The sequence below is a fragment of the Taudactylus pleione genome, unplaced genomic scaffold (genome assembly GCF_031769625.1).
Source record: "Taudactylus pleione unplaced genomic scaffold, aTauple2 ptg000969l, whole genome shotgun sequence".
NCBI lineage: Eukaryota > Metazoa > Chordata > Amphibia > Anura > Myobatrachidae > Taudactylus > Taudactylus pleione.
In genome coordinates this window covers 2,525,638-2,813,995 of record NW_028285370.1, presented here as the reverse complement: position 1 = coordinate 2,813,995, position 288,358 = coordinate 2,525,638, and the positions used below count along the sequence as shown (strand labels likewise).

Genomic DNA, 288,358 nt, shown 5'->3' with positions numbered 1-288,358 from the left:
TAACGCGATATGTCTGAACAACATAGTTCACAGACTGTTATATCTGTGCTCGGCTGGACAAGTTTAGACTGAATCATTAGAATGGATGATGACTTGTTCACCCGTTATGATGATGTCAGCCTGGGCGTTGGCCTGCTCGACTGTGATTGGTTTGCCAGCAGTTTTAATCAGGTACTGGCTCTTGGGCCTTTGTGGGTTGTCCTGTTCTGGCTGAGTGTCCCACAGGATTCCATGTCTTGCCTGGTCCCCGGTTCTAGCTGTTTGCAAGCTGCCTAGGAAGGATTGCTTGTTTCTTCATCTACTAAGTATCCTGTATAAATTATATTACATATTATTGCTAGCAGATGTACACCTAGCTAATATACTACTCTAGATAGTCCATGTGTTTTGAAATGTCTTATCCTGCAGTTTGCTGCATATCTAAAGAAATTATTGCGTTTTGCAATTACTTTCATGTTTATTGAATTATCATTCTGAAGTTATTACTATTGCTTAAGAATGTATATATTAATGTAGTGAATATATAACTGCATACTCTTTTGTTAGCTGCTGAATTAAGTAGCTAAATTGAACCCTTGTTTGTTTCTAGCTTGCAGTGATGTTAACTGCAGGAGAGTATTCTGGTAACCACTCTTTAGGAGTGCTCTTTGTATTACTACATCAATTAGCTTTAGACAGACTTCTGTCTAGTGTAGTAAGCTAAACAGTAAGGGCTTGGGTTTATTCCTGGATGGCAGACCTTCTGAGATTCTAGGTGCAGTTTCCTATATGTGTTCATAGAGTGTCACATTCCTATGTCTGTATTTTGATACCTGTGCTTCCTGCACTGTTATTACTTTAAGTGCGAAGTCCAGACAGCAGCCGAGTACCTATGAACAGGATGTAGTTAGGATACCGGTGGGCGCTATCCTGCCCACCGACATCCCGACAGCCACATTCCGACATCAGACTAAGATAGGCATCAAAAACCTGACGCATATCATTAGCCACACTACTAAATCCCGACACCCATCTTACCGAACAAAGGTAAGCCGGGTGTCTTAGAGTGTAGCTGCTGGGGGGGGGGTAGCGTTTGGGACCCCCGAGAGGACAGAGGGTTAGGCACTAATGGGGGGAGGTTAGGGATAGGCACTAATGGGGGGAGGTTAGGGTTAGGCACCCCTAAGGGAGGGTTTTTAGACTACTTAATTAATGCTGTCGGGATTCCGCTGTCGGTATTTGATCCGGCAGCTAAATAGCCGCCGACATTACATACCGATTCCCCTACGAATAAGTGTGTGTGTTCTGGGAAAGGGGTTTGTTATTGGTGAAGGGCACTTTGTTTCGGTTTTGACAGTGCAGGAGGCATTTAAGGGTCGGGATAGGGCAGCTGGTGCCCAGTTTTCTGGGAGTAGCCAGCACAGGGACTGCGTGGACGTACGCAGTATGCTGGGCTCCCAAGCCGGCCAGCCTGAGTAAACTGAGGCTTACTCAGCTGGTCGGCCGGCCAGCGCTATCCACCGATGGTCACGATGGTGATCCCAGCCTGCAACATCCGTCGCAGTGCTGAGATCACAAATGCAGCAGGGGGTGTCATACACCAATACTTGTGTCATTCTCAAAACTTTTGGCCACGGCTGTATAGATATGAACACGCACATATAGTGATTACGTCAGACTTCACCCAAATACAGACATAGGGACTGCCAATCCAGCAATTCATACAACTGATAATGCATTAACTTTAGCACAATAGGTGCAGGCCAGGAGCCTCCCGGCCCCACGGAAAGACAGGCAAGCCTCTCAGCCGCCGACCCCTCCCCCCGTGATTACCTGACAATCCCCCGCATCGGGGGGGGGGGGCGGTGACGCGATTCACGCTGAATCGTGTCATTTTGGCCCCGCCCCCTGCTTCACAATCCCTGTAATATCGGCACCGTGTAGCAGGGGCGGAGCCAAAATTACGAGATTGCGTGGTTCCGTCCGCAAATGACATCAATCTGGTCGGCTCGCCCCCTTGCACCAGCCACACACCCCTGTCATGCCGATCCGGCTTATCCCTCCCGGAAGGGGCAGCTAGAAAGTCGGCAACCATGCATTGCATCCATGCCACACATGGGAATTATTATCAGACACCACTACACACACCATGGGCCAAATGTAATAGGGTGAGAGTTTAGAAAATGCGAGAGTTTAGCAGTAAAACTCTCACACTAATACAATGATCGAGTTGTATTTTCAAAACAGGAAACACCTGGATGAGTTTAAATCTTGAGAGTTCTTTGAGTCTGAAAAACAACAAGTTTGTATGTTCAGTGACTTTATTACATTGGCTGAGTTTAAAAATGTGACAGTTTTCTCTCACATTTTCGAAACTCTCACCCTATTACATATGGCCCTATGAGTACGATTCAATTCAATCAGGGGCGTTTCTAGAGAGGAGGGGGCCCGTGTGTAGTCTCCGACACGGGCCCCCTCCTCTCTGTCCGGCGGCCGGCAGCACACTGAGCTGTGCGCGGACAGCGCCGGGGTTATAGACTCTGGGCAATAGAGTGCGCCGAGAGTCTATACAGTATGCGCAGGTTACCGGGAAAATGGCCACGGCAGCCATTTTCCCTGTACTGCGCATGTGCAAACGACGGGAAAATGGTCGTGGCAGCCATTTTCCTGTCGTTTTTACAGCACCGGACCACCGCACCGATGTGGGACTCAGGAGAGGTAAGTAATCCTATAGGTGCAGGGTGTGCGGTGCCCGCACCCATTATAGATACGCCCCTGAATTCAATGCTATGTTGAATAGTCCCAGGAGGAAGTTCCCAGAGCTATTCAATTCTGCGCGCTGCTAAGTTGGAGATTGACGGTTCTCGCTACTTAAACTGGGTGCTAAGTCGCGAGAACCGGCATTCTCCGACTAAAGTGCCAGCCGCGCGACTGGCACTTTGTCGGATTTCTCCTTGCATCCCAGGAGGATGAGAGAAGAAATCCTTTAGCTGATCAAACATCGCCTTGAATTGAATAGCTTTGGGAGCTCCCTCCCGGGGCTATCCAACAACGCATTAAATGGAATCGCGCCCTATGCTGGGCTGGTTACATGCTCAGGCTTCACCTTACAATGACCAAAAACCCAAAAAAAAAAAAACGTCCTTATAAAAAAAAAAAAAAACACCTCCACAGATTTCAGTAAGATATAAATAGCTGCACATTTCAGTTGGTTTCGTTTAGTCCTAATATTAAAGGAGGTGCCAATAGTATGTATTTTGAGTTGACAAATATGGCTAAAAATAAACAAATATGCAAACTCATTTTTCCTAAACATTATCCTCTAATAAGTCAGACAGACATACATCTGTATATGTGTATCCAAAAACATAGTAAATAACTCACTGCTTCCATTCATTACAGGGGGCTCCATTCTTCCTCAGCATTCAATAAGCGTAATGCACTGCCTCACTCTGATTAATCCTCCCACGAAGGCTGCTGTAGGGCTAGCCATTGCCCACCAATGGTTAAGAACCACTGATGGTTAACCATCAAAGTTAGATGGTTTTGCCATTTATGGCAAAGATCCAATGGTTCTCTGCCATTTGTGGCACAGAGCTCCCCAATATTCTTTTCCCCCTACTTAGCGCCAGGACACGTAGCCTAGCTCTTCCCCCCCGCCTAAACCCATTGAGCTACGCCCCTGATTGGCCAGCTGTTCGGACAATAAAAGACCAGGGCTGGGTGAAACCATCAATGTTGAACTGTCATTGGTTTCATACCATCACGGTTAACCACCAAGGGTACCATCGATGGTTAATCCACCGTTGGCCATCCCTAGGCTGCTGCTGATCTCTTCCACAAGTTAGAGAAGCATGTGACGAGCTCCACCAATCAATGCTCAGCACATGCCTCTCTGACCTTCTGTGCTGTCACATTGCGCTTACTCAGCTCCCAGCAATGCGCTGCAATTCTGCAGTGTCCCAACACATTGACTGGCGCCTTTCTCAATTGTAGGGGGGATGCGCAGCCCCCTTGCCAACCCGTTCCGGCGCCTATGGACGCAGGCAATTACACCAGGGGAAGGGCTGATACTAGCATTTGCAGATTATCGCAGACGCGACTCCGACAACAGACGCAAAAGCGAACTCAGCTGCATCCACCCCTGAATCTCATTACTAACCACAGTTAGGAATTCATGTCAGCACAATTGTTCCTGTGCCCTCTACAGGTCTCACATCTCACCTGCACAAAACCTTACAAGGCAGCAGGGTAGTGCGGCCGGTGCCATCGCACAGGGCACCACAGGTCAGAGGGCACTGTTTGGACCTGTCAAATTTCTTTTTATTATCATTCTTGCTTGTAGCTTCCTCTTATTTCATCCCCAGCATCTCCTGGCCTCTCCTATCTCTTCCCTGGCCCTTCCCCATGAAGCCATGGCCCTTTTTTGGGTGCATTATGTCCCTTTGAAAAATGAGGGGGGGTGAGCGCCAATGCTCTTTCTGGCACAGGGCACCAAAATGTCTAGTTACGGCTCTGCTTCAAGGTAAGTACTCCCAAAGCAGAGAGAGAGGGGGGGTCTGTCTGTGTGGTATATACACCCATATCATACATCAAGTCATTTATGCATACACAGGTAGTAATATGACCGTAACCAGCTTGTGCAGACCTAGGAAAGCTCCACGTCCCCGGCTTCAGTCCCTACACATCGCCGGCCACCCAGATTTTATCCAGTGACGTCGCCGCTTTAAGTAGTCGGCCCAGGTCTGTCTGCAGCGGTGTCTGGGAGGTGTGGCCACATCTTCTCCCTAACAACGCGCAGTGTTTACCTGGAGACGGGACCCGGAAGCGGGAGGTATGCTGAGGAGGGCGCAGATAATTGGGGAATGACCCTGGATCATGTGACCGTGTACCGGGGACTCTCACCCCCGTAGACACAGAGCGGGACTGGCTGTAGTAAAAGAGAGCTGCCTCCTGGGCAAAGAGGTGTGAGAGGGCTGACGTCGGCTGGATATAACATGGATACACGGGGTGTAATGTGTGGAGTCCGGCATGGACTGCATACAATAGGTACACAGGATGTATAAAGGAGAGTTAACCATGTGTATAACATGGGTACTCGGGGTGTTGTAATATGGGGAATCCAGAATGTGTATGACATAGATAACAACAGAGTGTCACCAGTGTTTCCAGCATGTGTATAACATGCATGGCTACCGTATACAGAATGTAATATGGAGTGTCCAGCATGTGTATAACATGCATGGCTACCGTATACAGAATGTAATATGGAGTGTCCAGCATGTGTATAACATACATGGGTACCGTATACAGAATGTAATATGGAGCATTCAGCGTGTGTATAACATACATGGGTACCGTATACAGAATGTAATATGGAGTGTTCAGCATGTGTATAACATACATGGGTACCGTATGCAGAATGTAATAAGGAGCGTTCATTATGTGTATAACATACATGGGTACCGTACACAGAATATAATATGGAGCGTTCAGCATGTGTATGACATAGATAACAATATGGTGTCACCAGTGTGTCCAGTATATATAACATACATGGGTAACGTATACAGAATGTAATATGGAGAGTTCAGCATGTGTATAACGGGTATTCAGGGTGTAATAGGGAGGTTTCAGCATGTGTATAACATGGGTACACAGAATGTAATATGGAGTGTCCATCCAGAATGTGTATGGCAGGGTGTAATATGGAGTGTGTTCAGCATGTGTATGACATGGCTATGGGGTACCGTACACACATGTAATATGGAGTGTCCAACATGTGTATGACAGGGTGTAATATGGAGTGTCTGCCCAGCATGCGTATGACAGGGTGTAATATGGAGTGTCTGCCCAGCATGCGTATGACAGGGTGTAATATGGAGTGTCTGCGCAGCACCAGCATGTGTATGACAGGGTGTAATATGGAGTGTATGACAGGGAGTAATATAGAGTGTCTGTCCAGCATGTGTATGACAGGGTGTAATATGGAGTGTCTGCCCAGCATGTGTATGACAGGGTGTAATATGGAGTGTATGACAGGATGTAATATAGATTGTCTGTCCAGCATGCGTATGACAGGGTGTAATATGGAGTGTCTGCGCAGCACCAGCATGTGTATGACAGGGTGTAATATGGAGTGTATGACAGGGTGTAATATAGAGTGTCTGTCCAGCATGTGTATGACAGGGTGTAATATGGAGTGTCTGTCCAGGATGCGTATGACAGGGTGTAATATGGAGTGTCTGCGCAGCACCAGCATGCGTATGACAGGGTGTAATATGGAGTGTCTGCGCAGCACCAGCATGTGTATGACAGGGTGTAATATGGAGTGTATGATAGGGTGTAATATAGAGTTTCTGTCCAGCATGTGTATGACAGGGTGTAATATGGAGTGTCTGCCCAGCATGCGTATGACAGGGTGTAATATGGAGTGTCTGCGCAGCACCAGCATGTGTATGACAGGGTGTAATATGGAGTGTATGACAGGGAGTAATATAGAGTGTCTGTCCAGCATGTGTATGACAGGGTGTAATATGGAGTGTCTGCCCAGCATGTGTATGACAGGGTGTAATATGGAGTGTATGACAGGATGTAATATAGAGTGTCTGTCCAGCATGCGTATGACAGGGTGTAATATGGAGTGTCTGCGCAGCACCAGCATGTGTATGACAGGGTGTAATATGGAGTGTATGACAGGGTGTAATATAGAGTGTCTGTCCAGCATGTGTATGACAGGGTGTAATATGGAGTGTCTGTCCAGGATGTGTATGACAGGGTGTAATATGGAGTGTCTGCGCAGCACCAGCATGCGTATGACAGGGTGTAATATGGAGTGTCTGCGCAGCACCAGCATGTGTATGACAGGGTGTAATATGGAGTGTATGATAGGGTGTAATATAGAGTTTCTGTCCAGCATGTGTATGACAGGGTGTAATATGGAGTGTCTGTCCAGCATGCGTATGACAGGGTGTAATATGGAGTGTCTGCGCAGCACCAGCATGCGTATGACAGGGTGTAATATAGAGTTTCTGTCCAGCATGTGTATGACAGGGTGTAATATGGAGTGTCTGCCCAGCATGCGTATGACAGGGTGTAATATAGAGTGTCTGCGCAGCACCAGCATGTGTATGACAGGATGTAATATGGAGTGTATGATAGGGTGTAATATAGAGTTTCTGTCCAGCATGTGTATGACAGGGTGTAATATGGAGTGTCTGTCCAGCATGCGTATGACAGGGTGTAATATGGAGTGTCTGCGCAGCACCAGCATGTGTATGACAGGGTGTAATATGGAGTGTATGATGGGGTGTAATATAGAGTTTCTGTCCAGCATGTGTATGACAGGGTGTAATATGGAGTGTCTGCCCAGCATGTGTATGACAGGGTGTAATATGGAGTGTATGACAGGGTGTAATATAGAGTGTCTGTCCAGCATGTGTATGACAGGGTGTAATATGGAGTGTCTGTCCAGCATGCGTATGACAGGGTGTAATATGGAGTGTCTGCGCAGCACCAGCATGCGTATGACAGGGTGTAATATGGAGTGTCTGCGCAGCACCAGCATGTGTATGACAGGGTGTAATATGGAGTGTATGATAGGGTGTAATATAGAGTTTCTGTCCAGCATGTGTATGACAGGGTGTAATATGGAGTGTCTGCGCAGCACCAGCATGCGTATTGCAGGGTGTAATATGGAGTGTCTGCGCAGCACCAGCATGTGTATGACAGGGTGTAATATGGAGTGTATGATAGGGTGTAATATAGAGTTTCTGTCCAGCATGTGTATGACAGGGTGTAATATGGAGTGTCTGTCCAGCATGCGTATGACAGGGTGTAATATGGAGTGTCTGCGCAACACCAGCATGTGTATGACAGGGTGTAATATGGAGTGTATGATAGGGTGTAATATAGAGTTTCTGTCCAGCATGTGTATGACAGGGTGTAATATGGAGTGTCTGCCCAGCATGCGTATGACAGGGTGTAATATGGAGTGTCTGCGCAGCACCAGCATGCGTATGACAGGCTGTAATATGGAGTGTATGATAGGGTGTAATATAGAGTTTCTGTCCAGCATGTGTATGACAGGGTGTAATATGGAGTGTATGATGGGGTGTAATATGGAGTATCTGTCCAGCATGTGTATGACAGGGTGTAATATGGAGTGTATGATAGGGTGTAATATGGAGTGTCTGTCCAGCATGTGTATGACAGGGTGTAATATGGAGTGTATGATAGGGTGTAATATGGAGTGTCTGTCCAGCATGTGTATGACAGGGTATAATATGGAGTGTATGATAGGGTGTAATATGGAGTGTCTGTCCAGCATGTGTATGACAGGGTGTAATATTTGAGTGTCTGCCCAGCATGTCTATGATAGTGATGCACAGGGAAAACACAGTCAAAATATACAAACTCCATAAACACCACACAGTTAATGCCCTGGTGGGAATCCAATCGATGGTCCCAGTGGTATAAGGAAAGAATGATAACCATTGTGCCACCATGCAGCATGTGTATAATGTTGGTACCAATTGTACAATGAAGGTGTCTGGTCTGTGTATAATTGGGTACTATGGCCCTGATTCAGAGCCGGACGCTCTGACCAGAGCGCTCGCTCTGAATCAGGGCCCACCTCCATAACTATGGAGCGTCCTCCTGGACGCTCGTATAGCTGTGGGTCACCACCCACAGCCTATACGAGCGTGCAGGATGATGGTCGCGATGGTTTTGACCATCGCGACCATCGCCAGTGCGAGCAGAAGCCTGCGGTTGAGTTTCTCAACCGCAAGACCAGGAGTGATTTTGGCTCTATCAGAGCCAAAATCACTCCCACTGACATCACTAGTGATGTCAGTGGGGCCGGCTTCTGACGGTAGGCGTTCCCGTGGGAACGCCTCCGTCTGGCAGGCACGCCCACCAAAGGGGGCGTGCTGTCAATCAACATCGACAGCACGCCCCCTTTGATCAGACACAACGAGCGAAGGAAAGTCCTTCGCTCGTCACGTCTCGCGCATGCGCACGACGGAGCTCCCTCCGTCGTGCGCATGCGCAGTGCACACCATCGACCCACTTGCGAGCGGACAGCCGCTCGCGAGTGGGTCTGAATCAGGCCCTATGTGTATGCTATGGAGTGTCATTAATGTGTATTGTAGGGCTACTTGGGATATAATCTATGGGGCCATTATGTGTATAATGTGGGTTCATAGGGTATTATCTGGAGTATCCAGCATTTATATATATAATGTGGGTACACAGGGTATATTCTGGGGTGCCCCATGTGTATAGTGAGGGTACACAGGGTTTAATCTGGGCTGTCCAGTATATATGTATTGGAGATGCACAGAGAACAACCTGGAGGTGCCTAGTATGTGTATAATACGGGTGATATGGGTACACAGGGTATGGGGTGGCCAGTATGTGTATAATATCGGTATATGTTAGTCTTCATTCTAGCACCCTGCACCTGTCACAATCTTTGCAGTTCCTCTTTCCTGCCTGGGGTGTCGCTCTCTGCTCTGGTGCTTCTACCACACACTGGTCTGTATATCAGAAGGTTGTTGCATCAGCTGAGTGTGCTAGAAGCACCAAAGCGGAGAGCGACACCCCAGGCAGGAAAGATGAACTGCACAGGTTGTGATAGGTGCAGGGTGCTAGAGTAAACACTATATAGGATACCATATACTTGCCCGATCTGTGTATGGGTATATTGCAGTGCGTAAAAAGGCTTCTTTAGATCAAATTTCCTTAATCCTGTAGTATATGGAAGTTTATTTACTGCTGGTAACAGGTTGTAGATTGTGTACTTTCCGGCAGCTCTGCAGAACTTATTCCTGTGCACTACTGATATATAGTGCCCAACATCTAATGCTTAACCCAGAGACAGACCCTTCCCCCTTCAGACAATGCTTATTATGCTTTGAGGAGCCCTTTGCTGTGCCAGTTGCCCTTGGTATACTTCTAGTACAGTGGTTCTCAAACTCGGTCCTCAGGACCCCACATAGGTCACGTTTTCCAGGTCACCCAGCAGGAGCACAGATCAATTCATTACTCACCAACACATTTTAAAAGATCCAAGGTGGACCTAATTATTTCACTTGTGATTCTGTGAGGAGACCTGGAAAACATGGACTGTTTGGGGCCCTGAGGACCGAGTTTGAGAACCTGTGTTCTAGTATGTTGAGTGCTTGACATTCCTCACTGAGGCCACTTAGTATTGCTGTACCCCCCCTGGTTGTACCAGACCTCTTAGTATTATCCCAGTAATGCAGCTTCCATTTCCCCTGCCAGGTTGATGTGGAGTGAAAGCAGGGTCCGGGATGTTGCAACCTCTCAGTGACCGGGACAGTGGCTATGGAGAGCTTATTGATCCTCCTCCCTCACTCTGGAGTATGGTGGAGGATCTGGTGCCCAAGAGTGAGATGGCTGAGATCAAGAGGATTCTGGGAGAGGCCACTGTTGACCTCAGTCTGGACCTTTATGCAGAGGTAAGTGTGACTGCTGTGTACATTTGCTGAAGGGGCTCACAACAGAGCGCTGTAATCTTTATTAACTTATCATGGTACAGATGCCTCCAGTCCAGGGCAGCCCCTTACCCGCAAGCTTAGCTACAGTGGGTGCAGGGGATGCCATTGCTATGGGTCATATAGTTGTTTACCAAGTTCCCGGAATTGCCAGCTAAGCAGTTGGCCCATTCCCCTGCCTGAAAAGGGGAACTCGTCAGCGCTCATATAGGTGGTGGTCTCTATCCCTCTTTGTAAAGCTCCACACTGATATGATACCTCTCTCATGCTCTTGGTATACTCTTAGACGCACCGCTGAGCTAATCAGTGAGCTTAGTCAGACACTAAACTTCTCCTTGACTACAGCCTTTGTATAGTGAGCTGGGGACATAGGGCCTGATTCAGAGACGGACGCTCTGAAAGAACGCTCGCTCTGAATCAGGGCGTTTCTGTTTTTTGTGTGAGGCCTTCTGGCCGCTCGCATAGCCCACAGCTATTGCGAGCGGCCAGGATGATGGTCGCGATGGTCAAGACCATCGCGACCATCAGGACTTGCGAAGAGACCCTTGTGGTAGGGTCTCTAATAGAGCCGGAAGCTCTTCCACTGGTGATGTCAGTGGGGCCGCACACAAATGGCAGGTGTTCGCGTGGGAACGCCTCCATTTGTGAAGCCACCCCCCCCGCCACGCCTACAAAACGGGGCGAGCTGTCCATCAACATCAACAGCCACCCCTTTTGTAGTGAGCCATGGAGTGAGAGAATTTCTCCTTCTCTACTGTTTCCTTCTTCTATGCTCCTTTATGTCCTTATCATTGTGTCCTTATCATTGTGTCCTTATCATTGTGTCCTTATCATTGTGTCTTCCTTCTGTTGTCCTTATCATTGTGTCTTCCTTCTGTTGTCCTTATCATTGTGTCTTCCTTCTGTTGTCCTTATCATTGTGTCTTCCTTCTGTTGTCCTTATCATTGTGTCTTCCTTCTGTTGTCCTTCTCAGTATCTGACTCTTTAATTCTTTCTTAACTTATTTTCTATTTTCTGATTCTTCCCTTTTCCTGCCCGGTCCTCCGCCATCTCCTGTTCTCTTACACAGACCGGCAAAGTTCCTATAGATTAATGGCTTTACAGTGTGTATTCTGCATTTAATGTAAATGCCGATTCCTTCCTCTATGTGCTACAGTACGATACAAGACTCTCAGACAATGAAAATAAAAGAGAACAGATTATTTTTATTTTTGCTGTGTATTACCCTCGTCTCTGCTCCCATCTGCAGACAGGGTGTTACTGAGACAGACACGTGCAGTAAAGGGTTAAGGTCTAGGATATTGCTGTAAGAATTCACATCTACTGTATATCCTGGGAATGAATATAGAGGGATTTCCTAGAAGCAGCATCTGAGAGCAGACACCACAGAACACTGGGCCATATTGTCCTTTATTCCTATATTGGCTATTTAGCATGGCCAATATAGGAATTAGCAATGTGGAACCAGGGATTTAAGTGGTCCCATGGTATACGTCAAGGTGGCTTCTAGCTTGGACCCCATAGCACAATACTCTCCACAGCTGCTGTGTAAAGTGATGGAAGCCATAAGTATGGATGCTTGTATGACACAGCAAGGTTATTAGTTGTACAATGAAGTGTTGTAGACCTATGGGTGGTATAGAGGTAGACACTCGGCTGGTGGAACGCCTGCAGTGCCATTTAGCACCATCCTGTCACAGGAGTAAATGATAACCAGTGGGAATGTTCATTTCTTCACCATGAACAAATAGTATTTCTCCTAGTCTCATTGTAACACATTAGATGGGTGATATGAAGCAGGAATAGAGGGCCTGATTCACTATGCTGATGACTATCGAGTAACTTCGGCCCCTTGCGCACTATTAGAACAGGTCTGACCTTAATCAACTGCTAAACTCGTCACGCGCAGTGAGTACAAAAGCTGTGTAAGTCGTCACAGTGGCTAATTTATGTACGCCCAAGTAACAGCGTTCAAACGGACAGGCACCTCCCCCGAAACGCTGACCTGACGTCACTCATTCTGCGATGGCTTTGTGTCTGTGTAGACGATCCCACGATGGCTTTGTGTCTGTGTAGACGATGGCTAATTTATGCCCGCCCCTATAATGGCGTTCAAATGCACTTGCTCGCCTTTGTTTCGCCGACTATCCCCCCTGTCAATCACTCTGCGATGGATCTGCGTAGTCACTGCGATCGCTGTCCCGAATCGCAGTGGAGTCTTTGCGCACTCTTGCGATCGGTAATGAGTCAGGCCCTAAGTGTAGAGTCCCGTGAATACACAGTGTTGATCCATTGTGGGTGGCTAAGTGGGAATTAGAGCCTGAGCAGGTGCTATTAGGCCCTGGCAACAAGGACCCAAGTCTCAGTAACTTATTACATATACACTTAAACTGTGGTTTGATTCACAACAGCATTATATAGAAATATGTCCCTGATTCTCTACTGTGTACAGAGTGACTATGGAGGGGTTCGTGGGTCATCTGAGAACCCAGCTACACCCCTGCATGATGGGTACTTGTTAGCCTTTATACGCTTAATTGTTAAGATATTACAATTACTGTGTTCTAGAGGGGCATCTAGCGAATGATCCCACCCCCTGGATTTAGTTATATTTCTCTAGACCCATCCTCCTCCTTCTAGAATTCATACCTTTTATAATTCACTCACTGACATAAACACATAATTGGATATTATTATAACAATGGTTGAATACTGCGTTCTGGTTGGAGCTGGGGAGGGGGTGGGGTTTGCAGGAGGGAGGGGGGGATGATGGTGGCTGAGGGGAGCGGGGAGGTAGTTTGTGCGCAGCTTCCCTAAGAGGTGTCCGGTCTCTAAATTGTTATCTGAAGGTTTGGAAGGGTAGCACTGAACAGGTGTAGGTGGGGGATGGTGGTGAAAGGTTGAGGAGGGGGGATGAAGGTGTACGGGGGGAAAAGGGGGGGGTGAGCGGATGGGGGAAGGCTGTGAGGTGGGGTGGCTGTGTGTGGTAATCTATACTGGTGTGGGGTGGCTGTGTGATGCTGGCGCGAATTAATACTGGACAGTGAATACAGGGTGAACAGGTGTTTATTGCAGTGTACAAATAAGAGACACAGTACTTGTGCAAGTCCCTCCTGGGCTCAGAACCGTATGAAGCTTGTTACAGTCCAAGGGGAAAAGGCCATACCCTGTTGGTGAGGGGGGGTTGAATAGTTCCCAGCCTGTCACCAGCACACAGTGAGGAACACGCGGATGCATGGGTGTCTACATCGGCTAAGAGAGCCGCGGGTTTACCCCCCAAGAAGGGTCCTGACCCACCGCCAAGACATCGAAAGTTACCTGCTACAGTAACCACCACCCCGCCCACACCACCGGCAAGGTGACGCCATGCATCAGTACGAGTGAGACGAACCACCGGTGAAACACCCACACTTTTGATCCTACCTTGAGAAGCCAGGACCGCATGGGCACCACAGCACAATGCCCCCGGTCCAACACCAGCGCACCCAAGCGACAAGGACACAAGGCTCCAGCTGGACCCCTGCTCCACCCACCACACTTACCGGTAAGTGATAAAGTCTAAGCAGGACGCTGCTCTAGCACTGGAACACCCCGGACTGTGCATCCACGGAGCCAGCCAGGCTACCCCCACCTTGGAACTATTCAAACCTCCCCCCCCCTCACCAACAGGGTATGGACTTTTTCCCTTATACGGTTCTGAGCCCAGGAGGGACTTGCACAAGTACTGTGGACCTCATTCAGAGTCGGTCGTTGCGGCCGCTCGGTCGTACGCCACCGATGTTCGCTAAACTGCGCATGCGTAAAATTCGCAATGCGCGTGCGCAAACTAGCTATTACGATCAGAAATTGCTCTCTCCTTGAACACAGCCAGGTCGTTAGTTTGAGTGACAGAATGAGGCGTTTGTGGGTGGTAACAGGGGAAGGTGCTTGTGAACTGGGGGAGTGGAGATCCGAACGCAGGCGTGCCTGACTATGCAAACGGCGTTTTATGGGAGTGCATAATTAACTAAGTAGTGTCATGGCACATGTGACATTGGAGGCTTTTACACTGACTTGATCATAGTGCTTAAGAGAGGGTATAATCAACCTTAAGCTCTACGAACAGCTCCGATGGTCTCAGTTAATCCTTATATGCCCGGAGATGACGTGTAATGCGAACAAGAAGGGGGTGTGTTTTTAGTCTTACGGCCTCATCCTCTCCTCGCTCGTCCAGCTAACGATCTCATCTCATTTGCATATCCGGCCCCTTTTACCTTACGACCGAGCGGCCGCAACGACCGACTCTGAATGAGGTCCTGTGTCTCTTATTTGTACACTTCAATAAATACCTGTTCACCCTGTATTCACTGTCCAGTATTTATTCACGCCAGTATCACACACCACCCCACACCAGTATAGAGTACCACACACAGCCACCCCACCTCACAGGCTTCCCCCATCTCCCCATGCGCTCGCCCCCACCCCCCTGTACACCCTCATAATTGGATATTCGGCACTTGTTTGGACAGATCTATTTTATTTTTTTATCTGCTATTAGACGAGAATCGCCTGACTGATGAATATACCCCATGTCCCCCCTGTATTATTTTCACAGCCAGACGGAGATCAGACTGCACCTGGCAGGAATAGTGAATATAAATGATACAGACAACGTAACATTACTGTTATACTAAGTAACCCAGAGGCAGCAACTCTCCGCGTTGTGGCATAGAAGATGAACTATAGCAGATATAGGACAGTGGTACTTACTGACTTTCCATCTTGTATAAACTATTTCCTGACTATTTCCTGTTTAATGCTAGTTTTATTGTACACAGAGGATTCAGCCAGTGGAGGAACGTTTCAGGGCCTCTGTGTCCATGTAATCCTATTATTAATGCTGTTATAAAGTGTCGTTGCTTCCCCCTCTGTGTTATTACTCTCTGATTCCCTCTCCCACCTCCTGTCTGCAGATGGAGGTCCTCCTGGAGCTGTGGAGAGAGGTCAGGTCCATGAGTCCATCCTGCCACCACAGACCCCTCAGCAGCAACAGCTCCATCCTAGCTGACCCACCTGTAATAAAGGACATGGTGAGACAGGAGATCCGGATGTTACTGCTCAGTGTGAGGAGAAAAGCTCGGCACCAAGGACTGTGAGTCTGTCCTGTTTGTACCTTGTGGACCTGTTAGAGATTCACACTTAGTACCCCATGGACGGCTAACTTCCTGTGTGTTATTATGGGGGGACTGGATGCCCTGACAGGGTGTTGTCTGAGATCCCGTTTCTGTCTGCATTCTTTGGTTCCTCCGTACAGAAGCATCTTTGCTGTTACATAGTCGTACAAAGTTGGATTAAGTCCAAATGGGGCCTAGGCAGGGCAGTGGCTCTGGGCCCACTACTTTGATCTCCAACTCCTGTTCAGTCTGTCCATTCATCAGCCAGAGATATGTGTAATTACATACCAGTATGCCATCCAGGAGAGTGCACGTCTAGTTATATATCAGCCCTTTGCTTCTCCCCCACCCCCTCCCTAGTTCCCACTTCCTTTATATTTGAGCAGAGCATGGAAGGCTGAAGATTAATACATAAGGTGGGCAGCTGTGCCCAGTCACCCCATACCTGCCAGGACCCCGGGCTCTGGCCTAGACTGCTCAGCTGACAACCAATCATATTTTGTTTTAAAGATGATTTTATTTGGAAAGCAGATCATATGTAAACAAAGCAGGGAACCTGCAGGACACGAGAACATAACCAGCAATCTGCTTACAGTAATAACCCGGGACTGAGAGCAGACGTGGGGCCGGATACAGAGCCAGCGGCAATGCCTGTGTTCACGTAGTTCAGCAATTATTGGCAACTGCGAATGCGCAAAAAGCTCTGCAAGCCCAGAGTGTGCGCACAACGGTGCTGTTGCGATCTGGTCAGACAGCTTCATTCACAGACGCGCAGCCGCTAGCATAGGAGGCCGCGATCAGACCGCCAAAGGGCTGGTGCAAGTTTCGATGACGCGACCGATGGTGGCGTATAAGGGCGCACCAATCGGTATTACAGCGTGCACGGATGAAAAACGTGACTCAGTCCTTGCACATTCGGCCGCACGGATGTACACAAGGGAAGGAGTCAGTAGGCCATTTGCATAAACTCAGAGACGGACGGCCGCCAATAGACAATGCTGCGTTCGCTTTGGCGTGGTGAGAACAGCAACTTGTTATCCGAACAGAACATGTCAAAATCATGATTGGCAACCAGGCTCCGATGTTGCTGTGAGCCAGGATTTAGGGCATGCCGGGTCTGCAGCTGCTTGTTATACTCACTGCAGTACTTTCATTATGCCCGTTTACATAAACAGTGAATCATTCATTTAACCCAGGGGTCTTCAACCTTTTACACAGTATGGGCCACATTAAAAAAAATCAACGAAGCCGGAGGGCCACTAAGCTATATGCCACACAGTAGCACAATCTTGATTCACCCAATTCACATTACACCACATAGTCGTGCCCTTATTCATGTATGACACACAGCAGTGCCCCTTATACACAATGCCCACATTTGTGTCCCTTATACACAATGCCCACAGTAGTAGTGCCAGTTATACACAATGCCTACAGTAGTAGCGCCCCTTATACAATGCCCACTGTAGTGGTGCCTCTTATGCAGTGCTTCCAGTAGTGCTGCCCATTATGCAGTGCCCACAGTGGTAATGCTTCTTATGTAGTGCCACCAGTAGTGGTAGTACCCCTTATTCAGTGCCCCGAGTAGTGCTGCCCCTTATGTAGAGCCCACAGTGGTAATGCCCCTTATGCAGTGTCCCCAGTAGTGGTAGTTCCCCTTATGTAGTGCCCACAGGAGCGGTGCCCCTTATGCAGTGCCTCCTATGCAATGTCCCCATTAGTGGTGCCCCAGTATTAGTGCCCTCTAGTAGTAGTGCCCCTAATAGAAATGCCCCCTAGTAGTATTAGTGCCCCTAATAGTAATGCCCTCTAGTATTAGTGCCCCTAATAGTAATGCCGCCTAGTAGTAGTGACCCCAATAGAAATGCCCCCTAGTAGTAGTGCCCCTAATAGTAATGCCCCCTAGTAGTAGTGTCCCCAGTAGTGAAGCCGCTTACAAAAAAAAATAATATATACTACTTCTTACCTTAAACCCCGCTCCCACGTCTGCTGCCTCCGGCCCGCCCGGCTGCTCTTCTGTCTGAACTGTGGGAGAGACATCATGACATCTCTCCCATAGTGCACTGCACACACTGCGGGAGCTGGAAGCCGGAGCTCAGGAGTGAGCTCCAGCCTCCGACTGGCGGTGCGGTGCAGGTAGGGAGCCGGGCGCCCACTGGTAACAAAATGTCAGCGGGCGCCCGGCAAATGGAGCCTGTTGGCTGGCCGCGGGGAACAGCTCCCCCCAGTCGGCGGGCCACCCCAGCCCTGACAGAGCTCCGCGGGCCACAGGTTGAGGACCACTGATATACCCTATTAACCTGATAAAGTAATCTCCCTCCACATCTTACATTGTTGCAACAAACCGTTTTATTTTCCCCATGTGATTTTATGGGCCTATTTTGTTAGTGGGCCCTAGAGCTCCCCAGCCTCCATGTTACCATGATGGAACCTTTTATCTCGTCTGCAGTAATAGTATTATATTGGATCCGGTGACAATGAGGCGTAAGTTGCATTTCATCCTACGTTATATCGGCGCTGGTCGGCTAGTAATACATAAAGTCACAAGAGTACAGAGTAGTGGAGGAGATGGAGAATATAGTATTGGTTCTTCCCTTGTCTTGAATGTCTAATCCTTTGTGACCTGGGCTATTCGGATCACCAGAACAACTCGGCCTTTTAGTAGAAAATGTTCATGTAAACTCTTCCCAACATCTGGACCCCTCTCTGTGTTATCCAGCCTGTAAACGCTGTCCTATTCCATTACAATAGGCACCTAATTGGTTCTTTCATAGCAACTGGTCTGTGCTGCGAGGCATGCAGAAAGGGAGGGGTCCGGAACAATGCACCCAGCCCCAGTCTCAGCCATCAATCCTCAGAGACAGTGACTGTTCTATTGCTGGAGCCTTCTATAACTTCTCTCTCTCTCCCTCTTTTGTTTCCATCTTTATTACTGGCTGACGTTCTCATTCTAATCTCCATCTGGGTGACGTACCTAGCCCCCATCGCTGTCTATTGTCCGATATTGCACAATGGGATTCTGTTTTTATATCTTTATATATATATAAATATATTTATATTATAGATTTATTTTATTATACTGTGAAAAAAAACAACACACAGCACCATAAATTCATGTTTCTAACAAGTAGAACCCCTAGTTTTGTGTATTCTTGTTTTCTTTTCTTTTTGGCATTTATTGACTCCGAAAGGGTATTAGCTGGTTGCGGCTGGGTCTTTATTGTTGTGAAAGGTCATGACCACCCACTGCCAGAATAACTAATCCAGTTCTCATTTGTGTTCTCAGCATGGAAGCCTAAATATCTAACTGACACATTAGGCCATTCACACAAAACTCTGCTAGTGCACAATCACTCTGGAAATTGGCTGCTATAATCTTTGGGGCTGATTTTGGCCGAGTGCACATACATGCAGGACTAATGCCATATACTCTCGCATGCCGCAGACTGGCCAGCTGTATTGTTAGAGTTATGCTACGCTGCACTGTACATCCAGTTGTGCACCTTATATTTTCTCCCCTGCACACTATGGATTTCCTGGGTGCAAATGTTTAGCTACTGTAGATTAGCTCCTTAATGTAAATCAGCCTCTTTTTGTGCCTGTTCGGAGAAAAAGCTGTGATCCAATAGACCTATAAAAGTACATTTTTGTGTCTGACTGATGAATTAGCCAACAATAATACCCCTTTTCCACTGCTGCAATAACCCAGGTTATTGCTGGGTTTTCCTGGGTAGCGGCTCAGTGGAAAAGGGTCCCTGAAAAATAACCCGGGTCAAGCAACCTGGGAATCCAACCCAGGTAGCTACCAGGGATGGACCTGGGTACTGATGCAGTGACCTGGGTTGGAAGTTGGAACCATATCCAAAAAACCAGGTTACCCAGGTTTTTGGTGGAAAATGGGTATAAGTTTTCTCTAACATCTGCTCCTAGTATGGCCCAGATTTATCAATGAGTGATATTCTCGTTATCACTCGTTCCTAATCTTAAACGGTGTTCCAACCAATCCGCTCCTAACTGTCATGTGTTTTAAAAATGACACAAGCTGATTGGTTGGAGCACCATTTAAGATTAGTAGCAAGTGATAACAAGAATGTCACCCGTTTCTAAATCCGGGCCTATATACCTGATGTATAGCGCGAATACAGTGCCACATGACAACCATCATTTTATTCTTTAACAGAGGTGTCCTGTGGTGCTTTCGGATATGTAGGGAAATGGCCACACCCAGCTAATCCCTTCCTGCTTCCTTCCTCTATCAGTCTAACCTCTCGCTCTTTTCCTTAGTGGTGATCAGCTTACCCGGCACATAGAGCTTTCTTTCAGTCTATTTCCGCATTCCATGTCATTATTGCATTACGTCATGTGTGACACAGATGTTATTAAAGTAAACCTATAGAAACATGGACATATGTAGAGGCGTGTGGAGGCCCCTCAGCACCACAAATAGCTGATAAGTAATAATATGTGTGTGCGTGTATTTCTCCATTCCAGAGTGGCATCTTGTTTACCACACAGTTTATTAGCCATATCATGTGACCCCAAACAGCCAATAGCTGGAGTAAGCTATAGATAAAGGCCTGTAGCTGCAGGATATCAATTAAGTAATCACTTCAGGGAATTAACGGCTTCACTAATGTCTAATCTCTTTATCCTCTTTCTGGATGTAATTGAACCAGGTACATTTAATCCACTGACCGTGAAGCTCTGAGTGAGAGTCACAGACATTTTTATATATAATATATATATATAATATATCTATCCAGAATTACCTATGGATAATGATGGTGGTCAGTCCGCACAAAGCACAAATAGCCGTACGTCTGTTTTCCTGTGTGGAGAAAAAAGGTTTTTGCGCATGAAATAAATTCTACATTATTGATAGCCAGTTCTAATTGGTATGCAACTACAAGTCCCAGCATGCACTATCAAACGTTACCATAGGCTGCCTACCTTCATAGAGTAAAAGATTTCTTGTAAGATTACATTCAGTTCGGTTTTTTTGGGACGTAGTCAATGTCCCGACAGCCAAAATCCCCGAAGGTAAGTAGCGGGGGTTAGGGGGAGGGTTAGGGGTTAGGCACTAGGGGGAGGGTTAGGGTTAGGCACTAGGGGGGGATTGTAAGGTTTAGGGTGCTGGGAGGCGGAGGTTAGGTTTAGGCACTAGGCGGGGAAGTTAGGCAGGGGTCTTCAACCTCCAGCTGCTGTGGAACTACACATCCCAGCATGCACTGCCATAGTTTTAGCATGCTGTTATATCAAAAAGGTGGCAGTTCATGCTGGGATGTTTAGTTCCACAGCAGCTGGATTGCCAAGGTTGAAGACCCTTTATGCACTGGGGAGGGAGGGGGAGGGTTAGGATACTGACCGACAAGTGTCGCTATCCTAACCCTGTCGGGATTCTGACCGCCTGGATCTCAAGTGCTGGTATCCCGTATCCATCCCTCTGAGAACTAGTGCGGAGATAAAATGTCATGTTAGCCATGTAATATGTATTGTCATTTCTGTGTGATTGCAATTATCTTCTTCTAGTGCATTTACAAGGTTGTAGCAAATGTTTAGTTGGTACAAGAAACATGTTTTTTTCCTTTACACCAATTTTCATAAATGTCCCCTTTGTGGACCTATCTCTAGTGTTTGTATGTTCTCCTCGTGTTTCCATGGATTTTCTCCAGGTGCTCTGGTTCGCGAATATTATTACTATTACATATTCTCTAAAAAGCTCTGTATAAGGCATTGCTTCAATAGATGATCACTATAATGATTGTATACAGGGCCGGTTCTAGACATTGTGGAGCTCAGGGCGAAAGTTCACAGTTGCGCGCCCCCCCCCCCCCAAAAAAAAAAAAAAAACACAACATTTTTTTTGTAGATGACGTTCCTCTGCACGCGCTGTCAGCACACGCGCTTCCGGAAAGGGAGCGTGTCCTTGCGGAACACCCCCAATTCATCAAACTGTGGGGCGTGCCCAGCACGCCTGAAGGTGCTGGGCTTCCCCCAAGCTCTCCCCTCATGGCGAATAATTGCCATGTGCAGTAATGCGCCTTACACAGTAATGCCCTTTATAAACAAATTATGCCACACGCAGTAATGGCCTGTATAACACATCATGCCACATGCAGTAATGCCCTTTATAAATACATTATGCCACACGCAGTAATGCCCTTTATAACACATTATGCCACACGCAGTAATGCCCTGTATAGCACATTATGCCACACACAGTAATGACCTTTATAACACATTATGCCACATGCAGTAATGCCCTGTGTAACACATTATGCCACACGCAGTAATGCCCTGTGTAACACATTATGCCACACGCAGTAATGCCCTGTATAACACATTATGCCACATGCAGTAATGGCTTTTATAACACATTATGCCATATGCAGTAATGCCCTGTATAACACATTATGCCATATGCAGTAATGCCCTGTATAACACATTATGCCATATGCAGTAATGCCCTGTATAACACATTATGCCACATGCAGTAATTCCCTTTATAATACAGTATCCCCAATTCAAATTACGCCACACATTAGTCCCTTATTCATTTTTATTTTATTAACAGTTTCTTATATAGCGCAGCATATTCCGTTGCGCTTTACAATTGGATACAGTGGTGCCCCTTTTACACAATGCCCAAATTAGTGCCCCTTATACACAAGGCCCACAGTACTGAGTAGTAGTGCCCCTAATACAATGCCCACAGTAGTAGTGCCCCCTGTAGTAGTGCCCACATTAGTAGTGCCCAGTAATAATGCCCACAGTAGTGCCCACAGTAGGAATGCCCCCTATAGTAGTGCCCAAAGTTGGAATGCCCCCATGTTTTTTTTTTATTATGGGTTTTTTTGTTTTTTTTAACCTTCTGGGGACTCAGTGGCGCCCTCTAGTGGCCGGCGCCCCAGGCGACTGCCCTGTTAGCCCACCCCTAGAACCGCCACTGATTGTATATACAAGAAGCAGTCACATTGTAGACCAGCTTATACCCAGCGTATCGTATTGCTGTCACAGGGACGAGGACCACGCCCTACTGAAATATAACCCGAAGGTGGTGAGTTTTGTGATGGGGGTGGAGCAGCCGGAGAGCCGAGCGCGGTCCAGGAGAAGCGGGTGGAGCCGACCACCATCCGGGTTCCGAGCAGGTGATGAGCGGTAAGTATGGGCCAGAGTTATACTGAGACTGCAATTCATGTGTAAAATGTTATTCACATGTACATGTATGTATCTCCCATGTTTAATTCTTGACATGTTCAGGAGAGTGGCACAGTGGTTAGCATTATATACATATGCACACGGTAGCACAGTGGTTAGCATTATGTACACACTCACAGTGGCACAGTGGTTAGCTTTATATACACATGCACACGGTAGCACAGTGGTTAGCATTATGTACACACTCACGGTGGCACAGTGGTTAGCATTATGTACACACTCACGGTGGCACAGTGGTTAGCATTATATACACATACACATGCACAGTCGCATAGTGGTTAGCATTATATATACACATACACAGTAGTTAGCATTATATACACACTCACGCTGGCCCAGTGGTTAACATTATATATGCACAGTGGATGGCATTATATATATATATATGCGCACAAAGGCGGTGGCACAGTGGTTAGCATTACACACTCATGGCAGCACAGTGGTTAGCATTATATATATATATATATATATATATATATATGAACACAGATGGTGGCACAGTGGTTAGCATTACATACTCATGGCAGCACAGTGGTTAGCATTATATATATATATATATGCACACAGATGGTGGCACAGTGGTTAGCATTACACACTCATGGCAGCACAGTGTTTAGCATTATATATATATATATATGCACGCAGATGGTGGCACAGTGGTTAGCATTACACACTCATGGCAGCACAGTGGTTATCATTATATATATATATATATATGCACACAGATGGTGGCACAGTGGTTAGCATTATACACTCATGGCAGCACAGTGGTTAGCATTATATATATATATATGTATGCGCACAAAGACGGTGGCACAGTGGTTAGCATTACACACTCATGGCAGCACAGTGGTTAGCATTACACACTCATGGCAGCACAGTGGTTAGCATTATATATATATATATATATATATATGCACACAGATGGTGGCACAGTGGTTAGCATTACGCACTCATGGCAGCACAGTGGTTAGCATTATATATATATATATATATGCACACAGATGGTGCCACAGTGGTTAGCATTATATATATATATATATATATATGCACACAGATGGTGGCACAGTGGTTAGCATTACACACGCATGGTGGCACAGTGGCAGAATTACTGCCTCACGGCACAGTGCCATGGATTCTACCTATTCTGGAGTTCATACGTATTTCCTCCATTTCCTTCTTTTTTTTTTTCCCTAACGCCAAAAAAATGACACTGCTGATAGTTTGTGGTAGAGAATGTTATACTGTAAGATTCATGGACTTCTATCAGTGCATCTATGTACAGCGCTGCCTAATTTGCTGGTTAATAATAATGGTTGCTGGCACTGTGACACACACATTTCAGCACAGGAATTAATGCTTCTTATGTCAGCTGCACCTTCAAACTCACAATGTGCATATGATGTTTGTTTAATGCTGACACTCAGACATCTCCCTACAGAGCCCTCTCCTCCCTCTCAACGGACTCCAGCATCGGAGAGGAGCTGGAGGAGCTGAAGGACAAGCTTAAGGTTTCTGACATTGACGAGGTCGTGCTTCACCTCCAGTGAGTGCTACAACCCCCAGCCTTCATTATTTCTAGTAGCTTTGCTGTAAAGTCGCAGACAAACTGTATTTTATATTATTTCATGCATATCTTTTATTATAGAGCATTCTTTTAGATTTACTGGCTCTGAGCAGCCGAGTTTACGTAACTTAGGTGATGTCATTGGACACAGTGACATCATCAAGCACAGCATCGGGAATACTAATAGAGGCCTGATTCAGAGGTGGACGTTAATGCAGCTATGACTGTGACTTTCCCCACATTTGGACCTTTTACTAATGCCGCAGCCGATGGGTTTCCCAAGAGACGCCGGCTGCTTCGCTTATCCGCCACTGTGCTGACGCACCATCGGTCACTCCACCGAACTTTGCACCAGCCCTATGGTGGCACAGAATGTTTGTCTGGAAATGACCGCTGAAATTGGGGCAACTGCAGAAAAAGATGCGACACCCCCGCATCTGGCCAACCCCCCGTTATCTTTCAGGAACACCCACTGAAATTGCCTTTCTCTGCATCCAGCCTGAAAACATCGGTCGCTTGTGTCCAACATCGACACTGAGTCCACCTCTGAATCCGGCCCCTACTACTCCCAGTGTTATTCTCTATCTGCCTCGGGCATATGAAGCTCCTCAGCAGTTCCACTAGAGTTGTCCCCATTTATATGAGGAATTGCTATAGATAATGCAGGAGGTGGTTACTGATAATTATTACAGTGAAAAAAGTGCTTAACATTGAGCACATACAGGTTGTGTGTAGGTCGGACGCAGATGGTGATAGGACTCTGAGAGCTCTTAAGGTGCCCATTCACGGTGCGATAAAGCAGCCGATCCGATGGATTGGTAGAATTTGGCTGCTATATCGTACCGTGAATGGGCCTGATGTCGGACAGAGCATGCACCTGTGGGGTCGTACATCGCACCCCCAGATGTGCGATCCCATGCAGCGCTGTGGGGGGATCCGGCATATCGGACGGTCGGCCACCCGATCAGACCGTGTGTGGGGACTGCCCGATATATCGGACGTCGGATCCCCAGTCGCGTCGCACGGTGCATATCGCACCGTGTATGGCCGGCTTTAGTGGTTGTCCAGCAGCTGCTGGAGCCTGGAGTTATTGCAACTTCTGAAAACAAAACTACTCCAGACAAGTGATTGCAGCCACCAGGTCCTGCATTTCATTACTGCGTGTGTGGATTACAGAAACTCGGCTCTCTAATACATGCACTCCCACATGTAGAAGTCTGGCGTCTGATTCCCCCCCCCCTCCACCCCCACCCCCCCAGGGCAGCCTGTCTTGTTTTGCTGCTCAAAGCTACACATTCCAGGACTGTAGATGTAATTCCTGATGTATTACATACACAGCCCTTGATTCTACAGAAATTAGGAGGTTACTTACAGGTTGGGTCAGTGTAAGGTGATGACTGATCGTGATAATACTTGATTTAATGCAAATAAAGCGTTTTACAGTCCTTCGCTCAAGCTGCCAGCAAATAAACGGATAGACACACTAAAGCATATTATTATTAATTTTGTGTGTAATGAGTGTTAGTATGGTTATATTTATACTGCTATAACACAGCATCCAGAAAACATGGAATATCTGAGGTAATACAGTCAGGGGAGTCCTCAGCTCTGTGCCGGTAACAGTAGCAGTGGCATGCAATGAGGGCAATAGCTGGGGAGGCACACATGGAGATGGGTCTTGAGTGCTAGGAGCCTGTCTAAGTCTCACCCCCTACTCACTGTAACTCTCCCCTCACTACTCTAAGCTTCAGTGTCCATAGATTCTCCTGCCTGCATCACTGTGTCTTCTCTTGCTCTGTGCTCCGATCTCTAAAAACTGCAGTGCACTTCCTGGTCACATGACACTTCCAAGGTGTCCATCAGTGCTCAAGGCACGCCCCCCATACTTAGAGGCATGCATCTATAAGCTAACTCTGTGCAGCTTACTGCCTGTAGTGTGGCCCCGCCCCCAGCTCTGCAAGCAGTGTCTGACTATACAGAAGCGATGGGAGCTCCACAAAGCAGTTATTTATATAGCGCCCACATATTCCACAGCGCTGTACAGAGAAAATCTTACCATTCACATCAGTCCCTGCCCCAGTGGAGCTTACAATCTATGTTCCCTATCACATGCTCACACACATACAAACTATGGTCAATTTTTGTTGGGAGCCAATTAACCTACCAGTATATTTTTGGAGTGTGGGAGGAAAGCGGAGTACCCGGAGGAAACCCACGCAAAAAGGGAGAATATACAAACTCCACACAGGTAGGGCCATGGTGGGAATCGAACCCATGACCTCAGCGCTGTGAGGCAGTAATGCTAACCGTTACACCGTCTGTGCTGCCCCATCATAATTATAATACCCTAAAGCTCAGAGCACCAAAATTCCAGATCGCCTATAATTTAGTCCCATTAATTTAATGACACGATGACTGTATGCATACAGGCCAAGAACACTTACTGGCAAGCAAAATTGACTTTTATAACCGGCAGCAGTTTAATATATCACAATTACAGCCGCACACCTTCCTCTTCCACCAAACCACGAGAGTGGGTCATTCCTGATTCTTATCTCTATTACACAGTAATTAATTTATTCTCTTTCCCTCCTACTCCCTCTACAAATCACCCAATTCCGCATTTTCTGTCCCCTTACTTCCTTAGACCAGAGAGTCACTTACCTAAAGCAACAAGTTATAGACCTAGACTAGAGCCACTTACCTATAATAGGAGAGAGTCAATGACCTAGATTGGAGTGTGACTTATCTAGACCAGAGAATGACTTGCCAGGATCAGAGAATTGCTGCTCTTGAATGAATAGTCACAGATCTACAACGTCAGGTACAACCTAGACTGGGGAGTCACTTACCTAGACTGCAGTGTCATTGACCTGACTGTAGAATTGTTAACCTAAAGCAGACACTTGGCTAGACTTATTACTTAAATCAGAGAACAACTTACCTCAACTGGCGAATCAGTGACCAAGCCTGGAGAGCCACTTACCTAGACTAGATAGACACTTACTTAAACCAAAGATTAACTTACCTAAATGGCAGCATCCCTAACAGAGACTGGTGACTCGCTTACCTAGACCTGAGAATCAATGACCTAGACTGGAGGGTCACTTACCTTAGCCAGAGAATCACTGACCTAGAATGGTGACTCACTTACCCAGAATAGAGAATCAATGACCTAGACTGGAGGGTCACTTACCTGGTCCGTAGAGTCAGTATAGTGCATGATGTAGTGTGTGCACCAATCATGGCATTACATTAATGAACTGGCAGATTATTCTGTAGCGTTGTACATATATGGATGAACAATTAGACTTACAGGGCCTGATTCGGAGATGGACGCAGTGCCGGTGGTTACGCAGTTGAGGGATTATCGGTGATCTGCACATGCGCCTAGTTTTATTACCATTGTTGCTCGCAGTGAGGATTTATTCACAAAATGATTGATAGACAGGGACTGTTTTGGGGTGGGAATGGGGTGATGTGGGCTGGTGACTGAAATGCAGGCGTGTCGCAACCGTTTTCAGGGCATGGCTCAGCCCGCGACTGTGATCCTGTATTCCGTAAAGATGGCTTTGATTCTCCGTTCCATGCTTGTTACGGAATGGGTATGGGTATGAAGTCCAATTCTGGCCAACTCTAAGGGCCCCCGGACTTGCCTCGTTCGGTCCGTTTTTCGTTGTTGCAGCGTCGGGATTAAGATAAGCGTCAGTATTTCGACGCCTATCTTAAATCCCTTGTCAGGATTCAGATGTCGGTATTGAGACCAGTCTCTTAACTACATCCCGCTTGTTACATAGAGCAGAGAATATTGTCCATTTTTAGACATCTGGATACATTTTCATATTCTTTTCCATAGCAAGGTCCAAACCCCGAGTCTCTGGGGCCCTATTGCTGTCTGTGGTAGAATAAATGATCCCTCAGGTTCCATGAAGGATCTGCCCAGCAGGCTTTGCATTGTCATTTATTTGGGAAAAGTGCTGATACAGGAAAACGTTCCTCAGCCCGAGTCTGCTGGGAGTTACTCCCCACCCCATCTGTTTCTGCTAAAGCCGCTCTGCTTTGTCCAACCAGTAAAAGAGCCAAAGAGCTGTGGCTTTCGGCTTTCCAAGAATCCGTGCAGCGAGAAGCCCAGGAAAATCTGGCAGGTCTAACTATGTTTAGTAAATGTTTTCACTTCCTCAGCACCAGAGAAATGTTCCTTTCTGTCTGCACATTGCTGGAACTAACGTTCTTTACCTGCCTTTTATTACTTTTTATACTACCAGTCACTAACATGGGAAAGCTATACACAGCCACTGTACTTCCTTCTGCAGTCAGACCATGGCCGGTGATAGTGCGGCATGACTGCCAATGGCTCACCTACCTTCTAAGTGACTTGGAATGTTCCACCCTATCTTCTACATGACTAGCAGTGGGTCGCCTACCTTCTGTGTGACTGCCAATGGCTCACCTACTTTCTAAGTTACTGCCAATGTCTCGCCTACCTTTTTGAAGGACTGACAGTGGGTGACCTTCCTTCTGTGTGACTTCCAAACGCTCACTTACCTTCTTTGTGACTGGCAATGGCTCACCTACCTTCTGCGTGACTGGCAATGCCTCACCTACCTTCTAAGTGACTGGTAATGCCTCAGCTACCTTCTAAGTGACTACCAATGTCTCACCTACCTTTTTGAAGGACTGACAGTGGGTGACCATCCTCCTGTGTGACTGCCAATCATTCACCTACCTTCTGTGTGACTGGCAATGGCTCCCTTACCTTCTGTCACAGCCAAATTAAGCCTTCGGGGTACCTGGGGCAGGGGGCTCGCCCCAACTCCAGTGGCCCTACCCCACTAGTCAGCACCACCCCCACTTGCCATCTGGCCCGACTCATTTTCCGACCGGCCCCCCTTGTCCGACCTGTAGAATATGCACAGGACTGCATTGTGCAGCAGTGTTCTCTCCCCTGGTGGTGCAGGGGGGCCTGAGAGAGGTGGTCCCCCTTAATCCAGCTCTGCCTACTGTATCACTACCAGTGGTTCACCGACCTTCTGTGTGACTGCCAATGGCTCACCTATGTTCTTTGTGACTGCGAGTGGTTCACAAACCTGTGCTACTTCCAATGGCTCACCTAACTTCTGTATGACTGCCAATGGCTCACGTACCTTCTGTGTGACTGCCAATGGCTCACGTACCTTCTGTGTGACTTCCAATGACTCACGTACCTTCTGTGTGACTGCCAATGGCTCACGTACCTTCTGTGTGACTTCCAATGACTCACGTACCTTCTGTGTGACTGCCAATGGCTCACGTACCTTCTGTGTGACTGCCAATGGCTCACCTACCTTCTGTGTGACTGCCAACGGCTCACCTACCTTCTGTGTGACTGCCAATGGCTCACCTACCTTCTGTGTGACTTCCAATGGCTCACCTACCTTCTGTGTGACTTCCAACGGCTCACCTAACTTCTGTGTGACTTCCAATGGCTCACGTACCTTCTGTGTGATTTATTCAATTCATAGGGGGCGTGGGACTTGGGGGATGAGACAGAGCCTTCAAATTGGGACTGTAGCTTTATTTAAATCATTGGGAAATTAGCATATTCCCAAAATAATTTGATATTGTGTATACAGCATGAAATGTATTTGTTAATTCTTACAATAATTATGCCAAGGAAACTCCCCCACCTCCCCCCCCGCCCTCCATATTCCACCCCGCCCTCCATATCTAATTAGAATCAAACATCACTTTAGTGGAGAATAACTTGTAAAGTGTCCAAGTCAGAAACTGTCTATGCTGCTTTATATTTTATGCCATGTTCTGTTTTCTGCTAACATCAGCATCTGCCATCCAGTTGTGTCCACTAGGAATAATGAAATATTTGCTATAAAAACCAGGATCATAAACATCTGCATAGGCAGACAGTACATCTGTTCCCAGCCTTATTGTACAGTGTGCAGTAACTAGTTCTGCAGGAAGCCAGGAAAGCAGAGGGTGCCGTACACTCAGGAACAGCACCAGCAGAGACGCCCAGGTACACACTGATTGCCTTACATTTCCTCCACACAAGGTACATTGGATCATATAGAAATATAACCCAAAACTTTCCGCCAAATGTAAACTAAACGCCCCCGGTATTGTCATGTACCCCAGGAGCCCCCTATAGATCATCAGTGACTGACACATGACACATATAAAAGCAGCAAGTGACAGTGTTTGGAGGGGAGATGCCATCTTTCTTCTGCAGGACAGAATGGGCATTGTGTCTGAATTTATTAGAAATACCAGAGGGAATGTCTCCTGTCATGGGAACAAGGAACAATACACTGCCCAGGACGGGCATCTGGGGTACTTGATTCAGAGGTGTGGAGACATGGAAGCTGCCAAACATTCCCCATGAGTTCCGTGTCCATGTGTGACAGGATCACCTAGATTTAGGTCTACTACTCGGACCAGGCTGGGACTAGTGGTTCAGCAGCAGCTGTCTCTTGGATCCCAGATGGGGATGAGAACTGAAGTCACTTACATAGGACAAGCATTCTGTAACACTTTCGTGGAAATCTCCCTGCATACATTTACGTGGCTATACATAGAACGTGGAAATATTACACTTGTGCCCTTGAGGCTCCACTGGGGCAGAGACTGATGTGACTGGCCAAAACATTCTCTGTAAAGCGCTGCAGAATATATGTGCGCTATATAAATATCTGGTAATAAATAAATAATGAGATATCATATAAGCTATATAACAATTATTGGTGATATACCCATCAGAGCTGTACAACATCCGGCTGTTGAGTGTCAAATAATCAGATTGATTAAGAGATTGTTGCCCACTGTACAGACCCGGATTTCACCTTTTTGCCCCATGTGATGGCATATACTACTTTTGCACATTGTCGGTGACTAGTATGTACAGAGGGAGGGGGTTCTCTATCAACCAACAACTGGTTGTTATAGATGTCTCACACAGGTGCTGCTTTGCCACAGGTAACCCGTGGACTGTGCAGAAACACTGTGCCCCCAGATGTGGGAATCACTGATTGTATCCTTACTTTTTATTTAAGTCTTTCAGTCTCCAGCCCGATCTAATGCCACCTCCAAAGCCAAATCCTGACTCAGGAGAATGAAGAAAGGTCCTGGGGTGATATATATATATATATATATATATATATATATATATATATATACACACACACACACACAGTCAGGTGCATAAATATTGGGACATTGACAGAATTTTCATATTTTGACCTCTATTCACCACCACAATGGCTTTGAAATTAAACAAACAAGATGTGCTTTACCTGCAGACTTTCAGATTTAATTTGATGGTAATTACATCCAAATCAGGTGAACGGTGTAGGAATTACAACGGTTTCTATATGTGCCTCCCACTTTTTAAGGGGCCAAAAGTAATGGGACAAACTAAACAATCCTAAATCTAACTTTCACTTTTTAATACTTTGTTGCAAATCCTTTGCAGGCAATTACAGCCTGAAGTCTGGAACGCATAGACATCACCAGACGCTGGGTTTCATCCCTGGTGATGCTCTGCCAGGCCTCTACTGCAAATGTCTTCAGTTCCTGCTTGTTCTTGGGGCATTTTCCCTTCAGTTTTGTCTTCATCAAGTGAAATACCTGCTCAATCGGATTCAGGTCAGGGGATTGACTTGGCCATTGCATAACATTCCACTTTTTAGCCTTAAACTCTTTGGTTGCTTTTGCAGTATGCTTCAGGTCGTTGTCCATCTGCACTGTGAAGCGCCGTCCAATGAGTTCTGAAGCATTTGACTGAATATGAGCATATAATATTGCCCGAAACACTTCAGAAGTCATTCTGCTGCTTTTGTCAGCAGTCACATCATCAATTAAATACAAGGGAACCAGTTCCATTGGCAGCCATACATGCCCACACCATGACACTACCACCACCATGCTTCACTGATGAGGTGGTATGTTTTGGATCATGAGCAGTTCCTTTCCTTCTCCATACTCTTCCCATCACTCTGGTACAAGTTGATCTTTGTCTCATCTGTCAACAGGATGTTGTTCCAGAACTGTAATGGCTTTTTTAGATGTTGTTTGGCAAACTCTAATCTGGTCTACCTGTTTTTGAGGCTCACCAATGGTTTACATCTTGTGGTGAACCCTCTATATTCACTCTTGTGAATTCTTCTCTTGATTGTTGACTTTGACACATATACACCTACCTCCTGGAGAGTGTTCTTGATTTGACCAACTGTTGTGAAGGGGTTTTTCTTCACCAGGGAAATAATTCTTCTGTCATCCACCACAGTTGTTTTCCGTGGTCTTCCGGGTCTTTTGGTGTTGCTGAGCTCTCCGGTGCGTTCTTTCTTTTTAAGAATGTTCCAAACAGTTGATTTGGCCACACCTAATGTTTTTACTATCTCTCTGATGGGTTTCTTTTGATTTTTCAGCCTAATGATGGCTTGCTTCTCTGATAGTGACAGCTCTTTGGATCTCATATTGAGAGTCGACAGCATCTGATTCCAAATGCAAATGTCACACCTAGAATCAACTCCAGACCTTTTACCTGCTTAATTGATAATGAAATAACGAGGGAATAGCCCACACCTGTCCATGAAATAGCTTTTGAGTTGATAGTCCCATTACTTTTGGCCCCTTAAAAAGTGGGAGGCACATATATAAACCGTTGTAATTCCTACACCGTTCACCCGATTTGGATGTAATTACCCTCAAATTAAATCTGAAAGTCTGCAGTTAAAGCACATCTTGTTTGTTTCATTTCAAAACCATTGTGTTGGTGAATAGAGGCCAAAATCTGAAAATTCTGTCAATGTCCCAATATTTATGGACCTGACTGTATAAATATATATATGTGTGTCTGAGAACGCAGAACACCATCCAAATTTAATACAATCTGGCACCATCAGAAGGGCTTTTGCACTACCACTGTGTCATCCTTGTCTGAGCTCTTTATGGGGCTAAGCTTATAAATATGCTAAACGTACTTAAATGTTTTATATACAGAAGGCAAATAAGTTACAACATTCCCCGCGGAACATGTGTGGGAGGAGGATGAACCTGTCCACACCCCAAGACTACTTTGCTGAACCTGTTGCCCATTTAGTACATTACTGCTACTGCAATTGTTCATTGTGACTGGTTATGCAACCAATGTACTGTATGGTCTTTTGCATGGAAACATAGTAGTGTTTATGCATCTGGACAAGAATTGGCTGTACAAAGGGCAGATTAATGCATACTATATTAGTGTCAGGCATAGCACATATCCTATATGGAAGATATTTCTTATAATGTATCAGGATAAAACTGCCCTTGATCGAATGTTACCTTCATGTGAGAGGGGTCTCGCAGTGCTACTCTAAACTGCAATAGATAATAAATTAAATCAATCTTTAAAGAGGATCCGTGTGGAGCCATGTAACAGTTACAGTACGACTGTCACATACCTCCCAACTTTCTTCATTTGAGGGGTCTGTCCCCTGTATCAGGACTTATGTACTGATTCCAGGACAGTTATCATTATTATGACATTTAATTTATAGTGTGCCACAAGTGGTCCGCAGCACTGTACATACATCAACAGTAGGACGGTACAGGGTACACATAACATCACATTACAGTAGCCAAAACATAAACGGAGCACAAGTAACCATTAGCACCACAATTCTAAGTACACAGTACAGCTGGAAAGCAAAGTGATTAAGGGCGTAATCGGCAAAAGGTGGAACCTGTCTCCAGAAGTGATGGCGCGACTAGCAGGAGTAGAGCCACTAGAATAGACAATAGACTATGAGCGAGAGGAATTCCGGGCTAAATGGCCACTGAGTAGGTGAAGGCTGTCATTGAAGTGCTAGAGAAGAGAGCTGTGAGAACAGAAGGGAGGCGACCCTGCTGCTAAGAGCTGACATGAGGCGTGAACAGTGTCTGACTGGAGCCTGAAGGGCCCACCAGGGGAATGCAGTGATAGGGGCCCATGCTTTGTGGTGTGCTCAGTTACCACGGGGGATGAGGCCAACCCCCACAGAGGTTTGGACCGACATTAGAGACCATGCAACTGACCCTCTAATAGAGTAACAGTGTATTATTCGAGTGCACAGTCTGGAACCTGACATTAAAGCAATTGGTCAGGCCCTCAGGCAGTGGGGCCACGGGGATTTCCCCTGTTCCCCTGTGGGCCACTCCAACCCTGGGCGTGAACAGTTGGAAGATGATGTGTACACTTGGCATTAAGAGGTCATTTTTGGGGGATGAGAAGGCAGCGGCAATGATGTCCAAACATGACAATTGGAATATCATAGCGCAAGGTACACAGTCTCTGCATGTATCTTAACATATGGTAAACAAGTGTGTGTCTATATGTGTGTGTGTGTGTGTGTGTGTGTGTGTGTGATCCATAGACCGGCACTCCGCAAAACTAGTGAATAGTACTTGGGTGCCTTCCCGGAAACCAGCATGTGATCCAAATAACAGAAAATAATGTAGGTTGGCACGCCTTGGTTTTCTATATAAATCAATACATCTCCAACAAACCTAAGTGCGAATCCAACGTTTCAGATGTTCATCATATCTTTCATCAGGGATTCCTGCCGAAAGATGTAGTAAACATCTGAAATGTTATATTCACACTTAGGTGTGTTGGAGATGTATTGATTTTTATACAAAAACCGAGGAGGGCAACCCTACACTTTTTGATATATATATAATATATTATATAATGTGTGTCCGTGTGTGTGTTCTTCTGGACAGGGGTATTGAATCAGTTGTCAGCTGCATACTGTACTAGTTATTCATTAAACTTCATAATATAAAATGCAGCCATTTAGGGTATTCTGGTTGCTTCTTGTAACTTTATCCGACTCCCTATTCCAGTAGGCTTTAATTATCATCCAGCAGATATGATAGTGCTGCCACCTTGTGTACAGCTCAAGTAATCTCTTCAAAATAACACTGTGGATAGCTTCATGTATTGGAGGAAATGCACTATGCCTTGGGCTTGGAGAGTGATATAGTGCCAACCAATCAGCTCATAACTGTCAGTTTACAGGCTGTGGGGTCTATTTACTAAGCTGTGTTAGGAGATAAGGTGAATGGAGATAAGGTATCATCTCCTGTCATGTCACAGGCTGTGTTTGAAAAATGGCAGTTAGGAGCTGATTGGCTGGTACCTTATCTCCGTTCACTTTATCTCCCTACACTGCTTAGTAAATAGACCCCTCAGCTGATTAGATGGTACTAGATCACTCTCCACTTTATCACTCTCCAAGGCTTAGTGCTTTTCCCCCATTGTATAGTATCTGAGCCATTGTGTTATACTCCGAGCTCTTCCATTGATCCAGTTGTTTATTTATTAACATTTATTCATATAGCATTAACGCCTGCATATTCTGCAATGGTTTATTAAGTAGAATAGTATAGAAGGGTGTTAGTCAGAACAGAATAGGGGGTGGTACTCAGGTAGAACAAAATAGAATAGAGGGTGTTAGTCGGGTAGAACAGAATAGGGGATGGTAGTCGGGTAGAACAGAATAGGGGATGGTAGTTGGGTAGAACAGAACAGAGGGTGTTAGTCGGGTAGAACAGAATAGGGGATGGTAATCTGGTAGAACAGAATAGGGGATGGTAGTCGGGTAGAACAGAATAGGGGATGGTAGTCGGGTAGAACAGAATAGGGGATGGTAGTCGGGTAGAACAGAATAGGGGATGGTAGAACAGAAAAGAGAGAGATAGTCGACTGGGGGATGGTAGTCGGGTAGAACAGAACAGTGGGTGGTCATCTGGTAGAACATAATAGAGGGTGGTAATCTGGTAGAACAGAATAGAGGGTGGTAGTCGGGTAGAACAGAATGGGATGGTAGTCGGGTAGAACAGAATGGGATGGTAGTCGGGTAGAACAGAATAGAGGGTGGTAGTTGGGTAGAACAGAATAGAGGGTGGTAGTCGGGTAGAACTGAATAGGGGATGGTAGTCGGGTAGAACAGAATAGAGGGTGGTAGTTGGGTAGAACAGAATGGAGGGTGGTAGTCGGGTAGAACAGAATAAAGGGTGGTAGTTGGGTAGAACAGAATAAAGGGTGGTAGTTGGGTAGAACAGAATAGAGGGTGGTAATCGGGTAGAACAGAATAGAGGGTGGTAGTCGGGTAGAACAGAATAGGGGGTGGTAGTCGGGTAGAACAGAACAGAGGGTGGTAGTCGTGTAGAACAGAACAGGGGGTGGTAGTCGGGTAGAACAGAATAAAGGGTGGTAGTTGGGTAGAACAGAATAAAGGGTGGTAGTTGGGTAGAACAGAATAGAGGGTGGTAGTCGGGTAGAACAGATTAGAGGGTGGTAGTCGGGTAGAACAGATTAGAGGGTGGTAGTCGGGTAGAACAGATTAGAGGGTGGTAGTCGGGTAGAACATAATAGAGGGTGTTAGTCGGGTAGAACAGAATAGGGGATGGTAGTCGGGTAGAACAGAATAGGGGATGGTAGTTGGGTAGAGCAGAACAGAGGGTGGTAGTCGGGTAGAACAGAACAGAGGGTGGTAGTCGGGTAGAACAGAACAGAGGGTGGTAATCTGGTAGAACAGAGGGTGGTAATCTGGTAGAACAGAGGGTGGTAATGTGGTAGAACAGAATAGAGGGTGGTAGTCGGGTAGAACTGAATAAAGGGTGGTAGTCGGGTAGAACAGAATAGAGGGTGGTAATCGGGTAGAACAGAATAGAGGGTGGTAATCGGGTAGAACAGAATAGAGGGTGGTAATCGGGTAGAACAGAATAGAGGGTGGTAGTCGGGTAGAACAGAACAGAGGGTGGTAATCTGGTAGAACAGAGGGTGGTAATCTGGTAGAACAGAGGGTGGTAATCTGGTAGAACAGAGGGTGGTAATCTGGTAGAACAGAGGGTGGTAATCTGGTAGAACAGAGGGTGGTAATCGGGTAGAACAGAATAGAGGGTGGTAGTCGGGTAGAACAGAATAAAGGGTGGTAGTCGGGTAGAACAGAATAAAGGGTGGTAGTCGGGTAGAACAGAATAAAGGGTGGTAGTCGGGTAGAACAGAATAGAGGGTGGTAGTCGGGTAGAACAGAATAGAGGGTGGTAGTCGGGTAGAACAGAATAGAGGGTGGTAGTCGGGTAGAACAGAATAGAGGGTGGTAGTCGGGTAGAACAGAATAGAGGGTGGTAGTCGGGTAGAACAGAATAGAGGGTGGTAGTCGGGTAGAACAGAATAGGGGGTGGTAGTCGGGTAGAACAGAATAGGGGGTGGTAGTCGGGTAGAACAGAATAGGGGGTGGTAGTCGGGTAGAACAGAACAGAGGGTGGTAGTCGTGTAGAACAGAACGGGGTGGTAGTCAGGTAGAAAAGAACAGAGGGTGGTAGTCGGGTAGAATAGAGGGGATGGTAATCTATAGAATATAATAAAGGGGGTAGTAATAGAGTAGACTAGAGGGGTGGTTATCGGGTAGAATAAAATAAAGGGAGGGTGTTTATAGGCTAAAACAGATTTGAGCGTGGTCGAGCACAATAGATTAGGGGGCGTAATTGTTTAGAATAGAATAGGGTGGGCATAATAAGGTAAAATAGAGAGGTGATAATCGGGTGGAATAGAACAGAGGGGTGGTAATCAGGTAGAATAGAACAGAAGAGAGGTAATCCGGTAGAATAGACTAGAAGAGAGGTAATCCGGTAGAATAGAACAGAGGAGAGGTAATCAGGTAGAACATGTCACGACCAGGGCTGTGAGGGGTAGGGGTCAGTGGCACTTACCTGTCCGGACGCTTTGGCAGGGTCCTTCTGGCGGGGGTGCAGACACATGGAGGTCCGCGCTGCATGCTACAGGTGTCTGGAGGCATAGTGTCCTAGCTGCTAGTGTGAGTATTGCACACCTTGGCAGCACTGTAACACAACATGGGCGCCGCCATCTTGGATGTGGTCAGGTGACTCCTTTCGGCCAATCCAGTCAGAGCATTCCTGGGAGTCCCTTGCAACCAATCCTGCACTTCCTCCGGGTATTTAAGGGCTGATCTGCAGTCCTTTCATTGCCAGTGCAACGTTGTTCCCAGCCTAGCTGGGTGTTAGTTCTCTGAGCTCCTTGCTATTCCTTGTTCCTGCTGAGTCTCACATATATATTTCTCCAGGTTCCAGCCTCCCAGACACTCTGCATACCAGCGGTGCTACTCCCTACTACCATCCCCAGAGGGAGCCCTGCTTTAGCTATCCTGACTGTGACCCTCCTGGACGTCCCAATTACCTGTTGTGTGTATCCGTAGTCTGCTCCGGGTGTTTCTCGTCATCAGTGGGCCATCCATGAGCAACACACATCTCAGACCAGCGTCCTTTCAATATCAGACATCTGCTCCTATAAAATCTCCTGAATCCACCCCGGGTTCATCTCCACAAGAACTCAATCCTCGTGTGACAGAACAAAGGGTGGTATTCCGGTAGAACAGAGGGGTGGTATTCCGGTAGAACAGAGGGGTGGTATTCCGGTAGAACAGAGGGGTGGTAATCCGGTAGAACAGAGGGGTGGTAATCAGGTAGAACAGAGGGGTGGTAATCAGGTAGAACAGAGGGGTGGTAATCAGGTAGAACAGAGGGGTGGTAATCAGGTAGAACAGAGGGGTGGTAATCAGGTAGAACAGAGGGGTGGTAATCAGGTAGAACAGAGGGGTGGTAATCAGGTAGAACAGAGGGGTGGTAATCAGGTAGAATAGAACAGAGGGGTGGTAATCAGGTAGAATAGAACAGAGAGTGGTAATCCAGTAGAATAGAACAGAGGAGAGGTAATCAGGTAGAATAGAACAGAGGAGAGGTAATCAGGTAGAATAGAACAGAGGAGAGGTAATCAGGTAGAATAGAATAGAGGGGGAGAGTTAATAAGGTAGAATAGAATAGAGGGGGAGGGTTAATAAGGTAAATTAGGATAGAGGTAGTAATCAGTTATAATAGAATGGGTGGGGTGTTAATTAGGTAGAGTAGAATAAAGGGGTGTAATAGGGTAGACTACATTAGAGCGTGGTAATCGAGTAGAATAGGTGAGGATAATTTCATAGAATAGAGAGATGGTTATCAGGTACAATAGAATTGAGGTTAGGTAATCGGGTATTAGTAGGATAGAGATGTGGTAATCGGGGAGAGTAGAATAGGTAAGGAGGACAATTTCATAGAATAGAGAGATGGTTATCAGGTACAATAGAATTGAGGTTAGGTAATCAAGTATTAGTAAGATAGAGATGTGGTATTCGGGGAGAGTAGAATAGAGGCGTGGTAATCTGGGAGAATTGAAGGGTGATTGCCCCCTGATCAGGACTTTAGTTCTGATTCCAGCATAGATGGCATTGAGGAAGCGTTTTTAGGGAATGAAAAGGTGGTGGGGGCCTAAATGAGAGGAGAGGTAATCGGGTAGAATAAATGAGGGGGAAAGTAATCTGGTGGTAAATTGGTATAATGAATAGTGGGGAGGTAATCCGATAGAATAGAGGTGAGAGGTAATCTGGTTGATAAAACCAAAGGGTGGTAATCAGGTGCAGTAGAATAGAGGAGTGGTAATTGAATAGAATAGAGAGGGTCAGGTAGAATATAAGAGAGGTAGTTTTTAAATAGAATATTAGGATGGAATAGAATAGAGGGGTGGTAATCAGGTATAGTAGAATAGAGTTTGGTAATTGAGAAGAATAGAATAGAGTTTGGTAATTAGATAGAATAGAGGGGGGTAATTATTTAGAATAGAATAAAGGGGGTAATCAAGTAGAATAGAGGGGCGGTAATTGGGTAGAATAGAATAGAGGGGGTAATCAGGTAGAATAGAATAGAGGGGCGGTAATTGGGTAGAATAGAGGGGGTAATCAGGTAGAATATACTGGGGTGGTAATTGGATATACCAGACTGGTAACAGCCATTGATGTTTAGCTGGATTTAACATCTATCGTAAACGTGTAAAGCATTGCGTTGTTGCCCCCAGCAATGTGTGACTGTTGGGTAGTACTAGCTGTGCAGTGTTTTAAAAGTACATTATATGTGCCTTTATTTAATTACATTTATACATTACTAGCTAGGATACCCTGCGTTGCCTGGGTTGAAGACTGGACCCTGAAGTGCACCTGCAGGCTTTATTTGTTTACATTGTCCTTGCCTATAACCCCATTCCATTGATCCTGAAAAGGACCCCATTGTTTGCTAACACACATGCAAACAGTGATGTAACTACAGTGGGGGCAAGGGGTGCGGCTGCTATGGTGCCCGAGCTGCCTCTGTGGTCCGCTACTCCCCCTGCACCCAGTAACACTCACAGGGTGGGCTGGTCCAGTCAGAGCCACTGAGGGGGTCCCGGGTGTGAGCAGTGTTGATTTGGTGCCAGCTGATTACAGGCAGACATGGAGAGAGAGCACCGTCGGTTGCAAAACATTCAGCTTGTGAACTGGCAGCCAAGCAGCAGTGGCGGGTCCTGATTGACTGCTGGTCCAAGCTCCGATTTGCTAACTAGGCGCCAGATTCAAAATGCGCCGGCGCTGTCTGTCCATATCTGCCCCTGCCTGTCAGTGCTCCAGCTGTAATTAACTGGCGGCACCTGCTGACTGCTGATGGCACAGGAGGAGGCAAGAGGCTGCTGGAGGGACATGGGGAGGTGAGTTGCTGGGGGGCATAATGTGTAAGGGGCATTACTGTGTGGCATAATGTGTTATATGGGTCACTACTACTATGTGGCATAATCTGTAAAGGGCATTACTGTGTGGCATAATGTATAAGGGACATAATGTGTATAAGGGGTATTGATACCCCTAAATCTTTATACCCAAATGTCGCTATTTAGTGCTACAAGTCACATAAGAAATAATTGCTTTCCAATCCAATTGTGGTTCCAAGGCACAAAAAGTTATATTGTTCAATGAAAAGTATAACGCACTGTGATCTAGACAATTAGCGTAAAAAGCAAGTAAATACAAAAGGTACAAGCCGATACATACGCGTGCGCACTGGTCCCAGTATACAGTCGTCTATCCAGAAGCCTGTGGTCATCCAAGAAGAATGGCTATGTACTATAACCAGTACTCAGGTTATATACTTTACAGAACAAAGAAACTAGTTGACAGATTTCCATTGGGTCTTGCTCATGGACATTTTGGTACGATGCAGGTCATAGGACAGTTCATACAGCGTCACTAGGGGTATGTCCCAGTTTCTCAGATGTTGCTTTGTGTGGTTTTCCCACTGAAGAACTGGTTTACAACTAATAAAAGACACTACATACAGATATACATTCTAACCACCAATTTCCTATAATTCATAACTTGCAGACGCATGATGCGATCTCCTTGTTGATAGAACCGGAGATCTGCAAATAAACAGTGATTTAGAATGGTACCAAACATGACATGTCTACTAGCTTATGTACCTTAAATATCATATACATTACATTTCACAACATAAGTATTTGATAATAAAACCTCTAATATTAACCTTAATGCTTGGGAACCTTGTTATAAGTGATTGCATGTGTGAGAGTGAGAATATTGTGTAAATTTGCTAATATGCGTTGTGCGTCTATGTGTTTTGTGCTTATCTGCTTTGATGTACAGCGCAACTATGCGTTGTGCGCCTTGTATGTTTTATATGTATTATCTAATGTGCGTATAGGTTTTGATTGGACTTTCAACATTATGCGGTAGCAAAAGAGGCGCACGACGCTAACAATCAAATATAGCATTGTGCACAATGCTAATCGTGCTGATGACGCAAGATAGCGTCGTCGGTGGCGACACAAAATGGCATCGCCAGATATTAGTTTACACTATTTGGTCTCAGCCATTTATTTGGCTTCGACAGGGGTACTAGTGTGTCGCATAACATGAATGGGCTCTGTGCAGGGGCAAATGTATCTGTTTTTTTATCTCTGGGAGGGGGGGGGGGGCACACTTGCAATGTGGCCCACAAAGTTCTTGCATGCAAACACAGATGGCTGACTAATATATATGGACATTTTAAAAAGGATTAGCTCTAGATTTAATATGATTTGCATGAGTCATAAAGTGTGCTCAGACTGTGAGGTTAAAAGGATACTTTTGTAGCTTTCACACAGATTATTGGCAGACTGCCAATTTCTACTGGAGCCAGCTCCGGAACCTGTGTAATTTAAGAGTGTCACCATTTTTGGTGATTGTGTGACAGTGTGTGATCCTGACAAAGTTCAAACGTGGGCAAAAACCTTATCCTGGTCAAACTACACCAACCTGCCAAATTTGGTGGAGCTAGGACTAAAACTGTGGCCATGCATACAGGAGAGACAAACAGACACGCTTTCTCGCTTATTATATAGATTTTTGCCAAACGTGGTCCACATAAGGAGGTTGTTGCAGTAATCAGTGCGGGAAATAATGAGTGCATGTGCCAAATGTAATAGTTTGCGATTTGCGGGAGTCTGTGCGATTGTGGCGAGGTAGTCATTAGATTTAAAGTGGTAATATGCAGGCCAGCGCCCTGATCGCTTGGGGAATTAGGTCCAAACAATTGATGGTTTCTGCTGCCTTGAAAGGAGAAGAAAATTCCAGAAAATATCCAGCAGAATCCAAATGCAAACCATGTCCTTTCTGGCACAAGTTCCCCCAATTGAGTAAACCGTACCATTTCTTCAAAATAAATAGTTTATTCAAGTTTTGTAGTATTGCACTAATACAAAAATGTCTTGATTGGCCAAACTGCATAAACTTTGTTATGCATTTCACGAGACCGCTGTCTGCTTCTTCAGACAGTTTATGCCTAGACTCTGTACAGATTTTCAAAACATTTACTGGACCGTACACCCGGTCAAATCAGACAACGATCAGATATCGTTGTCTGATCATCCTACATGTGCTGAATGATCGTTATCGAACATCCAGCACATGCACCAACCTCCAAACCACTATAATGGCCCTCGATCAAGGGTCCCTATAGTAACCAGGCTAACCTGGTCGATATCGACCAGGTTGGCCTGCATGGACGGGCGATGGTCGATATCGACCATCCGTGCCAGTGCATCGACCATCGTTTGGTCATTGAAAGGGATAATAATCAGGACAATATAAACGATCGAACGATAAATGATATAGTTATCGTTAACATCGTCCTGATTATCTGACCATGTGTATACACCATTAGACATAAAATAGGTTTACATATAACAACAGTCACGGTTAGATGTGAGACAGACAATAAAGATATTTTCAGTGACCCTTGACCTTATGCGTTTTGCAGATCTTTATTTCAAGGCGAGTGTCGGACTCTGGAGAAACACATCGCGTTTCTGCAGGTACGTAGCCGTAGGTTATTATTATATGGAAAGTAAAATCTCTCTACTAGCCGTCCTCCATTACTTGTCATCGTTGCTTATTTGTTTTTGGCGGCAAAAATATTTGCAGGACTGAACAGTCAGCACACAAATACATGAGCACAAATGAAGCTTAATAACAAGGCACGTGTAAGAAATACAAGAGTTACACCGGTACAATGACAAGTAGCACAAAACAAGTACAGATTCTGTATGTATCAGGTGATTATAGTAGAATAACACTCACTCAAATAAGGCTATAGGATAAAACATAAGAGGTACCAGTGAGGAATGGGTATGAAATAGCGCCCCCCCAAGTGCCTAACCCTAATCCCCCCTCTAAGCGCCTAACCCTAACCACCCCCTTCCCCGCTGCCTAAACCTAAGTCCCCCGGGGCGGTGCCTAACCCTAAGTCCCCCCCGGGAGCCCTAAACCTAAACCTAACCCTCCCCCCCCCCCCGCGGCTATCCGATCGGGATGCCGGGCGCCGGTCGCCTGGCGTCGGGGAAATGCGGGCATCTACATCTAGACGCCCGGCATTTCACCCTTGCCGGGATATGACAGTCGGGAAGCCGGCTGCCGGTATTTAGGCAGTCGGCTTCCCGATTGCTTCCCACCAGTGAGGTAGAGAGAAGGGGGCAGACATGACCCATAAGATAGTGAGGGCCCTGCTCATGAGATCTTACAACCTAGCGTGACAGGACAGGTGGAGACTATGGAGCAATGATCACAGGTAGAAAGTACAAAGGGGGTAAACAGGAATGGTCTAGGAGGGAGTTATAGGTACGCTATAGGGAAGGGGTTGGTATAGGGGGGTCTTGTAGAATGTAGTGTGAGGGAGAGTCTAGTTGGGTGAGACAGGAAGAAGGAGTGCGAGAAGTCTTAGGGGGTGATTCAGTTGTTTTCGCTGCGGCTGGTAGTGCCGGGCGCCCAACGGAGCAATTTCAGTTGTTGCTCTATTAGGGCACAAACAGGCTCCAGCATTTCTGCTCCTCTCCACCTGAGGAGGCAAGCAGAGAAATGTACGATAAATTCTGGGTTTGGGCAGTGGGCACCCTAACCTGGACTTTAGACTGGTTTAACCATTTTACGAGGCTAAACTTGTTCTAATTGCCCGCAAAGAGCGCTATAATTAAAGGGCACCCAAAACAATTGAATTGCAACATTGGGCTCTCATCAATTGACATCAAATGGTGCATTAGGCAATTAGACCGTGCGCTAAAGGTCTGTCCTGGGAAAGTGCCTGGAGATGTCTCTTGCATTATTGAAGCGAGAAACACCTCCAGTGCATGCGCAGTTTGGCGGCTGGCGCATCTTGTGACGTCAGATGGCCAAAGAGGATGAGATAGAGATATATATATAATAGTATAATTGTAGTTGCCAGTCACACTCAGAGTCAGGATGCCACAACACACAGCGCCAACTGAGGTGATTATTAGCTTCCTTCTAAAGTATCCCAGCTACTGGGGAACATTGTAGCCGTCAGTCACACACACAGTCAGGATGCCATTACACACAGCGCCAACTGAGGTGATTATTAGCTTCCTTGAGGCATTTGTGGCTGAATTTCAATGTCAACGCTGGTCTATTGCTGGCATTACAAATTTACTGTCAGCTGCAGATTCTCTTCTCGAGGATCAGCTTACCTATCTGTTGTATGGCAATACTGCCCCCTGCTGGTTGTAGTGTAGAAGTGACTTATTAATATCTCTCTCTCTGTCTCTGTTTCTCTCTCTCTCTCTCTCTCTCTCTCTCTCTCTCCTTTTCTTGGGTCACAATAGGGAAGATACGTCCTGTTGCACTTCCTAATGTTATGGTTCTTAAAGTGATATTATTGATAGGACTCCGCCTTTTACTGTTACAGCAATGTCTAGAGGAAGATTATCTGGATGCGGAGGACGCACAGACGCCGCTGCCTGAACCCTCACTGACAGGTAATGTGAACAATCTCAGACATACTATACTATACTATACATTATTAATGATGAGTAATTAGCTGGTCAGTGTCCTTATGGTAACAGTAGTATGCTGGCTCCCAATGTACACAGCCTTACTTTCCTGTCTGGTTACGTGTAAGGAGCTCATGATCCCGGCTCTCCCTTCTGCTGTGGGATCTACATGGAAGATCTGTGGGGCACATCCAGAACTGAATCCATGAGGCTCTCGCTTGTGGGTGCAACCTGCTGCTACCTCCTTGCCTCCAGATCTGTAGTCCTCTCACAGCATCTGCACTCTCCAATGACCGCTGCAGCCAGATGTTCTCCCTATGGTTTCAATCAATACCCCCTGCCTGCAGAGAGTGGAGCTCATTAGTGGTGAACGCTTATGTGTCTCTTCCCCCTATTTCCCTATCATCCCTCTCTCCTTATCTTTTATTGCTCTTAGGACCTGATCCAGAGCCGCTCGCTCGCTAGGAGTGATTGTCGCCCGTCTGCACATGCGTCTAAGTCGCAGTGCGAGTGCGCAAACTAGCGTCTGCGATGTACAATCAAGAGCTCGTAGTACACAGACAGGTCGCTGCTTTGAGTGACAGATTGCGCCGTTTGTGGGTGGTAACAGGGGAGTGGTCGTGGGAATGCAGGCGTGTCAGAACGGAGTTTAATGGGCGTGCATGATTAGCAAAGTAGCGTCATCGCACACATGACTTGGTTGTTTTTTAGCCTGAACTGCTCGCAGTGCTTGGGGTAGGTTAGGTCAAGCGCTGCGAGCAGCTCCGATGGCCCTCGATGTTCACGATTGATCAGACACTTCCCGGAGATGGCGTGTGCTGCGAGTGACAGGTGGGAGGTTTTATAGTCCAGCGTACGCTAACTGCCGTCGCTCACTAAGACATAGAGGGCGTCCTTACAGCGCAAAGAGCGATCGCTTGATTTTGCATACCCGGCCCCTTTTTGCAAGCGAGCGATTGCTCTGAATCAGGTCCTTAGTGTCATACTTAGTGACACTGTAAGGGGGGTGCACGCGGTGTCTCTGTGTCAGGGACATACAGGTTAGTAGAATTATATAATAGACACAGTACATCCATTGTTTATCATTTGTAAATTAAAGTCTTTCTTGCCGCAGTAGGTATGGAAGTTAACAAGTACAGTAATGGGAATAGACTTGTGAGCTTAGTAAAATAGTGCAAAGCTGATGTTTATATTGCTGGATATCAGCTGGAGCGGTCAATCTTCAGTCAGCCAATCAGAAGTGTGTCAGTAGTCATCCTCATCATGGGGTATATTTACAGCAGCTCTCCAGCACTTGGAATACATCCCCTTACTGACAGGCGAAGCCACCATACCGCCAATCCAGTCCGAAGGAGTTCTAAGTCAGAGATGCTCGCAAATCCTGACACAGCAAGACGCCGATCTTGTGGAACAGCGTAGCGGTAGCCAACATCCTTCCCCTTCTCTACAGGAAATACCAATGATTATTTTATTCTGGGTTCTTCTTCAGAGCTGAAGGAGGTGCGGAGAACCATCGAGAGGGACCTTCAACTAGAGCAGTTGCCAGCGACTCCTTCGCAGTCATCAAAGATGGCGTCTACCAGGGTCACAAAGCCGGCGAGGTAATAGAGAGCATGTACTGCTGAGTGTTCTAGTTATTCTGCTTGTTTCTCAAAGTAAGAGGGTCACGTGTGAATAGGACCCCTGGCCCCTAATGACTAATTCCCCCTATACCGGTAACAACAGACTGAATGTTTTTATCTCTTTGTTTCAGGTTACTGGATAATGGAAGGAGATGTTCTTCGGGGAATCAGGGCTGTAGGTTGTCCCAGAAAATACCCACTTCTTTAGGCTTACATCAATACAAAGCCTCCTTGGCTCCATGTCCACCAGATTCAAAACTGAGGGCCCCTGACAAGGTGAAAATGAACAAGTTCTCTGCAGTGCTGGGGGCCCCGCGTGCTACTCTGCCCCAGTCCTTAACGAAGGGTCCTGTGAAGCCCCCAGGCCCGGAGGCTGCTCACAAACCTATGAACCTGTCTGGCTTAGAGCAGATATCCCATAACATTGACCAGGACCCATCCAGAGCCCTGACTGTCAATGCAGGTAACACATCCGTTCTGAATTTTCTGCCTGCACAGAATGGTCAGCCCAGACCGGATACAGTGTTCCTCCCTATACCACCCCCCCTGCAGAGACCGACCAACAGGAGCTCGGCGCCATCCTACCGCAGAGTAAGGACACAGCTACCTTCCTGAGCAGACACAAACGGATTACCCGACCGAGTAACACTTCTGTACCGGTGACGTTCAGGGTACAAGCCAAGCACCCACCAGCCACACCAATAACATACTATGTCATGTTGGTATACAAAATATGTATACCCTGCGCTCCAATCTGGGGTGTAGTTTAATTATCACGTGGCAATCATTTGTTGTTTATATACGGTCATGTTGTTTCATGTTAAATTATACCTGAATCTTCACAGCTGAATAGAAAGTCATTTGTCCTAGTACTCGACACAGGGAGTCTCCCCTTCTGGTGAGTGTATACGGATGGATTAGGATAACATTGTATTATGACAGAGACGTGGAGATTGTGTACACTGAAATATAGTTTCTACTTTGTCTGGCAAAGATTCTATTTATTTACTTTTTTTTTTTTTTGAAATTCACATTTAATAATCCAAATATCACCATCGAGTTTATGTTTATGCCAGGCGTATCCGGAACATGACTGCGTTAAATTGTATCTTGTTATACAACATTCCAGCAGCCTATTTTATGTTTCCCATATTGCAGAATATATTATATCACAATGCATACAACTCAATATAACCAAAGCCGAACGCTCTGACCAGAGCGCTCGCTCCGAATCAGTGCCCTCCTCCATGAAATTGGAGCGGCCTCCTGGTCTTGACGGGCTGCCGCAAGCCGTGGAGTGATTTTGGCTGTATCAGAGCCCAAATCACTCCCACTGACATCAATCGATGTCAGTGGGGCCGGCTTCAGACGGTAGGCGTTCAACATCGACAGCACACCCCCTTTGGTGCGAGACCCGGAGCGATGGAGAGCCCGTCGCTCGCCGGGTCTCGCACATGCGCACGACGGAGCTCCCTCCGTCGTGCGCATGCGCAGTGGGGGAGCATCGACCCGCTTGCGAGCGTCCTGTGCTCGCGAGCGGGTCTGAATGACCCCCTAAGTTTGCAGTCAGCACGTTAATGTACATCTGGGCCAAAAATTGTGCTGAACGCAATGCTCGAACCAGACACTGCGATCGGGAAGCGCGGGTGACAGGACATGCCGTTTGTGGGTGGTGACGATGGTCGATGGGAACGGGGGTGTGGTGCTGCGAATGCAGGTGTGCATGAGCGTCAAATCGCCATTTCAAGGGCGTGCTTAATTGAGATGCATCATCAGCATACACGTCACACGGCTGAAATAAACACAGCAGCACTCGCAGTGCTTGCGGTAGGGTAAGGTCCACCACAAGTACTGCGTATGGGTACGATGTTGGCCAATGTTACCGATTGTCTAATACACTTCCTGGAGATGACGTATGTTACTAAGAGCAAGTGGGCGTCTTGTGTCAGGCTGGTGGGCGTCTAAATACATTCCGCGATTGCACGGGAAAACATTGGGCGTGCTAAGGTTTTGCTTGCGATCGCGGGATTTGCATACTTTGGATGCGGTCTGCTGCATGCAAACGCAGCTTTGAGAACGGGTCTGAATTAGGCCCTCTAAACCAAGCCCAAAATGTGAAGTGGGATTCTAGTTACCATATGTCGTCACCACTGGAGGGCACCATGTGATAGAGGAAGAGAGAGGAAGTTGGGTAGACGTTCCAGGCATCGGTGCATCTTTGCACGGGTGCCTACAATGAGATTTAAGTTTGCAGAGCAAGATTATTGTGTAACAATAAAGGGGAAGATAAAAATATTTCTTTTCATGGTTAATAACTTGGAGAAAGAGGGTTTGGAGGAGTTTTTATTCAATTAAACTTTATTTGAAGATCATGTGTTTGTTTCATTTTTCCGTAGTTGCTAGAATGGGGATGAGCCCCAGTCTGGTTGAGTATACCTGTGTGCGACTGAAGGTGTGTACACACTGGGCGATTAAAGTGGACGACTGAACGATATCGTTATTGTTCAGTCTTCCACTTTATCATCCATTTTTAATATCAAAACGATGAACGATAACGACGACGTGCGTTCCCGCGGGTCGTTCGTCATTATCGTTCATCGAGTAAACATGCAGGCCAACCTGACAATTTCGTCAGGTTGCTGCATGTTGGGGAATGGGGGAGAGAACCCGGCGCTGAATGATATCGTTAATTATATCGTTCAGCGGGTGTGCTCAATGTCATTAACGACATTGAGCACAGCCTGCCGGGGACACACTAGACGATATCGCTCAGGGAGCATATAGACTAGTGTGTACGCTCCTTTAGTCTGTATATGAAGCACAAGAAAACTTGGAGTGGAAAAATTCTGCGGCCGCTGCACTTCATGTACAGATTCAGAGACTCAGTCACACTCAGATATACAAATGTCACACATTAAATTAATCAGCGCAGTCTCCTGGTACGTCCTAGTCGCATCGCATTGTGACTAATATGCATTTTCGGCTTCCGGTAAGTAACTGACCTCTGATCTACCCATGCCTAAGTTTGTGGGTCACTTCTTCCTATACATTCTTCTTAATCTTTTTGCCAACCACAATCATCTCCTTAACACTCTTCACTCCTTTGACATTTACAGCACTGTTCTCTGATTGTTTGGGTTAGGGTACGGGATCCTGACGTATTTCTATAAGTATTATAACCTTAACCTGCAGCCTAACCTTAACCCTTCCCTCCCGCAGCCTAAAGCTAAACCCTCCCCTCCCGCAGCCTAACCCTTCCCTCCCGCAGCCTACCGCTAAACCCTCCTCTTAGTGCCTAACCCCTAACACTTACCTCCGCAATCTGTTGGGCTGCTGATTGGGTCTCCTCTTACCTTTCTGAATGCTCCTTCAGTGTCTAATACTGACACATCCTCTCCTCTGCACCCTCTATTATACCTCTTCTTTTGGGTAGCTAGTATGTTGCTTTGGCCACTACCACACCTATACAGAGGAGGATGTAATGTACCTCTCTCCTCACCTTAGACCACTTGGATATCCATAAGGTCATTTCCAAAGCGAAACTCATCATCTTTCATTCCTCACAAATAACAACCTCCCGCTCCCCAGTCCCTCATACCCACTTGCCTTGGTATCATCCGTGACCTTCTCCATTATATAATCAGCCTGGACAATTGTAGGCCACCCACCCAGGTGCTCCTGGTGCACATTTATGGCCATATTTGTTAGGGAAAAGGGGTGAGGTGGTATAGCCCCGGCATTATGGGGGAGGTGGGGGGGGGGGGGCAGTGTGACCCTGTAAATTAGACTGGGACAAGCAGTATTTTAGGGGGGAAAAAAACTCCAATATGTGAAATGAATGTTTGGTTGAACACACACACACACACACACACACACACACACTTCACTTCACTTCACTATGTCCAGAGGACCCCAGCCCATTTACCTATGATGTGCTCAAGGAGCAGCCCGTGTCAGCGGCACAGTGGGCTAACCGGTAACATAGTGACGTCACCTGCACCGGACCCAACTGCCGCAGTTTGTCTTAGCGCTTATTGTTTTTTTTTTCTCCTGGGGGGTGGGGAAGTGGCTGTAGATAGGCGCCCATAAACACGACCGGCACTCCAGATATCATGAGAAAGATATACTGTATTATAAAAGATATATTATAGAAGGGATGCAGTCATAATCCCGACCGTGGGGATTTCGGCGCTCAGAATGTCGACGCCACAATCCCGACACTTGTCAGAATACCGGCACCGGCATCCCGACCGCAAGGATCCCGAAGGTAAGTATTGGGGTTAGGGCAAGAGGAGAGGATTAGGCACTAGGGGGAGGGTAGGTATGGTTTAGGGTGCTGGAGGGGGAGGTTAGGTTTAGGCACTAGGGGGGAGGGTTAGATTTAGGGTGCTGGAGGGGGAGGTTGGGTTTAGGGTGCTGAAGGGGGAGGTAGGTTTAGGGTGCTGGAGGGGGAGTTTGGGTTTAGGGTACTAGAGGGGGAGGGTTAGGTTTAGGGTGCTGGAGGGGGAGGTTAGGTTTAGGGTGCTGGAGGGGGAGGTTAGGTTTAGGCACTAGGGGGGAGGGTTAGGTGTAGGGTGCTGGAGGTGGAGGTTAGGTTTAGGCACTAGGGGGGGAGGGTTTAGTGTGCTTAGGTTTAGTGTGCTGGAGGGGGAGGTTAGGTTTAGGGTTCTGGAGGGGGAGGTTAGGTTTAGGCACTAGGGGGATGGTTAGGTTTAGGGTTCTGGAGGGGGAGGTTGGGTTTAGGGTGCTAGAGGGGGAGGTTAGGTTTAGGCACTGGGGGGAGTGTTAGGTGTAGGGCGCGGTTTAGGCACTAGGGTGCAGGGTTAGGTTTAGGGTGCGGGAGGGGGTTAGGTTTAGGCACTAGGGTGGAGGGTTAGGTTTAGGGTTCTGGAGGGGGAGGTTGGGTTTAGGGTGCTAGAGGGGGAGGTTAGGTTTAGGCACTGGGGGGGTGTTAGGTGTAGGGCGCGGGAGGGGGTTAGGTTTAGGCACTAGGGTGGAGGGTTAGGTTTAGGGTGCGGGAGGGGGTTAGGTTTAGGCACTAGGGTGGAGGGTTAGGTTTAGGGTGCTGGAGGGGGAGGTTAGGTTTAGGCACGAGGGGGGAGGGTTAGGTTTAGGGTGCGAGAGAGGGAGGTTAGGTGTAGGGTGCTGGAGGTGGAGGTTAGGTTTAGGCACTGGGGGGGAGGGTTTAGTGTGCTTAGGTTTAGTGTGCTGGAGGGGGAGGTTAGGTTTAGGGTGCTGGAGGGGGAGGTTAGGTTTAGGCACTAGGGGGGAGGGTTAGGTGTAGGGTGCTGGAGGTGGAGGTTAGGTTTAGGCACTAGGGGGGGAGGGTTTAGTGTGCTTAGGTTTAGTATGCTGGAGGGGGAGGTTAGGTTTAGGGTTCTGGAGGGGGAGGTTAGGTTTAGGCACTAGGGGGATGGTTAGGTTTAGGGTTCTGGAGGGGGAGGTTGGGTTTAGGGTGCTAGAGGGGGAGGTTAGGTTTAGGCACTGGGGGGAGTGTTAGGTGTAGGGCGCGGTTTAGGCACTAGGGTGGAGGTTTAGGGTGCGGGAGGGGGTTAGGTTTAGGCACTAGGGTGGAGGGTTAGGTTTAGGGTTCTGGAGGGGGAGGTTGGGTTTAGGGTGCTAGAGGGGGAGGTTAGGTTTAGGCACTGGGGGGAGTGTTAGGTGTAGGGCGCGGGAGGGGGTTAGGTTTAGGCACTAGGGTGGAGGGTTAGGTTTAGGGTGCGGGAGGGGGTTAGGTTTAGGCACTAGGGTGGAGGGTTAGGTTTAGGGTGCTGGAGGGGGAGGTTAGGTTTAGGCACTAGGGGGGAGGGTTAGGTTTAGGGTGCGAGAGAGGGAGGTTAGGTGTAGGGTGCTGGAGGTGGAGGTTAGGTTTAGGCACTGGGGGGGAGGGTTTAGTGTGCTTAGGTTTAGTGTGCTGGAGGGGGAGGTTAGGTTTAGGGTTCTGGAGGGGGAGGTTAGGTTTAGGCACTAGGGTGGAGGTTTAGGTTTCGGAAGGAGGAGGTTAGGTTTAGGCACTAGAGGGGTTAGGTATAGGGTGCAGGAGGGGGAGGTTATGTTTAGGCACTAGGGGGGAGGGTTAGGTTTAGGGTGTGGCAGGGGGAGGTTAGGTTTAGGCACTAGGGGGGAGGATTAGGGGTTGGGAGGGGGAGGGGGTTAGGATACCGATCGACAAGTGTTGTTATCCTAACCCAGTCGGGATCCTGGCCGGCGGCATCCCGCACCAAACCCGTTATAAAAAGCTGACAAGCTTTTTATAATGTATCCTGTTCATGTTTATTTTTTTTTATTACAATTGCACACCCTAGCTTTTTACAAATCTATATGTAATAATGTCCCCCCACTTCTTCCCATTTAATGTTTTATACCCCACCCCGTCCCATATATATACTGCATATTTGGTGATTTTGAGCCCCATATACTCATTCCCTTTATACATATTTTATAAGTTTGTGTAACCCCCCCTTATGTTTTGTGCTAATCCCCCACTCCTTATATATTTTATACCCATAACCTCTGCAGTGAGAGGTGTGTGTGGCAGATAGGAAATCCTTACTGTACATCTTTTATACCCATCACCTCCCAGCCCTTATATATTTTATACCCATCACCTCAGCCCTTATATATTTTATATCCATCGCCTCCCAGCCCTTATACATTTTATACCCATCGCCTCCCAGCCCTTATATGTTATATCCATCGCCTCCCAGCCCTTATATATTTTATACCCATTGCCTCCCAGCTCTTACTGTATATATTTTATACCCATCACCTCTCAGCCCTTATATATTTTATACCCATCGCCTCCCAGCCCTTATATATTTTATACCCATCACCTCCCAGCCCTTACAGTACATCTTTTATACCCATCGCCTCCCAGCCCTTACAGTAGATCTTTTATACCTACCATCTCTCATCCATTGTATATTTTACATCTCCCCCTTATAACTTTTTAACTTTTATAAACATCATATCCCAAACACCCACCCCCCCTCCCCCTACACATGCGGCCGGAGTCTCGGAGCGCTTAGCGCAGCAACCAGATGGGGTGTCTGGCTGTAGTGATGGCATAATGTGGCAGATGGGGTGTCTGGCTGTAGTGATGGGAGAGTGTGGCAGACGGGGTGTCTGGCTGTAGTGATGGGAGAGAGTGGCAAATGGGGTATATAGCTGCTGTGATGGGAAAGTGTGGCAGATGGGGTATATGGCTGCAGTGATGGCATAATGTGGCAGATGGGGTATCTGGCTGCAGTGATGGGAGAATGTGGCAGATGGGGGATCTGGCTGCAGTAATGGGACAGTGTGGCAGATGGGGTGTCTGGCTGTAGTGATGGGAGAGTGTGGCAGATGGGGTATCTGGCTGCAGTGATGGCATAATGTGGCAGATGGGGTGTCTGGCTGCAGTGATGGGAGAGTGTGGCAGATGAGGTATCTGGCTGTAGTGATGGAAGAGTGTGGCAGATGGGGTGTCTGGCTGCAGTGATGGGAGAGTGTGGCAGATGGGGTATCTGGCTGCAGTGATGGGAGAGTGTGGCAGATGGGGTGTCTGGCTGTAGTGATGGAAGAGTGTGGCAGATGGGGTGTCTGGCTGTAGTGATGGAAGAGTGTGGCAAATGGGGTATATAGCTGCTGTGATGGGAAAGTGTGGCAGATGGGGTATCTGGCTGCAGTGATGAGAGAGTGTGGCAGATGGGGTATCTGGCTGCAGTGATGGGAGAGTGTGGCAGATGGGGTATCTGGCTGCAGTGATGGGAGAGTGTGGCAGATGGGGTGTCTGGCTGCAGTGATGGGAGAGTGTGGCAGATGGGGTGTCTGGCTGCAGTGATGGGAGAGTGTGGCAGATGGGGTATCTGACTGCAGTGATCGGAGAGTGTGGCAGATGGGGTATATGGCTGCAGTGATTGGAGAGTGTGGCAGATGGGGTATCTGGCTGCAGTGATGGGAGTGTGGGGCAGATGGGGTGTCTGGCTGCAGTGATGGGAGAGTGCGGCAGATGGGGTATCTGGCTGCAGTGATGGGAGAGTGCGGCAGATGGGGTATCTGGCTGCAGTGATGGGAGAGTGCGGCAGATGGGGTATCTGGCTGCAGTGATGGGAGAGTGTGGCAGATGGGGTATCTGGCTGCAGTGATGGGAGAGTGTGGCAGATGGGGTATCTGGCTGCAGTGATGGGAGAGTGTGGCAGATGGGGTGTCTGGCTGCAGTGATGGCATAATGTGGCAGATGGGGTATATGGCTGCAGTGATGGGAGAGTGTGGCAGATGGGGTATCTGGCTGCAGTGATGGGAGTGTGGGGCAGATGGGGTATATGGCTGCAGTGATGGGAGAGTGTGGCAGATGGGGTATCTGGCTGCAGTGATGAGAGAGTGTGGCAGATGGGGTATCTGGCTGCAGTGATGGGAGTGTGTGGCAGATGGGGTATCTGGCTGCAGGGATGGGATTATGTGGCAGATGGGGTGTCTGGCTGCAGGAAAGGGGGTATCTGGCTGCTGTTATGGGATTATGTGGCAGATGGGGTGTCTGGTTGTAGTGATGGGATTATATGGCAGATGGGGTGTCTGGTTGCAGTGATGGGATTATGTGGCAGATGGGGTATTTGGCTGCAGTGATGGGAGAGTGTGGAAGATGGGGTATCTGGCTGCAGTGATGGGAGAGTGTGGCAGATGGGGTATCTGGCTGCAGTGATGGCATAATGTGGCAGATGGGGTGTCTGGCTGCAGTGATGGGAGAGTGTGGCAGACGGGGTGTCTGGCTGTAGTGATGGGAGAGAGTGGCAAATGGGGTATATAGCTGCTGTGATGGGAAAGTGTGAAAGATGGGGTATATGGCTGCAGTGATGGGAGAATATGGCAGATGGGGTATCTGGCTGCAGTAATGGGACAGTGTGGCAGATGGGGTGTCTGGCTGTAGTGATGGGAGAGTGTGGCAAATGGGGTATATAGCTGCTGTGATGGGAAAGTGTGGCAGATGGGGTATATGGCTGCAGTGATGGGAGAATATGGCAGATGGGGTATCTGGCTGCAGTGATGGGAGAGTGTGGCAGATGGGGTATCTGGCTGCAGTGATGGCATAATGTGGCAGATGGGGTGTCTGGCTGCAGTGATGGGAGAGTGTGGCAGATGGGGTATCTGGCTGCAGTGATGGGAGTGTGTGGCAGATGGGGTATCTGGCTGCAGTGATGGGAGTGTGGGGCAGATGGGGTGTCTGGCTGCAGTGATGGGAGAGTGTGGCAGATGGGGTATATGGCTGCAGTGATGGGAGAGTGTGGCAGATGGGGTATCTGGCTGCAGTGATGGGAGAGTGTGGCAGATGGGGTATATGGCTGCAGTGATGGGAGTGTGTGGCAGATGGGGTGTCTGGCTGCAGGAAAGGGGGTATCTGGCTGCAGTGATGGGAGAGTGTGGCAGATGGGGTATCTGGCTGCAGTGATGGGAGAGTGTGGCAGATGGGGTATCTGGCTGCAGTGATGGGAGAGTGTGGCAGATGGGGTATCTGGCTGCAGTGATGGGAGAGTGTGGCAGATGGGGTATCTGGCTGCAGTGATGGCATAATGTGGCAGATGGGGTATCTGGCTGCAGTGATGGGAGTGTGGGGCAGATGGGGTATATGGCTGCAGTGATGGGAGAGTGTGGCAGATGGGGTATCTGGCTGCAGTGATGGAAGAGTGTGGCAGATGGGGTATATGGCTGCAGTGATGGGAGTGTGTGGCAGATGGGGTGTCTGGCTGCAGGAAAGGGGGTATCTGGCTGCAGTGATGGGAGAGTGTGGCAGATGGGGTATCTGGCTGCAGTGATGGGAGTGTGTGGCAGATGGGGTGTCTGGCTGCAGTGATGGCATAATGTGGCAGATGGGGTATCTGGCTGCAGTGATGGGAGAGTGTGGCAGAGGGGGTATCTGGCTGCAGTGATGGAAGAGTGTGGCAGATGGGGTATATGGCTGCAGTGATGGGAGTGTGTGGCAGATGGGGTGTCTGGCTGCTGTTATGGGATTATGTGGCAGATGGGGTGTCTGGTTGTAGTGATGGGATTATATGGCAGATGGGGTGTCTGGTTGCAGTGATGGGATTATGTGGCAAATGGGGTATCTGGCTGCAGTGATGGGATTATGTGGCAGATGGGGTATCTGGCTGCAGTGATGGGATTATGTGGCAGATGGGGTATCTGGCTGCAGTGATGGGATTATGTGGCAGATGGGGTATCTGGCTGCAGAGATGGGATTATGTGGCAGATGGGGTATCTGGCTGCAGTGATGGGATTATGTGGCAGATGGGGTGTCTGGCTGCAGGAAAGGGGTATCTGGCTGCTGTTATGGGATTATGGGGCAGATGGGGTATCTGGCTGCAGTGATGGGATTATGTGGCAGATGGGGTATCTGGCTGCAGGAAAGGGGGTGTTTGGATCTAGTGAGAGAGATCAGCATCAAATGGCTCAGAGAAGTAGCCATCGCCAGAAAACCATTAGATGCTTTGAACCACTGATGGGTCACATGTGCGCAGGCGCAGGAGAGACACGGCTCACGCATGTGCAAATGATCACCGCAGAAGGAAACTGATGGTAAACATTGTGGGAAAACCATTGTCTCCCAGGAATCTACAGGCCTTTCAATATGGTCAATGGATTCATAAATCCAAAAATGTATTGCAGTGTGGTTAGAGAGTTGCACCTGAATGAAACATGAGCCTTCTGACACACAGCACGCTCAACAGAGAGTATAGTTGTTTGGTCATAAGAGTACAAGACCATGTTTTCCAAAAGAAACAAGCATTACGGTGTATTCTGGAGCGAAAATATCATTCCATCCGTTCCACAACTGATTGGCCGAAATTGTATCATGCAACAAGACAATGATGTTAAAGACACCAGCAAATCTACTTGAGCACTCCAACCTATTGGTGGTATCACCGGGTGCACTTAGTATTGTTGAATCATGCAGTAAAATCTATTATGTGTTGTCACACGATTCAATTGATCAAGTTTTAGGACTTCATGTTGACTAGATGATTATTAAATCCCGATCTATAAAACACTTGAAAGAGGGCATACTTTATTTGCAGATCGGTAGGGAGAATATATGTATTAGATAAGAGATACTTAGATAAAGATTAATAAATATGAAATAGATAATTATTCGATAGAGATAAGTAGTGTTCATTCTAGTGCCCTGCACCTAGTCAGTGAGGAGGGCATACTTAAATTTTAAAGGGCAAAAGTTTACACGTGATATTTTGCTACAGCTACAGTAGCTATAGTGATACCTCTTGTCTAAAATGTTGCACTTCAAATTTAAAATATGCCCTCCTCACTGATTACATGCAGGGTGCTAGAATGAACACTATATAAGGTAGATAATTGTAAGATAGAAATATTGGGCTCAATCGAATTGTCTGCGTTGATCTCTCGGGTGCAAGTCATCACGACGGCAGCCCAAATTTGCATAAAAGTACTCGCAAACCCCATAGGGCTTCCAGCAAAATTGTGCAAATTCGGGCTCGGACCAGGCCGCGAGGGGTGCGAGATGCGGTGCCGTGGCTGGCATCTTAACGTCGTGGCAACGGCACATCGCACCCTTCGCAAACAATTGGATTGACATCTTAGTCTCCTACATACTTTCTGACAAACTCAATGGGACATTTTAGGGGAGATTGTTTTCAACAATGTATTTCTTGTTCCCCCCTCTCATAAAACGCAGATTTGTGAACTGCCCCGGCTATTGTTGCCCCATGGTCAGAAAGTATCAGAATAATATGAAAAGGAAAGCAAGTGACCCATAGTGACTCTAACAATTCTCATATTATTCTAACAATTTATAACATAAGAGTCGGAATTGTCTCGTTGTCCTGCCGCTCCCACCCCCCCAAAAAAGAATAAGCACATCACAGAGAGGTCAGAAAACAACTTTATTTCTGTCACACTGTCAGGACCAATAAAATGACATAACCTTCTCTACAGTGACTGTATTCATAATTATTACACTAAAAGGACGTTTGGCTGGACAGACCCTTTGTACATAGACAGACCTCGACAAGCATTGTGTATCGGTCTTGAAATACGTTTTGCAGTGACAGTGGCTACAAGTCACACACAGCCAATGAAACACAGCACAGGACCCCTAAGTATAGGGCACTGTGCTTACTGGGAGATGGTACTTAGTGCTCCCATAAAAGTCACCTTACACAGTGATGCTGGTGATATCTTCAGCGCAATCTCCACATACAATTTGCTGCGGTATCTTGTGCTCCATAACGTAATTGTGCTGCCGTATAACGTTTGGCTGCAGGTCTGGGTTACACAGGACAATGAGGACAGCCTGTGCCGCTTGCTGCGAATATTGTGCTCCATAACGTAATTGTGCTGCCGTATAACGTTTGGCTGCAGGTCTGGGTTACACAGGACAATGAGGACAGCCTGTGCTGCTTGCTGCGAATATTGTGCTTGCGTTTTCACAAGAATATTATTTGGCTGTGTGACTTTATACACTGTGGGTTTATTGGTGGACAATGGGAATCTAAAAAGGTTAAAATAAAAGTTTCAGAAGACATAAAAAATATAAAGGTGCAATTCACTAATGACAAAATACTCATTACTGATTAGTTCATAAGGTTATCAAAGGAAAGTAATTAGACAATGGTTGCTGCAGCCTCTGTTAAATTGTAATACTTGGAGGTGCAGCAACGCGGCGTCAGTAAAAGCTTACTAACAAAATGTATGCTAAAACAAGAACATTACAGACAATTATCCATCATACATTCTTCTCTAAACGTCACAGACGTGCCGGTACATTCACAAATATATTAAACTATGGAGGGAAGGGGCACCAGGGGTACACTGAGAATATAATCTGGGGTGCACTCGCCATGAATTATTTACAGCATGGAGCTTTCATATAAACAGCATAAACTAGCGCATAGAAGACACATGGGATGAAAGCACAGACTAATATTAATTGCACTATTTCGTTACAGCTAAATCACATCTTCTCTAAGAGTCAGTACCTAACTAGACGCTGTACATAACCTTACTCCATGACTGCGCGGCTTTTGTGTAACTAGTTAGGAGGAACGTCTGCGGAATTTGTGCAAAAAAAATTAAAATAATAATAAAAAAAATGTTTCCTGGTATTAAAAGAACAAAAAACAAAACAAAAACAAACTATTAACGTCTTACATATTGCAACGTGACATTTCCATCCATTGCAGGGAGAGCAGAAGATCTACTTTGTTAATAAATAAATCTGCAATGTGTAGTATATAGGTTGGCACTATAGACATTTGTTGAACACAGTTTGGACATTGGGTCCCGAGTGGCTCCGTAACAGCACCAGAGAAAATGTAAATGACAGAGAACGTGAACTCAGGATAATGTGCCTTCACTCATTACTTCCTAATTCACCTTCTCTGCAAGTAGCTGCGATTTATAACCAGACTCTACACGCTGTAATAAAGGACTTATGATAAATGTACCAGGAAACAATCGCGTGACTGCGTCTATAGCGTGCAATGAGGTATTTCTAACATATATCTCCATATAATGAGGAGGAGCTCTTTCCTCCTTAGTGTCCAAGTGTCTTGTGCTGCTGGTGTATTATATTTATGTATATATAACTATATTGTATAGTTATTACTGAATAACCTTCTCACTCTACGTCAAGTTACTTCCTGGGAGAAGCCGATGGTGTATTCTGGCATCGGGGAAAATAATAGGAATAAATGGTGGCCTATGCCTTGGACTTTCATGAAAGGAATACTACAGTTATGTGCTCACTGTGGAGGAAGCCATCTTGTTACTGGTCTGATGCTGGTTCAGAACACAAAATGGCGGCCTTTACTATGTGATTTGGCAACACACTCATGAAATCCCTGCAGGCAGTTATTGCTGATAATACGTCTGGCACATTAACTTTTGTCTGCAAATATTATCTACACGGCCCCAAACGATATGGAGGCGCCTTGTAATTAACATAAATCTGAAGTAGATGAAAGACACCATGTGGCTGCCAGTGTCCCTCATAGAAACTAGGGTCAATGTATAGATGCAGAGTGCGAAACACAAGAAGGTAATTGCTTTTTCATTCCTAATATGAGTATTGACAGAGGGCGGCAGACCTGTCTACCAAGGTCAGATCCTGGAGGACATATTTTCCGGACAATATGAGGTCATTACCATGACGACAGAGGTTATATCTTAGTAGCAGGAACCTGTTCTTGCACCGGTCTGTAGATATATCCCAGACCCACCACTAGCTGGATATACCACCAACGAACCTCTATAATTCAGCAGAAGGATCCCGATGATCCCAGCGCTCCAGGAGTTGGGGATTAACATGATTATACTAAAGATCATATACCACCCTCTGGGCACAAAGCTGGCATTACATGTATGTAAATGAAATATCTGCCCATCCCATAACCTCAATGGGTCATTTCTCCCAGCTTGGCCACAAACTTTAACCATACATCGCACTTCGTAGCTTTAGGTTCCAATATTATTTTACGTAGAATCCCCCCCCCCCCCAACAATAAATTAGCTCCTTTTTTGTTGTATCACATTCAGACAAGAAGATATGAACCCCTAGTTTGCTGGAGAGTGTTTGGCACTGCTGACACCGCATCTCCATTTTTTTGTCGTGAAAGAAACGACAATATATTATTGGCCACATAATGACTACAGCAAAAAGGACACAAAGTATTAGGGGACCACCAGACGGTATCTGCACCAAGCACACACAACTCTCGTCATGTGGAACGTGGATACAATAGCAGTGACTGGAGCTGGTATACGGCCAATCCGGTCTCTGCCAGGAATACAGAGCACCGCTAGAGGGTAGGTACTGGTAATAGGTCACATTTTTTCTACACATCCTAAATTAGTTAATATTCTACTTGACAGTTGAGTATAACCTAAAAATCTGTCCCGTTACCGAACTTTGATGCATAAGTGTAAACATTAAGAAGACGCTCTGAGTTACAAACTACTTCAAATACTGGACATTGGCTGGGGGGGACAGGTGCTAGAAGTGACCAATGGGCAGCAGAGGTATAGGTGTAATACGGAGAAGTACAGAGACCATGTGATCCACAGGAGGCGCTGTGGTGCCATCGTTACACACGACACACCGAGGGGGTATGAAGACTATAAGGAATGCCGTTTTCCCTCCGGGTACACACGGATCCCTAGAGATTCTCCAGGTAGCAGCTTCCACTTTATGCGTAATCAGTCAATCACCCAGGGGGCAGACGTGTAGATACAGCAGGTAGACAAGTGGACCCTTCCCATAATTTCACAGAATGTCCCCCTCCCTCCCACCCCCTCCACTTCCTGTAACAGGAAATATCAATCGTGCATTTCTTGTCCCTTTTCCCAGCACAGTAAAATGTCCTAAAGTGTCGGGTACAAGGGCACCAGACCCACAACTGGTGGAGGAAGCTATGAGGAGGGCTCCCAACCCCTGACCTTCCCGGAGTTAAAAATTGAGGTTTCTAGAACTCTAAAAACTAGAATTTGATGTAAGCTACAATTAGAAAGGTGAGTGACAGCTACTTGTTTGAGATGAATTCATCTCTCTCCCCCATTTCCTCCCACCTATGGTGATATGAAATAATGATCCCGCTCCATAACAGTGTCCAGTTAGAGTCTTCTCTTGCTAATCCAAATGTTGAGAGTAGGAACAGGACGACCCCGGGCTCCAAGTCTCCAAGTGAACAGGAGATTCCTACAGTTCGGTAGTTATTCTGTTGGATGCTCTGACGTGACGGGTCGGAAATAGGACAACGGAGGGCACAACTGGTCTGGATGTATACAAGAGGGAGAATGGGATAGAGGGTAAAGACGCTCATCCATCCCACCAGTGCCTCTGCCTTTCTCCAACCCCCCCCTTTCACAAGCTGGTTACACTTTAGAGTCTTGGCTGTGGGCCTGCCCATTGCTGCCCTGTATTGTCAGCCCGATCTCTTCCTTCTGCTTCTCTGGATTCAGTGGTTGGGACTCTGGGCTGCCGTCGGTCTGTGCGTAGCGGCCTGTCCGGTGCTCATGGAGAGCTGGGCCCCAGTCTTTGCTGGGTTTCACTGCGTTCTTCAACCGCTGAAATGAGGGAGAAGGGAGAAGTTACAGCGTGTAATCATAGCCTATTCCATATCCTTCACACGCTGAGCTGAGAACATTCACAGGTCAGAATAATAAGGTGAGTACATGAGTGAGGTGTTTTCTATGAGTGCAGTGCAAATAGTACCCATTACAAGTAATATCTTGTAGCTGCCTTATCACCTACATTGCAGAATATATCTGTTTGCCACTTTAAAATGACTGCACATTGGAACACGAGCGGGAGGACCAATCAGAATCTCCCATTTACACTCCCTGGTGCAGTGTCACGCAAGCCCCAATGCTGTGAGACTAACCACAGCTGCATTTAGCTCCTAGGGCAGGGGGGGGGGGTTACAGCATACATGGTAATGTATGGAGAAGCAATAAGCAATTCAGTCTGGCAATATCTGCCATTCATCAGATTTTGTCTGACTCAAACACGGCCAATCAGTTCTCTAGCTCATCGGCTTGTGTTCTGGAACAACTGAAAGATGTCTGAGAGTGTGAAACTGCCTGGGAATCATTGCCAGCAAACACAATTACAGGTGCTTCCTTCTTTAGTTATCCGATAAGTAAGGAAGGACATCGAACATCATATGCCAGAAGGGCCGATGGCTTAAGGAGGGGGGAAAGAAGAGACCCCCGCCCTCCACCCAACGTCTCTGGAATCATTAAGATTTCACGCAGACGGAAGGGGTGGAGGAGAGAATGGGCTGGCGCCCGCTGTGCTGGGCCGGAAAGAGACGGGGACGTGCCGCGAGGCCAGCCCCTGTGACTCGCGACACGCCCCCTTGCTTTAACCACGCCCCTCTTAACACGCAAGTGCAGGGCGGACTGCCAGGGCTGAAATACAGCCCCAGTCCGTCCCTGAATGACCCACAGGATGACTAACAGGGACTCTGTTACTAACAGGGACTCAGGACCTCATTCAGAGTCAGTCGTTGCGGGCACACGGTCGTACGCCACCGATGTTCGCTAAACTGCGCATGCGTAAAATTCGCAATGTGAGTGCGCAAACTAGCTGTTACGATCGGAAATAACTCTCTCCTTGAACTTGGCCAGGTCGTTAGTTTGAGTGACAGGATGAGGCGTTTGTGGGTGGTAACAGGGGAAGGTGCTTGTGAACGGGGGAGTGGAGATCCGAACGCAGGCGTGCCTGACTATGCAAACGGCGTTTTATGGGAGTGCACAAAGTAGTGTCATGGCACACGTGACATGGGAGGATTTTACACTGACTTGAGTGCTTAAGAGAGGGTATGGTCAACCTTAAGCTCTACGACCAGTTCCGTTGGTCTCGATTAATCCTTATATGTCCGGAGATGATGTGTAATGCGTACGAGAAGGGGGCGTATTTTTAGTCTTACGACCGCATCCTCCCCTTGGTCGTCCAGCTAACGATCCCATCTTAACGACGCAAATTGCGAGTGCATCATTTGCATATCCGGCCCCTTTTCCCGTACGACCGTGCGGGCGCTTCGACCGACTCTGAATGAGGTCCTCAGTGCCACGTTCAATTTTGCAGCACCGTCCAAAATTCTATACCAGGAATGGTGTAAGACAACCTAGGAATGATTTGCCCTATAAGTGGGAGACTCCTGCAGTGGGAGCAGCATGCCAAGCCCCCTCCCCTGTCTCTTCCCACCTCTCCGGAGCTGTGGGAGCAAGGGCAATTAACAGGAATTAGGCCTCAATAGTGACGGGCAGATAGACTCAGGGAGGGTGGTGGGGTATTATCGGGGGGCACCAGGTATATTACAGCACCCTTCCCATTGAGGCCGCAGCCATGGGACTGACATTCACTATAGCAGTATCCAATGCTTGGGGTCTCTCTAGAGCTGGGACTGGTTAAGGATTAGAGAGAAAATTGCTTTTCCGTCTTATTATTATTACACAGCATGCAGCTCTTGTATTGTACCTACATACAGAACTACATACAGATTACGTCATAGTCTGTACAGGTAACTAGTGCAACTGATTGATTTTCAGAAGCCTACGTAGAACAAAACACCTGTAAGACGTGAGGGTTCCCCTGTTTATTGCAGGAGGACAAGCTCTCCAAAACATGTATTATGTACAATACAACTATTGTTTCCTGACTTACCTGGTAGAACGTGTCCCCCTCGGAGCGACAGATCCTGAAAGCAGCGTATCCCGGGATACAGATGACTGAGGAGAGGGCCATTAAGAATCCCAGCGTAATGGCCCAGTTTGGATAGACGTAATCGTTGTATGAAATTGGGCGATACTGAACGACGGTGAAAATTAAGATAAACTAGAAGAAAACAGAGGAATACAATAAACACTGATATCATTAACGTGTCAGCCCCTATAAGAGATGAGCAGGGAAATCAGCAACGCTAAGGGAGGGGTTTGTGGCTGTTACCATGCTAAGCTCCGCCTCTTTGCTTACTAAGTCCCGCTTCAGCTCTACTGAACGATAAGCCTCCACCAGTATAAGACCATGTCTTGCAACAATCACAATTACATATCGGGAGTTACCGCACATCCTATGGCAAATACAGACTGAAACTCTATAGCCTTAAAATCTGAAACTTTGAGGCTGGAAAACAGGGAGCCATAATTTACACCAAGACTGCGCCTTTGCCAGTGGGACAGAAGTGTCGGCAGATTACATGGTTTGTAGCACAAAGAAAACCTGGCTTAGTTACAGAATCGCTGCCCATGGTTTCTATTCACAGGACCAGACACAGAAACTTACAACGCCCCATGACAGTCAATCACTCAGTCCTTTACATACATATATATTATCTATATAATTATTTCCTAAGGTCTGTTCCATCTCCTCAATGTGTGGGAGACAGGACCCGGTGGGTGCCAAGGAAGAGGAACAGGACGATATAAGTATAGGGGTGGGGAAGGGGGGTTGCGGAGGAACGAGATCAGCAGCAGTATTACAGCACCCTGGTTTCACCAAACAACCTAATACAAGCAGTGAGCATACATGAATGGGTAGAGTAACTGGCGCTGTCTAGAACTAATAACACTGTCATTCTTGTGAGGAAGAGAATGAATTTATCAGTCGGAGAATATCATATATATATATATATATATATATATATATATTTTCTATTCTTTTACACTCATTGTTATTAGCTTTAGGCCACACCAGGTCCTCTACCCAGTCATGTATGTGCTTTATGTGCAGATATGCACAATCGTTCTCTATAGCTGCGAGGCAGGGTCTATTAGCACTTATTGTTCTGGAAATAGTTTACAATATTACACTAATGGGCTCTGGTCCTTTTCCACTTTTTTTTCACAGATTTGGCTGCCTGGGCTCACTCTCCGTGTGGACACCTATCAGCATAGGAGGGGAGTCATTGCATATTTATGTTGTGTTATTTTTCAATTTGGTCAACACTGTATTTTGAACAATTATTTTATGTTCTTTGGGGCTGATTCTTAGTTGGACACAAATAGCACAGCTGGTACAGTAACAGGATCACTGGGTAACGAGACTTACAAATATAATGGCCGGGGAGACGAAACGCCAGCAGATCTGGAAGAAGAGCGGAGGGGGGAATCCCAGCATCATCTCGATGTCCTTGAAGTAGTTCCGGTGTCCTAGATTAGGTCAGAGGGAAGCAGAACATGGTGACACCGAGTCTACAGAACACAAACTATACACAGAACTACTATTAGCCTCCGGGGCAGTGAGGTAAGAGCCCTGAATGCTGGACCAGGAGTTGGCAGCGAGTTTCCGGCATTCTGCCTATAAAATTCCAGTTACAGACGACGATGATCGGATGTCCCTCTGTTGGGTCATTTCATATCCATATTACAGGTTGGACTCATAAAACACTTGTCGCCCCTCTCAGTCTATGGTTGGTTCAGTAGAGCTGGGCACACACTTGTCCAATCCTCAGGAGATCAGACTGTTTAATCCTTCTGGAGACCTGGTCGCAGATACTACATCTAATCTATGTGTACAAACTTGTCCAACTTTTTAGCCGACCTCCAATCTGCATCTGCTGAAAGGATCGTGTCACCGTATACACTCTTCCAATCTTTGTCAGACCGGCTGCCACTCACTGGGGAGAATAATTGGACAAACCAGTCTCAGGAGTGTACATACTTCTAAATTGGTCTGGTGATTGGCGATCTAGTCTCCTGAAATCTCAGCAGGTTTAAAAACCTTTTCACAAGACCAAAATTGTATGAAACCAGAGGTCTTTTGAGCGCACATACTACACCAATGTCTGACACACCAGTTGGTCTGAAGCTGGATTGGATGAGAGTTGGACAAGTGTCTACCCAGCTTTAGAGTTTTAAAAAGACATTTACCGGGATAGTAATAGATTCTGCTACAGGTCTCAGTTACATTATGTTGTGTACTGTACGTAGAATGTAGGATTTGTGAGCTGTCTGGACACATGATAGGCAGTAACATGTAAGTACCACACATGTATGTAACATGCTTTGTACGTAGTTCCTGAAGACTAGTTATGAAGAGGATTTGACGTACATAAGGTGGGTTACTGCGAGAGCCACTTACCATAAATGTACATTATGGCCACGCACATGATGCAGGAAATGACGACCAGCGAGAAGCTGGCAGCGTAGTTATCCATCAGCAGGAGCCAGTAAATGCCAGCCTGTAGGTAGGAGAAAGCACAGGTAAGTACGCCTCCTAATCACCCACTGCTGTGATAGTGCTGGCGCAATTAGGATGTAAGGCTCTAATTCAAGCGCAATGCATACTGTAATATCTGGTCAGATGTTACAGCCAACACTCCCAGAAATAATCCAAAGTGATCCGGTTCATGGACGCAAACGCGGAATCTCGCTTGATCTGACCAGCAAACCTCACGGCCCCACTGTCTTGACCCTGTGTGGCCAGCCTTAGTCATCGCTGGATTTATAATGACATCAGCAAGAGTATAACAGCACTGTGCGAGAGTTACCTGTGTAGTTAGCGGGATACCCAGCAGAAAACCTATCACTGCCACCCCGAGTGTCACCACAGTTTTCCAGCGGATGATCCAGTCATTGCCGATCTCATCCACAATGGCGGTGACCAGAGTCTCCAGCAGACAGAACTGCAACCAGGAGGATGTTATGGTGAATGGAAAGTTACAGCTACTGTTGGAGCCATAACGAGCTATGACCCCCCAAGTCAATTTCTAGTTGTACTTGTGATATATTATAATGTTACGCTGTGATTACCTGCGTCCCAAGTCCCAGAAGGATGAGCATAAAGAAAAACAGTAAGGACCACAGGGGAGATATCGGCAGCAGGGTCAGGGCTTCAGGATACGCCACAAATGCCAGCCCGGGACCGTGGTCGGCCACTTTGGACACGTCTACTCCCATGTGGTTTGCCATGAAGCCCAGAATGGAGAAGATGACGAAGCCGGCATAGACGCTGGTGGCGCAGTTGGTAATGCTGATGATGATACTGTCCCTGGTGGGAGATTAAAAAGCCCATTATCGGCGTTAGAAGAGAAAAAGAAATCTGGTTCATTTGGCTCTTGCATACAGAGGTGTCAATAATGGTTCACTTGATGCCAAATAAGGAGATGGGGTTTTGTCACCAACTATTCGCCCAGTAGGGATTTCCTTCCTGCATCTGCCCTCCTCTATTATCCAGTAAGCTGCAGTGGAAGGGCTGACGGACAGGAGGGTAAGTGGGACAGGTATGGACTGTGTCTGCCCAGCCTTGTATAATAAACAGTAACTATACATTTTAGGTTAACATTCATTTCATGCTGGTAATACATATGTGGTATTTATCCCGCTACAGATCTTCGTTGCCAGCAAACACTCATACAACGCATAGAAAATGTGTACACAGACATAAAACACACAAATAATACAATACACACAACACAAAGACAAGATACACACAACACACAGACAAAATACACACACAGAACACAAAGACAAGATACACAAAACACACACAAAGACTAATATGACATTAGCACAGGGGATGGATTTAGAGCCTGACTCAGAGTTGGGAATAGACTGAGGCCCCCATTTATTAATGATGGCACTTGTAATGCGATCTGGATATGACAGATAGCCCATTATAGCATTGCAAGATGTGATCATAGTGCCGGGATGTATTATAGAGCACATGCAGGAAAAGGAGCCCGTCCCTGCAATGTGCCGGAGCCACAGCGCATGCGCAGTCCTGCTGACTACACATGTGTGGCGGCCATTGCCGGGGGAGCGTTCTGTAGGAACCCTCCGCCGCCTAATTATGCGGTCTGTAGCCCATAGGCTCAACGTAATTTTCAAATGTCGTTAGCTGCGGGGGCCAATACCGGGAATGCATTGCATTCTGGATATTGGTAAATCTGGTAGCAACACATCCCCCATAGAAACCTATGCGGCTGCCTGCGGGAATGGAGGGATCAGAGCAGGTATTAGAGATACTTGCTCCGGTCCCTCCTTAATACATCCAGGGCTTACAAAATATTTACTGCTAACCCCCGAAACCTGGTGTTTTCGGGGATATAGCCACAAATATAGAATAATAAATGGGCCCTTATGGTAACACCTTGCTGCGCTGCAGGGGGGGGCCGATGTACCATGTGCAGAGAGATTTAGATGTCGGAGGGGTGTGCTCAACCTGAAATCTAAATTGCAGTGTAAAAATAAAGCTGTCCAGCATTTGTGGGCTACATGCAACAGCAGCCAGTATTTACCCCGCATGCAAGATAAATGTATGTACAGCATTTGCCCCCCTTGTACTGCAACATGGCTTGTCCAGGTTCACAGTTACTTGCTCTATCTTACTCTGGGCCTGATTCAGACCAGTTCGCTAGATGCGGCCGCTCGCTCCCTGCGGATGAAAATTCAGCTAAGTGACGTCAAGGCAGGCGATCGCACGGCAAGGCAAAAGCACGCCCACTATGTCTTGGCGAGCGATCACTTTGTGTATGCAGACGCCCATTAGCATATGGTGAGATACCCACTAGCGCACGTCATCTCCAGGAAGTGTATTTAAACATTGGTACATTGAGGACCATCGGAAGCGATAGCAGTGCTTGTGGTTGCCTCTACCCTACCGCAAGCACTGCAAGGATTTCAGTGTAAAAAAAAAGGCTGGTGACATGTACTATAACAGGGCCTGTTACTTATGCACGCCTCTGAAACGGCGTTGAGACACTCGGGCACGCCTGCGTTCGCACCTGCACATCCCCGCTCTCACTGGACTGCCCCGGTTACCACCCACAAACGGCCTCTCCTGTCACTCATTACACTGGCCGGTCTTTGCAGGGGCGAGCTGGTCCCGATCGCTATGAGTAGTTAGCGCACTGCGATGCATACGTATGCGAGATTAGCGAACATTGGCAGCAGCGAGCGGACGCTTGCTAGCGACCGGGTCTGAATCAGGCCCTCTGTTCCCAAATCTGATTAAGGCACTTATTCCAAAATGCCACAACTTACTGGTAATGAGCCAGCACTGGTGTAACCGTAGTACCTACCTGTAACAGTTGTTGTGAAACTTGTTATATGAAGCCATCGTAATGAGTCCACCCCACGCGCAGCCCAGCGAGTAGAATATCTGGGACGCCGCGTCTCCCCAAACCTGCAGCCAGGGACACAGAGGAGAGGACCCAGTTACAAAGAAAAAACTGGCACAAAATAAATCATGTTACTGCCTTTGGGTACAGCACAAATCTGGTATCCAGGTACAATCGTATCCCATGCACATTGTCCTATTGAAAATAAACTACTATATACAGTATAAAGGCATGGCTGAAACAAAGCACAGGAAAGTAAGAGAAGTACATGTATATATGTAGGTAAAGTTGTAGGAGGTGTGTACAATCAGAATAATTAAAGTGGACTGAAAATGAAAAAAAAATATATATATATATATTGAGAAAATTGTGTCCGGGATGTGAGGACGACAAGCAGGGACTCAAATTAGATCAAACTGTATGAAAATTTGAATTAAAGAGCACAAACACAAAAGGTATTTTATGCAGCTACTAGAACGTGATTTCGTGACAACATGAAATCCTCTTTGCACAGCCGTGCCTGCGTGTATGGGTAAGACGGCAATACTGGGGGTGCTGCTGGATCCTTACAATGGTCAGAGATTTCTGGCCTAACTTGGACCAGGACTGTGACTTGCATCATACAAAATTGACTTTTAATGGGATTAGATTAGGGAGGTGGCCACAAAGTCAGTGTCTGTAGGCACCGAAATACAGATAGGTGCGTCTTTAGCCTTTCTGCATTACATCAAGAGATGTCTGCTCACTGGGCCGGATTAATTATGGATCACAACTGCGATTAAGCACGCAGACGGACGATTGCTGTACACTGCGCATGCATTGCAGTGCACGAAGGCTTCACTGCGATCGGACTGCGCAGTGTCCACGCAGACCCATCGTAGAATGATTGCCAGGAAATGAGAATTTGGGGGAGGTGATGGGGAGGGGTGACTGGCGAAACGCAGGTGTTCCAGTGCGTTTGAACGCCGTTACAGGGGCGTGCATAATTAGTCACTGCGATGCCATACGCAGCTTGAGCTTTCACTGCGTGCGATGAGGTTATCAATTCCTGAGTGAGGTCTGCAAGTGTGCAGTAGGCTCCGATGGTACTCGATGTTACCGATGGTTTTGCAGACTTGCAAAGTATTATAGATGTGTGTAAGGGGATGTGAGAGTCCTTATGTTGGGCTGCGACGGCATAGCGATCGCAGACATTGGCACATTTTCGCTCTTGGATATTTTCTGGTAATTTGACAATTTAGCCACTAGATGGCGCTGTGCTATTAAAATGACACAAATAAATGCAGGCACCTCTGTCCCAATAATCCACCTCAATTTGAGGAAAGCCTGAAAGAGACCTGAACACGAAAATAAGTTACCACATATGAGGAGTATCAGATTCTATGCCAATTGTTTATATACTATTTATAATCTTGGAATTCTTTGCCGTAAATTTTAGTAAATACGGCTTTAAATTACGCACAGTTGCAGTAACACTATTTCCCATTTACCAACAAGGACGGTTTCAGCTGTGTTTTCCTATTACTGTTCTGTAATAGGCTTTGTACGGATTCCCGTTATTGATTGGCACGGTGCAGTAATGTAAGATCAATACAGAGAACAGGACCCAGGGGACAATTTATCAGAAGATGTTACACAATTGTTTATTAATTTATTAACATTTACTTATATAGAACCAGCATATGCCATTGAGCGTTACAAATTAAACTAAATATTCAGAATGGAACATGTCAGAAATGTGAGGTTTTACTGACACATGGTAAATGTTGTAGTCAGAGTGAATACAGAGGGAGAGAGGGATAAGGATACAGGACATTTACCTACAGTGCTGCCCATTCCCTCTTTATATAGTCTTATTTCAAGACCCTGTAGCAGGGTGGCTGAGCGACAATCGCGGTTCTGTAAGGATCCAGGTCGCTGAGCCGGGATACCCCTTGGTGGGTTGGGACCGGTCCCTGGAGACCAGCGCCGCATCGGGGAGCCCCTGGTCAGGTGGCAGACCGGGGCGAACCGGCCCCTGGCCACCGCAGCAGGGTCCGTAGCGATTGTGAAGCTCCCCACCAGTCCCCGCCAACATGCCCAGCTGAGGATGACGCTGGGCCTGGGGACAGCGATGGTGGGCTCCTGACATCGCTGCCCCTGGAGACGGCCCGGCATCCGCGGAGATGCTGGCTCCGCCAATGGCACTGGGCCGGGGCTGCAACGGCCCACGGCCGTCGCTACTCCTTGTAGGGGAAGGCGGTGAGCCGGCGTCCACTGGAGTGCCTGCACCACGCCAGCTGGGGGCAGCAACGGGTGCTGGGGCAGCGACGATGGCTAAAACAAGGGCCGCAGATAGCCAGGTGAAGAGCAGAGAGCCGCCGCCCACCATCTTCCACAGAGGCCCATTTAGGCACCCCTGCTAGGGCCCAGGATAGGGGCATTAGGCCCAGATAAAGGGGAGCTGTTAGAGCTAAACCCTCATAGTGAAGGGGCGCTGCCCGTGATAAGGGCATTAGGACAGATAAAGGGGAGCTGTTAGAGCTCTACCCTCATAGCGAAGGGGCGCTGCCCGTGATAAGGGAAGTAGGCCAGATAAAGGGGAGCTGTTAGATCTCCACACAGAGGGTAAGGCCCCGGGCCCCTATAAGGAGGGCACACCGGGCAATAGGCCCTAGATAGATGGACACTTAGGCCCAGCCAGGCCTATATAGCTACATACCCAGATTGCATTTATATAATCATTGTGTGCTGTGTTTTACATACAAGTTTGGTTTGCATGTTGCATTTATATAATCATTGTGTGCTGTGTTTTACATACATGTTTGGTTTGCGTGTTGCATTTATATAATCATTGTTTGCTGTGTTTTACAGACATGTTTGGTTTGCGTGTTGCATTTATATAATCATTGTGTGCTGTGTTTTACATACATGTTTAGTTTGCCGTGTTGCATTTATATAATCATGTGTGCTGTGTTTTATATTCATGTATTCTTGATTTGCTGAGTTTAGCTGGGATGCACCAGAGTAGCCAGCATTGGGTCCTTATGCGCAGAGCAGCAGTTAGGGGGGAATCGGTATGAAATACCGACGGCTGAATAGCTGTCCGTTCTCATACCGACGCTGGAAGGTTCAAGATCTCGAAAGGCCCGAAGGTTCAAGATCTCAACAGGAGGTGGTAAGTAGGGTAACCCTCCCCTATCCCCCCCTAACCCTCCCTTGGTGGTGTCTAACCCTAAATCTCCCTGGGTGGTGCCTAACCCTATTACGTCACAGTGGTGCCTAAACCTAACCCCCCCTACCCCGCACCCTAAACCTCGAGGGAGGGGGTGCCTGACCTTAACCTCCCCCGGGAGTGCCTAACCCTAACCCCCCCCCCCTCCCTGTAGCCTAACCCTAACAATCCCGGGGGGTGCCTAACCCTAAGTTCCCCCGGGGGTGGCTAAACCTAAACCCCCGCGGCTAACGCTACCCATTCTCGGTTTACCTTCGTTCGGGATGGCGGCTGTCAGGATTTTGTTGTGGGGCTAAAGATAGACGTCGGGATTTTTGACTGTCGGGATTCCGACGGCTGGTATCCCGGCCGCCGGTAATGTCACTGCATCCCGTTAGGGGAAGTAGATGACCAACCACCAATCCCAGTGGGGGCCATCCTGCTTTTGCCGTGTTCTTCCCCACCCTAGGTCCGTCCTCAACCCTTCCAGACCCCAGGACCGTCCACCAGGAGTGCGACGATGGCCTGAAGGTGCAAGCGAGTGGCAGAAATAGGTGCCCCGAGACACCTGCACGGAAGCAGGCTTTTGGCATCACCCTGTTGTCACCCCTTCTCGCCTCCCAGTCGTCTCTTCGCCACTTTCAACTCCGTCCTCCCCCCTCTCCTCACTCTCTGCCATTGACTATGCTGCCAACTTCACATCTAAAACTGAATCCATCCGTCAGCACATCACTACCAACCTGACACTTGTCATCCCATTCTCTGCTTCCCACCCTGCCTCTCCCCATTCTCTCCATCCATTTTACCCAATCCAGCCTTCGCACCCCTCCTCCTCTCCCCCTCTCCCATTGCCGATTCCCATCTTGCCCATCTCTTCATTCTCTCCCTCACATCAGGCACTGGTTCCTCTGTATTCAAGCAGGCCCTTGTCTGCCTCATTCCTATAAGAACCCCACCCTAGATCCGGACATTCTCTCTAATTATTCCCCCCCCCGTGTCTCTCCTACTCTTTGCCTCCAAACTCCTTGAGCGAATCGACTTTCTTTCCTCCCACTCCCTGCATGACCCATTTCAGTACGGCTTCCGTCATCTCCACTCCACAGAAACTGCCCTCACTAAAGTCATCAATGACCACTCCAAAGGCCACTACTCTCTGCTCATTCTCCTCAACCTCACTGCTGATTTTGATACTGTGGACCACTCTCTCCTCCTGCAAATCCTTCACTCCCTTGGTCTGCGTGATACTGCCCCCTTCTAGCTTTATTGCTACCTCTCTGACCGGTCTGTCTTGGTCTCCTTACATGATTCTACTTCTCCCCCACTTTCACTACCGTTAGGTGTCGTCCAAGGTTCTGTTCTCTCCTATTCTCCCTCTATACATTCTCCTTAGTTGAGCTCACCTGCTCCTTTGGCCTCCAGTATCATCTCTATGCTGATGACACTCAGATCTACCTCTCCTCCCCTGACCTTTCCCTCTCTCTCCTCACTCGCATCTCCAACTGTCTCTCTGCTATCTCCTCATGGATGTCCCAGAGCTTCCTTAAACTTAATGTGTCTTATGGGGCCCATACATCAGCTATCACAAAGAAACAATTCACAGATTCTGGGTGTTAACGTTTCTCCAGTCCACCAATATGCGCTAATACAGTGCAGATATTTTTCAGTGGTTTGCAGATCATTTTCACCAAAGAACTCATCTGCCAATCGTGACGGCCCATCATTTTACTAGTAATGGTTTGCAAAATGGCTGATCGGTACCATACACTAGCAATCTACAACCCAGATTGGTTGGTGAAATCCAACATGCTCTGACGGCTCTGCCGGCGGAGCGCACTGGACTGGGCCAGGCAGGGGATCTGCTGTCGCAGAGAGGAGGTGGTGATGGCGTGACTGCCAGGTCGGGGAAGCAGAAGCAGCACTTGTCCCCCTCCTGCAGGACAAAGTTGGCTGTATAGCGGGAAGTGACAGAGAGGAGTCACGGCCATCACGCCAGCCTTAGCCATATGTTGAGGCTGAGAGGTAAGGGCGAGTATGGGAGAGCGCGGCCTGATGCCCAGGGAAGGGGAGGTGGACAATGATATCACTGCAGGCTTTGGCTCCAGACCTGCTGTCACTTGGTGAGTCCGAGCTCCGTGTCACACTCCGCAGCCCAACCTCACCTGAGTGTGACTGTGTCATGTCCACTGCCCGGGTGAGGAGGAGGGATGTGAGCGCGGCTCCTTCCCACATGTCTCTTAGCAGATAATACATCAGTGTAGCAGTAAATGTGAGGTTAATTCTGTATATTATTATTTTCCATCCAAGTGTTTCTTTCCTGTGCTCTCCTTGTGTATCTTTAGTATGGGGACCACATAATGCTATGGCTTCACTGTTTATAGCTCATGTTTTTAATCATTCAAGCATTATCTGTCTCCTTTTCTGTTGTATGAGTGATGGAAAAGGGGGGGGGGGGGGAGTCATGTGGTCACACCCCATCCCCGCGAGGTCACACCCCTTCTCTAGCATGCACAGGTGTGCCCTCCTCACTGATCAGACCTCATCTCACTCCCAGTTTTCTCTACAATTGAACACTGACTCTCCTTGTTGATGAATTCCTCCCACTCCCTTTTGTCTGTGCTGCTCCCTACCACTGGAACTCTCTCCCTGTCAGACTCACCACCTGCCTTCAAATTTCAAACAGCTCTCAAGACCCACTTATTTATTAAAGCCATCCTGCTCTCATCCTAACCGACTGCTCCATGCTTCGTCCTCACTGTCTCTCCCCTCTATGTCACCTCTGTCTGTCTTCCCCTCCCCTTTAGATTGTAAGCTCTCATGGTCAGGGCCCGCTTCCCTCATGTGCTTTTCCTCACTTACACCATCATCACCTTCTCACTGCCAACCACAGTACCAATCCTTTGGGTTCTGCCACCCAGCTGCTTATTTGGGTACTATGACTGTTGCTACAGCAATGTTTATTAGCCTCGTCCATTTCCTGCAATGTTCTGGACTGTAAGTCACTTTTTTCTTGTTTTGTTCATTCTGTTTCAGTTGTCGTACATCTGTAAGGCGCTGTGGACCCGTCGTGGCACCACATAAATAAAGGATATTAATGATAATAATTTACCTTGGCTTCCAGGATCTTGTCCCACTGCGGGGTCAGATAATACAAGATCCCATCCACAGCTCCCTCCAGGGTTATCCCACGAATGAAGAGGATTGTGAGGACCAGGTAGGGGAACGTTGCTGTGAAATAAACCACCTGAGGGTACAGGAGGACAGTGTCATGAGGGAGGAGGGATGTATGGGGAGCAGGATTGAAGGAGAGCGGAAGATATAGAGGGCAGAATTGAAAGGGAGAGGGCGACAATGGGAGAAGAATTGAAGGGATGGGGGAGATATAGGGGGCAGAATTGAAAGGGAGAGGGAAATATTGGGAGGGAAAAATTGAAGACAAGGGAAAGATATTGGGGAAAAGATTAAAGACAAAGGGGGAGATATTGGTGGAACGAGTGAAGACAAAGGGAGATATTGGTGGAACGAGTGAATACAAAGGGGGAGATATTGGTGGAACGAGTGAAGACAAAGGGGGAGATTTTGGTGGAACGAGTGAAGACAAAGGGGGAGATATTGGTGGAACGAGTGAAGACAAAGGGGGAGATATTGGGGGAACAATTGAAGACAAAGGGGGAGATATTGGTGGAACGAGTGAAGACAAAGGGGGAGATATTGGTGGAACGAGTGAAGACAAAGGGGGAGATATTGGTGGAACGAGTGAAGAAAAAGGGGGAGATATTGGTGGAACGAGTGAAGACAAAGGGGGAGATATTGGTGGAACAAGTGAAGACAAAGGGGGAGATATTGGTGGAACGAGTGAAGACAAAAGGGGAGATATTGGTGGAACGAGTGAAGACAAAAGGGGAGATATTGGTGGAACGAGTGAAGAGTAGGGGAAGATATTGGGAGAAAATTGAAGATGAGGGAGAGATATTAGGGAGAAGATTAAAGGGGAGAGGAGCATAATGGGAGAGGATGAAGGGTATGAGGATATTGGTGGAGCAATACAATGACAGGAGAGTGGAGAGATGGGGGACAAAGCCATAGAGTAGACATTAAAGATTACATTAATAAACAATCTTCATTAACAACTATCAAAATATATCATAGAAAAAATACAAAACTGGATTTATGTTATTTGAATAAAATCAGAAAAATAAATTCACGTCTGTGAGTTGCCCTAGTACAGGGGAGGGAGAACAGTTTATTTGATTTACATCACCTATTGTACCTTCAGCCAAGACTACAGTATTGATGAAATGTGATCATAAACCATTAAAATGTTTATGTCTAAATGGTCAGCGCATCCAGTACGGTCACTAGTATGAGATATTCGTATAGAGGCACCCTCCCGTTAATACTTCATCATAGTGGGGTAGAGATGTCCTTTACTATAGGCCTCTTGTTATTACTGGAATAATATCCCCTTCATATTGGCAGTCGTTATTGTAGGTTTCCTCGTTCTGTCTCGTTATACATTATCACTAATTACATGGCAGTCTTGTCATAGGCAGCAAGTGACATGATCAGGGGAGGCTGACTGCAATTGTGTGTAAATGTGACCTTTTCTTTTTACAATCACAGTGCCCCTTTAACCCTATTTTTGTATCACAATTGTATTCAGAAAATCATTTAAAAAAAATATAAAACACACGTACGATGTACAGATGTGTCCACCTATATCTAGCCTCCTTGCGTGTTAAGCAGCTCTTCTAGTGGCGCAGTTATATCTGCAATGTACGTTATAGTGTCAGCGCCTATGACATTATAACGCATCATGTCACATGCAGATACAGCCGCAGTCGCACACAGAATATAGACACGCCGCATATCAATTAGCAGAAGCTGAGTGTGCGTCCTGGTCGCACCGCTTTGCCAATAAGACGCATTTTTAAGGGACAAAGGTGCATGAAAAGACGCTCGGTGCCCCCGAGTCACACAGGCGCTCACATGTTATGTGTAACGTGACTTGTAGCACGCGGAGGATAGATGTATGTGGACACGTCTGTACTTGATACTATAATCTATTGACATTACTAGCAAGATCATACGTCTTACTAGATGTAACTTAAGTTTGCAGCACAGTATATGAGAATAGGTATACAGTACATGGCTATATGCGGATCTCACCTTTCCAGAAGATTTCACACCTCTGATGAGGCAGAGAAAGACAACGACCCAGGACAAACCCAGACATCCTAGGATGGGTAGCCGGATCTCACCGAAATCCCCAATGTCGCCCGACAGCCGAAGCACATAACGCCTGTAATACAGAGACCGGGTCAGACACTATCTGTAAATTGCTAGGCCACCAGACCAGAGATAGCACTTGTATTAGTAACTATATATATATATATATATATATATATATATATATATAGTATATAGCACACACATATTATCCAGCACTTCACAGGGAATGTTTGGCCAATCACATCAGTCCCTGCCCCAGTGGAGCTTACAATCTATGGGGTCTATGTACTTATCATTGGGGAGAGATAAAGTTGTAACATGACAGTTAGGAGCTGATTGGTTGGTACTTTAGCTCTCTCCAAAGCTTAGTACATAGACCCCTATATTTCTTATCACATGAACACACACACACAATATGGTTATTATTTTGGCGTGTGGGAGGAAACTGAAGCAAATCCATGCAATTACAATGAGAACATACAAACTCCACACAGATAATGCTTTGGTCAGGGTTTGAATTCATGACCTCGGGGCTGTGAACCTATAAATCTAACCATGCTGCCCTAAATACAGTAGCTGCTCAATGTAAATGCCCCATAGGGTTGATAGTATGTTAGTCATGTTATATTTTAGTGCTATAGCATTGTTACTCGGTTGATTTTGTTCCTCGGATATGTAATACGTAGCACAGGGAGAAATGTTTCATGCGATGGGAGGGGGTCTAGATAAAATGATTTCGCTGTTATGTAGACAATGAAATCCATTAGGTATGAGGCACGCACAAGTCCTTCTCTTGTGCCTCAGAGACAATGCTTGGAGTTGGCCATTTAAAGAGGTATTTCCTGTGCGCCTCAATGGCTGGCAGTCTGGACCCTCTGTGAGTCTCGTCATTAGCTATTATAACCTCCCCCTCCCCTCTCCCCCGTCTCTAGTGTACAGCTCCCTCCAGGAAACATTGGGCATTGTCATCTCTTCCTCTGCAGGAGAATGGCTATTCCATAGGCTGTCAGCACCATAGGGCACGAGTCCCTGCAGGGGCACCTTCTGCACCTCTTACCCCTGTCACTCACAATCTAATGTACAACTCTCACAGAAGTCTCTGTAGCTGGGAATGTACTACAACTCCCAGGAGGCCCTGCTTGTCCTCTGCCCACTGGAGAACTGGAGATGCTGCACATTCACACAAGGGTGATGGTTACTCGCTATCAGGATCCTGGCTGGTTCCTGGCTTCCTGGCAAACACCGCTCCGTAAGGGGGGGAAGTTGCAGGGTGAGACGCCAGAGTGTTGGGACAATGACACAATGGCCATTTACCATCTGCAGGGAGATCAGCACTTAGCACTGTTCTAGGGGAGAAAGCAGAGCTTAGCTTACAATACAAGGAAGCCTAACGCTGTTATGATGTACATTCAGTATAATGGCCCAGGTTCGCTTAATGGTGCTACCGTCCTGCTTATTGCCACATTTCAGCTAAGTCTGTTCAACGTTCTCTGTACAGCTGCCATACAATAGATCTGCTAGCTGCATTGGGCTCAGACACCTGGGCATTTATAAACAAGATGAAGCCAAAACCTTGTGGCTTCTCTGTGCCTATAACAGAGCGCTCACCGCGTGTCCTGAAATGTCCTTGGGACACAGGATGTAAGGAGCGCTCACGGCTCAATGTGTGTTCAATGCCGGATGTTTCCATCTCTGGGGCTTATTCTGTGCCACACACAATGTTGGTGTAGGACGCAGTTGTTTTTTTTCTACTGCACAAGCATCGAAGTCACACTGCGCACGTGTAAAGGGTCCGTGCGTACAGAGGCGCTGTTGCAATTAGGACGCATGGAAGACGCATGATAGTGGTTGCATGCGGAGACTCAGAATCGCTCACATCGGAGGCCATATTCAGACTGCAAATCTGCACCTAATATGGGGCTGGGGCAAGTTTTGATGCTGGTGTGAACGATGGTTGATGCTGGTGTGAACGATGGTTGATGCTGGTGCGACCGATGGTTGCACCTAAAGATGCACAAGACAGTTTTTCAGGGTCTCAAGAAACTCAAAACTGGGAGTCTCAGTCCCTGCACATTCAGATGCACGACTGTACCTGTGTGTTATTCTGGATCTTGAAGTTTGGATGGAACCTCCAGAACATTCCTCATTACGTATAAGATTTGAGGGTCTATGTCAGGGGTTCTCAACCACGGACCTCAAGGCACACTAACAGTCCAGGTTTTAAGGATAGCCATATTTGAGCACAGGTGTCTTAATTAGTACCTCAGTTATTCTGATTTAACTACCTGTGCGCTAGCATGGATATCACTAAAACCTGGACTGTTAGTGTGCCTTGAGGACCGAGGTTGACAAACACTGGTCTATGTACTAAGCTTAAGAAAGAGATAAACAGGATGGAGATAAAGTACCAACCAATCAACTCCAACCTGTCACTTTATAGGCTGTGGTTGAAAAATTACAGGAGTTGATTAATTGGTATTTATCTCTGTCCACTTTCTCTCTCCCCAAGGCTTAGTAAATAGACCCCTTTGTACATAGGGCCTGATTCAGAGACGGACGCTCTGAACGAGCGCTCAATCTGAAACAGGACGTTTTTTTGTTTTTGTTTGGCCTCCTGGCCGCTCGCATAGCTGTGGGTGACCACCAACAGCTATTGCGAGCGGCCAGGTTGATGGTCGCGATGGTCAAGACCATCGCGACCATCGGGCTTGCGACGAGACCCTTGTGGTAGGGTCTCGTGGCTGCAAGCCCCAGAGAGCTTCTGGCTCTAATAGAGCCGGAAGCTCTCCCACTGACATCACTGGTGATGTCAGTGGGGCTGCCCCCAAACGTCAGGCGTTCCTTCGGGAACGCCTCCGTTTGGCCAGCCACCCCCCATGCCCGCCTACCAAACGGGGTGAGCTGTCAATCACCATCGACAGCTCGCCCCCTATGGTGCGAGACCCGGAGCGACGGGGCACCCGTCGCTAGCTGGGTCTCGCGCATGCGCACGACGGAGCCGGCTCCGTCGTGCGCATGCCCAGTGGGCAAACATCGACCCGGTTGCGATCGCTCAGCACTTGCGACCGGGTCTGAATCAGGCCATTGACGACTTGATCACATCTCCATCAGAAATCTCCTGGACGAAGTACTCTAAATCACCAATTTTAAGTAACAACTCAAATTATATATCTTCATGGAACATGGAAGGAATGGTAATATAATGTGTACGGCACATGGAAGGAATGGTAATATAATGTGTACGGCACATGGAAGGAATGGTAATATAATGTGTACAGCACAGGGAAGGAATGGTAATATAATGTGTACGGCACATGGAAGGAATGGTAATATAATGTGTACGGCACATGGAAGGAATGGGAATATAATGTGTACAGCACATGGAAGGAATGGGAATATAATGTGTACGGCACATGGAAGGAACGGTAATATAATGTGTACGGCACATGGGAGGAACGGTAATATAATGTGTACGGCACATGGGAGGAACGGTAATATAATGTGTACGGCACATGGAAGGAACGGTAATATAATGTGTACGGCACATGGGAGGAATGGTAATATAATGTGTACGGCACATGGAAGGAATGGTAATATAATGTGTACGGCACAAGGGAGGAATGGTAATATAATGTGTACGGCACATGGGAGGAATGGTAATATAATGTGTACGGCACATGGAAGGAATGGTAATATAATGTGTACGGCACATGGAAGGAATGGTAATATGTGTACGGCACATGGGAGGAATGGTAATATAATGTGTACGGCACATGGGAGGAATGGTAATATAATGTGTACGGCACATGGGAGGAATGGTAATATAATGTGTACGGCACATGGGAGGAATGGTAATATAATGTGTACGGCACATGGGAGGAATGGTAATATAATGTGTACGGCACATGGGAGGAATGGTAATATAATGTGTACGGCACATGGGCGGAATGGTAATATAATGTGTACGGCACATGGGAGAAATGCTAATATAATGTGTACGGCACATGGAAGGAATGGTAATATAATGTGTACGGCACATGTTCACATGTTTCCAAATATATGTGACTGATCCCTTCAGTGTATAAGCTTTGTGGATTTCCAGGTCCGCAGCCAGGAGAGTTAGGATGTATGTATATAGCTGTCATAAACAGATGAAACTCCTCGATAGGGAGCCCCATCCCTATAAGCAGGGCGTCTGTGTTTTTAGTGGGGCTACAGATCGGGTACATGGCATTATACATAATGTACTGTATATAGATAAACAGTTAGGTCCATATATACAGTCAGGTGCATAAATATTGGGACATTGACAGAATTTTCATATTTTGGCCTCTATTCACCACCACAATGGCTTTGTAATGAAACAAACAAGATGTGCTTTAACTGCAGACTTTCAGATTTGAGGGTAATTACATCCAAATCAGGTGAACGGTGTAGGATTAACAACGGTTTCTATATGTGCCTCACACTTTTTAAGGGGCCAAAAGTAATGGGACAAACTAAACAATCCTAAATCTAACTTTCACTTTTTAATACTTTGTTGCAAATCCTTTGCAGGCAATTACAGCCTGAAGTCTGGAACGCATAGACATCACCAGACGCTGGGTTTCATCCCTGGTGATGCTCCTCCAGGCCTCTACTGCAAATGTCTTCAGTTCCTGCTTGTTCTTGGGGCATTTTCCCTTCAGTTTTGTCCTTCATCAAGTGAAATGCATGCTCAATTGGATTCAGGTCAGGAGATTGACTTGGCCATTGCATAACATTCCACTTTTTAGCCTTAAAAAACTCTTTGGTTGCTTTTGCAGTATGCTTCGGGTTATTGTCCATCTGCACTGTGAAGCGCCTTCCAATGAGTTCTGAAGCATTTGACTGAATATGAGCATATAATATTGCCCGAAACACTTCAGAATTCATTCTGCTGCTTTTGTCAGCAGTCACATCATCAATAAATAAAAGGAAACCAGTTCCATTGGCAGCCATACATGTCCACGCCATGACACTACCACCACCATGCTTCACTGATGAGGTGGTATGTTTTGGATCATGAGCACTTCCTTTCCTTCTCCATACTCTTCTCTTCCCATCACTCTGGTACAAGTTGATCTTTGTCTCATCTGTCCATAGGATGTTGTTCCAGAACTGTAATGGCTTTTTTAGATGTTGTTTGGCAAACTCTTATCTGGTCTTCCTGTTTTTGAGGCTCACCAATGGTTTACATCTTGTGGTAAACCCTCTATATTCACTCTTGTGAAGTCTTCTCTTGATTGTTGACTTTGACACATATACACCTACCTCCTGGAGAGTGTTCTTGATTTGGCCAACTGTTGTGAAGGGGTTTTTCTTCACCAGGGAAATAATTCTTCTGTCATCCACCACAGTTGTTTTCCGTGGTCTTTCGGGTCTTTTGGTGTTGCTGAGCTCTCCGATGCGTTCTTTCTTTTTAAAAATGTTCCAAACAGTTGATTTGGTCACACCTAATGTTTTTGCTATCTCTCTGATGGGTTTGTTATGATTTTTCAACCTAATGATGGCTTGCTTCACTGATAGTGACAGCTCTTTGGATCTCATATTGAGAGTCGACAGCAACTGATTCCAAATGCAAATGTCACACCTAGAATCAACTCCAGACCTTTTACCTGCTTAATTGATAATGAAATAACGAGGGAATAGCCCACACCTGTCCATGAAATAGCTTTTGAGTTCATAGTCCCATTACTTTTGGCCCCTTAAAAAGTGAGAGGCACATATAGAAACCGTTGTAATTCCTACACCGCTCACCTGATATGGATGCAATTACCCTCAAATTAAATCTGCAAGTCTGCAGTTAAAGCACATCTTGTTTGTTTCATTTCAAAGCCATTGTGGTGGTGAATAGAGGCCAAACTATGATAATTCTGTCAGTGTCCCAATATTTATGCACCTGACTGTATATTTGGATGCAGACACAATATTCATCATTTTGGCTCTGTACGCCACCACAATGGTATAATATGGTATGAAACGTTTAGGAATTGCAGCTATTTCAATACACAGTCCCCTTTTTCAGGGGCACAAATGTAATTGGACAAATTAATATAATCATAAATAAAATGTTAATTTTTAATACTTAGTTGAGAATCCTTTGCAGGCGATGTCTTCCTGGAGTCTGGAATCCATGGACATCACCAAATTATTAACGTTATTATTATTATTATTATTATTATTATTAACAGTTACTTATATAGCACAGTATATTCCGTTGAGCTTTACAATTGGGAACAAACAGTAATAAAACAAGACTGGGTAATAACAGATAGGCATAGGTTGGAGGGCCCTGCTCGCAAGCTTACAATACCCTCCCTTGTTATGCTTTGCGAAGCCTATACTGCTGCTGTCTTTAGTTGTTTGTTTGTGGGTTTCTCTGCCTTTAGTTCTGTCTTCAGCAAGTGAAATGCATGCTTGATAGGGTTGAGTTTAGATGATCGCAGAATACTCCACTTCTTTCTCTTAAAAAACTCCTGGGCTGCTTTCTCAGTATATTTTAGGTCATTGTACATCTGTACTGTGAAGCGCCGTCCAATCAACTTGGCTGAATTTGGCGGAATCTGAGCAGACAGTAGATCCCTATACACTTCAAGATTCATCCGGTTGCTTCTGTCACATCATCAATAAACACTAGTGACCCAGTGCCACTGGTAGCCATGCATGCCCATGCCATCACACTGCCTCCACCGTGTGTTACAGATGATGTGGTATGCTTCGGATCATGAGCCATTCCAAGCCTTCTCCATACTTTTTTCTTCCCATCATTCTGAAAGAGGTTGATCTTAGTTTAATTTGTCTACAGAATGCTGTTTTTCTAAGAATGTTTTTAATGGTAAAGTCTAATCTGGCCTTTCTGTTCTTGAGGCTTATGAATGGTTTGCACCTTGTGGTGAACCCCCTGCATTTTCTCTTGAGAAGTCTTCTCTGTATGGTAGACTTGGATACTGATATTGCGACCACCTGGCAGGATGTTGTGAAGGGGTTTTTCTTTACCATGGAAAGGATCCTGCGATCATCCACTACTGTTGTCTTCCATGGACGTCCAGGCCTTTTTGTGCTGCCGAGCTCGCCAAGGTGTTTTTTTTCCTCAGAAAGCATCAAACTGTTGACTTGGCCACTCCCAAGGTTCCCGCCATCTCTCTGATGGATTTTATGTTGTTTTTTTTGCAGCCTAAGGGTGGCCTGTGTCACTTGCATTGAGAGCTGAGTTGACCGCATGTTGTGGGTTCATAACAAGAGTTTCTAAACGCAAATGCCACACTTGGAATCAACTCCGGACCTTTTGCCTGCTTATCTGATAAAGAAATAACAAAGGAATGACCCGCACCTGTCCATGAAACAGCTTTTGAGTCAATTGTCCAATTACTTTTGGTCCCTTAAAAAAGAGGGGACTACATATTAAACAGTTGTAATCCCTATACCCTTCCTCCAATTTGGATGTGAATAGCCTTAAACTAAAGGCGATAGTCTACTCTTTAAGCCCATATTTATTATATAGCTGTAACTTGGATGTGTTTTGGTAAACAGCTAAAAGAACAAAACTTGAGTTAGTTCCCAAATATATATGGACCTAACTGTACACAGACCCACGCCAGCACCCACCTCCAGTACTCCTCGCTTGGGCTCGTCCTCTTCACAGTCTGGTTGAGAATGGTCGAAAGGTTGAACGCGGCCTGATGGCTGGTGAGGTTGAGGCTGGAATTGGTTGAGGGGCTTAGCACGCCGATGCAGTTCTCCGTGTTCCAGAGATTATTACAGTAAGTCCACGGCAGGATGCGGTTCATTGACATGAAGAAGTAGTAAAAGGCGATACAGATAACCACGTTGTAATAAATACCAATATAGGTGGAAACCACCATCATTCCATAACCTATACCTGATGGGGAAGACAAGATGGCGGCAGATGGTTGGCAATGGTGAACAGCACTTACAGTATAAAAGGTCACTGTACACTACAAGCCATGCTAATATTAAACATACATTATCATTATTGCTAAATATTTTAAAAGCTTTCCACTATGGTGACGGTTTTGTGTTGGTATAATGCACACCTTGTTGTTCCATTATCGCATATGTTCTGCATCCTTCTAACATCTGACTGGAATTGTCATTTAAACAAAAACTATACAAAATGCACATAAATGCTACAGTGGTATTTGCGGCTGTATGGGTGTAATTGGACAGCGACGGGGCGCTTGCACGTAACCTAAGTGTTCGGAGGGCTCGTCGCGCAAAAATATGAGATATGGTAAGAACTTACCCTTGTTATCTCTATTTCTACGAAGTCCATAGGGTTCCACAGGATACCTTGGGGTATAGGTGTGACGTCAGTCGCAGGGCACCAAAGAGTTAAGCTTTCAGCCTCCCAGGATGCACTAGGTCCCCCTCCTATACCCCGCCCCCGGGCCAAGGCACCTCAGTTAGTTACCAAGCCATAGGCCGGAGGAGGAGAAGGAAGAGAGAGAACAAAGATCTGGACACATACAAGAATCACATTCTCACCAGAGGGAGACGGAAAACCGGTGACCAGAGCAAAGCCCATCTGCAGCACAGGTGCGACAGGGCGGGAGTCCTGTGGAACCCTATGGACTTCGTAGAAATAGAGATAACAAGGGTAAGTTCTTACCATATCTCATATTTTCTACTTCAGGGTCCATAGGGTATCCACAGGATACCTTGGGGATGTCCCAAAGCAGTATCCTTTAAGGGTGGGGACGCTCCTGTGCAGAAAGGAGAATCCGCCGCCCGAAGGAAGCATCCTGAGAGGCGAAGGTGTCAAACCTGTAATACCTCACGAAGGTATGGACAGAAGACCACGTAGCAGCCTTGCAGATCTGAACTGCCGAGGCACCACGTCGAGCTGCCCACGAAGGACCCACAGACCTAGTGGAATGAGCCTTCAGAGAAGGAGGGACCGGTAGGCCTTCATGAAGATAAGCTTCAGAAATAGCCATACGGATCCAGGCTGCCAAAGTTTGCTTTGAAGCAGGCCAACCCTTTTTACGGAAGCCAAAGAGGACAAACAAAGCGTCCGACTTCCTAAACGAAGAAGTGCGGTCAACATAAGTCCTTAAGGCCCGCACAACATCCAAAGAGGCCTCACCCACGGAAAGACCCGGTGAGTTAAAGGCCGGAACAACTATTTCCTCGTTAATATGAAACTGGGAAACAACTTTGGGAAGAAACTCGGGCCGAGTGCGGAGCACTGCCCTGTTCCCATAAAAAACCAAGAAAGGGGGTCTACAAGAAAGAGCCCCTAACTCAGAAACACGTCTGGCCGAAGCAATGGCCAGAAGGAAAACAGTCTTAGCTGTTAGCCATTTAAGATCCACTGAGCCCAGTGGTTCAAACGGCGGTCCTTGGAGAGCCCTCAGGACCACAGCCAAATCCCAAGGCGCCACAGGTGGAACAAAGGGCGGCTGAATGCGGAGAACACCCTGCATAAAGGTGCGCACATCCGGGATTGTAGCAATCCTACGGTGAAACCAGACAGATAGGGCCGAAACCTGTACCTTCAAAGAAGCAAGGCGAAGCCCATGATCTAGTCCCGCTTGCAGGAAGGCGAGAATCCGAGACAGACGAAACTCCCGCGGTGCATAACCTCTCGGTCGACACCACTGGAAGAACGTATGCCACACGCGATGGTATATCCTCGCGGAAGACGGTTTCCGAGCTCGCAACATGGTACGCACCACAGAGCTGGAAAACCCCCGGGACCTCAGCATGGCCGTCTCAACAGCCACGCCGTCAAAGACAGCCGAGTCAGGTCCGGGTGAAGGCAAGGACCCTGAGACAGAAGGTCCGGTCGTAGCGGCAACCGCAGAGGAATGTCCACGGACAGACCCTGAAGGTCTGAGAACCAGTGCCGTCTGGGCCACGCGGGAGCTATCAACAGGAGCGTCCCTCCTTCCTGTTTGAATTTCCGGATTACCCGTGGAAGAAGGGAGACCGGAGGGAACAGGTATGCGAACCGGAACGTCCACCGGACGGACAGAGCATCCACCAGAGACGCCCCTTCGTCTCTTGTGCGAGACCCGTACACCGGCAACTTGTTGTTGTGCCGGGACGCCATGAGGTCGATTTCTGGAAGACCCCACCTGTCCACCAGTAGTTGAAAAACGTCCGGGTGCAGGGACCATTCCCCCGGATGAACGTCCTGGCGACTTAGAAAGTCCGCCTCCCAATTGAGCACTCCCGGGATGAAGACCGCTGATATGGCCGGAAGATTGCGCTCCGCCCAAACCAGGATCCGAGAGACCTCTACGAGAGCCGCCCGACTGCGAGTTCCTCCTTGCCTGTTTATGTAGGCCACGGTGGTAGCGTTGTCCGACTGGACCTGCACCGGGCGACCCTGGAGAAACCGCTGTGCCTGCTGGAGAGCATTGAAGACCGCACGGAGTTCCAAGATATTTATTGGAAGCTCCGCTTCTGTCGGCGTCCACCTGCCCTGGAACAAGTGTGGACCCGAAACTGCTCCCCAGCCCCGAAGACTGGCGTCCGTTGTCAACAGGACCCAATTTGGAACCCAGAACGGACGTCCCTTGTTGAGGTGGGTCGTCTGTAACCACCACGTAAGGGACAGGCGAACCTCCTGGGTGAGCACAATCGTCTGGGACTTCAGAGACTGAGTCAGCCCGTTCCACTTGGACAGGATCAGGTGCTGCAGAGGTCTGGAGTGAAACTGGGCGTATTCCACCATGTCGAACACCGACACCATGGAGCCCAGTAACCTCATCGCCGAGTGTAAGGACACCCGGCGGCTGTGCAGACAACTGCGCACCCTTGACTGTAAAGCAGAGATCTTGTCCTCCGTCACGAAGATCCTTTGCTGTCCCGAGTCCAATAAGGCTCCAAGATGCAGAATCCTCCGAGACGGGATTAGAGTGGACTTCTGCCAGTTGATTAGCCAGCCGTGCCGTTGCAGCAGTGCAATGGTCAGGTCCAAGTGGCGTAACAGGAGCTCTGGAGATCCTGCCACCAATAACAGGTCGTCCAAATACGGCAACATGCGGACTCCCTGCAGCCGCAGAGAAGCCGCCATGACCGCCATCACCTTGGTGAAAACACGTGGTGCTGTTGCCAGGCCAAAAGGTAACGCCCGAAACTGGAAGTGGTCGCTGCTGATTGCAAACCTGAGGAACTGTTGATGGCGCCAAAGAATAGGGACATGCAGGTAAGCGTCCTGTATGTCCAATGACACCAAGTATTCCCCAGGTTCCAGCGCCAGAATGATGGACCGTAGGGTCTCCATCCGAAACTTCGGGACCCGCAAAGACTTGTTGAGTGCTTTGAGGTTGAGAATCGGACGATATGACCCATTGGGTTTCTGTACCAAAAATAGATTTGAATAGAAACCCTGGCCCCTCTGGGAGAATGGAACCGCCACTATAACTCCAGCCTGGAGCATAGTGTGCAATACCTTCTGCAGCTCCGTAGCCTTGTTCCGGTCTGATGGGAGACCCGTGGTGAAGAAGCGAGCCGGGGGTCTGTGCCGGAAGGAGAGGGCGTATCCGTGGGAAACCACCTCCAGAACCCAAGTGTCTGTCGTAGTGGTCGACCAACACTGGGCGAACTGTAGCAGGCGGCCTCCCACCCTGGGATCCCCCAAAGGGAGGCCCGGACCGTCAGGCCGCAGGCTTGTCATCTGGCTTGGGGGCCGGACGTCTGGTACTCCATGCCTGCTTCCGGGGCTTGACCGATTTCTTAGGGCCAGCCTGTCGAGGAAACGACTGTGGTTTGGGCCTGCCCTGGGCCCTAGATGACCGAAAGGACGATGGTCCCGAACCAGAAGGAGCAGCGGCCGACGGGAGACAGGCAGATTTGGCTGCCGCCAGCGTGGCCACAATCTTATCCAGATCCGGACCGAAGAGAACTTCTCCGGTAAACGGCAACGCTTCCAGACCTTTCTTGGAATCTGCGTCCGCCTTCCAGGATCGCAGCCACAAGGTGCGACGAGCAGCTACCGCTGCTGAAGAAATTCTAGACACCAGAGTACTAATGTCTAGAGCCGCCTCGTTGATGTAGGTGGCCGAATCACGGAGATTGCCAATCAACTCCGCCTGATCGGCCGGACAGTCGGATTCAAAAGAAGCCTCTAATGAATCCGCCCAGCGCTCCATCGCTCTGGCAACCCAGCAAATGGCCATAGCCGGCCGTGCTGCCCCCCCTGCAAGGGAATAAGCGGACTTCAGGCAGATTTCTACCTTGCGGTCCGTAGCATCCTTAAGGGAGGACATGGATGGCATCGGCAATGTGGCACTACGGACAAGACGGGTCACGTGAGAATCCACCTGTGGAGGGGATTCCCACTTCGCAAAATAATTATCCGCGAACGGATAAGCCACCGCCAGGCGTCTCTGCGGCTGGTATCTTTTGCCAGGTTGTTTCCACGCCTCCTCTAAATGGTCCACCAACTGACCCGAAAGAGGAAAGACTGTGGCATCGCCCTTCACATCTTTGAAAAAGGCATACTTAGATTTAGCCGCTGGGGGAACTTCGTCCTCAATCACCAAGGCTGTGCGGACCGCCCGAATAAGTCCAGGAATATATACTTTGGACTTAGCATCAGCGTCCTTAGTATGGAGAGGTTCCTGATCGTAAGGATCTAGAATCTCCCCATCATCAGACGTCCCTTCGTCATCCTCATAAGGAGCGGACAGAGACGCCACCGGCCTTTTATGAGACCGCATCACAGACTCCCCTTGCAACACATCCGACAAGTGCTGTACAGAACTCGTCAGGGAGTTAACCCACGCTGGCTCCTGAGAACCCGGGAGCGGGGAAATAGGGAGACTGTGGGGTACCACCAATTGTCGTGGGAACCCCTGCATGGGTGACGACACCACAGACTGCTGGGACAAACCCATCGGAGTAAACGCGGGCTGCGGAGCTAACTGGCCCACTAAAGCTGTTAACGCCTGAGCGAAACAAGCCCAGGGCGGCTCCTGTACCGGTGCTGTAACCGTAATAGGCCGCGCCATGGACAAACACTGCCGGCAAAGGCCCTCCGCGCTACCCTCCCCCTCCGCTAACGGTACTTTGCACGTGGTACACTGTAGCCGGAGGGGAAAATCACTTTCAGACATGATGGCACCACGTATGTGACCTCTCTCACCAATTAAGTATTAAATAGGCGAGAGACCACCCTGCAGCACCGCACCGCAAGGGCTTTAGCAGAAAGAACAGGGACAGTAATAAAGCTGACAGTTTAGAGAAGAAAAGATTACAGGCAGCAGCGCTAGCACAGTCACATACAATGCAGAAAAATAACAATTCCTGCACTAACAGCGCTGATCACTCAACTACACAGACACAGGGCCTGGTAGGACACAGCGCTGCATACACAGACCTGACCACAGCGGAGGAGAGGTATGCGGGGGGACCCAGACCACGATGCTTCCGTCCAGCGCTTCCAGCAGCGTTCACCATGCGTTCTGGAGAAGATGGCCGCCGAGGAGCAGAGAGGAGGCTGGCCTGGGGGAGGAGCGCTGCCACAGGACCAGTCGGCAGCATGCAGAAAGGGCTGTGTGCAGCGGGGGAGGCGCCGGCTGTGAGACAGGGAAGGCGCGCTCCCCTGGCATGCATTTAACCCCTGGGACGCCGCAGCGCTACCGCTCTGCTGCGGTCCGCTGTCCCAGGGGGTAGTGGAAGCGCAGGTTGGTCGCCTGGCTCCACGCTGCAGCCAGTCCCCAGGGAGCCCCCTGCCTGGGGACTTAGGACCATGTGATCAGCGGGGACCCACCGCGGGACCCCGCTGCTTACCTCTGTCCCCCTTGAATCCGGCCATGGTCCGGAGCATCTGGGGTCACCGCTAGCTGTGACCCCAGACGCCCACCAGCATCCCCGGATCAGTACCGGCGTTCTGGTACCGGCGGGGTGTAGGGAAGACAGCATGGACGTCAGGACTGACTGTCCATGCTGTTCATCCAGTTGTGCAGCCACAGCTGCATGAAGAATAAGCTTCAGGGGCTCTTCTAGCCCCCACTCCAACAGGTGCACCCGACTCCGGCCGGGCACCAAACTAAACTGAGGTGCCTTGGCCCGGGGGCGGGGTATAGGAGGGGGACCTAGTGCATCCTGGGAGGCTGAAAGCTTAACTCTTTGGTGCCCTGCGACTGACGTCACACCTATACCCCAAGGTATCCTGTGGATACCCTATGGACCCTGAAGTAGAAATAGTTAGAATTGCAAGCAGAGCGTACGCAGAGATCCCCGATTTCAGACAGGACTCTTGCAGCAGGAACGGGGCTGGTGTATGGGGGCAGTTACTTAGATGCGTGCAACTAGGCAAACAGCTGAAGATCCGCATGTGGATTTGTGCTTGCCATCAGCCTCAAAGACTTACTGATCACCATGAGGTGCAAATCTGCAGCACTATTGCCCTTCTATGATAATGCAACGGGTTTGTTTAAGTGCACCTGATTTTCTGTTAATCTACAACAGGGGTGGGGAACCTTTTTTCTGCAAAGGGCCATTTTGATATATATAACATTATTTGCGGTCACGGTGCAGGCCACGCCCCCTCCGCGTGACCTCACAAGGGGGCAGTGCCACAATTGCCGGTGAATACAGCAATGCCCAGAGCATCCTGAGGATGCACCGGGGAGCTGTCAGAACAGCGGTGTGACCGTCTCAAGCTTCCTAAGGATGGATAGATTCTAGCTGCAGGGTGCCATTCTAGGCACCCTGCTAACCAGATGAGGCTAGCAGAAAAAAGCTCAGAGGGCCGGACCAAATGATTCCGCGGGCCTTATACGGCCCCCGGGCCTGAGGTTCCCCATCCCTGATCTACAAGGACATACAGGCCAAATAGTGATGTAAAAGTCTGCACTAGCCTATGACAGAAGGGGAAAAGGAGCAGACTGAGACATGACTTACCATGCACACATTAGTTGCAAATGTAGCAACAAGTGGCAGAGTACACATCATATAACATGAGCTAGCAGGGGTGGAGAAGGCACATGCATGAGGGTTGTACCCAATTTTAGTTGCAAGGGTCTCAGCATTTTTCTATTCCTCTAGATTGGTGCCTGTATAGTACCGAAATTACATATGTTTTCAAAATATTACTTAATATGACAGCTCATCGCAGTACAGTAGGTGATTGGCTAAAACCTGGAATCCTTTTAATGAAAGATAAACTGTAAATAAAATAATCTTATAAATATGAAAGTGTTATTGTGTCACTGATTCCACCGCAGTGTACCGAAAGGGAGCGCAGCAATGGGAAACCACTTGCCCCATAGATACCTGATCATAGAACATTTAAATGATGTCTAGCTGTTACTAAATGCATTTGATAATGATACAAAACACACTTTCAGAAACGAAGTTCAATAGACAATCACAATTGAGTGAAGAACAAATTACGTACAACCCATATTGAGATTAGGAGTCTAGCGTCTGATCATAATACCTTTAAATATGGGGCTCACTCTCCACACCCCAAGGCATCCCTGACTGGCAAACTGTCCGAATGAGAGTTCCATAAAAAACAGTGGGATCCCGCAGAAAACCAGCATGATGAAATATGGGAACATAAACGCTCCTGGAGGGAAAACATAATAAAGGAGAGTCATAAAAAAAGGCAGAACGGATAATGGGAGAGTCTCTATAGCAACAGCAATGATGATGTGAAACGCGTTACTGGATACGAATATCCAATAGGAATGGCAGAAAGCCTCTGGGTGATGGTATATCGAAGTTTCATAAGTTAGTGCTGCACAATATGATATTGGAAGCGCTACATAGATGCTGAATACAGCTTTTTGCAGGCAGTAGCCTTAATAGTCATGTAACCAAGGCCTTGTGGATAATGTTGTACGATAATTAAAAGTAGTCATTTTTTTAAGCAAAGTTTGTTTTTCATGTCAACTATGGAATCAATTATCTATTATTACTGCAGGTGAAAATCTATTGGTTTAAAAGAAAAATGTTAATTTAATCAAGTGAAGATATTTTCTACCTGCATAGAACTTTAGTACAGGTTGAGTCTCCCATATCCAAATATTCTGAAATACAACATGTTTTTATCATGACTGAGATAGGAAAACCTTTGTTTTTTTGATGGTTCAATGTACACAAACTAGTTTAAAGCCCCAAACTATTAAAAATATTGTATAAAATTACCTTCAGGCTTTGTGTATAAGGTGTATATAAAACGTTAGATTTGGGTCCCATTCCCAAGATATTTTATTATGGTATGCAAATATTCCAAATACGGAATATTCCGATATCCAAAATACCCCTGGTCCCAAGCATTTTGGATATGGGAGACCCAACCTGTATATTACTTTGCACAAACCCTTCAGCACCTTTTACCAGATGCATTGCTCTCTGGGCCTGATTCAGACCCGGTCGCAAGCGCTGAGCGCTTGCAACCGGGTTGATGGTGGCCCACAGCGCATGCGCACGACGGAGCCGGCTCCGCCGTGCGCATGCGCGAGACCCGGCTAGCGACGGGCAATCCGTCGCTCCGGGTCTCGCACCAAAGGGGGCGAGCTGTCGATGTTGAGTGACAGCTCGCCCCCTTTGGTGGGCGGGCCGGGGGGGGTGGCTGCCCAAACGGAGGCATTCCCATGAGAACGCCTGCCGTTTGGGGGCGGCCCCACTGACATCACGAGTGATGTCAGTGGAGAGATTCCGGCTCTGTTAGAGCCGAAATCTCTCTGGGGCTTGCGGCCACGAGACCCTACCACAAGGGTCTCGTCGCAAGCCCGATGGTCGCGATGGTCTTGATCATCGCGACCATCATCATGGCTGCTCGCTATAGCTGTGGGTGGTCACCCACAGCTATGCGAGCGGCCAGGAGGTCGCACAAAAAAAACCCCAAAACGCCCTGATTCAGAGCGAGCGCTCTGTCAGAGCGTCCGGCTCTGAATCAGGGCCTCTGTTTCTTCTATATCCAGAAGCAATGGTAATTTCTAAATCAAAGTCAGAAAGATATAAAGGCCTTGCTGAAAAGCACTGCAGAGGAAGCGACATTTGGGAGTTTTGTACCATCTCTCACCTCCTCCATTCCGGTAGCAGAGATAGGGAAATCTCCAGACGTTACCCAGTCCCACCGCGTAGCCCACACTGGTCAAGACAAACTCAATCTGGTTGCCCCAGTTTCCTCTCTTCACATTCTCGTCTCTCTTCCTGGCCTCGCCGGGCACCGCCCCGTTCTGCAAGAGAATTTCCTCCACTCATTAATGTATGTATGGTAAGGACTAATGGCCGGCACCTCCATATAAACAAGAGATAGACTCGTTCTGTTGGATTATTATCAATGAGGTTATAAACAACACCGATAGATTGTTGGGGAGATATATCAAAACTTTTGAAGAGAAAACGTAGAGAAGTTGCCCCTAGCAACTAATCAGCTTCTAACTGTCATTTTATAGACTGTGCTAGATAGAGGATAGCTATTAGCTGATTGGTTTATATGGGTAACTTTATTTATTACCAGTTATTTATATAGCGCACACATATTACGCAGCGCTTTACAGAGAATATTTGGCCATTCACATCAGTCCCTGCCCCAGTGAAGCTTACAATCTATATTCCCTACCACATGTAGACACACACACACTAGGGTTAATTTTTGGTGGGAGCCAATTAACCTACCAGTATATTTTTGGAGTGTGGGAGGAAACCGGAGTACCTGAAGGAAACCCACGCAAGCACAGGGAGACTATACAAACTCCACACAGTTAGGGCCATAGTGGGAATTGAACCCACGGCCTCAGTGCTGTGAGGCAGTAATGCTAACCATTGTCAACAGTTAAAATGTAGACACAGTTAAAATACTGACATAACTAAAACCAGTAAACAGCGAGCCTGTCATGTAAAGACTGATGGCAATTAGCAACTCAGATGATACTAACGATTGTAATGCTAATTGCAGTAAAATTTACAGTCTGATTGTAATTAGCATATGACAGTATGCTCTGATCTGCTGTAGAGCTACGCATGCCAGCATGTGTATTTACATTAATTACATTAATTGCAGTGGCAGTTAATGAATGTATGCATGTATTATATATAAACACATAGGGCCGTATTCAATTTGAGGCGAAATGTCGGAATCGGCGAATATTTATCGCCGATGACGTCATTTTCGCCTATTTTCATTATCCCCGTATTGAATTGCATTGACTTTTCGCCGGTGCGAAAAGTGAAAGTAAAAAAACGGGGATAAATATTCGCCTTGCCTTTAGCTGGCGAAAAAAAATGCAGAATTGGGGTTTAGGGGTGCAGGCTTAAAAAAAATTAGCCTCCACCATTGGGAATGACCCCTTAAAACGATCTATGTAAAAAAAAAAAAAAAAATCGGGACACCCTAATTCTTTTTAAAATTTGGGGTGAAAAAAAATAAAAATAAGAAAAACCACTTCTAAAATAGTTAGATTCCAGAGGGGGTCAGAAGTATGCGGCAGGTGTTTTCTTCAATGCCGGTGACAGCGGCAGGTGCATTTTGTGGAATTTTAAAAAATCATTTGAGAGACTTAAAAATTTTAGACTTCCTTCAGCAGACAAAAATGGGGATACCCATAGTGATCCCCCATGTCTGGACATCTTTAGGGGGTCCCAGGCATATTTCCCGAAAATTCACGTTTTTGTTCGTAGATGGTGCAATAAAACGGGGATAAATTGTCACTTCTCTTTAGCAGGTGAAAAAAAGTTCAGAATTGGGGTTTAGGGGTGCAGGCTTTAAAAAAATAGCCTGCACCCTCGGGAATGGCCCCTTAAAACGAAATGTGCAAAAAAAAAAGTAAAAAAAAAAAAATCGGGACACCCCAAAAAAATTTCGCAGCATGGCGTCGTTTATTGTATCGTCCTATCTGCTGTGCAGCACAGCCAATGGGATGATGTGATGAACGACCTGCCTGCACGCACTAATGGCCGTACACACTATAACAGTGGTCGCCAACCTTAATTGAGGTGTGAGATACTTTAGTTAAATGAAACCTCTTGAAGAGCTACTAATATTGTAAAAAATAAAAATCTGGCTAATAATAACCGAATTGAAGGTCATTTAATGAAAATTTTAAACAAACAGAAATGATAGAAAATAGCAATGCATGTAATTATTACAGTCATATTGTTGTAGTTTGTAAATAAAATGTAAGCACAGGCACAGGTCACTGTTAATTACCGGCTCCAAGGAGATACCTGCAGTAGAGGAGCGAAAGATACAGTATAGCCAGGGCTGCTGTGTGATTTTCCGGCAGGGCTGGGGAGTCACTCACTCCGCCATATCGCAGACGGTGTGGGTGGAGCCACAGGGAAGCACGTCAGGTGATTGCTGCAGAGGTTGCAGCAATCACCTGACGTGCTTCCCTGTGGCTCCACCCATGGCGTCGACATCACAGGGGAACACGCACCAGAGGTCACTTCCTCCTTGTTTACTCGGCAGTACTGCAACTAGATGAGCTACCAAAATTAAGACCACAAGCTACAGGTTGGAAACCACTGCACTATACGATCGGCATGATATATCGTAAGACGAATCGCATAGTGTGTACCCATCTTAAGTTTTAACTGTCCAAGATTTGACTACATCCCGTGGTTAAAGACTGACAAGACCTCCATGCCCTATGAGGCCTCAGGGCCTGATTCAGACCCGGTCGCAAGCCCTGAGTGCTTGCAACCGGGTCAATGGTGGCCCACAGCGAATGCGCACAACGGAGCCGGCTCCGTCGTGCGCATGCGCGAGACCCGACTAGCAACGGGCAATCCGTCGCTCCGGGTCTCGCACCAAAGGGGGCAAGCTGTCGATGTTGAGTGACAGCTCGCCCCCTTTGGTGGGCGGGCCGGGGGGGTGGCTGCCCAAACGGAGGCGTTCCCATGAGAACGCCTGCCATTTGGGGGCGGCCCCACTGACATCACGAGTGATGTCAGTGTAGAGATTCCGGCTCTGTTAGAGCCGAAATCTCTCTGGGGCTTGCGGCCACGAGACCATACCACAAGGGTCTCGTCGCAAGCCCGATGGTCTTGATGATCGCGACCATCATCATGGCCGCTTGCAATAGCTGTGGGTGGTCAACCACAGCTATGCGAGTGGCCAAGAGGCCGATCGAAAAAAAAAAAGCCCGGCACTGATTCAGAGCGAGCGACTCTGAATCAGGCCCTCAGTCTGCTCAGCTTATCGTTCTTGTGTACGTATGGAGCTTATATGCGTAACCAAACTTCCAAATAACATGTTATTCCAAATTCTAAAGATAAATCTGAGTTAGTTTGTTTGTTTTTACTCCATTACTTGGGCCTACGGTCTCCAAAATATGGGGGGAGATTTATCAAAACTTGGAGAGGTAAAGTACAAACCAATCAGCTTCTAACTGTCATTTGACAGGCTGTGCTGGAAGCTGATTGGTTAGTTTTTTATCTCTCTCCAAGAATTGATGTCTCCCCCTGTTTTTTATTTACCTTAATTGTTTGTTTTCTTCTACATCCACCCCCCATACAAACCACTGCATTCTGTTAGCTGCTAAATATTGTGTGAATATTAACCCTGCACCTGCCAGGTGAAGGAGGTACGAGGTACAAACTTACACATACTTCATGTGCCAAAAATGCAGATTATGATGATTACGACAATTAACACATTTTATAAAAGAAAAACAATGTTTCATTTACAAATAACGTGGAGAGGAAAATTACATTTTTCAGAAATGTAAAAAGGCCTATTTGGATTTTTCTTCTTACAATATTAAGACCAGAAATCATCCTATTTTTATTGTTTTCAATTTGTGGACCAAAGAGCTCATTCAACCGTCATTATCTGCAGCAAACGTGGCATTAAAAAGTAAAATATATATTTGGCTGAACTCACAAAAGTTTTGGTTATAAAAGAAATGGAGGAAGAAGATTGAGTTTGTAAGGCTATTAAAGTCACCTTTAAACGATGGCTGTCGGGGTGGTGTGACTTCTGAGAACCTCACACGTAAAAAGTTCTTTAGAAGAAAAATTAAGATTTAAAAATTGTATTTTAATTGAACAATTCTGGTATTTGCCAGATGGGCTGATGTGAGTATCGGTGGCTGGTCTGGGTACCCTAACGTTAAAATAAAAAGTACTTTACCAGTCCCAGTCTGGCCATGCCTGTCTGCATTTACAGAAAGACAGTTTGTAGGTTAGATGTGAATATGATTGCTCAATCACTTTCAGAGCAGCTGTGGGTTTTTTATTAGGCACAATCTGTTTACAATGTATGAAAACTTTTCCTTATGAGGTATATAGGGAAATGTTTGATTCAAAATGAAAGCAAAGGATTTAGCTTCCACATGAAGCAATGTCAAGGGTCTACGACTCTCTGTTTGTCTGCCCATCACAGTAGGACACTGACTGTCTGGATTCGCACAAAGGCTGCTCTGTTCTATCGCTTTGTGAGAAGCCCCCTCACCTTGTATAGAAGACCTGGGAGTAACTGCCTGAGAACAGAGCATATACTGTCAGTGTCCAGCCTTTCTCATGTCACTTTCCGTCCAGATGATGTCTTATAAATACCCAAAAGCATCATTAAAAGCTTCATATTTGTACCTAAAAACGGTGGACTGGATCTCTCAGACATCTCAATAAATTGTCTATGGTCCAGCTGAGTGCATGCATACACAGAGAGAGCACATAACATGTATAGCATTACAGGGCAGTATTGAATGTACAGTTATCACAGAGTATTATCTAGTGGCACCAAGTAGTATATAATGGCCTCTGGCTTTAGAGGGTAGCACAGGTATTACAGAGAGGTAGTCTATATAGTGTCACAGAGATTATATGGCAGAAGAGGTTACAGAGTAACATAAAGTGTCACAGAAGAGGTATATAGTGTTACAGAGTAGCATAAAGTGTCACAGAAGAGGCCTATAGTGTTACAGAGTAGTATAAAGTGTCACATAGAGGTATACAGTCTTACAGATTAGTAAAGTGTCACATAGAGGTATACAGTGTCACAGAGATGTATATAGTGTTACAGAGTAGTAAAGTGTCACATATAAGTATACAGTGCTACAGAGTAGTATAGAGTATTACAAAGAGAGTTACAGAGTAGTATAGAGTGTCACATTGAGGTATACTGTGTTACAGAGTAGTAAAGTGTCACATAGAGGTAAACAATGTTACAGAGTAGTATAAAGTGTCACACAGAGGTATACAGTGTTACAGAGTAGTAAAGCGTCATAGAGGGGTACAGTGTTACAGAGTAGTATAAAGTGTCACGTAGAGGTATATAGTGTTACAGAGTAGTAAAGTGTCACATAGAGGTATACAGTGTTACAGAGTAGTATAAAGTGTCACAGAGAGGTATATAGTGTTACAGAATAGTAAAGTGTCACATAGAGGTAAACAATGTTACAGAGTAGTATAAAGTGTCACACAGAGGTATACAGTGTTATAGAGTAGTAAAGCGTCATAGAGGTGTACAGTGTTACAGAGTAGTATAAAGTGTCACGTAGAGGTATATAGTGTTGCAGAGTAGTATAGTGTCACACATATGTATACAGTGTTGCAGAGTAGTATAGAGTGTCACATTGAGGTATACAGTGTTACAGAGCAGTAAAGTGTCACGTAGAGTTATATAGTGTTACAGAGTAGTAAAGCGTCACAGAGTAGTATAAAGTGTCATGTAGAGGAATACAGTGTTACAGAGTAGTATAAAGTGTCACAGAGAGGTATATAGTGTTACAGAATAGTAAAGTGTCACATAGAGTAGTAAAGTGTCACATAGAGGTATACAGTGTTACAGAGTAGTATAAAGTGTCACAGAGAGGTATATAGCGTTACAGTGTAGCATAAAGTGTCACAAAGAGGTATATAGTGTTACATAGTAGTAAAGTATCACATAGAGTAGTAAAGTTTCACATAGAGGTAGACAGTATTACAGAGTAGTATAAAGTGTCACACAGAGGTATATATTGTTAGAGTAGTAAAGTGTCACTTAGAGGTATACAGTGTCACATAGACGTATACAGTGTTACAGAGTAGTAAAGTGTCACAGAGAGGTATCTAGTGTTACAGAGTAGTAAAGTGTCACATAGAGGTATACAGTGCTACAGAGTAGCATAAAGTGTCACAGAAGAGGCCTATAGTGTTACAGAGTAGTAAAGTGTCACACATAAGTATACAGTGTTACATAGTAGTAAAAAGTGTCACATAGGAAGTATATAGTGTTACAGAGTAGTAAAATATCACAGAGGTATACAGTGTTACAAAGTAGTATAAAGTGTCACATAGAGGTATATAGTGTTGCAGAGTAGTATAGTGTCACACATAGGTATACAGTGTTACAGAGTAGTAAAAAGTGTCACATAGAAGTATATAGTGTTACAGAGTATTATAATGTCACATAGAGGTATATAGTGTTGCAGAGTAGTATAGTGTCACACATAAGTATACAGTGTTACATAGTAGTAAAAAGTGTCACATAGGAAGTATATAGTGTTACAGAGTAGTAGAGTGTCACATAGAGGTATATAGTGTTACAGAGTAGTAAAATATCACATAGAGGTATACAGTGTTACAAAGTAGTATAAAGTGTCACATAGAGGTATATAGTGTTGCAGAGTAGTATAGTGTCACACATATGTATACAGTGTTACAGAGTAGTAAAAAGTGTCACATAGAAGTATATAGTGTTACAGAGTAGTATAATGTCACATAGATGTATATAGTGTTACAGAGTAGTATAGAGAGTCACATAGAGGTATACAGTGTTACATAGTAGTATAAAGTGTCACATAGAGGTATACAGTGTTGCAGAGTAGTATAGTGTCACAGAGGCATACAGTGTTGCAGAGCAGTATAGTGTCACACAGAGGTATACAGTGTTACAGAGTAGTAAAAAGTGTCACATAGAGGCCTATAGTGTTACAGAGTAGTATAAAGTGTCACAGACTAGAATAACGTGTCACATAGAGGTATACAGTGTTGCAGAGTAGTATAAATGGGACACAGAGGTATACAGTGTTACAGAGTAGTAAAAAGTGTCAAATAGAGTAGTAAAGTGTCACATAGAGGTATATAGTGTTACAGAGTAGTATAAAGTGTCACAGAGAGGTATATAGTGTTACAGTGTAGCATAAAGTGTCACAAAGAGGTATATGATGTTACATAGTAGTAAAGTATCACACAGAGTAGTAAAGTGTCACACAGAGGTATATATTGTTAGAGTAGTAAAGTGTCACTTAGAGGTATACAGTGTCACATAGAGGTATACAGTGTTACAGAGTAGTAAAGTGTCACATAGAGGTATACAGTGCTACAGAGTAGCATAAAGTGTCACAGAAGAGGCCTATAGTGTTACAGAGTAGTAAAGTGTCACATAGAGGTATACAGTGTCACATAGAGGTATACAGTGTTACAGAGTAGTAAAGTGTCACATAGAGGTATATAGTGTTACAGAGTAGTAAAATATCACATAGAGGTATACAGTGTTACAAAGTAGTATAAAGTGTCACACATAGGTATACAGTGTTACAGAGTAGTAAAGTGTCACATAGAGGTATACAGTGTCACATAGAGGTATACAGTGTTACAGAGTAGTAAAGTGTCATAGAGAGGTATATAGTGTTACAGAGTAGTAAAGTGTCACATTGAGGTATACAGTGTTACAGAGTAGCATAAAGTGTCACAGAAGAGGCCGATAGTGTTACAGAGTAGTAAAGTGTCACATAGAGGTATACAGTGTCACATAGAGGTATACAGTGTTACAGAGTAGTAAAGTGTCACATAGAGGTATATAGTGTTACAGAGTAGTAAAATATCACATAGAGGTATACAGTGTTACAAAGTAGTATAAAGTGTCACAAAGAGGTATATAGTGTTGCAGAGTAGTATAGTGTCACACATAGGTATACAGTGTTACAGAGTAGTAAAAAGTGTCACATAGAAGTATATAGTGTTACAGAGTAGTATAATGTCACATAGAGGTATATAGTGTTGCAGAGTAGTATAGTGTCACACATAAGTATACAGTGTTACATAGTAGTAAAAAGTGTCACATAGGAAGTATATAGTGTTACAGAGTAGTAGAGTGTCACATAGAGGTATATAGTGTTACAGAGTAGTAAAATATCACATAGAGGTATACAGTGTTACAAAGTAGTATAAAGTGTCACATAGAGGTATATAGTGTTGCAGAGTAGTGTAGTGTCACACATATGTATACAGTGTTACAGAGTAGTAAAAAGTGTCACATAGAAGTATATAGTGTTACAGAGTAGTATAATGTCACATAGAGGTATATAGTGTTGCAGAGTAGTATAGTGTCACACATAAGTATACAGTGTTACATAGTAGTAAAAAGTGTCACATAGGAAGTATATAGTGTTACAGAGTAGTAGAATGTCACATAGATGTATATAGTGTTACAGAGTAGTATAGAGAGTCACATAGAGGTATACAGTGTTACAGAGTAGTATAGTGTCACAGAGCCATACAGTGTTGCAGAGCATTATAGTGTCACACAGAGGTATACAGTGTTACAGAGTAGTAAAAAGTGTCACATAGAGGCCTATAGTGTTACAGAGTAGTATAAAGTGTCACAGACTAGAATAACGTGTCACATAGAGGTATACAGTGTTGCAGAGTAGTATAGTGTCACAGAGGTATATAGTGTTGCAGAGTAGTAAAGAGTGTCACACATAGGTATACAGAGTTAGAGTAGTATATAGTGTCACATAGAGGTATACAGTGTTGCAGAGTAGTATAGTGTCACACATAAGTATTTAGTGTTACAGAGTAGTAAAAAGTGTCACATAGAGGCCTATAGTGTTACAGAGTAGTATAAAGTGTCACAGACTAGAATAACGTGTCACATAGAGGTATACAGTGTTGCAGAGTAGTATAGTGTCACAGAGGTATATAGTGTTGCAGAGTAGTATAGAGTGTCACACATAGGTATACAGAGTTAGAGTAGTATATAGTGTCACATAGAGGTATACAGTGTTGCAGAGTAGTATAAATGGGACACAGGTATACAGTGTTACAGAGTAGTAAAAAGTGTCACAGAGTAGTAAAGTGTCACATAGAGGTATACAGTGTTACAGAGTAGTATAAAGTGTCACAGAGAGTTATATAGTGTTACAGTGTAGCATAAAGTGTCACAAAGAGGTATATAGTGTTACATAGTAGTAAAGTATCACATAGAGATATATAGTGTTGCAGAGTAGTATAGAGAGTCACAAAGAGGTATACAGTGTTACAGAGTAGTATAGAGTGTCACATAGAGGCCTATAGTGTTACAGAGTAGTATAACATGGCACAGAGTAGTATAAATTGTCACATAGAGGTATATTGTGTTGCAGAATAGTATAGAGTGTCACATAGAGGTATACAGTGTTACAGAGTAGTAAATAGTGTCAAAGAGGTATATAGTGTTGCAGAGTAGTATAGAGAGTCACACAGAGGTATACAGTGTTACAGAGTAGTAAATAGTGTCACAGAGGTATATAGTGTTGCAGAGCAGTATAGAGAGTCACATAGAGGTATACAGTGTTACAGAGTAGTATAAATCACAGAGGTATACAGTGTTACAGAGTAGTAAAAAGTGTCACATAGAGATATATAGTGTTGCAGAGTAGTATAGAGAGTCACAGAGAGGTATATAGTGTTAAAGAGTAGTAAAAAGTGTCACATAGAGGTATACAGTGTTACAGAGTAGTAAAAAGTGTCACATAGAGATATATAGTGTTGCAGAGTAGTATAGAGAGTCACAGAGAGGTATATAGTGTTAAAGAGTAGTAAAGTATTACAAAGAGGCCTATAGTGTTACAGAGTAGTAAAGTGTCACAGAGAGGTATACAGTGTTACAGAGTAGTAAAAAGTGTCACATAGAGGTATATAGTGTTGCAGAGTAGTATAGAGAGTCACATACAGGTATACAGTGTTACAGAGTAGTATAGAGTGTCACATAGAGGCCTATAGTGTTACAGAGTAGTATAAAGTGTCACGGAGTAGTATAAAGTGTCACATGGAGGTATATAGTCACATAGAGGTATATAGTGTTGCAGAGTAGTATAGAGTGTCACACAGAGGTATATAGGACCTCATTCACAAAGAGGTACATAGTAGCACTGAGTAGCCATGGAGACTATTAACAGGGTATACACTGCATTCTGATAATAATGGCTTCCACAAAGAGATTACATAGCACGGCTGCTGTGAGGATAGCCCTGTGTGAGTTACTCTGAGGAGATTACATAGCACGGCTGCAGTGAGGATAGCCCTGTGTGAGTTACTCTGAGGAGATTACAAAACACGGCTACAGTGAGGACAGTCCTGTGTGAGTTACTCTGAGGAGATTACATAGCACGGCTGCAGTGAGGATAGCCCTGTGTGAGTTACTCTGAGGAGATTACATAGCACGGCTGCAGTGAGGATAGCCCTATAGGAGTTACTCTGAGGGGATTACATAGCACGGTTGCAGTGAGGATTTCCCTATGAGGAAATTACATAGCATGGCTGTAGTGAGGATAGCCTTGTAGGAGTTACTCTGAGGAGATTACACAGCACGGCTGCAGTGAGGATAGCCCTGTAGGAGTTACTATGAGGAGATTACATAGCACGGCTGCAGTGAGGACAGCCCTGTAGGAGTTACTATGAGGAGATTACATAGCACGGCTACAGTGAGGATAGCCCTGTGTGAGTTACTCTGAGGAGATTACAAAGCACGGCTACAGTGAGGACAGTCCTGTGTGAGTTACTCTGAGGAGATTACATAGCACGGCTGCAGTTAGGATAGCCCTGTAGGAGTTACTATGAGGAGATTACATAGCACGGCTGTAGTGAGGATAGCCCTGTAGGAGTTACTATGAGGAGATTACATAGCACGGCTGTAGTGAGGATAGCCCTGTGTGAGTTACTCTGAGGAGATTACATAGCACAGCTGCAGTGAGGATAGCCCTGTAGGAGTTACTATGAGGAGATTACATAGCACGGCTGCAGTGAGGATAGCCCTATAGGAGTTACTCTGAGGAGATTACAAAGCATGGCTACAGTGAGGACAGTCCTGTAGGAACTGTAGTGAGTTATCAGAAGTCATGAACAATAACTGATAAACAAGTTAAAATGCAGCAGAGAAGACAAATGTCTATCCCGATTCTGCATGAAGACTGAATATGTATCTGCTAATAATCTCCAGGGTGAACAACAGTGCAATATTTCATCCTTATTAATAAATATTGTATTGTATTGTATACAAAATATTGTATTATTTGTAGTTAGTTGACAGCCATGTGTCGGACAGAAGTCCTCAATGACCCTTAATATCTCTAGCATTTCCAGTAGGAAGTGCAGGATCATAAGGATACAGAGAACTTCCCAGTGTCCCTGCTGCCGTCCCGGAGTTTCTCCTCTCAGGGCAGGTTGTTGGAATTAATGTGAAGAAGGAACGGGATCTGTGAGAATGAGACAGAGGCTCTGGGCATCAGTTAAACTCGGGTCATGGAGGAAATGGTCACCAATTATAATGAGCCCTGGACTGGATGCCAGCGGCAATGGGAGCTGCCAAGTCCTCATAGCAGAATGTGCACAATAGTCCGGGGCACATCCGGGGGGAACAGTCAGAAAACACGGACTGAAAAGGAAGGTACAAGAAGATTCATTGCTGAAGACAAACACACGACATGCGGACATTGTGCAGAGAGCCAAGATTCCAGCAAGGAAAATGCAGGGAATAAAGTCTTACAAGGGTTAATATTAAAAAGGAGACTTATGATGAACGGCCACTAAGTACTGTTAATATGGGACACGTTCCGCATTGTAGACACTGCAGAACATTGACTTTGGTATGGCACTACAGGCAGAAACCGACATACTGTATAAAAAAAGTCACTCTCTTAGGAGCCCAAGACAGTCCATACACGGGTCCATCTAGTCCAAAGCCCCTAAGGCAGCCAACCAGGCTGCTACTATGGCTTTGGTGTGGACCACAAGGAGTCTCCTACCACAAATGCCAGCCAGAGGGCTAATTATTTGTAGGCTGATTGATTTGGTACAGTGGGTGTTAGCTTCTACTAGACACTCATCCCAGCCACTCTGGTAACACAGGGTCCACTGAAACCTATCCCCTTGCTAATTAAGCCAGCAGCGCCAGATGCAATAGCTCTTCCTGACCACACTGGGGCAATGTTTGCTGGGAAGAAAAAGGGAAGTTCAGCCACTATGGGGGAGATTTATCAAACATTGGAGACGATTAAAGTACCTCCTAATCTGCTTCTGTCATTTTACTGGCTGTATTTGAAATATGACAGAAGCTGACTGTTTGGTACTTTATGTCTCTCCGAGGTTTGATACATTTCTCCCCTATGTCACCTAGTATAAGGTAGTAGTGTAGGTGAAAGTGCACTCTGACAACGACTAGATATAAGCCAAGCATACACATAAAGGGAGACTGAAAATAAGTCAGATATGAGGCTGACGTCACATACAACCGTAAGGAGTTGGGAGAAAATGCAGTCCATCCACTGGGGCTCTGCTTCTGGTGATTTGGATAAAATTACCCCATTATTTAGGATGCAAAACTCCACTCTGTTAATGATGCAAGACTGGCTTCATCCTATAGCACCAGTATTTCTTGTCTGAGCCTGTAGATAGCCCCGGTGCACAGTAACACCGGTCAAGACCTTGAACACAGTCGGGCTCATGTAGTGTCAGACACATTTTGCTCCAAAAATGCAAGTGTAACATGAGTCCCCCCAAAAAACATGGATGCATTTAGTGCAGCTTGTAGAGCTATGCAGCAGTTTTCCACCAAGAAAAAACTGTTATTAATAATAATAATAATAATAATAATAATAATAAATTATAATAATAAGTAGCATTTATCATTTTAAAAAATAAAAATTAAATACAGGTGCAACAAAAGATACTAATTTAATTCAACCAAATATAAAATACATCCTTTGTCTTCCCCATTAAAAAAAACAAAATGAGCCTGCTCTCAGCCAATTACTCCTACCTAGAGAAGGGGACAAAAACCTCCAGGTAGATGGTAAGTATGTAGTGTGAGTGTGTAATAAAGAGTTAAATCCTTTTTTGTCCGCATACTGTCTTTTCTTAAATATCTTCTATACAGTAGGGTACAGGTACCAGCATCCTGCTGACACTTGTGGTTCTCCAAGTGCCCACATGTCGGGGCAGGCTTGCCTCTAAGGCTTAAAAGCAATTTAACAGTTAAGAATTTTTTAAAAAAATAAATAAATTGCATGGGGTTCCCTCTCCAAATTCATAACCAGCTCTGTACCTTTCAGCCCGGGCTGGTACAGGAAAATCAAGGGAAAAACCAATGTGTGGTTCCTCCTATTTTACTATAAGCAGCACTGAGCTGAACCAGCTGGGGGGCTTACACTATAGCAGGGAGACACACAGCGCAATCCTCAGAAAGTGGGGACCCTTCCTGAGGATCAACCAGCAGCCCAGGGCTCCTTGCCGGCATCCCTAGAGGCGATGGATTCGGGGGCAGGGTGTCAGAGTTAGAAATAATATATTTTAAAAAAATCCAACCATGATTAGAAAGCATTAAAACATGGCTGATCAATGTTTCTAATATATAGAAATGTTTCACAGTATTAATATGATCAGCAGGAAAAAATTAATGCAAAAAAAAAACAAAAAACTGGTGTAAACAAATACAAAACTTTAGTTTTTTTCAACCCTGCTAAGAAGCCTGTATAGATCATAGTGATCTGTGCAGTGTTTCTCCAGAACTCACTTGCCTCAGGCAGGTCTATTGTCTGGGTGATTTGTCTGCCTTTTTTTTGTTCCATTTTTGTTAGTTTTTCAAAGTTTAGTTTCGTCGATATTCAGTTTTGGTTGGGATTCGGTTTTATAGACGATTTTTATAAACGGTTTTGCCTTTAGTAAATCTCCGATATGCAAAAAAGGAATGGAAATCGACTACAAATAGAGCAAAAACACAAAATCGACCTTTAGTAAATTTACCCCTAAATACTTGGGACTTATTTTATTTTCAAAAGGACAATATGTTGAAAACACCAGCTATTTCCATTACAATTTTTAACTGTTCTTTAAGAAAATCACAACAATTTGTACATGTCTTGAATATTGGAAGTATGTAAAATTAATAAAAAATATTATACTTTATTGTCAGAGGACTGGTTCCACGTAGACAAGGCGTTAAACTCATTACGGTCTGCTCTCACTCTACACAGACGGCTATTGTGCACAATACAATCAGAACTCTTTATCAGTGACAATTGGAAAATAGGAGCAAAGCAACTCTGGGGTGACAGCCCCACAACATTCCCTGCTTCTTATCCAAACACAATAGCTGGAATCAGCGCGGAGCCCTGGCAGGGGGGTCTGCACAGTTCTGGGGTCTTGTTGCTCTAGGCCGACCTTCTACATAAACAAGGCAGAGCCTCGCAGCTATGCCATCTGTGCCCGCTCACTAGTGCAAGTCTGGAGAGGTGCAAGTGTGAAAACGGTGGAGCGATGGCAGTGTGTTCATATATATATTACGTTCCACATTTATTGGCTCATTTTCTGCTATAGATTAGTGCTTTTGCACAATGTACAGAATGTATAGAAGGAATACACAGGCCTTAGCCATGTTGAGAAAATCTTGACCCCCGAAATATTGGGGTCTCTCCAAGACTCCGGAAAGAATGTTCCAGTCTCGCATGTCGCCCACATCCCGAGTTCATTGAATTATGTCATCGTGACCCAACCCCCCAATATAAAATGGCAGATATCGTGGATTTGAGCAGCGAGGGTGAAGCCACAATAATGAAAATAGTTGTTTCCTGAGGCGGCAATTACTGAGTCAGCAAGTATACGTATATAATATTTTGACACACATACATCAAACACACATACACACTCAGACAAATCATCTATGTCAAAGGTTCTCAAACTCGGTCCTCAGGACCCCACACAGGTCACGTTTTGCAGGTCACACATCAGAAGCACAGGTGTATTCATTACTCACTGATACATTTAAAAAAAATCCACAGGTGGAGCTAATTATTTCACTGATTCTGTGAGGAGACATGTAAAACATGCACTGTTTGGGGTCCTGAGGACGGAGTTTGAGAACCTGTGATCTATGTGATTTAATAGCTACAATAAAGTACCCATGAAAGCTGTATAGCCTACAAATATAAGGCTAGGCCCTGCAAAGCTGAGCCTGTTCTGGTGGCTAGTATACATGATAGACCCATCTCTAGTACACAGAGCAGGTTACACAAAGTATACACTAGGATACAATGCAGAAGCTGGCGGCTAGTATACATGATAGACACATCTCTAGTACACAGAGCAGGTTACACAAAGTATACACTAGGATACAATGCAGAAGCTGGCGGCTAGTATACATGATAGACCCATCTCTAGCACACAGAGCAGGTTACACAAAGTATACACTAGGATACAATGCAGAAGCTGGCGGCTAGTATACATGATAGACACATCTCTAGTACACAGAGCAGGTTACACAAAGTATACACTAGGATACAATGCAGAAGCTGGTGGCCAGTATACAAGATAGACACCTCTCTGTGTCCCGAAAAATAATCCACGATAAGTGCCGTGTTTTCACCACCTAGAGGCGAAAACACATAGGTCCGCAAGCTTATTGCGGGTCCTGTGTGTTTTCGGAAAAACTATCCTATTATTTTGACCGAAATAATAGGATAGGATGGGGAAAAAAAAAGAATGGACGAAAAACGGGGATAATCAGCGAAAAATCCCTGTTTTTCGCCAATCGCGGCTATCCATTAACGTCCGAACAATGTTCAGGGCTAATTGGATACCCCCCTAAGCAGGTTTTCGCAAAGTATACACTAGGATACAATGCAGAAGCTGGTGGCCAGTATACAAGCTAGACACCTCTCTAGTACACTGAGCAGGTTACATAGATTATACACTAGGATACAATGCAGAAGCTGGCGGCTAGTATATAAGATAGACCCATCCTAAGTACACTGAGCAGGTTACATAGATCATACACTAGGATACAATGCAGAAGCTGGTGGATAGTATACAAGATAGACACCTCTCTAGTACACTGAGCAAGTTACACAAAGTATACACTAGGATACAATGCAGAAGCTGGTGGCCAGTATACAAGATAGACACCTCTCTAGTATACAAAGCAGCTTATGCAAAGTATACACTAGGATACACTGCAGAAGCTGGCGGCCAGTCTACAAGATAGACACCTCTCTAGTATACAAAGCAGCTTACACAAAGTATACAATAGGATACAATGCAGAAGCTGGCGGCCAGTACACAAGATAGACACCTCTCTAGTATACAAAGCAGCTTATGCAAAGTATACAATAGGATACAATGCAGAAGCTGGCGGCCAGTATACAAGCTAGACACCTCTCTAGTACACTGAGCAGGTTACACAAAGTATACACTAAGATACAATGCAGAAGCTAGTGGCCAGTATACAAGATAGACCCCTCTCTAGTACACTGAGCAGGTTACACAAAGTATACACTAAGATACAATGCAGAGGCTGGCGGCCAGTATACAAGATAGATCCCTCTCTACACTGAGCAGGTTACGCAAAGTATGCACTAGGATACAATGCAGAAGCTGGTGGCCAGTATACAAGATAGACCCCTCTCTAGTACACAGAGCAGGTTACATAAACTATGCATTAGGATAGAATTCAAAAACACTTTTGGTGTACAGGGTACACTACTGGGCTACTCGCCAACCCCCACCAGGAAGCCTCCAGCAGGCACTGAGCAACTCTATCCTTAACCCTCCTGCCGCACTTTAATAGCCCTTTTGAGACACAGGGGTCTATGTACTAAGCAGTGATAGGAGACAGAGTGAAAAGTGATAAGGTGCCAGCCAATCCGCTCCCAACTGCCATCTCACAGGCTGTGTTTGAAAAATGACAGTTGGGAGCTGATTGGCTGGCACTTTATCACTTACTTATCACTTTTCACTCTGTCTCTTATCACTGCTTAGTACATAGACCCCTAATAGCATTTGGACTTATTTGATTGTGCACAGTTTAGAGCCTTGCCACTGTTCATCACAGTGCCAACAATATAGCTTATATCTAAATAAGGGACTGCACTCATGTTGTGACCCCCAGTGGGCGAAGCCAGGTACACGTCTCACACTTACCTAAAACCAGTCCTATATGTAACAACTACAACTGGTGCCTCCAATTAATTGTATGGCAGCAGTCTCATCTCCCTTTCCATTCTCACATCTCCTCATTATAGCAGATGTATAAATTATTACAGACAGTTCTTCTCCTAATAACACAAAAGTCAGACTCAGCCGTTTTCGCCTACCCCCATGTACTGGGCACAGGTGAACTCTACACAGTGATTTAATGAAGCTACTCTGTGTGCATGGTGCCTTGCTCGCTGCCCGCCCAGCCGGTAGACCTCATGTGCGCAGAAAGCTGACGACCAACAACTGTTCCAAATACTCTACAAATGGCGAGATGTCGTTAATGATTTTGCTCAGGTCTGTAGGGTGCTGGCATCAGGAGTCTGTGTGCGCCTAACCATGTCATTTAATTACTGATGCGAGCGGCTGGGACGTGACGGCCAGTTATCCCTGTGCATATCTGCCAGAAAAAGCAATCTGCTGATATCTAATCCTAGGGAAAAATCAGTTCCCTTTAACCCTTTAGCCTTCCCTCTACGCAGATCCCTGGGGCTCATCCTCATAGCTGCAACTCAATAAGAGAAAGCACACTGTGTCTGGCAGGATCTACGCAGGAAAGTGTTATGATGCCAGGTGTCTGATGCCCCCAGAAACATGTCTGTTATAGAACATATTCGTGTTATCAGAGTATCCTGCATGTCGGAGAGAGAAAAATAGTCAATGGTTCCAGTATAAATATCAGCAAGTCCTCAGAAATATGGGGTCTGTCTGGGATGTCTCTCCAGTTCACGTGAATAAGCCCCTCTAATGCCCCTATATTGCCAGCTCTATCACTGGGTAAAGGATTGCAGCTGGCAGCCACTTACTAGAGCAGGATAATAGAGGGAGAGAGATAGAGAGAGAGAGGGGGAAGAGAAAGAAAGAAAGAGAGAGAATATGAAAGCGCAAAGAGTTCTGTAAACCTCTGCGGTGCATGCATTCCCAAGTGTAGGGGGAGTTTAAGGTAGCATACGAGGCGCTGACATTACAATCGGCAAGGCAAAACCATGGGTGTTCCTGGGCGGCGTCTAGGAGGTGGCCAGAAGTGATTGCAAAAATAGGCCGTCTTATGGGAGTGTCACAAGCGCGTCACTGAACGCAGCTGCATTCCCGACCTCAGAGCCGCAGCCTCAGGGGCCATGTTTAGCCGGAGTTCAGAAGGAGACACTGCACCAGCCAAAGTGTTGATGGCGGACACAATGGTGCGATGACGAGGGAGTGTTCAGAATCAACGGCGGAGAAATACACCTTTTCACAGACATTGAAAGTGTCCATCTTAGGGCTTGTACAGTCAGGCGCACGTTAGAACACAAGGTGAAGGCTAAAACTAGTATTTGCATATTACTGGAGCTGCAACTCCGAAAAAAAAAATTGCAACCACAGTTGCAAGGGTGTCCACGTCTAAATCAGGCCTAGAGAGAGAGGCATAGAGACAGATAGAACGAGAGAGAGAGAGACCGGATTCAGGGGTGGGCACTAAGAGTAGACGCTGCAGCAAATTTATGAAAATGCCGCAACTGATGGAGTGTCTGAGACACCCACCGCTTGCAGCTGTAAGCCGCTGCGGGCGCAAATAGTCACACCATCAAGTGAACATCGGCCACACCATCTGACATTAGATCAACCCCATAGTTACAAGGAGTATAAGATGGTACATGGCCACCGGTGACAGTGAAACTGCATCTATCAACACATTCCCTGATACCGGCATGCCCCCGACATGCCCAACAACGAAAGCCAGTCCCAAGAATGCCCATCGGAATTGCATGGATCGTCGGGAGTATCCATCGGGATGCTTGTGCAAATTTAAAATATTGGGAAATTGTACCCGATGTTTTAAATGCGTCCACCTCTGAGTCAGACCCAGAGTGAGAGACTACTAAATACGAAGGATGAGAAACAAGACAGTGAGGAAGGGAGAGGCAGCGAGAGAGATGGCGACAGGGGGGTATATTTACTAAAGTGCCGTTTTTTAGAAGGAGATGTTGCCCATAGCAGCCAATCAGATTCTAGCTATTATGCTAGATAAATGATAAGTAGAATCTGATTGGTTGCTATGGGCAACATCTCCACTTCGAAAAACCCGCACTTTAGTAAATATACTCCAGGCAGAGAGACAAAATCAGCACGAGATAGTGACACTGAGACAATCAGCAAGACAGAGAATTTTAGAGAGAAAGAGACAGCAAGAGATAGAGACAGAGGGCCTGATTCAGCAAGGATCGCAACTGCGATTACAAACGCAATCGGGCGATTGTTGCGTTCTGCGCATGTGTATGCATCGCAGTGTGCGTGCGTGAACACTCCACTGCGATCTATGTGACTATGCAGACCCATCGCAGATTGACAGGAAGTACCGTTCGGGGGTGGTGACGGGAGGGTTGTCAGCGAAACGCAAGTGTGCCAGTGCGTTTGAACACCGTTACAAGTGCGTGCATAAATTAGCCACTGCGATGCCATACGCAGCTTGGGCTTCCACTGCGTGTGATGAGGTTAGCAATTCCTGAGTAATGTCAGAGCTTGTGCAAGTGTGGGTGAGGCTGCGATTGTACTCCATGTTACTGATGGTTGCAGTCTTCCTAAGTATTACGGATGTGTGTAAGGTAATGTGGGCGTCCTTGTGTTGTGCTTCGACGGCATAGCGATCACAGAGGATTGGCATATCTTTGCAGCAGAGCCGTAACTAGACTATTTGGTGCCCTGGGCCGGAAAGAGCATTGGCGTCTCCCCTCCCATTTTTCAAAAAGGGACATAAGACGTATGCCCGATAAAAGGGATGTGGTCTCATGTGGAAATCTGATTTGTCCCTTGCGATGATGAAGGGGTACCAATCCCATTGTACCACTGCTATCCAGGTGTCAAGGGTACTCTAGTTGTGCTGGTAACACCTGGGTTGCGATTCGGAGGCTGCGTTCAGGGCTACCATCAGAAATTGTGGGGCAGATAGCTCCATGTACAGTATAAGGTGTCTGACTGCCAGGTGAGAGGTGATAGAGTCCCAGGTATGACAGTATTTTGAAATGTGTGTGTTAAATAAAAGAGGATGTGACTGAGGGTGCTTGGGGAGATGGCCAGATGGATGGGGAGTTGGCCAGGGAGGTAATGGGGCGGCCAGAAGATGTTGGGGATAAAAGAAAAGGAAGCAACAAGTGAGAACGATTATAAACAGAAAACTGAAAGTGGACAGGCCCGAGCAATGCTCCCTGCCCTGCGGTGCCCTGTGCAGTGGCACCTCGCACCACCCTAGTTATGGCCCTGCTCCGCAGTGAGACTGGAGTGCGTAATCGCTATTGCAGTCGCTGTTGCGATCCTTACTGAATCAGGCCCAGAGAGAGGTAGGGAACGAAAGACAGAGCGAGAGATTGAGAATGAAGCTGGGCAGAGGTGTCACCGGGTGTGGCAGAAAAGGGCCGTGGCTTCGCGAGGGATCCAGATAACATCACTCCGGAGAGACTGGGCTGTCTGCACTGTCGGCTTGTCTTCTATGAGCCGGGTGCTGCAGGAGAATGTCGCACTGCAGCACTCGGCTCCTGTCCCTGCAGAGGAGCCGGCATTTCGGTATCACCCCCTTTGAGGGTGACACCCGTGGGCGACCCGCTCCCCCCTCATGATGTCACTGAAGCTGGGCACACACTATACAATTCTCGGTATGACAAGGCTATACCTGCCAGCTATGCCTGAGAACTGTGGGCCTGATTCAGAGCCGGGCGCTCTTTCAGAGCGCTCGCTCTGAATCAGGGCGTTTTTATTTTTTAAACCGGCCTCCTGGCCGTTCGCTAAGCTGTGGGTTATCACACACAGCTTTTGCAAGCGCCCAGGTGTTGGTCGCGACCATTTGGCTTGCGACGTGACCATTGTGGTAGGGTCTCGTTCCCGCAAGCGCCAGTGAGCTTCCTGCTCTAATAGAGCAGGAAGCTCAACTACTGACATCACGAGTGATATCAGTAGGGCCACCCTCAAACAGCAGGCGTTCCTTCGGGAACGCCTCCGTTTGGCCAGCCACCCCCCCTCCCCGCCTACAAAACGGGGTGAGCTGTCGATCAACATCGACAGCCGCCCCGTTTTGTTGCGAGCCCTGGAGCGAGTGATTTCTCGCTCGCGCACTGCCCGGCCATCGACCCGCTTGTGAGCACATAGCGCTTGTGTGCGGATCTGAATCAGGTCCCGTCAGAAAGTCATCGTTCTGAAAATGTAGTGTGTACAGATCTGCCACCGATGTTTGCTGATAGTTCATCGTAGAGCTTAACCTTTGTGGGCGTTTGTATATATATATCAGCTATGATGTGATTTGCCCTGGCTTGTCTAATATACAAACAAATGTTATGTCAGTAGCACAGGGGAAGGAAGCGTGTGCCACTCCATCTGACATGCAACAACACATTTCAGAATCCCTTTCACAGCAACTGGGCATACTGGGATGTATAGTTATAAGGCAGATGGAGAGCCACATGTGCAGATCGCAGGGCATGCTGATATATGTAGTTCCACGGCAGATGAAGCGGTATATTTACTAAAGTGAGAGCATAGCAACCAATCAAATTCTAGCTACTATCTTCTAGAAGGTGCTAGTTACATTTTTGAATCTGATTGGTTGCTATGGGCAACATCTCCATTTCTAAAAACGCTCACTTTAGTAAATATACCCTGAAGTGTCACATGTCGTCAACCCCAGATGTGGCTCTTGCTGATGGCAGGAGTGGTAACAATGTTCCACTCCTGTCCCATGCACACACATTGTATGAGTGTAGTCATCTGTTTCCAATTATTGCTGGCATGGCTTCTCCAGGCACCTGTAGCATCCCCCCCTGACCTCTCCTCTGCCCATTATGGAGGCCTGGGACAGTGTACCTACTACACCACCCCATGACAACATCCCCCCGACTTCAGTTTCGCAGAATTGTATATTCTATGTCCGTTCAGTCCAGCCCACTATTATAATTATCATTTTTCACCCAGAAAGCACAATTATGTGACAGTGTGTACGGAGACACTATATCGGCGAGACAATTTGGATCGAGTTTTGCTTAGCATCTATGCTCCATGTCGGATGTTTTCAGGATCATTTTGATCGGTCGGAACTGGTCAAGTACAGTGGTTCTCAAATTCGGTCCTCAGGACCCCACACAGTTCACGTTTTCCAGGTCACCCAACAGGTGCACAGGTACACTCATTACTCACTGACACATTTTAAAAGATCCACAGGTGGAGCTAATTATATCACTTGTGATTCTGTGAGGGGTCCTGAGAACAGAGTTTGAGGACCTGGGGTCTAGTAGTCGGCATAGTTTGTCAAATCTGTGTGACGAGAGTATGAGAGGCAGTGGGTGAGAGACAGAAACAGAGGGGGAGATCTAATACGAGTAGATGTTAGAACCAGTGTATGTTGCTTATATTGAACTTCACATGTATTAAAGGGTAGATAGTTAAAATATCAACATTCAAAATGTCAGCAGAAGAATGTCGACATGGTTTGAATGTCGACATAGGCCTTATGTTGACTGTAAAAATGTCGACATTGACATAATGTTGAAACTGTGAATGGCGACAGGCACAATGTCGAAAACTTACGTATGTTAGGGTTTGGCTGCGGTTACTGCTTTAAATGCATGAAATACGCTATTTTGACATGCCAGCTGTTGACATTTGCAAAGCTGACATGCTGGCAATGTTGACATTATGCCAATGTCGACATTTTGTATCACACCCGTAATAAACCAATTACTGGAGAGATCACTTTTCTCTACAGTATCTGAAAACATAGAAAAATTTTGCCATCGCTATACCGTTGTATTGCGACGGAAATCAGACGGCTATTACTAAGAAACAATAAGCACAGTTCTGTAGCTTATTGTTTTCCCCACATATCGGCAGGAATAGTAATCATTGTACAGCAACAGTGCATGTTTCCAAATGATCTTTTAAAGAATATGATAAGTAGAGTGTATTAATGTGCACGTGATAAAAACGCATTTTGAATTAGTGTTTTGGTCTAAATTCCTTTAGTAAGGTTAATGTGACCATTTTAGTTATGTACAACATTGTCACGGTGGAAATGTAATATATTGTGTATAATTTGTGCACTGTATTTTTAGCATTTACTATTACTGAGAAGCCACATCTCCAGTCCTGGCGTAAACCAGATGCAAAAACTACTGTTCCCTCCAAGTGTAACCCAGGCACATATACTACTGTTCTCTCCTGGTGTAACCCAGGCACATATACTACTGTTCTCTCCTGGTGTAACCCAGGCACATATACTACTGTTCCCTCCAAGTGTAACCCAGGCACATATACTACTGTTCTCTCCTGGTGTAACCCAGGCACATATACTACTGTTCTCTCCTGGTGTAACCCAGGCACATATACTACTGTTCTATAGAGGAGTAAACCATATGCATATACTACTGTTCTCTCCTGGTGTAACCCAGGCACATATACTACTGTTCTCTCCTGGTGTAACCCAGGCACATATACTACTGTTCTCTCCTGGTGTAACCCAGGCACATATACTACTGTTCTCTCCTGGTGTAACCCAGGCACATATACTACTGTTCTCTCCTGGTGTAACCCAGGCACATATACTACTGTTCCCTCCAAGTGTAACCCAGGCACATATACTACTGTTCTCTCCTGGTGTAACCCAGGCACATATACTACTGTTCTCTCCTGGTGTAACCCAGGCACATATACTACTGTTCTCTCCTGGTGTAACCCAGGCACATATACTACTGTTCTCTCCTGGTGTAACCCAGGCACATATACTACTGTTCTCTCCTGATGTAACCCAGGCACATATACTACTGTTCTCTCCTGGTGTAACCCAGGCACATATACTACTGTTCTCTCCTGGTGTAACCCAGGCACATATACTACTGTTCTCTCCTGGTGTAACCCAGGCACATATACTACTGTTCTCTCCTGGTGTAACCCAGGCACATATACTACTGTTCTCTCCTGGTGTAACCCAGGCACATATACTACTGTTCTCTCCTGGTGTAACCCGGGCACATATACTACTGTTCTCTCCTGGTGTAACCCAGGCACATATACTACTGTTCTCTCCTGGTGTAACCCAGGCACATATACTACTGTTCTCTCCTGGTGTAACCCAGGCACATATATTACTGTTCTCTCCTGGTGTAACCCAGGCACATATACTACTGTTCTCTCCTGGTGTAACCCAGGCACATATACTACTGTTCTCTCCTGGTGTAACCCAGGCACATATACTACTGTTCTCTCCTGGTGTAACCCAGGCACATATACTACTGTTCCCTCCTGGTGTAACCCAGGCACATATACTACTGTTCCCTCCAAGTGTAACCCAGGCACATATACTACTGTTCTCTCCTGGTGTAACCCAGGCACATATACTACTGTTCTCTCCTGGTGTAACCCAGGCACATATACTACTGTTCTCTCCTGGTATAACCCAGGCACATATACTACTGTTCTCTCCTGGTGTAACCCAGGCACATATACTACTGTTCTCTCCTGGTGTAACCCAGGCACATATATTACTGTTCTCTCCTGGTGTAACCCAGGCACATATACTACTGTTCTCTCCTGGTGTAACCCAGGCACATATACTACTGTTCTCTCCTGGTGTAACCCAGGCACATATACTACTGTTCTCTCCTGGTGTAACCCAGGCACATATACTACTGTTCTCTCCTGGTATAACCCAGGCACATATACTACTGGCACATATACTACTGTTCTCTCCTGGTGTAACCCAGGCACATATACTACTGTTCTCTCCTGGTGTAACCCAGGCACATATATTACTGTTCTCTCCTGGTGTAACCCAGGCACATATACTACTGTTCTCTCCTGAAGTAACCCAGGCACATATACTACTGTTCTCTCCTGGTGTAACCCAGGCACATATACTACTGTTCTCTCCTGGTGTAACCCAGGCACATATATTACTGTTCTCTCCTGGTGTAACCCAGGCACATATACTACTGTTCTCTCCTGGTGTAACCCAGGCACATATACTACTGTTCTCTCCTGGTGTAACCCAGGCACATATACTACTGTTCTCTCCTGGTGTAACCCAGGCACATATACTACTGTTCTCTCCTGGTGTAACCCAGGCACATATACTACTGTTCTCTCCTGGTGTAACCCAGACACATATACTACTGTTCTCTCCTGGTGTAACCCAGGCACATATACTACTGTTCTCTCCTGGTGTAACCCAGACACATATGCTACTGTTCTCTCCTGATGTAACCCAGGCACATATACTACTGTTCTCTCCTGGTGTAACCCAGGCACATATACTACTGTTCTCTCCTGGTATAACCCAGGCACATATACTACTGTTCTCTCCTGGTGTAACCCAGACACATATACTACTGTTCTCTCCTGGTGTAACCCAGGCACATATACTACTGTTCTCTCCTGGTGTAACCGAAGCACATATACTACTGTTCTCTCCTGGTGTAAGCCAGGCACATATACTACTGTTCTCTCCTGATGTAACCCAGGCACATATACTACTGTTCTCTCCTGATGTAACCCAGGCACATATACTACTGTTCTCTCCTAGTGTAACCCAGGTACATATACTACTGTTCTCTCCTAGTGTAACCCAGGCACATATACTACTGTTCTCTCCTGATGTAACCCAGGCACATATACTACTGTTCTCTCCTGATGTAACCCAGGCACATATACTACTGTTCTCTCCTGATGTAACCCAGGCACATATACTACTGTTCCCTCCTAGTGTAACCCAGGTACATATACTACTGTTCTCTCCGGAGGTTAGGGTTAGGCTAGGGGAAGGGGGGGTTAGGGTTAGGCACCCCCGGGGGGAGGTTAGGGTTAGGCACCCCCCGGGGGACTTAAGTTTAGGCTGCGGGGAAGGGGGGGTTAGGTTTAGGCACTTAGAGGGGGTTAGGGTTAGGCATTTGGGGGGGGAGGTTAGGGTTAGGCACCCCTAAGGGAGGGTTAGGGTTTGGGGGGGAATAAGGTTAGTTAGTACTTATCTTAGGATGATCGGGTTTTCCTCCTGTGTCAGGCTGCTGCTGTCAGGATTTGAACCATACTGATTCCCTATCTATCTCATATCTATATATCTCATATCTATTCATCTATCTATCTTATATTTAGCTTAAATCTATCTATCTATCTCATATCTATATTTTACTATTGACAGCAGGAGTGGGCAACTACAGGCCTCCAGCTGTTATCTATCTATCTACAGTGTATATATATATATATATATATAATTTTTTCATTTTTTTTCAGTATGTAGTTGGGATCTCGGCAGTTGGGATGCCAGGAAGCTGGCCGCTGACATCCCGACATTGTTAGGCTTGGAGTTAGGGCAGGGGTTAGGCACTAGGGGGAGGGTTAATGTTAGGCTGCTGGGGAGGAGTTAGGGGTTAGGGTACTTACCTGCAGGCGTCGGGATTCTGACTGTCGGGATGCCGCTGTCGTTATTCTGACCACCGGCATCCCATACCGAACCCATATATACACATATCTATATCTAATTATATCTATTTATCTAACTAATATCTAATTTTATATATATATATATATATATATATATATATATATATATATATATATATATATATATATATAGTCCAATGCTCTTCCTATGAAAGGTATAAGAACCCCCAGGGATAGAACAAAACAGAGGAGGCACTCCCTTGTAGAATAAAAAAAAGGTATAATATACTTATAACATGTTGAATTTCAGTACAGAGATTTGTCAACGTTTCAAGGTCCGCAGACCTTTTCGTCAGAACTGTACATCAGGCATGTATATATATATATGTGTGCATACAGTGAAAAATTTGCTTATGTTAAGTTATATTATGAGTTTCAGTATGTTAAGTTAGCAAATCCTATGTTCTAGACTTTTTAACCCACCCTATTAGAAGCTGCTGTGGAGTTGCAGTAAGTTTTTGTCATGAAGCACCAATTCATCCCCTGATGCCAAGTTTGACTACAAAAAAATATATACTGTATACACAGCAGTAGAGGGTGCAATCAACTACCATTAGTTTATACTGTGAGATTTACTGTTTAAGAGACAGACCCCTTTTCCCCCTAAATTAAGGCTCTATTATGTAATATCATTTGATGGCAGGCCAGGGTATGTGCAGTGTTGCACACAGCACAAGCATGACCCCTGCTGATAGCTCCCTCTTTAAACTACCCCCACCCCCCATAAAAAGTCCTGCAAAGAGAACTGTGAGAAATAATAATACAATGAATCATTGAGACAGGTAACCCCAAAAAAGCTATTCCATCACACTGAATTATTTAGAGTGCAGGAAAGCAAACAGTTTTTTTTATTCTCATTTTGTTTTGTTTGTGCACCAATATGTCTTTTATTTAACTGATTGTAAATATTAAAGATAACAGAATATTGTCCCTAATTGCTGTTTCTAGTGTGTGTTTTAGCGCCAACATAAGAATTCAGATAGAATTTTATAAAACAGATTTCAAGGTGTCCCATAATTTTTCTTTGCCCCGTGTACAGCTTTCCAGGTGCCCCATGATATTCTTTGCCCTGTGTGCCATTAACCGTTGATATGTCTCTGTGTGTGACTTCACATAGGTGCCACCACACCACCACTCACTGAAGTAGCCGTGTCCGACCAGTGAACACAGCCACTGCTCTGTGAAGGTAACTTGGCTACGTGACTATCCTCCTGAGGCGTCAGTGATTTACCAGGCCAAAGCTCACTGGTATTTACGCACTGACAAGATTTTAATATATATATATATATATAATCTATCAAACAAAGAATGAACAATGGGAACGGTGTCTAGATCTAAGATCTTCTCAGTATAACTACTAATAGGATAAGATATTTTTATAGAGACAGAGAAAAATTCATGACATCACTAAGTGACCCCTGTGCTCTTTAATAGAGACATTTTCAGATTTACTTCATCACTGTGCCACTTTAACAAGGAGGGGTTTCCTCTGTTCATTCATAGACTCTCACATTACACTATTGATATAAGCGAAGAGGGAAGAGATATTGAACTTTTTAAAGGTAGGGTCTAGTCACACCACACCACACAGGCCACACCTGCTGTGCAGACAACACCCCCACAATACTGGATACAACCCGAAATCACTAGTCATCCCCCACCTCTGGACCCACCTCTTGCGGTATACACAATAGGCCATTCATACATTTCAGCTCCAGGCCCATGTGGGCCTTAATCTGGCACTGGGTATAACCCAGGCACATATACTACTGCTCTCTCCTGGTGTAACCCAGGCACATATACTACTGCTCTCTCCTGGTGTAACCCAGGCACATATACTACTGTTCTCTCCTGGTGTAACCCAGGCACATATACTACTGTTCTCTCCTGGTATAACCCAGGCACATATACTACTGTTCTCTCCTGGTGTAACCTAGGCACATATACTACTGTTCTCTCCTGGTGTAACCCAGGCACATATACTACTGTTCTCTCCTGGTATAACCCAGGCACATATACTACTGTTCTCTCCTGATGTAACCCAGGCACATATACTACTGTTCTCTCCTGGTTTAACCCAGGCACATATACTACTGTTCTCTCCTGGTGTAACCCAGGCACATATACTACTGTTCTCTCCTGGTGTAACCCAGGCACATATACTACTGTTCTCTCCTGGTGTAACCCAGGCACATATACTACTGTTCTCTCCTGGTGTAACCCAGGCACATATACTACTGTTCTCTCCTGGTGTAACCCAGACACATATACTACTGTTCTCTTCTGGTGTAACCGAGGCACATATACTACTGTTCTCTTCTGGTGTAACCCAGACACATATACTACTGCTCTCTCCTGGTGTAACCCAGGCACATATACTACTGTTCTCTCCTGGAATAATCCAGGCACATATACTACTGTTCTCTCCTGGTGTAACCCAGGCACATATACTACTGTTCTCTCCTGGTGTAACCCAGGCACATATACTACTGTTCTCTCCTGGTGTAACCCAGGCACATATACTACTGTTCTCTTCTGGTGTAACCGAGGCACATATACTACTGTTCTCTTCTGGTGTAACCCAGGCACATATACTACTGCTCTCTCCTGGTGTAACCCAGGCACATATACTACTGTTCTCTCCTGGTGTAACCCAGGCACATATACTACTGTTCTCTCCTGGTGTAACCGAGGCACATATACTACTGTTCTCTCCTGGTATAACCCAGGCACGTATACTACTGCTCTCTCCTGGTGTAACCCAGGCACATATACTACTGCTCTCTCCTGGTGTAACCCAGGCACATATACTACTGTTCTCTCCTGGAATAATCCAGGCACATATACTACTGTTCTCTCCTGGTGTAACCCAGGCACATATACTACTGTTCTCTCCTGGTGTAACCCAGGCACATATACTACTGTTCTCTCCTGGTGTAACCCAGGCACATATACTACTGTTCTCTTCTGGTGTAACCGAGGCACATATACTACTGTTCTCTTCTGGTGTAACCCAGACACATATACTACTGCTCTCTCCTGGTGTAACCCAGGCACATATACTACTGTTCTCTCCTGGTGTAATCCAGGCACATATACTACTGTTCTCTCATGGTGTAACCCAGGCACATATACTACTGTTCTCTCCTGGTATAACCCAGGCACGTATACTACTGCTCTCTCCTGGTGTAACCCAGGCACATATACTACTGTTCTCTCCTGGTGTAACCCAGGCACATAAACTACTGTTCTCTCCTGGTGTAACCCAGGCACATATACTACTGTTCTCTCCTGGTATAACCCAGGCACATATACTACTGCTCTCTCCTGGTATAACCCAGGCACATATACTACTGCTCTCTCCTGATGTAACCCGGGCACATATACTACTGTTCTCTCCTGGTGTAATCCAGGCACATATACTACTGTTTTCTCTTGGTGTAACCCAGGCACATATACTACTGCTCTCTCCTGGTGTAACCCAGGCACATATACTACTGTTCTCTCCTGGTGTAACCCAGGCACATATACTACTGTTCTCTCCTGGTGTAACCGAGGCACATATACTACTGTTCTCTCCCGGTGTAACCCAGACACACATACTACTGTTCTCTCCTGGTGTAACCCAGGCACATACACTACTGTTCTCTCCTGGTGTAACCCAGGCACATATACTACTGTTCTCTCCTGGTATAACCCAGGCACATATGCCAACTATGCAGTATTGGATGTATATACGGCCAGCTCTGCATAATAGGCAAAATGCACCTTTTTGTGGGACACGAGTTACGTTTTAATTAAACATAAATTACATCCAACTCAGCATGAGCCCTATGTGTTTGCCTTATGAGCATGGTCGGACACTGCTTGCTCCATTCCAGGACCTTCAAAACATGTCACCGCACTTTCCACAATTTTCTTGGAGAACAAGAGGAAGACCACATGGAATACGTGGAGAATTCAAGTTGGATTAAAGTATTTTCTTGTGGTACACAGGATTTCCAGTTGGATTACAAATTCCCATAGGCAAGTAGATTGGATTACAAGGAAAAGGTCACCTTGGAGTACAAGAAGAATTTGATTATTAATAGCTTGATATATGAGGATTAGAGGATTTGGGTTTCCATAAAAATCTATTTAGCAATTGTGTATGCTTTTTATTTATATTTTATAACCATGTTAGTACAATGGAGTGGTTTTACGTGGTATGCAGGCCCCCAGTAGTGATCCCCCCTATCCAGTGCCCTTATAAAGCGCCCCCTGTAGTGGTCCTCCCTATTTTCTGCCCCCAGTAGTGGTCCCCTAGTAGTAAGCCCCTTATATAGTGCTCGCAGCAGTAGTCCCCCCCACCATGCAGTGCCCCCAGTAGTAGTCCCCCTTATGCAGGCCCCCAGTAGTGATCCCCCCTATCCAGTGCCCCCTGTAGTGGTCCTCCCTATTTAGTGCCCCCAGTAGTGGTCCCCTAATAGTAAGCCCCTTATATAGTGCCCCCAGTAGTAGTTCCCCCCCCCCCAGTAGTAGTCCCGAGTAGAGGTTCCCCCTCCCGATGCAGTGCCCCCAGATGTAGTCCCCAGTAGTGCACTCCCCCAGTAATGGTGGTCATGACGTCTCTCCCATTACCCACTGCATGAGCCAGAAGGCGGAGCTCATAAGTGAGCTCCAGCCCGGCTCTTGCAGTGGGCGCCGCAGCAGTCAATGAGAGTCTGTCTGACCCTCATTGGCTGCTGGTTAACACACACATCGCCGTCGAGCGGCAGAGATGTGTGTGCAGCAGCAGCCAATGAGAGTCTGTCTGACTCTCATTGGCTGCTGGTTAACACACACATCGCTGCCGTGCTGGCGCCGATTTGTGTGCTAAACTGCACAGCCTGAGCCCATCTCCCACCCTCCTCCTGGCGCTATAGGGTAAGCACTCAGGGGGAGGGAAGGGGCTCGGCTGTGCAGCACAGGACCGGCGCTGGGTGCAGGGAAGCCTAGCGCCGGTCCTGTGTAAACATGTAGCGCTGGCCGCACACACTGCGGTCAGCACTACACTGCCTAACTAGGACGGGACGGTACGCACCGTGGCCGGCGGCACCCCCCCTCCCCCGCACCGCCTGTCCTACGGTACCCAGGCACATGCCCCGCTAGCCCTGCCCATCATATACCCATAGTGGCTCCAGCCCTGCGCTCTCCAACCTAGTCTCATGTCTTTGGGTTTGCTCCATCCGATGCAAGGAGTTAGGTGAACAGTGAGCGTTCCCTGCGGTGTTCAGACTGGGCAAAATTGGCAGTTAGTTTATTTTTTGGGGTGAGATTATTTAGGCCCGTATTCAATTGCCGGCGAAAAGTTAGAATCCACAAAAAAGTATTGCGGATGACGTCATTTCGCCAGGCGGAAACTTTTCACCGTAGACTTTTAGTGTCCGCGGAAAGTCAATGCAATGTAATAGGCAAAAAAATTTTGCCTATGAATAGCAGGCGGAAAAAAGTGCAGATTTGCGTTTTTTGGGTGCAAAAGTGCGGAAACCAATCTGCACCCTTGGGACAGACCCCCAAAGGATAACTGCGTAAAAAAAAAAAAGGAACACCCCAAAAAATTACTTTAAAAATGGGGGCGAAAAAGTACAAATTGGGGGTACACACAGAAAAAGTAGCGAAATAGACATTTGGGGGGCCGGCAAGTATGGGGGAGGTGTTTTTTTTTAATTGCAGGTGCTTGCTGAAGGTGCGTTTTTGGCGGCACTTAAAACTTCACTTTAGCGATTTTAAACAATGCTTGCACCCATTTTCAAAGTACCCCAAATTTGACAGGACTACTTATATTCACGAATAAATACTGCTTAATGCTATTCTTCACCACCTGTGCAAAGACGCTATATAGAGGCAATTGAAAGCACTTAAGTACCCCAAATAGCTCCAGTGGGGCTAATCGGGGGCACCTATACTGATCCCCAATGTTAGTGCATCTTTTGGAGGGTGTCAGGCTGATTTCCCCATTTTTGTCAGCACTTTTCACCTGTTTGAGTATCGCCGGGACGCGTTTTCGCGTCCTTTGGGATTGAATACAGCGAATAGCGGGGGCGTGCCCAATAGGTTTCCAAGGCCAAAACACGCGATGTAGGTGAAACATGCGGCAGGTGGAAAAGTATCACGGGTGCGAAACTAATTGAATACAGGCCTTAGGGGTCTATGTACTAAGCAGTGATAAGTGCCAGAGTGAAAAGTGATAAGTCTGTGATAAGTGCCAGCCAATCAGCTCCCAACTGTCATTTTTCAAACACAGCCTGTGAGATGGCAGTTTTGAGCTGATTGGCTGCCACTTATCACAGACTTATCACTTTTCACTCTGGCACTTATCACTGCTTAGTACATAGACCCCTTAGTCTTAAAGAGGTGCAGATAAATAAGATAAAGAGGTGCAGATAAATAAGATAAAGAGGTGCAGATAAATAAGATAAAGGGGTGCAGATAAATAAGATAAAGAGGTGCAGATAAATAAGATAAAGTGGTGAAAATGTTTAAGATAAAGTGGTGTAGAGGGTGCAAAGATCAGATCTCATTATACACTTCTAATGGGAAGCTACTCACACTTTTACAGAAAAGCACATACCTAAGGTTACTCCGTTCAATCCAATGTAGTATAAACCTTCAAACACACAAAAGTCCCTCATGTAATACAGAGAGCCTCAGTGCCCTCTCACTATCAGAACATGTGTAATACAGACAGTCCTGCTGTCCCCTCACTCTCAGGACACATGTAATACAGACAGTCCCAGTGTCCCCCCAAAATCAGGACACATGTAATACAGACAGCCCTGATGTCACTTTCAGGACACGTGTAATACAGACCGTGCTGCTGTCCCCTCACTCTCAGGATACATGTAATACAGACAGTCCTGATGTCCCCTCACTCTCAGGACACATGTAATACAGACAGTCCTGATGTCCTCTCAATCTCATGACACATGTAATACAGACAGTCCTGTTGTCCCCTCACTCTCAGGACACATGTAATACAGACAGCCCTGATGTCCCCTCACTATCATGACACATGTAATACAGACAGTCCTGTTGTCCCCTCACTCTCAGGACACATGTAATACAGACAGCCCTGATGTCCCCTCACTATCAGGACACATGTAATACAGACTGTCCCAGTGTCCCCTCAAGATCAGGACACATGTAATACAGACAGTGTCAGTATCTGCTCACTATCAGGACACATGTAATACAGACAGTGTCAGTGTCCGCTCACTATCAGGACACATGTAATACAGACAGTGTCAGTATCCGCTCACTATCAGGACACATGTAATACAGACAGTGTCAGTATCCGCTCACTATCAGGACACATGTAATACAGACAGTGTCAGTGTCCCATCATGATCAGGAAATGTGTAATACAGACAGCCCTGATGTCCCCTCACTATCATGACACATGTAATACAGACAGTCCTGTTGTCCCCTCACTATCAGGACACATGTAATACAGACAGTCCCAGTGTCCCCTCACGATCAGGACACATGTAATACAGACAGTGTCAGTATCTGCTCACTATCAGGACACATGTAATACAGACAGTGTCAGTATCCGCTCACTATCAGGACACATGTAATACAGACAGTGTCAGTATCCGCTCACTATCAGGACACATGTAATACAGACAGTGTCAGTATCTGCTCACTATCAGGACACATGTAATACAGACAGTGTCAGTGTCCCCTCACTCTCAGGACACATGTAATACAGACAGCCCTGATGTCCCCTCACTATCATGACACATGTAATACAGACAGCCCTGATGTCCCCTCACTATCAGGACACATGTAATACAGACTGTCCCAGTGTCCCCTCACGATCAGGACACATGTAATACAGACAGCGTCAGTATCTGCTCACTATCAGGACACATGTAATACAGACAGTGTCAGTATCCGCTAACTATCAGGACACATGTAATACAGACAGTGTCAGTATCCGCTCACTATCAGGACACATGTAATACAGACAGTGTCAGTATCTGCTCACTATCAGGACACATGTAATACAGACAGTGTCAGTGTCCCCTCACTCTCAGGACACATGTAATACAGACAGTGTCAGTGTCCGCTCACTATCAGGACACATGTAATACAGACAGTCCTGATGTCCCCTCACGATCAGGACACATGTAATACAGACAGTGTCAGTATCTGCTCACTATCAGGACACATGTAATACAGACAGTGTCAGTGTCCCCTCACGATCAGGACACATGTAATACAGACAGTGTCAGTGTCCCCTCACTATCAGGACACATGTAATACAGACAAGCCCTGATATCTCCTCAGTCTAATGACTAATTTATGACATAAATTAAGATACACTGAACAGTAATTTAGGAGAAAAAGATAAACGTTTAAATAAATGACAAGCTGGTGGTAAAGTGTCTGCAGACTGGGCTTCTTTCTATCCTGCTAATCTTTAGGTATGGTTACAAAAACTGCTAAACTTAATCCCAGATTCCATATGGAAGTCCGCCAAATAGAGCAGACCTTAAATTGAGTTGTGCAGATAGGTGACAAAGTGTATATGCGGCCTGTGAGAGCGGCAGCAGCTCTCCAGTCCCGTCACACATCTCCTGCTCAACACCGAGACAGCAAAGAACACATAGGCCACCGCATCAGACAGCTCTGCAGAATAAGGGTGAACCTGGTGGCCAATGGGCGGGATAATGCCCAGCAGAACAGTTCAAGCAGCAACCACCTTCCACAATGCCTGTATTTCTGGGAACAGGGTTTGTACATAATTGTAACCAATACATATAGCTCCGCTTAGAAATTCAAACCCTAGCAGCTCAGTTGGGGGCTGCTGGGGGAACTATTGGGGAATTTATGGTGGCCGTGGTTCTTTTATCTTCCACAATGTATTAAAAAATACTATATTGAAGATTGTTTTCAGAAAATAATAATAATAATAAAAATAATAACCACCAATTAACTGCAACACTGGTTACAGCAAAGATTAATACTTGACATTACTTTATACAAATGTACGGACTGAAGCGTCTCCTTCAGAACAGTAACGGTGTTGTGCGGTTGTGTTTGGGAGGAAAGGACACTCGGATGGTTTATGATATATTTAGGGAGAATCTCACGCTGTCGGAAGAGCTTCTCCTTTTTTCAAATGCTAATTCGTGGCCTCTATTCACAAAGCCCTCATTCCGCCAGTGGTCCCCACATGCCTTTTGGCTGGTTTGTTTGAAATTAATGAAATTCATCGCCGATGTGGGCAGTCTGAAGATCATTGGACAAATTCTCCTAACACCAATGATTTACGGATGAGAAGCTCATCTCCGAACTCTGACAGTTAGTGTGTGTGTGTGTGGGGGGGGGATCCTTCCGCTGCGCCATTCACTGGGGCGTAACAAAGGCGGAAGTTTCATCGACTCGCCGGTCCCACGGCAACCTGAATTGCCCCCTGGCACAAAAGAAAAAGAGTTATATCTGACACACATGTTCCTACACAGACAATGGGCAGGACGGGGAAAGAGGAATTCTGGAAAGGAAAATGAAATATATTATATGACTTTAATATTGCAGTAATTTCTCCCATTTTCGAATAACGGTTTTCTACGGAGACATTTATCACGCTCTTCAATTAATTAAGTGGACATATGTTAAAGTGTCAGGCTTTTACAACTTTAAATTCTGATATATTAGAATTTATTATTATTATTAACATTCATTCATATAGCGCTAACATATTCCGTTGCACTTTAGAATTGTGAACAAAACAATAAAAACTGAAACTGGGGAATAACAGATATAAATAGTAGGAAAGTATTCTAATAATGGGCACGCACAAGCAACCATATCAGAATAATCGCCAAATTAGGATATTTTCTTTCTTTTGACATGTAACGTACATTATTCTAAGGAGCACCTCGCCTGCAAAAGTTACATTATAAACCAATTTATCCACTAACGGGCTGTAGCAACAAAATAGTATATTATTCTTGTGACTTCTGTGCGATCTCCTTTCTCCGCTACTGAATAGCAGACAGGGGTTAAGGCCCTGCTCGCAAGCTTACATATAGGTACGGACGAACAGCTCATTTTTCAGGAATTGGTATGTAATGCCAGCTGTCGGGATGCCTCTTGTCAGAATACAGACAGCGGCATCCTGATGGTTGGTAAACCTAACCCTCTCCCCCGTGGCTAACACTAAGGGCGGCCTGGCTTACCTTTGTTCAGGCTGGCATCCTCTTGGATTCTGGCGTCAGGATTAAGATAGGTGTCGGAATTTCGATGCCTATCTTAACTCCCTTGCCAGGATTCCAGCGTCGGCATTGAGACCAGCGGCTTCTTTTCACTGCTAAAGACGAGCATATTAGCCCGACCTAAGATTTACTGTCTAGCTCCATAGATCTCCAACACGTATAGAGGTGCGTAACACTTTGTATGCTTTCCCTTGGACAAGTAACACAAGAGACTGTGGGAATGCTGAGATCTGTTGACACACAAAAAGGTTCTACAACACAGGTGCAATTTGAAAATTGTGTTACATCATTACTGCAGCGATCACAGCTAGCTGTGTGTTATAGGACTTGTCATTCCTACTATTGGAACTAAAAGAATATTTGCAGTCACCTAGCAGTTCCATGCTCTTTATAAATACCTGTGGCCTTCAAATGGTCACTTCCAACGCCCCTGTTCTGTACCCAGAGACTGTGCAACTCCTTAGTAACGAATGGCTCTAACATTTACTAGGGAAATACCTAATTTTATTTTTTTAGGGGCAGATTTTGTTTTCATATTTCTGAACCATAAACTTCCAAATAAATTGACGTTCCTCATGTTATGAGTGATGGTGCACCTAAGAACAAAAGAGAGTCACCATAACAAAGGAGAGTCACCCGGGCACACCGGGATGGTCACAATGAATATATCCAAATTCACTAGGATAATCATTACATGCCTAAAGATTCTAAAATGTAGTTTTTGTTTAATAAGTATAGAATTCAGTCCTTTATGTGAGGTGTCCTTAGAATCACCATAATACGTTGAAGCAGCACAATATTAAAAACAAATAAAATGTAACAGAAAAATGCTCAAGTTTTTTCTTACACACTATTTGTGTTTAATATTTTGCTGTGTTGACGTATTCATACGTGACTATAAAACACACTGGTTTATGACTATATTATTTTGCCCATCCCAAGTTAATATTCCTCGATTTCAGATTGGAGATCACCTGCTTTTTGTATTGGGTTTGCCTGTCTTATTGTGATTGGCAGATGCCGGTGAGTAGAGTGCGGCAGGTCTGGCGGGTTACTGTACACGGATTCCTGCCTGTTTCATGTGTTAGGCTTCGTATCCCCATGGCGATAGGACATCCTCCCTTGATCAGTGTAACTGGGCTTCTGAAGACTGATGTATTAATCACTATGAGGAACCTGTGGTTCATACCCACACATTGTATTAGGTTGCCTATCACAGAACGAGCTGCATTAGGGAGGTTCTCTCAGCCTCCTGGGACCGCAGTGCAGGGCAACCCTCCAAGGAGCATAATACATTTACAGTGAATCCCCCAGCCAAGAACTATCAAGGATTGTTATCTATGGTCGGCAGCAGGGCTGATAACAGACAGTGGGTGGACCTACAGGATTACTGAATGGGATTTCTAGTCTATGAATTATCAATGGTGTACTGGGACCCGTATAACACAGTGCAGTTTATATCCCAACTAGTCAGCATTCGGAGAGAATCAGTGCAGTGCCAGTAGGGGCAGGTACTCCCAGGACAGGAGTACTATGCCCTATTAGTCTACATTGAGCCTTCAGGACTTATTCACACCACAACTGAGTACTTGCATGACAGTAAAGAAAAAAATCGGCTTCTGCGCACCCTCTCGTCACTTTTACCATGTGTGCCTTTCAGCCATGTGTTTATGTAATCAGGGAGCGTTGTTTAGACTTGTTGTCCATGACTAGGACACAGCTCGGATGTTCTTTCTACAGTATCCAGTGTACAGCTTAGTGTCGCATCCAAGAGCATAGAAAATAAATAACTTGGTCTAATGATATTAAGTCATGACTAAAAAGCCAAGTGCCAAAGCAGCGTATATTGTAGACATTGCAGAAGGGCGTATGCCAGTCAATAAATCAAAGTCGGATGAAGATGGAAAACCCCTTTGCGGTGCTGTCATTGTTTTGTATTTCCATGGTAAAAAACACAAAACGCTTCAACTCTGCTCCTGCAGAACACACAATAACGAAGGATATTTACGGAATCGGATGCAACGGAAAAATTGGTGCAAAGCAGCAAATCAGACCCTTGTCTGTGTATTCTAAACTGGGATAGAAGATGGTCCTTACACTGTAAGTGGTTGCCATGGGTAACACCACCTGTTCTATGCACCAGACACTCCATTTCTTGTCTAACTTACACGAGACAAATAAAAGTCCATTTCTGATTGGTGGCTGCAGTTCTGAGCAAACTTTTCACCTAAAAGCAGTCAGTAAGCTCCTCCAAGGTGCTGTCACTGTGACAATCCCAGAGGAAACCCTTGTGTGGACGACCCCTTCCACCAAGAGGCTTCTCTGGAATTACAGGAGAGATCTGTAGACATCAATGGAACACTGTCCTCTAATGGCCAAACAATCATAAAAAATGATTTTATGAACCAAAAGTGTCTCCCTCACTAAAGTTAGAATCTATTTATCTTAAAAAATGTATCTACACTGAATATAATCCTACTAAAGAAATGTGTTATCCACGCATGTAAATTGGGGCACTGAGTGATTTTTCTTTCAGACCAGTGCGTTCTGCGCCGAGGGCACAGTGTTTGGTATAATGTTTGGCCTCCTGAGTAAACCTTGAGTATTTATAGCACTGGGTACAACCATTGGTAGGGCGATATTTACAGCCAGAGAGAGAGAGAGAGAGAGAGAGAGAAAGGGGTGATCTGCGCAGAGCACACAGATGTCCCTCTCATTCAGGAGCACTTAGCCTGAAGTAAGCACATAACAAGCTTCCATTGCAACCCAAACAGCAAGTAGCGAGTCCAAATGTTCCCTTCGCCAATGCAGGACCTGGAGCAACATCGCCGTCTCGCTGCCTATCACCCTGCGCCAAATCCCAGCTCTTATACAATCTATGAATGCAGAGCACTTGTGCTCAAAATGTGTGTTTGCTTTAACATTGTAAAATGAAGCATAAAGAGGAAAATGTACAATAACAATCAAGCTAATAGCAGGCTTCATCACACTATTGTAGCGATGGGCCACAAGCGGTCCTCCAAACCTTTACCTCTGATTTGTTTGTTATAACACTTGCTGGAAATTCCTGCTATGTTATAACAGATAGAGGTCTCTTTAGTTATATGTATTGTTTTAACCTATGGCTGATATTAGCTGCATACACACACAACGATTTTGTTACCAACGATTTTCTGAACGATTATCTGTCAGATTTTTGAAAGTGTAATGAACGATTTTTTTGAACTACAAACGATTTCTGCATATTACCTTACTGAAAATCGTTGAGTTGGTCAGTCTGACTGAACTACAAACATGAACGATAATCGTTCATTGTTTTAACTCAGAAAGTGAACGATTTTTTCAACGACTGAACGATAAACGATATCGTTAACGATAATCGTTCAAAAAAATCGTTGTGTGTGTATGCACCTTTAGGCTAATAGCAGCACTTTCCAAACTTACAGGGCACCTGCGCCTTCTCAAGTGTTGTCTATCACTGGTCTGGAATTTTAAGGACCAAAAATAAATTAAATACCCAAAGGGAATGTTAAATGAACATAAATATGGAACAGAGGTTATAGAATGTATATGGGGGGCCCTAGAATGAAATACACTGTCTCCCATGGCTGATACAAAATAAAATGTGAAAAATTAGTTTGAGGTAAGTAGCCAGTGTAAGGAACAGGGACGGTGACTAAAAACATATCAGCAGTAAAGCCCTTTATCTCATCTGAAAAACACGAGTACTCCCATATCTGAGAGATGTCTCATTTAAAGGTTATTGCTAACAAATAGTATACAGCCGGGCTATTACATGACCGGGGTTGGGTGAGCTGTCAATACTTAGCATATTCCATACAGCATTCCTATATGGGAGGCACAGGATTATTTCACTGAGCCTTAAAAGGCATGTATTGTATTGTCCCATTGTCAGTGTCTTGACCTCACGAGTCTATTCTGTACATAGAACTTCAAGCCGACACTAAAACACTTTACTACAGTTCCGACAGAAGTCTGTATCCAAAGACAATTATTACACACATGCAAGCTCCACAATACCACTTGTACTAAGGATAGCACGCACTATTTAGGGGCTTGTTCTCAAATGGATAAATACCAGGAACCAAAATATTAAAAAATATGTAACTTCTCACTAAGGGGTATGAGATAGCCAAGACCCCTGGTGACAATCCTAAACACGACAATCATAGGAAACCATTCCTACCACGCACAGGCCTATGCGGACACCCGTCTTGTTAGACACTAAGGGATCTATTTACTAAGCAGTGTTAGGAGACAGAGTGAGAAATGATAAGGTGCCAGCCAATCAGATCCCAACTGTCATTTTTCAAACACAGCCTGTGAGATGACAGTTGGGAGCTTATTGGCTGGCACCTTATCACTTTCTTATCACTTTTCAATCTGTCTCCTAACACTGCTTAGTAAATAGACCCCTAAGGGGTACTAAAGTGCAGGATTTTTAGAAGTGGAGATGTTGCCCATAGCAACCAATCAGATTCTACTTAACATTTATCTAGCATCTTCTGGAAGATTATCTCCACTTTAGTAAATATACCCTTAAAAATTATCAGTGACAGGCGATATGCATTTCTCAATAAAATTCAAACTGATCTCTTAAAAGGCTAATTAACTCCTAATTATTTAAATACTAGATGATGTGACTAACAAGAGGCACAGGGGCAGTTGTACATAAATAGGGTCATATATTTGGCATCAGTGGTAAGGGTATTTAATTTCTGATACAACAACATTGCCCAATTATGTATACAGGCGTTACCATGCCCATTATTAAGTACAGGTTGAGTCTCCCATATCCAAAATGCTTGTGACCAGGGGTATTTTGGATAACGGAATATTCCGTATTTTGGAATAATTGCATAGCATAATGAAATATCTTGGGAATGGGACCCAAATATACCCACAGAATGCATTTATGTGTTATACACACCTTATACACACAGCCTGCAGCTCATTTTATACAATATTTTCAATAATTTTGTGGCTCAAACAAAGTTTGTGTACAGAAAAGAAATTCATTTATGTTTCATATACATCTTATACACACAGCCTGAAGGTCATTTTATACAATATTTGTAATAATTTGTGCCTTAGACAAAGTCTGTGTACATTAAACTATCAAAAATCAAAGGATTCATTATCTCAGTCATGCCAAAATAATTCCGTATTTCGGAATATTCCGTATTTCGGAATATTTGGATATGGGAGACTCAACCTGTACTGTAATTGACCTGAAACTGCATCAGGGCTATAACACACACTTCACGAAGAACAGCGGATTCGGTGATCACAACACAACATTAATGCAATCTTCAGGAAAATGCATATTCACAAAATAATTAACTTCTGGTATCAAAATAGGGCGATTTTTTGATCTGATCTATGGAACCTGTGTCTCTATGATGTCAGCTTCATGAAGAGATCAATATAGGAATACAGTTAGAAAGAGAGCAGCTGTAGTGATAAAAGTAAGCAAAAACATTACTTAAAAATGTAATTCATCAAATAATTCCCTATTGCTAAAGTGCATAAAACTAAATAGATTTAAATTAAAGCACTAACAGCAAACAGCCATTTATTGCAGGCCAACATTTTGGAAATAATGGAATTAGCAAATACCTATTTTATAATACTGCAGCAGGATCCAATGTGGGTATTTAACACTCATTAGATTGCGCATTAGAGTCCAGTTCTTTACAAGCAAGAAATGTTTAATATAGCCCAGTACTTGTGGGGTAACCATAGCCCAAACACAGCTTTCATTCTATATACAGGGCAGTGTTCTATGTAGAATTTCTATAGTAGGAATCCACAATGTCTCGATAAGATGCTGATCCTTGTCTGTCCCTAACAGGCGGCATGTCTGCAAAAATGAAGTGCAGGAGATAGACAGGGAAATATGGGTGAGAGGAACAGAAAATCGGGAGATTTGCATACGATAATAAAAATATATAAAACTAACCGTCACCACAGGCAACTGCACTATATGGGCCAAGTTCAGGTTTACAAAAATAATTTTGTAACAAAGTTTCAAGCAGTTACTGATTCTGTAAGGTTTCTTGCTGCAAATTTGTATTTGTGACGCAACAGCTGATATAAAATAGAAAAGGTGACAAAATAGCTGACGTGGAACAGAAAAGGCGACAAAATAGATGACGTGGAACAGTAAAGGCAACAAAATAGCTGACATGGAACAGTAAAGGCGACAAAATAGTTGACGTGGAATATAAAAGACAAAATAAATGTTATGCAATAAAGATGAAACAAAATCACTAATGTGAAAGATAAAATGTGACAAAATAGCTGCTGTAAAATAGAAAACAACAAAATAACTGGTGACATTGAACAAATAACATAATAAATAAAAAATGATATAACTTATGTAAAATAGAAAATGCAACAAAATAGCCAATGTTAAATGGAAAATGTGACAAAATAGTTGATGTGACAGAAAATGTGACAGAACAACTGGTGTGACATAGAAAATAAGACATAATAACTTATGTGAAATATAAAATGAGACAAAATAGCCAATATTAAACGATAAATGAGACAAAATTGCTGATATGAAATAGAACAGGAAACAAAAGTAACTGACTTGCAAAAGAAAAGAATTGAGTAAAGTGTGGCGACAGATGTTAGCGACTATTTAAATTTGTGTAGCGTTAAGAGCAACAGACAAATACGTAAAACGCAAGACTTTCAGGCACGGGATTACCTACCACACACAGCCCCATCACCACTTTCTCTGGATCAGTGGAACCTACGAGAGCGATTCCTCTCGGCCAGCTAATCCGAGGAGGACTGAAAGGGGGGAGCCCCTCAGGTGCGTTTTGTGTTAATCTCGTTACTCAGCTGGCCCCTAGGATTGGAGATGAAGACATTCAGCATTTCAGGGGCGGATGAGCGAAGAATGAGAAGAGGGAGAAAGTTACTGGTTCCTGATATAAATCCGCACAGGACAATACCGCTCTGCGGAAGTGTATGTTATGTGAAAGACGCACACATCGTTTATCTGCCAGCCTGACAAGCTTTCAAACGGCTTGAAACTTATTAAGTCTCTGGCACAGATGTAAAATATGCAGAGGAGGGGAGCGGAGACTCATTCAGGGCTCGTTTCCCCATCCACATGCTCACCAGCACTTTCCCTCTACTTTCTATTCAGTCCTTGTTGTCGTGAAAGGCACAGAAACTCCGAGCCCCCCACTTTCATACCCTGACAAAGGAAGGGAACTTATGACCTCTCCTTTTTGGTATCTCAACTAACTTGGAAGACGACAAAACATTTAAAGCCAGGAGAAGGGGGGAGAGCAGAGGAAACGATTATTGTGCACATGAAACCTTTGTAAAATAGAATAATCCACCCCCCCACCCTTCTCTTTTGTCTGTCCCCTTGGCCTTTATTTATTTTTTTTATCTGTCCTGCCACCCATATCTTGCTATGTGCCACGTCCCAACATTTACATGTTGAGTAGGGGAGGACGCCCCTTCGCAGGCTCCCTCAGTAAGCTATAATAAGTCAGGGGGAGATTGAAATAATTCCACAGTGAATCCATACTGTCTCCCCGGGAGCCTGGCACAATGAGGCATTGACACAAAGGCAAATCTCTCTATGCGTCCTTGTACAGATCACTCTAAATTTTCTGTCTGCTGCCTGCCCATCTCCGCCACGGCTGTGCACAATGTTATTATGTACGTTAAAGTGTCAAAATCAACTTTCAGTGATGGCACTGCCACTAGAGGAATCGTTGTCTTTAGGTAGATGGAATCGGTATGATTTACCGCCGGAATCCCGACAGCGGCTGCCCGACATGGGTGAAAATCCAGATCGTCCCTAAGGTAAGTATTCACTAACCTAATTCCCTCCCCTAACCCTAACCCTCCTTAGGGATGCCTAATCCTAACCTTCCCCCCAGTGCCTAGCCCTAACCCCTCGTTCCCCGCCTAAACCTAAGTCCCCCGGAGGGGTGCCTAACCCTCCCTCCCCCTAGCCTAACCCTAACCTCCCAGGGGGGTGCCTAACCCTAAGTCCCTCCCGGGAGCCCCAAACCTAACCCTCCCCCCCCGTGGCTGTCCGCGCTCGGCATCACTTCTATCGGGATGTCGGGCGCCGGTCTCCCGACGTCGGCAAAATGACAGGCGTCTAGATGTAGACGCCTGTCATTTAACCCTCGCCGGGATAAAGCAGTCGGGAAGCCGGCTGTCGGGATTAGGTCCACCAGCTTCCCGACTGCATAACAGGTAGTTTCCTCGGCAAGTGTGCGGTGTGGCAGCTGCTATTAATGGCAATAAATGGAGGCTCTCATTGCATAATTAGTTATGCCTAGAACTTTTATTTTATACTAGATATTGTACCTGATGCTGCCTGCTTTCTCTCTCTCGCACCTTTTGTCTCTAGAGGCCCCCCACGCAAGGTACGATTTTTAGAAAACGATATGGCAGTTTTCGACCGATTGGAACGACATATAGTTTAAAACGTGCTGTGTGTGGGCATGTTAATGCCGATGCCCGCTCCCGCTGTAGCTGATCATGGTCGCTGATCTCTTGAACATGCAGAAAGATCTGTCTTTCACGATTTGGCACACATCGTTCCGTATGTATGCACCATGAACGATGTCATGGACGATGAACGATTTCTCGTCACTTTTCCTGGCAACTCCCCTCCACCATTTTGTACCAGCCGACGGAGAGACAGACGATGCATTGTGAGTATATTTGAGGCCATAGAATATATTGTTAAGTAATTATAGTCGTTAACGACCCATCTATATCGTTTGTACAATCGTTCCGTGTGTATGCACAATATTGTTTGTCCGGGAGTGTTCAGGTGTCAAGGGAAATCGCTAACGAGATTGGATTGTTACCTACATCATATTGTGTGTGCCCGGCTTTACTTCAACACTCCCTCCCACTCTTTTCTCTCTCTTCTATTTTCCCCTCTTATTGTATCTCTTTCTAACCCTATCTATTTCTCTTATCAGCACTTGATTTTATTATATAGATTAGCCTTACCATTAACTTTTTTCTATTCATCTTTACTATAGTACTTTTTGGGACTTGTATCCTCTACAGAGTGTATTTTTCTTCCTGTATGTGGCCTCTGCATCCCTGTCTGCCTTTTTCCTTTCTTCTATAGTGTAATACAGTTTTGGTTGTGGATTATGCAGTGATGTTGCTATCGGATGATTTTCTGTAGAGTGTGTTTGTTTTTACCATGATGTGGTGTGTGATGAGTAAGTATGGGAAATAACATAAGTGTTTGGAGACTGTAGATGTATGTTATGCTAGTGTCATTAAATGTCAACATGGTAACATCTTTATCACTCTTCAGCTATATATATGCATCTCTTCAATGTGCATGCAGTGGAACCCTGGGCACGCGCCCCAATGGTGCTTTGGGAGAGCCTTAGGAAAGGAGGACCGGCCTACGGGGTAAGCATGGGAGTAGGAGAGGGGATATCGGGATGATATAGCGGGAGCATACACCTTATCTTCAGTAAGTGTGCATGTAAGTAGATTAAGGTGATATAAACTCTTCCCTCAAATGTGGCTTGTTTTACTTTTTTTTGGTAATCTAACTCCTAATATTGAGCATGACGTGCCACCACGAGGGAGTTTCCAGGTGAGTCCTCGCGAACCAATCATCTTGCCGTTTTGCAAGTAATTAGGTGGTACAGTAGGCATGAGTTGCACTGTTAGCTTAATTTAACTCTGTACTATTTGTATTGTACCCATGTCTCCAGGGGTAGCTGGGGAACGTAAATAAAACCTAACCTGTGACATCACTTCCTTCTCGCTATTGGCTGTCAGCTGCAACTGATGCCAATTATCGCTGATCAGCTGACTAATCACTGCCAGAGTCCACAGGGACAATAAAACTATCACTCCAGGTCCACAGAGAGGTCACTAGTTCCACATTATTTACAGGCTGCATTCTCATGTATAATGGTTCAGTTTCCATTAGATGGATACATTTTACATCTATCTATCCATCCATCATTGCAGGCACACACAGATACATACACACAGTTGCATTGAAGGATTAGAACTATGTAAGAGATTCCATACAGTTTTTTCAGTCCTTATTACTAATAAAAAGCCAAATTACATGATGCAGACCACCAGCCACACAATGCCCCACTCCCATTTACCACTTATTTCCCCACTGGAGCATACACACACTGGGAAAAGTGTGATTTTCCTGCTCAGGTAGATTTGTTTCCTCTGGAAGAAGGAGCCAGGCGTTGTGTCCCAGTCCACGCTGGAATCTATACTATGATATGGGATTTAGGAACAAAGGCAGAATATATAGGAGCGGGGAAAGTACGAATATATCCGTAGAAATGTACAGGACATTTCCCACAACACTGGCACCAGGAGGTAGTATTCGGGAACAAGCACCTTTCCCCCAACCCAACATCTGCCGGATAATAATGCAGCAAGGGGTTAACCAGCAGCACCGGGGAGGGCAGAAGACAAACTCTTCTCTGTGCGTCCTTTAATGAAGTCTCATTAGAGGAATCCAGCTGCTTCTCACTCCCCCCAACTCCCCTGCATCTATTACACACCCGATTACACAACTGCCCCCCAACTCAGCAACAAGATCTGCCTTCACTAAGGAAACCACGGGTACCCAGTGAAAGATTTTACTTCTTCTGGGTGCTCAGTACAATGTCCAAAGATGCTAAAAATATTTTCTCCAAAATCCTGAGGAACCCACTAGTGTTCTCGTGAGTAGGGAATCCACCCGATCCCTCACTAGTGGTATTCTATCAAAAAACAGTAATGTAGTAGCTGCAACTTTCCTGCCAAATTTATTTACTTCTAGTCCTAGTGAAGAATGGACTAATACGGGAAGCTGGCAAAGGAATATACCCATGGTGGGCAGAGAACAGGTTTAAAAGCTCCGGATATTATCGCCAATGGTCTAACAGTGACCTCGATCTTTCTCGGAATGCCAGAGTTCTGGGCCTAGACGGAACCTGAGGTTCTATGGGTTTTCTCTGATTGTTTAGCCAGAAATAAATTCTATATTTCTAATGGTGCATACACACGGTCAGATTTTTCTTCAGATCTGAATGATAACGATTTTAAAAATCGTTCAATCGTTCATATCTGAAGGAAAATCTGACATATCTGACATGCCTGCTTGATGAACGATGAACGATGATATCTGACATCTGATGTGTTTGCTGTCAGACTTGGACGATTCCATTCATTTTAATGCAGTCAAAAATCGTTCAATTGTTCAAATCGTTGAAATTGTTCAAATCTTTGGTAAAATCGTTCAATCGTTCATCTGACAGATCTGACAAATCTGACCGTGTGTATGCTCCATTAAGCTGCATACACACACAACGATTTTGTTACCAACGATTTTATGAACGATTTTCTGTCAGATTATCTGTCAGATTTTTAAAGTGTAATGAACGATTTTTTTGAACTACAAACGATTTTTGCATATTAACTTAATGAAAATCGTTCAGTTGGCCAGTCTGACTGAACTACAAACGTGAACGCGCATGAACGATAATCATTTTAACTCAGAAAGTGAACGTTTTTTTCAACGATTGAACGATATTGTTATCAATAATCGTTCAAAAAATCGTTGTGTGTGTATGCACCTTTACTCTAGTTAATCCCTTTTTATGGGGGGGGTGGGGATAAATCAGACTATCTTCTGGCACTATTGTAAATATATTTACGAGTGCTATATGGAATTGCGAGGATACATTAATAAAACTTTAAAACCTGCATTTCCATGATGTTCAGTATGCTACTTTCACAGAATGAATACAGGCACAGCCTATGAACTGTGGGCCTGATTCAGCAAGGAACGCAAAGGAGAGAACTCACGCACTTGGCCGATGTTTTTGCACTGCGCATGTATCGCACTGCGCGAACTAGCCAGTGCGATCGGGTTAGGGTACTCAGACTGCACGCAGTGTGTATGCAGACCCTTCCGATATTGATTGACAGGTAGTGCCGTTTGTGGGTGGTGACGGGAGGGTGGTTAGGCGAACGCAGGCGATATAACGCCGTTATAGGGGCATGCATAATTAAGGCAGTGTGGCGGCATATGCAGCCATACCGTAAGATGTACACAGGAAGCGGCCAAAATTCTGCGGCAGGTCAGGTCAACCACTATTATGCTAATGGGTCCGATGGTTTTCGATGTTACCGATGTTTACGCTATGCTAATCAGGCTGTGAGTAAAGGGGGATGGGTGGTTTAGTATGGGGCTGGGCGTCTGCATCCGTGCATTCCTTGCTGAATCAGGCCCTGCATCCCTTGTTTTATGCCTACTGGGATATAAAATACGCAAACTCTATTGCATAATATTTTACTTGGGTCACTTCGATGGTGCAGTAAACAGCGGTAACCCCATCATCTGAGATTCCTGCCCTTGACATGGGCTGCATTGTGACACATGAGGGTGGAGCACTTGGGCTAATTTATTGAAACGGTCTGTACAGACAGATCCTCTATCATCGCTCATTGTAGCAAAAGAAAAAAAGTCCCTGGGGCAGATGAGCATTTTTACACAGTGCCCAGCCCGTAACATGTAAAGCCGTGAGTGCACGTAGGACTGGTTTTACCGGCTCCCGCACATGCACTAAAACTAGAGGCCCAAACTCGTGCTTACAGTTGCAACTTCCATAACAATTAAAAAAAAGTTTGTTAATCAAGAAAAAAAGTAAGAAATAGAACAAAATAAATGAATCAATGAATAAATACATATATAAAAAAAAAGGACAAAATGCTTTATTTTAATAAAGTTTTTTCTTTCAGACACCCTCATGCTTTGCATCCTATGTGTAGGCAGGTATTAGCGCAATTCATCGCTTGATGGCAGAGAATCAGTTAATACCTGATATGTGCACACACTTCAGCAGACTTTTTGGACAAAATTTGCTAAAGATGTAATACTAACTGTTGTTATTATTATTGTCATTATTATCCTTTATTTATATGGCGCCACAAGTTTTTTTTTCATGTAATATTTCACATATATTTTAACCCCTTTTTTCAACACTCATTAATTAGTCTTACACATCTATACTTTACACTGCACTGTCACTCTTTTTCCATTTTTCGTGTAAGGCCCTAGGGGGGTCCTGGGCTGGATGTTTTTCGGGGTGCACTGCGCCCTGGACGTGAACCTCTTAATGTTAGGGACTGCTAATGACAGAGAAGCCGTGACGAGGCCTAGCAGCTTCCCATGTATTTGCAAATGCATGCAACTAATATCTCTGAATTTCTATGACCATATAGTCTTCATATATTGTTGCAAGTACTAATCAGTGTGCTGAGGAACAATAGGGGGTTAAATCCCCCTCCTTTTTCTACTTGCCACAAATGTTCCGCAGCGCCTTACATAGTACATAGAACTAATAGGTGAACAAGAAACAAGTAACTTACAGTACATTACAGTGCAGGACAAGGACATGATTTATATACATTGCTGCAATAGCGATTAAAGCATTCACAATAAGCAGTCGGGAGTTGGCAGTCACGTGTTAGGTTTCCTTATGGAGAGTAAAGAGTAGAAGAAAATGTAAAGACAAGCACATTCTAGCTGTTGCCTGCAGCTTCGCCCATGATGAAGTTGCTTCTGCCAACATTTTTTTTATTTGGGGGGTTTTAGTTGTATTGCTTTGCATAGGGGCCCTGTTGTGGGAGTGGCCCACGTGACCAGCAGCGCTATTATTATTATATATATGCAAACAATAATATAAATATATTATATTATTATTTGCATGGTGCTACAAGGGTTCCGCAATGCATTACAAAGTACATAAATAAATAAGCGCAAAAGAAAACAGTTATTAACAGTACCAACCAATGTAGGCTAACGACATGGTTTATAAACATTGCTGCATTATAATAATAATAATTTTATTTATATAGTGCTTTTCTCCCGCAGGACTCAGTCGCTTTACAGACATCAGAAAACATGGTCAATTGTACAAGGATTTGGTGTTGCACAAAACAGAAAACCACACAGAGATAAATAATTGCATTAGCGATCATAACGCAGAAATAAGCAGCAGGGCGCCAGCAACCAAAGCGTTAGGTGCTGTTGTGGGAAGATAGGAGTAAATGACAGTATGAGTAAGGGAAGGAGAAGCACACGAGGGAAGAGGGCCCTGCTCGTGAGAGGAGAGGGGCAGACAGGGGTGACACATTTGGAGGCAGCGGGTTAGGATGAGAGCTGAAAGGCTTTAATGAAGTAGTGGGTCTTGTGAGCCGGTTTGAAGATTTGTAGAGACGGGAGTGGGAGGAAGTAATCAGTTGGCAGGAGAGGCGGCATGGATTTGTGAAGCGAAGTGGGCAGGCGGGAGTGTGAAGGGAGAGGAGGTCAGATGTAAATGAGAGAGGATTTGGTGAGGACTTGTAATTGAGTGTGAGACTAGTGGCAGCAGCACCTTCACCAACCACTCACACCAATGTCACTGTGTGCCCTGTGCACAGGCTGCTATGTAGCCTATCCTATTCACCAACCACTCACACCAATGTCACTGTGTGCCCTGTGCACAGACTACTATGTAACCTCTCCTATTCACCCACCACTCCCACCAATGTCACTGTGTGCCCTGTGCCCAGTCTGCTATATAATCTCTCCTATTCATCCACCTCTCACACCAATGTCACTGTGTGCCCTGTGCACAGACTGCTATGTAACCTATCCTATTCACCCACCACTCACACCCATGTCACTGTGTGCTCTGTGCAGACTGCTATATAATCTCTCCTATTCACCCACCTCTCACACCAATGTCACTGTGTGCCCTGTGCACAGACTGCTGTATAGCCTATCCTATTCACCCACCACTCACACCAATGTCACTGTGTGCCCTGTGCACAGACTGCTATGTAACCTCTCCTATTCACCCACCACTCACACCAATGTCACCGTGTGCCCTGTGCACAGACTGCTATGTAACCTCTCCTATTCACCCATCATTCACACCAATGTCACTGTGTGCCCTGTGCACAGACTGCTATGTAACCGATCCTATTCACCCACCACTCACACCAATGTCACTGTGTGCCCTGTAGCCTATCCTATTCAAGTGAACGCGGGCACAAAGCACCCCCCACCACTTTACCAGCCGACTCATGGTGCCACACCTATCTCCTGCATTGATGTCAATAAAATTAGCTTTTGTTATTGTTCAGCTTTAACTTAACAGATGGAGATGAAACAAAGTGCAGGTTATTATTACTAGGAGTTTCCGCTACACAATTCTGCAGTTTAATAGTTTTTGCGCTAACTTAGAAAAAACCGACAGACACAACGTTCTTCTTATATTAGTATAGATAAAGCTGGAAAACTGTAATGCGGTACATTAGATATAGCTAAGTCTATCCATAGAGATGTGTACATCAGATCCTGAAAGGGATAGTTTGGGAAGAAAGAGGGAAGGGGATTTGGGCACAGGAGAGGTCTGTTCCCCAAAGAGCAATGTGAACACGAGGGTGTAACAATAGATTCATCTAGTGTAATATAAAGACAATAACCTAATAACTAACAATCTGAAGAAAGTCAAAAGCAACCACAGGACCTTTCCTCCCATCTGTCTGATTTTGAAAAAAATGAATGTACAGGAGAAACGTGATTGGGTGCGTTGGGTTTTGTCATTTAAAAATATTTGCTTTAATATCGGGATTTTGTACCCGCAGGAGTTACAAAAGGAAATTGAGACAAGCTCATATTTATTTATTTATTACCAGTTATTTATATAGCGCACACATATTCCGCAGCGCTGTACAGAGAATATGGGCCAAATGTAATAGGTAGTCAGTTTTGGTAAATTGCGAGTTTTGTGCTAAACTCGCAATTTTTCACAACTCTCCAATGTAATAGGGTGTCAGTGCACTCGCATTTTTCAGTTACTAGAAATCCCCATTCTCAAACTCGCATCCAGATGTTTTCACATTGAAACCAATCAACTCGCCCAATGTAATAGGGTGTCTGTTTTAGACTCGCAAATAAAAGATTACCAAAAGTCCCCAAATAATCGACCTGCTTCAGGCTAGCATCACAGAGCTCTTTCTAGCGGGGGGATAATGCCGCAGCCAGGGAAAACCTTTCACCAGTTTCCCCGGCCAAAGCATTACCCCTGACCGCTAATCAGCCCAGGCCGGGTATCCCTGGGGAGTTGGGGACCCCCCCCAATAAAGGGGTCCCCCTCTCCAGAGCACCCCAGGCCTAGACTGATAGCCCGGGGCTATCCCCGGCACACTAGGGCTGTGGGTGCTGGGTTGATAGTGTTAGCGTTTTGTGTAAAATAAAGGTTTAAATATTGTCTTTAGTTGTAGAACCACAAGTACCAGCAAGCCTCCCCCGCATGCTAGTATTTGGCGAACCACAAATACCAGCATGCGGGGCATTACGGGCCCGCTGGAACTTGTAGTTGTACAACTAAAGAAATACATAAAAAAAACAAACACACCGTGAAAGTAACATTTTAATAAAACATACATGCACACTCACACACTCACACATACTCACCTAGTATCCAAAGTAATCCATAGGGATATCTGAAATAAAAATCCATACTCACCTCTCCTATGCGAAGATCGCGTCCTTTTGTCCAAGTAGGCATCCAAAGGGTTAAAAACAAAATTCGGAAAAATACCGTGCCATGCCGGACTGAGCAAAGGTGTGTGTGTGTACACATACCTTGGCTCCGCGTAAATGACCGGGGCACACGTGTGCCCCTTCATTGAAGGTGCCGACAGCCAATCAGCGGGCATCTCCGTCGGAGCAGCTCTCCGATTGGCTGAATGCGGTCAGCCTGTGTTCCTCACAGACTTCTATGGTGAGAATTCACCATTCATGCTACATCGTATCCACAAGGTTAATTGAGTTTAATCTTGTGGTTACATCATTGATACAATGTTGCGACATTTAATGTTGCACATTTTACTGCTAGTCGCAGGGAACAACTCGCCTAAACTCGCAAATGGAGTAGCCTCGAGCTGAAAGGTTCGCAGTTTATTGAATTTGCGAGTAACAGCGCAAACTCGCACCTTTAAAAAATGCGAGAAGTTACTAAAACAGACACCCTATTACATCTGGCCCTATATGTCCATTCACGCATGTGGCATTGATAATCTATATTCCCTACCACATGCATACACACACATACACACTAGGGGTAATATTAGCTGGGAGCCAATTAACCTACCAGTATATTTTTGGAGTGTGGGAGGAAACTGGAGTACTCGGAGGAAACCCAAGCAAGCACAGGGAGAATATACAAACTCCACACAGATAGAGCTCTAGTGGGAATTGAACCCACAACCTCAGTCCTGTGAGGCATTAATGCTAACCATTACACCGTCTGTGCTGACATATATGTCCCCACAGCTCAGTGCACAGCTAGGGATGTCCCAGGTGACCACATCTGGTGTGGCAGTATGGTGATACTGCATCACACAGGTTGCATGTCCACTCAATAATGGTTCCCTATAGGAGATGCTAACAGTCAATGTGGCAGTTTGGTGTACTCCAGCTGTCCCTGCTATTCATGTGTAATTAGGTGACTGTATATGTATATAGATTGTATAACGCCAATTTGGTACACAGACAGGCAGGGGGAATTTGGCACAGGGGTACTGAGAGGCTGTGTCCACCATGGATGGCTGTTAGAATGGGTGAGGGGCAGAGCCAGGACATTACGACAGGTGAGTGAAGACCAGTCACTGCAATATAATTAACCCAAAATCGGTCTACACAGTGGCTTATGTTATGGACAATGGCGGCTTTGCTTCCACTATGTACATACATTGGAGAACACCCACATTCCTATTGAACACAATTTGCAGAACACTTTATTAGATTTTTGGCTTGGGACAGAAACGCTCAGCCTGCTAGCACACCCCGTCCACTCCTGTCATTTATTTCTCCAGCTGCTGGTTGGATACTCAAGTCTAAAATAACTGGTGACAGCCATAGTGTCCTCTTACTGTTTTTACTGCCTTCCCCATGCCAACATCATACTGCTGCGCCAATTCACGTGCTTGTCCAGAAAGACAGATGCCTGTTATATTCCATGGCAGGAGTGGCTTACCCCTGCACCCCTGTATTGCTTCCACTACATGAGTGACCCTCCAATTTCCATTCCAGCAGATCATAACTCTGTGACTACACAAAACAACTCCAACTTATATATACTCTGACAGTTACTTATATACTGTTTGCTGCGGGCTGCCTTTTGGTTTCACAAGCACGTAACAAAACTTCACTTGTACATTGCCACGAAATGACGCTGAACTGTTGCACATACTTAGCATGTGTGTACTTGCATCAAAGATGTATAAAAAGCATTAAAAAAAAATCTATGTTACATTGGTTTACATTCCTAAAAATTGTAATACTGTACTGTAGGGAAAGGGTCAGAGAATCTCTGTGGGGCAGGAGGGGGTCACATATCACTTCTGTCTGTCTGTCTGTGCCGGCCAACTTTTCTATCCACTCACAGAAATTTCCTTGAAAGAGTAAATATAGAACATGGGCACTACTGTGTGTAACGTGACCCTGGGAAACTGTTTAAAGACCCAAGGGCACCCCCTGCTCACTCTCAGCAGACCCCTGGCTTGTGTACCTGCTGGCATACTGAATACATAATAACTTCTCTTTATCTTTTATTTATTTTTTTAAACATGGGGCCCATCTCCGAGATGTGTGCGATGCCGATATTTAAGGAGATCGAGCGATTGTTTGCCACTGCGCGAATGCCGCACTGCGTGCGCACAATGATTGTTCTATGATCACGCTCGCACGGAGGACACAGGTGGCCAGCGTTTGGGGGAGGTAACGGGAGGTGGCTAAGCAAACGCAGGCGTGTCAGGACCGTTTACGTTCTGTTCCATAAATCAGCCACTGCGATCTCCATCACAGCATGAGAGCACGCGGCGTGTCAGGAGAGACGCAGTGTTTCAGGCAGGTCAGACTTCACTTACAAGCTGCATAGCTGCCCGATCTGCATCAAAATTCCGGCCAGCATCCGGACAGGGTTAGGATACAGACACTTGCCGGTAGGTTTCCTAACAAAGCCCCTCCCCCCGCACCATAAACCTGATGCCGCGTATCCAGTAGACGATATAATGAACGATTTCGTTATCGTTCATTATATCGTGCAGTGGATCTGCCGTCAACGACCAGCGATGCGTGTTCCCGCTGGTCGTTGACGACGACGCTCATCGCCCATACTTGCAGGGCAACCTGACGATATATCGTTCAGTGTGTGTGCTCAGTGTCGTTAAGGACATTGAGCACACCACTGACAGGGACACACTACACGATATCGCTCATGGAGCGAATCGTGTAGTGGATACGTGGCATAACCCTCCCCCCAACCCCGCTACTTACTTTCGGGATGCCGGCGGTCGGGATGCCAGTGCTGGGATTCTAAGCGCAGACATCCCCTGTGACGGGATACTGAACATATCCAGTCGTTGGGATATGAGAAGTAGGGGGGTCCCTATACTCGGCTTAGCTTTGGAAGACATTAGCATATTTTATAAACTGAAGAGGTTGCAGTTGCGATTGCATTAGCATAAGTCTCGGAATCAGATCCGTAAACATAAGAGGATTTCCATACTAGCTGAATCAATTCCATGCATTCACCTTACAGAGATGTGATACGGGGAAGGTTGGAATCATCGATCACTATGGCTATAGGAGGCACAAGACATAACAGGACCTGGTTACAATTCTGGGAACTTTAAGTCTGGGAGACTCTGCGAGGGTGTCCCATTTTACCTGCACTGTTTTCTGGGCATGATTCAGAGCCTAACGCTATTTGCGGACGGTCGTTCCAAAAAAGGGGCCGGCTATTTAAATTGAGCGCTCGCTCATTGCGGTTTGTTGACGCCTCTATGTCTGAGCGAGCGAACGAAAAATGCGCTCGCTATTTTGTAAAGACGCCCCTTTGCCGTTCGCATCACACGTCATCTCCGGTATTTATTAGATTAATCGGGAACATCGAAAGGCATCTGAACTGCTCGCAGTGCTTGTGGTAGGTAGGTTTTTCCTACCACAATCACTGCGAGCAATTCAGGCTAAAAGACAACCAAGTGACGTGGTCGATGACGCTCCTTTACTAATTATGCACTCCCATTAAACGTCCTTTTTACCGTTAGGCACGCCTGCGTTCGGATCTCCACTCCCCCGTTTTCAAGCACCTTCCCCTGTTACCACCCACAAACGGTACATTCTGTCACTCAAATTAGCAGCCCCTCGCTGTTTTGCGAGCGCTCGATTTCCAACCGCACTGACTGGTTTGCGCATGCGCATTAAGACTAGGGATGTGCAGGCTCGGATAGGTTCGAGTTTGCACGTGGAGTTCGGATTTTTCCCTCCAAAAAAACGGAACTCAGAACGAGGCAAAACGTCATCTTAAATGGACGAACATCATCATTCCTGGACAAAAGACCAGGAATGATGATGTTCGTCCATGTAAGATGACGTTTTGCCTCGTTCTGAGTTCCGTTTTTTTGGAGGGAAAAATCCGAACTCCACGTGCAAACTCGAACCTATCCGAGCCTGCACATCCCTAATTAAGACCCATACGCATGCGCAGTTGTGCGAACATCACTCATAGCGAACGAGCGGCCGCTTACGAGCGGCTCTGAATCAGGCCCTCTGTCCCAATGATTCTATTACACAACATAGCCTTTGTGCACATGGCGTGGCGTACAAAAATAGTGTCACATTAAAAGCTCACAAATAGGGATTAATATAACCAATAGTTCACTCAAATCGGGGAGATATTAAGATGAAATAATTCCCAAATAAGGCACTCAGTAAAGGACTATACCCAAAAATTTCCAAAAGGGGCGGGTTTACGTGTGGAAGGGGTGTGTTTATTTGTAAAAGGGGTGTGTTTACTTGTAAAATGGGCAGGTTAAATCAGTGGAACCACAGTGCAATATTTAGGAAAGGTGAGCAGCACTTCCAATGAAAATCGGGTGCCAATAATACACTTGACTTGGAGTAGGACAAGGACAATGTGCTACTCAGGGGGCATTCACAGATAAGGTATTTCTACCTGTTTTCCTTCTGAACTGCTTTTGCACAATATATTTATCATCTGTGCAATCTCCTTATAATGTCCTTTATTATGGTAAGCCATCATTAAAACTTTGGGTTCGATTAGGAGATACTGGAATGGGATTTTAGGATACATGCTGAGAGCAGGTGGATGCCTCCTTGTACTCTCACTGAAAAGGTAGAGGTGGCCAGGATAATACCATGATCTACAGATCCCTCCAATGCTCAGGGCAGTTATTATAGAAAGAATTACTAGGCGAGAGGAGGAGGCTCCGTTCCTGGGGACACATCTGTATCTCTAGGAGCAGGAGCCAGTGGATAAAATGGAGGATTTACATTTCTATGGCCGCAGGTGACACAATAGTGTAGGTTGTGCATTATCTGCTATAGAGACTTAATAATTCAATGGGTTCAGTAAATGTTGAGATGAAATGCCAGGGATCAGGCGAGGTCTGTGATAAATAGTAAATATAGAATAGGAACAGACGTGGACCAAATGGCCCTGCTCCGCTGTCACTGCTGATCTATGCATTTGTCTGTCAGACTGAATGCACTATTCACATTATTGTCTGTATCTCAGGATGTCGCTACACCCCCCCAACCCCGAAATAAAAAAGGTTTCTCCCAATTCCTTTACAGAGGATGACTCATGCCGGCCCCATACAGAGACCCTACACAGAGCCCCCCTGAGTCATCCCACCTCCCTGTTCTATGTCAGCTCTGGATGCCCATCTCGCTCTCCCTTTCCAGTTCTATTTCTCTCCACATTTGGAGGATTTGGCTTGGAGGGACCCAGCTGTTGCCACGTGCGTAACTACAAAGTGCCCTCGTGAGAGAACACGTCCAAAAGGCAACTGAAGCACAAACAAGCCGTCCGGAGAGCGCAGAGAGATGGAGTCGTGAGCTCAGAGAACATATGGGTTCCTGACAAAATAGTCAACAACCACACAGGCAGGTCAGCTGGCCACGTGTCTATCCACATGTCCGGCCTCGGTGCTCTGCTCTACGGCTACCGCGCCGGTACCAAACCAAAGCTTACACTCAAGTTCTATATAAACGGGAGTACCAGGAGTCCGTGCTACAAATGTACCATAAAAATGTGTGTATTTCGTAAATGATCCTTTATATACAGCGTGTGTATTAAATATGGTAGGGGTATGTGATTACGATGTCGCCATTCAGCATGTTGACATTCACAATGTCACTGTGTCAACATGGATGGCATGTCGACATCATTAATTTCGACACTGACAGAATATCGACAGTGGAAATATTGACATTGACATGATGTCGACATTTCTAGGAGGCTTATGGTTACCTTTTAGGTTAGGGTTAGGGAGACGGGCATTAGCCTAAAGTCGCAGAAGAAACTACAGCAAAAGAGTCAGACTCAGCCCCTAAGTGTACTAAACACAAAACAACTAGTAGATGAGATAAACATTGAATTGTCATGTCGAACACATGGGGGGGGGGGGGGTATATTTACGAAGATGGGAGTTCTATATAGAAGTGATGTTGCCCATAGCAACCAGATTGTACTTCTCATTTATTAAGCACCTACTAGAAGATAATACCTGGAATCTGATTGGCTGTTATGGGCAACATCACTACTTAAATAGAACTCCCATCTTAGTAAATTTAGCCCTGAAAGTATAATCAATGAGGACATGAGTTTCATTAGCTTTCATAAACTGCCCATTCGCAATGTACGATATGTTCTTTGTTCATTCCTGTTCTAGAAACACTTGTATATCCCTGTAGTGAGAATCAGACTTGTCCTGGGACAGCAGCATAGTGCTAATATGTAGAGGGTTTATAGAGGACAGCAAGTGCGTCCTCACATGCACACGCTCATTCGCGAGCCAGCAGTAGGGACACAAAGCGGGATCTGGGAATTTAGCCTGTCCCGGGAGTCCAGGAGGTCTCCCAATGATTTTTAAGTCTCAAGAAGGAGCACCAGTGACATTAGCTAGAGTTCTCTAACCTGAGTGTGTCCTATGTATACTAGTGCTTCAGTTCTCACATGTGCCAGGCCACTCATTCCACTGCATACAGTAATACACGGATTGCCTTTCAACGTTATATTTATATTGCTGTTTTACAATTTCCTAACTGATAGATTTTTAACAATAACATCCTTCATTACCAGCAAGTAAAAGGATGTTATTTATAGCTGAAATAGCCTAGGATAATGCACAGACAGTTCTATTACAGCCAGTCGTGGTTCCCGAATGACCGATAGAAACAGAATTTACCAATGCGCTATAAAACACAACAGGACTTTCAGCATGTTTAGCAAAAACTAATAGAGCAGGATTACAACATTCTGACCCATTACACATGGTGGAAACAATCTCTCCCTGGCCCCACAATGAATGAATCCCTCACCGCATACTTTATATTGAACTAATACTCTGCTGACCTGAAATACAGTTATAATAAAAACTGATGATAACTAAGGTTGTCTGATCCCTGGGCTAGTGTCCTGATATGGACAAGCCAGGCAAAGTAACTAATACTTTGCAACCACTTTAAGGGGCCTATGCATTACACAACTTTCTGAACGATTCGACCAAAACCAGGAGGTTAATGGATAGCCGGCAAGGACCAGCAACGCCAGGTTCCACATGTTAGCAGATAGGGAGGTCGGTCTCCTGCACTGAATTATGGTTCAGTGAATGCCGTTCAGTGCGGGCACCGCACCCAGTGACCTGAAGGACTGAACGCTAGACATTCACTTTATCAGGTCGCGTAATGGATAGGCCCATTTAAAGACACTTCTCTTTCCCGCAGAAAATACTGTCATTTTACCCAATGTTTTTTTGGCAGCTAACTAAAATCACAATTTTATGAAGAACATTGAGAGTAGCTGAATCATACTATTATAAATCTATATGCAGGAAAATCTGAGACGGTCAGAAACACTAGTAAGAAACACTGGTAAGAATAAGCGATGACTACATCTGTGTGCTAGAGAGCATCCGCCATTTTGTTGTAGCACAGATCTTTATCCTGCTAAATAAATGCGTCACTGTATAACACTTATGTTCTATAAGTAGCTAATTAATGAATTTCAATAATTACAGAAAGTTTAAATCAATTGGAGATAATGTATGACCCAATATTCTTACTTGCCTGCGGATGTTCCTTCATCTTGGTCCACGGTAAATCTCACTGGCTAGGCACACTAGTGTATTATAAATGGGACAACAAATTAAAATGGCTAATAATCTGTAGCACACGTGTGAAAGCACTCATAAGTGGAAATCAGAGATGAATCCAGCAATCGTATTATTATTCTGGGCATTACTCCTCAGACGTTAAAGTTACCAGACGCCTCGACACACATTTTACAAAATTGACTGTTTAATGAACTATTTGGGACATTGGCTGGGTGGGTGGGTGAAGGAGGGAAGGTGATCTCAGCAGGCGTCAGGGCGGGTAAAGGTGGATCTGTTACACCGTGTGACAGCAGCAGAGCGAGGTGACACTGTGGTGGGAAATCTCATACAGATAACGTAATGCTGCGTCAGCGCCCCCCTGAGGCAGAGTTTCCAGGTCATAGGCCTATTGTACATGTTCGGATGATTGCCTGCAATTGTGCCCATCTGTGGCTTCTCCTCACCCTAGGCTAATGATCTCACAACGCTGCGCTGTGCACTGATCTCTGCTCCTAACAGGGAGAGAAATTAGTGAATTAACCGCTTGACTACAGAAGATTCATTTCTATATGTACAGAGCCTGCAGAGGGATGTACAGGTGATATGACAACACTATTCTATATGGCTGATGTTATTAACCATTAAATCTGTATAGACTTCATTATAATGGATTTGGGTCACAGGCTTTGAAATGACAACACATCCACATCCTCTCTCTCAGGCACTGTGCCCCCACCCCATCCCACCTTGGTTATTGCCATCTCCCTGATTTATCCATTAAGCAGTAATGGGATACAATCTATATATCTCCCTCACACGGACTGATCTCCCTCAGTTACAAATCACTTTGTATTTCACCTTCAAAGACTCATCTCATCCAATTTACACTTCAACCCTGACTGTGCCATATGCTGCTATATCGCCCATCTGCCATGTCCCCCGTCCGCCGCGCACTGCCAGCGTAACCTCCTCCCGGCAATAAACGCAGACATAAAATGTGAGTCAGAGACCCTAGGAGGTAACTAATAATAGCAGAAAATCAAGCTAGGTACAAATTTACACCTGGACCACCCATGTTGTGATGCAAGGGGACAAATGCTAATTTTGGGCTTGATTCGTTACGGATCGCAACTGCGATTAAGCACGCAATCGGCTGATTGTTGCAATCTGTGCATGCATCGCAGCACGCGTGCGCGAACTAGCCAGTGCGATCGGGACTGTGGCCCTGATTCAGAGCCGGACGCTCTTTCAGAGCGCTTGCTCTGAATCAGGGCGGCTTTTTTTTTGTGTGTGTGTTAGCCTCCTGGCCGCTCGCTAAGCTGCGGGTGACCACCCACAGCTTTTGCGAGGGGCCAGGTGATGGTCGTGACCATCGGGGCTTGCGACGAGACCCTTGTGGTAGGGTCTCGTTCCCGCAAGCCCCAGTGAGCTTCCTGCTCTAAATAGAGCAGGAACTCACCACTGACATCACTGGTGATGTCAGTGGTGCCTCCCACAAAAGGCAGGCCTTCCTTCGGGAACGCCTCCGTTTGTGTAGCCACCCCCCCTGTACACCTCCAAAACGGGGAAAGCTGTCAATCACAATCAACAGCTGTCCCATTTTGGCGCTGGCCGGGTCTCGCGCATGCGCACGCCGGAGGAGACGCATGCGCAGGGGGCAAACATCGACCCGCTTGCGAGCGGTTCTGAATCAGCCCCTGTGATCGCAGAGACTACGGAGGCCCATCGCAGAGTGATAGACAGGAAGTGCCGTTTGGGGGAGGTGACGGGGAAGGAGGTCGGCGAAACGCAGGCGTGCCAGTGCATTTGAACGCCGTTGCAGGGGCGTGCATAATTGATCCACTGCGATGCCATACGCAGCTCGAGTGCTCACTGCGTACGAGGAAGTTAGCAATTTCTGAGTAAGGTCAGAGCTTGTGCCAGTGTGCGTGAGGCTGCGATGGTACTCGATGTTACCGATGGTTTCGCAGCCATGTTGAACATTACGGATGTGTGTAAGGTAAGGCGGGCGTCCTTATGTAGTGCTGCGATGGCATAGCGATCGCAATGGATTAGCATAATATCGCAGTGAGACTGCATGTGTAATCGCAGCCACAATCCGTATAGAATCAGACCCTTTATTCTGTATTATGGGAATATACTGCATTCTGCAGACAAATGCTGGGCAGCTTTATTTTAACATGGTTCGTTCAAGTACAAATTTTCTGATAATCTTCATAAGTCTCTAAGGTGATTGCTGTAATAAATAAATCATATAGAAAATGGGCCTCTTGTATTCCCTTTTGTGTATAAATAAATCATAATCGTCTTTCTTGTCAGTGCTTTCCATTTAAATAATTAATTTTAAATGTTTAATGACAACATAAGTTACAGCTTAAGCAAATGTTAATTTTGCTGTTGGCTATTAAAAATACAGCAAATGTCATTTAATGTAAGACAAATAAATTAAGAGGACAATCTGTGCTTCGTTATATTTGAGCTGCCTGTAGTGTAAATACAAGCCCCCGATAGAAATAGGCGATGCTATGGGGCCTATTTATTATGAACAGCCCTTTTTTTTATCACTGCTTATCAATGTGAGAAAACAAAAATCCCTTATCGTGGGTGTGGAATGTAATGTGTGACAGAATGTCATGTGGATGTTCTGTGTCGACATTCTAAATGTTGACATAATGACTACATACCCTTATAACCACAATTAGTCAAAACGATATATCAAATGGGCTGTTTGAAAAAAAAAAAAAGGTGGGGCAGTTGATTCACAGCGATACAGGACAGATTTATTTATTGACAGTTTCTTATATAGCGCAGCATACTCCGTTGCGCTTTACAATCGGAAACATTTATAGAACAAAACAGGGTAATAACAGACAGACATAAAGGTAAGAGGGCCCTGCTTGCAAGCTTACAATCTACAGGGAAATAGCCATTGATACACAAGGTTATAAATTGCAATTTGGTCCGGCCAGAATGCACAGTTTCTTGGTGGGCTGCGTGATCCAGTCACACAAGAATGTCAGCCAAACGTCAGGAGGATGTGAAAGAAAGACAATGTGTGAAGTTATGTGTGGACTGTGAGAGGGGATGTAATAAGACATGGAAGCTATGAAGGTTATGTGGTCGGTTCTGGAATCTGATAGGCTTGTCTGAAGAGGTGAGTTTTCAGGGAACGCTTGAAGGATTGAAGACTAGAGGTAAGTCTTACTGTGCGTGGTAAGGCATTCCATAGAGTGGGTGCAGCCTGAAGAAAGTCCTGTAACCGTAAATGGGAGCAAGTAATGCGTGGGGATGAGAGACGCAGACCTTGTGCTGAGCGGAGAGGTCGGGTTGGGAGATATTTTGACATGAGTGAAGAGATGTATGTTGGTGTAATTTGGTTAATGGTCTTATGTGTAAGTAACAGTATTTTGTATTGAATACGGTAGAAAACCGGCAACCAATGGAGGGACTGACAGAGTGGAGCAGCAGACGATGAACGTTTGGCAAGGAAGATAAGCCTCGTAGCTGCATTCATAATGGATTGTAATGGCGATACCCTGTTTTTGGGAAGACCAGTAAGGAGACTATTGCAATAGTCAATGCGGGAAATAATCAGTGCATGGATTAGAGTTTTTGCAGTGTCTTGTGTGAGATATGGTCGAATTTTGGATATGTTTTTTTGGATGTATGTAACATGATTTTGAGACAGATTGAATGTGGGGAACAAAGAACAGTTCAGAGTCAAGTATGACACCTAGGCAGCGAGCTAGTGTGGCAGGGTGGATTGTTGAGTTATCAACAGTGATAAAGAGATCAGGTTGGTAACTGTTATTGGCCGGTGGAAAAATAATTAATTCTGTTTTAGAAATATTAAGTTTCAGGTGGCGAGATTACATCCAAGATGAAATGGCAGAAATACATTCAGTGACACGGACCAATACAGATGGTGATAAATCTGGAGAGGATAGGTAGATTTGAGTATCATCCGCAAACAGATGGTACTGAAATCCAAAACAGCGGATTAGTTTGCCAAGATAGGTGGTATAGATTGAGAATAGCAAAGGACCTAAGACAGAGTCTTGCAGTACTCCAACTGATAAAGGTAGCAAAGAGGAGGCAGAATCCGAAAAACAAACAGAAAAAGAGCAATCAGATAGGTAGGAAGAGAACCAAGAAAGAGCCGTGTCCTTAAGACCTAGGGATTGTAATGTCTACAGTGTCAAAAGCAGCAGAGAGATCTAGAAGAATTAGGAGCGAGTAATGGCCTTTAGCCTTGGCAGTGACCAGATCATTTACTACCTTAGTCAATGCGGTCTCCGTGGAGTGCTGGGAACGAAAGCCAGACTGAAGTGGGTCCAATAAGTTGTGGGAGTAAAGAATGTGTGTGAGGCAAGTGTAGACAAGTCTCTCCAGTAGCTTGGAGGGGCATGGGAGCTGGGAGATAGGACGGTAATTTGAGAGAGTGTTAGGGTCAGAATTTTGTTGTTTCAGAATGGGAGTAATCACTGCATGCTTGAACAGTGATGGAAAGATGCCAGTAGAGAGAGATTAGATTTTATTTAGGGTTGGGATGAGCACAGGAGACAGACCTTTACTGATTTGTGAGGGTATAATATCTAGAGGAGAGGTAATACAGTAGGAGGATGAGAAGAGGGAAGATACTTCATCTTTATTTGTGAGGTCAAATGAAGAGAAAGTGCCAGAGGGTTCAGGTAGGGAATTGAGCAGGTCACAAGCTGAGGAAGAACATACCATTTTAATTTGGGATATTTTCAATCTTGTCCTTAAAATAGGAAGCAAGATCATGCGCACAGAAGGTAGCAGGTGGCTTGGGTGAGGGAGGGGCAAGAAGAAGTTTAAATGTATTAAAAAGTCGCTTGGGGTTAGAGGCTTGAGCAGAGATAAGAGACTGGAAATATGTTTGTTTGGCAGTGTCCAGAGCAGCACGATAAAAGTTGTATATAGTCTTATATGTGAGAAAGTCACATGGAGTACAAGACTTTCGCCACTGACGTTCTACTTTACGTGTGAGTTTTTATAGATGCCTTGTTAAGTTAGAATGCCACGGCTGACGTCTAAGTCTACGCGGAGTGTGATGGGTAGCTGGAGCTACTTCGAGAGCTTTTACTAGAATCTGGTTTAGGTGTGATACAGCAGTCTCAGGAGAAGTGAATGTAGAAATTGGTGAGAGTCGTTGTTGTAGAGAGGTAGATAGTTGTTGAAAGTTAATAGCATTAATATTTCTGCGGGTTTTAGAACGTTTGGTTGATTTCACTGACATTGAGGTTGATGTAATGGAGGAGAGTGTGCAGGTGATAAGGTTGTGATCTGAGAGAGGGAAAGGAGCATTAGTGAAATCAGAAACGGAGCATAGTCTGGTAAATACAAGATCAAGGCAGTGGCCCTCCTTATGAGTAGAGGAGTCAGTCCATTGGGAGAGGCCAAGAGAGGAGGTTAGAGAGAGTAGTTTGGAGGCATGAGGAGATTGTGGACTGTCAATGGGTATATTGAAATCACCCATAATGATGGTGGAGATGAGGATAGGAAGTGAGGGAGCCAGGCTGAAAAATGTTTCAGACATTGTGGAAGTGGCCCAGGCGGGCGATAGATAGCAGCAACTCGCAGAGAGAAAGAGGTGAAAGTCCTGATAGAATGTACTTCAAATGATGTAAATGTGAGTGAAGGTACCTGTGGGAGAACTGTGAATGTGAAAGATTGGGAGCATAATATTCCTATCCCACCTCCTTTACAATTACCAGGCCTGGAGGTGTGTGAGAAGTGTAGGTTACCATGTGAAAGTGCAGCAGGGGAGACAGTGTCTGATTGTGTGAGCCATGTTTCTGTTATTGCCAGAAGGTTGAGGTTAGTTGAAATAAAGAGGTCATGGATGGATGTTAGTTTGTTGCAGACAGAACATGCATTCCATAAGGCACATTTTAGTGACTTGGAGGGTGAAGGGAGGCACGCAATGTTTATGATGTTAGCTGGATTTATAGTTCGCTGTTGCATGTGCGTCAGGCCTGGATTTGGAGATATGTCACCAGCTAATAGAAGCAACAGGAGAGACATATAAATATATTTGGTACGATTGGTTTGAATTATTTTTATGGCGAGAGGTTGTGGATGTTATTGTCAATGTGTATAGATAATTTAAAAGTTCATGTGTGTTTGTAAGAGGAGAGAAACGTAATGAGGCAGCAATATGTACCGAAGGTTGAGCTGCAGGGAGAGTAAAGGATGTAGTAGTCTTTAAGATGATTCCATGGAGTGAGATCTTTAATAGAAGTTTTTGATAAATTTTTTCTAAACTTTCAAAAATGTACAACACGCAAACTACTGTTAAGGAATGATATTGTAATTAAGTTGTCAAAAAAGGAAAAGAAAAGTTTGTCTTAACATGTGGTGCACATATTTTAGATTAGTATAAAACAGATAAATCTTTATTAGGTATACATTAAAAAGATTGGTGCGTATAACACCAAGATCAGCGAAATATCAGTTAAAAAACAAGGTGATATAATGTGAGGATAGTGAAAAAGTGTTCGTGAGAATAACTTTATATGTTTTTATTTTTAATAAAAAATGCCCCGCCGTGTGTCTCAATTTATTAATGCCTGTTATTATGATATGTAATAATATTAAATGATGATATAATCACAGTATAAGTGATCCAGGAATATCCACGTGTTGCAAGAGATATATTGCCATACCAGTATAGGGATCTCCCTGGATGAAGGGGGTACCCTTCTACCCAATGATATCACGTATATTGAGTATCACAAAAATGCCTGTTTGTTTGCATGTTATGTTGATAAATGATATCTACTGATATTAATAACCCATCATTAGATTAGTGCATACACATACAATTTCAGATGATTACTGGATCAGATTATATATTTCCCTATGGGATAGCTGTTATGTAGTATCTGGTCCAATGGTTTAAATGGGGAGACAAGAAAGGAAGCTCCTATTCAATTTTATATTAATTTATCTGTTCCCCATATAGTAATGGTATATTGTGATGAGTAAATCATTCATACAGTATATGACATCCGTTTTAATCCCCAAACACAAATGCATAAGGTAATTGTTATAGATAAATTCTGCTAATTTGGGGATTATCTGTGTTATACTAACTAATCAGTCCCCCAAACGCAAATGCATGGGATGGTTATTTATAAATGGATTCCAGCAGTATAAAAATTCCTCTGTAACTAATATAACATTAGTTACATTAATAACGATACATGCGTACATAAATTGCAACACTGTTGCTAATTAGACAACTGGTAAGATGGCTAAGCTCTCTCACACATACACGTCCTGACACAATGCAGGCTCCTGTGATTAAACCAAGATATTAGCGTATTACATATAGTCATATTGTGATTGCTTATTTTAGACAGGGAGCACACACGGTGGGCGTGCCGACGCGCGTTTCGCTGAGTGCTTTCTCAAGGCAAGCCGATTGCGAGCATTGCCCCAAACTTTATTCACGTAAGCAGACCAATCAGATCAGTTTCTTTGGTCACGTGACGACCGGGTCCAATCATATACCCTAATACACTTACACTACAAATTCCACATCTTATCCAATAGAATAGTCAGTTTCTTTTCCGGAGATAGAGGGTGTGTTGTGAGTAGCCAATCGGCTTCCCTTCATTCACAAATATGTCCCTACGTCAGTGTCTGATGTAGTATTATACATCGGAGTTGGAAAATGTTTTTTAACATATCATAACAATACTTCTCCGTTTCTAGTTGACTTAGTAGGAGAATAAGTTTAAGAAAATAAGGTATATCTGATGTTATTTAATAACGGGTGCTTAATATGTAGATGTCCTCTTACTAATAGTAAACAGGTTTTACCATATATTACATTAAAATAAAAAGAGTTAAAATAAACGGAGATAATCTCTATTCCACGATGGGAGTATTGGTGTATCGAATGGAGGAGTTGCATTGGTAGTAAATCGATTTAATACCGATATTATAATTAATAAAAAACTAATTCATGATATATCCTCCTAAAATTGTTAAATAATTATAAATATAATAAAATAAAATAAAAATTCTTATTAAATATCATAATGAATCTTATCTCAATATTAGGATAAGTAAATAGATGTGAAATATGAAAATGTGGATATAATGTGATCAAGATTAGTGTAGGTACAAATCTTAGTGAAATATTAATCTAATAAAATACTGTAATTAAACCTGTGACATTGAAAGTGGCAATGTGACAAATATTGAGAAATATGTTCTTAGTGCCTACATAAAACAAATAGTGACAAAAATTAATATAATATTAATTTCATCCTATGATATTGTAATTACCTTGTTGTAGATGTTGTTCAATGTTTGTTCAACCGGTTTTTAACTGTTACATAGGTTACACGTCATGTTATAACACACTTAGGACCTCATTCAGAGCCGCTCGCAAAATGCGAGCGTTCGCTCTGAATGAGGGCGGCCGCTTCTATGTGAAGAGTTGGCCTCCTGGCTGCTCGCTAGGCTGTGGGTGACCACCCACGGCTTTAGTGAGCGGCCAGGTTGATGGTCTCGTCTACCGCAAGCCCCAGTGAGCTTTCGGCTCTATTAGAGCCGGAAGCTCACCACTGACATCACGAGTGATGTCAGTGGGGCCACCCCCAAATGGCAGGCGTTCCGTCGGGAACGCCTCAGTTTGTGTAGCCACCCTCCCCCCCCTCGCCCTGCCTACAAATCGGGGCGAGCTGTCGATCACCATCGACAGCCGCCCCTTTTGTAGTGAGTCCCGGAGCGAGAGAATGTCTTTCTCGCTCCGGGGCTTGCGCACGCGCAGTGTGGCCGCTGCACATGCGCAGGGCCTCAACATCAACCCGCTTGCGAGCGGGTCTGAATAAGACCCTTAGTGCTTATAATACACGGCTGCCTCTATACTGATTCTGAACTTAAAGAAAGTCTGATTGAGAGTGAGACATTGTACACCTGAGCACAAATGCTCCACAAATCAAAGAAGAAATTTAGCACCGGGTTTGTGTAGACACAAGCAGTATCCTACAATAAACTAGGCATCACTGAACAACATCCCCCACCCAGGTAATACAATTTACAATCAAGTCATTACATCTCAATCTTTCCTAACAGAAATAAATTCCATTATACAGAAATGTAAGAATAATGGCCCTCATTCAGAGGCGCTCGCAAAATGCGAGCGCTCGCTCTGAATGAGGGCGGCCGCTTGTCTTTTGAAGTGCGGCCTCTTGGTTACCACCCACAGCTTTAGCAAGCGACCTGGTTGATGGTCGCGATGGTCAAGACCATCGCGACCATCGGGGCTTGCGACGAGACCCTTGAGGTTGGGTCTCGGCAACTGCAAGCCCCAGGGAGCTTCCTGCTCTGACTGAGCAGGAAGCTCCCCACTGACATCACTGCTCCGTTTGTGAAACCACCCCCCCCCCCCCCGCCCCGCCTACAGAACGGGTCGAGCTGTCGATCAAGATCGACAGCCGCCCCTTTTGTAGCGAGCCCGGGAGTGAGAGAATTTCTCTCTCGCTCCGGGGCTTGCGCACGCACAGTGCGGCCGCTGCGCATGCGCAGGGCCTCAACATCAACCCACTTGCGAGCGGGTCTGAATGAGGTCCAATATGTAGCTTGCTAGATGGAAATGGATAACATACTTTTTAAAAACCAAACAGCTGATCTGAGTGATTGCAAAGCACTAGTAAGATTATGCAGCTTGGAGAATGGGTAACATACCTGCAGGGATGAAAAGATTTTAGAAGTAATTTATTAATCTTGTGCTCCTCTTGAAACCTTGGTGAAAAAGCCCCCTCCTCTCTCTCCAGCGGACAGCAGTGCACTGAGCGCAGCAGCCATTTTCCTAGCGATTTCCCTACTGAGCATGCGCAAACCACCAGGAAAATGGCCACAGCAGCCATTTTCCAGGTAATTATTCCAGAGCTGATACCTCTCCAGAGTCCCACATCAGCGCTATGTATTAAAAATGTGGGTGCAGGGTGTGAGGTGTGGGCCCCCCTGGACCCAGGGGCCCGTGTGCCCCGCACATGCTGCACCCATTACAGATACGCCCCTAATGCTGCTATGCAGATGTTTCCTATAATGCTGGGTACACATTGGACGATATAATGTTCATAGATCTCCTGCTGCATTTGCATATTTGCAAGGACGGAATTGCAAAATGGCTTGTGTGCAGCTTTGCAATTCCGTCCTCTGATGAATTAGCCCCTTACTCTGTTAACGTCATGGTGAGATATCCTCTGCGATACTTGTTAGATAGGCTTCCGTTTAGGGTTAGGGTAACATCCCTTTAATCAGGGACACAAATTAATTACACAGGATCTGTGGCTCAATTTAAAACCCAATGAAATGCAGACCAGAAGTCAGCCAGCCACAGAACCTGTGTAATTCATCTGTCGATAATTAAAGGGATATTATAGCTACCCTAGTCCCTATGCAAATGGATCTTAGTGCAGGCAGAGTTATTGCCTGCAGTAACTGTTTAATGTATAGGGCAAACTACTTTCCCTGGAGAAAACTCTGCAATACAGTATTTCTGGCTTTGTTAAATTTGGCCATTAATAAAAACAAATTGACAGGGTGCAGACACCGGTTGTATCAGCTCCTCATACAGACAGGTCCAGATACTCCAACTAGTCAGCGATAGATGGAAGTGCGAAAGGATGGCACCTTCTTTATGGCATGAAAACCAGCCCTGTTATGGGCACCAATTCTGATAGCCGGTTCAAATCAGGCCGACAATAAAAGGGAGTACTTTGTGACTATTGCTGTGACTGGCAGCCCCTCGCTGAGCTGGAACGCAGGCAGGGAAAACTTGTGCTGGGTACACAGAGTCTGCAGGGGCGTAGATGGAATGTATGACCTGAGATGAAAGAGAGGACGATGTACCTGCTGTGCTCACAAAGACATAAACATGTCGGGTACAATACAGACACACAAACACGTTCCACGGGGCCTCTGAGGCCCTGACATTGGTTACCTATTTACATTTATATCCTCTGAGCAAAATACCTTTAGGTTTGTTCTGCAGGTACAATGCAACTCAATTATCCATATACAATAAAATTGCTGGTGCTGGATGTGGTACGACTCGTCGACATGCAAAAAGTCAACACCAGAATATCGACAGGCTCTGAATATCAACATGGATGTTAAGACAACAACCAATATGTCGACATACTATTAGGTCGACATGATTAAAATGTTGACATTTTTAGAATGTCAACATTTAACATGTAGGCACGTTATTTCCTTATTTTAGCCTAAATCTAGCCTTAAACATAACTCATAGTCCTAAGCCTAACCATAAAAAAAATAAAATGATGTCGACATTTTGGTGTCGACATTCTGACTGTCAGCTAGTTGACCGGATACCGTTGGTGTATAGAAAAATGTATTACAATACAGGTTTAGTCTCCCATATCCACAATGCTTGGGACCAGGGGTATTTTGGATAACGGAATATTCCGTGTTTTGGAATATTTGCATATCATAATGAAATATCTTGGGAATGAGACCCCAATATACACACATAATGCATTTATTTGTTATATACAGCTTATACACACAGCCTGCAGGTCATTTTAGACAATATTTTCAATTATTTTGTGGCTCAAGCAAAGTTTGTGTACATAATATTTTTTAATAATTGGTGCCTTAGCCAAAGTTTGTGTACATTGAACCATCAAAAAATCAAAGGTTTCATTATCTCGGTCATGCCAAAATTATTCCGTATTTCGGAATATTCCGTATTTCGGAATATTTGGATATGGGAGACTCAACCTGTATTAAATTATAAATAAAAACAAGCCGCCAAAACAAGTGTTTAGGATTGCCAAAGAAACAGATTGTACCCCGTGCGCTCCAAACGTGGGGTGCAGCTAGATTAATATGTGGTGATCACCCACCACCCAAAAGAACACAAAATCAGCCCTCCCCGTTTAAGGGTATGACATATAAAAGGGACAAATAACACCAACAACCTTCCTGCACGGACTATGCGCAGGAACTTTCCAAGGTGGAATCCAAGATGAGCACTTTTTCGGATTACAATTCACCTCCAAAAGATAGAAGTACTCCCATGTAAATAATCGTACATGGCGCATGATGTGTAAATAATTCACATCAGCTTGTCCACACCTCAATTTAACGTGTAGATTTTGTATATGGAACACCAATACCTTTAAATGGGAATTGGTATGAAATACCGCCGGCAGCGGAAGCCCGACAGCGCTGGAAATCCGGATCGTGGATAGGTGAGTATCTACCAACCTAACCTCCCTAACCCTCCTTAGGGGTGCCTAACCCTAACCTCCCCCCAAGTGCCTAACCCTAATCCCCCATCTGTGCCTAACCCTAACCACCCCCTTCCCCGCTGCCTAAACCTAAGTCCCCCCCGGGGGTACCTAACCCTAACCCTTCCTCCCCCTAGCCTAACCCTAACCCTCCCAGGGGGGAGGTGCCTAATCCTAAGTCCCCCCCGGGAGCCCTAAACCTAACCCTGCCCCCCCCCGTGGCTGTCCGCTCGCGGCACCCAGCATCACTACGATCGGGATGCCGGGCGCCGGTCTCCCGTGTTGGGGAAATGCCGGGCGTCTACATCTAGACGCCCGGCATTTCACCCTTGCCGAGATATGACAGTCGGGAAGCCGGCTGCCTGTCACGGCCAGGGTATTTCAGCATGGCGCTAGGCGAGTGTTACCTGTGAGGTCATTGTGGCGCGGGCTGGTGTCTGGCGGGGGGCTTTGGCTGCGCGCGTTGTTGTGCGGGCCTGTTGTCACTCTGCGCTGGTAAGGCCTGGCGGCGTCTCCGTTCCATTTGGCATGGGCGCCGCCATCTTGCCTTCTGGCCATGTGATGCGGCTGGCCAATCCTGGTGAGTCACATGTTCCCTCCGGCCAGTAACAGCACAGCATGGGGTATTTAGGAAGGGTCAGTGCCTTCCTTCTTTGCCAGTGCAACGTGTATCTCAGCCTAGCTGAGAGGGAGTTCTCTGTGCTTTCCTGTTCCTGTGAATTCGCTGTCTGCCAGTCTGCCTGTCAGCTCCTAGCTCCCACTGGACTACCCCGCTTCCTCCATCACCCTTGCCCATACCTGAGTGCCTGAGCCTGCTGACATCCTGCGCTTCAGTTCACTACCTGCAAACCTGGCTTGTTTCTTTTCAGTTCACTATCTGCAAACCTGGCTTGATTATTTTCAGTTTCACTACCTGCACACCTGGACAGCTCTAATTGTTTCTACTTGGACATTAACCCTTTTGCTCCCACCACAGAACTCTTGTGCACATTTATATATTCCTGGACTTTTATTTACTGCCACATTATATGTCTACTCAAGCACTTATTAAAGATCCTAGTTTTCTTTTCAAATCTGCTTCTGTGATCGCTCCTGCTACCACCCCGGGTCCACAAACAATCCAGATCATAACAGTTTGCACTGGCCCCATGGAGCCGGCCACGGATCAGGAGTCAGGAGTGGATTTGTTCATGTGCATTTCTGGTCGTTTAGAAAATCTGGAAAACATGCAGCATCAGATGGCTAAATTTCTGCAAGAGATGTCCAAGCGACAGGATAGTTTGCAAACTTCCTTTTCTACCCCTGAAGTACCAGCATCTACATCCGCATCAGCGTCTGGGAATACAGGAGGCAGATCATCTCCCCGCTTACATCTTCCTTTACCAAGTAAATTTGACGGCAATCCTAAACTCTGCCGAGGATTCCTAAATCAGTGTGACATACATTTTACCCTGCAGCCTGACAACTTTCTAACTGCAAGAACTAAAGTCTCTCTGTTATCCGGCCAGGCCTTGGAATGGGCTTCCCCACTCTGGGAGCGCTCAGATTCGCTGCTGGATAATTACGCAGGCTTTGTGTCATCCTTCAGGAGGATTTTCGATGAACCTGGGCGTACTGTATCAGCATCATCAAACATCATGACACTGAGACAAGGGGTCCGTCCTGTCAGTCAATATGCCGTGCAATTTCAAATTTTAGCATCAGAGCTCAAATGGAATGAGGAAGCCCTCACCTCGGCCTTCTGGCATGGGTTGTCAGACTGACTAAAGGATGATCTAGTCACTCGAGAGCTTCCTACTAATCTGAACGACATGATTTCGTTGTGTATCAAAGTTGACCTACGCTTCAGGGAACGTCAGGCTGAAAAAAACAGAACTGACCGGCAAAGGTCATTTACCCCCTCCATTTCTACCCGACCCATTCCTTCTCCTACTGAAGAGGAGCCTATGCAGGTGAATCATACACACCTCTCCAAAGAAGGACGTCAGAGAAGAATGCAAAAGAACCTCTGTCTGTACAGCGGAGAGTCCGGTCACTTGCTGATCTCCTGCCCCCGTAAACCGGGAAATGCCAAATCCTAACTGACCCTGGAGACCTCAAGTTAGGAGTTATGAACCAGTCTCCAAAAATGTAAGATTTCACGATTACCCTAGCCTTTGATCTTAAACCCAAACCTGTCTTTGCTACTGCTCTACTTGACTCGGGAGCAGCCGGAAATTTCATAATGTCTAGTTTCATAGATAAATTTCAGATTCCTTGTTTGTCTCTCAACCATGCCATCTCTCTGACTTCTATAGACGGACGTCCTCTAACTAACGGGATAGTCACCAAAGAGACTCAACCAGTATTGGTCCGAATTGGAGAACTTCATTCTGTCCTTAAAATTCCTGGTGATATCAGAGGCCTCTCAAGAAGTGGTTCTTGGTCTACCCTGGTTACGTCAACATAATCCCAGGATTGATTGGAGTTCTATGCAGATTCTGTCATGGGGTATGGACGGTCTGAAATCCTGTCTTCCAAAAATTCAACCTGTGAGAAAGACAGTTCCATTAGTTTCTTCTGCCATTCCCAAGGAATATCAGATGTTCGCCGATGTGTTCTCTGAGCAACAAGCAAATATCTTACCCCCTCATAGGGAATGGGACTGTCCAATTGAATTAATACCTGATAAGATACCACCTCGTGGTCGTACCTATCCGCTGTCCTTGCCTGAGACTCAAGCCATGACCGAGTACATCCGGGACAACCTGGCAAAGGGGTTCATTCGCCCCTCTACTTCACCTGCCGGAGCTGGGTTTTTCTTCGTTGGCAAGAAGGACGGTGGTCTAAGACCATGTATCGATTATCGAGGCCTTAATGACATTACTGTAAAGAATCGATACCCTCTTCCCCTGATTACTCAGTTGTTTGATAGGGTCAAGGGCTCTGTCATTTTTTCTAAATTAGATCGGAGAGGGGCTTACAACCTCATTCATATCCGAGCTGGCGATGAATGGAAGACCGCTTTTAATACCAGATGGACATTTTGAGTATTTAGTAATGCCTTTTGGATTGTGTAACGCCCCTGCTGTCTTTCAAAGTTTCGTTAATGAGATTTTCCGGGATCTGTTATATGTTTCGGTTGTTGTCTATCTGGATGACATATTGATTTTTTCACCCTCTGTGGCTAAACATCAAGAACATGTTAAAGAAGTTCTGACCCGTTTGAGAGAAAACCACCTTTACTGCAAACTGGAGAAGTGCGTCTTTGGAGTGCCCAGTGTACCTTTTCTCGGCTATGTAATATCTGGCTCCAGTTTAGAAATGGACCCCAAGAAGGTACAAGCAATTCTGGATTGGACCCGACCTCAGACACTGAAGGCCATCCAGAGATTGTTGGGCTTCGCCAATTATTATAGACGCTTCATTAAGGGATTTTCTACACTGCTGGCTCCCATTACAGCCTTGACCCGCAAAGGTGCTAATCCTGCCCAATGGTCACCTGAGGCAGAGTCTGCCTTTCATCTTCTAAAACAGGCCTTTATCTCAGCACCAGTTCTTCGACAACCAGATCTGGACAGGCCTTTTTTGTTGGAAGTGGACGCATCATCTGAAGCTGTGGGAGCAGTCTTGTCTCAACGTTATGAGGACAACCGAGTCCATCTGTGTGGGTTATTTTCTAAAAAATTCTCACCTGCCGAAAGGAACTACGCCATAGGTGAGCAAGAACTACTAGCTGTAAAGTTGGCATTGAAGGAATGGAGATATTTGCTAGAAGGTGCCAAGTTTCCATTTACTGTATTTACGGACCATAGAAATCTCCTATTTCTCAAAAACCTCCAATGTGTGAGTCCTCGTTTGGCCCGCTGGGCAATATTCTTTGCCAGATTTCAGTTCACCCCGACCTTCCGGTCTGGAGCACTTAATCAGAAGGCTGATGCCCTATCGAGATCTCTCCTCTGTGATGATCAATCTGAAAATCAAAGCAATACCCCTGTCTTGGAATCAAGAGTTTTTGCCTCATTACAAGTTCAGCCTCCTACGGGAAAATCATTTGTGGCCCCGGAATTAAGGAAGCAGCTTCTCACTTGGACACATTCCTCTCACTTCGCAGGGCACTCAGGCACTCGGAAGACCTTGGAGTTCCTGAAAAGACACTATTGGTGGCCTTCTATGAAGGCAGATACAATGGAGTTCATCTCTTCCTGCTCCTCCTGTGCCCAGCATAAATCATCACGACAAGCTCCAGCTGGGGAATTGCTTCCATTACCTACTCCATCACGTCCATGGACGCATCTCTCCATGGATTTCGTCACAGACCTGCCAGTCTCTCAAGGTTTCAACACTATCTGGGTTGTAATAGACCGATTTTCTAAGATGGTCCACTATATACCGTTGAAGAAGTTACCTTCTGCCCCTGACCTGGCACAGTTGTTTGTCCAACACATATTTCGTCTACATGGCCTTCCTGCTGAAATTGTCTCTGACCGTGGTGTGCAGTTTACTGCAAAATTCTGGAGGGCTTTGTGTTCTGTTCTTCAAGTGAAGTTAAACTTTTCCACGGCCTACCATCCGCAAAGCAACGGCTCCACCGAGAGAGTTAATCAAGATCTAGAGACTTTCTTAAGAATTTTTATGTCATCTTCCCAGGACAATTGGGCTGCCTTGCTGCCGTGGGCTGAGTTTGCACATAATGCTTCCTACCACTCGTCAACTAACCAAACGCCATTTCAGGTTGTATATGGCCTTCATCCTCGTGTTCCCGAATTTCGAAGCCTGCCTGTTTTCGATGTTCCGGCCGTGGAGGACACGGTGCGGAATTTTGCTGCCATCTGGACTCAAGTACGGTCTGATTTGTTGAAGGCATCCTCTCGCTATAAGACCCAGGCCGATAAGAAGCGTAGAATAGTTCCACGCATGCAAGATGGAAGCCAGGTCTGGTTATCCACCCGGAATCTTCGTCTGAGGGTTCCTTCTATGAAATTTGCACCACGCTTCATCGGTCCCTTCTCCATAACAGAAGTCATTAATCCAGTGGCCTATCGTCTACAGTTACCCCCATACCTAAAAATCCCTAATTCCTTCCATATTTCCTTATTGAAGCCCCTGGTCCTGAATAAATTCCGTAGTGCTCTACCTGCTTCTCCTCGAGTCCAGACGGAGAGAGGAGTTGAGTTTGAGGTCGCCCAGATCTTGGACTCTCGTCTACGCAGAGGTCATCTACAGTATTTGCTGGACTGGAAAGGTTACGGTCCAGAGGAACGTTGCTGGACCTATGCTCGTGATGTCCACGCTCCCACGCTCATCAGGAGATTCCATTCTGCCCATCCGGAGAAGCCTGGTGAGTGTCCTGTGGCTACCCCAAAAGGGGGGGTACTGTCACGGCCAGGGTATTTCAGCATGGCGCTAGGCGAGTGTTACCTGTGAGGTCATTGTGGCGCGGGCTGTCTGGTGGCGGAGCTGGTGTCTGGCGGGGGGCTTTGGCTGCGCGCGTTGTTGTGCGGGCCTGTTGTCACTCTGCGCTGGTAAGGCCTGGCGGCGTCTCCATTCCATTTGGCATGGGCGCCGCCATCTTGCCTTCTGGCCATGTGATGCGGCTGGCCAATCCTGGTGAGTCACATGTTCCCTCCGGCCAGTAACAGCACGGCATGGGGTAATTAGGAAGGGTCAGTGCCTTCCTTCTTTGCCAGTGCAACGTGTATCTCAGCCTAGCTGAGAGGGAGTTCTCTGTGCTTTCCTGTTCCTGTGAATTCGCTGTCTGCCAGTCTGCCTGTCAGCTCCTAGCTCCCACTGGACTACCCCGCTTCCTCCATCACCCTTGCCCATACCTGAGTGCCTGAGCCTGCTGACATCCTGCGCTTCAGTTCACTACCTGCAAACCTGGCTTGTTTCTTTTCAGTTCACTATCTGCAAACCTGGCTTGATTATTTTCAGTTTCACTACCTGCACACCTGGACAGCTCTAATTGTTTCTACTTGGACATTAACCCTTTTGCTCCCACCACAGAACTCTTGTGCACATTTATATATTCCTGGACTTTTATTTACTGCCACATTATATGTCTACTCAAGCACTTATTAAAGATCCTAGTTTTCTTTTCAAATCTGCTTCTGTGATCGCTCCTGCTACCACCCCGGGTCCACAAACAACCCAGAACATAACACTGCCGGTATTTAGGCAGTCGGCTTCCCGATTGCATACCCTTTAAATGAAATCATAACAGATAGCTTCGCATAGTGCAGAATAGTTATAACAATTTATTAAAATATAACTTACAAAAACCACAAGACAAGGTTATGCTGTACATAGAGCATAGAAGAAGATATTAGGTCCCAGCTAAATTCTCCAGGACCTGAATGCCCTTTACTGGACCTTATGAGGCAGCAGTATCCCCTCCTTACCACTGATGCGTTTCGACATAAGTCATTTTCAAGATGTATATAGCGTTCCCGCTAGGCGGTTTTAGCAACCTGCCAGGTGCCGTCCCCACCCGCTGGCCGCAGTGTCCCACGGGTAGGAAAAATAGCAGTGCAGCGATCACCACCGGTGAATAGATTCACAGAGACAGGAGAACTTGGAGGCAGCACGGCATGTACACAAGTGCTGGGCATGCCCCCAAGAGTAATGAAAAGGAGTGTGTCTTAAAGACACGCCCCCTTTCCTCATGGTCACACCCCCTTTCGGGCATGCACAGAAGTGCCCATTTGTAGGTCTGGTACCCTGCCCGGCGCTTGAAAAGCTAATAAACAATGAAAAGCTAATAAACAGCAAAAGTAACATGTCTAATAAAATGGGGAGCGTGCAGGAGGATCAGGTGTAGGGGCGGGGGGGAGGTAAGGGAGGGAGGACCATGAGCCTATGAAAATAGTCAAAGGTCAAGTAGTATGAAAATGGTGAGAAAAGATGAAAGCGGAGTAAGGTAGGAAAGAAGCTCTTTGCTGTCCAAGCGAGACCGCTATAGGTTAGAGCCCAAGGGTAGAGGGAGACGGGAAGCTGCGTTCAGCACGCAGCCAGGGGGCCCAGACTTAACCCCTGTCATCGAGGTAGTAAGTGATCTCCTCCATGATTGCCACATGCCAGATCAGATGCTTAAAAGTGCTGTAAGAGACAGAGGGGAGCTTTATTTCCAATTCAAGACTACCGGTATCAATGATTTTGCCGCTGCCAAAAATGTGCGCAGCTAGTTCCTGGAGAATTCATTGAGCTCTTGGGGGGGATAGCACAGTAAAAATATCCAGAGTTCCTTAGGGACTGGGGCATCAAATAGAGAGTTCAAAAGACCATGCACTAGGGGCCTGATTCAGACCCGGTCGCAAGCGCTGAGCGCTCGCAACCCGAGTCGATGGTGGGCCAGTGCGCATGCGGATCCGGGTCTCGTACCAAAGGGGGCGTGCTGTCGATGTTGAGTGACAGCACGCCCCCTTTGGTGGGCGGGCCGGGGGAGTGGTTGCCCAAATGGAGGCGTTCCCATGTGAACACCTCCGTTTGGGGCCAGCCCCACTGACATCACGAGTGATGTCAGTGGGAGAGATTTTGGCTCTGTTAGAGCCGAAATCTCTCTGGGGCTTGCGGCAACGAGACCCTACCACAAGGGTCTCGTCGCAAGCCCGATGGTCGCGATGGTCTTGACCATCGCAACCATCTTCCTGGCCGCTCGCTATGGCTGTGGGTGGTCACCCACAGCTATGCGAGCTGCCAGGAGGCCGTTCTAAAAAAAAAAATAGCCCGGCCCTGATTCAGAGCGAGCACTCTGTCAGAGCGTCCGGCTCTGAATCAGGGCCTAACTTCCGGAATGGTACGATAATTGGACAGGTCCATCATACATGGAGCACGGTGCCTCTGTGGCCACAGCCCAACACTCAGGGGAGGAGGAAGGAACTTTACGTCATATTTTAACAAATTGTTATAACCGTTCTGCACTATGAGAAGCTAGTTTTTCTGATTTAATTTGGAGGTATCGGTGTTCCATATACAGAATCTACACGTCAAATTGAGGTGTGGACAAGCTGATTTACCTTTGCTGATGTGTAAGTAAGAATTATTTACACATCATGCGCCATTTACAATTATTTATATGGGAGAATTTCTATCTTTTGGAGGTGAATGGTAATCCGAAAAATGGCTCCTCTTGGAATCCACCTCAAAACGTCCCTGCGCACATTCAGTGCAGGACAACTGTTGGTGTTTTTCGATCCTTTATATGTCATACCTTAAAACGGGGAGCGCTGATTTTTTGGTCTTTTAATAAAGTGTTTATGATTACCTACAACATACAAGTAATGGAGCGTACACACGGTCAGATTTGTCAGACTTGTCAGATTTGTCAGATGAACGACTGAACGATTTTTGACTGCATTAAAATGAATGGAATCGTCCAAGTCTGACTGCAAACCCATCAGATGTCAGATATCGTTATCTGACAAACGTGAACGCGCATCGTTGATCGTCCATCGTTCAGGCATGTCAGATATGAACGATTTTCCTTCAGATATGAACGACTGAACGATTTTTAAATCGTTATCGTTCATATCTGAAGGAAAAATCTGATCGTGTGTATGCACCATAACTCTGGAACAATAGAATAAATTAAATTAATCAGTAAAATTGCTAGAGAAATGTTTCATTGATATGTGAACATGATAACACACAACATATAGTTTGGAACTTATCATTACTTTCATTATGAATTTCTTTAGTACAAATCAGAAGTAAATATATTGAATTAATGACCCATATTTGACAACGAGAGCTATATTAAACAATAACCTTATCCATGGGAGAGTCCCCTTAGTGACCCATTACCCATAAGTCTTTCTGTCTCTTTAGTGGCCAAGTGGACACTAGAAATGGACGATGACTGACCCCAGTCAGAGGTCAAGGGGAAAGTTCAGCCCACTGTTTTGGGTCGAAAAGAGCTTTGGTACAAAATGACAGGAAGATGTGCCGCTGAGTGATGTCTCCAGCAAAATGCTCTGTTTTATTGTTCATAAGAGGCGCTTTCCACATACGCACTGAATGGGGCCTAATTACGACAAATAGTCCCCCGTAACCTCAAATGTGTGTATTGCTAAGAAGTTAAAAGATGAATGTTGTGTTGCAGAGAAATAGGGGAATCATTTTGGACTGGACGTGAAACGCGTGTTGGGAACGCGAGGCACATAGTGACATCAGACTTATTTATTTCTGCCTCAGCTGCGCAGTTGGTGACTATTATTATTGCTGTTTATAAAATGTATGTATTATAGATTATTGAACTAAACCATAATAATAATAATATTTATATAGCGCCATCATATTACACAGCCCTGTGCAGAGAATCATTTTATTATTCACTTGCATCAATCCCTGTGCCATCGGAGCTTACATTCTAAAATTCCTTACTCACGCCAACCGCCACATACACCACAATATTCATTTCATCAGAAACCAATTACCAGTATGATTTTGGAGGTTAGGAGGAAACCCACAAAAACATGGGAAGAACATACAAACTCCACACAGACTGGACACTGAATGGTAATCAAAGCCATGACCCCAGGCATCAATGCTAACCACTCTGTATGTGTGTACGTATATATATATATATATATATATATATATATATATATATATATATATATATATATATATAAAATGATAAAATGTAGAACAAATATGAGGCAATGGTGCTGTTCCCATTACTGCAGTGTAACAAGTTATATAACATGCGATATTTCTGTGTGTTGGCACGCACCACAGTAGAATACAACAATTTGAACTGATGAAAGCACAACGCCTGACAAATGAATAGAAACCTCACTAAAAATTATGATTAAAACGCAAATTAGGCATGCGCACGTTTTCTCCGAATATATGTGTGAACGAGCCCTCAAACAAGCCAAGTGTATAAGCCTTATACACTGGCTTGTATAAGGCTTATACAAGCGCAAACCTTATTTCATACTATTAAAAAATGGTGGTGTGTTATTTCTACGCTATTCAGAACTTTTACACATAGTTTGTTGTCATAAACTGTATACTGGCGGCAGGAAGACAACAGTTATATGACAAAACGTAGAGTGTACAGACATCCCATGGAACCATAGTGTAATATAGTACAGTTCCTGCAGCAAGGTTCTAACGTGTGGAAAATGGAGGTTCGACATATAAACTTAACGTAACAGAAAACACAGAGAGACGAGGGGTGAAGACGGGGTGGTGGAAGGACATAGAGGGTGCATTTTACAGAACAGAGAATTTATAGCCTTCAATAAGTGCCTCATACCTGAGGAAGACTAGAAACAGGTTATCTATGGGCGAGTAGTGGGTATTATTTTACTAGAATAGTTAATTCACCCATTATAATGAGGTTTTACCTCCACTTTTGTATAGAATACCCTTCTCAGAGGGGTAGTGCAGTCATTTTGCCAACCATTAGTGGATAACAGGCGGTGATAAATAGCCACATTTTACTTTGTCAGTAAAACAATATGGATCAGTACAGATATAACAGTGAAACGTATACTTGACACATTACCCACCAATGGTCTAATGGTGCATACACACTGGGCGATAAAGTGGACGACTGAACGATAACGATATCGTTATCGTTCAGTCGTCCACTTTATCGTCCATTTTTAACCCCAAAAAGATGAACGATAACGACGACGCACGTTCCCGCGGGTCGTTCGTCATTATCGTTCATCGGGCTGACATGCAGGCCAACCTGACGATCTCGTCAGGTTGCTGCATGTTGGGGAATGGGGGAGAGCGCCCAGCGCTGAACGATATAGTTAATGATATCGTTCAGCGGCTGTGCTCAATGTCATGAACGACATTGAGCACAGCCTGCCGGGGACAACACTACATGATATCGCTCAGGGAGCATATCGTTTAGTGTGTACCCACCTTAAGGCTGAGTATGGATGTGGATCCCACATAATTTCTGAAAAACCTAATTGTCATTTCCTTTGCTGTAATGGCTGATAAATTAAAATGTATTTTCAACGGCCTGCAACCCTGGCTTCAATAAGGTTGGTGCCTGACGTGTCAGTACGATGCCAGCACATGCCCGTGACTGGGAGCATTGCTGGAAGAACATGGACAAGCTGCACACATCCTATAACACAGACCATTACACTATAAAGAGAAATATGCAGTACAATACAGATGTGTCCCACTTCCCAGTGGTCCAAGTGTACACTAGCAAAACAGTCTTGTCGCTTCCAGACCGAGACCTGGTGCGCCAAGAGGGGCTATTTGCCACAAACTGAGCAACAGTGTATTAAGGACACATCTGTATGTGACATGGAGGTGATCAGATGAATCACACGTCGCAGCATCTCCCACTTACATGTACATGCTCCATATTGGACGTAACGGTTGTGTCGCTAGAGTTGACGTTCGTGATAATGTTACATTAGGCCAACGCTAAAATTAAATATCCACTTAACGCTGACAATTGTAATCCCCGGAATGAAACATCCATGGCCTTGATTGACATGTTGACTTTGCATACAAAGAGTTCCGCAAACAAAACACAGTGTACGTATTCTGGCTGCAGATGTCCTGTGAATCCTTAGTTCCAGGGATTGAGATTATTATTTTAGTCGTGTAATATTGTGCAACGACTTACCCCCATCGCCCTCCCACAGATGTGCAAACTCTACGCCCTTAGTAACAGTATTGCATCGGCCTCATTTCTTTACTGTTCCCTGATTCACGGGATATAAGTAAACTATACATGATCCTATATTCAGCATAATTTTACAAATGTCCATTTTCAGCTAATGATCCACGTTGTTATAGATTAGCGTTCTATGCCCCGTCACTCACACACTGTGGAAGCTGCCATTTTATTGGCTGGATCAAGAGTCATGAGAATGTAGCCATTATTGGCAAATACGGTAATTGGTAAATACGGCAGCATCGCATGCCTCATAGAAACCTATTGGGGAAGCAGTTACCAGCCGGAATGGAGGGATCACAGCAGGTATCGGAGACACATCTGGGGGAAACTTACTATTTGTGGGTAACCCCCTGGGTCCCTATGTCAGTAGCAGCTGGGACATAACACACATTGTGCTAAATGATTACAGACGTGTAAATATAATGTACAATGAGACAGGATGAGCTGCACACGTCCCCAAGTACAGACTATTTGCACTATAGAAAGAAATACTCAGCACAATAAGTGACGCTGAGGTTTCTCTCACATTTTCTAAACTCTCGCCCTATTACATTTGGCTCATAATGTTCATTCTAGCACCCTGCACCTGCCGCAACCCATGCAGTTCTTGTTTTCTGCCTGGGGTGTCACTCTCTGTTCTGGTGCTTCTAGCACACTCAGCTAATGCAACAAACTGCATACCTACAGACCAGAGTATGCTAGAAGCACCAGTGCAGAGAGTGACACCACAGGCAGGAAAGAGGAACTGCACAGGCTGTGACAGGTGCAGGGTGCTAGAATGAATACTACATATATAATCTCTATTCCTGAATGTGGAATATCTGAGCAATCAACGGACTATACTATTATTCAGGGCATTTTTGGAGAGATTTTGGTGCGTTACCTCACTCTGTTCTATGTCTCTGTACACTACTACAATATCATCTGCGCATCTGTGACTAAGATAGGAGCTGTGTCATCTCCATTGACGACGTGCAATTTAGGAAGCCTCTGTCACACATGTGATTCTAACAGTGTCCATGAATTACATGTAGTATTGATAGTTGTAGCATGTCAGCAGGTTACGTGTATGAACGCCGGGTGGGGCAACTTCTCAGTAATCTTATCATTTCCCTATGAAGAGTGAAGTCTGCTGCGAATGATAAGGGAGAATCATCTATGTCCTTCCAAGTGGCACAGCTCAATGTTTCGGTGTGTGATCTATTCAGCCCTGATCTCCATTTACAGGCCATCACCGCAGCCTTTCAGAGAACCTCCACCGTGTCCTTCTGAAGAATGGACTAACATGTGGCCCTGTAACACCCCCTGACACGCCTCTACCTTGGCAGACCCAGAATCACCCCTAGAACTGTTCTTTTATACAGTGATATGTAGGTAACGGTTTATGTGGCAGATATACAGTTTTACCCACTCAGCTTGGCACAGGCAGCTCCTGTGAGTGTTCCTATCCCTGTATCTGCAAGTCACAGAGAAATGGGTGCAATGTAACTCCCCATAGCACACTCCTACCTGGCCTAATCCTATTACTGTAGCTATACCTCACTTTTCAGAAAATACTTTCATTAAATGGAATTAATTGTAATAAAAACAGGGTTTTTTTTATGTTGTAGTGAAGTTTTATCTGTCATTACATGCTTTTAAGTAAAAAAAAAAAAAAAGTGTTCACAAAACAGATTTCATCAATCTAAATCGATTAACATTGATGTTGTTTTTTCAGGGGCTAAATCACACATTTATATCACTTAAAAGTCCATATAAAAAAAATCTTGTTAGTAAATGTGTGATTTAGCCCCTGAAACACTAAATCGATGTTGAGCGATTGTGACTTGATAAAAAAAAAAAAAAAATCGACCTTTAGTGAATCTACCCCTAAGTGTATAGATGCATTTTTTGATTTGCAAGCAAAAGCAGCGTTTTGTATTCAACTTTAAGTGAGATCCTAAATATCTCTCAAATACTATGAAAAAGTTCCATTTGCGCGTACCCAAAAAGGGGGCGTGGCCTTAAGACGCACCCCCTTTTCGTCACTGTAGGGGGCGTGCCCAACACCAAAGCTCTCCCCGCTGAGTGAAAAGATACCGTGAGCCGCAGTGTCTGTTTCAGCAGGCTGTCTCAGCGGGGCACTGCCATTAGGGCAAGGTGCATTTTACAGTTTTAAAAATCGGGCATGGCGCGGCACCCTGCTAAAATAGCCTGGCGGAAAGACTAGTTATATTCCGGTTATAATATTATTAACGAGTAAAAATATAGGGCCTGATTCAGGTGGACACTGCTGCGTTTGCTCTTGCATCCGTTTGCGGAGTTGTGGCAGCAATAATATACAAATGCTAGTTTCATCTTTTCCCTGGTGTAGATCCCTGCGTCTGAATGCCCATGCACGGAAACGCCCACTTTCAATGTCTCTGCACACAGTAACGCCAATGGTGATTCTTGCCTCACACTGACGCGCCAGAGACAATCCCATAACAAGCCCATGAAATGGTTTTTTTTTTTTCTTTTGCATTCACTTCAGGCCACCTCCCAATCACCACCCAAGAATGCCCATCACGGTTCTGCCCCGAGCGCCATAGAAGCTTTGTGCGTGTGCCTACACTTTGTGTGATACATGTGCCGCAGGTTTTATTCAGGACTTTTTGCACATGCGCAATTTAAAGTAACCGCTTAACTACGTGGATGCATTTCTGAATGAGGCCCATAATATCTATGATGTCACTGCGCCTACATTTGCGCGTCTCTGAGTCTGCAGCTTTGCAGATGTGGCCATTGGTTGGCATTACAAACAGGCTTAAACTTTACAGCTGCGTAATAGCGGAATTTAATCAGGGCGCTGAATACATTTGTGTAAGTGAAAGATGAATATGGAAATAAGCAAGGCATAGATTAAACACGTTCCACGGGACATAACAAAACGGGATGTAGTAATCCCGACAGTCGGAATCTCGGAGTTGCAGTCATGACGGTAAATACTGGGGTTAGGGGGAGGGTTAGGATTAGGGCATTAAGGGATGAGGATTAGAGTTAGGCATTCAGGGGGGGAGGTTATGTTTAGGTACTTGGGGGTAGGGTTAAGTTTAGGCAACAGGGACGGTGGTTTAAGGGTAGGGAGAGGGGGAGTGTTAGGATACTCACCGACAGGTGTCTATATCCTAACTCTGTCAGGATGCCGGTGTCAGGAGTCTGAACGCCGGGATCCCAAGCGCCGGCATTTCGTGCGCAACCCAACAAAACAATGGTTGAATGAGCACTTACACATAACACATATACGACTATGATTATGCTGATTTATGGAGGGGTGAGCTGAAGGAACAGGGAATGAAATTACACCAAGCAGACAGGGGTACGTGGGTTGTGCAAAGGGTCCATGACACAACCTCAGGTGGTCACCAACCTGGAGGAGACTTAACTAACGGAGCGCTAAATGTAAGGGCCGGTGCACTAGGTGTGACAGTGAGTGTACCTGTCACTGCTTACACCCACTTACTGTAATAAAAGACAGGAATAGCCTGTAATAATATTTTACACACACCTAGGGAGGGCCTGGCACAGAACGGAGGTGGCAATCAGTGAGACGCCACAAAACGTTGACAATAAATCAATAATCTAATATTCCTGGGCCCTGCCCACGCTGTGCTGTGTACATCTGACATAACTCCCTGCACAGAGAAAGTGACAATCATCTCATTACTGAGACTCCGGAGTTGTCATGAAATAAACTTTACAGTGAAAGTAATCAGACAAACAACGCAATTGGTCATTTCCCGTGTAAAATAAGCAGAAACATTTATAAAAGGATCCTTGGCATTCAGCAACACATTCTTTAGTACGAAGCACCGATGTGAGACCCATCCCTGCCCTGCAACCTGCAGTCATAAACCTGAGCAACTAGCTGTGAGAACACCATCCTCCAATACAGGATATTATATTTCTATGTGTGGCTGGGTCCGGTTACAGCAACCTCCAGGCCAGGGATTCCTACATAATTGTTCTAGTCTAGGGGGCTGATTACATAACGTGATGACACATTAATGCATGCTGTCCATCGTAGATACCCATCCAATGCAAGCTTCTGTCGGCGTAGGGAAGTCTTATAAAAGCCAATGTGTTATACTTGTACAATATTATGTAATAAGCCCAACAGCAGGAGTTTTCAACATGCGGCCCTCCAGTTGCTGTGGAACCCAGCATGCCTTGATACAGTTTTAGCATTGCCCTAATAGCAACTTTTTAAAAAAATTTTTGAAACCACCAATTTTAAGATGACTGCCGTATAGTAAAATAGGGCTACTTTTATAACACCCCGCACCATACACTAGGCATACAGTACTTACCTGTTTTTGAAAATGCATTTCAGGGAGATTGTGAAGAAAAACCACCTATGAGCGCGGCGGTAAAGTGGGCGTGTACTGATACATCTGAGAGGCGTGTCCTAGAGTCCATCTACATCCAAATGTAAACGAGCTTCAAAATAGCAGTTGTTGCTTAGCAGTGGCGTCCCTCCACACGGTGACACCCAGCGCGGGGTGGCATGCCGCCGCCAAAAAGGGGGCGCGGCCTCGGGAATCATGTGCCTTATAACCAATGCAGGGAAATGGCACTGATGGTCCTATATGAATGTATATTATCTCTGATTTATTTTTTTCCAACTATATAACAGCTACATAATGAGGCTGAGGTGCAATCAGGGAGTCAGGGAGATTGCTACTATTTCAGAGTTGGCAAGTATGACACTAAAGTGTATTTGAGGTTAAATCCTCCGATACCTGCTAGGTTTCTATGGGCGATGCTGCCAAATGTATCAATATCCGGAATACGATGCATCTGAAGATGGCGTTAGCCGCTGTAGCCTATGGGATACACTGCACACTATTAGCCGGCGGAGGGATCCGCCAGAACCCTTCCCGGCTATGGCGGATGTGCATGTGCAGACCACGGGACGGCGAATGCGCACCACCCCCTGCAGTGGCCGGCAGCTCTCCGGAGACATCGGAGCCCGTGTCCCTACATCCGGCCGATAGGATTGCATTTTGCAATGCGATCAGGGTTATACTGGCATGCCCTGATCGCACTGCAACAGCGATCCTTGATAAATGGGCCCCTAGGTCATTATTGGGATAATATTACAGTGATCAGTGTTGGTGGTAAGAGTAGCGGATAGCCGATTGTAAGACTCATAATCTCTTTTCTCATTTATCACAAACCAACAGAGAGAACCCATGACCTCTGCACACTAAATAAACCCCTTTGTTCTTTGTGAATCGCTGACAGTGAAAAACTTACATTGGCCTGGATCGGTGGGGCGGAGGGGTGCTGACACAGTACCCAAGTGTCCAAATACAGACTCTATGGGCCTGTGCAATGTCATCAAGTGTTCGAGTTAAAACACCTTTAACAAGTCTATTTCCTCCTCATTTAAAGAAAAAAAAAAAGTTATAAGGAAAAGAAGAACAACATTACACTCCTCAACGTCAGGTGTGAAACAAAATCCAGAATGAGAAGTTATGTACCCCCAGCCCCCCGCAGTCAGATAGCACCCTTACACTACCTACATGTACAAGTGTAAATGCCCAGGTACAGTTCCCTCATTCCATGCAGCTGCCCATAGCCGGCATAATGACCATGGCCACAATCCACACACATAGCCCATAGCTGGCATAATGACCGTGGCCATAATCCACACACATAGCCCATAGCCGGCATAATGGCCCTGACCATAATCCACACACATAGCCCATAGCCGGCATAATGACCATGGCCACAATCCACACACATAGCCCATAGCCGGCATAATGACCGTGGCCATAATCCACACACATAGCCCATAGCCGGCATAATGACCATGGCCACAATCCACACACATAGCCCATAGCCGGCATAATGACCATGGCCACAATCCACACACATAGCCCATAGCTGGCATAATGACCGTGGCCATAATCCACACACATAGCCCATAGCCGGCATAATGGCCCTGACCATAATCCACACACATAGCCCATAGCCGGCATAATGACCATGGCCATTATACAGAGACGAATTATAGTTTGTAGTAAATTTGCTCCCTGGACAGCGGACTGGGAATCAGAGAATAATAATACTGGTAGAGGAAACACCAGTGACCTACAAATGATGCGAGTCTGGCTGGAATACATCTTCCCACTAAACTTCAATATAATATGTGGATGGGGTGAACCGTTTAGCGGCTAAACCCGTCTAAAGTCCTGGTTAAGGCGCCCACACTCCCGTGTTTGCACCAAAAGCCAGGATGTTTTGCACATTTCCGTTCGCCTCCACAGGAGGGGGCCAGCAGAATTGTTCCGTTGGACGCCTGGCATTACCAGCCACCAATGAAAGCAATTGAATCGCCCCGTCACACTTCATGATACAAATTTTCATGACAGGCGTTAAAGGAGAGAAAGTGGGAGAGAGAGTTGGAAGGAAAAAGAGAGAGAGAGAAAAAGAGAGAGAATACTCGGACCAAATAAAGATCAGCTGGAAACCGACGGAAAAATTCCTAGTTTTCTCATTATCACTTAACCCAGTTAGTAATTTAAGATCATGCTACACCCTCCATCTATTGCTACAAGGCTCTTACACCCATCAGCTGCTGCTACACAGCTCCTACATCCATCAGCTACTGCTGAAAGGCTCCTACAGCCATCAGTTATTGTTAGACAGCTCCAATATCCATCAGTTGCTGCCAGACAGCTCCTACACCCATCAGCTACTGCTGGACAACTCCTATACCCATCAGCTACTGTTAGAGAACACCTATACCCATCAGCTACTGCTAGACAGCTCCTATTCCCATCAGCTACTGCTAGACAGCTCCTATACCCATCAGTTACTGCTAGACAGCTCCTATACCCATCAGCTACTGTTAGAGAACACCTATACCCATCAGCTACTGCTAGACAGCTCCTATACCCATCAGCTACTGTTAGAGAACACCTATACCCATCAGCTACTGCTAGACAGCTCCTATACCCATCAGCTACTGTTAGAGAACACCTATACCCATCAGCTACTGCTAGACAGCTCCTATACCCATCAGCTACTGCTAGACAGCTCCTATACCCATCAGCTACTGCTAGAGAACTCCTATACCCATCAGCTACTGCTAGACAGCTCCTATACCCATCAGCTACTGCTAGACAGCTCCTATACCCATCAGTTACTGCTAGACAGCTCCTATACCCATCAGCTACTGCTAGACAGCTCCTATACCCATCAGTTACTGCTAGACAGCTCCTATACCCATCAGCTACTGTTAGAGAACACCTATACCCATCAGCTACTGCTAGACAGCTCCTATACCCATCAGCTACTGTTAGAGAACACCTATACCCATCAGCTACTGCTAGACAGCTCCTATACCCATCAGCTACTGCTAGACAGCTCCTATACCCATCAGTTACTGCTAGACAGCTCCTATACCCATCAGCTACTGCTAGACAGCTCCTATACCCATCAGCTACTGCTAGAGAACTCCTATACCCATCAGCTACTGCTAGACAGCTCCTATTCCCATCAGCTACTGCCAGACAGCTCCTATTCCCATCAGCTACTACTATAGAACTCCTATACCCATCAGCTACTGTTAGAGAACACCTATACCCATCAGTTACTGCTAGACAGCTCCTACACCCATCAGCTACTGCTAGACAGCTCCTATTCCCATCAGCTACTGCCAGACAGCTCCTATACCCATCAGCTACTGCCAGACAGCTCCTATTCCCATCAGCTACTACTATAGAACTCCTATACCCATCAGCTACTGCTATAGAACTCCTATACCCATCAGCTACTGTTAGAGAACACCTATACCCATCAGTTACTGCTAGACAGCTCCTACACCCATCAGCTACTGCTAGACAGCTCCTATTCCCATCAGCTACTGCCAGACAGCTCCTATACCCATCAGCTACTGCCAGACAGCTCCTATTCCCATCAGCTACTACTATAGAACTCCTATACCCATCAGCTACTGCTAGCTCCTATACCCATCAGCTACTGCTAGACAGCTCCTATACCCATCAGCTACTGCTAGACAGCTCCTATACCCATCAGCTACTGCCAGACAGCTCCTATTCCCATCAGCTACTACTATAGAACTCCTATACCCATCAGCTACTGCTATAGAACTCCTATACCCATCAGCTACTGTTAGAGAACACCTATACCCATCAGTTACTGCTAGACAGCTCCTACACCCATCAGCTACTGCTAGACAGCTCCTATTCCCATCAGCTACTGCCAGACAGCTCCTATACCCATCAGCTACTGCCAGACAGCTCCTATTCCCATCAGCTACTACTATAGAACTCCTATACCCATCAGCTACTGCTAGCTCCTATACCCATCAGCTACTGCTAGACAGCTCCTATACCCATCAGCTACTGCTAGACAGCTCCTATACCCATCAGCTACTGCTAGCTCCTCTACCCATCAGCTACTGCTAGAGAGCTCCTATACCCATCAGCTACTGCTATAGAACTCCTATACCCATCAGCTACTGTTAGAGAACACCTATACCCATCAGTTACTGCTAGACAGCTCCTACACCCATCAGCTACTGCTAGACAGCTCCTATTCCCATCAGCTACTGCCAGACAGCTCCTATACCCATCAGCTACTACTATAGAACTCCTATACCCATCAGCTACTGCTATAGAACTCCTATACCCATCAGCTACTGTTAGAGAACACCTATACCCATCAGTTACTGCTAGACAGCTCCTACACCCATCAGCTACTGCTAGACAGCTCCTATTCCCATCAGCTACTGCCAGACAGCTCCTATACCCATCAGCTACTGCCAGACAGCTCCTATTCCCATCAGCTACTACTATAGAACTCCTATACCCATCAGCTACTGCTAGCTCCTATACCCATCAGCTACTGCTAGACAGCTCCTATACCCATCAGCTACTGCTAGACAGCTCCTATACCCATCAGCTACTGCTAGCTCCTCTACCCATCAGCTACTGCTAGAGAGCTCCTATATCCATCAGCTACTGCTATAGAACTCCTATACCCATCAGCTACTGTTAGAGAACACCTATACCCATCAGTTACTGCTAGACAGCTCCTACACCCATCAGCTACTGCTAGACAGCTCCTATTCCCATCAGCTACTGCCAGACAGCTCCTATACCCATCAGCTACTGCCAGACAGCTCCTATTCCCATCAGCTACTACTATAGAACTCCTATACCCATCAGCTACTGCTAGCTCCTATACCCATCAGCTACTGCTAGACAGCTCCTATACCCATCAGCTGCTGCTAGACAGCTCCTATACCCATCAGCTACTGCTAGACAACTCCTATACCCATCAGCTACTGCTAGAGAACTCCTACACCCATCAGCTACTGCTAGACAGCTCCTACACCCATCAGCTACTGCCAGACAGCTCCTACACCCATCAGCTACTGCTAGACAACTCCTATACCCATCAGCTACTGCTAGAGAACTCCTATACCCATCAGCTACTGCTAGACAGCTCCTACACCCATCAGCTACTGCCAGACAGCTCCTATACCCATCAGCTACTGCCAGACAGCTCCTATTCCCATCAGCTACTACTATAGAACTCCTATACCCATCAGCTACTGCTAGACAGCTCCTATACCCATCAGCTACTGCTAGACAGCTCCTATATCCATCAGCTACTGCTAGACAGCTCCTATACCCATCAGCTACTGCTAGACAGCTCCTATACCCATCAGCTACTGCTAGCTCCTCTACCCATCAGCTACTGCTAGACAGCTCCTATACCCATCAGCTACTGCTGGACAGCTCCTATACCCATCAGCTGCTGCTAGACAGCTCGTATACGCATCAGCTTCTGCTAGACAGCTCCTATATCCATCAGCTTCTGCTAGACAGCTCCTATACCCATCAGCTGCTGCTAGACAGCTCCTACACCCATCAGCTACTGCTGGAAGGCTCCTACACCCATCAACTACTAGAAGGATCCTACACCAACAGCTACTACTAGGAGGCTCCTACACCAACAGCTACTACTAGGAGGCTCCTACACCAACAGCTACAACTCGGAGGCTCCTACATTCATTAGCAGCTGCTGGACAGCTCCTATACTCATCAGCTGCAGTTAGAAGGCTCCTACACCCATCAGCTACTACTAGACAGCTCCTACACCAACAGCTACTACTAAAAGGCTCCTACATTCATTAGCAGCTGCTGGACAGCTCCTATACTCATTGGCTGCTAATGGAAAAGCTCCTACACCCATTAGCTACTGCTAGAAGGCTCCTACAATATCAGCTACTACCATACAGCTCCTATACCCATCAGCTACTGCTAGAAGGCTCCTGAAATATCAGCTACTGCTGGAATGCTCCTACACCCATCAGTTATTGCTAGACAGCTCCTATATCCATCAGCTACTGCTGGAAGGCTCCTACACCCATCAGCTACTGCAAGACAACTCGTATACCATAGAAACATAGAATTTGATTACAGATAAGAACCACTTGGCCCATCTAGTCTGCCCCATTTTTAAACATATTGTTACCTCAAACCTTATTTATGTCTATCTCATGCATGTTTAAATTGCTCTACTGTCTAATGGTGCATACACACGATCAGATTTTTCCTTCAGATATGAACGATAACGATTTAAAAAATCGTTCAGTCGTTCATATCTGAAGGAAAATCGTTCATATCTGACATGCCTGAACGATGGACGATCAACGATGCGCGTTCCCGTTTGTCAGATAACGATATCTGACATCTGATGTGTTTGCAGTCAGACTTGGACGATTCCATTCATTTTAATGCAGTCAAAAATCGTTCAATCGTTCAAATCGTTCAAAACTTTGGTAAAATCGTTCAAATCGTTCAAATCGTTTAATCGTTCAATCGTTCATCTGACAAATCTGACAAGTCTGACAAATCTGACCGTGTGTACGCTCCATTAGCCTCTACCACCTCTGATGGGGGCTATTCCACTTGTCCACTACCCTTTCTGTGAAGTAATTTTTCCTCAAATTTCCCCTGAACCTACCACCCTCCAGTTTCAGAACATGTCCTCTTGTTCTAATACTTCTTTCTTTGAAGAATGTCTCCTTCCTTTACCTTTCTAAAACCCTTTATATATTTGAACGTTTCTATCATGTCCCCACTTTCCCTTCTCTGCTCCAGACTATACATATTTAGATCTTTTAGTCTTTCCTGGTACATTTTGTGGTATAGACCTTGCACCATTTTAGTTGCCCTTCTTTGTACAGTCTCTAATGTATTAATATCCTTCTGGAGATATGGCCTCCAGAACTGAATACAGTATTCGAGATGAGGACGTACCAATGACCTATACAGTGGTATTATCACTTCATTCTTTCTGCTACTGATTCCTCTCCCTATGCAACCACGCATCTGACTTGCCTTCCTCATTGCTTTGTTACAATGTTTGCTTGCCTTTAAGTCACCTGAAATAGTGACTCCTAGATCCCTTTCCTCTTCAGTAGTTTCCAGTATAGTGCCATTAATACTATATTTAGCCTTTGGATTTTTGAGACCAAAGTGCATGATCTTGCATTTTTTGGCATTAAACTGTAGTTGCCACGTTCTTGACCATTCCTCTAGTCTACCTAGATCATCAATCATTTGTTTTACCCCTCCTGGTGTGTCTACCCTGTTGCATACCTTTGTGTCATCTGCAAAAAGGCATAGTTTCCCTTCAATACCATTTGCAATGTCACAAATAAAGATATTAAAAAGCACTGGTCCAAGTACAGATCCCTGAGGTACTCCACTGGTAACATTTCCCTCTTGAGACTGCTCTCCATTTACTACAACTCTCCGTTTCCTATCCTGCAGCCATGATCTTATCCATTCAACTATCTTTGTATCCAATCCCATGCTTTCCAGTTTATTTAACAGTCTGCGATGTGTAACAGTGTCAAAAGCCTTACTAAAGTCTAGATAAGCTATATCTATGCCCCCCCCTTATCTATTTCCTTAGTCACTCAGTTAAAAAAGTAAATGATCTCCCTCCAGTAAATCCATGCTGTTTGGGATACTGCAAATTGCTGGATTTGAGATAATCTACTACTCTTTCTTTTAAGAGTGTTTCCATCAATTTCCCTACTACTGATGTCAGGCTCACTGGTCGGTAGTTGCTTGCCTCTTCCTTGATTCCACTTTTGTGCAGTGGAATCAATTCTGTTAATGGTGTTACCAACACCCCTTTAAGCTATTTTAGTATCCTTTGATGTATCCCATCTGGCCCCATTGATTTAACCACTGTCAGTTTTGAGAGTTGATAGGATCTTCTCCTCTGTAAATGTGCTTGTTCCTACCTAATTTTTCTGATTACACCTGCAACTTAACTGTGGCCACTTTCCCTCTCTTTCAATAGTGAATACTGAACAATAATTATTATTAAGATGATCAGCTATTACATTGTCTCCCTCAACAAGACTCCCTCTTTCTATCTTTAGTCTTTTTATTCCACCTTTTGTTTTTCTCCTTTCGCTTATATACTTAAAAAAAGTTTTGCCCCCTTTACCCACTGACTGTGCCATTTTCTCCTCAGCTTTTGCCTTTGCACATCTGATTACTTTCTTAGCCTCCTTCTGCTTTACAAGATACTCCTCTTTGTCTTCATTATTTTGTGTTTGCTTGTATTTCCTAAAGGCCATCTTTTTTGCTTTCACAATACTGGTTACCTCTTTCCCAAACCACACTGGCTTCCTTTTCCTTGTGGTTTTCCTAACCCTTTTGATACAAAAGGTCTGTTGCCTTTAATATTGCACTTTTTAAATTGTCCCACCTCTCCTGCACTCCTTTCAGGTTCCTCCACTCTGCCAAAGATTCGCTTACACATCTTCCCATCCCTGCAAAATCAGCCTTCCTAAAATCTAACACCTTTGTTTCTGTATGGGGTGAGTCAGTATCTGTCTTTATTCTGAACCATACTGCTTGATGATCACTGGATGCCAGGTTTTCATTAACTTTTACATCAGATATTCTGTCTCCATTTGTAAGTATTAAGTCTAATATTGCGTCTTTCCGAGTGGGCTCCCTCACCAATTGCTGGAGGGAGGCTCCTTGCAATGAATTCAGGATGTCCCTACTTCTAGTGGAACTTGCCACACACACCTCCCAGTTTATATCGGGTAGAATAAAATCTCCCATGATTATAACCTCTCCTTTTAATGCCATTTTAGTGATGTCCTGCAATAGTTTATTGTCCAGGTCCTCTTCCTGACCTTTAGCTATTGCTAAACAGCTCCTATGCCCATCAGCTGCTGCTAGACAGTTCCTACACCAATCTGCTACTACTAGAAGGCTCCTACACCAACAGCTACTACTAGACAGCTCCTATATCCATTGGTTGCTGGTAGACAGCTCCTACACCCATCAGCTACTGCTAGGAGCCTCCTGCACCCATAATCTACTGCTAGAAGCTCCTACAATATCAGAAGGCTCCTACACTCATCAACTGCTGTTAGAAGGCTCCTACATTCATCAGCTACTACTAGACAGCTCCTACACTCATCAGCTACTACTAGACAGCTCCTACACTCATCAGCTACTACTAGAAGGCTCCTACACCAACAGCTACTGCTAGACAGCTCCTATACCATTGGCTGCTGATGGAACAGCTTCTACACCCATCAGCTACAGAAGATGCACCATTAGCAATATGACCATTAGGAAAGAGAATCAAAGTCACTCTTACCAGCATGCTGTCCCCACATTTCTCAGCCATTTTCCTCGTGGTAGGGAGATTTCTGACAAGTGACTAGTCACTTCTGTGAAATGGAGCTGGCAGAGGGTGCTGCAATTATTTTGTCTGATCCCGTAATTCTCTGAGCTGTATAGAGAGAAAAGAAAAACAAATAAGGATTTTATACAGGAAAGTACAACTTGTACCCCAGCATCAGAGGGAAATGAGCGCAACAAATCAATAGTGAAATGTAAATAAAAGGTTATCTACTCTGATGCAGTTGTTTTGCAATCCTGAACAGTAACCTATTAGATAGTGGATACCACAATGAATTCCAGTTGTAACATCTAAAGGTGCCCATACATCTGACAGGTTTTTCCGCGATCCTGCGGCGCGATCGGAAATGCTGATCTGCCGGGTGGAAACGCCGGCCGACCAACATCGATATTCAGCGATCCGTCGCAGGATCGCTGAAATATTACATGTTACATGTCCCCGATGTGACGATCGCGATCATCAAATCCTGGAAAATCCAACATGTGGATTTCTGTGATCCCGCGATGCCAGGTTGCAGCATCGCGGGATCGCGGCAATACATCGCTGATGGATGGGCCCCATAAGAGGCATGAATGACCCGATCTATACAGGGTGCAATCAAGAGATGAAAACGTAAATAGTTACTCCCCTGCTACTCTCTTAAGGACAATAATTATTATTATTTGAGAATGGAGGTAAATATATTTTGACCCTCTACGTCTGTCTGCCTTTTTGGCAAAATTAAATAATTCCTTAAAAATAAAAAATACTATTAAATCATAGAATATCAAAATCAGGCGCAAAAATGAAATAAAGAGTATATATATATAAATATATATATATATGTATATATATATAAAACACAGGTGCTGGTCATACCCTGCAGCTCCCATCAAAAGCACATAGGGAGCGCTATTAAAGATACATTATATCCTCATTTTAATAAAAATACAACAATAAAATATACATATATTAATAAGAAACTACCTATTATGGCCAGTATAAAAAATTTATATAAAGTTCTGAGAACAAAAAAATATATATATATCCACTTTGAATTTAGAAGCTTCGGTGTTATGTCGCTTTAATAGACATCCACATTAATTTTGACAGATGACATATATTCCAATCGATTATTAGTATTTAAACAGCATTAAGGTCTATATATATATATATATCTTTTTGGGGGGTATGTTTTAGACTCTTTCCCTCTCCCCATAAAAAGTAAAAAAGACAAAATTCAGAAACTCAACATTCCACAAAATGTATGTTTTTTACTGCATGTATATGTTTTGTTTTGTTTTTTATGATGCAAGATATACATCTGTTGTAAAATTTTTTTTGTATGTATGTAATCTACTGAATTTTGGATATAATAGATATTTAAAAAAAAAAAAAAAAAACAGCATTAAGAGCTAGCAGCATGCGTTGTACTCAACCTTCCCACCATATAGTCAGCTCACCACTTGTGTAGAGATATTAATATTTCGCTGGCAGAAATTCTGGCCATCAGCTGACCCCGACAATTACAAGACTGTTACACACACGTTGCATTTGCCTCGTTTACTTTTAGAGCAAATTAATCTTTTCACAAAATCCTCACTAGAAAAAGAAAAATGATTTTCTCTTAATTAAAAATGTCTGGACTCACTTGAGCACGTTAATATCATGTATGAGCAACCCCCACAACATGTATGATCAGTACACAATTCAACATAACAAAAATTAAGTTTTAAAAAAAAGATTCTGACCTCTAAATACAAAAGTTCAAAAATGAATTTAGTCATTATGTCGACATGCTCTGAATGTCCACATGGGTGTTTTGTACACGTCGACAGTGGGAATGTCGAAATTACAGGTTAAGGCGGGGGGGAGTGGACACATGAAAGCTTGGAGAGAGATAAAATTGTGAAAGATAAAGCACCAATAAATTGGTTCCTAACTGTCATTTTTCAAACACAGGCTGTAACGTGACAGTTAGGAGCTGATTGGTTGGTACTTTCTCTCTCTCCACTTTATCACTCTACAAGCTTTCATGAATACTCCCCTTAGGCTGCAGTTAGGCTTACGTTTAGCATTAGGGCTCTAAAGGGGTGATTCAATTGTCAACGCTGGTGGCTGTCAGTGCCGGGCGCTTTATGGAGCAATTCAATTGTTGCTCCTTCGGACGCAAAATGCCGCCGGCGTCAGCATTTCTGCTCGCCCCCTCCTGAGGAGGTGAGCAGAAATGTGTGAAAAGCCTGTAGTTTGGGTGCCCTAACCAGGACTTTAAACGGGTTTAGCCACTATACACGACTAAACCCTGTCTAATTGGGCGCGACAAGCGTGATAATTAATGGGTGTCCAAAACAACTAAATTGCTACATTGGGTGCTCATGAATTACCGTAAAAAGATGGATGAAAAGACGCTCAGCGCTACTGAGTCATGCCACGGCATGGCGCGACTAGAAGGGCTGTTTAACGCGCCAGGAGGCTAGATGTATGTGGACCCATCTGTACTTTCAGTCACTTGACTGCCCATGTACACAGTACTTCCCCCATATCTACCTAGTCTGGCTTACTGGGTGCATTGTCGGGTCTTGGCTGCTTCTTGGTGGCTTCTCTTCGCAATGTCACCATCCCACCATCTGTTACAAGCCAAAAGGTGGGAGGGAGGCGTAAATATTACATAATATGTAGCAAGTGGAATATTGACTGTTATGTGTCCATATCACTAAAGTAAATTAAGCAAATGTTCTGGGAAAAAAAACACATGCACTATGAGATACCAGAACATTAAAATCAATCATGTTTATCGGCCTACTTGTAACATGCAGGACACACAGCACAGGCCGTTCTGGTTACATTAGCAGCTCGGTTACCTGGATAACTTCTCCTCGTAAATCGTAAGAAGTCTAATTATCATTAACATTTATTTATGTGGGATGCAATCGGGAAGCCGGCTGACATTATACCGACAGCCGTCTTCCGGACTGTCATATCCCGGCGAGGGTGAAATGCACGGCGTCTAGATGTAGACGGCGCTCATTTCACGGACGCCGGGAGACCGGCGCCCGGCATCCCGATCGAAGGGATGCTGGACAACGCGAGCGGACAGCCGCGTGGGGGGGGGGGGTTTGAGGGTTAGGTTTAGGGCACCCGGGGGGGGACTTAGGGTTAGCCACCCCCCCGGGAGGGTTAGGCTAGTGGGAGGGGGGATTAGAGTTAGGCACCCCCGGGGGGGACATAGGGTTAGGCACTTACAGGGGGGATTAGAGTTAGGCACATGGGGGGGAGGTTAGGGTTAGGCACCCCTAAGGAGGGTTAGGGTTAGTCTATACTTGCCTTACAACGATCGGGATTTCCAGCGCTGTCAGGCTCACGCTGCCGGGATCTGTTCCAGTGTCGGGCTGTCGGGAATCGAACCGCTGGCCATGTGGCTCCGGTATTTCATGCCGATTCCATTTATGTAGTGTCAATCTACTCCATAGTGCTTTACAATTGGAGCAAACACAGGGCCTGATTCAGCAAGGATTGCAAGTGCTAAGATGCACGCAGTCGGACGATTTTCGCGATCTGCGTATGCATCACTGTGCGTAAACTAGCCACTGCGATCGGGAACGAGATTGCATTGTGTACGCAGACCCATCGCTGAGTGATTGACAGGAAGTACCGTTTGTGGGTGGTCGAGCGAAAGCAGGCTTGTCGGTGCATTTGAACGCCATTACAGCGGCATGCATAATTAAGCCCCTGTGACGGCGTACGCAGCCTGAGCTCTAGATACAGACAGGAAGTTTAGCAGTTTTTGAGTAAGGTCTGACCTACCTTAATTGTGGGTGAGGCTCCGATGGTCCTCGATGGTACCGATGTTTTCGCAGACTTGCCAGGTATTACGGATGTCAGTAAAGGGAAGAGGGCGTCTTTATGTTGTGCTGCAGCGGCACTGCGATCACATTCATTTGCATAATTTTGCAGCAGAACTGCGTACGCGCTTGCTGCCGCGATCGCATCAGTGATCCTTGCTGAGAAAGGCCCACAGTAATAAAACAAGACTGTATATCAACAGACCGAGGCCCGTATTCAATTAGGTGCGAAAACTCAGAATCGGCGAAAATGTATCGCCGACTGCAACTTTTCGCCAGGCGGAAGCTTATCTCCGTATTCAATTGCAAACTCTTTTCGCGTACGCCAAAACACAATGCAATGTAATAGGCGAAAAAGATTCACCTATGAATAGGTGTCGAAAAAAAAAACCCACTGCGTTAAAAAAAAACTAAAAAAAGTGAGCAACACCCCAAAAAAGCACTTTGAAAATGGGGGTGAATAAGTGCAAAATAGACTTTAGGGGGTCTGCAAGTATGAATGAGTAGCTTTTTTGATTGCAGGTGTAGTCAGGTGTGTTTTTTAAGTTTCTTATAACTTCACTTTAGCAACTTTTTAATATGCTTGCAGCCATTTTCTGAATACGGTGAATAGCGGGGGTGCGCTCGATAACTTTCCGCAGCTAAAATACGCGATGTAGGCGAAAAGTCCGGCATGCGAAAAAGTATTGCGAGTACGAAACTAATTGATTATGGCCCCAAGTAGTAAGCTTACAATCTATAGGGATAATGATCAGAGCCCAGTCTCCTCCATTAACCTGTAGGGCAGTGGTTCTCAACTTTTTGCTTCTGTAACACACTGAAGAGTGACATTCACATATGGCATAATTGTAAATTAATCTTATTGTACCAGAAGCACATACTAGGTACAGAATCATCTGCCTGATGTGCCGGGCTTAACAGCTGAACTGGGCGGGTATTTAAATTTGCCCACCCAGTTGAGCGGTCAATCACTGCCATGTCCCTGCAGCATGTGTACGGTGATCGGCGGGTCGCCGTTACTCACCAGCAGATGACAGTTACATTTTTCAGATATATCGGCCATCCAGGGATATGTAGTCAAGGTAGGCAGAGCCTCCCCTGTCATACTGCCTGTCAGACTGCAGAGTTTTGACTATAAACATTATTAGAATAATACAAAGGAGATTTTTATAACTTATAAAATATCTTCTTTGTATTATTCTGATAATCTTTATAGGCAAAACTCACCAAAAGTACAGCACTCCATGGAAATACAGGGAGAGACAACAGATGAGGCAGTAACAGCTCAGCCTCACCTCTGACACCTAAGACACTGCCTTGAGTTGGGGGCTGGGCCACGAAGCAGCCAATAAAACACAGAGAACAAGATCTCTGATTGGACACCTCTGACGATCAGGTGACCAGTCCAGGAAGTACTCCGGCATCGGAGCTCAGCGGCAGCACGAAGGATGGAAGGAAATTGAAATATGCAAACAGAAGAAACACACAAAGGAGAAAAAGGTGAGGAGGGTCCGCTGCTTGGGGGAGATCTGTGTGAGAGAGGGGGAAATTTTGTGTGCTAGGGGGGATATTCTGTACTAATAGGAGATATGTGTGAGGGGGATCTGTGCTACAGAGAATCTGTGTGGGGGGAGATCTGTGCAAGTGGTGCAGGTTCATATATGGGTGTGTAAATCTGGCTTTGATACTAGCCAGTGCCTTCCCATCCGTTGACCTCACTGCACGTTCCTGCGGCCATCTGCTGTGCTCACAGCAGATCAGATATGCCTGTGTATGGGCTGTTTGTGCGCAAAAAAAAAAAATCACACAAATTATCTCAGAAAAAGCAATGCGTTTGGAATTGGAATTCAGTGCAAGTAAAGCTTATGTTTTTATAAATGTAAGTATATGTATATATTTCTATTGAATAAAACCATGTACCTTCTGTGCCCCAATGTAACCCCAAAGTGTTCTACTGAAAGGTCTTCCCTTGCAGCCTCCTGAGTTTGAATGAACTCAGGAGGCAGAGGATGGCAATTGCAGCCAGCTGATTGCTACACTAGAGCCCTGAAGGCTCCTGCATCTGAACGAGCGCCCGCTCTGAATCAGGGCGTGTTTTTTTTAATTGCAAATCAGCCTTTTGGACGCTCGCATAGCTGTGGGTTACCACCTACAGCTTATGCGAGCGTCCATGATGATGGTCGCGATGGTCAAGACCATCGCGACCATCGGGCTTGCGACGAGACCCTTGTGGTAGGGTCTCGTTGCCGCAAGCCCTGGAGTGATTTTGGCTCTATCAGAGCCAAAATCACTCCCACTGATATCACTAGTGATGTCAGTGAGGCCGGACCCAGACGGTAGGCGTTCCCATGGGAACGCCTCCGTCTGGGCAGGCGCGCCCACCAAAGGGGGCGTGCTGTCACTCAGCATCGACAGCACGCCCCCTTTGGTGCGAGACCTGGAGCGACGGCTTCCCCGTCGCTCGCCGGGTCTCGCGCATGCGCACGACGGAGCTCCCTCCGTCATGCGCACTTGGGCACCATCGACCCGCTTGCGAGCGTACAGCGCTCGCGAGCGGGTCTGAATGAGACCCTCTGTGCACTGGGAACAATGTGAAAATGTGTAAACTTTCTCCTGGATTGGTTACAGGGCCAGGGGCTGATTCCTGCTGAACTCTGATTCAGAATTGTATAAAAGCAAAAGCAAAAATTTGTGTATCATCTGAACTTCTAACATCTGTATGCTGTGCGATTCCTAGTACCTTCAACAAGGAATAAACATTTTACTGCAGCAAACAAAGATCTCCCTGTTTCCAGGATGCCTGCATCTGCTTGTATCCTGTGACTACTAGATAATCAAAAATGCTCATCTTTTTTCTCTTTCTGAGTTTGAGCCCAGTATCTCTAAGCTCTGCCCCCGCAATCTGTACTGCCCAGCGCAGAAAGTCCATCCAGTCACACCTGCATTCTCATTCAGACGTGCAATCCCACAAGTCTAGGTGCAGACATAGTATCAGGGGGCAATGCCGCTAGTGTGGAAAAATAAATGCATTGAGAGGATGAAAAGGCCGATGTGTCCAAGCAGTAAAAGAACTGTGCTTTGCACTTTAGCGAATGTTACCAGTTAGTAATCTCCTTTACGATTCTCCCCAGTTCACAAAAAACAATGAAGCTTTGCTCCAGTAATGACTAGGATCCTCGGAGAAGATTGGGTTGAACTTTTTATCTCTAAGGAGTTTACACTCTGATGTGACGAGCAAACGTGTAGATTAATTACAATGGGATGACAGAATAGTCACCTGACAACAATTGAAGTATTTCCTAGTGTCAACCGTCCTCTAATTCTCTCACTAAGCCAATGATACATTTGTACATGTTACATCACAGATAGACACTACCACATTCAATATTCACACTGCTACCAGTGGTGGTTCTGAGAAGAAATGATCATTTTAATACCTGTAGGATCCAGGCACGTGTCCATGTCGCAGCTCTTCGTAATCATAGTCTGCAGTTAAGCAATAAATATGAGACACAGTTTTGCAGTTTTTGGAACAAAATGAGAGTTTGCAGAGTGCTGTGTTACCATGGCAGCCAGTATATTTCCTGCTGCCGGCACAAAATCTCCAGCTTTTATTGGAATCTGAGCTTTTCAATCACTACGGACAGATCTGCATGTTCCGTCTATTGTGTCATGAAGGTGACCAACAGGCAGTGTCTTATGCGGGTGATGCTGGGGGTGGCAGTGCCCAGGGAGCACTTCCTACCAAAATTGCAAAAAGAAGATTGGTGCTTTACTAAGAAATCACACACTGGGGCACTGCACACCTACGCCTGGAGCCTAAAAATGGAAAACACTTATTTCACAACAAACAGGTAATCTACAGTGACATCTATCAGGCTGGGAGCCGAGTACTGACAGCACAGTAACTGGCATGATCAGCAATATCTCCAACATCCCCTGCTGTTTAGTTTACTTACATAGGGCCATATCCAATTAGCCGCAGTAATTTACCGCGGCTGGTTAGCTCGCTCGGGGCTATCCAATTAGCCCCGTAGTCGGCCTGACGACGGCACTTATCGGGGGGTTTTCTCGGGACCTGATGTGTCCCGAACAATAATCCACGATAAATGCCGTTTTTTTCGCCCCAAAAAAGGCGAGAACACATAGGGCCGCGAGCTTATCGAGGCTCCTATGTGTTAATGGGCGAACTATCCTATTAATTTGTCCAAATTAATAGGATGGGGAGAAAAAAAATATCGTTGAAAATCGGGGATTATCTGTGAAAAATCCCCGTTTTTCGCCGATTGCGGGGATCAATTAGTGCCCGAACAGTGTTCGGGGCTAATTGGATATGGCCCACAGTGGTGATACTAATCTCTCCTTAAACATATGGAAACAGCCATATCCACAGTTTTAAAAACAGAATTACTTTGATGGTGGTTATTCTAGCACCCTGCACCTGTCACCACTCGTGTTCCTCTTTCCTGTCTGGGGTGTTGCTCTACTCTGGTGCTTCTAGCACACTCAGCTGATACAACAAACTGCTGAGATACAGACCAGAGTGTGCTAGAACCACCAGTGCAGAGAGTGACACTCCAGGCAGGAAAGAGGAACTGCACAGGTTGCGACAGGTGCAGGGTGCTAGAATGAACGCTATTTGATAAATATGACCCAAAGTCTTCGACCTAATGGGCGATTCATACTTATAGAGTATTATGTTATCATATTACATTATTAAATGTAGGTCTCAAAACAGAAAAAGAAAAAGACAGCACAGGAAGAACCTTATAAAGGAACGGCTAGTCGTCAATGGTCTTAGCTACAAACCAAATGCTCGCAGAAGAAAACCAGAATCTACAGAATCTGTCAGTATTAGGAGCTCTTACACTTTTCCCAGCACATAGATGTGAACAGGCCTAATCACAGATATATAACAGTTCATTTAGGGTAGTGGGTATCATAGTATTATTTTTGGGAGGGTTGTTTCACTAATATTACTGGATTTGTTTATGCTGGGCATACACACTACAATTATCTGTCAGATATCTGTCAAATCTGTCTGGTGGGAAGGAAAATCTGGTCCGGTTTCTAGTGTTTGGGAGCAAATTTCTATTGTCATTTGCTCCCATACATTACCAGGTTTTCATTCCAACCAGCCAGACTGGACAGATATCTGACAGATAATTGTATAGTGTATGCCCAGCCTAAAGCTGGCCATCCACTGGAAAGCGTTTCAATATATATCAATATCAAATGTATCATAGGGACCTATACATTTTATTTTCCCTACTCAATGAATGTTAATAATGTTATATCATACATAAAACTATATTTCTGTATCTAAATCCATACTGAAATATATTATATATATAGTTGTAGGAGTAATAGTCAGTCAAGAGAAATTAAGTAAAGCACAGGTTCTCAAACTCGGTCCTCAGGACCCCAAACAGTGCATGTTTTGCAGGTCTCCTCACATAATTACTAGTGAAACTGTTAGCTGCACCTGTGGAACTTTTAAAACGTGTCAGTGACTAAAGAGTACACCTGTGCACCTGCTGGGTGACCTGCAAAAAGTGAACAGTGTGGGGTCCTGACGACCGAATGTGAGAACCACTGAAGTAAATTATCTGGAAAACTTGAGTGTAACAATTGTAGAACTGAACCGGTTTTCCTTATTTCACTTACACAACTCTCCACCAGTAAATTTATAAAAACGCAATCATTACTTATTAATCAATCACAACAACATGACATCAAACAGCAAATAAACAGTGTTTCTGAAATGTCCCTCCAATAATACCAGTATCACAATGACATTCTGTTACACAGTAACCAAACAATTAACAGTAGAAATGAAAAGGGCTGCTCTGTACGTAATGAATCACCAGCTGTTTAATTAATGACAATCTGCACATAAAATAAGAGTAAGTGGTATTGTGTGTAATTACAGATAGACATTCTGTTAGACCATGCTTATATGCTAGCCAACACTGATTTACATTACTGCCTGTGAGACTCCACACTGCCTGGGAATTCCGCCTTGAAAGACTCTGGGAACATGACAATATTGTCTGTCAATGTATCTCTCAATATAAAGAAAGCTATGAAACATAGGCACAGGCTAATGATTTGTATGTAAACTACAAAACACTAGAACTATACTAAATGCAATGTAAACATATGTATAGTAAACATCTATAGTGTGTATTTATGCAGTATATATATATATATATCTTACATTTGTGAATGAAATCATGGGTGTCCCAATGCGGGTGGGTACATACATACACTGCCTTTATTTATGTATGCTGGTACTCACCTCTCTATGGACCTCATTCAGAGTCGGTCGAAGCGGCCGCACGGTCGTACGGGAAGAGGGGCCAGATATGTAAATGATTCCCTCGCAAGTTGCGTCCCTAAATTCGGATCGGTAGCTGGCCGACCAAGGGGAGGAAGCTGCCGGAATATAAAAAAATACGCCCCCTTCTCGTACGCATTACACGTCATCTCCGGGCATATAAGGATTAATCGAGACCATCGAGAACCATCGGAACTGGTCGAAGAGCTTAAGGTTGACCATACCCTCTCTTAAGCTCTACGATCATGTCAGTGTAAAAACCTCCCATGTCACATGTGCCATGACGCTACTTTGTTAATTATGCTCTCCCATAAATCGTATGCACTCCCATAAAATGCCGTTCGCATAATTAGGCACGCCTGCGTCCGGATCTCCACTCCCCCGTTTTCAAGCACCTTCCACTTTTACCACCCACAAACGCCTCAATCTGTCACTCAAACTACCGACCTGGCTGTGCTCAAGGAGAGAGAAACTTCTTGATCGTAGCGGCTAGTTTGCGCACGCGCATTGCGAACTTTACGCATGCGCAGTATAGCGAACATCGGTGGCGTACGACCGTGCGGCCGCTTCGACCGACTCTGAATGAGGTCCTATGTCTGTTGCGCACATATAATGTGAATTATACGGCTATAATTAAAGGCACCATGAGCAGATGGACTGCAAGGAACCACACATTGATACAGAGACTGGGATATGTTCCGCACACCCTAAATGATGAAATGTATAAAAAAAGTTGCCTTGCTGCTGAGACCAAGTAGATGACTTACACCCTGATAAACACTATACTGTCAGTAACAGCAATTTAGCCCTATTTGGAAAACAGTGACTTAAATCTCTCCACAGGCTGCAGAGACTAAACCATATATCAGAACTTTGTACAGAATATAATGAAAACCAAGCAGCTGACATACACTGCAACATCCAATTAGCTTTCATTTTAGACAATATTTCATCCATAATGCTCTGTGTGTGAGACGATGGATTCGCCTGCATGGGCTCATGAAACAAATGTAACATGATCAAATATCATGATTGTATAGCAGTAAAATGACATATGCATCTAATTAATGTTGGTAAGTATAACAGGATTCGCTCACCCATATTTTATATACAATGTACTGTGCAAAAAAAAAATGAAACATTAATGAAGACAAAGAGATAATGCTCCATGTAGTAAAAGCTAAGTGATTATAACTGTATAAATGCGTACGATGGATACTGAGAAACGCGAATATTGGAATCAGTGACAATGTCGTACAATTCAGAAACACAACTTACAAAAGCATTAGAGAAAAACCATGAACAAACTAAGCAAGAAACACAACATACAGGCAATTCCATCAAAGTCACATTTTATGCTGTAACTGAAATATTCTGGTTACAATCGGTGCCGATGCTGTACCCCGAAACCACCCAACGGGGCAAGAAGCAGGTTGGGGCTCCACACAACTAAATAGGACACGGTGCATTAATTACAGCTGCGTTCCTAAATAACATTCTCATTTTCACTCTCTGCAGAAGAGATACAATACAAACGGCCACCGCACTAAGGCACACAGCAGGAGGTACTAACCTCACTAAATGAAATATTAGGTTTGTCTTGAAATTTCTATACTAGTTAATTTCCCTCTATTTACAGATGGAGCAGTCTTTATTGCGGGATATAGCTCAGCTGCCTCACCCATCACCACTGATTATATTTCCCAGCAGCACACACACAGGTTGAGTCTCCCATATCCAAAATGCTTGGGACCAGGGGTATTTTGGATATTGGAATATTCCGTATTTTGGTATAATTGCAAACCATAATGAGATATCTTGGGAATGGGACCCAAATCTAAACACAAAAAGCATTTATGATTTATATACACCTTACAGTATACATACAGCCTGCAGATAATTTTATACAATAGTTTTAATAATTTTGTGGCTCAAACAAAGTTTGTGTACATACATGTAATTAATTTATGTTTCTTATACACCTTATACACACTGTATGAAGGTTATTTTATACTATATTTTTAATAATTTGGTGCCTTAAACAAAGTTTGTGTACATTGAACCATCAAAAAGCAAAGGTTTCACTATCTCAGTCATGCTAAAAATATTCCGTATTTCAGAATATTTGGATATGGGAGACTCAACCTGTATATATATATATATATATATATATATATAATAAAAACACACAATTGGCGCAAATCTGCAAGGTGAGATCATAAATATATTTATCAAACGTGGGTCTGTATGCACTGCCTCGTGTATTGGGCCGGCGTTCTTCCCTCTTTTCAATGATCCCCATATCCACAACTCAGGTAATACATTTCTAAAACATAAACAGAAGGAGCGCCATAGTGCATTATCTCAAGCATTTATTAATAAAACTATTTCCATCAAACATATGTGATGAATGACGTACCAAAGAGAGCGCTCAGACCACCGCAGGTATACAGCGCAAATAATCAAGTCTCCGGGAACAAGCAGGCTGTCACATCGGCAAACTCATATCACACGAAGTCCAAGTGACGAAACGCGTAGGGTGATGGCCTAGCGTTACTATGTGATACGAGTTTGCCGATGAGACAACCTGCTTGTTCCCGGAGACTTGATTATTTGTGCTGTATACCTGCGGTGGTCTGAGCGCTCTCTTTGGTACGTCATTCATGACATATGTTTGATGGAAATTGTTTTGTTTTTTTAAAATGCTTGAGATAGCGCTCCTTCTATCTATATTTTAGAAATATATATGCACACACACACACACACTATTTTATTCAAGAAGGCTCTCTGATAGACACAAAGGATTGTCCTTCGAAACTAGAGATGAGCGGGTTTGGATTTACTCGGATCTCAAAATGGCATTTTATTGGCTATGTGTTTTGGATAGCCAATAAAATAAATCCGAACTTGCGGTAAAGTTGCGATAATAACCGAGTAGAACCGAACCCGCTCATCCCTAATATAAACTATATATATTATGTCTTTTGATAATTTCGTGTTTTCTTAATATGCGGATATCAATTTTACAGAGTGCGATAATCAGTCAAACCTGAGTTGACCTATTGATGTGCAATCATTTGTGTGTTAATCCTTAACATGTCCCCGATACAAAATCATGACTTGATAGTTTACAAATATTTATTAAACATTGTTTCACAAATTATTTTCAATAAAAAAAATTAAAAAAAAAATCGCCAACATTGTTAACATACACCATTGACAAGAAATCTGTTACCAGTAATCTGCAGATGGAAATTGCCACTCTGTCACCTTAACGCTAGGACGGAAGATCATGACTGAGGCGGCTTACAGTGTTGTGGACAAAAATTATAAACACCCAACACGTTTCGTTGTCGTCGACTTTATCAGGGGCGAAGCGATAGTGGTCAGTGTGAAGCAACTTCGATTTCTTATAAAAAAATCAAACAAGATAAATGGTCCGGTCAGTGATGTCAAAATTTGATAAAACATGATATTAGTGCATGCACCATTCGATATAATGGATTTTGAATGAGCGTAGGTGATGAGTAATCCCAAATGTAACCGGTTCCAATGTGCTCAGGGCCTGATTCAGACCCGCTCGCGAGTGCTGAGCGCTCGCAAGCGGGTCGATGTTGCCCAAGTGCGCATGCGCGCGAGGAAGCCGGCTCCGTCGTGCGCATGCGCCCGAATAACGACGGGCAAGCCATCGTTATGGGTCTCGCACCAAAGGGGGCGTGCTGTCGATGGTGATTGACAGCACGCCCCCTTTGGTGGGTGTGCCGGGGGCATGGCTGCCCAGACGGAGGTGTTCCCACGGGAACGACTACCGTCTGGGGCCGGCCCCACTGACATCACTAGTGATGTCAGTGGGAGTGCTTTTGGCTCAGATAGAGCCAAAAGCACTCCAGGGCTTGAGGCAGCGAGACCCTACTGCAAAGGTCTCGTCGCAAGCCCGATGGTCGCGATGGTCTTGACCATCGCGACCATCATTTTGGCCGCTCGCTATAGCTGTGGGTGGTCACCCACAGCTTTGCGAGCGGCCAGGAGGCAGCTCCAAAAGGTAGGAGGGACGGCCCTGATTCAGAGCGAGCGCTCTGTCAGAGCGTCCGGCTCTGAATCAGGGCCTCAGTTCAATGATGCAGGGCAATTGTCATGTTTTTGTAAGTCAGGGACTGGCCGGAAGGGGAAACCATGGATAGGTAACTAAACAGAATTTATCACGAGAAGATATTCTCATAAAATATTAATAGCTACTGTCTATGGATTGAAAATTGTTACTCTCTAACAAAGTAACTAAAGATAGCAGCTCGCCATTTTGCGGAGATGAGACACCCACTTGCTAGTCTGCGGTATGGGATGATATTTTCAGCTAGGATATAAGGTATGTTTTTATTATTATTTGCATTGATCCTGATGAAAGTGATAAACTGAAACATTGATCTACGATGTATGCCATCTTGAGAGCATTATTTAGGCTATGAATGCCGCACCTTCCATGGCATTAATTCTTATAATTGTAAGGGCACCAGCCGCAGCTGACTATGGGCCTGATTCATCAAGGATCGCAACGGCAAAGCTGCTATGAGGTATGCACGCAGGCTATAGATATGAGGTATGCACGCAGGCAGCTTTGCAATTGCGATCCTTGCTATTTTGCAAATGCAGCAGGAGATGTATGACACCCCCTGCTGCATTTGCGATCCCAGCACTGCGACGGAGGTCGCAGGCCGAAATCACCATTGCGGCCATCTGTGGTCGATAGATGCGATGGTGGACGGCACCAGGCCTCTGGCCAGCTGAGTAAGCTTGCGAGCCCAGGACACGCAGAGCCTGGGCTGGCCACTCCCGAAAAACGGGGCAGATGCTCCCCCATTTCCGGGAACGCTGGCCGACCCCACCCCAGCAAAGCCCCTTAAATGTCTCTGCCTGTCAATCAGGCAGAGGCATTCAAGGGTCTGCGTGCGACTACACAGGACTCATTCTGCACACTCGCAGAATGGGTCCTGCGCAAGCGCAGACTCCCTATAATCGGGAATCTGCAATCAGCAGTGAACACTGAATCAGGCCCTGTGTGTGTAAGGAGTGCTGGACCACCCAATATATTTTATATATACACACACACATCACAAAAATAAAACCTTATCCTGCGCTATAGACTTATTCAAATTTTTCTTATTCAAAACAGCCGCTCCTCTTATTAGCCCCCTGCCAATTCAGACCTACAACAAATCCTACACAAACAGATGACACCAAGAAGGCACTTATGGTGTAGTAACTTGAAAACGCCTTTAATAATAATTCAATAAGTATTAAACGTACATTTTTACAACTTGGAACTTTGCTCATCTGAATGGTTTTTCCACTGTGGACGTCGCCTTTTAGGGATTTTCTGGTCCTTCAAACACTATGGGAGCAATTGAATTGCTTTATAGGGCGCCTAAACTAATGGGCACCTGACGGTCCACTTCAATTGTTGCTCCGTTCAGGCGCGCATAGCCGTGGTTAGACACATTTCTGCTTGAGGTGGTGAGCAGAAATGTGCGATAAGTCGACTGTTTTGGGCACCCAAAAAACATTTGAATCGTCCCCTATATCTTCCATACATTGCTAGTAATGTGAGTGGGTGTGACTTTATTCCTGTAAGGATACCCTTCCACCAATTGCACCCAAGAAACAAGGCCAATCATTGTGTTGATTATCAATCCTTAAATACATTTAAAAAAACTTATATAAAACCACTTTGTAAGCTCAATACTGAACATATGCAACATCTAAGAAAGCCACAAGTCTACCAAGAACCCTTTCACGGTGCACGTCTCCTTTAGAACTTCAATTGTGCATACAATTCAGTCACCTGTGTCACTGAGTGCTCTGGGACAGGATGGGAGATAGACAGAGACTAGAACCTTTAATCTGACAACTTCACCAACCACCTAGAAACACACAAACACACATTATATATCAGCCATTTGCTGCTTAACAAGTTCACAATATACTGTAAAAGTAACATTCAGGTACACTGAGCTGAGTGTGGGTAGAAACAAGGAACTGTAGGTAATATATGCACAGATAAGGGAAGAAGTGTTTACTTTAAATGTAAACGTCCTCACAAGGAGGAACGTGAAATGAGCCAATGAGATATCACTGGGGAGCAGGATAGGTGTGTCAGCGTTCAGAGGGGATAACCTTTCATTCTCGCCCTGTAAGGCGCAGGGTTTAGGACTACGGAGGAATCTGGAAGCATTAAATGTGTGTGACATTATGTAACAATGTAAATAACAGCTATAATCTGTACAAATTACACCTTATCCAGAATGATGTTGGCTGTCGCTCAGATTTATCCCTGTTACCAAGTTCCAGAAAATCTCTATCAGATAAATAAATACATGTCAGTCTATCACTGTTACAAGGTGTGGGGGGCTCATTCACAGGGATTTAGGGGCTGATGCACATTGGGAAGTAAAACAGGCAAATATTTCTCAAAAGAAGCGTTCACAGGAAAAATGTGAATATTTCTCCATATGCAGAGATGTGGCCGCCTTTGTGTACGCTTGGTTTGATAGTAATCAGTAAGCACTTCCTCCTACCCTATACTAAGTATGACTCTGCATTGCTTGCACTTGTGTGCGCTCATTTCCAAAGCATGCGCTGTGCGAAAACACGCAAGCTACGATCTTCAAACAGACGTACGTTCAATTCTGCATCAGCCCCATAATGAATAGATTAGACAGCGTCTTGGCAAGGACCAATCCAAATCCGTGAGTAATGAGGGCCTGATTCAGACCTGGACGCTAAGCTGCGCTCGCATGCATTGAGCGATTTTTCACAATCTGCTCATGCGTCGCAATGTGCATGCGCGAACCAGTCATTGCGAAGGGAAAGTGCTTGCCCGTAGCCCGCAGTTGGGCCGGTATTTTGAGTTACAGATAGTGCCGTTTTGTGGGTGATAACTGGGGAAGGTGCTTGAAAACGGGGGTGTGGATGTGCGAACGCAGGCGTGCCCGACCGTCAGAACGGCGTTTAATGGATGTGCATAATTAGCAAAGTAGCGTCATTACACAGGTGACTGGGTTGTATTTTAGCCAGAACTGCTCGCAATGCTGTGGTGGGAAAAGGCTACCACAAGCGCTGCGAGCAGCTCCGATGGCTCTCGATGTTCCTGATTAATCCTACAACTGCCGGAGATGACGTGTGTTGCGAGTGGCAAAGGGGCGTCTTTATACAGGTGCGAGCGCATTGTGCGGCCGCTCGCTATTACTTAGTGGGCGGCTTTACGCGACGCAGTGCGAGCACATGATTTACATAGCCGGCCCCTTTTAGCCAGCTAGCGGACATAAATAGCGTCCGGGTCTGAATCAGGCCCTGAGTACAGGAATACATGTAACAATTACAATATTGTCCAATAAAAGTACAAACGCCAACTAAAAAAGTTAAACTAACAGAAATCTCCAGGTCGTCTTTACAGCTTGTAGTTTGTTCTGCAAAGTAATAACTCAGAGTAACGAGGAACCTGGCATAAATAAATAAATAATAATTAGAACCAACAGTTTATGTACAAATTGTTTATGGGAGCCTCCAAGGCGCTATTCACCTGAGAGTTGTAACTATAAGAAATAAAACTGGAATGAAGAAGTAAATCTGTTCGCAAGACAATCTCCCCAGGAGCGCAGAACTTTATCTGGATCTTTTGAAATATAATTTTTTTTGTTTTTTTACTGGGAAGCGAAGTGTTAATCTTTGTAAACTGTTAATGGAACCTGAAAATAAGGACATGTCTCTACTTCTAGATTGTAAGCTCTGTGGGACTCTCTCTACCCTCTGTCTGATGCCAGCGCATTCTTCATCTATGTCCTATGAATGGACTATATTCTATATTTTAGGATTCGTTATACCTACTGTCCAGAGGTGCAGAGTTTTGTGGCGCATTCCACATAAACAATAACTGCAGTGCGTAACAATACACAATAAGCTCAATTTAGGGAGCAAAATAACAGGGACACCCAATTTATCATACAAAAACCATATCGCTTGTAGCCAGAATCCACGTATCCATATACGGTGATGAGTTACGCACGGGGTGACTACATCTAGGACCTTCAAGATGATGCTTACATTTTGTAAGCCTGATCCCGTTCTAGGTAATATATGCGGGAGAAGCAGGGTGTAAGGAAATTAGTTGATGGTCCTCATTATCTAAAAGTCATCTACCTCTGCCTCTTCTCCGATCTACCAGGTGTGACCACCCAGAAGCAGGCTTATGTAGAATTCAGATGTTAGGCATTTTCTGTTGGCTTGTTGCAGGGCGTGGGGCAGCCCACTGACCTGGGTACACTGAGGTTATTGGATTTCAACACGATCCTTTGCGGTACTGCACACACCTGATTTTTTTATTTTAAGAGTAACGTCCTACTGAGAGGATGTTACCATTAATTATTAGAGTCCAATCATAGTAAAGTTAGCCATGACAGAACATTCCATGCAATGTCTGAGCGATATCTGAATCCATGTTTTGCTGAAAGGGTAACGCTGCCCCATAGTGGAGCTCAGGATTTGTCCCTGTCTTACAGCAGAGATCGGTCACTATGTACCAACTACACACTTTAGCCGCTGTGATTCCATAGATCCTGAGTGACGCCTGTGCAGTAAATACTCCGGGTTCTAATATCTAGGCTCCTGAACAAATATTTCCTGCTAGAATTCCAGGTCTAACAATAATAGATCGACATATAGAGGCTGGGTCTGACGGTCCTTTGTGCAAGGATGCAAATGGCGAGCTTTAGCCTATAGTTCATGCGCAGAAGGGAATTAATACATTTTTCCACATCCACTTCCAATTCTGATGGAACGTGGTCAGATCTATCTTTCCATGAAATTGGGACGTTTCGGGGTGGGAACTGGGCACCTACAATGCGATGGGCTGGGACTGTCCCGTCTTGTGGGAATGCTATGGGCGTGTATATAAAGCGCTGTGTGTTTCTGAGTTGCGCCATGGTGAATGGAAGCCCGTTTGTGATGGCTCTCTTACACAGCTTGGGGCTGGTCCAAGTGCTGATACGAATTACGACGTATAGCGTAAAATCATTGGGCATCGCTGCTTTCCTCTTGTATCCTCGCATTAGCTGAATGGAATCTCGCTTTAGTATAAGGTAGTAAATCTGGTCTCCGCACCATATCCAGCCACTTTGCGTCTTACACAATCACGTCCATAATGAGACTTTTTTTTTTGGACATAGAGCAACTAGAACTAGGCCGACAATATTATAGCAACTCCACATTACGTCTGCCTAACCTTCTCCCTTCCCTAGCCAGAGGCAGCACCATGAAGGAAGAATTCCCAGGTCTCCGACAGATTCTGTAATACTGAAATGGCAAATCAGGTCCGGCGGCGACGGTAGTGTGTGCGTTACCACCATCTCTCAATCCTCACACTCACCCCCCCTGTAGGGTGAGAGTATGTTAGTAGAATGTAATGTGTATGTTATAGGGTATCCGGTCAACTTGTCCACTGACAGAATGTTGACAGTTTCCGAATGTCGACAGCCAACATGTTGATATGTACATTAGGCCAACAGCCAATATGCCGACAAGATCATCAGCCAATATTTCACATGCATACATGTTGTAATTGTTAAAATTTTACACATTTAGAATGTCGTCATTCACCATGTCGACCGATGATTTATTTATTTTTAATTTTTTATTTAGGATTAGGTTTAGAATAAAATAAGAAAAAAATATATATATACATATTTGTTGTCGTCATGTTACATTTTGGTCATGTCGACCTAATGACCATGGCGACATTCGGCCCGCGTCGAACATGCTGAATGTCGTCAAGCCACACCACATACAAGTGATAGCGCAGCTTTAAAGGTTCTGCTCCAATATCAATTACCGTGGGACGTGCCGATGCCGACATGACATGACGGCTTGTATGGAAATGATGGCAAATACTGAGAAATTAGCCTTTATTTCAATTACTGTTCTAGAAAACACTGAGGCTTGATTACATTACATCTTACCTACAAAACATCAACTTGTTAAAACACAATTATTATGGTAAATACACAGTTACAATGAACTAACACAGCTCCTAATTTACAGATTTTGCCTGCGAGATAAAAGAAACACATTGGGCTACAGAAGGCAGCCATACATGAACAGACAGCTGCGCGTATACCTACAACGTTAACGGCTGACCTAGCTTATTAATTAAATCCTGTTTCTTTTTTTTATGGCTAATCAGAACAGTCAGTGCTTCGTTCTCAGTCAGTGCGACAGAACAGAGTCATTTCAGCAGCAGATAAACACAAATAAACAAACAATTTACAAAGCAGAAAGCATTTAGTTTATAAACCTGGTTTTATAAGAGATTTCAGGCACAATCACTACGGGTTTCAGACAAATAACGGTTTTAGAAAACTTTGTATCCAATGCTAAATATACCATCATCGGGGCTGGTGCACAGTTATAAGTATAATGGGAGCATATTAATCAAGATTAAAGTGCCACGCGCATTTCGAGATGCGCCCGACCTCTGTATTGGCAGCATATGGGCATTAATCATCATCACTGTGTAACTACAGCTGCCCGGTACCAGGCGCAAGAGATACAAAACAAAACTCGGGAGGAATAGGATAATTCCCTAATACCTGGCAGCTTCTACTTTTTTTTTTTTTTTTTTGACCTTTTCTAACACCCATTTTCCCCCATGCAAAACAGCAAAAGAGGGAGCGCAACTTCAATTGTACGCTCTTTAGGTGCAAAGGAGAGCCTCCTTTCAGACATACGCACGCTTACTTTTTGGGTTGTATGTCCACATTTGCATACTGAACTTTGCCTTGGAGCGAAAGCCCCGTCTCACCCCTGTTCCACCTTTATGGCTGTAAGGGTAGCTTTCATCCGGGCGTAATTGACAACATTTGTGTGTACTGTATTTTCTGTGCATGTGCAGGACAAATTCACGCAAGGTGCGCCAAGCAGCACGGACATATTCCCTGCATCAGCCCCCGTTCAGAAATCATGTCTTGAGCATTAAGGGGTAACCTAGGGACAAAATAATGCTCTTTATCACAGTGCAAGGCGCCGATCTCACATAGCTGAGCCATTCGCCGTAAATTTTAATGTTTAGATTTTTGCATTCCTAATAAGCTCCAACTGAAGACATCGGTCACACGTACAACCAAACAACTACAGAACTTTCTTTTGTGACTGTCCCTGTATAAAGACTATAATGGAACACGACAGTATTTCGAATTCTAAATACCAATTAGCGTTGTTATAAATGTTACACATAATATGGGGCCTATAAGAGAGACAATCTCGGTACTGCCGCAATTATTAACAGTCATCATGACTGATTTTTTTTTTTTTTCATTTTGAATACTCAGAAGTTAACTCGCAGGGACAGAGGTACCACACAGTGTTGGTTTATGTCACCGTATGGAGGCTGCGGAAGAGGGAATTATAACATCTGTCTTCTGCGAGAATACCTCCATAGGAATAAAGCGGTTTCCATCATCGGAGGTTTGCATAAAACAATGGGGCCAAACTTGGGAGAAGTTTGGTACATATCGGCCAGACTGTAGTCTCGATTGATAATAATGGGGACTGCGATCTGCACCGATAGTTAGCCTTTAGCAGGAAATTTCTGTGAAGTCTCCTGCATTAGGCCATTAGTACATAGCGGTGATGCATACAATTTTTTTTTTTTTTTAAACTGCCTTGATAAATAACCCCTAACACTGCTATTTTTTTCTCTCTGACTTATAGGACACAGGGACTCACCTACCAACAGTGCATTTAGGTGCCAAAAGTTGCACTGCATGACAGCAACCAATCAACAAGTGTCAATATTTCCACTAAATGACAGCAACCAATCAACAATTAGCTTTTATCTATCTGGTGCATGGTTGCTGTGTTAGTAACTGAGCCCTAGGGGTATATTTACTATAGCGCGGGTTTTTAGAAATGGAGTTGTTGCCCATAGCATCCAATCCGATTCTACCTATTATCTTCTAGAAGGTGCTAGATAATAAGTAGACTCTGATTGGTTGCTATGGGCAACAACTCCACTTCTAAAAACCTGCACTTTAGTAAATATACCCCTACTGTACAGCCGTGGCCAAAAGTTTTGAGAATGACACAAGTATTGGTTTTCACAAAGTTTGCTGCTTCTGTGTTTTTAGACCTTTTTGTCAGATGTTACTATGGTATACTGAAATAAAATTACAAGCATTTCATAAGTGTCAAAGGCAAAGAAGCCACTTCTCTGCAGGAAAAACATCAGGGACAGACTGATATTCTGCAGAACGTAGAGGGATTGGACTGTTGAGGACTGGGGTAAAGTTATTTTCTCTGATGACTCCCCTTTCAGATTGTTTGGGCATCTGGAAAAACGCTTGTCCGGAGAAGGAAAGGTGAGCGCTACCATCAGTCCTGTTTCATGCCAACAGTAACGCATCCTGAGACCATTCATGTGTGGGGTTGCTTCTCAGCCAAGGGAGTGGGGTCACTCACAATTTTGCCTAAGAACACAGCCATGAATAAAGAATTGTACCAAAACATGCTCCAACAGCAACTTCTCCCAACCATCCAAGAACAGTTTGGTGGGGAACAATGCCTTTTCCAGCATGATGGAGCACCATGCCATAAGGCAAAAGTTATAACTAAGTGGCTCGGGGAACAAAACATCTAAATTTTGGGTCCATGGCCAGCAAACTCCCCAGACCTTAATCCCATTGAGAACTTGTGGTCAATCCTCAAGAGACGGGTGGACGAACAAAAACCCACAAATTCCGACAAACTCCAAGCATTGATTAGGCAAGAATGGGCCGCCATCAGTCAGTATGTGGCCCAGGATTTGATTGACAGCATGCCAGGGCGAATCGCAGAGGTCTTGAAAAAGAAGGGTCAACACTGCAAATATTGACTCTTTGCATAAAACTAATGTAATTGTCAATAAAAGCCTTTGACACTTATGAAATGCTTGTAATTTTACTTCAGTATACCATAGTAACATCTGACAAAAAGTTCTAAAAACACTGAAGCAGCAAACTTTGTGAAAACCAATACTTGTGTCATTCTCAAAACTTTTGCCCATGGCTGTTGGTGGAAGTCTACTGGGTCTCTTCAAGAGTCTTGTACATCAATCAGGTCTTGATTATGGAATTCCATAATCTATTAACTCAAGGGGTCTGCGGAAAATTCTCTGGACTATAAACAACAGAAATTAGTGATAACTGCAGAAAACATGTAAGTGTGAAGCTTACAGCAATTTGCATCCTACATAGTCAACAATTTTAAATGCCCTTTAAAGTGGATCAGGTTCATTGCAGTGATGTCCTGTTGCTGATCACTGACATCACTGGCCCCATTGTGATAATGATGTGCATGAGAAGCAACGCCCCCATTTCTACCTAGCCCAAAGACCTCGATGGCCACGGCTTCCGCAGAGGAGGAAACGCCATGGGTCTCCATCCTTACCTCTAGAGCACAGGTTCTCAAACTCGGTCCTCAGGACTCCAAACAGTGCATGTTTTCTAGGTCTCCTCACAAAATCACAAGTAAAATGATTATCTCCACCTGTGGATCTTTTAAAATGTGTCAGTGAGTAATGAGTACACCTGTGCACCTGCTGGGTGACCTGCAAAACATGACCTGTGTGGGGTCTTGAGGACCGAGTTTGAGAACCACTGCTCTATAGCATCTGCAAATGAGCTACAACATACTGTAGATTACTGACATTTTATGGGGCATACACACTAGACAATAAAAGTGAACAATATGACTGATAACGATATCGCGGGTCGTTAACGATATTTGCTGTCGTGCAAATATGCAGGTCAATCTGACGATAGCGGCAAAAAGTGCTTGTTCAGGGATGTGGCAGGATAACGTCACAGAACGATAATATCGTTAACTATATCGTTCAGTGTGTACACCCAATATCTTTCACCAATATCGCCCATACAGCACATCGTCTAGTGTGTATGAGCCTTAAGATCATGTTTTGCACAACACATAGACCTGTACGTTGTAGAATAACAACAGTCATTTATTTTTGGGGATACACTAATTGTGTAAAAATAACATATGGTGAAAACACAGCCAAGTCCGCTTTTATTTTTCCCTGCAATATCCAAATGTGAAAGAGTGTTAATACCAATGTGATAAAAGAAAACAACTATAATTTACTACAAAATAAAAAAATAAGTTATCCCCAGTGGAAGTGATTTATAGAGAAATGGTGATAAATGGCCAGCCGGGTCCAAATTATCCTTAAGGAGTTAAACATCAAACAAGGACTCAACAAGAGCCTCCTTCCACTTATTTGCATATCATGCACAAGAGAGGAGCAAAGGCAAGAAAAGAAGCAGATGTGCCCTTATGCACCTGTGCTTTTTGGCGCTGTATGGCACGAGATGCCTGGCACAAATCTCTGCTATGGGAGACGATTCCCGGACTTTCGTACTTGTACCTGAATTCAGCACCTATATCGTATCGTAGTGGCATACAACGTCGCTCATAGTGTCCCAGGCACTTAGGATTACCATTTTTGTCAGTGCCAGCATCCAGGGTACCCGTGCATTGTGACGCGAATAAAGCACACATTTTGTAAAAAAGGATGTGGAAGGACACACGACGCGGCTTCGATGCAAAGTCCGTGGCGTACCAAACGGGGTTATTGGGCACGATTGAGGGTAGCATCTGTATTGTAAAGGAAAATAAACATAGAAATAAACGTCAAGAACATATTATACCATTTTGTTATTCTCTAATAACTCAGGGAGCTTGAGGCGTTTACCATGGTGACATTAGTTTACAATTATAGTATTGGGGCGCCTATAGTGCAGGCAGCCATTTTGTGGGCATGCTCTGCATGAGTGGACACGTAACACTGTCAATGCAATGCCTGGGAAATAAACACCTGAGAAAAAAGCACCTTCATATCAGAGAAGCAAAAGTTGAATCGTTGTTGTAAAGGTGCTTCAGCCACATCCTTCCTCTAAAAGACTAATGTGTTACCCAGTAACGTGAGGTTTGAGGACACGTTGCAGATTGATCACACGTATGTGCTGGGATAATAGGTAGAAACGCATGAAGATTTGCACATGACACAAGTTTCGCGTGCGCTTTTTTCCAATTCAAATTTGGCTTGTAGTTGCGCATTAAACAGGGCAATGTGTATAATAAAAGCTTAAAAGCAACACCAACAGTGGGAATGACACCATTGTCTCTTATTTGTACGATTATTACGCACTTTCACAGGTTTACTAATGACTTATCGACATCAGTATAAACGGAATGGGTATGAAATCCCAGCAGTCGGGATGTCTACTGTCAATACACCGACAGCGGCATCCCAATGCTCAGGATCCCGACAAGGGTCGGGTAAGTATAGTAACCCTCCTCCTTCTTTCCCTAACCTCTGTTCCTACATCCTAACTCCAGGCGCCAAAAATGTACAAAGGCGCCGCACGCAGCGCCCACTGGCTGAATTCTGACTCCGGCAGCTGAGCTAACTACACAATCTAATACAGCACTTTCCATGCCGTGCTGTGTCACACAGTTGTTCTATGGTCCCTCTTTTGGGGGATGGGAGGCTCAGGCATGCCCCGGCCGTGACCTTTTCAGACGCGGGATGTGACATCATAGGTCACGCCCGCCGGCCGGCCTGACTACACGCAAGCCAGGCGCCTGCCCGCACACTGCCAGAGAGACAGGACAGGGACAGCAGTGAGCTTCCAAACTACCGACAGGTAGGGGCCAATGAATGTCATTTTTTTTTTTTTCTGTGGGGAGCAATATGTATTTTTGTCTGTGGGGGCCAGCCGATTTGATTGTTTTTTTCTGTGGGGGCCAATGTGCAGTACTGTGGGGGCCAATGTATGTGTGTGTTTTTTTTTCTCTGGGGGCCAATGTATGTGTGTGTTTTCTTTTTCTCTGGGGGCCACTATGTTTTTTTTTCTCTGGGGGCCAATGTATGTGTGTTATTTTTATCTGGGAGTATATCACGCAGCCACATCACATACAGTGTGCCATGGGAACTTTAATATGATGTATAGTGTGCCTCAAGTTAAAAATCACTGGTCTAACAGTTGTGCACAGGACACTTTATCAGGATAGTTGGAAACGATTTATGTTGGGGGGGCCTGCTACAATCAGTGAGGGGGAGGGAACACATACATTAAGTCAGTGGCTGAGGAGTTTTATAGGGGATGGAGCCTGCTACAATCAGTTAGGGGGGGTGTGAGTACAGGGCACAGATATATATTGTGGTCAATGAGTGAGGTGTGTAAAAAGGTGTATAAGAGGGAATGAGGGATATGGCGCTATCAGTGAGGGAGGGGGGACATCGATATATAATGCAGTCAGTGAGTAAGATGGGTGTAATGAGTATTGTAGACAAAGGGGGCCTGCTACAATCAGTGAGACTGGAGCACCAATATATGATGCAGTCAGTGAGGGTGTATTAATGAGTATTATAGTGAATGGGGACCTTCTAAAATCATTTGGGGACGACGACCGATTAGAGGTTCCCCATTGCAGAGAAACCACCATTATTTTGTTGCTATTATTTTTATTTTATTAATGGAATATGTCATTTCAATACCTCTCCTAATGTTTGGTTTTATATCCCTTTAATTTAACCATATATGCTGGACACACCTCCTCCCTAAAACACTTGGGGAGGGGGCGCCATAGCAAGCACAAGCTCCAGGCGCACTGGCGACATGCTATGCCTCTGTCTAACACTAACCCTCCCCCCTCCCGTTACCCTCCCCGTTAGTGCCTAAACCTAACCCTCCCCCGTTAGTGCCTAAACCTAATCCTCCCCCCTTAGTGCCTAAACCTAACCCCCCCCCCCCCCCCAGTTGTGCCTAACACCCCCCCGGGGGTACCTAAGTCTACCCTCCTGCTCCCCTGTCCCTAAACCTGTGATGGCTAAACCTAACATCCCCCCCCCCCCCAATTAAAACCTAACAAGACCACTATACTTACATTCGGCATCCCGGCTGATTCCAGCGTCGGCACGTCACCCACTGTCGGTATTCCGGCAACGGTCTTCTAGCCGAGAAGTGGCATTCCGGCTCCGGGATTTCGTCACCCGGGATGCCGCATGTAGGTGTATTAACTACATCCTGTATAAACAGTTGCTGGAATGTACAAAAAAAAGTGAAGTGTGGAGAACCGGCGATGTCTTTTATATAACAAGGGAAGTACAAAGAAAAATACTTATCTTAGATGGTATATTGATCGTATTTTACCTTTGTACCTAGATGTTCTTAAACGTGCTTCTCTTTATATTCAACCGATCAAGATATTCCATATATACATGAAGATACAAATAACATGCAATGTGTAGTATTTCTTACAAAAGATTCTCACTTGTAGCTTCCTCTTCTTTTATCCCCAGCATCTCCTGGCCTCCCCCATGTAGCCATGGCCCTTTCTTATGTCCCTATTTAGAAAATTAAAAATGGGGGGGGATGCTCTCTCTGGCACAGGGCACCAAAAAGTCTAGTTACAGCTCAACCCTTACTGCCCCCACCAGCCCTGTCCCTTACTGCTGTCTCCAGCCCAGACCCTTACTGCCCCCACCAGCCCTGTCCCTTACTGCTGTCTCCAGCCCAGACCCTTGCTGCCCCCACCAGCCCTGTCCCTTACTGCTGTCTCCAGCCCAGACCCTTGCTGCCCCCACCAGCCCTGTCCCTTACTGCTGTCTCCAGCCCAGACCCTTGCTGCCCCCACCAGCCCTGTCCCTTACTGCTGTCTCCAGCCCAGACCCTTACTGCTCTCTCCAACCCAGACCCTTACTGCTCTCTCCAGCCCAGACCCTTATTGCACCCACCAGCCCTGTCCCTTACTGCTCCCATCAGCCCTGCCCCTTACTGCCCCTGCCAGCTATCTTCCTTATTGCCAACAGCCCTGTTCCTTATTGCCCCCACCAGCCCTGTCCCTTACTGCTCCCTCCAGCCCTGTTCCTTATTGCCCCCATCAGCTCTGTCCCTTACTGCCCCCCACCAGCCCTGTTCCTTACTGCCCCCCACTAGCCCTGTTCCTTACTACCCCCCACCAGCTATGCCATTTTGTCGCCCCCCCAGTCTGTGTACCTTCTAATGTAAGTTACATCAGCTGCCACGTGTTGTAGGGGCGGCCCCGCCCACTACATGTTGTGGAAAGTTACTGGGGGGCAGAACCCACCACATGCTACATAAACACCCCCAGGAGGCAGGCAGCATACAGCACCAGCACAGTAATAAAACTACTAATAATAATAGTACCACATACATTATATCCCCAGTACAGCAGCAATGATGAGACACTGCCCTGCACATCATGCATATATATACATACAGAAGAGGCTCCAGCAGATTGCTATGAAATGCATCCCATATACAAAGTACGGCACATACACCCCATAGAAAATCATATATATATATATATATATATATATATATATATATATATATATATATAGCATTTATCCCATATATAACACATATCCCATATATAACATGCATCCCATATATAACATGCATCCCATATATAACATGCATCCCATATATCAGTGCAGTGTGCCAAGTTCTTACGAGTTCTGTCACAGGCATGGTAAATAAGATGAGTTTCCATTGTGCCCCAATTCCAGCACCCAGTGCAGTAACCGCAGAGACCCCCGGGTACTGAGCATCAGCACCCGCACTGACAGACCCCAGCACCCAGTGCAGTAACCGCAGAGATCCCCGGGCACTGCCATATCTCCGGCACACATAGAGGAGGAAGCCCCTTACCATGCTGCGGCCAGACCCGCTCTCCTCTCGGCAGACCCCGGCTCCAGTCTGTAGTGTGTAGCGCTCCTGTCACTGTCACAGCGTTTTCTTAAAGGCAAAGTTGCATCATCCAGCTGGAGAGGGCGGCCCCTAGATTAGGAGTCCTCCCCCTGTGAGCGCTGCTGAGTTTTGGGGAAGGAATGGGGAAGTCGTCACTCCCCTGCTCCGGCACTAGGCTCAACTACTGCACGCAACACTGCCTGGAGACCCCTGCTGTCTGTCTATCATCATCACGTAACCGTTCCTGCACGCAACACTGCCCGGAGACCCGTCCTGTCTATCATCATCGTTAACCGTTCCTGCATCCACAACACGGAGACTCGTCCTGTCTATCATCATGTAACCGTTCCTGCACCCAGCACTCCACGGAGACTCGTCCTGTCTATCATCATCATTAACCGTTCCTGCACACCCAGCACTACCTGGAGACCCGTCCTGTCTATAATCATCTATCATCATCATGAAACCGTTCCTGCACGCAGACTCATCAGATAATATTTCTGCATATATCTGCTCTGTGACACACAAACCTGCTTCTCCACCAGTTCATCCCGATCTTTTAATGTCTCCCAAATCCCTGCACCTTCCCCCAGCCACTGACCCCACCATACCTGCAGGGTCAATACTGCCATGTATGTTACAGGTAATACTATTGCCTTACCTGTAACACTCGGTGCCTGCCTTATCTCAGGTGTGCTTCTCACCTACGAGTATACTGATAATATACCCTTAATGTAGTCAAAATGTTGACATGTTCACAATGTCAGCAGACAGTTTTAGTGTTAGGCTTAGGGCTAGCGCTGAAATGTGCTGAAAACGATATGTCAACATTCGCCATGTCATAATTTCAAATGTCAAAGTAATGTCCATGTCGACATTCAGACCATGTTGACATTCTGCTGTCAATATTCGGAATGTTGACACTCTGTGCCGCACCCGCTGATAATATACTGAGGGGCTGTGTAATGTAGGCCGTGAAGCTGCATAAACTTATGAAGTACCTGAAAAATGATGCAGAGATTTGTGCAGGGCAGGTAGGGAAAATCATTATTGTCTGGACCAGGCACATAACCTCTGGTACACCCCTCCCAATGAATAATCACACACTTGGAGGGACTAAGGGCCCCCATACACTAGTAACAGATTGCCGCAATTCCCTTATCCCTAGACACCGGGGACAGGGCATCGTTGAAATCCAACATGTTGGATTTTCACCGATTTACAGATCATGATCAAAATATGATCGTGATCAGCAAATCTGGGTTTTCTATCATTTAGGCCCCCATTTATTAATGATTGCAATTGCTATGTGATCTGGCATGACATTAACGCCCTGCCAGAATTCAGACAGTGGCTCCGAAAGGAGCCCGGCTCTGCAATATGCCCGGGGGCTGCTGCGCGTGCGCAATCCCGCTAACTGCACATGCACGGCCGCCATTGCTGGGGAGGTTTCCGGAGGAACCCTCCGCCAGCTAATTATGCGCAGTGTAGCCCATAGCCTACAGCGGCTAACACCATCTTCAGATGGCGTTAGCGACTGGAGTCAATATCAGGAATGCATTGCAGGATGTAATTGGCAGCATCGCATCCCTCATAGAAACCTAAAAAAAAAAAAACTTCCAACTTCTTTTTTGCTTTTTTTGTCATAAGTTTATTTTGTAATTTTTACTTTTTTTTTTCCCCCGACATAAATGAAACTGACAGGCCAAATTTAGGCTTTCAGGGCCTGATTCAGCACGGATCGCAATTCCGATCGCATCTGCGTAATCGCACACAGCAAAAATATGCTAATGTCTGCCACCGCTTAGCCAGCATAGAGACGCCCAGTACTGCTTTCTCACATCCGTAATACCTCGCAGTCCTGCGTATACGTCGGTACCATCGGAGAACATCGGCCTGTCACGTTCAATCACAGCAGCTCTGACCTGTCTCAGACATTGCAAGTCTCGTTGTACGCAGTAAGTACTCAGGATGCGTAGGCAATCACAGTGGCTAATTTATACAGATGCATATGCTTGCAGAGTACGCAACAATTGGCCAATCTGCGTACACAGTTGCAATTGCGATCTGTGCTGGGTCAAGCCCTCAGTTCCACTGCGTATGAAACACAGTAGGGATGACCATCATGGTCTCTCTATCGATGGTTCCAATGGTTTGCACCCCTCGACGGGGGAAAAAGCATCGGGTCCATTGGATCTCTGCCATTGATGGCAAAACCATCAACCATCGGTAGTTAACCATCAATATTTGTTAACTACCAATGGTCGATGGCGATCCCTAATACACAGTATAATATTTGCTTCTGTGGTTGTTTAGTGACGGGAAGCATGACTGACATCTATAAACATACCTCTGCCAGATCTCTATACTACGTCCCAGCTGCTAGTGGCATGTCAGACAGATACCATCTTAATGAGAAGACTGCAAGAATTAAAGGTGGAGGGGATACTTGGGCACATTGTAAATGACCAGCTATGGGTTTACATTTTTCTTTTGTAATTTAATGTAAATTAAGAAAGTTATTGTCAATAATAGTTAAAGGATTAAACATGACATGTATTTGTGCTGTATAATATCGGAGAAAGTATTGGAACCAGCAGTTGGGGAACAGTGGGTTGTTTTTACAATAGGGTTTATTTATGTGCCAAGTTTACTTACAGCAATCACCTGACGATCTGCATGTTCCCTAGCAATAAGCAACAATCCACAGCCAACACTATAATCTTAATCAATAAGCATTGTGGGGTTAAAGTAGACTTAGGGGTAGATTTTACCAAAGTTTTAAAAATGTAAAGTGGAGGTGTTGCCCATAGCAACCAATCAGGTTGTAGCTATCATTTCTCTATTGCACAGGCTCTCAAACTCGGTCCTCAGGACCCCAAACAGCAGAGCCTTAGCCAGACATTTTGGTGCCCTGTGCGAGAAAGTTCATTGGTGCCCCCCCCCCACATCTGACTGCCTATATAACAAAGATATATATGTATATACACACACTCATTCAGTCCTGTGTCCACAGACGGAAAAATACAGGCAGCACCGCTCCACTCCTATCCAGCCAGCCCTACCACACATCAGCTCCTCACTGACCTCTGGGAGGGAAACGTCATGACGTCTCCATCTCACCTATCACAATAGGTTGCCTGGAGAAGGGATGTCAGAAGGAGGCGGGGAGGCTGCGGCTGTCTCCCTCCTCTGTGCTGGGCACCGCGGACACGCAGCAGTGGCCGCCCGGCAGAATGAGAGAATTCTATTAATATGAGATGGTGGGCGGTCGGTGTTCCGCCCCCAGCAATGCTGCGCTCTGTGCGGAGACACCGAACGCACCACCCTAGCTATGGCCCTGCCAAACAGTGCATGTTTTCCAGGTCTCCTCACAAAATCACAAGTGAAATAATTAGCTCCACCTACGAATCTTTTAAAATGTGTTAGTGATTAATGAATACACCTGTGCACTTGCTGGGTGACCTGCAAAACATGAACTGTGGGGGGTCCTGAGGACCGTTTGAGAACCACTTCTCTACTGCACAGATTCTCAAGATCGGTCATCAGGACCTCAAACAGTTCATATTTTACCGAACTCCAAACAGAATCACCAGTGAAATAATTAGCTCCACCTGTGGATATTTTAAAATGTCAGTGAGTAATGAGTACACCTATGCACCTGCTGGGTGACCTGAACAACGTGACCTGTTTGGGGTCCTGAGGACCGAGTTTGAAAACCACTTCTCTATTCAAATCTAGATAATGATACACCTAATCTGATTGGTTGCTATGGGCAACAGCACCGCTTTTCTCTTTTAGAAGCCTTATTAAATCTACCCTTAGGGCGTTACCATATTTGCACTTATTTAACTGAACATATGCACGAAAAAATGATTACAAATTCATCAGCGCTATGAGGCTGATTCAGCATTGCAGGTAGAGGCATTTAAGGTGCAGGGGCGGGGACGTTCGCGCTCTCGGAAACAAGGGCGTGTCCATCCCGTTTTCCGGGAGTGGCAAGGCCAGGGGCTGTGCCAGCGGACACAGGCCCTCATTCAGAGCCGTACGCTCTGAGCAGAGCGCACGCTCTGAATGAGGGCCGCCCTCCAGAATTATGGAGCGTCCTCCTGGACGCTCGTATAGCTGTGGGTCACCACCCACAGCCTATACGAGCGTGCAGTTTGATGGCCGCGATGGTCTTGACCATCGCCACTGCGAGCCGGAGCCTGCGGTTGAGTTTTTCAACCGCAAGGCCCGGAGTGATTTTGGCTCTATCAGAGCCAAAATCACTCCCACTGACATCACTAGTGATGTCAGTGGGCCGGCTTCTGACGGTAGGCGTTCCCTTGGGAACGCCCCCGTTAGGGAGGCACGCCCACCAAAGAGGGCGTGCTGTCAATCAACATCGACAGCACGCCCCATTTGATCAGACACAACGAGCGAAGGAAAGTCCTTCGCTCGTCGCGTCTGGCGCATGCGCACAACGGAGCTCCCGCCGTCGTGCGCAGTGCACAACATCGACCCACTTGCGAGCGGACAGCCGCTTGCGAGTGGGTCTGAATCAGGCCCACAATTTCCTGGCCTCGCAAGCCAAGCAGCCTGAGTAAGCTGAGGCTTACTCAGCTGGCCAGCAGCCCAGCGCTGTCCACCTCGCTGGTTGTGCTGGGATCGCAAATGCAGCAGGGGGTGTCATACAGATCCTACATTTGCATATTAACAGGGACGGAATTGCAAAGCTGCCTGCGTGCTGAATCACCCCCTATACGCGTTATTATATTGTTCTTACAACTCCTTGCGCAGGTGGAGCGGCGGAACAAGGGGTTGTGCAAGCATTGGCCAAGTACAGTACAAGGATGTAAAGGCATGTTCTTACATATGTGTCCTATGCAAACCACTACAAGGTGCTCAACCCATTATACAAAGTACTTCTGATTAGCTGACGTCATGATGCCTCCTGCTAATACAAGTACTGTTATGCTGGGTACACACCCGGGTTACATATCCGCCGACCCAGGGATCTGCAGACCGAGCGGCCGATTGGTGAGACAATACACACTTGCCAATCTACCGCTGGATGTGTCTGCGCTGACATCACAATTGGGCGGGCATTTAAATTTCCCCACCCAGTTAAGATGTCAGTCACCGGCGGTTTCTGCAGCAAGTGTACGGGCGGTTGGCGGGTCGCCTGTACGCACAGTCAGGTGTGCAGATATATTTGCAAGATGAAACGGTGTTGGTTGTGTTGCAGGACCAATGCGATATGTCTGTGAGCTACGTGGTTTACACACACCCGCCGATGTACTATGCGATATGTCGTTCGGCGGCTGATGACATATCGCATAGTGTGTATGAATCTTTACTGTCGCTGCTCTAATTTATTTACATTATTCGACTGATATTTGCCTTCAGTCCACATTTTTAAAGGTAAAGATAATGGATGTTTGTTTTTAATTTAATTAGTATTTTCATTTAGTACTTGTGACAGTGTTTACATGGTAAATGCAACTTGTTAATTTTACTGTCCAGACACAGGCATACCGTCTTATGTATTTGACACTTCATTAAAGTATTATATTGGGTATGAATTGTGTACTGTAGCATGGGAAACATTCGGGAAGCCGATGGACGGAATCCCGACCGTCGGCTTCCCGACTTTCTAATCCCGGCAAGGGCTAAATGATAGACATCGAAATCCCGAAGCCTGTCATTTTCCCTACGCCGGGAGCCCGACACCCGGCTTACCGATCAAAGGTAAACCAAGCGACAGGCGCGGACAGCCGCAGGGGGGGGGGTGGGTGGGTTAGGTTTAGGGTTCCTGGGGGGGACTTAAAGTTAGGCACCCCCCCGGGACTTTAGGGTTAGGCTAGGAGAAGGGAGGGTTATGGTTAGGCACCCCCGGGGGGAGGATAGGGTTAGGCACCCCCCGGGGGACTTAAGTGCAGGCAGCGGGGAAGGGGCCGGTGGTATATCATACCGAATCCTGTAGCATTTAGTACTGCCTTGTACATACAGTGCAATTCTCGTCTGTTCGACTATTATACAATGTGCACACGGAGTGACTGATGTTCATAAACCTGACAGACTGGCTCCCGAAATCAGGAGTTCTGTACAATATTTGACGGTCTCGATGAGCCATGCAGTAAATGCAATGTACACAGACATTGTCTGATAAATTGCAAGTGAAAAACATCACTTCAACGGGATGTAGTCAGAATGCCGGCGTTCGAAATGCCGACCGCCAGAATCCCGACACTGAAAGCCCGGCATGGGACTAAAGACAGTCGTCTAAATACCAACGCCTATCATTAGCTCCCACTGCAAAATCCCGACGCCCAGCATACCGAGGTTAGCCGGAGCGTCGCGACCTGTTAGCCGGGGGGAGGGGTAGGTTTAGGCCCCACCCCCTCCTCCTTGGAAAGAGCCACTGGGTCATAGTGTACGGCAGCTACTATGCTCCAGTAAACTGAGGTGGAGCACCAAAGGGGGCGTGCTGTCACTCAACATCGACAGCACGCCCCCTTTGGTACGAGACCCGGAGCGACGGATTGCCCGCCGCTATCCGGGACTTGCGCATGCGCTCTAGGCCACCATCGACCCGGTTGCGAGCGCTCAGCGCTTGTGACCGGGTCTGAATCAGGCCCTGAGTTCGAGAACCTGTGCTCTAAAGGTGCATACACACACAACGATTTTTTTGAACGATTATCGTTAAACGATATCGTTTAACGATAATCGTTTGAAAAAATTGTTCACTTTCTGAGTCAAACGATGAACGATTATTGTTCATGCGCGTTCACGTTTGTAGTTTGTAATTTGTAGTTCAGTCAGACTTGTCAACTCAACGATTTTCATTAAGTTAATATGCTACAATCGTTTGTAGTTCTTAAAAATCGTTCATTACATTTAAATGAACATAGTAAATGAACAACTTTAGTAAACGATTTTAGTTCATTTTTTCAAGGTAGAAAATCGTTTACTAAAATCGTTCATTAACTAAATCGTTGTGTGTGTATGCAGCTTAATGGAGCATACACACGGTCAGATTTGTCAGACTTGTCAGATTTGTCAGATGAACGATTGAACGATTAAACGATTTGAACGATTTGAACGATTTTACCAAAGTTTTGAACGATTTGAACGATTGAACGATTTTTGACTGCATTAAAATGAATGGAATCGTCCAAGTCTGACTGCAAACACATCAGATGTCAGAAATCGTTATCTGACCATCGGGAACGCGCATCGTTGATCGGCCATCGTTCAGGCATGTCAGATATGAACGATTTTCCTTCAGATATGAACGACTGAACGATTTTTAAATCGTTATCGTTCATATCTGAAGGAAAAATCTGACCGTGTGTATGCACCATAAAGCTGCATACACACACAACGATTCAGTTAATGAACGATTTTAGTAAACGATTTTTTCCCTTGAAAAAATGAACTAAAATCGTTTACTAAAGTTGTTTATTTACTAAATGTAATGAACAATTTTTTAGAACTACAAACGATTTTTGCATATTAACTTACTGAAAATCGTTCAGTTGACAAGTCTGACTGAACTACAAATTACAAACTACAAACGTGAACGCGCATGAACGATAATCGTTCATCATTTGACTCAGAAAGTGAACAATTTTTTTAAACGATATCGTTTAATGATAATCGTTCAAAAAATCGTTGTGTGTGTATGCACCTTTACAGATAGCCTTGCCAGAGTCACCCCTGACTGCAAATCATGGACAAAGGCAAACAGCAACTGATGTAAGAAAGGATTGTGCAGGTGGAGGAGGGAGCAGTCCTTTACTTGATACTCCCCGTTCTCATTTGTTCCTGCACAATTACCTACCCAAACCTATCGCCACTAGGAGAGCTGATATATATCATAATTTGTATATTTACTTAATTGTAATTTATTTTGTATAAATATTCGGTAATAAGTATTTGAGGCTAAATTTGGGTTGATAAAAGTAGGAGCCTCCGGACTTTAGCTTGTGGCGGCGATGGTGAGTCGCATCTCAGCTTAGCTCCGCTGCCTGCCCAGCTTGCCTCCTGTATATGGAGAGGTATTAATCCTTCCTGATGCCCAGCAAATATCAGTGGCCCCGCGCTAAATAAAAGTCGTGCCTCGTTCAGTATGGCCGATACACACATTGGAGACACTGCGGGCCTGATTCAGACCCGCTCGCGAGCGCTGAGCGCTCGCAAGCGGGTCGATGTTGGCCAAGTGCGCATGCTCGAGTCCCGAATAACGACGGCCAAGCCGTTGCTATGGGTCTCGCACCAAAGGGGTCGTGCTGTCGATGGTGATTGACAGCACGCCCCCTTTGGTGGGCGTGCCAGGGGCGTGGCTGCCCAGACGGAGGCGTTCCCATGGGAACATCTACCGTCTGGGGCCGGCCCCACTGACATCACTAGTGATGTCAGTGGGAGTGCCTTCGGCTCTGACAGAGCCAAAAGCACTCCAGGGGTTGCAGCAGATGAGACCCTACCACAAGGGTCTCGTCGCAAGCCCGATGGTCGCGATGGTCTTGACCATCGCGACCATCATTTTGGCCGCTCGCTATAGCTGTGGGTGGTCACCCACAGCTATGCGAGCGGCCAGGAGGCCGCTCTTAAATTCAGAGGGACGGCCCTGATTCAGAGCGAGCGCCCTGTCAGAGCATCCGGCTCTGAATCAGGGCCTGTGTCCTATGTCAGCACTGGACTGCAACTCCCTCAGACCTGCCGCTTCCTCCACCATCCAACACCACGGCAGGTACAGTGACTTCCCTTGCTAATGAAGACATAGGGCGGGATGTACTAACACTAAAGTGCGGCCAGGCCTCTGAAAACTGCTGTTTTCGGAGGTTGGATCGCATTCTCCATATGTATCAAGCTCCGGAAAGCTAAACTTTCCAGGACTTGAACCTAATAGGCAACGCCATCTATAGATGGCATTGCCTAATAGAAGCATATGGGCTTCTTTTCAGAGCATTCCCCAAGATGCATCCAATAGGATCACTCCCAGGGTCCCCCGCCGATGGCCGCGCATATGCAGAATGACTCTCGGGTCTTAAACCCAGAAAATCCTCACACTGCAATGGACAACTCTTATTGTAAGAGCTGTCCTTTGTGGTTTTAATCACAAAACTACATACATACAGGGGTGTAACGTGTAGCCATGGCGCCTGGAGCATGTGTCTGCTACCCACCCCCTAAGTGTGCCAGGTAGGGGGCGTGTCCAGCATGTTGGGGCAAATAAAGGGAAATAAAAATAAACAGGGATAGTATCAAACTATGACATAGAGGGCTAGATATATTGCAACCCACTAAAGTAATTCCACCAATTAAAAATAAACCACAGTAGTGCCCACAATTCACATTATACCACACAGTAGTGCCCCTTATTCACATTATGTCACACAGTAGTGTCTTTTATTCATGTTACGCCACTGTAGTGCCCCTTATTCACATTGTTACAAAATAATGATCACAGTGCATGTTATGCCACACATTAGTGCCCATTAATTCACGTTATGCCACGGTTTGGGCATTTTTTCACATTATGCTACACAGTAGTCCCCACAGTTCACATTATGCCACAGTAGTGCCCCTTGTTCACATTATGCCTAACAATAGTGCTCCTTATTTAACTTATGTCACAGTAGTGCCCCTTTTACACATTATGCCACTGTAGTGCCCCTTATACACATGCCATAGTGTTGCCCCTTATTGGCATTTGGTGTCAGAGCAGTCAGGCGTGACCTCACCAGACTCACCGCTCAAGCTTCTCCCAGTCACGGGTGCACGACCCAGGCTCTCAGCAGCCGCACCCGGCTCAGTCCTCTCCTCAGCAGCAGGGACACAGCTGCCATGTTCTTTCCTCCGTGCAAACCGGGCCGGCTGACGCCAGGGTGGTAGGTGGGACCCACCTCAGAGGTGGAAAAGAGGAGAAGCCTGGAGGGGATGCCTCCTCCTCCCTCTTTGTTATTGCCTGTGGCTCCACCCCTTCCTCCCTTCTGTTCAGTTCCAGATTATGATCCCACAGGGCCCTAAGCAAAATACTGCCTCAGGGCTCCACAGCTCTCCCCCCTCACTCAGCCTCCCCTCTCACTCAGCCTTCCCTGACACACACAGCGCTCCCCCCTCACTCAGATCCACCCATTTACACACACAGTTCTTCCCTCTTACCTCCTCACACAGTCCAACCCCCGCACACACTCATACACACACAGCTCTTCCCAGGGGCGTTTTAAGAGTGGAGGGGGCCCGTGTGCACCCCCGTTTGGGCCCCCTCCTCTCTGTCGGTGCACTGAGTGCAGTAGATTCTGGCTTCATGCCAGAATCTACAGCGCATGGGCGGATCTCTGGGAAAATGGCGCCCGCACCTATTTTCCTGGGGATATCTTTTCTGCGCATGCACAGGTCACCGGAAAAATAGCCGCCGACATTTTCCCAGTGATTTTTTGCTGCTCTACCGCGCCGGCGGAGCAGCACATCGGAAGCTGCGGATAGGTATTTATTAACAATGGGCGCAGGGTGTGCGGTGTGGGCCCCCCTGGACCCAGGAGCCCTTGTGCACCGCACACCTTGCACCCATTATAAAGACGCCTATTGCTCGACCACTTAACAAATATATTCCACAGATATTTCCCCTTAATCAGATCTCCTTCTGCCCCTCTTTACTGTTGCAGGGTGCCAGAGATCAGCCATTCAGCTGGGGAAGGGGGGTATCACCTGCTGATTAGCTGAGCCTGAAGCACATAAAGAGATTAGTGCATCCATACTGGGGGCGTGGTGTGGGCGGAGCCACAAGCGCCGCTCCGTTCACACCGTGCCCCCTGTCTGGAGGCACTGATCTCTTTATGTGTTTTACACTCAGCTCAGCAGATGCACTGCCCTTCGTCGGATGGCTGATCTCCAGCACCCTGGCCGTAGCAGGGCTCCACTGGAGCCACCCTCGCTACGCCCCTGCATGCATATGGCGTTAATAAATGCTGCTATGCATGCGATAAGTGGCGGGATGTATCGAATCAAAGTTGAGATACTTAATACATCCTGCTCATAGGGCCTGATTCAGAGACGGACGGTAATGCAATCGCAGCTGCATTCTCTCACTGATCGCAGTTGCTAAAATATGCTAATGCCATCCAAAGCTTAACCGAGCATAGGGACACCCACTGCTGCCTTCTCATATCTGTCCAACGACATACAACAGCGTAACCATCGGTAACATTATGCTGAGGACAGCATATGCAACAAGTCTGGCCAGCCGCAAACACTGCAGCTCTCAGGACACACAGAGAGCTCTCATGCTGCAAAGGAGATCGCAATAGCTAATTTATGAAAGGCGTTTAAATGGTCAGACACGCCTGCATTTGTCTAGCCTCTCCCGTTACCTCTCCCAAACGCTGACTACCTGTCAGTCCCTTTGCATATGGATCCTCTGTGCGGGGCGTAATCGCAAAGCAATTGATGTGCGTGCGCATTGCGGCTGACACGCAGACGCAATGGCAAACAATCGCTCAATCTGCATAAAAATTGGCATTGTGTACATCTCTGAATCAGGCCCACATTGGCCCCTTACTGCAGTAACAAGCTAAAGCTCAGGCTGTAGGCTGTAGCTCATATTAAAGGGAAATTCCACCTACTGGCTCGCAGGACAGCAGAGATGAAACACAGAGTGGGGGGAATCTTCAAGATATTTTGTTTAATATCCCTAATTTGCTGAAGTCTGATAACCAGATTTGGTCAAAATTGGATGATCTTGAAAATCGATCTCGTTGCAACAATGTAAGAATTGGGGGGCTGCCTGAAACCTTAACGGGTCCTGCACTTTATCGCTTCCTACGGAACACACTCCCAGAATTACTGAGTATTCTAGATTCCTGTATTGATCTTTTTATAGAAAGTGCTCACAGGGCCGGTCCCTCTCACCCACACCCTAGCTCCAGACCACGAGTCACATGTGGTGTAAGGAATTCACTCCTGTTTGCTCCCATCTCAGTTGGGCCAGCAATTCACCGTATTATACCCGGCCAATCTCCAACTCTTTGAAGGGGACTTCTATACAGATTTAACTATAGCTCCAGATATGACTGCTTACCTAGATAAAGAGGATGCTGCCACCAGGGGCGCATCTATAATGGGTGCAGGGTATGCGGGGCCCCTGGGTCCAGGGGGGCCCTGCACCCATAGTATTACTTACCTCTCCGGAGTCCCACATCGGCGCTGGTGTCCGACGCTGTAAAAACTATGGAAATTGGCCGCTGCGGACATTTTCCCATCGTTTGCGTATGTGCGGTACAGGAAAAATGGCCACCGCGGCCATTTTCCCGGTGACCTGTGCATACTCTATAGACTCTGGGCGCACTCTAGTGCCAAGAATCTATAACTCCGGCGCTGGCCACGTACAGCTCAGTGCGCTGCCGACCGCCGGGCAGAGAGGAGGGGGCCCGTGTTGGAGACTGCACACGGGCCCCCTCCTCTCTAGATGGGGATAATACCCAGTGTCAGACTGGTGCATTACATGCCGACCGGGGGAATGCAGTGATAGGGGCCCATGCTTAAGAGGTGTGGTCATCCACCAGAGGGGGTGTGGCCAGCCACTGATGCTTGGCTAACCATTAGGCAAATGTTTGGTTTGGTTTCTATAGAAGCAAATCATTCATATCTTTGCTGCACAAGGTAACTGACCTTCTAATAGAGTAACAATGTACAATTCAGTAAACAATGCAACGTGACACCTAGAGGAGGAAGGGTGGGCCCACAAGCCAGGGGTTTTCCCTGTACCCGTGGGCAAGTCCGACCCTGATAATACTGCAGCTATGCATAATGCTGACAGAACTAGGTAGTGTTTGAAATAATCAAAATACCTCACGTCAGTCTTTTGTTTTGTTTGGACACCGTGATCCCTGGACTGGCTGGGGGTCTTCTTCCTTAGTGCTACGTTTAACCAGAGCCCCCATTTCAACTATTTACTGTAACATTTTTCCTAGAACCCCTGAAATGTCTCTTAAAATTTTCTTGCAATTTTAGCAATGTCTATATTCTGCACATTCAAATTTTTTAAAGTATTTTTTCTTTACCTTATATTATTGGTTGTGTGCATCATGCTGTTTTTTACTTTTCTGCTGATTAGAAAGTGTTTATATCCTTATCCCCACCCACTCCCTCCATATTTCATTGTTTGTGTTGTTGTATTACCTGTGTTTCTATGTTTACTCATAGCTGGGCTAGGCTCCGGGTTGTCTAGCTAATTAATTTTCATGTTCTTGGACTCCTAATGTTGTTTTATATTGTGAAGTCATGTGTTTAATTTTTTGCACCAAGACAATTTGCTCCTCAGGACTTGATATTTGTTAAACTTGGAGCATACAATCAGGTGCATAAATATTGGGACATTGACAGAATTTTCATATTTTGGCCTCTATTCACCACCACAATGGCTTTGAAATGAAACAAACAAGATGTGCTTTAACTGCAGACTTTCAGATTTAATTTGAGGGTAATTACATCCAACTCAGGTGAACGGTGTAGGAATTACAATGGTTTCTATATGCGCCTCCCACTTTTTAAGGGGCCAAAAGTAATGGGACTATCAACTCAAAAGCTATTTCATGGACAGGTGTGGGCTATTCCCTCGTTATTTCATTATCAGTTAAGTAGGTAAAAGGTCTGGCGTTGATTCTAGGTGTGACATTTGCATTTGGAATCAGTTGCTGTCGACTCTCAATATGAGATCCAAAGAGCTGTCACTATCAGTGAAGCAAGCCATCATTAGGCTGAAAAATCAAAACAAACCCATCAGACATTAGGTGTGGCCAAATCAACTGTTTGGAACATTCTTAAAAAGAAAGAACGCTTCGGAGAGCTCAGCAACACCAAAAGACCCAGAAGACCACGGAAAACAACTGTGGTGTATGACAGAAGAATTATTTCCCTGGTGAAGAAAAACCCCTTCACAACAGTTGGCCAAATCAAGAACACTCTCCAGGAGGTAGGTGTATATGTGTCAAAGTCAACAATCAAGAGAAGACTTCACAAGAGTGAATATAGAGGGTTCACCACAAGATGTAAATCATTGGTGAGCCACAAAAACAGGAAGACCAGATTAGAGTTTGCCAAACAACATCTAAAAAAGCCATTACAGTTCTGGAACAACATCCTATGGACAGATGAGACAAAGATCAACTTGTACCAGAGTGATGGGAAGAGAAGAGTATGGAGAAGGAAAGGAATTGCTCATGATCCAAAACATACAACCTCATCGGTGAAGCATGGTGGTGGTAGTGTCATGGCGTGGGCATGTATGGCTGCCAATGGAACTGGTTCCCTTGTATTTATTGATGATGTGACTGCTGACAAAAGCAGCAGAATGACTTCTGAAGTGTTTCGGGCAATATTATATGCTCATATTCAGTCAAATGCTTCAGAACTCATTGGACGGCGCTTCACAGTGCAGATGGACAATGACCCGAAGCATACTGCAAAAGCAACCAAAGAGTTTTTTAAGGCTAAAAAGTGGAATGTTATGCAATGGCCAAGTCAATCCCCTGACCTGAATCCGATTGAGCATGCATTTCACTTGATGAAGACAAAACTGAAGGGAAAATGCCCCAAGAACAAGCAGGAACTGAAGACATTTGCAGTAGAGGCCTGGAGGAGCATCACCAGGGATGAAATCCAGCGTCTGGTGATGTCTATGCGTTCCAGACTTCAGGCTGTAATTGCCTGCAAAGGATTTGCAACAAAGTGTTAAAAAGTGAAAGTTAGATTTAGGATTGTTTAGTTTGTCCCATTACTTTTGGCCCCTTAAAAAGTGGGAGGCACATATAGAAACCGTTGTAATTCCTACACCGTTCACCTGATTTGGATGTAATTACCCTCAAATTAAATCTGAAAGTCTGCAGTTAAAGCACATCTTGTTTGTTTCATTTCAAAGCCATTGTGGTGGTGAATAGAGGCCAAAATATGAAAATTCCGTCAATGTCCCAATATTTATGCACCTGACTGTATATAACTGCTCTCTTCTGGATTGAATAAGGCACTTATATTATCTCCAGGCGCATATATTACTGTCTCTTTGCCGAATATACAGGGACAAAACTAGGGGTATGTGAGCGGTGCCGCTGCACAGAGCGCAGGGTCCTGTGGGCGGCTCCAGAGCTGCCATCAGAAATTGTGGGCCCGGGGACTGACAAAATAGGCAGCCCCCCACCCCGTGTTTCTGCAACTTCAGTCCCGCAGTGTCTATCCAGCCAGCACCCCTTCTGTCTCTCCAGCCAGCACCCCAACCGTCCTTCCAGCTAGCACCCCTTCTGCCTCTCCAGCCAGCACCCCTTCTGTCTCTCCAGCCAGCACCCCAACCGTCTTTCCAGCCAGCACCCCTTCTGCGTCTCCAGCCAGCACCCCTTCTGCCTCCAGCCAGCACCCCTTCTGTCTCTCCAGCCAGCACCCCTTCTGTGTCTCCGGCCAGCCCCTTTCTGTGTCTCCAGCCAGCCCCCTTCTTTCTCCCCAGCCTGCACCCCCTTCTATTTCCCCAGCCAGCACCCCTTATGTCTCTGTGGCCAGCCTCCCTTCTGTCTCTCCAGCCAGCACCCCTTTTGTGTCTCTGGCCAGCCCCCTTTTGTGTCTCCAGCAAGCCCCCTTCTGTCTCCCCAGCCCGCACCCCCTTCTATCTCCCCAGCCAGCACCCCTTATGTCTCTGTGGCCAGCCTCCCTTCTGTCTCTCCAGCCAGCCCCCTTCTGTCTCTCCAGCCAGCCCCCTTCTGACTCCCCAGCCAGCACCCTTTCTGTCTCCCCAGCCAGCACCCTTTCTGTCTTTCCAGCCTGCACTCCTGTCTCCTCAGCCACCACCCCACAGTTCTCTCTGTGCCCCCTGACAGCTGGCGCACGGAGGCCAATGCATCCATGGCCTTCGGGAGTCCCACCACTGTGCAGCTCTCCTGGGACTGGCGGTAGGAGCCATGGCTGGGCCCCCCTCTCCATGCAGGCCAATTACTCCAGTCTCGGCAGTCTCCCCCTACAGCATTTTTTTTTTGTTGGGGGGAGGGGGTTTAGCACTTGTGCTTTTGGAGAAAAATGCATTCAAATGCTGGCATATAACATCTTCACGTTTATCCATTCTGCATGAGTGATGGTGCCAGGAACTCCATTAAACCTTTATTACATAGTTAAAAGATAGAAATGGTAAAACATCAGGTGTGTCAAGCTATTCACAGTTGCAAGCAGGGACAGTTCTAGACCCATATGGAGCCCAGGGCAAAAATTTCCTTTACCCCTCCCCCTTCCCAAAAATAGACAATTTAAGGCCTGATTCAGAGCCGTTCGCTATTTGCGGTCGTTCGTTCAAAAACAAGGGGTGGCTATTCAAATGATCCGTTCGCAAATTGCAGTCTGTTCACACCTCTAAGTCTGAACGAGCGAGCAAAACATACTCTCGTTTATTTGATAAAAACGCCCCCTGGCCGCTCGCACCATACGTCATGTCCGCTATTTATTAGATTAATCGAGTACATCGTACAGCGTATGAACTGCTCGCTATTCTTGTGGTTGGTTTTTTCAACCGCTATTTTGCGAGCAGTTCTGAGTTAAAAAAAACCAAGTGACGTGGTCAATGACGCTGCTGTATTAATTATGCACTCCCTTAAAACGCCCGTTTTGACCTTTAAGCACGCCTGCGTTCGAATTCCACTCCCCCGTTTTCAAGCACCTTCCCCTGTTACCACCCACATACGCCTCATTCTGTCACTCAAAATAGCAGACACTCGCTATATAGCGTACAAACGATTTTCGGCCGCACTGACTGGTTCGCGCATGCGTACTAAAAGCCGTACGCATGCGCAGATGTGCGAACATCGCTCGGAACGAGCGTACTGCCGCTAGCGAGCGGCTCTGAATGAGGGCCTTAGCTGTTGGTCCTGGACCAAATCAAATTATTTGTGGTAAATATTTAATAGGCAAAACCAGTGCCGGCAGTTGCCAATCATAAAATATGTGAACAAACAGAAGCACAACCCTGTTCTACCACCACATAACTGAACCTAAGGGTGCATACACACTAGACGATAATTATGAACGATGTCGTTAAACAACATATCTATCGTTCATATCATTTAGTGTGTATGCACTTACTGACAAATGATGCGTACTCCCGCGGGTCATTAATGATATCCCCAGTCAGCTGTACATGCAGTTCAATCTGGGGATACCGTTAAGGATGCCATGCTGCCGAATGCAGCATGCCCCCCCCGCCATCGTTCGCCGTGGCCAGCATCAGCAAGTGTGTATGCACCTGCCGATGCCAGGCCCACCGCTGACGATGTCGCTCATTGGACACATCATCCAGTGTGTATGCGGCTTACGGGTAACAAGTAAGCACAATTTTTTTATTTATTTTTCTGAATGTCTCAATAAGAAACATTTGGCCAAAGAGTGTCGTGAATAAAATGCTGTCACTCTAGGGTGATTCAAAAAAAGGATGGGAACCACTGGTGTAGTGGGAAACAGGGCCGCCATCAGGGAAGTGCAGCCGGCACTAATTACTGGGCCCCGGCTCAGCGGGGGACCCTCAGCGTGCTGATAATTACTACCGACATTCTTCAAGGAGAGAGGAAGACTCCTTCTGGACTTTCATGTCTTGGCAGTCGGTGACCTTGATTGGTAGTCAATCAATGACTGCGCAAGTACGTCTGCACCCTGGGCCGGCGCTACCATTAGGCAGCTTTAGGCAGCTGCCTATGGGCGCTGGCTTCTGGAGGGCATCACTGAGTCCGCCAACAAAAAAACTGAAGGCTGTCTCTTTAACATTGTGCTTACGGAGGCCACGGGTCTAATCGCCACAGCCGTCGCTATACAGCCTGACCCCACTGTGACAGTGATCGTCACCTCATTGAGAGTGGTGTCAGGTCTCTGCAGTAGCTGCAGGGGCGTATTTATAATGGGTGCAGGGTGTGCGGTGAACATGGGACCCTAGGTCCAGGGGGGCCTGCACCGCACACCATGCACCCATATTATACTCACCACTCTGGAGTCCCACGTCGGAGCCGGTGTCGGCACTGTAAAAACGCCTGGAAAATAGCCGCTGTGGGTATTTTCCCAGCATTTTGTGCATGCGCAGTGTGGAAAACACAGGGAAAATGGCCGCCCCGGCCATTTTCCCTGTAGACTCTGGACACACTCTAGTGCTCAGAGTCTATCAGTGCGGCGCTGCGTTCAGTGCGCTGCCGGGCACCGGACTGAGGAGGGGGCCTGGGACAGAGACTGCACACGGGCCCCCTCCTCTCTTGAAACGCCCCTGAGTGGCTGCTTAGGCTGTCAGCTTCAATTCAGCACTTATGTGTTCTGTGTAACAGTCCAAGGGCATGCCCCCGGCTCTCTCCTCTCCTGTTCTTTCCTCCTCCTCTTCCTTTGGAGAAGGCGAGGCGCAAACTGCCGGGCTATGGCTGAGATCAATAATGGACTGGTGTGCACCGTGGCAGAAAGTAAGCATACGGACTTACAGTACAGCTGGTCCCTGCTGCAGAACATTAAACACACTTTTAAAAAAAAAATGTTTGCATCTTGTAAAACTGTAATGGTGCGTACACACGGTACGATCAGTCAGCGATAACGATATAGCTGACTGATCGCCCTGCACCTTCCCGGTGTGCTGGACGATCGTTGTCGTTCATCCAGCACACCACCAACCCATCAATGACGGGCCAGTGACCCGCGATAAACGATCGGGGGTCCCTATGTAACCTGGTCGATATCGACCAAGTTTTCCTGCATGCACGGGCGATGGTCGATATCGTTATCGTCCATATGTGTCCGGGCATCACGTCGTTGGGCACCAAAATATGAACGATAACGAGATGGTCGATATCGTTACCATTCATATTGTGCATTTTTATCGTACTGTGTGTACGCACCTTAACAAATAAAAATCACTGGACTGTACAGTATATAACTGATTGATGGGCAACATTTCTCAGTATTTTTTTAATATGTATTTTTGAGTTGTAAATGTACCAAGCTCTTGATTCTATTAAAATAGAATAAATCTCTAGAACATTAACGGGATGATTCAGATGTGGATGCTGTTGTAGTAGCGACTGCGAATTGTGTTGCAGAAACTTCTTTATATTACTGCAACTGGCGATGGGCGTCCTATGGAGATGCCCACCGGCAGTAGCGCAAGTTCACCAGTATGTGTACAAAAATTAACTATCGGCAGACCATCGGACATTGTGCCGGTGCCAGTGAAATTGCTTCTTTAGACACCTTTGCTGACAGCGACACACCTGCTACATGCCCCTGCCTATTAGCCCCTCCCCAGTTACCCTCCAGAAAAGTCCATCAAAACTTCCTACCATTCAATTTCGATCTGCGTCCCCCAGAGGTAGCCATTGGGATGTGTGCACAGTGCGTCTCGGACACATGCGCAGAGGGAAAACTTGAGAGTTACTCAGGTGGCTGATGATCACGAAAGTGATACGATGGCTGCATCCCTGGATGCAGCAGCGGATCACAGAAGCCGGCAGGAGGCAGCTATTTACACAAGAAGTCTCCTGCGGCATTAGCGTATTTACACCCAGCAGCTGCATCCAAATACGCTGCGGCTAAGTGATATGCGTACAACTTTGAATCAGGACCCTAGTGCACTGTGGGCCTGATTCAGAGCCGCTCGTAAGCGGCTGCTCGTTCGTTCCGAGCGATGTTCGCACATCTGCGCATGCATATGGGTTGTAATGCGCATGCGCGAACCAGTCAGTGCGGTCGCAAATCGTGTGCTCGCAAAATAGCGAATGCCTGCTAATTTGAGTGACAGGAGGAGGCGTATGTGGGTGGTAACAGGGGAAGGTGCTTGAAAACGGGGAGTGGAGATCCGAACGCAGGCGTGCCAAACGGTCAAAACGGGCGTTTTAATGGTGTGCATAATTAACAAAGCAGTGTCATCGACCACGTCACTTGGTTGTCTTTTAGCCTGAACTGCTCGCATGATTGCGGTAGGAAAATCCAACCACAAGCACTGCGAGCAGTTCATACGCCGTTAGATGTACTCGATTAATCTAATAAATAGCGGAGATGACGTATGATGTGAGCGGCCAGGGGGCGTTTTTTTCTAAATAGCGAGCGCATGTTTCGTTCGCTCGCTCAGACATAGAGGCGTCAACAGACCGCAAAGAGCGAGCGCTCTATTTAAATATCCGGCCCCTTTTTCTGACCGAGCGAGCGCAAATAGCGTCCGGCTCTGAATCAGGCCCTGCATTCCCCCCCCCCCCCCCCCAAAAAAAATGCGGATTTTTAAGCCAAAACTTTTTTTAATGCACAGCCGTCTACAGGTGCAAATTTGACTTGGGATGTGTACGACTAGGGAGCTGGTACAGGGGCTGGGTAGGCATGGAGATGCAGTAAGGGGATGTGCGGGCACTAAAAAAATCCAGTAAGGGTGTGTGTATGTGGGGCATACATGCCGACATTTCACTCCCTCCTTCCGGGAGGTAGCTGTCGGGCTTTCTCGGCGGGGGGCGGGTCGCAGCGAAAAGGGGGTGTGGCCCGGCGATGATGAACATTTTGGGGCGGAGCATGGGAGTGTGGCATCGTCATCGCGGCTCTGCCCCCTCTTCACAATGCCGTTTTTAAAGGCATTGTGAGGCAGGGGGCGGGGCCGTGATGACGCGATTCAACGCGAATCGTGTCACTGGCCCCTCCGCTGCCCGGGATTTTTATGGTGAGTGCAGGGGGGGCGGACGGGTCGCTGGTGCCCGGGACTCTTGCCTGCCTTCCCGGGCGGTCGGGAGCGGCACCCGATTTTTGGGAGGCTCCCGACCAAATCGGGAGGGTATGCAAGTATGATGTGGGGTATTGGGGGGAGCAGGGGTGGCATTTTATAACTTTGCCTAGGACACCTAGAAACCTTGCACCGGCCCTGGCTGCACCTCCAGCCGCCATGCTAGGCAGCTCTGGCAGGGTGACTGTGGCTGCACCCCCAGGCGACAGTATTGGCAGACACTAAGGTGGTAGAAGGCAACGGTGTGCAATTGAAGGTTAACCAGGTAGAAAAACCTTAACCAGGGAATTGGTTTATTATCCAGGTAGAAAAAGATAGTAGGAGAACAGCATGTACAGGTTGACAGGATTGTCCAGTTGCAGCCAGGAGCTTTAGGGTTATGCTGGACATTGTAGTGCGCCTAGTATACACACTTAAGGGTACTCAATTAGCCGTGGGATTTACCCCGCGATTCATTGCTGGCCAAAATCCCTTGCAGGGTTGCATACCTGAGACCTATGAACACTAGGTAAAAGTGTTCCACGCTATTATCCATAATATTTTCGCCCTTCGCCTCTTATTGTGTGACAAGTGTGATTTTATGGAATCAAACTGTAATAATCAATAGGAGTGCACATTAGATGCTATATTCCTATTTCATATTCTCTAGAATTTGATTCAGTTTCCATAATACACAGTATTATTATATTGTAACACACAAATTTTGACTTTATTTGTGTTGTTTGTATATACATTTTGGGAATTTATTTTAAAGGATTACAATAAAAGTTTAATTTGAATTACTATATCAATTATACATAAGAGTGCCCCCCCCCAAAAAAGAGCCTTCTTTTTTCTCTTCTTCTGAATACAAGTGATGGGAAAGGCTATTCAATTAAATAGCCTTTTGCCCTCGCTGAAAAATCAGGACTCGCGTGTAAATACTGAATGAGCTGCGAGGTTTAGTCTGACTGCAGGGACTAGCAAACGGGGTAATGCCTGCTAATTGAATAGCTCCTGGGTGGCAATTAGCCGCTGAAGCTACTGGAATATCATATACAATGTGGATGGTGGCACAGTGGTTTAATGGCTTTCATGGGCTCTTCGTGAATGGATCTATTCAGGGTTATGTCTGTAATGGAGGACGGATGGAGAAAAGAAGACACGGTGAGAAGTGGCACATGAGCAGAAGTGCTGGGTCGGAGGTTGTGTCTCCATGGAGAAAACTGTTGGGTTCTAGAGCACAAGCAGATACCGTGCTCCGATAGACAGAGGTGGAGCGAGTAACTAACTGAGGCACCTCTGGATGTAAGTCATGGGCAAACAGCCACTGACATAAGAAAGGAATGTGCAGGTAGAGGAGGGAGCAGTCCTAAACTTGACGCTTCGTGTTCTCATTTGTTCTTGCACCGTGGACAGCCATATTTATCCAAACCTACCGCCACTAGGAGAGCTGATACATATTATAATATTGTATATTTACTTAATTGTAAATTATTTTCTACTATGCTGCCTGCGGCTTCGCCCATAATGAAATACCTTTTACCACATTTTTTTTTATTTGAGGTGCTCTAGCTGTATTGCTTTGCATTGGGACCCTGTGGCGTGATTGGCCCACGTGACCAGCAGCGCTATACAGACTGGTTGCAGCAGCGCCTTCACCCACCACTCACACCAATGTCACTGTGTGCTCTATTTATTGACATTATTTTTACTATTTTTCACATTATTTTAGTATCACATGAATTTACTAAAGGGCAATTGGAGTAGAATTCGTAAAATTCTACTCCAAACCCTAATTATGACATATTTTTAGTAAGCAGATCGCAATTCCCATAATTGTAATGGGAAATGTGATCTGGCCAGAGTTACTAAAAATATATTGTGAAAAAATACTGGGGAAGCCCTGTGATAAAAACGCCACCTGGAGATGGTGTTATCCAGGGTTTCCTCCAGTCCCCCAACTCCTGCACTGCTCTAACAGGCACAGCAGAGCCGGGCCCCAGTGATCAGCTGTGTGGTCTAAACAGACCGCAAGCTGATCACTGCAAAAAAAAAAAAGCGTACCTGCATCCAGGGTGATCGGTGCTCCAGTAATGCCCTCTGGGGCTCCGGTCAGCTGGTCTCCCAGCTCCTGCACTGTGACCCTGGTCAGCTGCTGCATAGAACAGCTGACCGGGGTCTCAGTGCAGGCCGGGAGACCAACTGACCAGACCGGAGCCCCAGTGGACATCGCCAGAGCACTGATCACCGGAGGTAAGTGAGAGGGGGTGTCGCGCGTGCGCGGATGGGGGGGATGAGATGGCGGGCACCTTCTCACTATATTTTTTGTGAAAAATACATTGAGAAGACTGTAGATGGAATTTGCAAGCACATAGCTTTATCGCAAGCTCTGTCCTTGCAAGGGATTTTTGATAAATCACTGTGATATTCCCTAAATTCGCAATGCGATTTTAAACGAAAATATCACACTACAAACACATTTTAAATGTGGATTGTAGTAAATCGGGCCCTGGGGGTCCTGTACACAGACTCTTATGTAGCCTATCCTATCCAAGTGAACGCGGCCCCGAAGCACCTATCTCTTGCATTTATGATGTCAATAAATTGTGTTTTTGTTATTGCTCAGCTTTATCTTGACGGATCAAGATGAAACAAAGTGCAGGTTATATCTAGGATCTAGACAAATACAGATCCAAACCAAAACACAAAGATGAATCAAGATGCAAAACAAAAAACACGAGGGTCCGTGCACATATCTATTTACATAATTGAATGCATTTTTACTTTACTATATATTATTGGTTGCATGCACCATGCAGTTTTCTGCTGACTAGAAAGTGTTTATGTCCTTCCCTGCCCCCTCCCATATTGAATTGTTTTTGTAGCTGCATTACCTGTGTTTCTATGTTTAATTGTAGCAGGGCTAGGGCCCGGGTTGCTTAATTAATTCATTCCGATGTTCTATAAAAATTCTAATGTGGTTTTATATATTGTGAATTTGCTCCTCGGGGCTTGATATTTGTTTATCTGTTTTCTTGGTTTTTCCTTCATATTTGTCTGTTTTTTTGTCCTTATGGTTTACCTTGCAAGCGTTCTGCCATTTACATATGTCATGTTTATATTCTGTTGGTCTATGTATATACTAAATTCTGATAAAGTCATGTAAGGTAGGTTCATGGAATGTGGAGGGTATTAACTCCCTGATAAAACGGAAAACTATTTAATTATACCGAAATAAGCTTCACATAGATTTGGTATTCTTACAAGAAGTTAATTTAGGGACCGATTCATTATCAGGACTGTATGGCTCCCAATGATTAAGTCAACACGAATAAAAAAAGAAAAAAGGTCTGCGCTGGACAACCAAATTCAGTCAGTAATTGAGTGCACCGGCAGCATGCAATTCCAGGGGATTTTGGTGCCCCACAAAAATCACAAAGTAACAAACATTAAAAATGTATCCAACTAATGCTGGGCATCCACTATACAATTTTCTGTCAGATATCTGCCCAATCTGGCTTGTTGGAATGAAAAGCTGGTAATGTATGGGAGCAAATGGCAGTGGATCATATGGTTTTAAACTAGGGATGTGCAGGCTCGGATAGGTTCGAGTTTGTACGCCGAGTTCGGATTTTTCCCTCCAAAAAAACGGAACTCGGAAAGAGGCTAAACGTCATCTTGCATGGACAAACATCATCATTCCTGGATGTCCAGGAATGATGATGTTTGTCCATGCAAGATGACGTTTAGCCTCTTTCCGAGTTCCGTTTTTTTGGAGGGAAAAATCCGAACTCGGCGTGCAAACTCGAACCTATCCGAGCCTGCACATCCCTATTTTAAACATTGAAAATAGGATAAAAAAATTGTTCAAATTGGTTAAATTTGTGTGTTTTAAACAATTTGTCTGAACAACCATTTTTTGTCTGTTTTCCAGTGTTTGTGAGCAAATGGACGATTGTCATTTCATTGCATATATTACCAGGTTTTTATTCCAACCAGCCAGATTGGACAGATATCTGACAGATAATTGTATAGTGGATGCCCAGCTCAGGTCCCGGAAAACAGTTATCTTAATGGTTCAGATAAATGTAAGAGATCTCAATAGCAGCATCTCTGCTTAATGTATAGCAGTGGTCAGGGAACAGGGGTAAATTACCCCACATGGGATAAAAATGAAATTCCTGGAGGTAATGGACGGACAGCCGGGCATGCATATGAATCACTCTATAATATGGAATGATTCCTATGCATGCCCGGCTGTGCCGCAGGGAGGCTCTAAGCTGGACGCCCGCTGAGATGTTATTACCAGCGGGCGCCCGGCTTCTTCCCTGCAGCGCCGCGTTAGCCGGAGGCTGGAGTTCTCTTCTGAACTCCAGCTTCCGGCTCTCTCCATGCACACTATGGGAGAAATGTCATGACGTCTCTCCCATAGTTCCGAGGAGCAGCCGGGCGGACAGGACGGCGGCAAATGCAGGAGTGGGGATTAAGGTAAGTGGTTTTTTTTTGTACAAGCGGCACTACAGGGGAATTATATGGGGGCACTACTACAGGGCATTATATGGGGCCCTACTACAGGGGCACTATATGGGGGCACTGCTACAAGGGCATTATATGGAGCACTACTACAGGGGCATTATATGGGGGCACTACTACAGGGGCATAACTATGGGGGCACTACTACAGGGACATTATATGGGGGCACTACTATATGATTTCCTTTTCAAATCAAGGGGGTAACATAGGCGTATCTAAATATATTTTGGGATAAAAAGAAAAAGGTTCCCTGACCCTTGATGTATAGTGTTTAACTGTTTCACGCAGTCTTCCGTACTTAGTCGTGAATTGTTATTGAAATCAGGCCGTCTGTGATAGCACCAGTTCAGACTGTATTACACAGTAAAGTCTGGGGCGTCCACTCCAGCCGACTATGTTCAGTGTTCAGGGGATAGAATCTGGGATAATGGTGTTCTCTCCACAGCGATTAACTCATCAGTCACACTACAATAAAAAAGTCCTTGAGTGCGGTGTGAGCGCGGCCCCCAGTGCTAATATAATTGTAATTGCACTCTCCGTCAGGTGCCCGACAATATCAGAGCAAGCCAGCACAGGACACCAGCAGCATGTATTTCCCCCGTTCAGTTCAGCATAAATTGCCGCAACAGTGGCTGGAGTATTAGTGGCAACAGGGTATTCCTCATCCGGGTACACAATTAGTATAATGCTGGGCAAATCCACCAGCTCCACAATGGTTATAGACAGGGACAGCGACGCGTTTCTTCTACTCTGTAGACTTTTTCAAACTAATGCCCCTCTATTTCCTATGTCATTCTTAAATAGCATGAGGAAACCTTTCATTGGATACACTCCAGGTGGTAGATAAGTACTAGTTACTTCCAATCTCTGCATCATCATTACAGTCCAGGCAATTCCTCTATGTAATTTAAAAACTTTAAAATTTAAGGAAAAAGAAAAAGGCGCTTCATTCAGATGAACAAAAGCTGCCTCTAAACTACACCTAAAGATCTATCCCAAAAAAGATCAAGAAGGTATCTGTAAGACAAAGGTAGTCGGTGCAGAAGATGGCGCTAGTGTTTTCATATAAATATACGCGTCGGCCAGAGGAGGCTTTGAGGAGTGTTTTTCACTGGTCCTGTCACCCAGAGAAAAGGTACGATCTATAAAAATATTTTTTTACTTTACTTTTTGCGACCACCCAGTTACCGGACCTGCTAGGTCATTAAATTGTAATGAGATTTGTGCCATATCTCTGGGAGAGGACCAGTCCCCACTCCGCAACGCTTTTTTAATTTAAATTACATTTTTACCCTTATGTTAATAAAAAGCCTTTTAACTTTTAAATGGCTGAATGGAATTTTTTCTGAAAAAGAAACCTTGATGAGAGTAATCTGTGAGTATTCGGTACGCATCCATAATAACGTATATTTTAAAGATACCCTGATATGCATATCATATATTTGATTTGTGTATGGTAAAGAGAAACCTTGATGAGAGTAACCCACTCATATGCTGTGTGAGTATTTGGTACGCATCCACCATACCAAGTATTGAAAGATACCTTGATGTACACTAGATATACTTTACTTATGTAAGGTATGAATTGCACCATTTAAAAGAAAAAAAAAATATTCGTACATGTATCATCCATCATTGCTTTGATGTAAGAGAGACCCGACTTTATAGACTACGTCAAGAACCAATATCATTTAATACTATTTACCATTCATGGCATAATTCTGTACATAACCCTAAATATACTATTTTAGGCATATATATTTAGTTACTACACATTATCTCTATTTCATTCCTTGTTTCCGCATGCTCATGAAATACCCACATTATCACGGAGAATAACAAGAGAAGAAATCAAATCAACTCATATGGGATAAGTATTTCTATTTTATAATATTTATGTCAAAACACTAGCGCCATCTTCTGCACCGACTACCTTTGTCTTACAGATACCCTCTATGTAATTTGCCTATACGGAATGATGGCAACAATCCCTCCAAATATCTTGTTATAAATTAAAAAGCATAAATATATATATATATACACACACACATATATATATGTGTGTGTGTGCATATATATATATATATACACACACATATACATAGAAAAACAGCCACACCCAAAAGTTTCTAAACAAAGGAACACACATATATATCCAATCAAATAGAAAATCATACTGGCAGAAATACATATAATGAATAATTTAAAATTAAAATAAGCCCAATTATATAAAACATATGAATATATCTATTTTTATTAAATATAAGCTTCTAGAAATATATATATAGCATACCTAACAATAAAAGGACTAAAAAATATAATACGGAGTTCACTTGAAACATAAAAAATTTAAAATATATGTAACAACCTTCCAAAGGGGATTTTTATTTATTTTGTGTAATTTTTCGAAGAATGGAGAACCTATAAGTCCATATACATATATATTTATTTTTATTATCGTTATTATTTTAATTTTTACGTTTTTTATGTAATGATTTCTCTTCTCTATATTTAATTCTATTCTCTCAATATTTTCACACGTCTATAGTTAAATCTCCATCCTCTCAAATAGTTTATAAATATAAGATCTATACAGTAGTCTTACTAAAAATAGAGAGTATCTTAGGAGAAAGCTGAAGTCAGAGGAAAGGAAAGGGAAATGGATGAAGTCTGAGATGATAGGAACATCAGATTAAACTTGGATAATTTTAGCTCTTATAAGGTCCCCCACTACAACTATTTCAGTTCAAAGTTTAGAAATTTTTGGGTGTGGCATTTTCTATGTATATGTGTGTATATATATATATGCACATACACATATATATATAGTGCCTTGCAAAAGTATTCACCCCCCCCTTGGCTTTTTTTTTTTTTTTTACATTACAACCTGTAATTTATTTTTTAATCTGATTTTTAGGTGTTGGATCTGCACAAAATAGTCTAATTTGGCGAAGTGACATGAGAAAAATATATATAAAAGAAGAATATTTATAAATAAAATTCTGAAAATTGGCATGTGCATATGTAATCACCCCCTTTGCTATGAAGCCCTTCAAAAGTTCTGGTGCAACCAATTACCTTCAGAAGTCACATAATTAGTGAAATTAAGTCCACCTGTGTGAAATCTAAGTGTCACATGATCTGTCAGTATAAACGCACCTTTTCTGAAAGGCCCCAGAGGCTGCAACACCACTAAGCAAGAGGCATCACACCATGAAGACCAACAAGCTCCAAATAAGTCAGGGACAAAGTTGTTGAGAAGTACAATTCTGGGTTGGGTTATAAAATAATATCCAAATCTTTTATGATCCCCCAGGGCACCATCAAATCCATCATCAACAAATGGAAAGAACATGGTACCACAACAAACCTGCCAAGAGAGGGCCACCAACCAAAACTCACAGACCGGGCAAGGAGGGCATTAATCAGAGAGGCAGCACAGAGACCAAAGGTAACCCTGAAGGAGCTGCAGAGTTCCATAGCAGAGACTGGTGTATTTGTGAATGTGACCACAACAAGCCGTACACTCCATAGAGCTGGGCTTTATGGAAGAGTGGCCAGAAAAAAGCCATTACTTAGTGATAAAAATAAGAAGACACTATTTGAGTTTGCCAAAAGGCATGTGGGCGACTCCCCAAATGTATGGAGGAAGGTGCTCTGGTCAGATGAGTCTAAAATTCAACTTTTCGGCCACCAAGGAAAATGCTATGTCTGGTGCAAACCCAACACATTCCATCACCCAAAGAACACCATCCCCACAGTAAAACATGGTGGTGGCAGCATCATGCTGTGGGGATGTTTTTCAGCAGCAGGGATTGGGAAACTGATTCGAGGCAAGAGAAAGATGGATGGTGCTAAATACAGGGATATTCTTGAGCAAAACCTTTTTCGGCCTGACTGATTTGAGACTGGGACGGATGTTCACCTTCCAGCAGGGCAATGACCCGAAGCATACTGCTAAGCAACACTCGAGTGGTTTAAGGTGAAACGTTTAAATCTGTTGGAATGGCCTAATCAAAGCCCAGATCTCAATCCAATTAAGAATCTGTGGTCAGACTTGAAGATTGCTGTTCACAAGTGGAAACCATCCAACATGAAGGAGCTGGAGCAGTTTTGCCCTTGAGGAATGGGCAAAAATCCCATGGGCAAGATATGGCAAGCTCATAGAGGCTCATAGAAGCTCATAGAAGCTCATACAGCTCCAAAGCGACTTGCAGCTGTAATTGCTGCAATAGGTGGCTCGACAAAGTACTGACTTTAGGGGGGTGAATAGTTATGCACGCTGAAGCTTTCTGTTATGTTGTCCTAAAGGTTGTTTGATTCACAATATAAAAAAAAACACAACTTCACAGTTGTAGGCATGTTCTGTGAATGAAATGATGAACACCTTCAAACAATCCATTTTAATTCCAGGTTGTGAGGCAACAAAACATGAAAAATGTAAAGGGGGTGAATACTTTTGCAAGGCACTGTGTATATATATAAAATCATAGGGGTTATGCACTTACCATAATAACAATAATAATAATAATAACAGTGAGGTTTTGGTTCATGAATTGATCAATGCATTTAAGCTTGCAGCCCCCAACAAGGGACCTCACTTTACTGCAAGTCTCTATTGCTCAGAATTATAAAATGGAAATAGCTATCACATTAGTGTTAAACTCAGAGTGTGCTATCAAGGTTTAAAGATAGCAATTTTGCTTTTAAACGTGAGACAATCACCTAGCACACCTGGTTCAAAGCACCTAGGAAAACAGCTGACACAAGCTAGATTAAACAGGTTAAAAGGGGTGCATGAGAAACCTGTTTAGCTTGTGTCAGCTGTGAGCTTTAAACCTTCATAGCACACTATCAGCCGTATTCAATTTGGAGCGAAAAGTCCGTGCTGTACTTTTCACTCCACATCGTAGCTTTTCCGGGGATAAAGTATCACGCGCGTGCACACTTTAACCCCATATTCAATTTGAAACCAGCGAAAACGGGACCCGGCGAATTGGGATTGGTGAAAAAAAACGTGAATTTTCGGGAAATAATTGTAGGACCCCCCTAAAGATGTCCAGACCTCGGGGATCACTATGGGTACTCCCGTTTTTGCCTGCAGAAGAAAGTCGGCTTTTTAAATAGATGCGGCAGGTGGATTTTTCCCGACATTGAAGAAGTCATGCAGAAGAGCACTGAGGTTTTTTTTTCGTTTTTAAAAGTGGTCCCATCAAATTTGGGGTACATGAAAACGGGGGTAAGCATATTTTATAGTTCCGAAAGGTAATTTTACAAATTCTACAAAAATGCACCTGGTGCTTCTTTGCGCACTGTAGAAAACACCTGCCACATACTTTGGGCCCCCACCAGAATTCATTTCGTTAGTTAGGCATTTTGTTTCCTTATTTTTTTTTTTTTCACCCCAAAATTTAAATTTTTTTTTTAGGGTGTCCCGTTTGTTTTACATTTTTTATTTTGCACATTTCGTTTTAAGGGGGCAATCCCAAGGGTGCAGGCTATTTTTGTTAAATACATCGGTCCTTATTGCTTATTATGCAAATCGGCAATCAGCTGATTTACGCTATCACTTTTGAAGTGTTTTACTAGCTGTTTTTATAATCTATTATGTTTCATGATTGATTGTTGTTAAAATTGTGATTTATATTTATCAAAGAGATTTACTTTATTTTTTAGCGCTTTCTATAATTGTGTATTTTTGTTAAGCCTGCACCCCTAAACCCCAATTCTGCACTTTTTTGCACCTGCTATAGGTCATTGAAAAATTATCCCTGTTTTTTAACAATGACCCTTCACCCCATTAACAAAAAAAATGGGAATTTTCAGGAAACATGCCTGGGACCCCCCTAAAGATGTCCAGACATGGGGGATCACTATGGGTACCCCCATTTTTGCCTGCAAAAGAAAGTCGGGTTTTTAAATAGCTTTGCCAGGTGTTTTTCCTGCCGCGGCTATTAGAAACCCAACTTCCTTCAGGAGATAAAAATGGGGGTACCCATAGTGATCCCCCATGTCTACACAACTTCAGGGGGATCCCTGGAATATTTCCGGAAAATTCCCGTTTTTATTACCCTGTAAAAAAACGGAATAAAAGTTTAAAAAAAGAAAAAAAAGAATGACATAGGATCCCCCCCCAAAAGCCAAACCAGCTCCAGGCTTGGCAGCCAGTGCAGGTTTCTAAAAATACGGGGAACAAAATGTGTAGGGTTCCACCGTATTTTAGAAACCAACACCAGGCTGCAGGGACTAGTGCTGGTTTTAAATATAGGGGGCAAAAAAGATCTTGGGGGAGCCGGGGAACCCCCAAAGAAGGATCCCCCCTCTCCCGAGCACCACAGCCTTACGCTGAAGCCTGGGGCTCTTCCCCACACCCCTGGAGCGGTGGGTATGGGGGTAATAGGGGTGCCAAATAATGTAAAACTATTGTACTTTACAGTGGAACTACAAGTTCCAGCAGACATGCGGCACCTGTAACTTTACTGTAAAATAAATAGTTAAAAAAAGACAAAACACACACACCGTGTCCAGTATAACTTTATTACACACACCTACCCATTCACACATACTTACCTATACCAGATGTTTCGGTCCCCTTCTCCAGTAGAAATCAGTGATGACTGGCCCTGCAAAAAATATTTCATACTCACCTATATCCTGCGCTGGTCTCCGCAGTAAACCATGGCATTTTTAAAACAAAAAAACGAGCTTACCAGATCCGTGCAACAGCCATCAGTATGTGTGTTGCCACATATACTGATAGCTCCCGAATGGCAGCTGCCGGCACTGAACGGGGATAATGAAAATCGTCGAAAATGACGTCATCACCGAATCCGTATTTTCGCTCCAAATTGAATACGGCTGTATGAGTTTAACACTAATGTGATAGCTATTTCCATGTTATAATTCTGAGCAATAGAGTAGGGACTTGCAGTAAAGTGGGGTCCCTTGTCGGGGGCTGCAAGCTTAAATGCATTGATCAATTCATGAACCAAAACCCCAGTGTTTATTATTATTATTGTTATTATGGTGAGTGCAGAGCCCCTGTGATTTCTATTTAAACAATGTGGTCACATACCATGTTGCAACCCAAATCTAGGAATGGTGAGTGCCGTGGATCAGTGATTTATATATATATATATATATATATATAAAATTTATTCCTAATAGTCGCTAGTCGCTATTAGTGCTGCAAGTCGCTTAAGAAAGAATTGCTTTCCAGTAGAATCATGTGGTTCCAAAGCACAAAAAGTTATTTATGTAAACAGGGAAAGATTTACCAGTTAGAATAAAAAGCAATAAGATATATATATATAAATACAGCTAATACATACGCATGCGCTACTGGTCCCAGTATGCAGTATTTCAATCTTGAACCCTGCGGTCACCGTCACCCAAAGAAATGGAGAAATGACTGAACACTGAGACCAGCTCACAGAATATATTCGGTACAGGTTACAGAGAGAACGAAGGGACAAGTTGGCAGGTTTCCATTGGTTCTTGCATCTGGTCACTCTGGTCATTGGTTAGTTCATATGGTGTCATCAGGGGGATGGCTCAGTCCTCAAACGGTCACATTGTGTAGTTTCCCGCCGAACAACTAGCTACAACACTGCATACTAATAATAACAATCTATGCAATAAATCCCTATCATCCATAACTAGCGGACGCAAGATGCGACTTCTTTGCCAATAGAAACGGAGGTCTGCAAATGAACAGGGATTTAGTATGATACCAAACATGACATGTCCCTTATATTCTAAACCTTAGATCTCGTTTAAGTACATATTACATTGTAATTATTAGCTCAAAATACCTTTAATAACTCTGATTATTAACCGTAGTGAATGGGAACCATTTTATACATAGGCGTTCGCATATGTGCGTCCGTGTAATATCTGTATGTATGTATGTGAGTACGCATGTGAGTGTCTATGTGTATGCATATATGTTTATGTGTGTGCGTTATGTGCATCAGTGTATCTGTAATGGATTAATATATATATACCCCTAACTTTATCCATTAACTTACATATTTAATATTATGTTTGCCTGAACCAGATTCCAAGGTGTCATAGACAATAAGGTTGTTCTGCTCAGAGGTGACCAGCAGATGTTTGCTGGAGTCATGAAGTCTGATAGCTCATCAAAGGTTTTCCTCTGCTTATTTGGAGTGTAAATGTCAGTTCCTCTTAACTACAGTAGCATTGAACAAAAGGCATACAATTGCTAAAGATATTCAGACTTCTGACAATGGTCTTTAACTCTGCATTTAAAACACTCCTCTGCGCATACCAGTATTTGTGTTAATTTTAATTATTTGTTATAGACATACACACAAAACCTGTTTCCCATACACTGACTAAACCTTGCATATATATATTATATTAAAACATGACGTTTTGCCTCTTTCTGAGTTCCGTTTTTTTGGAGGGAAAAATCCGAAACTCAGCGTGCAAACTCGAACCTATCCAAGCCTGCACATCCCTAATATATATATATATATATATATATATATATAGATAGATATATATGCATTTGTGCGCATCGGATTGCGCCAACGCAGAGTAGTGTCCATTTTACTCGCCATCAAACAATAGACGACTAGATCGTCAGATAATAATTGTACAGCGATCATAACCAATTATTTGACTTTGACTATATATATATATATATATATATATATATATATATATATATATTTATGCTTTTTTATTTGGAGGGATTGTTGCAATCATTCCATATAGACAAATTACATAGAGGAATTGCCTGGACTGTAATGATGATTTAGAGATTGGAAGTATCTAGTACTTATCTACCACCTGGAGTGTATCCAATGAAATGTTCCCTCATGCTATTTAAGAATGACATAGGAAATAGAGGGGCATTAGCTTGAAAAAGTCTACAGAGTAGAAGAAACGCGTCACTGTCCCTGTCTATAACCATTGTGGAGCTGGTGGATTTGCCCGGAATTGTACTAATTGTGTACCCGGATGAGGAATACCCTGTTGCCACTAATAGTCCAGCCACTGTTGCCGCAACTTATGCTGAACTGAATGGGGGAAATACATGCTGCTGGTGTGCTGTGCTGGCTTGCTCTGATATTGTGGGGCACCTGACGGAGAATGCAATTACAATTATATTAGCACCGGGAGCCGCGCTCACACCGCACTCAGACTGTTTTATAGTAGTGCGACTGATGAGTTAATCGATGTGGAGAGAACACCATTATCCCAGATTCTATCCCCTGAACATAGTCGGCTGGAGTAACGTGAGTATTTCTGTGAAGCTACTTACCTCTCCTGTCGCCGGCTTCTGCGCGTGTGTGACCTGAGGTCACGCAGTGAGGAGGCAGTGGAGGGATCTGCTCGGATCCCTCTTCACATTCCCGGAACTCCTTCCCATAGGAAGGAGCACGAGTCCGACAACAAGTGCCACCTGAAGATGGCGTTTGTTCTTGCAGGGAAACTACAAAAGCTACGTTATTGGAGTGTGCTGAATATTAGGTGGTCCTGATGATGATGAATGGCCTGTTACCTAAAATATGCAGTAACTAGTGTTTCCGCATGTGTAACGGGCCATTAAGTGATGATGAATGGACTCCTTAATACCACAAGAACTTGTTTAGCTGAATACTCTTTGTCAGTCTGTAGTAGCTCCTTCACCCTACCCATCAAAGGTGCGCGGGGTGGCAATTCTGGTGAGAAAGCAATGGCGACTGATATTATTTCCATGATTTCTGATCCTGGAGGCCACTACCCTTTCCTAAAAGTGGCTATTGCCCAAGCCCCTTATACTTTATGCCAGCGGTTCCCAAATTCGGTCCTCAAGGCACCCTAACAGTCCAGGTTTTAAGGATATCCATGCCTGTCCACAGGTGATGTAATTAGTACCTCAGTTAATTTAATTTAACCACCTGTGCTCAACCATGGATATCCCTAAAACCTGAACTGTTGGGGAGCCTTGAGGACCACGTTTGGGAACCTATGCTTTATGCACTGTATAGTGTATATGCACTTTATGTATATTCTAAAAAACAAATTAAATCATTAATAACTTTATTGTACTCGTATACATCCGCCCCACTTCCTACCTAAGCTAGGTGTTCCCTATTTTGCTCAACAATTGTTATTAACTAATGACTGGAGGGGACAGAGAATATACTTACCCCTCAGAAACTAATGTACAATGTATTGTATTGACTATATACTAATTTCTGACGCTTTATTCCATAGAGTTCTAGATGCAAAAATTGAGCCACTGTGTCTATTAGACCACGCGTTGTTCTGGGTCACCTTTACCATCACGACAGATAAAGGTAACATTCACTTTTAGAAATTTCCAACTTATCTTGCTACATTATTGAAATTTAAAGGTAAGATTGAGACTTTCTGGGAGAAGTTCAGGTTCTATACTCTGCGGGCTCAGGGCATTGCTGAACGATGTTCGGGAATCTGCGCAGGCGCATGACCTGTTCTGCGTATGTGCAGAGCGGGATCTGCGATCGCGCTCACAGACTGGCATCGCCGCCGTTAGGGGGAGCGAATAAGCCAGGATCTCCGATGCTGCGTTGGACAATGCAGATCGAATACGTAATGCAGCAGGAGATGGGCTGCCGGGCCCGAGCCAATCAAAGCTCGCGGACCGGAAGCCAATCAGGAGCGGACGCTAGCATCCTGGCACCATCCAATCAAAGCTCCCGAACTGGCAGTTAATCAGGAGCGTCCACTCCTGATTGGCTGCCGGTCCGCGAGCTTTGATTGGCTTGGGCCTGGCAGTCTATGTGAAATGCCAATGTGTGCAGCAGCAGTGGACAGTTCTTCCAGTCACAGTGGTGCCATTCTACATATATGATTCTGATATGCCGTCTGATATGGCGCGCTTGTTTCCGGCTGCCAATTGAAGCGCAAACCAGGTACAGATATAGTGCCTGACTTTGCCCTGTGCTCCCCCTCCTGTTCCAGCCAGCCCTCCCTACCGTGTCCCCCCTACTCTGCCCTGAGCCTCCCCAGCTAGTCCAGCCAGCCTTCCCTGTCTCCTAGTCTAGACAGCCTTCCCTGCCCTACCCCACCCCACAGTCCAGACAGCCCTCCCTGCTCTGTGCGTCTCCCCCCTAGTCCAGCCAGCGATACCTGTCTGACCCCCCCCCAGTACAGCCAACCCTCCCTACCCTGTCCCCCCCCGGTCCAGACAGCCCTCCCTGCCCTGTACGTCTCCTCCCTAGTCCAGCCAGCCATCTCTGTCCGACTCCCCCCCCAGTTCAGCCAGCCCTCCCTAACCTGTCCCCCCCCCCCCCCAATCCAGTTAGCTTTTTCTGAATTTTTATGCGGGTCTAGTTTTTTCAACGTATTTTGTCATATATATATATATATATATATATATATATATATATATCCCCTCCAAAAAAATAGTAAAAAATAAATTTACCTGCATCCAGGGACTGGAGATCGATGCTCCGGTGATGTCTTTCGTGATTCCGGTCAGCTGGTCTCCCATCCTACACTGTGACTCAGTCAGCTGTTCAGCTGACCGGGTCACAGTGCCGGATGGGAAACCAGCTGACCGGAGCCACGGAGGACATCACCAGAGCACCGATCTCTGGTCCCTGGATGCAGGTACATTTTTTTATTTACTATTATTTTTTTTTAACTGGAACCCGGCTCCTGGCTCTGCTCTGCTTGTTATAGGCGTTATTATCACAGGGCTTACCCTGGTATTTTGTCACAATTTATTTTTAGTAAATCCCAGGCAGATCACATTTCCCATTACAATTATGGTAAATGCAATCTGCTTACTAAAAATATGTGATAATTAGGGTTTGGAGTAGAATTTTACGAATTCTACACCAATTGCCCTTTAGTAAATATAGACGATACTAAAATAATGTGAAAAGGGTGTGAAACACCCTTTTTCACTTTATTTTAGTAAAAATAATGTTAATAAATAGAGCCCTATGTCTCTATGTTTATGTCTGTCCCCATGACGATATAGTATATGTTGGTTGCAGAAATTGGATACGGACTGTCCATTCCCTATAAGCACTAGCTGCTCTTATTTCTCTGGCCGTAGACCTATGCTGTATAGTTGTTATACTTATTTCTTGTTGTATATATGTATATATGTATATTGCTTTATTGTTGTTTTGTGTTTTAGTGTAAAACCCAATAAATACATTCTTCATAAAAAAAAGGATCCGATACAGCGACTGCGAGAAAGTTTGTAAAGTACTCTCATTTACATGCTCTATTCAGAAAAGACATACTTTCCTATGCTAGACTGATATTGGCTAATTCGCAGGTTAGTAACTGGAGCAGACACATGACAAGACTGAGAACTGCAGCCAAAATGAGAACTGTGGATCAAGGAGTCAGTGAGTTAAGAGGATTTCCAGCTGTTAAAGGGCCATTAAAATGGCTAAATTTGGGTCATGAGGACAGCACCATAATAAGGTTCTGGCAGCTACATGTAGTCTACTGAGCTGCTGCCATTGTGTGTGATTATGTGATAAATTAAGATTTGGCTGTACACCCTACCTTATCATATGTATGGAAAGGTGCATCAACCCTGTGACTGCATAAACTACAAACTAAGATGCAGCAGGTGCCTCTATAACCATAATGGGAAAAGCATAATAATAATAAACTTCAATATTGCTATATATCATATTATGTATATATATATTCCATAGACAAAAAACCTTACGGTTTCACGTCTCATTAAGGCTGCTTAGACATGATCTGAAAATTCACAAAACCTATTGAATTTCTGCCGCTCAAACTCCAAAAAGCAATGAAATTACGATCATTAAGGCCGACGCCTTAATGGACATGTTCCTTGCCTAATACAGATATGGTATGCCATGACACCATGTGTAAAGCTTGCGGAATATGTGTGCGCTATATAAATAACTGGTAATAAATAATAAGTAAATAAATTATATACATTCAGCTTCCCAATTGCTAAAACTATCATACTCTGTCCATACATGTACACTATCTTCGCCTCCATGCTGCTATAACTTCCCCATCTCTACAGCTGTGTGTTCTCCCAACTGTGCTAGTCTGCATGCCCTGATCCACACCAATTTGTCTTTCCTCATTGGCACCATTCTGTCTTCCTGCATCCGTGCCACTGTGTTTCCTTCCATCTGCACCACTGCCTTGCCCCCAGCCACGTCACTCTGTCTTCCCCTTATCTCTGCCACTCTTTATTCCTCCATCTGCACCACTCTGTCCCTCAAAACCGTGCCACTCTGTCTTTCCCCTCCCACCCACACCACTGTCTTCCCACCCATTTGCACCAATCTGTCTTCCCCAATCCCTTGTTATGTGTTCTCCCATTGTGCTATCCACACCAATCTGGCTTTACCCATCTGCGCTGCTCTGTCTTCCCGCATCCATGCCACTCTGTAACCCCCATTCATTTTGCTCTGTTCCCCCAAACTGTGCCACTCCGTTTCCCCCCTGTGCACCATTTTCCACCAATCTGCATCACTTTGGCTCGCCCCCATCCGTGCTGCCTAATCTTCCCCTCTACACGCCATTCAGTCTGCCCTATCCACACCGCTATGTCTCCTTCCCCACAGTGGCGTAATTTCATCCCAGACACCCAGATGCAAGTTTTAATTTGGTGCCCCCTCTAAAAAAAAATCGTGCATCTATCTATCTATCTATCTTTCTACTTCAGGGTCCATAGGGTATCCACAGGATACCTTGGGGTATAGGTGTGACGTCAGTCGCAGGGCACCAAAGAGTTAAGCTTTCAGCCTCCCAGGATGCACTAGGTCCCCCTCCTATACCCCGCCCCCGAGCCAAGGCACCTCAGTTTAGTTTGGTGCCCGGCCGGAGTCGGGTGCACCTGTTGGAGTGGGGGCTAGAAGAGCCCCTGAAGCTTATTCTTCATGCAGCTGTGGCTGCACAACTGGATGAACAGCATGGACAGTCAGTCCTGACGTCCATGCTGTCTTCCCTACACCCCGCCGGTACCAGAACGCCGGTACTGATCCGGGGATGCTGGTGGGCGTCTGGGGTCACAGCTAGCGGTGACCCCAGATGCTCCGGACCATGGCCGGATTCAAGGGGGACAGAGGTAAGCAGCGGGGTCCCGCGGTGGGTCCCCGCTGATTACATGGTCCTAAGTCCCCAGGCAGGGGGCTCCCTGGGGACTGGCTGCAGCGTGGAGCCAGGCGACCAACCTGCGCTTCCACTACCCCCTGGGACAGCGGACCGCAGCAGAGCGGTAGCGCTGCGGCGTCCCAGGGGTTAAATGCATGCCAGGGGAGCGCGCCTTCCCTGTCTCACAGCCGGCACCTCCCCCGCTGCACACAGCCCTCTCTGCATGCTGCCGACTGGTCCTGTGGCAGCGCTCCTCCCCCAGGCCAGCCTCCTCTCTGCTCCTCGGCGGCCATCTTCTCCAGAACGCATGGTGAACGCTGCTGGAAGCGCTGGAAGGAAGCATCGTGGTCTGGGTCCCCCCGCATACCTCTCCTCCGCTGTGGTCAGGTCTGTGTATGCAGCGCTGTGTCCTACCAGGCCCTGTGTCTGTGTAGTTGAGTGATCAGCGCTGTTAGTGCAGGAATTGTTATTTTTCTGCATTGTATGTGACTGTGCTAGCGCTGCTGCCTGTAATCTTTTCTTCTCTAAACTGTCAGCTTTATTACTGTCCCTGTTCTTTCTGCTAAAGCCCTTGCGGTGCGGTGCTGCAGGGTGGTCTCTCGCCTATTTAATACTTAATTGGTGAGAGAGGTCACATACGTGGTGCCATCATGTCTGAAAGTGATTTTCCCCTCCGGCTACAGTGTACCACGTGCAAAGTACTGTTAGCGGAGGGGGAGGGTAGCGCGGAGGGCCTTCGCCAGCAGTGTTTGTCCATGGCGCGGCCTATTACGGTTACAGCATCGGTACAGGAGCCGCCCTGGGCTTGTTTCGCTCAGGCGTTAACAGCTTTAGTGGGCCAGTTAGCTCCGCAGCCCGCGTTTACTCCGATGGGTTTGTCCCAGCAGTCTGTGGTGTCGTCACCCATGCAGGGGTTCCCACGACAATTGGTGGTACCCCACAGTCTCCCTATTTCCCCGCTCCCGGGTTCTCAGGAGCCAGCGTGGGTTAACTCCCTGACGAGTTCTGTACAGCACTTGTCGGATGTGTTGCAAGGGGAGTCTGTGATGCGGTCTCATAAAAGGCCGGTGGCGTCTCTGTCCGCTCCTTATGAGGATGACGAAGGGACGTCTGATGATGGGGAGATTCTAGATCCTTACGATCAGGAACCTCTCCATACTAAGGACGCTGATGCTAAGTCCAAAGTATATATTCCTGGACTTATTCGGGCGGTCCGCACAGCCTTGGTGATTGAGGACGAAGTTCCCCCAGCGGCTAAATCTAAGTATGCCTTTTTCAAAGATGTGAAGGGCGATGCCACAGTCTTTCCTCTTTCGGGTCAGTTGGTGGACCATTTAGAGGAGGCGTGGAAACAACCTGGCAAAAGATACCAGCCGCAGAGACGCCTGGCGGTGGCTTATCCGTTCGCGGATAATTATTTTGCGAAGTGGGAATCCCCTCCACAGGTGGATTCTCACGTGACCCGTCTTGTCCGTAGTGCCACATTGCCGATGCCATCCATGTCCTCCCTTAAGGATGCTACGGACCGCAAGGTAGAAATCTGCCTGAAGTCCGCTTATTCCCTTGCAGGGGGGGCAGCCCGGCCGGCTATGGCCATTTGCTGGGTTGCCAGAGCGATGGAGCGCTGGGCGGATTCATTAGAGGCTTCTTTTGAATCCGACTGTCCGGCCGATCAGGCGGAGTTGATTGGCAATCTCCGTGATTCGGCCACCTACATCAACGAGGCGGCTCTAGACATTAGTACTCTGGTGTCTAGAATTTCTTCAGCAGCGGTAGCTGCTCGTCGCACCTTGTGGCTGCGATCCTGGAAGGCGGACGCAGATTCCAAGAAAGGTCTGGAAGCGTTGCCGTTTACCGGAGAAGTTCTCTTCGGTCCGGATCTGGATAAGATTGTGGCCACGCTGGCGGCAGCCAAATCTGCCTGTCTCCCGTCGGCCGCTGCTCCTTCTGGTTCGGGACCATCGTCCTTTCGGTCATCTAGGGCCCAGGGCAGGCCCAAACCACAGTCGTTTCCTCGACAGGCTGGCCCTAAGAAATCGGTCAAGCCCCGGAAGCAGGCATGGAGTACCAGACGTCCGGCCCCCAAGCCAGATGACAAGCCTGCGGCCTGACGGTCCGGGCCTCCCTTTGGGGGATCCCAGGGTGGGAGGCCGCCTGCTACAGTTCGCCCAGTGTTGGTCGACCACTACGACAGACACTTGGGTTCTGGAGGTGGTTTCCCACGGATACGCCCTTTCCTTCCGGCACAGACCCCCGGCTCGCTTCTTCACCACGGGTCTCCCATCAGACCGGAACAAGGCTACGGAGCTGCGGAAGGTATTGCACACTATGCTCCAGGCTGGAGTTATAGTGGCGGTTCCATTCTCCCAGAGGGGCCAGGGTTTCTATTCAAATCTATTTTTGGTACAGAAACCCAATGGGTCATATCGTCCGATTCTCAACCTCAAAGCACTCAACAAGTCTTTGCGGGTCCCGAAGTTTCGGATGGAGACCCTACGGTCCATCATTCTGGCGCTGGAACCTGGGGACTACTTGGTGTCATTGGACATACAGGACGCTTACCTGCATGTCCCTATTCTTTGGCGCCATCAACAGTTCCTCAGGTTTGCAATCAGCAGCGACCACTTCCAGTTTCGGGCGTTACCTTTTGGCCTGGCAACAGCACCACGTGTTTTCACCAAGGTGATGGCGGTCATGGCGGCTTCTCTGCGGCTGCAGGGAGTCCGCATGTTGCCGTATTTGGACGACCTGTTATTGGTGGCAGGATCTCCAGAGCTCCTGTTACGCCACTTGGACCTGACCATTGCACTGCTGCAACGGCACGGCTGGCTAATCAACTGGCAGAAGTCCACTCTAATCCCGTCTCGGAGGATTCTGCATCTTGGAGCCTTATTGGACTCGGGACAGCAAAGGATCTTCGTGACGGAGGACAAGATCTCTGCTTTACAGTCAAGGGTGCGCAGTTGTCTGCACAGCCGCCGGGTGTCCTTACACTCGGCGATGAGGTTATTGGGCTCCATGGTGTCGGTGTTCGACATGGTGGAATACGCCCAGTTTCACTCCAGACCTCTGCAGCACCTGATCCTGTCCAAGTGGAACGGGCTGACTCAGTCTCTGAAGTCCCAGACGATTGTGCTCACCCAGGAGGTTCGCCTGTCCCTTACGTGGTGGTTACAGACGACCCACCTCAACAAGGGACGTCCGTTCTGGGTTCCAAATTGGGTCCTGTTGACAACGGACGCCAGTCTTCGGGGCTGGGGAGCAGTTTCGGGTCCACACTTGTTCCAGGGCAGGTGGACGCCGACAGAAGCGGAGCTTCCAATAAATATCTTGGAACTCCGTGCGGTCTTCAATGCTCTCCAGCAGGCACAGCGGTTTCTCCAGGGTCGCCCGGTGCAGGTCCAGTCGGACAACGCTACCACCGTGGCCTACATAAACAGGCAAGGAGGAACTCGCAGTCGGGCGGCTCTCGTAGAGATCTCTCGGATCCTGGTTTGGGCGGAGCGCAATCTTCCGGCCATATCAGCGGTCTTCATCCCGGGAGTGCTCAATTGGGAGGCGGACTTTCTAAGTCGCCAGGACGTTCATCCGGGGGAATGGTCCCTGCACCCGGACGTTTTTCAACTACTGGTGGACAGGTGGGGTCTTCCAGAAATCGACCTCATGGCGTCCCGGCACAACAACAAGTTGCCGGTGTACGGGTCTCGCACAAGAGACGAAGGGGCGTCTCTGGTGGATGCTCTGTCCGTCCGGTGGACGTTCCGGTTCGCATACCTGTTCCCTCCGGTCTCCCTTCTTCCACGGGTAATCCGGAAATTCAAACAGGAAGGAGGGACGCTCCTGTTGATAGCTCCCGCGTGGCCCAGACGGCACTGGTTCTCAGACCTTCAGGGTCTGTCCGTGGACATTCCTCTGCGGTTGCCGCTACGACCGGACCTTCTGTCTCAGGGTCCTTGCCTTCACCCGGACCTGACTCGGCTGTCTTTGACGGCGTGGCTGTTGAGACGGCCATGCTGAGGTCCCGGGGGTTTTCCAGCTCGGTGGTGCGGACCATGTTACGAGCTCGGAAACCGTCTTCCGCGAGGATATACCATCGCGTGTGGCATACGTTCTTCCAGTGGTGTCGACCGAGAGGTTATGCACCGCGGGAGTTTCGTCTGTCTCGGATTCTCGCCTTCCTGCAAGCGGGACTAGATCATGGGCTTCGCCTTGCTTCTTTGAAGGTACAGGTTTCGGCCCTATCTGTCTGGTTTCACCGTAGGATTGCTACAATCCCGGATGTGCGCACCTTTATGCAGGGTGTTCTCCGCATTCAGCCGCCCTTTGTTCCACCTGTGGCGCCTTGGGATTTGGCTGTGGTCCTGAGGGCTCTCCAAGGACCGCCGTTTGAACCACTGGGCTCAGTGGATCTTAAATGGCTAACAGCTAAGACTGTTTTCCTTCTGGCCATTGCTTCGGCCAGACGTGTTTCTGAGTTAGGGGCTCTTTCTTGTAGACCCCCTTTCTTGTTTTTTTATGGGAACAGGGCAGTGCTCCGCACTCGGCCCGAGTTTCTTCCCAAAGTTGTTTCCCAGTTTCATATTAACGAGGAAATAGTTGTTCCGGCCTTTAACTCACCGGGTCTTTCCGTGGGTGAGGCCTCTTTGGATGTTGTGCGGGCCTTAAGGACTTATGTTGACCGCACTTCTTCGTTTAGGAAGTCGGACGCTTTGTTTGTCCTCTTTGGCTTCCGTAAAAAGGGTTGGCCTGCTTCAAAGCAAACTTTGGCAGCCTGGATCCGTATGGCTATTTCTGAAGCTTATCTTCATGAAGGCCTACCGGTCCCTCCTTCTCTGAAGGCTCATTCCACTAGGTCTGTGGGTCCTTCGTGGGCAGCTCGACGTGGTGCCTCGGCAGTTCAGATCTGCAAGGCTGCTACGTGGTCTTCTGTCCATACCTTCGTGAGGTATTACAGGTTTGACACCTTCGCCTCTCAGGATGCTTCCTTCGGGCGGCGGATTCTCCTTTCTGCACAGGAGCGTCCCCACCCTTAAAGGATACTGCTTTGGGACATCCCCAAGGTATCCTGTGGATACCCTATGGACCCTGAAGTAGAAAATATGAGATATGGTAAGAACTTACCCTTGTTATCTCTATTTCTACGAAGTCCATAGGGTTCCACAGGACTCCCGCCCTGTCGCACCTGTGCTGCAGATGGGCTTTGCTCTGGTCACCGGTTTTCCGTCTCCCTCTGGTGAGAATGTGATTCTTGTATGTGTCCAGATCTTTGTTCTCTCTCTTCCTTCTCCTCCTCCGGCCTATGGCTTGGTAACTAACTGAGGTGCCTTGGCTCGGGGGCGGGGTATAGGAGGGGGACCTAGTGCATCCTGGGAGGCTGAAAGCTTAACTCTTTGGTGCCCTGCGACTGACGTCACACCTATACCCCAAGGTATCCTGTGGAACCCTATGGACTTCGTAGAAATAGAGATAACAAGGGTAAGTTCTTACCATATCTCATATTATCTATCTATCTATCTATCTATCTATCTATCTATCTATCTATTACATATGCACAAAAACACTAATATAAAATAGTCTTAAGCAGGGTGAATATATTATGGGCAATGGAGGAGGTGCCTCTTCAGTGCTGGCACCTGATGACAGGCACCTCCATTGTCTCCCATAGTTCTGCCCGTTCCCCTATCCACCATACTCTTATCCCATATACGCAGCTGTATGTTCTGCTTAGTCCTCAGTTGCATAGACTGCATGTGTGTATTCCAATGAGCACACAATTCTGTGTATTAGCAGCTCCACCATTTTGTGAGTGACAGCAATCTTACTCTGGGCTCTATTTATTAACATTATTTTTACTATCATTAGATATTTTAGTATCACCTATAGTTATTACAGGGCAATTGGAGTAGAATTAGTAAAATTCTACTCCAGCCCCTAAGTATCACTTATTTTTAATAAAGCAGATCACATTTCCCATAACTGTAATGGGAAATGTGATCCGACCATAGTTACTAAAAATAAATGTGAAAAAAATATCGGAGAAAGCCCTGTGATAATAACGCCACCTGGAGGTGGCGTTATCCAGGGTCTCCCCCGGTTACCGGACTCCTGGCCTGCTCTAACAGGGAGAGCAGAGCCGGGAGTCGGTCCCTGTAATCAGCTGTGCGGTCTAAACAGACCGCAAGCTGATTACTGTAAAAAAAAGAAAAAAAAATTGTAAAAAAAAAAATTACTTACCTGACTCCAGGGACCGGTGATCGGGCCTCCGGTGATGTCTCGCCTCCGGTCAGCTGGTCTCCCACAGTGCACTGCTGCCCGGTCACCAGGTGATCGGGCCCCAGTGCAGTATGGGAGATCACCTGACCGGAGGAATGGAGAACATCACCGGAGACCTGGAGCATGCAGGTAAGTGTAAGTAAGGGAGAGGGGGGTCGCGGGGGGGGGGGTATCGCGGGGTCCGCGATCGTGGGGGGCGGGGCTTAGCACCGGGGGCGGGACTTAGCGTCGGAGGCGGGGTAGCAGCGGCGACCGGTCGGCGCATGTGCGGGCACTTAATCACGGTATTTTTTGCGAAAATACCGTGATAAGGCTCCGAAGGGGATTTGCAGGGACAGAGCTTTATCGCAAGCTCTGTCCCTGCAAGGGATTTGTAGTAAATCCCTGTGATATTGCCTGAATTCGCAATGCGAATTCAGTCGTTAATATCACACTACAATCTGCATTACAAATGCGGATTGTAGTAAATAGAGCCCTCTGTGAGAGTGCTGACTCTGCAGTTAACCACATGGTGTCATGGCATAGCATATCTGTATTACGGAAGGAACGCGTCCATTTAGGCATTAGCCCTAATGATCGCAATTTCATTGCTTCTTGGAGTTTGAGTGGCAGAAATTCAATAGGTTTTGTGAATTTTCAGATCATGTCTAAGCAGCCTTAATGAGACATGTGAAACTGCAGTGAGATCCATCTACGCATCTATGTTAAAAATTGAATGTGTAAAATAAGGTGCCCCCACCCCCCAAAACACAACCAGCACCGGGCTTTTAACAGCCAGTCCTGGTTGTGTTTAAATACAAGGGAAAAATGACGTAGGGGTCCCCTGTACTTAAGCACAACCAACACCAGGCTAGTCAGAACCAGCCCTGGTTGCCAAAATACAGGGGACAAATGATGTAGGGGTCCCCCGTATTCAGCGCATCCAGCACGGGGCTCTGAGCTGGCCCTGGTTCTGGAAATACAGGGGGAAAAAATGCGTAGGGTCCCCCCCTATTTACCAGAACCAGCACCGGACCCTTTCTAGTGGGGGGTGATGCCACAGCCAGGGGAGCCCTTTCACCGGGCCCCGCAGCCGAAGCATCACTCCTGGCTGCTAGTCAGCCCAGGCCGGAGATCCCAAAAGCAATATTAAAAAAACACACAACACACACCGTAGAAAAGTAAAATTTTATCAAATCATACATGCACACACGTGTACTCACACATGCACACACTATCTCACATACTCACCTATGTATCCCTGTAGCCAATCTGTCCAATGGAGCACCTGTAACACACACGTGCACTCACACATGCACACACTATCTCACATACTCACCTATGTATCCCTGTAGCCAATCTGTCCAATGGAGCACCTGTAAATATTAAAAAAAAAAAAGCGTGCCCCACCCCCCAAAAACAACAACCAGCACAGGGCTTTGATGACCCAGTACTGGTTGTGCTAAATACAGGGGACAAATGACGTAGGGGTCCCCCGTATTCAGCGCAACCAGCACTAGGCTCTGAGTAGGTCCTGGTTCTGGATATACAGGTGGAAAAAATGCATAGGGTCCCCCCCTATTTACCAGAACCAGCACCGGACCCTCTCTAGCAGGGGGGGTTACCACAGCCAGGGGAGCCTTTTCACTGGCCCCCCAGCCGAAGCATGACCCCTGACCACTAGTCAGGCCACGCCGGGGATCCCTGGGGACCCCCCCAATAAAGGGGTCTCCGTCTCCAGGGCACCCCAGGCCTAGGCTGATAGCCCGGGGCTATCCACAGCACCCCTGATTGTGTTATGTGGTGCATATGAAAATATAAATATTGTCTTTTGCACTTGGGGAACCACAAGTACCAGCAGGCGGGCATTAAGGGCCTGCTGGTATCTATAGTACCCCTGCAAAAGAAATATAAAAAAATAATTAAAAAAAACAGACACAATTTTTTTTAAGTATTTTATTTTGCTGCACCTTCACCTGGGTGGGCGGCAGCCTTTAAGCTCTATTACATGGCTGCAGCTTCCCCTAGGACTTCTACGGCGTCTTCACCTGGAGGGCGGGGGCCTTTAAACTCTTTTTCACGTCCGCCGCCCATCCAGGGCCGTGGCATCTTCTGTCTTCAGCAGCTCTTCTCTGCTGCCTCCCGGCCAACGGACTGTGAGTGGACGGCGCCTCGCGCTGGCTGTATATAAACCAGCCGAGGGGGCAGGGCGATGATGTCGAGAGCCGTGACTGGCTCGCGACGGCCATCTTTGAATTTCAAAAATGGCGCCGAGGCGCCATTTTTGAAAAGGGCTCTCTCGGTTCTCACCATTGAAGTCAATGGTGAGAACAGCTCATTGGCTGAGAGGCAGAAGGCTCACCTCTCTCAGCCAATGAGCGCTCCGGACCGGGATATTTCTGAAATGAAATCCCGGGCGGGGCTGTAATTGGGGTAGTAGTGTCCTTAGAGGATACTATTAATGTACGTGGGTCCGCGTAATTGCGTTTTTTTATTTTTCCAAGACCCTGGATTGCCTGAAGAGGACAGATCCACGCATAGGAGGAGGTGAATATTTAATTTTTATTACAGGTACTCCATTGGATTATCTACTGGAGAAGAGGACATATTGGCTTCAGGGATACTAGGTGAGAATGTGAGATAGTGTGTATGCATGTGTGAGTACATGTCTCTGTGCATGTATGTTTTAATAAAATTGTACTTTTCTTCGGAGTGTGTTCAGTGTTTTTTTAATATTGCTTTTGTTGTGGAACTACAGGTACCAGCAGGCCCGTAATGCCCTGCATGCTGATACTTGTGGTTCTCCAAGTACCAGCATGCGGGGGACGCAATATTTTAACTCTTTACTTGCACCACACTTTACACAATCAACACAGCACCCACCGCTCCAGTGGTGCCGGGGATAGCCCCGGGCTATCAGCCTGGGCCTGGGGTGCCATGGAGAGGGGGACCCCTTTATTGGGGGATTGGGGGGTCCCCAGCTCCCCAGGGATCCCCGGCTTGGGCTGACTAGCGGTCAGGGGTGATACTTCAGCTGGGGGCCCCGGTGAAAGGGCTCCCCTGGCTGTGGCATCACCCCCCCCCGCTAGAAAAAGTCCGGTGCTGGTTCTGGTAAATACGGGGGGACCCTACACATTCTTTCACCCTGTATTTCCAGAACCAGGTCCTGCTCAGAGCCCAGTGCTGGTTGCGCTGAATACGGGGGACCCCCTACGTCATTTGTCCCCTGTATTTTGGCACCCAGGACTGGTTCTGAAATGCCTGGTGCTGGTTGTGCTTAATACGGGTGACCCCTATGTCATTTGTCTCCTGTATTTAGCACAACCAGTACTGGATCTCCAAAGCCCAGTGCTGGTTGTTTTTTGGGAGGTGGGGCCACGCCATTTTATTTTGTTAAACAGAAGCAGGTATCCGAGCCTGCATTCTGTGTGCTGCTACCTCCCCAAGTCCTAACGCCTGCCCCACCACCGACTGTACTGTCGCCCGCACCACCGCCGCTTGGGGGGAGGGAAGAGGCCAGGATCTCCATCAACTGACTTTCCTAACCTCTTTCTCTCATCTGCGGAGGTCGGCTTGCCAGCCGATGTTCTCGCAGATTATCTGATGCTGTGTTGTACAACGCAGCTTGGATAGGAAATGCATGCAGGAGGGCTGATGCCTTCTGCTGCATTACCATAATTGCAAGGACGGAATTGCAAAGCTGATGGCATTCAGTTTGCCTATTCCATCCTAAGCTGAATCAGACCCAATGTGTTTCCTTATATCCATAGTGAAAACTGGGAGGCTGAATTTCTTCAGAGGTTCCCCATTGCGGAGAAAGCACCATATAGGTAGGAATATATGCACAGAGGATTCATAGGGGTAGCAAAATATATATATAAAAAAAAAAAACATGGGGACCCAGTGACAAAGGGCCAAATGTAATAGGGTGAGAGTTTAGAAAAGTGAGAGTTTCTGACACTTTTTAAACTTTGCCAATGTAACAGAGTCCAAAAACCAAGTAACAAAGTGAACTTGCATGTTTTTTTAGACTTAAAAAACTCTCACGATTTAAAATCTCATTCAGATGTTTTCCCATTTTGAAGATAAAACTCATCCAATGTGAGAGTTTACTGCTAAACTCTCACATTTTCTAAACTCTCACCCTATTACATTTGGCCAAAAGACTTGTTTGAGGGGACCCCATAAGAAAATCAGTGGGGTTGCAGAAAAACAACTAAGCAGCCCCTAGTTTTCCTATACAGAACAGTGTAAGTGCTAACGTCGTGTTCATCCTTGTTGTATTGAGGTTTTGCCTTGCTCTTGCACTTCCCTTGTTTGAGTTTCCAGTGTATATTTTAGTACCTGGCAGTGGGGGGAGGAGGGGGGAGAGGGGGTTGGTGAGTTCCAGCACCTCTCTGGGATCACTTTAAGGTAGGAAGACGGTATAAAATATATAACATTTTCAAATTAAGACAGCCTTGATGTACCTGTTAGGAATGATTATAAGTAGGAGAAAAATATAACATTTAAAGTTAAGGAGCTAATGGAAGAAATGAAGAAATTAATTAGTCAGGTGGGATTAGTGTTTATGGGACTGGTTCAGCAAGGAACGCACGCTAGAAGGCGCACGCACCCGGCCGCTGCGAGGATATGCTAATCAATGCATTCTCACGGAGACCGCAGCACACGTTGCAGACGCCCAGCCCCATACTAAGCCGCCCATCCCCCTTTACTCACAGCCTGATCAGCAAGCAAGATAGCGTAAACATCGGTAACATTGAGAACCATCGGGCTCATTAGCATAATAGTGGTTGACCTGACCTGCCGCAGGATGTTTGGCCGCTTCCTGTGTACAGCTTACGGTATGGCTGCGTATGCCCCCGCACTGCCTTAATTATGTACGCCCCTATAATGGCGTTATAACGCCTGCGTTCGCCTGACCACGCCCCTGTCAATCAATTTCTGAAGGGTCTGCGTACACACTCCATTTAGTCTGCGTACCATAACCCGATCGCACTGGCTAGTTAGTTTAAATAAAGACAAGTACATTAGATATCACAGGTATGCTCTTAGCAACGAGCCAGATATAAGGATGCAGTAAAACAAAACAATAATTAACAACAAAAGGAGAGGTTGATAGGGCCTCATTGAGACTGACGCCTATTGTTTATATGCTTATGACCGCTGAATAAGGTAGTGGGGATGATCTAACCTGATAATTAAATCTTCTTTTTTCCCCCCCACTGCGAATATCCTAATTAACAAACGCAGAGCTCTGCAAGAATAACTTGCTTCAGTAGTACATGGATAGCTAAAATATTATTAATAAGTAATATATTCACACGGCAGGGTTTCTTTCTTGATTTTATTTCACTTCTTTATTACAAATAGTCACACAATTATTATTTCATTTTTTAACTTCTATTTCGCTGGAATTCGTTCCTATTGGAACCTTTTAATGTATACCTAATAAAGAATTTCATTTATTATCATTTCTAATTTGTGCACCATATAAGAAGACAAACCTTTGCTTTCTCTCTCCTTGGGCTCTATTTACTACAATCCTCATATTGGGCTCTATTTACTACAATCCGCATATTGAATGCGGATTGTAGTGTGATATTACCGAGTGAATTCGCATTGCGAATTCAGGCAATATCACAGGGATTTACTATAAATCTCTTGCAGGGACAGAGCTTGTGATAAAGCTCTGTCCCTGCGGATCCCCTCCGCACTCTAGTCGCAGTATTTTCGGAAAAAATACCGCGACTAAGAGCACGCGCATGCGCCGACCGACCACTGCTACTACCCCCCCACGACGCTAAGCCCCGCCCCTGGTGCTAAGCACCACCCCCCACGATCGCGGACCCCACCTCCCCCCCCCCGCGACCCCCCCACCCTTCATTACACTTACCTGCATCCTCCTGGCCTCCGGTGATCTTCTCCGGGCTTCCCGATCAGGTGATCTCCCATACTGCACTGGGGCCCGATCACCTGATGACCGGGCCCCAGTGCACTATGGGAGACCAGCTGACCGGAGAGGAGCCATCACCGGAGGCCCGATCACCGGTCCCTGGATTCAGGTAAGTAAAAAAAAAAAAAATGTTTAAATTTTTTTTTCTTTTTTTTACAGTAATCAGCTTGCGGTCTGCTTAGACCACATAGCTGATTACTGGTACCGGCTCCCGCCTCTGCTCTCCCCGTTAGAGCAGAGTGGGAGCCTGGTAACCGGGGGAGACCCTGGATAACGCCACCTCCAGGTGGCGTTATTATCACAGGGCTTCCCCCAGTATTTTTTTACAATTTATTTTTAGTAACTGTGGTCGGATCACATTTCCCATTACAATTATGGGAAATGCGATCTGCTTTACTAAAAATAAGTGATACTGGGGGTTGGAGTAGAATTTTACTAATTCTACTCCAATTGCCCTATAGTAACTACAGGTGATACTAAAATAATGTGAAAAGGGTGTGAAAACACCCTTTTTCACTTTATTTTAGTAAAAATAATGTTAATAAATAGAGCCCTCTGAATGCAGATTGTAGTGTGATATTATCGACTGAATTCGCTTTGCGAATTCAGGCAATATCACAGGGATTTACTACAAATCCCTTGCAGGGACAGAGCTGCGATCCCCTCCGCACACTAGTCACGGTATTTTCGCAAAAAATACAATGGCAAAGTGCCCGTGCATGCGCCGATGGCCGTCGCTGCTACCCCCCCCGGCGCTAAGCCTCGCCCTCCGCGATTGCGGACCCCCCCCTCCCTTAATAGCACTTACCTGCATGATCCGTGCCTCCAGTGATGTCCTCCATGCGTCTGGTCAGGTGATATCCCATACTGCACTGGGACCCGATCACCTGATGACCAGGCCGCAGTGGGAGACCAGCTGACCAGAGGGGAGACATCCCCGGAGGCCCGATCACCAGTCCCTGGAGTCAGGTAAGTAAAAAAAATTTTTTACTATTTTTTTAATCTGTTTTTTTACAGTAATCAGCTTGCAGTCTGTTTAGACCACACAGCTGATTACTGAGACCGACTCCCGGCTCTGCTCTCCCCGTTAGAGCAGGGCAGGAGTCCTGTAACCTGGGGAGACCCTGGATAACGCCACCTCCAGGTGGCCTCCCTTGGGATTTTTTTCACAATTTATTTTTAGGATCACATTTCCCATTACACTTATGGGAAATGCGATCTGATTACTTAAAATAAGTGATACTTAGGGGTTGGAGTAGAATTTTACGAATTCTACTCCAATTGCCCTGTAATAACTATAGGTGATACTAAAATAATGTGAAAAGGGTGTGAAAACACCCTTTTTCACTTTATTTTAGTAAAAATAATGTTAATAAATAGAGCCCCTTGTGATTATTACAGTCATTTTTGTCGATTGGCAGCACCCCCATTTTTTATTTCTATAATATTTATGATAACAGATACGGGGTCATTAGAAAAACTATTATGTAAAGTGTGCAGATGTTTATATTCCTTTGTATTGTATATTCATGAGGGTTGCAAATATCCAAATGCTATTTTTTTATGCTACAATTGAGATCGGCAGATCGGCAGCTGGTTCTAGCTAAAAAAATACAGTATTTATTAAAGGTCGTTTTGACCTTCTAAACAGAACCCACTGTAATCCATTGGTTTCAGATGAACCCGTCACCTGTCTGGCATCTTGAACCTACTGGGCCCTGCAGTGCTCTTGTAAAGGAAAATTTATATAAAAACAGGACACAAGTGTTTATATAATTTAATGGGAAAAAAAAGACACCTAAAGGCTTCTCTTTTTTTTTATCCATTTATTACTTACATAAATCCACCTATAAGGTCCAAGTAGCATCCACATCCTGTATGGGCAAAAAGAAAAAGGAAACGTTACTACTCAACTTGTCCATATGGGACCTAGATTGGAATGACCGGTATAGACTGACGTTTCCCTTGAAATGAATAGGCATGCTACCAATGAACTGGGGGCCTGATTCAGAGCCGCTCGCTCTGAATCAGGGCCGGGCTTTTTTTTTTTTTTGGAGCGGCCTCTTGGCCGCTCGCATAGCTGTGGGTGACCACCCACAGCTATTGCGAGCGGCCAGGATGATGGTCGCGACGGTCAAGGCCATCGCGACCATCGGGCTTGCGACGAGACCCTTGTGGTAGGGATCGCCCATTGCAAGCCCCAGAGAGCTTTCGGCTCTAACAGAGCCGGAATCTCTCCACTTGTGATGTCAGTGGGGCCGCCCCCAAACGGCAGGCGTTCTCATGGGTTCCTCCGTTTGGGCAGCCACCCCCCCCCCCCCGGCCTGCCCACCAAACGGGACGAGCTGTCACTCAACATCGACAGCTCGCCCCCTTTGGTGCGAGACCCGGAGCGACGTAGTGCCCGTCGCTAGCCGGGTCTCGCGCATGCGCACGACGGAGCCGGCTCCGTCGTGCGCATGTGCTGTGGGCCACCATCGACCTGGTTGTGAGCGCTCAGAGCTTGCGACCGGGTCTGAATCAGGCCCATGGTCCTTTGTCCTTATCCCATTGTTAAAGTCTCTTGATAGTCTCCATCCTTAAACTACAGCCACCTGGGTGGACAGGAAATAACTACTCAACACTGGCTGTAACAGTATAAGGGCTGGTCCACACAAACATTTTCCTTCTGGTCTGTTATTTAATGGACATGAAAATGACGAAGCCATAATATATGCGGCTTGGAGGAGACCCGAGTGCCCCACAGTGTCTATAAAGTCTTAGTTGACTTAGCTGATTAGATAGACCCTCTCATACAGTAACTAGTAAAGTCTCCTATTCAGGAGAGATTTGCATAGACAGCACTAGGCAGCCCCTGACCCCTCCAGTCTGGTAAGTGCTTTATAAATACATAAAATGCTGCATAGGTGGATGTATCCTTCAGCTACATAGAAACTAGAATTCACAGTGACCTTAAGAGGCCATAGATACACTGAGATAAAGGTGTACAGTAGGTGACAGCATTGCAGAGATGAGAGTAAGGTTACTTTGTTAGTGTTATTTCTGTAATGTTGCTCTTTCTGCCCTGATTCCCCGAACGTCTGTAATTTCCATTGTTCCTGCACAGTGGTCGGAGGGGGGGGGGGCGGCGAGGGGGCTATCTGCAGCTTCCCGGGGATTAGCATATGGCTCATGGGAAATTATAATGGAGCAGAACGCTGTGTGTTAGATAGGTATGTGTGGTGCTGGGGCCTCTCTCTGCTGCATCCTCTGCAGCTATCCCTTGTGTACATTAATATAAAAGTATGAGCTTTCCTGGTGCATTAGCTGGTAATATCTCATATGTTGGCGCATCGCAGTGTCTCAGCACATGTGCACACTGTTTATCAGCACTTTAGGTCAATGGAATGAGACTAAGGGGCCCATTTATTAATGATCGCATTTTGCAATGCGATCAGGGCATCCAATACCGCCCATGATCGCATTGCAAAATGCGATCATACCGGCTGAATGTGTGTACCGGCACATGCAGGGAGACGGGCTCCGAAAGGAGCCCGTCCCTGCGATGTGGCCGGAGTGCATGCGGGACTGCTGTGCATGCGCAGTCCTGCGGACTGCACATGAGCAGTGCCCATTGCCGGCGGCGGGATCTGGGAGATCCCTCCGCCGGCTGAAATGCGGTAAATACCCATAGGCTACAGCGGCTAACGATATCTTCAGATGGCGTTAGCTGCTGGGGCCAATATCGGGAATGCGATGCATTCCCGATATTGATACATTTGGCAGCATCGCATCCCCCATAGAAACCTATGGGGGAGGCGACTGCCGGCAGCAATGGAGGTATCGCAGCAGGTATCGGAGATACCTGCTGCGGTCCCTCTTTCATACATCCGGGGGATACTTAATATTTGAGGTAAACCCCCGAAAACAGGTATTTTCGGGGAATTTACCTCAAATTAACTTTGATAAATGGGCCCCTCAGAGCCTTATTAACAACAGGGCATCTGGGGCAGTCACCGTGGGGCACATAGCTACATCACCAGCTTCGGGGGCACTGTGGCATGTGAAGTGGGGTTTCTGTGTTGCATAATTTAACTATAGCCACTACAGAGTGTTTAACACATTTGTGGTGCAGGGGAGTATTTACACATTATACATTTTAATGTCATCGCCAGCATATCTTATTGACAATTTTACAGATAGGTGCGCCCATACGTTAGTTGCCCTGGGGCCCAAAGAAACATTGATTTGGCCCTGATGAGATTCAAATGGAAGCAAGATCCCCAATCCAAGATTTCTCCCGTGCTGCCCCTCCACCGTTGGAACAATCTCCCTTGTTCCATTGGACTATCCTCAACCTGCATTGCTTCAAGCCTGTTCATAAAGCAAATCCATCCTCTACTTAACAATGTCACCATGTAGTCTACCCCACCAATTCTCTCACTCCTGATTCCTGCCCTTAGCACCCCTTACACCGACTCACTCCTGATTCCTGCCCTTAGTTCCCCTTACACCGACTCACTCCTGATTCCTGCCCTTAGCTCCCCTTACACCGACTCACTCCTGATTCCTGCCCTTAGCACCCCTTACACCGACTCACTCCTGATTCCTGCCCTTAGCTCCCCTTACACCGACTCACTCCTGATTCCTGCCCTTAGCACCCCTTACACCGACTCACTCCTGATTCCTGCCCTTAGCTCCCCTTACACCTACTCACTCCTGATTCCTGCCCTTAGCTCCCCTTACACCGACTCACTCCTGATTCCTGCCCTTAGCTCCCCTTACACCGACTCACTCCTGATTCCTGCCCTTAGCTTCCCTTACACCGACTCACTCCTGATTCTTGCCCTTAGCTCCCCTTACACTGACTCACTCCTGATTCCTGTCCTTAGCTCCCCTTACACCGACTCACTCCTGATTCCTGCCCTTAGCTCCCCTTACACCGACTCACTCCTGATTCCTGCCCTTAGCTCCCCTTACACCGACTCACTCCTTGGGCCAAATGTAATATTGTGAGAGTTTAGAAAATGTGAGCGTTTAGCAGTAAAGTCTCACATTGGTCGAGTTTTATCTTCAAAATGGGAAAACATCTGGATGAGAGTTTCAATTGTGAGAGTTTTTTGAGTTTAAAAACATGCGAGTTTGCAGGTTCTTGGACGCTATTACATTGGCCGAGTTTAAAAAGTTTACTGCTAAAATCTCACATTATCTAAACTCTCACCTTATTACATTTGGCCCCTTATGTCTCCTGTTTGTCACCCCCTTCCCTTCGGACTGTAAACTCCATGAGCAGGTCCCTCCACCCTCTGGATCTCATTACCTACTTCTCTTACACCATTCTTGCCGATCTCATATTTCTCCTCCCCGTTAGAATCCTGGGGAGGAGAAGCAGGTGGGTGGAGTTGGGGGCGAGGTCTGCAGAAATTGTGTCATTAAGTCCCGCCCCTAGCAGGAATTCAGCGCGATGACGCATATTTTAATTAGGAGGCAGGGCTAAATCACGCGATTCTCATAGAATCGTGTCATTAGGCACCGCCGATCACCGATAAAAAGTTTCCGCATTCTGCCTACTTCACTAGGAAGTGGGCAGAATGCAGGAGACGTACCTACCTTTCCGGGGGTGCAGGGGGTTACCTGAAAAATCGGGAGCCTCCCGCGAATCCCGGGAGGGTAGGTATGCATGTCTTACACCCCAGCTATACTCCACCCCTCCTACTTGGGCTCCCTGTCCCTGGATTCCACTGCTTCATTGTTTTCACTTCTACAGGAGATCCAGATACATTATATACGACCATGCTAATAGGTACAGGAATTATTATTATTCATAATAATAATAATAATAATAATAATCTTTGTGGAATCCCAAGAAATTAGGGCTGTGATCCTGTGGCCAACTCCTGTCTGGATTGTATATAAGGACTAGAGGTGGGAAATCTGAGGAGGGGGCAAAATCTAAAAACATTGCACAGGTATTCACCGTACACCCTCCAGTACAATACATACAGAAAGGACCTCAGTGCCACATGCTCACACAGCCCCACGCCACAGAAATGTAATGAGAGGACAGATGCAGTGGTCAGTATGATCCAGTACAGGTAATGTGAAAATAGTATTATTGTATGTTATGTGACTGGGGCTACTGAGTGAGGGACGCTAAAATAGATCAATACTAGCAGCACCATCGCTACTTAGGCACCTGGGGCACTAACCCAGGCACTTACCTCCTTACCCCACCCTTGTTACTAGAATTAGCCATCCACAATTGATAGATAGCAAACATTGATAGTTTGCTAATGATGTTTTTGCCATCAATGGCAAGGTTTGCTCCTCCATCGATAAGCAAAAGTCTAGGGGTTAGGTTATATTTACTAAAGTGCGGGTTTGTAGAAGTGGTGATGTTGCCCATAGCAACCAATCAGATTCTAGCTATTATCCTCTCTAAGGTGCTAGATAAATGTTAAGTAGAATCTGATTGGTTGCTATGGGCAACATTTCTACTTCTAAAAACTTGCACTTTAGTAAATATATCCCTAGGCATGAGGAAACTAATCCCAACCTCTGTTGCTGGCTGGTCTGACTATATACACTACTATTCTGTTAAATCCTTTAAAGGACACTACGGAGAGGTTGGATGGAAGTTCTCAGGACCATCCCCTACATTAACTTTCAATATACCTTTACATTTTCTTTCAATATACCTTTAGTTTTAGCCTCATTTAGTCAATCATGTCAGTGGTTAGATATCGGGACTGTCTGCTTTATATGTGACAAATAAAAGACGATTCATGGATCCCACATTTTCGATGACGTACAATGATAATGTCCCTTTGCTTAAATAATCCTGGCCTCCACCAAAAAGCAAATGCTCCCTTAAGTGAATCTTCCACACAATTTATATATCATCCCACAAAATTAGATTGAATTTTTACATGTGGGTGCACAATTGGGTACATTATTGCCTCTAGCATGCACTCAGAATATGCAAGCCCAGATCCACAGATCAGAAGATGCTAAACTTGTACTGATCCCAACACCATTTTCAAATACAAAATCAAACAAAATGGAGACTAACCTGTTCGGTAAGTTTATAAGCGAGAGGAGATAAGATTCTCATCACCTAAAATAACTTGACTACCTGACATCTCTAGCTCTGTTGACAAAATGAAAATAAACCCTACCGCTCAGACTCGCTGCCTAGGTGTCATCCTTGACTCAGAGCTGTCTCGTAAGACCCCCAGACACGGGGCGATTTGTATCTGATCCGATCTCGCATACGATTCTCTTGAAAATTCTTCCCTTGACATTCTGTACGATTTGTATTTAGAAATGGTGCGATTGTACAACCGACCATACGATCCGATGTATTAAGATGTGTCACATCGTACTGATCTGTCGAAATCCTTCTGCAAAACTGATCTACGATGCTGATACACGATTGCCGGGACGCGCATCGGCATCGTAATCGTCTAGAAAAAGCATTTTTAATTACAAGATTGGTCGTTACGATCAGTCGACAACGGCCATATCGTGTGAAAAATCGCCCCGTGTATGGGGGCCTTTACTCTACACATTTTGTTTCCAGATACTGTTGCACACGTCTCAGTAGCATAAACTCTATATGTCACACACAAGACAGTGGGAAAACTGTAATTCATGCACTCATTGCGGGCGATTCAATTGTTGTATTTAAGGTTGCTCCGTATGAGTGAGATAGCCACTGACGCTGGCATTCTGCTCGCACCCTCAGGACCCTCCATTCTTGTCTTCCCATACTAGACTTTTACTACTACAATCTATTTTGAATACAGCAGCTAGACTGATTGTCCTCGCAAAGCGGTATTATGCTGCTGTTCCACTATGTCAGACCCTAAATTGGTTGCCTGTCTTTTACCGAATCCAAAATAATAAATAAAATAAATCCATCTCTTTGCCTGTCTCAAAAGATCTCCCAACTCAACCCCTACGCTCTGCACAAGATCTATATCTTATATGTACTCATTACCTGTTCCCATTCATGGTTGCAGGACTTTCTTGCCATAATTAACCACTCTATGGAATATCCTACCTTGCACAACAAGACTTTCTTGTAGCCTCTAAACTTTCAAGTGTTCCCGGAAAATTCACTCTTCAGGCAAGCTGATCATATTTCTGAACCTCCCACATAACCTCCATAAACTATTCTACCTAATTACATAGAATATCTTTGTGTAATTCAATTTTGAGAATCCCAAGATTGGGACTTGTTCAATCCAGAATCCCAGGATTACAAAAATGGGGCGGGATTGGCTTCCCTAGCAGCAACCACATTGTCTGAATCCGATGTCTAATTTTTGACTGAAAACAAGGTGGACTGCAGAATCACTATACTGTACATAAAGTGTAGCAGATGTAAGCTGAGGAGGCTGGAAATCGCACCTATTGGAGGAATTTGCTGTAGGCACCAAAGAGTAGAGTCTTGTGGTAGATGTAGTTTGGCAGGCATTCATATTTCTCCGGGAAAAGATCCAGGGCCAGTCAGGACATGTCCAGACCAACGGCAATATGGGGTTGGAATATTTGAACAATTAAGGCAGGCCTGGCCAATCGGTCGCTCTCCAGCTGTTGTGAAACTACAAGTCCCAGCATGCCCTCCCACCAATCAGCTGGTAAAGCATGCTGGGACTTGTAGTATAACAACAGCTGGAAAGCCACGGGTTAGCCAGGCCTGAAATAAGGTGTCACCAGGTTTTCTCCACTAAGCAATCTTACATCTGAAATTCTGGCATACTTTATAAGCAAAATGAAAAGTGACACCCCCCCCCCCAAAAAATTGCAGCTTTTCGCTTTGCAATTATATCCATATTTATATATTTTAAGTGCTGGGCCAACCCTTGCAGTAAATGGCTGTCCTGGCAAGGAGATTCTAAACATCTTTTGCATTTGAGAAAGATTTTTGAACATACTTGCCGACTTTTCTGACCCCTTCTCCTGGAGCACCCACACACGCAGGGGGGGTTTCCGAGTCCCTGGAAACCCCCTTGTTCGACCCGGCGAGCAGCGCTGCTTAAAACATTTTTTTTTTTTTTTTTCAGGAAGACTGTGACACTGCCTGGGCTGGCTGTAGGGGGAGCTGCAGCGCGCAAGCCCCTCCCAGCCAGTTCCCAGGCAGGCACCGTGACTCCACTCAGCGCCGCTGTGGACTGTCTGCTGCGCCTCCGTACCTGCAGAGTTCGGCGCCGGGCGGCGGCCGTAAGATGTAAGTGGCCCAGCCGCCGAATTGTTGATCCTGCGGCCAGTATGTGTCGGGGGAGCGCCGGGGATCTTGCGGGCGGGCCGGCGGCGGGGGCTGGGAGTCCGAGTATTAATCGGACTCCCAGCCCCCACCACCCACCCGCTCCCCCCCCCCCCCTGGCACTGCCATATAATTCCACTGCCAGACTGTCTGCTATACTGCTGCTGTGGGGGGTGGGGGGCGGGCTGGGAGTCCCAGTATTTTTTTTTTTTTGTGACTGCAGCCGCTGCCAGGTGCCATCTATTGCTGGGGGGGGGGTAGGGTAGGCACTGCCATATTCCACTGCCAGTCTGCTATACTGCTGCTGTGGGGGGTTGGGGGGCGGACTGGGAGTCCCAGTTTTTTTTTTTTTTTGTGACTGCAGCCAGGTGCCATCTATTGCTGGGGGGGGGGGGTTGGGTAGGCACTGCCATATTCCACTGCCAGTCTGCTATCCTGCTGCTGTGGGGGGTGGGGGGCGGGCTGGGAGTCCCAGTATTTTTTTTTTTTGTGACTGCAGCCAGGTGCCATCTATTGCTGGGGGGGGGGGTAGGCACTGCCATATTCCACTGCCAGTCTGCTATACTGCTGCTGTGGGGGGGTGGGGGGCGGGCTGGGAGTCCCAGTTTTTTTTTTGTGACTGCAGCCATGTGCCATATTATTCTACTGCTGGGGGGGGGGGTAGGTACGGTGACGGGGGCTGGGAGTCCCAGTATTTTTTTTTTTTAATGCAGCCAGGTGCCATATTATTCTACTGCTGGGGGGGGGGGGGGGCGGGCAGGCGATTATTTGGAAAACCCCCTTTCAAAATCCTGCGTTTGCCACTGTGGAGGGGGCAGTCAGGCCGGCCTAGAGGGGGCATGTAGGTGGACTGTGCAAAAGGGAGCGTGGCAACACAATCGCGTTATCATGAGCCCGTCCCCAACTATACTGTGCAGAGATCACAAGCATTGTATAGTGGGGGGTGAGGGTACGATGACGTGATGCAGCCGAAAGCGCCATCCGATTTCTTGGAGAGTAGGCAAGTAGAGCGGAGAAGATGGAGATGGAGGAAAGCAGGAAGAGAACGCCTCTCTTCTGCTTTTCTCCATTTCTACAGGTCTGAAGACACATAACGCCATCTAGATATCAACTATATGATGTTTATTGTCTAAAATATTGAGATTTGCTTATATACTTTACACTGAGAACTTTTTGACGTATGACAAACATGAATATGATCACATACTGCATTGGTTGCCTCCTGTCTATCAAATAGAGCAACCTACCATTTTTGGGCAATTGAATGAAGCAAGTTAATACCTGTGTTCAAAGTATGTGATATACATTGTGATTAGGGATGAGCGGGTTTGGATTTCTGAAATCCGAACCCCCCGATCCGAGTCAGGTTCAAGTTTTCTCGCCTGACACGGATGTGAAATCGAGGCAAAAAGTCATCATCCCGCTGTCGGATTCTCGCGGGTTTTGAATTCAATAAAAGGTCCCCGCGTCTGCGCCATTCTTCACTCTGGCTGTGGTTAGTGAAACGGGAGGGTGGGAGTTGTGCTGCTGTTGTCGTCCATAGGGGCCGTGTCCACACCAAAGTCCATAGGGGCTGGCTGGGCTGTGTTGTGCAGTCTGCATAGGGGCTGTGTCCACTCCAAACTCCATAGGGGCTGGCTAGGTTGTGTTGTGCAGTCTGTTGTCCATAGGGGCTGTGTCCACTCAAAAGTCCATAGGGGCTGGCTGGGCTGTTTTGTGCAGTCTCTTGTCCATAGGGGCTGTGTCCACTCCAAAGTCCATAGAGGCTGGCTGGGCTGTGTTGTGCAGTGTCCCATAAAGGCTGTAGTCCTAACGGAGTGCTGTAGTGTTGTCCAGGGGGTGGTCTGTCCATCAGGGATGCTCCCCCCAAGTGCAAAAAATATATATTTTTCTGTGTTTGTGGCTTGTGTGCTGTAGCCGCATGTGCATCAACAAACTAGCGCCAAGCGTGCACCTCTGTCATAAGTAAAGGGCCGGCTGGCTCGTCTGTTGAAGGGTGGTGTAACCCACAAAGTGCGCTCCAAAAAAAAATAAAAAAATATTTTTCTGTGTTTGTGACTTGTGTGTGCTGTAGCCACACGTGCATCTACAAAGTAGTGCCAAGCGCGCGCCTGTGTAATAAGTAAAGGGCCGGCTGGCTCGTCTGTTAAAGGGTGGTGTAACCCCCAAAGTGCGCTCAAAAAAAAAAAATGTTTCTGTGTTTGTATGCGCCTTAGCCGCATGTGCATCAATATCACATAAATTTAGGACAAAAATTTGTCCAATAAAAATAAAATAGGGAAAGGTCAAGAACCACTTCCTCCTAGTGCTGAAGCTGCTGCCACTAGTCATGACATAGACGATGCAATGCCATCAAGTTGTCTGCCAAGGCCGATGCCCAATGTCATAGTAGAGGGCATATAAAATCCCAAATGGCAAAGATCAGGAAAATGACCTTAAAAAATGAATTTAAATTGTCCGAGTTGAAACGTAAACTTGCCAATATGCCAATATGCCATTTACGACACGGAGTGGCAAGGAACGGCTAAGTTCCCCTATGTTCATGGCTAGTGGTTCAGCTTCACATGACGATGGAAGCCCTCCTCCCACTACAAAGATCAAACGAGTTAAGCTGGCAAAAGCACAGCAAAGAACTGTGCTTTCTAATTCTAAGAAGACATCACAAATCCCCATGGAGAGTCCAAGTGTGGCGACGGTTGCGATGCCTGACCATCCCAACACTGGACGGGAAGAGGTGGCTCCTTCCACCATTTGCACGCCCTCTGCAAGTGCTGGAAGGAGCATCTACAGTCCACTTGCTGATATTCAAATTGAAGATGTCACTGTTTAAGTACAACAGGATGAGGATATTGGTGTAGCTGGCGCTGAGGACGAAGTTGATGAGTAGGATTCTGATGGTGATGTGGTTTGTTTAAATCAGGCTCCGGGGGAGACAGTTGTTGTCCGTGGGATGAAAAAGCCCATCACGGTCATGCCTGGGCAGAAGACCAAACATTCCACCTCTTTGGTCTGGAAATATTTCTATCCAAATCCTGACAACTGTCTTGCCATATGTACCATATGTAAAGGTGGAATAAGTAGGGGTAGGGACATTAACCACCTAGGAACATCCTCCCTTATACGTCACCTGCAGCGCGTTCATAAAAAGTTACTGTCAAGTTCAGAAACTGTGGCTAAGACCGTAAGCAGCCCAGGGACACCTAAATCCCGTTGTCCTCTTGTATCCAAGCGCCTGCAAACCACACCGTCAACTCCCTCCTCGTCAATTTCCTCCTTAGTCAGGATCGGAAGTAGTCCTGCAGGCTATGTCACTGGCTTGACTGACTCTCCTATCCGGGATTCATCGGGAGGATCCTGCATTGCTACGCCTCCTGCTGCCACTGCGGCTGGGAGTCGTTCATCATTGTAGAGAGGAAGTAGGAACACCACTACTTCTTTTACTAAGCAATTGACCCTCCAACAGTCCTTAGCGAG

The 288,358-nt window shown here is 45.7% G+C and overlaps 2 protein-coding genes across 12 annotated transcripts; one reads left to right on the top strand and one right to left on the bottom strand.

Moving 5' to 3' along the window:
- The first annotated feature begins 4,740 nt into the window (after positions 1-4,740).
- On the top strand, positions 4,741-49,617 carry CCDC24 (coiled-coil domain containing 24). 3 transcript variants are annotated; one of them, XM_088460660.1, is made up of 9 exons: positions 4,741-4,813; positions 10,270-10,466; positions 15,456-15,634; positions 22,674-22,814; positions 24,316-24,420; positions 43,639-43,693; positions 45,577-45,646; positions 47,151-47,262; positions 47,415-49,617. In XM_088460660.1, the coding sequence occupies exons 2-9, from the start codon at positions 10,299-10,301 to the stop codon at positions 47,896-47,898; spliced, it is 1,314 nt and encodes a 437-aa protein (XP_088316786.1). In that variant the 5' UTR covers positions 4,741-4,813; positions 10,270-10,298; the 3' UTR covers positions 47,899-49,617. The 3 variants fall into 3 exon arrangements, with proteins under 3 accessions (XP_088316786.1, XP_088316785.1, XP_088316784.1); XM_088460659.1 differs by lacking the exon at positions 4,741-4,813 and adding an exon at positions 4,821-4,944; XM_088460658.1 differs by lacking the exon at positions 4,741-4,813 and adding an exon at positions 4,821-5,028.
- Positions 49,618-62,589: 12,972 nt separating this feature from the next.
- SLC6A9 (solute carrier family 6 member 9) lies at positions 62,590-227,399 on the bottom strand. Of its 9 annotated transcripts, none has more exons than XM_088460671.1 (14): positions 227,186-227,399; positions 195,042-195,176; positions 96,308-96,464; positions 94,715-94,846; positions 86,902-87,175; positions 79,213-79,345; positions 77,153-77,287; positions 70,815-70,918; positions 68,545-68,782; positions 68,283-68,417; positions 67,874-67,973; positions 66,842-66,942; positions 65,459-65,629; positions 62,590-63,354 (listed from the first exon to the last, which is right to left on the bottom strand). In XM_088460671.1, the coding sequence occupies exons 2-14, from the start codon at positions 195,069-195,071 to the stop codon at positions 63,163-63,165; spliced, it is 1,902 nt and encodes a 633-aa protein (XP_088316797.1). In that variant the 5' UTR covers positions 195,072-195,176; positions 227,186-227,399; the 3' UTR covers positions 62,590-63,162. The 9 variants fall into 9 exon arrangements, with proteins under 9 accessions (XP_088316797.1, XP_088316796.1, XP_088316795.1 ...); XM_088460670.1 differs by having other exon boundaries at positions 227,150-227,235; XM_088460669.1 differs by lacking the exon at positions 227,186-227,399 and adding an exon at positions 224,024-224,174.
- Between the last annotated feature and the right edge of the window lie 60,959 nt (positions 227,400-288,358).

Bases quoted from the DNA above. Each gene is read 5' to 3' on its own strand.
- SLC6A9 (XM_088460671.1), bottom strand. From the start codon at position 195,071: ATGGCTGAGAAATGTGGGGACAGCATGCTG. The intron at 67,974-68,282 runs GTAACTCTCGCA...TCCTACCTACAG, and splicing joins GTATCCCGCTAACTACACAG to GCTGGCATTTACTGGCTCCT. The intron at 65,630-66,841 runs GTAAGTCTCGTT...GTTTTCTTCTAG, and splicing joins TCTCCCCGGCCATTATATTT to TTTATCTTAATTTTCACCGT.
- CCDC24 (XM_088460660.1), top strand. From the start codon at position 10,299: ATGTTGCAACCTCTCAGTGACCGGGACAGTGGCTATGGAGAGCTTATT. The intron at 10,467-15,455 runs GTAAGTGTGACT...TCCTGTCTGCAG, and splicing joins GTCTGGACCTTTATGCAGAG to ATGGAGGTCCTCCTGGAGCT. The intron at 43,694-45,576 runs GTACGTAGCCGT...TTACTGTTACAG, and splicing joins AACACATCGCGTTTCTGCAG to CAATGTCTAGAGGAAGATTA.